This window comes from Oryctolagus cuniculus, chromosome 8 (assembly GCF_051225735.1).
Source record: "Oryctolagus cuniculus isolate XC-2025 breed Fujian yellow rabbit chromosome 8, ASM5122573v1, whole genome shotgun sequence".
Taxonomy (NCBI): Eukaryota; Metazoa; Chordata; class Mammalia; order Lagomorpha; family Leporidae; genus Oryctolagus; species Oryctolagus cuniculus.
The window spans coordinates 79,800,524-80,088,881 of NC_142874.1; the positions used below are offsets into that span (position 1 = coordinate 79,800,524).

Genomic DNA, 288,358 nt, shown 5'->3' on the forward strand with positions numbered 1-288,358 from the left:
CAAGGTGGCATGTACCAATGCCATCTCACTAGTCCAAGTGATCAATTTCAGTTCACAATTAATCATAATGAAAGTTCTAAGAGTCAAAGGGAGCACATAAACAAGTCTAGTACCTGCTAATACTAACAGATAGAATAAATAAAGGGGAGAGTGATCCAACATGGGAAGCGAGATACTCAGCAGACTCATAGAATGGCAGATGTCCTAAACAGCACTCTGGCCTCAGAATCCGCCCTAAAAGCATTCGGATCTGGCTGAAAAGCCCATGAGAGTATTTCAGGCATGGAAAGCCAAGACACTCTGGCAAAAAACAAAACAAAAAAAAAAAAACCCTAAATGAAAGATCTCTGTGAGTGAGATCCCAGTGGAAAGAACAGGTCTTCAAAGAAGGAGGTACCTTTCTCTGAAGGGAGGAGAGAACCTCCACTTTGACTATGACCTTGTCTAAACAAGATAAGAGTCGGTGAACTCAAAAGGCTTCCATAGCCCTTGGAAACTCAAGACTGGTGCATAGGGAGATTACTGATGCCATAAACAGGAGTGTCAATTTGTAAAGTCAACAACAGGAGTCACTGTGCACTTACTCCTCATGTAGGATCTCTGTCCTTAATGTGCTGTACATTGTGATTTAATGCTATAACTAGTACTCAAACAGTATATATCACTTTGTGTTTCTATGTGGGTGCAAACTGTTGAAAGCTTTACTTAATGTATACTAAACTGATCTTCTGTAAAAAAAAAAAAAAAAAAAAAAAAAAGGAAGAAGAAGAAGAAGAAATTATCAATTCCCAACTTGACTCTCACTGGGATTAAACATGACAATAGGTCTGATCTGATTTCATCATCATTTAAAAAATCATCTATTATTTTTCGCTTTATGTTTGTGTGGGAGCAAACTGTTGAAATCTTTACTTAATGTATGCTAAACTGATCTTCTGTATATAAAGAGAATCGAAAATGAATCCTCATGTGAATGGAAGGGGAGAGGGAGTGGGAAAGGGGAGGGTTGCGGGTGGGAGGGACGTTATGGGGGGGAAGCCATTGTAATCCATAAGCCGTACTTTGGAAATTTATATTCATTAAATAAAAGTTAAAAAAAAAGAGAGAAAATGGATATGTACACCGTGTTAGGAGAAAACAAGCGAGGGATCTCACTTGTGTCAGAAAGCCCAGAAGGTAACAGCTGAATGTGTGTTATATTTCCAAACATAAATTGGGCCCTCTTCCTACCTCAAATTTTTACCCCAAATCCTAACACACACTGATAAGTATGACAACAAGTAAAAAGAACTAGAATGTTCTTTTATTCACTCAGTGAACAGTTTTTTTTTTATTTTAGCTTTTTTTATTTAATAAGTATAAATTCACAAAGTACAACTTTTAATTGTTGCAGCTTTTCCCCCCATAACCTCCTTCCAACCCACAACCATCCCATCTCCCACTCCCTCTCCCATCCCATTCTTCATCAGGATTCATTTTCAATTATCTTTATATACAGAAGATCAACTTAGTACATGCTAAATAAAGATTTCAACTTCGCATAGTATAACACATTAAGGACAGAGATCCTACATGGGCAGCAGTTGCACAGTGACTCCCGTTGTTGATTTAACAATTGACACCCGAGGCTCTTGTCATGAGCTGCCAAGGCTATGGAAGCCTCTTGAGTTCACCAACTGTGATCTTATTTAGACAAGGCCATATCAAATTGGAAGTTCCTTCCTTCAGAGAAAGGTACCTCCTTCTCTGGTGGCCTGTTCTTTCTGCTGGGATCTCATTCACCGAGATCTTTCCTTCAGGTCATTTTTGCCACAGACTTTCCATGCCTGCAAAACTCTCATGGGCCTTTTAGCCAGATCCAAGTGCCTTAGTGCTGATTCTGAGGCCAGAGTGCTGTTTTGGGCATTTGCCATTCTATGAGTCTGCTGTGTATCCTGCTTCTCGCACAGGATCATTCTCTCCCTTTTAATTCAATCCTTCATTATTTGCAGATACTGATCTTACTTGTGTAATCTCTTTGACACTTAACCTATCTTTTTGATCAATTATATACATAAACTGATCACTTTAACAAGTAAGATGGCATTGGTACATGCCTCCTTGATGGGATTGATTTGGAATTCCTTGGCACGTTTCTAGCTCTACCATTGGAGGTAAGTCCAAGTGAGCATGTGCCGAACTGTACATCTCCTCCCTCTCCTATTCCCACTCTTATATTTAACAGAGATCACTTTTCAGTTAATTTTAAATGCCTAAGAATAATTGTGTATTAATTAAAGAGTTCAACCAATGGTATTAAGTAAAACAAAAAATACTAAAAGGAATAAAATAATAAGTTGTTCCTTGGCAGTCAAGACAAGGGCTGATCAGGTCACTGTTTCTCATAGTGTCCATTTCACTTCAACAGGTTTCCTTTTAGGTGCTCAGTTAGTTGTCACCTATCAGGGAGAGCATCTGATATTTGTCACTTTGGGACTGGTTTATTTCACTGAGCATGATGTTTTCCAGATTCTACATTTTGTTGCAAATGACCGGATTTCGTTTTTTTTTTACTGCTGTATAGTATTCGATAGGGTACATGTCCCATAATTTCTTTATCTAGTCTTCTGTTGATGGGCATTTAGGTTGAATCCATGTCTTAGATATTGTGAATTGAGCTGCAACAAACATTGAGGTGCAGACAGCTCTTTTTTTTCCAGTTTAATTCCTTTTGGGTAAATTCCATGGAGTGGGATGGTTGGGTTGTATGGTAGGGCTATATTCAGGTTTCTGAGGAATCTCCAGACTGACTTCCATAGTGGCTTGACCAGTTTGCATTCCCACCAACAGTGGGTTAGTGTCCCTTTTTCCCCACATCCTCACCAGTATCTATTTTTAGTTGATTTCTGTATGTATTCTAACCGGGGTGAGGTGAAACCTCATTGTGGTTTCGATTTGCATTTCTCTGATGGCTAGAGATCCTGAGCATTTTTTCATGTGTCTGTTGGCCATTTGGATTTCCTCTTTTGAAAAATGTCTGTTAAGGCCCTTGGCCCATCTTTTTATTGGGTTCAGTGAACACTTTATATGTGCTTCCCATGTGTCACATCATTAGGAAGTTCTGAGAATGCAGATTTAAAAGTCACTAACACTGATCTTGTAGTGGAGAAACTAATATGGGGAAGAATTGTGACAAATAGTTATGAGCATAGAAACCCAGAAGTGAAATTGGGAGCTGTGATATAATCCAGTCTGAGAAATCTTTCTTTGAAAATTAATATGAGACTGCAATTTAAAGAAGAAAGAACCAAGGAAAATGTGAGGGCAGAATCCTGGAGAGGTTTAGTAAAGTACAGAAAATAATGGGAACTCCAGGACAAACAAAGGAATACTAAAGATTATGTTTCTGAAGATAGCAAAGTGTATGTAAGAAGAAATTGCAAAAAGTTCCATCTAGTTAGTGGGAAGATATATTAAGTGGGAAAAAGTGAGTTTTCAGATGTAGTCATGCACAAAATAATGAAGAGCTGTATGTAAGAGTTTAAGTTTTATCTTACTGAGAAGAGATAGCTCCTTGAAGACTTTGTGTAATAAGAGATAGAATACTCAAATTTGCATATTTAGATAAATTCTATAATCATAAGAAAATATCTTGTAGTGCTGATGGTCTAGAAGCAGAGGGAACAATAAGAAAACAGCAGTGAACAAAGTAAAAGAAGATAACCAATAGCTAAGGCAGTGGCTAAAGAGTAGAGATCCAAGAGATACTAAGAAGGGAAAATGACTTTGTTACTGGCTGGAAATGGTTGCTAAAAAAAGGGAGTCTAATCACCACAAATGCCACTCCTTAAAGACCACAAGAACAACTAATCAGCCAATATCAATTTAGTGACACAGGAAGTATGGAAAAAGCAAGGAAAATTATGCCCCAAAGGAACACAAAAATTCTTTAGTAACAGAAGCCAAAGAAAGTGAGAATGATGAAATTATCTGATAAACAACTCAAAAAGAATGATTTCATGGATACTCAAGGGAATGTTAACAGAATATAGACATTTGAATGAAATAAAGAAAGCAATATATGATATAAAAAAGAAATTTAGAAGAGAGATATGGATCTTGAAAGAGAACCACCTAGAAATCTTGGAAATGAATAACTCAGTAAGTCAAATAAAAATATACAATTGAAAGTCACAAAATGGACTATATCAAGCAGATATAGTTCAGGAAGAATATCTGAATGTAAATACAGGTTTTGAAATAACCTAGCCAAAAAAAGATTAAAAAGAATACAGTTTCTGCAATATTTTGGATATCATTAAATGAACAAATGGTTGTACTGTGGGGATTTCTGAGAATGAAGAGATATGAAGAAACTTTTAAAAAAAAGTTCAGTGACATAATAACTGAAAACTTTCCCAATATGGAGAAAGATTCAGAGTAGAAAAGGTCTGTAGGACTCAAAATTGACTTGGCCAGAAAAGATCCTCACTGAGACACATTAGAGTTAATTTCTGAAAGGTTTCACCTATATGGGAGACACTGAGTTCTGGGCTCCTCACTTCAGCCTAGCGTATCCATGATTGTTTTTGGTATTTGGGGAGTGAACCAGCAGATAGGATCAATCGATCTATCTATCTATCTACCTACCTACCTACCTTCCTACCTACCTATCATCTTCCCCTCCATTTGCCTTTCAAATAAATAAAACAAATAAATTCAAAACTTTAAAAATACAATGGAGAATTATAAAATCTACAAGAAAAATCAAGCTGGAAGCATCACAAGCCCTGATTTAAAAACAAACTACAAACTACAGTAATTAAAACAGCATGGTACTGAAATAAAAGCCAGCACATAGATTAATGGAACAGAATATAAAGGAAATAAATTAATCTACATATGTATAGACAAATGAATTTTTACAAAGTTACCAAGTACATACACTGGAGAAAGTATAGTCGTTTCTATAAATGATCTGGCAAGGCTGGACATGCATATGTAGAAGAATGAAATTAGATCACTGCCTCTCATAATTGACAAAGATTGACTGAAGATGGATCAAAGATCTAAGTGTAATACCTAAAACTATGAAATTTCTTGGACAAAACATAGGGAAAACACTTCAATACACTGATATAGGCAATGATTTCTTTGATAAGACCATAAAGTGGAGCCAATAAAAGCAAAACTAGATAATTGTCATTATATCAAACTCAGAAGCTTCTGCAGAGAAAAGGAGACAATTAATAGAATGAAAAGACATCCAACAGAATGAAAACAAAATTAGCATGCTACATATTCAAAAGTAATTAATATCCAGAATACATTAGGAATTAGACAAACTCAGTAACGACATTTAATCTAGTTAAAAATGGGCAAAGGAGAAAAAATACAAATAGTCAATAAATACATAAAGAAAAGGTCAATATTACTAGCCATCTGGGAGATTCAAATCAAAACTGCAATGAGATATCACTGCACCCCTGTCAGAATGGCTATTTTCAAAAACAATGTAACAAATGCTGGTAAGAATGTGGAGAAAGAGGAACTCTAATCCAGTATTGGTAGAAATGTAAATCGCTGCAGCCACTGTGAAGAGCTGTATGGAGATTCCTTAAAAAACTAGAACTAGAACTGCCATATGATACAACAATCCCACTACTGGATGTTTTCCTAACAGACATGAAATCATTGTATCAGAAATACTTGTTCTATGTTTATTGCTGCTCTGTTCACAATAGACAAAATTTGCAATCAAGCAAGGTGTCCATCATAAGATGAATGGATAAAGAAAATGTGATATATATACACAATGGAAAACTATTCAGTCATTAAAAAAAAAAAAGAATAGAATCCTGTCATTCGCAGCAAAGTAGATGGAGTAAGGGGACATAATGTTGAGGTAAATAAGCCACACACAGAAAAAGATACGATATGTTCTCTTTCATGAGAAACCAATAATAATAATAATAATAATAATAACTCAATCTGAACACAGAATGTTGATTCAGAGACCTATAGGGGTAGGAGGGATAGAAGTTTGGAGGAAAATTATAGGAGAAAGCAGGTGTGGCATTAGTTGTGACAAATATACTGATATGTTAATAACAAGGAAAGCTGAGTGTGAGGTATATGAGCACCCTTTATACTACTTCACAACTTTTATTTTGCAAATTGAAACTATTCTGATATAAAAAATTGTTTTAAAAAATTACAAGAGGGGCCGGCGCCGCGGCTCACTAGGCTAATCCTCCGCCTAGCGGCGCCGGCACACCGGGTTCTAGTCCCGGTCAGGGCGCCGGATTCTGTCCCGGTTGCCCCTCTTCCAGGCCAGCTCTCTGCTGTGGCCAGGGAGTGCAGTGGAGGATGGCCCAGGTGCTTGGGCCCTGCACCCCATGGGAGACCAGGAAAAGCACCTGGCTCCTGCCATCGGATCAGCGCGGTGCGCCGGCCGCAGCGCGCCAGCCGCGGTGGCCATTGGAGGGTGAACCAACGGCAAAGGAAGACCTTTCTCTCTGTCTCTCTCTCTCACTGTCCACTCTGCCTGTCAAAAAAAAAAAAAAAAATTACAAGAGGAAAGTGCCAGATCCCTTTTAAGGAACCACCTTGTTAGAGTACCAGCAGATTTTTAAAACAGAAATCTTATAGGTCAGCAGGGGATGAAATGATATATGTAAATTTCTGAAAGAAAATGATGGCCAACCAGAATACATTACCCAGAAAAGTTTCATTTCATAAATGAAAGAGAAATGCTTTCCAATACCAGCGAAAGGGAAAAGAATTCATTACCATTCTAATAGCATTACAAATGATTACTTTAGGGGAGTTCTACCAACAGAAGCAAAATAACATCACAACTATCATTAAAATACGTGAAAGTATAAAATCTACTAAAAGCAGAACAATTGACACTGGAAATAAACAGAATACATTTTAAAGTAACAGGAATCTATCACTACTTATTGTTAATTATCTTGAAATTAAATGGACTGTATTCTCCAATTAAAGATGCAGACTGACAGAATGGATTAAAATACAAGACCCATTGTTGTTGTGTTGCCTACAAGAAATTCACTACACCAGTGAGGACTGTGCAGAATGAATGGAAGGAAAAGTGTATTCCACACAAATGGAAACCAAAGGCATGCAGAAGTAACTATACTTGCATCAGGCAAAATGAACTTTAAGACAATCAAAAGTACACAAAGAAGGTTGATGTATAATAATCAAGGTATCAATTCAATAAGAAGATAGGACAATTATAAATATTTAAGTACTGGCCGGCGCCACGGCTCACTAGTCTAATCCACCACCTTGCAGCGCCGGCACACTGGGTTCTAGTCCCGGTCGGGGTGCCGGATTCTGTCCTGGTTGCCCCTTTTCCAGGCCAGTTCTCTGCTGTGGCCAGGGAGTGCAGTGGAGGATGGCCCAAGTACTTGGGCCCTGCACCCCATGGGAGACCAGGAGAAGTACCTGGCTCCTGCCATCGGATTAGCGCAGTGTGCTGGCCATTGGAGGGTGAACCAACGGCAAAGGAAGACCTTTCTCTCTGTCTCTCTCTCTCACTGTCCACTCTGCCTGTCAAAAAAAAAAAAAAAGTTTAAGTACTTTATGCTGACGCACTAAATTTTATAAAACAAACATTATTAGAGCTAAAGAGAAAGCTAGCCTCCAACACAATACTATAGGGGGATTTCAACACCCAACTCTGATCCATGGACAGAGCACTCAGACAAAAAGTCAAAAAGAAACATTAGTTAAAATGTAGTATAGATCAAATGGACCTAACAGATTTTCTTCCAATTGCAGAGTATACATTTTATATGAGCACATGGAACATTCTCTAAGAGAGATCATATATTAGGCCATAAAACACATCTTAACAATTCAAAATATTTAAATAATAGCATCTATTTTTCTGACCACTGCACACTGGAACAGAATTAAAAGTCAATCATTGAAAGAAACTCTAGAAATTATAAAAACACAGGGAGATGGAACAACATTCTCCTGGATAAGTAAAGAGTCACTGAAGAAATCCAAATAGTGGAATTCAAAAATTCCTCAAACCTAATGAAAACAGAAACACAAGATATCCATACTTACGGCACACAGCAAAAGTAGTAGCAAACAGAAGTTTGTACCAATAAATGTCTACATCAAACAAATACTAAATCGATCTTCTGTATATAAAGATAATTGAAAATGAATCTTGATGTGAATGGAATGGGAGATGGAGTGGGAGATGGGAGGGGTGTGAGTGGGAGGGAAATTATGGGGGGAGAGGAAGCCATTGTAATCCATTAACTGTACTTCGGAAATTTATATTTACTAAATAAAAAGTAAAAAAAGAAAGATATCAAATAAACAACAGTGGATCTCAAGGACATAGAAAAACTAGGACAAATCAAAATGAAAGTTACTAGAAAGAAATAATAAAGATCAGAAATGAAATAGAAACTTAAAAACACAAAACATCAAAAACCAAAAATGTGGTTTTATTATTTTTACTTTTACATATTTGAGACACAGAAAGAGTTAGGCAGACATGTAGCCAAAGACAGAATATGCTAGCTCACTCCCTAAATGCTTCCAGCAGCTGAGGCTAAGCCAGAGCCAGGAATTAGGAACACACCTAGATTTCCTACATGAATGACAGGAACTATATTGCTTGAGCCATCACTTCTGCCTCCCAGGGTCTGACTTATCAGGAAGTGAAGTCAAGAGCTAGAGCCAGAAATCAAATGAGGCATTTGATGTGGAATGGTCATCTTAACTGTTAGGCTAGATGCCTGCTCATAAGAGTTGGTGTTTTGCAATGAAATCCGGGCATTTACAACAAAATGGAGGAAGCTGGAAAATATCATGCTGAGTGAAATGAGCCAGTCCAAAAGGGACAAATATCATATGTTCTCCCTGATTGATGGCAACTAAATGAGCATCTAAAATGATACCTATTGAAGTGAAATAGACACTATCAGAGACAACGATATGATCAGCCCTTGTCTAGACTGTTGAGGAACAACTTACTATTTTATTCCTTTTAGTATTTTGTTGTTGTTGTTGTTCCTTGGTTTGTTCTACTTAATACCACTCATTGAACTCTGTAATCAATACACAATCATTCTTAGGCATTTAAAAAAAAGAGTTGGTGTTTTGAAATTGATAAAATAAATTAACCCTTAATCAAGATGAGGAAAAAAAAGATGACAGATAAAGTCAGAGACAAGAAAGAGATATGATAGTTTATACCACAAAAATACAAAAATCATTAGGAGCCGTTATCAACACAAACTGGGATACAAATTGGTGCCCATTTGTATTGGCAAATGGGATGCCAGAGTAACAGGCAACAGCCTTACCCACTACAACACAATACTGGATCCTCTACCAAACTTTTAAGGAATAAATAATACCAGTCCTTTTCAAACTATTACAAACAATCAAAAGGACAGGAACCCTTTCAAACTTATACTACAAGGTCAGCATTACCTTGATTCCAAAACCAGACAAGGACACACAGAAAAAAAAGAAAAGGAAGGAAGGAAGGGAGGAAAGGAAGGAAGAAGGGAGGAAAGGAGGAGGGATGGAAGGAGGAAGAGAAATAAAGAGACTATGGACTAATATCCCTGATGAACATAGATGCAAAAATTCTCATCAATCAAATCCAAAAACACACTAAAAAGATCATAAATCATGATCAAGTAGGATTTAACACAAAATGAAGAGGTTATTAAACATATCCAAATCAATAAATGTGATACATCACATGAAGATAATGAACAATAAACATCATCTGGATAGGTACAGAAAAAGCATTTGATAAAATTCAACATCAATTAACATTAAAAGCTTTGAAAAAATTAGATATGGAAGGCATATACCTCAACCTAATAAAGCTACACATTGTAAAATGCACAACCAGCATCATATTGAATGTGGGAAAGCTGAAAATATTTCCTCTAATATCTGAATCCAGACAAGCATGTCCATTCTCACTTCCCTTAATCAATATACTACTGGAAATTTTATCTTAGAGCCACTATGCAAGGGAAAGAAATAAGAGACATACAAATTATAAAGAAGAATGTCAAATGATCCCTGTGTGCAAATGGCATGATTCTATAAAGTGAGAAAACTAAAAATTCCACCAAGATCATTAGAATGGATTAATGAATTCAGTAAAGTTTCAAGATAATAAAATCAACCCATACAAATCAGTAGCATTTTATGCATCAATAATAACTTGCTGATAAAAAAGAGAAATCCTATTCACAATAACTACAAAAAGATAACACCTCAGAATTATTTTAAACAATGCTGTGAATGACTGCTACAATGAAAATTACAAAATACTAATGAAAGCTGTTGAAGATGGCATAAAAATGGGAAGACATTCTATGCTCATGGATTGAAGAATTATCATTGTTAAAATGTTGATAGAACCCAAACCAACTTCTAGATTCAAAGCAATTACCATCAAAATACCAGTGACATTCCACTCATAACTAGACAAAAGGATTCTAAAAAGCATATGGCAGCTCAAAGGACCCCAAGTAGTCAAAGCAACCTTGAACAAAAATAACACTACAAAAGGATTAACATTTCAAGACATATTACAGGCCTATTGTAACTCAAACATCATGTTACTGATATAAGAATCAGTAGACCAAGGGTACAGAATAGAGATCCCAGAAGTTAATCATTGCATATACAACCTCTGATCTTTAAAAATATTCCAAAATCATACACTGGAGAAAGGACAATCTTTAGAAAAAGTGGTGTTGGGAAAATTGGATACCCACATTCAGGTTGAAATTTGACTACCTGCACCACCACCTCTCACCCTACAGAAAAATCCGCTCAAAATTGATCAAAGAGCTAAATGTAGGGCATGGAATTACGAAACTATAGATGAAAATGTAGGGAAAATGCTTCAATATTTTGGACAGGCAACAAATTTTTGGATAAGACCCTAAAAGTACAGGTAACAGAATTAAAAATAGATCAATGACATTACAACAAAGAAGCTTTTGCACATCAAAAGAAACAATCTACCGATGAAGAGATAATCAACACAGTGGAAAAGAATATTTGCAGACTATTCATCTGACAAAGAATTAATACATAGAGTCTATAAAGAACTCAAAACACTCAACAACAAAACATTAAACAATTTAATTTACAAGTAGGAAAAGAACCTGCATATACATTTCTCAAAATAAGAAATGCAAATGGTCAGTAAATATACAAAAAATGCTCAATATCACCAGTCATCAGGGAAATGCAAATCAAAATCACAATGAGAAATCGTTTCATTTAAACTGGAATGCTGGAATGCTATTATCAACAATGCAAAAAAAAAAAAAACAAACACATGGCAGTGATAATGTGAATAAAAGGAAATCCTTATGCATAGTTGCTCATTAATAACTAAAATTGGATCTACCATATGACCCAGCTATCCCTCTTCTGAGTATATATCCAAAGGAAATTAGATCACTATATGAAATAGATACTTGCACTCCCATGTTCATTGTAGCAGTATTCACAATAGTCAAGCTATTGAATCAATATATGCCCATCAATACATAAACAGATATAGATAATATGGTATGTATACACAATGAAATATCATTCAGTCATAAAACAGCATGAAATCTTTTTTTTTTCTTTTTTATACATAGTATGTGCCATGGTTGTTAGTTGAAGATTTTATTTTTTTTGAAGGTTTCCTTTCAATGACTTTATTTTTTTTAAACTTTTATTTAATGAATACAAATTTCCAAAGTACAGCTTATGGATTACAATGGCTTCCTCCCCCATAACGTCCCTCCCACTCACAGCCCTCCCCTTTCCCGCTCCCTCTCCCCTTCCATTCGCATAAAGATTCATTTTCAATTCTCTTTATATACAGAAGATCAGTTTGCATATATTAAGTAAAGTAACAGTTTGCACCCACATAGAAACACAAAGTAAAAATACTGTTTGAGTACTAGTTATAGCATTAAATCACAATGTACAGCACACTAAGGACAGAGATCCTACATGAGGAGTAAGTGCTCAGTGACTCCTGTTGTTGACTTAACAAATAGACACTCTTGTTTATGGCATCAGTAATCACCCTAAGCTCTTGTCATGAGTTGCCAAGGCTATGGAAGCCTTTTGAGTTCACCAACTCTGATCATATTTAGACAAGGTCGTAGTCAAAGTGGAAGTTCTCTCCTCTCCCTTCAGAGAAAGGTACCTCCTTCTTTGATGACCTGTTCTTTCCACTGGGATCTCACTCACAGAGATCTTTCATTTAGGTGGTTTTTTTTTTGTTTTTTTTTTGTTTGTTTGTTTGTTTTGTTTTTTCTTTGTTTTTTTTGCCAGAGTGTCTTGGCTTTCCATGCCTGAAATACTCTCATGGGCTTTTCAGCCGGATCCGCATGCCTTAAGGGCTGATTCTGAGGCCAGAGTGCTGTTTAAGACATCTGCCATTCTATGAGTCTGCTGGGTATCTCGCTTCCCATGTTGGATCATTCTCTCCCTTTTTTATTCTGTCAGTTAGTATTTGCAGACACTAGTCTTGATTATGTGATCCCTTTGGCTTGTAGACCTATCATTATGATCAATTGTGAACAGAAATTGATCACTGGGACTAGTGAGATGGCATTGGTACATGCCACTTTGATGGGATTGAATTGGAATTCCCCGGTATGTTTCTAACTCTACCGTTTGGCACCGGGGCTCAATAGGCTAATCCCCTGCCTAGCAGCGCTGGCACACCGGGTTCTAGTCCCTGTCGTGGTGCCAGATTCTGTCCCGGTTGCCCCTCTTCCAGGCCAGCTCTCTGCTATGGCCCAAGAGTGCAGTGGAGGATGGCCCAAGTGCTTGGGCTCTGCACCCCATCGGAGACCTGGAGAAGCACCTGGCTCCTGCCTTCGGATCAGTGCGGTGCACCAGCCGTAGCACGCCAGCCGCGGCGGCCATTGGAGGGTGAACCAATGGCAAAGGAAGACCTTTCTCTCTGTCTCTCTCTCTCACTGTCCACTCTGCCTGTAAAAAAAATAAAATAAAATAAAAAAATAAAAGGCATGAAATCTTAACATTTTCAGCAGAACATATAGGTGAACCTGAGGATCATTATGTTAGCTGTGATAAGAAAGTTCTCTCTCTTACGTGCTTATGTGGGAGTTTTAAATACAGCTGATATGAACTTAGAATAGTGGTCATTAGAGCCAGAATAAGGTGGAATGAAGGAGGTAGGAAAGAAGTTGGATAATGGATACCAAAGCACAGTTAGAATTAGCAAGGTCAAGTATTCCATAGCACAGTGGGATGTTTGTGGTTCACAATAATGTATTGTATTCTGTATAGAGGACTAGAAGACAGGCGATTGCAGGATTGTGGATTTTTGCTGTGCAAGTGTAGCAGGACAGTAAGGAAAATTTTGTGGGTATTGATCTGTTTAAGAATCAAGAGCCCAGACTAATTATCAAAGAAAACTTACCCCAGAGGAATACTTTAGATTGATTGGGGGCGGGGTGGGGTGGGAATAGAGCTGTTAGGACATGAACATCAATAAGTATGGTGGAAATGGGTCCTAGAATGACAGCAAGTGGGGTGCTGGGGTAGACAATTTCAGAAGTAGAGAAACTCTGGGTAACAGGAGCCCCAGATTTAGTATGGAGGTGATGAGTGAAGAGGAAGGGAAGAATTGGTCAAGGCTGTGATAACACCAAGGAACTCTGATAGCATTTTTGTCAAATGGCCCACCCAATATTTGGAAGGATTTGAAGGCCTCTAGTCCAAACTTCTAGAGCAGAAATGTGTACTAAGGTGTTACTGTCAACAAATCTTAGCCAAGTAGCTGCCACCCTGAACTCAAAAGTCACTCACAACAGAGTATGTTCTATCAGTGATTAGGTCAAGATGTTTAAAGTATAGAATAATATTTTAATTTAAAAATTACTTTCTTTTTTTATTATTTTATTTTATTTTATTTATTTTTTTTTTTATTTTTGACAGGCAGAGTGGACAGTGAGAGACAGAGACAGAGAGAAAGGTCTTCCTTTGCCATTGGTTCACCCTCCAATGGCCGCCGCGGCCGGTGCGCTGCGGCCGGCGCATTGCGCTGATCCGATGGCAGGAGCCAGGAGCCAGGTGCTTTTCCTGGTCTCCCATGGGGTGCAGGGCCCAAGCACCTGGGCCATCCTCCACTGCACTCCCTGGCCACAGCAGAGGGCTGGCCTGGAAGAGGGGCAACAGGGACAGAATCCGGCGCCCCGACCAGGACTAGAACCCGGTGTGCCGGCGCCGCTAGGCGGAGGATTAGCCTATTGAGCCGCGGCGCCGGCCCTAAAAATTACTTTTTTGGAAGAATTTTTATTTTTTATTTTTTTTATAAGAAAATGTTTGACAATATTTGGACAGAAGGGGCTTTTGAATCTTCTTGAACAAAAGCTCTTGAGCAAAATTCTTAGATGGAGGAGCAACAGGGAATGTTCTTTTAGAGTTGACATTTACTTACTTTTCAATACAGAGCCATGAAACCATTCCAAATTCTCCCACTTCATCTGTTGGGTCTCTTTATCTTAAGTTCCAAGATCTGGCAGCATATCAGGCAGTTACATTCAAGTTTTTAACCCTCTGAGCCTAATATGAAAAGAAATATAATTCAAATAAATCAGTATCACTGCTTGGAGTTTTTATTGTAACATTATCAGGCTCTCACACAACTCATTGTGTTTGCTTTCTCAGTCTCTTTGCTCCCCGTTTCTCCTCAAATGAGTCATGGTCAAGGAAAATACGTTTATTTTCTGTAATCTCCAAAAAGGAGTATAGCTTTTCACTAGCTCCAAAGATGTAACAGCCTATTGAGCTAGAACTATCAAGTCCAATCTGAGAAAAAGGGGTTAGAAGGTATCTTTCTGCATGGGCTCCACTCACAGACTTGAAACTTTTCCTAATTTTATTACTTTACATCCTGTGTTCTTCACCCAATGGCAGAGACAAGATACTGATTCTGAGATTCAGCTATTGAATCAATTGCTAAATTCCATGCATGATTGCCTTATTTACTGTATTTCATTATTGTGCTTATAATGAAATTTTTAAAAATTATAATATGTGAGATTTTTAAAAGGTATATAAATGCATACTATGAGAAAATTATGCATAAATTTTTAAATGTCCATTATGTCTTTTAATTCCATTTTCAATGATTTTCTGAAATTCCCTTGTGTAACACTCAGTTATAACATTTCTTTCTTTTTTTTTTTTTTGACAGGCAGTTAGACAGAGAGAGAGAGACAGAGAGAAAAGCAGTTATAACATTTCTCGTATAGTCACTCATACCTAGAGTAATCTTTTTCTTATTTCTTTTTTTAGCAATTTATTTGTCTAAGGCAACATTATGTCCTAGTCCTTGCACTCCCATTTAAATCATTATCACCTAATCATAATGTTTACTGTATCATGATTGTTCTGGATCACCTTGTTAGCACTCCTAGTCATTCTTCCACACCAAGTTGTGTAAAAAGCTAGTTTATTAATTGTTGTTTCTGCTGAATCTTTCATTACCAGAACATAGCCTTTCATGTTTTAAGATGAAAAACTAAAAAATCATTTCTTTTTCTTCAAACCAGCTAAGAAGTTGTGCATGTTACAACTATTTTGGTCATTTCCTAAGCCAAACACAAAGAATCCTAGCAGTGCTTTCCTGTTATCTACAATTTAGCTTAAATGAAATGCTTATACATTATATCAAATGATCTGTATACAAGAAGTTTGACATCCATAGTTTTGAGAGCTATGCCACATGACTAGGTATTGAACACTCAAGTACATAAATGCATCTTGGGAGAAGTTACTGAATTGCTAATGCAAAGCAGATTGTGTCTCACAGTGACAAACTGAAGAGCCCAAAGAAAACAGGTACCAGTAAGAAAACAGATCTTGTTCTCAGAATGGTAGTCGCTTCTTCATCATACACACTTGTCAGAACAAATTACTTGCAGGTTCCTGTGTTCCTCACTGTCTCCTGTAACTCAACCCTTATCACTCTAGGGCCAGCCCTTCCCCAAATTTCCTTCATCTGCTTCTCTGCTTATGGAACTTCTATTCATTATTTCTGATTCAACTAAGATAACTCCCATGGTGTGGAAACTTTTCTGTGTTTCAATGGCACATTGTTCAGACCTCCATTACAATATACATCCCATGTCCTATTGAAATTGCTTATTTGTTGTTTTTGTTCTCTTGATGTCAGGGACTATGGCTTCTTCATGCTTGAATCAACACTATCACATACAGTGCCTGGCACTTTAGAAACAAAGAAAACAATGTTTGTTTGTGTTTTAAGAAAGGCAGTACTTAGAGCAGTGAGATCAAGAGGATCATAATACTGACAAAGAAATGTTACTTGGTGGTGTCCAAAATGAAGAAATATTTGATGATGTATAAACTAAAATAAATTTTACAGATGAAATCCAACTTAGGAATATGAGGTATAAGTTTGGAATTGATCATAAAATGAGTGGGCATCTTGTATATAAAATTAAGAAATGTGAGAAAGCTAGAGGGTACAAAGTGAGTAAGCAACATTAATTCATGCAGTTGGGATTAAAAGACCATTAAAACATAACCAAACACACATCTTTTGCTAAAATTTTATGAGATAAAGTTCTGATAAATATAGATTATAAGTAAAGAATATTCCACCACACTACCTATTCTATAAATGAGGCAAATGGAAAATAATAAAAACATAATATAAGTAACAGAAATAAAATATTAAATTATCCGATCATTTGCAGCAGAATGTAAGTAGATGGTGTTGAAAGAAGGATGAAGAAATGTTAAATTGGTAAAGAGATATACAGCAAAAGCCAAGGTGAATGGCAAAAATTACTTAGGTATGTTTGAGAAACATAAAGATCATTCCCATGAGGAAAAAATGCTATTCTAAAGGACGTGGGTGCTTGGGATGACATTCAAACTTTGAGTAGAAATAACAAAGCTTTTTTATTTCCATGGATCTTCAAATCTTTCTCTATGGTGTAGACAGCAATGCAAATGGATACTTAACTTACAAAGAAACAGAGACTTCTAGGGAAAGAGACACCAAAACAAGAGCAATTGGATCCGTTTGATGCTGGTAACAACAAGGTGTATTCCTACACTGAACCGATAAGAGCACTTGGACTGGATTTCCAAGGCTGGCACATTGGTAATCATCAAATAGGTAGCCCTCAAAAATGCTCTGTATTGCAGCCAAAAAGTAACACACAACTCACAGTTGACAACTTTTAGTTTACAAATAGAATCCAAAAGCAAGGATGATAGGAAAACTGGAAAAGTGCCAATAAACATGACATGCTATGCCATACACATTAAAAATTAGTGTAACAAAACTAATAAGCACTAAGTTTAGTTGCATGAACAGATCATTTATTTATTTACAAGGTATGGAAAGGCATATTACCCAGGTGACTTTTCATATTTGCTAAAAGGATTTTATCATGTGACACTTTTAATAAATACTGTGAACTTGTGAGTCTTATAAAACAATAGGAAAATGAAAAGACTTCTATTTACTTAATATAAATAAGGAATTGAAACAATATAAATTGAATAAATTAATTGAAATCTTCAAGAATATGATATCCTCTCAAACTGAAACATTTCCCTCATCTGATTCTTTTCTTTTAGAGTTCATAGACTCTATTGTATAACAAACTTGAAAACATTCATCATAAATATCTAGGAATAGTTTCTTCACCAGTGGTGTGAGGAACAGCAGACATACTTCAGTTGGCATCTAAAAGGTGGTAATATTAAATGGATACACTTGGCACAGACAAACTGCATGTAACCAAATGCTAAGTTTATTAACATTGGAGAATTTAAGATTATTAAGTTCCATCATCTCTGATTCAAGAAAATCAGTGATAGCCAGCAGGAATTTGTTTTGCACCATGTTGATATGCAAAAACATGGATTGACCCCATCTGCTCCTACAATAGTAAGCTACTCTCTAATGGATTGGATCTATTTATGCTGAAAGCTGAATCACTAGAAAATCTATTACATGATATGGCCCATATGCTGACAGATGCTGCATATTACCCAAATCTTGCATTTTCCAAATCTTATCCACTTCTCTGGGTCATATATTCAAGTCCTTTAAATACTTTTACTTGATTGTACTCCTTCCCACATTCTCTTGTGCAAAAGAAAAGATGGCTTACATGCCAACAGGTTACAGAGTTGGAAGACCTACCTATCTAGTACAGATATGCCTCTCTGAAACATATCAATTGAAATAAAAATGCACTGTGAAGAAAATCATAGGCATTATGAGGCAGTTTCGATCTGACACTTGAATTATTGACTTATTTATTTGATATGCAGAGGAGAGAGAGAGAGAGAAAAAGAGTAAGAGAGAGAGAGAAAGAGAGAGAATCTCATCCATTAGTTCAGTCCCCAGATGACTGCAACGGCTGGAGCTAGGATTAAACTAGGAGCTGAGAACTCAATCCAGGTCTCCCACCCAAGTGGCAGGAATCCAGTTACTTCAGCCATCACCTGATGCCTCCGGCAATATGCATTAGTTGGAAGCTGGAGTCAAGACCCAAGGCAGGAACCAAATCCAGGCGCTATGATGTTGGACATGGCATCTCAACAGCAGATCAAATACCCATCCCACTGGCTGCTTCCTTCCCAGACTCTCTGCCTTTGTAACCCACACATTTTTATTCTTTGCCACATAATGAATAATCATGCTGCAATCCCAGGTTCCAGTAAGTTTTCGAGGCCAGCGCCGCGGCTCAATAGACTAATCCTCCGCCTGCGGTGCTGGCACACCGGGTTCTACTTCCAGTCAGGGCACCGGATTCTGTCCTGGTTGCTCCTCTTCCAGTCCAGCTCTCTGCTGTGGCCCGGGAGTGCAGAGGAGGATGGTCCAAGTGCTTGGGCCTTGCACCCGCATGGGAGACCAGGAGAAGCACCTGGATCCTGGCTTCGGATCAGCGCAGTGCGCCAGCTGCAAAACGCCAGCCGCAGCAGCCATTGTGGAGTGAACCAACGAAAAAGGAAGACCTTTCTCTCTCTCTCTGTCCACTCTGCCTGCCCCAAAAAATAAATAAATAAGTTTTTGAATGCCCGTCATCTATCTGTCTTGGGCTTTTCTCTAACAGACAGTTGGCTACAGTTTCAATGTCTTCTGTTAACAACAGGGATATGAGTGACACCAAATAAAGGAGAGCTAGAGAATCAGAAGCAGAATGCATTTCCTGGTGCAGAAGGCCCCTGTTAGAAGTACCAATAAAGAAAGGATGAGGCAAGCTTCCAGTGTGGAGAGACGAGGTCTTCATTTGTACAAACTAGTTGTGTAAGAATGTTAACTGACCAAGTTGAGTATAACAAGGCAGATATGTGGCTTGACAATGTACAGACCACCAATATGCCCCAAATAGTTCAAGTAGTGCCACATCCAGAGGGTCACTTGGTGCCCTGAGGAAACAGAATGGTCACTCAGTGACAGCATTCCTCCTGACAGCCACAGGGAGCGCAATGTGCTCATTCATTGTTTCTGATGGGCCTTACACACCTTATATGGGATTCAGTTGGCTCAGATGAAACACTTTCAGATGAATTCAAAGTTCTCTGAGTTTGGCAATATGTAATTTAGAATGTTTGAATCCTCAATTATTAACACTCAGGATATCCACAACCCATATTGCAATCTCTACCTTGGAGTCCTAGCTACAGAGCTTTCTCCTGATACTCACCCCAGGAGGCAGCAAGTGATGGCTCAAATACTTGGGTTTGTGCCACCCACATGGGGCACCTCAATAGTTCTTGGCTCCTAGCTTCAGCCTGGCCTACCCCTGGCTGTTGTGGGCATTTGGGAAGTGAACTGGCAGACAGAAGATCTCTCTTACTCTGCTTTTCAAATAGAATATTTTTAAACATAATTTTTTTAAAAAGTTATTAGATATAGCACAAACACCATATACTTGGAAACGGCAGGCAATTTAGAAAACATCTAATGAAGGTAACAGAAAACCCAGCAGAAGAAACCAAAAGCTTGGAGTTAGGAAAAGGATAACAAAAGAAGACAGAGTATAACACAAAACCCAGACTCAGACAGATTCATGTTCGAAATTAAGTGTGCTTTCAAAAGTGGTACACCTTGCAGATCAAGTCCCTTGGTTTCATGAAATTTACACAGAGGTACTGGGTAAATTTTTTCCTTATCTTCATCTTCTTTGAGAGCTCAAGTGATAAAATGTCATCAATCAGTTAAATTCATTGTTAATGTTTATCCCTAGATTGTAAATATAGTTTAATTCCTAAATCTAAAATATTTTTATTCCAGAATAAATAAGATGGAAATAGAAGAGTATTCAAAGTCATGCCTTGATTTTATTCTGTAAGTTTCATTCTATTTTCCCAATATTTAATCAATTGTTGCAAAGAGCACATCTGACAGATTTTAAGACTTGCTACTTCTTTTGAACTTCCTTCCATTAAGAAATTTTTGTTTCCTGAAATAGTCTTAGTCTGTATTTGTGCCAATGTCTCAAGAAATCAAGAAAGTATTAATATTTTCAAATCTAATTTCTAGATAATTATAACATTTAAAAACTATGCACATATAAATATATTCATATATAAAAATACAATTTATATTTAACACTTATACATATTGCACTAGTATTTGCTTTTTCTATTATCAAAAGTAACTGTTCAGGGCCGGTGCTGTGGCTCACTTGGTTAATCCTCCACCTGGGGTGCTGGCATCCCATATGGGCACCGGGTTCTAGTCCCGGTTGCTCCTCTTCCAGCCAAGCTCTCTGCTGTGGCCCAGGAAGGCAGTGGAGGATGGCCCAAGTGCTTGGGCCCCTGCACCCGCATGGAAGACCAGGAGGAGGCACCTGGATCCTGGCTTCAGATCGGCATAGCTCCAGCAGTAGCGGCCATCTGAGGGGTGAACCAACAGAAGGTAGACCTTTCTCTCTTTCTCTCTCTCTCACTAACTCTATCTTTCAAAAAAATTAAAAAAAGAAAAGAAAAAAGAAAAAGTAATTGTTCACATTGGTATTTTTAAGTACTGCATCACTGTCTTCTCACTTATACATTGAGCCTCTTGTTATACCTAAAGAGAATATTCAGGACTAGAAGCAGAATTGATTTTCAAGACATTATATACTTGGCCTTTTCTAGATCTCTGGGCTCTGCCAGTTCCTTCAATTTGTGGACAAAAGGCATAGTCCACCCACCACACAGCATTACTAACTTGATAGGCAATATTACATACAATTTACCTAATGTACTTGCATCCTTCAAGTTCCCATTTTCTGCTAAAAGTGAGGAATACACAGACAAGCCAAAGTTGTATGATGGAAATCAAATTAGCATGGACATATAAAATTCATCCTTTCAAACACATTAGATACTTCAGTGCAGTGTTCTGCTAAGTAAAACCACAACAGATCCTTTAATTAAAAACAAAATCTATTTGGATTAAAGATGTCAATTTAAAAACTCTTAACTCTTTCAGTGTATTTATTTGAAAGGCAGAGTGACATGTGGGGGAGAAGGGATCTCCCATCAACTAGCTCATTCCCCAAATTCCTGCAGCAGCCACTACTGAGAAAGGCTGAAGCCAGGGGCCAGGAGCCAGGAACTCTATCTGGGTCTCCCCCAGGGGTGGCAAGAACCCCAAGTACTTGGACCTTTATCTTCTGCCTCCCAGACACATTACCAGGAAGCTAGATGGAAGGTAGAGGCAGAGGCAGGACTGAATCCTATGCATTCCAATATGAGATGTGTCCCAAGAGGCAGCTTATCCTGCTCTCTGTCTCACAATGCCCATCCATAACATCACATTTTGAAAATGTTAAAACACATTATAGATAGAAACATGAGAATGAAATAATTTGAATTCTATAAAATTCAGTGTGAACTTCAAGTTTCCATGGCTAATAAAGAAAATGTACTGTAATACCTGAAATATTACCGTAAATGAGATTAATGTTGGTGCTGGGCTGCTTTGAGTAGACAGACACTATTAATTATTTGAATAACAATTTTATCTACAGTTCTGATTTTCCAGTCTGAACTTGGGCTATATATTACTGTATTAAAAAAAAAAAAAGGGCCGGCGCCGTGGCTCAATAGGCTAATCCTCCGCCTTGCGGCGCCGGCACACCGGGTTCTAGTCCCGGTCGGGGCGCCGGATTCTGTCCCGGTTGCCCCTCTTCCACGCCAGCTCTCTGCTGTGGCCAGGGAGTGCAGCGGAGGATGGCCCAGGTGCTTGGGCCCTGCACCCCATGGGAGACCAGGAAAAAGCACCTGGATCCTGGCTCCTGCCATCGGATCAGCGCGGTGCGCCGGCTGCAGCGGCGGCCATTGGAGGGTGAACCAACGGCAAAGGAAGACCTTTCTCTCTCTGTCTCTCTCTCTCACTGTCCACTCTGCCTGTCAAAAAAAAAAAAAAAAAAAAAAAAAAAACAGTAGTTTAACATACTAGGCAGATTATCAGAAATTGTGAAGGTTGCATTATAAATTAATGCTCTCTTACAAAATGCCTGATTATTCCAAAAGTAAAGGTATGAATGATGTAATTACAATGAATCTTTTTGGTTTCCATATTACTAAAACCGAGTATCGGCACCCATGCCATTCGTCTCCTGCTAGTCCTCCCAACTTAGCAACTCAAACACGCAAGTGATTGGGGAGTTGTTAAATTTGGCAGGATTTGAAGAAAAATGACAATATGGATATTTTAATTGTGTGGGACTTCTAAGGCACTTCTAACTAGGATTTGCTGAAAAAAAGTTTTTGCTGTCTGCCAATGATCAATAGCATCTTTGTATGAAATGTATGGCTTTAAAAGCTAGCTAAGAATCTTACCATCTCAGAAACAGGATAAGAAATTCTTTAATTTACAATTTGGAGATGTTTCAAAAAGACAGTGCCTATAGTTCTCAAACTTCATCACATAAGATTGAAATATCTTCTATTTCAAATTATTTTCTATTATATAAGCTGCAAATAAGCATTCTCTGATGTGATTTGATATATACAAACCAGTGGAATTATGTAGAAGAATGAAAATCAATTAATTATATTTTCAATAAAACACACTAAATTATCTCTTACAGTTGTTTTTCAACTTATTTTGGTTCTTGTATTCTTAAAGCAGTCAATCTGGAATCACTGAATTTTCATAGCTGCCTTTGAGAATAGAATATTTAGAGATCTTTTCTCAACTTCAACTTTAAACAATTGCTTTAACCCAAACATGAGCTCTCTTCAGTCTTCGACATCCACAACTAAAGGGATAATATATTACTTCTCATTTTTGTCTGACATGATGACACCAACCAAAGAAATATTTAAATAACTGCAAAGATTCTTTCTGAAAAATAAATGAATAAATACTTTCTTGAAAATTTTACTTTATTAGAGAATCTAGCCCAAGTGTGGAAAATTTAAAATCATTCTATTTATCAAAAACTGGCTAACAATAAACTTACTAGAAAAAAAAAACAAAACAGTGATCTGTAAATACCTACAGTTAACATTCTTAGTTAGTTCTGGGACAGAATTTTAAGATCCATGTTGATGTACCTGTTAGGTAAATCCTCTTGTTTAATAAGAATAAAAAACATTCTCACATTTAATACATTGTTTTCACACTCATTTATACAAATAAAAGTTGTGAGACCTGTCTTAGAAACAAGTTTATAATGGATATATATACAAATATAAATAATATTGTCAAATAAAATCTTATTCCAACAACATTTCTCTATTTTAAATCATGTTTATTAAATTTTTATCACAGTGGAGATTACCTTATGCTTAATCATCCAGTCAGTGCCTACTGTCAAATTCATCAAATTCCAAAAAAGTAAAATCAACTCATTCATACACTCTAAGTCCTGTTACCATCCCACCATTCATTGCCTGTCTTTTTTTCCCTTTTAATGTCAACAGTATGATAAGATTGTGAAAAGGTATAACTAACAGACTTATATGTATAATACCATTTCTTCAAGTATTCAGAGAGCAGTACATTTGTCTGCACTGTACATTAGAAAACTACCTGTGACATTATTTCTAGATATAAGGGAGAGGCTCCTGGTGGGAGTGTAATGAAATTGTATGTCATAGTGTATGACAAGGATTTATAACATTCTAGAATTTTCACAACTCCTCCATATTAGTGAATGATATCAGGTAAATGTTGTATTTTTCTGTTCTCAGCTGTCAGACATGGGATTTCAAACTACAAATAAATAAAGCATACACTCAACATGTGTAGTGCAAATGCTAAGTAAACAGAATGACATGGAATAAACCCATGGCTGCCGACAAGTGAACGGTTCAGCAGGGAGGTCCTGGTTTTGTGATGCCTGTGCCTTGCATCCCTGTTCTCATATGAATACTGCCACTGCTCCATGTCTGCACAATGACTGGAAAAGGCTGCTGCGGTGGGGGCAGCAGAGGAGAAGGCAGTAAGAGAAACTCATTCCCATGAACAAGTGGTACAATTTCTCTGTCACATCTGTGTATCACGGTAAAGTCTGATTTGCTAACAGAATCTCAAACCTCTCCAGACAAAGCAGGTACCAAGATGGAGAACTGTGAATGTTCCAGGAAAAGTGTTGGCACCTATGTGACATAGATTGTGTGGCTTAGGCAACACAGGGATGAGATGATTTCTTAGAGTTAAAACTTTGGAAATGTAACACCTGAACATTCAAAAGTTACATTATAGAAAAGCCATCAAATAGTTATATAAACAAATAATGGCCCGGTTTTAAAATGTCATGTAAATGATAATTTTTAGTACTTTGAACAAAAGTCATAGCCTTTTGCTTTGTCTTAATGACGCAGTTAACATAATGGCTCTCATTACAATGAATAGAAAAAAAAAAAAACCTAAAATTCTTCTAGAGGAAAATTACTGGAAGGAGAACAAAAGTAAAATGTGACAAGCAATCATACATTTGCTTATTACATGTTTTCCCCACAGAAGTATTCATGGTCTGTAAGCAAAGGAAAACACAAACAATGAACCAAACAAGAAGTACAAAAAAACTATACCACCTATATCTTCATTTTCTTCCTCTATTCATTTTTGAGGGAAAAGTGTTCTTTCATATTAGTGTTCTGAATTCACACAGATTAAATGCTGCAAGAGACACATCTGGAACCTGTGTGTTTACTTCATTTCTGAATGTTTTACCCTCAACAAATGTAATGAGCAGCCAAGATATATGTTCTCTATTAAGAGAAACACACACAGCCACAGCCACACCCACACCCACCCATACACACACATACAAATATTACTTAGAGGAAGGAAACCATTCCTTATCTGGGACACACACAGATAACAAGATTTAAAACTAAGGTCTGACACAATCACTTAATTGATTTAAATAATTAAGGCTTCTAAAAGTTTCAGTGCCAAAACTTTCTGCATCAGTGTTCGGAAAAAACACTTTCTTTCTTTCCTTTTTTTTTTTTTTTTTTTTTTGCATTTTAGGTTTGTGCTTCTTACAGCCATCTTCATTCCACAGAATTTCATTAGTAAGATCTGATAAGGGACTGTTAAAATTGCTTTTACTGATGTTTTCCTTTTAGTAGCTGTTAGACTAAATTATAGCAGTAAAAATTCAATGACAACAGATTTGATTCCAACACCCTGGCTGTTGGATCACTTCACTTTCTTTTCATGTTTAATATGGCCATTTCTTTTATACTTGCCATTGAGTATTCCATTGTGGTAATGTCCATTAACTGCGCTATGCTTATTTCTAGACCATAGACTTTTGATTTTTCTGTAGATAAATTTTGTCACCCAGGACAACAGGAAGTAAAACAAGGCAGCACCAATCAAAAACACAACAGCAACATCCAGTAAAAAATACTGAAAGAAGGAGATTTGATGGACAGCGGCACGCAGGTGGTGGGCTCCATTGTGGCGGAGAATGTAATCTATCCAGTAGACAGTTCGATTGACAGGGTGACCAGGTTGATCCTTGTGAATTTCTGAAAGTTTCTGGGCCCTCTGACGGTAGCTATGGGGTGGAGACAAAACACAGGGTGGTCAAGTATACACACAGTTCTTTATTTCTGTATCTCTGGGAAAATCAAAACAACGATCCTTTATCAAGCACCTACTCTGTTCCAAGCACTGTGTTAAGTGCCTGAAACACATTATCTTATTATATTTATTACCCAATATTACACATTTCATACTGGCAAGGAAGATGTAAATCAAAGCATTACAACTACAAAGCTGAAATTCAGATTCAAACTTAGACCCCAAATTCTACTCTCTTTACTCACTACTCACACATAGTCCTTCTCTCTATAAGCTTTTAAATACTATTCATCCAGTAGTATCAAGCAGGAAGGGGAGTGTAGTTATTAGATTGTAAAAGAGAGGGTGGAGAAAAAAATGCAGAATTTTGTTCCACCATTTTTAGCAGTGACATTTAATTTTCTTTTTTTTAACTTTTATTTAGTAAATATAAATTTCCAAAGTACAGTTTATAGATTACAATGGCTTTCCCCCCCATAACTTCCCTCCCACTCACACCCCTCCCATCTCCCACTCCCTCTCCCATTCCATTCACATCAAGATTCATTTTCAATTATCTTTATATACAGAAGATCGATTTAGTGTACATTAAGTAAAGATTTCATCAGTTTGCACCCACACAGAAACACAAAGTGTAAAATACTGTGTCAGTACTAGTTATAGCATTACTTCACATTGGACAACACACTAAGGACAGATCCCACATGATGACATGCACATATTCTTTATTACACATACAAAAAGGGTTGAAAAATGCTCCAACCTGTGAAGCCGTACATGACATCATAATCAAATGTAATTGCAATGTTTCCAGCTTGCATGGCTCACATGGTAGAGCCAATTAACAGGACATGGATACAGAACACAAGGAGTGTTGGGAACAGTCATGACAGTTTGTGATGGAGTGGAAGGAAAGATCCAGAAAGCAGCTAGAAATTTGAGGCAGGAGTGAGAATACAGTGACTAATGAAAAATCCACTCAGAATTTATGAACTGATTGGATGACTCTTTTTATGATTTTAGCCCTAAACATTAAGCTCTAACAGATGAGAACAAATTTGAGAAGTGTGAACAGCAGTGTGTTAGGACTGAGGGAGAGATCAAGTGAAGGCTTTTTCTTATGGGTTTCTTTCTAGTGGGTCACATAAGATGAAAGAAAGTGATTTTCCACAGGCACTTTTTCTCTCTCACCAATGCCTCACGACCAGGTTACTGTTAAATAATAAACCCAGCTGTTAAAAGTACAAAACCCAAGTATTAAGATGTCATCATAACTCTCTTTCTACAGTAAACAATGGTTCATATATAAACTTTTGAAATAACATGAATTTATTCACTATATAATTTTTTTTAAATTCTGAAATTTAGGTTTACTTCAAGATTCTGTTGCTAGAATTTAACAGCAGTGTGATCTAAGGTTAAAACAAGTTCTCTCTTTGATTCAGTCTGTCTCATACCTAACAAAACACAGTCACACTAACTTCCTGTAAATAACCACACTTTTTGCTCTTTTCTTTTTCATGGGCCTGAATTCCAGCAACTGTGCAATTCTACACCACCCAAGAAACTCTACTCTAGAACTATACATTATAAAACTTTCCTAAAAAAGACTATATGAGCTCTGTGTGTGTGTGCATGGCGGGGGGGGGGGGGGGGGGTTGTGTTGTTGTTGTTGCTATTGTTGTTTTGTTCCAAGTGCCAGAGCTGTAACCAGAGTCCTGCAACACAGAGTCCTTCATAGGGCTACAGCATGAAGACCACTTCTGAGCCCACATAAAGGCAGAACATTAAGCCTCATTTGAATCCAACAGCATCATTTTATATAAAATTTATTGATTGTTCTTTACAATATAGCAGCGTTTCTTAATTCTGTGTTAAGCCATATCCTCCAGGTATAAACAGAAGTAGCTTGCTGTTTTCAAATCTTTAATGTCATTGAAATGGATAATAAACATCGTATCTAAAAATGGCAGAAACTGGAGCCATCGCAGTGGCATAGTGGGTAGGGCCACTGCCTGCAGTACCAGCATCCCATATAGATGCCAGTTGGAGTCTCAGCTGCTCCACTTCTGGTCCAGCTCTATGCTGTGGCTTGGGAAAGCCGCAGAAGATGGCCCAAGTCCTTCAGTCCCTGCACCCATGTGGAAGACCTGGAAGGATCTCCTGGCTTCGGATTGGTGCAGCACCTGCCGTTACGGCCATTTGGGGAGTGAACCAGCAAACGGGAGACCCCTCTCTTGCTCTCTCTGTCTCTGCCTTTCTGTAGCTCTGCCTTTCAAATAAATAAATAAATCTTTTTAAAAAATGGCAGAAACCGCTGCTTTGTTTTGAAACTACACAGGCCAGCTCTCCAACCTTTCAGATTCATTTATGAACTGGATTAACTCAGGACCCATCAAGAATCTAAAAAACAAAATAAAATAAAATTCTGATTCACCTTTCACCTAACTAAATCTCAGCATTTCAAGAACACCCAGTGCTAGGACCACCCAGCAGCAGCTGCCTTACTGCAGACTACAGAGAACACTAGCTGGGCAGTCAGTCCCGGCTGCAAATTTTACCTCCATAGTTGTGTGAATGGGGGCAAATTACTAAAGCTCTTAGAGTTTCAAGTCCTTTATAATATCTATAATGAAAACTGTGATTTATAATTGCTATGAGTATTAAATTAAAATGGACATAGAATTTGACACACTGTAGGAATCTAATGATTTTTTCCATTACACGTTCTCTGTCCTCAATGTGGCAAATCCTGATAATTACTCAGAGTCATCATAACCTAGCTAGCCACATGACTGCTATTTATATTTTTCAAATTACACAGTTCACGGAAAATACATTATCATGGGAATACAAAGGATATTTCCATAACTGACTTATTAATAATTTGTTGATAATAACTGGATGCTGACAATATACTGTATAGGTATAGGTGACAGATATAATCATAGATATTTGATATTAATTGAAACCTTACCTGGGATTATTGATCACTTTCACCAATGCTTCATAGAGCTCTCCTTCCGTAACTGTCTTCCACTCTAGCAATATCCCCATGCCTTTTGCCTGGACCCGGGTCATAGTATCATAATGGTCTCCAAAGAGTGGGATTCCCACTACAGGCACACCATGGTACATAGTTTCAAAAATACTGTTCAAACCACCATGACTCAGGAAGGCTTTAATATTTGAATGCCCTTAAGAAGGATAAGAAAAAAAACAACTTACAATACTATCACTCTAGAAGACAGAGTTATCTTCTACAATAATAATTTATAATAACATGTATTATAACATTATATAATAATTTTCCAGAAATTTCTTAAAAGTCCTCACTACATTGGGACCAGCATTGTGGCACAGTGGGGAAAGCCATGACTTGCAATGCTAGCATCCCACATGGCCCCAGGTTTTAGTCCTAGCTAGCTGTTCCACTTCTGATCCAGCTCTCAGCAAATGCTCCTGGGAAAGCAGCAGAGGATGGCCCAAATGTTGGCCTTGTATCCACGTGAGAGATGAAGAAGCAACTCCTGACTCCTGGCCCAGATCTGGTCAATGCAGCCATTTGGGAAGTGAAACAGTGGATGAAAGACCTCTCTTTCTCTCCCTCTCACTTTCTCTCTCTTTCTCTCTCTGTGTACATGTCTCTTTCTAACTCTGCCTTTCAAATAAATATAATAAATATTTTTTAAAAGTCTACATTATAGTAAAATACATTGCACATACATAATTTTAAAGCATAATTTCACTACTTTTTTATCTACACTTATTACACTATTATATACATAATAATAGATTTGTATAAGAATAGTGTCTGCAAATACTAGCTGATAGAATCAAAAAGGGAGAGAACGATCCAACATGGGAAGTGAGATACACAGCGGACCCATAGAATGGCAGATGTCCTAAACAGCACTCTGGCCTCAGAATCAGCCCTTAAGACATGCGGATCCGGCTGAAAAGCCCATGAGAGTATTTCAGGCATGGAAAGCAAGACACTCTGGGGGAAAAAAAAAAAAAACTAAATGAAAGATCTCTGTGAGTGAGATCCCAGTGGAAAGAATGAGTCATCAAAGAAGGAGGTACCTTTCTCTGAAGGGAGGAGAGAACTTCCACTTTGACCATGGCCTTGTCTAAATATGATCAGAGTTGGTGAACTCAGGGGGCTTCCATAGCCTTGGCAGCTCATGACAAGAGCCTAGGGTGATTACTGATGCCATAAACAAGAGTGTCAATTTGTTAAGTCAACAACAGGAGTCACTGTGCACTTACTCCTCATGTAGGATCTCTGTCCTTAGTGTGCTGCACATTGTGATTTAATGTTGTAACTAGTACTCAAACAGTATTTTTCACTTTATGTTTCTGTGTGGGAGCAAACTGTTGAAATCTTTACTTAATGTATGCTAAACTGATCTTCTGTACATAAAGAGAATCGAAAATGAATCTTGATGTGAATGGAAGGGGAGAGGGAGCGGGAAAGGGGAGGGTTGCGGGTGGGAGGGACGTTATGAGGGGGGGGAAGCCATTGTAATCCATAAGCTGTACTTTGAAATTTATATTTATTAAATAAAAGTTAAAAAATAATAGATTTGTATATATTAATCAAAAGAATTTTAAACACTTAAAAATGTAGCTTTAAACAGTATGTTCCTTCTTTCTCTTCATCACATCACCTGAATGGCATCACATATTTAAATGGCCAGTAACTAACAGGAAGTCAAAGAAAGCAAAAAAGTATCAGAAAACAGCAAGGTACCTCCACATTCTACTAAAAGTTGACACCTATTTGGTAGCTACTCAGGCATTTATCAATGTTAAAGTCAAATTCTCTTCATAAAAAAGTTATGTACCAATTTAGTACAGGATTCTAGAATTTATGTGTTTATCTATACAGAAACATTGTGAAGTAGTCACTATTTGCAGTATTCAAGTTATATTGGCATTAAAGTTTAATTTCATATTTTGGGGATACAAATAAGTAGAGAAGCATTTATAGAAATCAGTTGTGGGGCCAGCACTGTGGCACAGTGGAGTAAGCCTCCGCCTCTGGCACTGGCATTCTCTATGGGCACTAGCTCTAGTCACAGCTGCTCCTCTTCCGATCTAGCTCTCTTCTGTGGCCTGGGAAGCAGTAGAAGATGCCCAAGTACTTGGTCCCCTCCCCCAGCATGGGAGAACCTGAAGAAGCTCTTGGTTTCTAGCTTCAGGTCTGCTCAGCTCCAGCAGCTGTGGCCATTTGGGGAGTAAATCAACAGATGAAAGACCTTTGTCTCTGTCTCTCTGTCTGTAACTCTACCTCTCAAGTAAATAAAGAAAATCTTTTAAAAAAATCTTTTAATATATGGGATACCATGTCACCTCTAGTTGTCATGGAGATAAAAGAGGGGGTTTGTCAAAATTAATGAGATATTTCCAAACCCAGATTTGCTTTCCTACATAATAGCATATATTTTTTTAAAACTTTTATTTAAATTAAATTAAATTTTATTTAAATTAAATTTCCAAAGTACGACTTATGGATTACAATGGCTTCCCCCCGATACCGTCCCTCCCACCCACAACCCTCCCCCCTCCCACTCCCTCTCCCCTTCCATTCACATCAAGATTCACTTTTGATTATCTTAATATACAGAAGATCAGCCTAGTATACATCAAGTATGGATTTCAACAGTTTGTTCCCACACAGAAACATAAAGTGAAAAATAATAGATGATTTTTTTTAAATGATGATGAAATCAGAGCAGACCTATTGTCATGTTTAATCCCAGTGAGAGTCAAGTTGGGAATTGATAATTTCTTTTTTTTTTTTTTTTTTTTTTTTACGGAGGATCAGTTTAGTATGCATTAAGTAAGGATTTCAACAGTTTGCACCCCCATAGAAACACAAAGTGAAATATATTGTTTGAGTACTCGTTATAGCATTAAATCTCAATGTACAGCACATTAAGGACAGAGATCCTACATGAGGAGCAAGTGCACAGTGACTCCCGTTGTTGACTTTACCAATTGACACTCCTGTCTATGGCATCAGCAATCCCCCTATGCTCCAGTCATGAGTTTCCAAGGCTATGGAAGCCCTCTGAGTTCACCGACTCTTATCTTGTTTAGACAAGACCATAGTCAAAGTGGAGGTTCTCTCCTCCCTTCAGAGAAAGGTACCTCCTTCCTTGATGACCTGTTCTTTCCACTGGGATCTCACTCGCAGAGATCTTTTGCCAGAGTGTCTTGGCTTTCCATGCCTGAAATACTCTCATGAGCTTTTCAGCCAGCTCCGAATGCCTTTAGGGCTGATTCTGAGGCCAGAGTGCTATCTAGGACATCTGCCATTCTATGAGTCTGCTGAGTATCTCACTTTCCATGTTGGATCACTCTCCCCTTTATTTACTCCATCGGTTAGCGTTAGCAGGTACTAGACTTGTCTATGTGCTCCCTTTGACTCCCAGTCCCTCCACCATGACCAACTGTGAACTGAAACTGATCACCTGGAACAGTGAGATGGCATTGGTACATGCCACCTCGATGGGATTGAATTGGAATCCCCTGGTATGCTTCCAACTCCACCACTTGGGGCAAGTCAGCCTGAGCATGTCCCAAATTATACATCTCTTCCCTCTCCCATTCCCACCACCATGTTCAACAGGGATCACATTTCAGTTAATTTTCAACACTTAAGAATAACTGTGCATCAATTACAGATCTAAACCAGTCATATTAAGTAGAACAGATAAAAAAACTACTAAGAGGGATAATGTATTAAGTTGTTCATTAACAGTCAGGGCTATGCTGATCAAGCCACCGTTTCCCATAGTGTCCACCTCACTCCAACAGGTTTCCCTCTTGGTGTTCAGTCAGTCGTCACGCATAATAGCATATATTTTATAAAAGATGGAAAGATTTGCATATTAAGTGTAAGAAAAGCAAACTCTGTACTTAAGAAATGTGTTATTGGCCAAAAAGAAATCATAGTTGGTAGAAACACAAGTCTTTTAAACATACACACACCAGGTACAAAAACTGTGTGTTAATCACAGCCTCCACGGGGTACCCAGAGCGCTCCAGTATGAAAGCCCAGTGGCGAGCGTCAGTCATTGTCACTAGATATAGCTCACAAATGGCTTCCAAGAGTCTTAGGTCCAACTAAAGGATATGTCCCACATGTGGATTTCAAGCTTTCTTTTTAACAGCAGAACCCCTTTCCTTGAACAAAACCACAATGTCAAGGCTGGTAAGAATAAAGCCAAGCTGTCATGCAGAGAGAGAGAGAGGTAGCAAGGAATGAGGGAGAGAACGTGATTTGGTTTCTACTTCCCATCCTGAAGGAATGTATCAATCATGCTTAAAAACCACTAGGGGATCCACAAACATGCAGCCTAGAGTTAAAAAGGACATTAATCCCACTTATTGAGATTTGATTATTATTTACAGCTCTTATCTATACTCCTGAGGAACAATCCCTTTTCTATTTACTACTTGTTGAATTCTTTATTTTGTGGAAGGTTAAGCTTATGATTATAAAGTAAATTGAGAGGCTGGTGCCATGATGTAGAGGGTAAAGCCATGGCTTGCAATGCCAGCATCCCATACGGGCACCGGCTCAAGTCCCGACTACTCCACTTCCAATCCAGCTCCCTGCTAATGGCCTGGAAAAATAGTGGAAGATGCCACATATACTTGGGCCCCTGTTTCCATGTGGGAGATGCCTGGCCCACCTCCGGCCATTGTGGCTGTTTGGTGAGTGAACTAGCAGATGGAAGATCTCTCTCTCTCTCTTTTTCTCTCTAACTCTGCCTTTCAAATAAATAAACAAACTTTTTTTTTAAAAAAAGCAAACTGAAAGTATGCCATTGCAAGTTATAAAAGAAAAATAAGAAACAATGAGAACAGAGTGTGGGAGCAAGTGAGGGAGGGAGAGAGGTTAGGGTGGGAATTATCACTACACTCTTAAAACTGTATATACAAAATGCATGAATTTGCTCCCTTCATACAAATAAAAACATTTTAAAGGACATTAATCTTGGAAATGTCAGAGAGCTGAGACTGTGGAAACCAAGAGAATGAGAGACTTGAGGATGGTGTTCAGGAGTGGGCACTGAGTACTGCACTTGCCGGAGAGTTCCATGTCATAGAAGCTTCGGCGATCCTGAATAACAGGGTCACACTGTGACACTACCTTTTTTTTTTTTTTTTTGAAGGCAGAGTTAGACAGTGAGAGAGAGAGAGAGAGACAGAGAGAAAGGTCTTCCTTCCATTGGTTCACCCCCCAAATGGCTGCTACAGCCGGCGCTGCGCCCATCAGAAGCCAGGAGCCAGGTGCTTCCTCCTGGTCTCCCATGCGGGTGCAGGGCCCAAGCACTTGGGCCATCCTCCACTGCCTTCCCAGGCCATAGCAGAGATCTGGACTGGATGAGGAGGAACCGGGAGTGGAACCAGCGCCCATATGGGATGCCGGCACTGCAGGCAGAATTTTAGCCTAGTGAGCCACGGCGCCGGCCCCCACACTATGACTTTGTGATAGCCCAGAGTCGAGTCATCAAATTTAAACTTCTTGCTACTTTCCTACTTTCTATGGAATCTGAAGTCATAATTGTAAAAACAGGAAAAAAACAGAAAAAGAAAAATATAAATGTGAAGAAATGGAAATTTTCTTGTCTTCCTTTTTTCTCAGTTTTATCATCCAGAGAAAGTCACTTTTATTCATAAAACACATTTTTTCATGACTTTTTGGAGCCTCCTTGTATACATAGATTTCAAAACTTTCACTAAAATAAACTTATCTTCTAATTCCATTTTCCATGAAATTGTTGATGTTTTCTCATATTAATAATTACATGAAAAAGATTTATTATGTATATAGTATATATGATATATACATAACACATGTATATATTATACATATGCATATATTATAAGCATAGTATGTGTATATTATATATATATATCTATAATTCTTTACTATTTCAAAGTCATGAAGTCCAATTTGCTGATTTTTAGAGGGATCACTATAGTTTCTTTCTTTCTTTTTTTTTTTTTTTTTTTGACAGGCAGAGTGGACAGTGAGAGAGAGAGACAAAGAGAAAGGTCTTCCTTTGCCGTTGGTTCACCCTCCAATGGCTGCCGCGGCCAGCGTGCTGAGGCCGGCGCACAGTGCTAATCAGATGGCAGGAGCCAGGTACTTATCCTGGTCTCCCATGGGATGCAGTGCCCAAGCACTTGGGCCATCCTCTACTGTACTCCCTGGCCACAGCAGAGAGCTGGCCTGGAAGAGGGGCAACCAGGACAGAATCCGGCGCCCCGACCAGGACTAGAACCCGGTGTGCTGGCGCCGCAAGGCGGAGGATTAGCCTAATGAGCCACGGCGCCAGCCTAGAGGGACCACCATAGTTTCTAGAAAGTACAGCTGGTGTTATGGCACATCAGGTTAAGTCACTCTACCAACTTTGGCATCATATATTAAAGTGCTGGTTCAAGTCCCAGATGCTCCACTTCTGATCCAGCTCCCTGCTAATGCGCCTGGAAAAGCAGTGGAAGATGGCCCAAGTTCTTGGACCCCTACTACCCACATGGGAGACCTGGATGAAACCGCTGGCTCCTGGCTTTGGCCCCTGTCCACAGTGGCCATTTAGACAATAAACCAGCAGATGGAAGATCTACTTCTGTCTCTGCCTCTGTCACTTTGCCTTTCAAAAATTTAGAAAATAAAAATAAATACATTTTAAAAGCCCATTTTCAAAAATATAATTTAATTTAAAGTCATGTGTATATTATTTTATTAGTTTTTTTTTTTTTTTTTTTTTGACAGGCAGAGTGGACAGTGAGAGAGACAGAGAGAAAGGTCTTCCTTTTCCATTGGTTCAGCCCCCAATGGCTGCTGCAGCCCGCGCGCTGCAGCTGGCGCACTGCGCTGATCCGAAGTCAGGAGCCAGGTGCTTCTCCTGGTCTCCCATGGGGTGCAGGGCCCAAGCACTTGGGCCATCCTCCACTGCACTCCCAGACCACAGCAGAGAGCTGGCCTGGAAGAGGCGCAACCGGGACAGAATCCGATGCCCTGACCAGGACTAGAACCCGGGGTGCCGGCGCCGCAGGTGGAGGATTAGCCTATTGAGCTGCGGCACTTGCCCTATAATTTTCTTAATAAATATTACATTAAAGGATAGTGACATATTTTCAATAAATTTAAAAAAAAACAAAAATTTATATTTTATCTGCTTTCTGAATAAAGAGTTAAATAATTTAGATTCAAATATAATTAAATGATCTATATAAAGTACTTTCAATTTTGAATTGAGCATAAAAATCCCAAGAAATAAATCAGAAGAAACAATGTGCTTCCACAACACCTGGTGATTCATGGGGAAATTGAGGCAGATGACTAAAAGTAAAAATAAATCAACTGTTTCCCTGGTCTTCTATTTTTCTTTGGTTTCAAACAAATAAGTAACTTCTAATATTCCTTGGCTCTGAGACACATCTGTAATAAAACTATAATACTAATCCGTATGTTCATTGTTTTAATTTTATTACATTCACACAATGAGATTAATCAGGTATAGCTTTATTCACCGGCAGTTTATAAAGTTAACCTATATTTTCCAGATAATTCAAATTGGTGACTGATCTAATGCTTTTAATTTATAACTCAAGTGCTTCTATTTTACAAATTGCTTTCCAATAAAGATGTGGAATTTTGGGCTGAAATTTGAGACTTGAGATGGCAGAGAAAACACAATGACTGTATCATAAAATACACAGATATAGTATGAATCATTCAAGTACAAAAGTCATGTTTACACAGTTAAACTCCAATAGCCAAGTAGTCATTCCCACATCATGGACTTACCAAGCAGGTCATTCTGCGGTAACCATTCTATGAGCTTAGTGTTGTTTCCTAGATTTTTTGGTTTGGTTCCAGAAAATCTGAAATGCACACCAGATAATTTATTTTTCAGACATCAAATCCTAGTTCATAGTATGAACTATCTGGTTTAACTATATTTCAAACAATTGGTAGTCTTAGAGTGAAACCATGCTTCAGTAACAACAAGCATTTAATTAAGCTTCTTTTGAACCAAAGATATTTCTTTGAGGGATGCAGAAATAATTTGCTTAGATAGAAGATATATATTCCATTGGCTTCTCTATACAGAGATAGAGAGGGAAGGAACCAAAAAAACCTATAATGGAAATCAAGTCATTTCCTACCAGTCCCAGAAGCTGAAACAAAGGGCTAGTTTCACTGGGCAGTCAGGGGTCCTACCCTTAACACCTGGAGCCTGAGGGACGGTACAAGTATTGTATGAAACCAGAAAGTGCATCTCTTTAGCTGGGCCCCAAGGACAGCAGTTCTATGGAGCAAAGGGCATCATTAGGCTATTCCCTGCCTGCTCTTTAAAAGGTAAACCATAAGGGTGAATCATGATTAAGAGTATGCCGAGAACTTGCTGAACAGACACAAACCATCCTAAATAAAGTAGAAGAGGTGCTTCCTGGGTGAAATCCAAAGAGGAAATTTAGTAGACCAGAATCTGAAGGGAGAAGTCCTGAAAAGTTAGAATAAAATACTTGTGCACTTCCATCTCAATTTAGCTCAGGACACACGAAGGCTGAAATCTACAAAGTTGCTATAAAGGAAAGACCCTTATTACTCACAGCCTACTTGTAATGGCTTGAGAGATACCCTTCTAACTGTATGAGCACTGTGGGGCTGACAGTGCTCACTACCACATCACAGAGCCCAACACTGGATGCAGGCACGAAATAAATACATGCTAAAGAAAGAATTTAGATCTATGTTTTAAGCATGGGACTGGAAACCTTGTACACAGACACCTGTTAGTGTCTCTCAAAGGAAGCTGATGCCAATCTGTGGGTTTGTCATTAACTAGTGTTCACTGCTAAGTTATTCACTATATTTGTACCAATACTGATACACACACACATTTCCTTTTTTTTCTTTTTTGTTTGCTTTTTAAATTTTATCTCCCACACATAAGTTAGAACAGTTATCTCAAGAACTAAAAAAAAAAACGTGAGCAAGGAAAGAGGGGGAATAAATGGAGGAGAGGAATATCATTGTGTTCTTAGGATTGTACCTACCAACTATATTAAATCTGTTAAAAACTAATTAAAAATTAAAATTAAAAAATTTACAAATTGACTTAAAAGACCATACTGAAAGGCATCATGCAACTACAACTAAAATGTTTAAAATGATAATAAATCATGCAAGAGTAAATGAGGGTAAAAATCTCAGGGTGACTACAAATGCATCTGAATCTAGAATAAATCATTCTGAATCAAATTCTTTTCTACACAATAGGCCAGTGGTCTCTTTAATCAATCCCAGAGTCTTATGAATTAATTTCTAAACTCCATTTCACTAAGAAACCAAATGAAGAGTCAGGAGCATCCTGTGAATCTTGCCAGAAGACTCAAAGTGCTGTGCTTCAGTGAGACCTGTGCACTCTACAAAGGGATATGGAAAAATCAAAGCAAAGAAGCTTTATTACTGCCTTACCTCCAAATCACTTTTTGAGGCAATCTCCCCAGTGCTCCTGCCAGTTTGTTAGCAATGTCTTCTGACAGATACTTGACACCAGCTCCAAATGAGACCAGGACAAAGCCATGTTCATTAGCACCATTTACCCACTGTTGAAGATCCTGTAAGTCAAAGTATGGCAGGTAATCTTATGAAGATCAATAAAGTTCATAATCAGTGTTGTCAACAATCCTGCTTTTCAAAAGCTTTCAACAATTAAGAGGTAAAGAAGAGAATACATTTTCCTATAAATAACTGTCATAGAGAGTGGTTCTGACCCACTCCATACTCCTAACTGGCAGAGTGAAATGTCACAGTTCCATTTCACAGACCACACAGGTCTCTTGCTTGAGTCAAATGAGTTGTGACAGCCACATCACCTATGGTTCTAGCATAATCTTTCTAGCATAACCTGATTTGTAGCTCAGGAGAACTACAGAATACATATTACCACAACTGTATCACTGCACAGCTTAATTATTTAAGTGGAAAGTTAAGCCTAAATTCCCTTCCCTTCCTTTCCATATCCTTTCATCACTTAATTAGGTTTCTATTAACTACCACACTCAATTTTAGCAAGGGGGCCCGTAGTGAATCAGTGCATAGTATCGCTACATTATGAAGGTGCATCACCCTTTCCAACTACCAAGTGCGTAAAATAGGCTACAAGCATTTATTAAAGAAAACTTGAGGGGCTGGTGCTGTGGCGCAGGTTAATCCCCCACCTACAGCACCAGCATCCCAGATGGACGCCAGTTCTAGTCCCAGCTGCTCCTCTTCCGATCCAGCTCTCTGCTGTGGCCTGGGAAAGCAGTAGAAAATGGTCCAAATGCTTGTTCCCATGCACCCACACTGGAGACTGGGAGAAAGCACCTGGCTCCTGGCTTCAGATCGGCGCAACTCTGGCCATTGCGGACATTTGGGGAGTGAACGAACAGAAGGAAGACCTATCTCTCTGTCTCTCCCTCTCACTGTCTGTAACTCTACCTTTCAAATAAATAAATAAAAATCTTAAAAAAAAAAAAAAACTTGACCCAAACATCTTGTTTTCAAGGAAACTCATTTATAAATGTATGAGAGGAATAAAGGCTATACCAAATTTTTAAAGGAAAATGGAGAGAGACAGAGCACTTCCATCTTCTGGTTCCCTTCTTAACTGCCTATAACAGCTGGAGATAGTCCAGGCCACAGCCAGGAGCTGGGAACTCAATCCAGGTCTCCCACACGTGTGGCAAGTTCCCAAGTACTTGAGCAATTTCCTGCTGCCTCCCAGAGTACACAATAACAGGAAGCTGGGATCAGAAATAAAACAGGAATTTGAACCCACATACTTAGATATGGGATGCAGATATTTCAACTGGCATCTTGAATTGCTACGCCAAATACCCACCTATCTTATATCAACTTTTAATTTATATTCTGCTACATTTACCAAGAATATCACATGTGATGACATGTTAATGGCAATAAGTATGAATTCACAGAATCAGGAGCAAATTGATTTATAATTGTGATTTCATGTACAACCCTAAGCTGGATGTACTTAAAACAAACAGAAATGCTATACATGCAATAACTTGAATATATATGATGTTTCATCCCTAGGGTTTGCTTTCCTTCAAATAAATTATTATCTACTACCAAGTTCTCTAAAGATGAAACTTCCAGAGCCCATATTACTTACAAAACACTGAATATTCAAATATATCAGGTAGATCTTAGATTAATAATGCTACTTAAATTTTACTTCACGAAGACTTAAAAGGTATTTGAGTTTCAATTGACCATCTAATACTTCTCCAATTGTTTGTTTTATGTTCTGCCTGATACAGTTTTTTAAAGTTTTTTTTTTACTTATTTGAAAGACAGAATTACAGAGAGATGTAAAGACAGAGACAGAGATAGCGATAGAGATAGAAAGAGAGAGAGAGACGTCTTCCATCCGCTGGTTCACTCCCCAAATGGCCACAATGGCTGGAGCTGTGCAGATCCAAAGTTAAAAACCAGGAGCTTCTTCTGGGTCTCCCATGTGGGTGCAGGGACACAAGGACTTGGGCCATCTTCTATTACTTTCCCAGGCCATAGCAGAGAGCTGGATTGGAAGCGGAGCAGCTGGGCCTGGAACCTGTGTCCATAAGGGATGCTGGCACTGCAAGCAGCGGCCCTACCCACCACTATGCCACAATGCTGGACCCTTGAAGTCATTTATTTAGGAGTTTAGGGGAAGAAGTGTTATTAAATCAATTTATAATTGATGGGACCCTAAATTCCAGAAAACACTTTATGTGGAAGAGATAGGAACTAGCACCTTTAGGTAATTGGCTATATAGGCAGACTTTTCCTGAAGCTCAAATTTCAAAGTCTTTGCCATGAGTTCATCATGATGGCCCAAGTTCTTGGGCCTCTGCACCCATGTGGGAGACCCAGAAGAAGCTCCTGGTTCTTGACTTTGGATCTACAGAGCTCCAGGCCCAAGTCCTTGGGGCCCTGCACCCACATGGGAGACCCAGAAGAAGCTCCTGGCTCCTGGCTTCAGATCAGTGTAGCACCAGCTGTTGCAGCCAACTGGGGAGTGAACCATCGGATGGCTCCTGGCTTCAGATTCGCTCAGCTCCAGCCATTGCAGCCATTTGGGGAGTGAACCAATGAATGGAAGACTTCTTTTTCTCTCTCTATGACTCTGTGTAACTCTGCTTTTCAAATAAATAAATAAATCTTTAAAAAATACATAAGCATGTTCATTACAAATAAAGATATTTTAGAATCTTCCTGCCCACAGGAAACAACAAATCTAAAAAATTAGGCTTAAAATTCACTCATAATGTCAAGAAAATGAAAACGTGCTTAAAACTAACAAAATATGCATACACAAAAATAAAAAAAGAAAACTATATGATGGACAGCAAAGGAAACCTGAATAAACAGAGACATATAACTTGTGCCTGACTAGGAAATATTAATGTTATCAAGATGCTAATTTTTATAAAAATTAAAGGGAATATAGTCCCAGCCTACCTTCCATGATATAGAAATTGAAAATTAATCTAAAAATCATCCTGAAAAGAAAATGTGACAGACCACGTGAATTTTGTAAAAGCTCATGCAAAGTTTACTATTCTAGATTCTAAAATGTGCTCTCGATTTTAAAGCCACTACATTGCAAATTTTCATTGTGAGCAGAAAGGAAGGTGGCAACAGACACAATGGCTGAGCCAAGGTGAACTCAGCATGTTCATTAGCAGGGGAAAGAGTCATTCAGTTGCCAGCTATGGAAATAATATGAGGTTCGATCCATGCACTAGCATAAATCACAGAAAGATTACAGAGTTAGCCTGAACTATAATACACCAAGCCCTCAAAAGAATCAAAAAATAATACTTTCATTGAGTTTGGGTAGAGAATTCCTCATCCAGCCACAGACTCCAATGTCATCAAGGAAAGACAGACAGATGTGACTATGTAACAAACTTCTAGAGTCTAACAGACACATTTTAAAAAACAACAGAACAACAAATAGACTGGCAGAAATGTTTAATATATAAATGAAGGATTAATACTGGGGCCAGCGTGGTGGCGCAGGGCGGTAAAACCCTGGCCTGAAGCACTGGCATCCCATATGCGCGCCGGTTCAAGACTTGGCTGCTCCACTTCCTATCCAGCTCTATGCTGCGGCCTGAGAAAGTAGCAGAAGATGGTCCAAGTCCTTGGGGCCCTGCACCCGTGCAGGAGACCCAGAAGAAGCTCCTGGCTCCTGGCTTCAGATCGGCACAGCGCCGGCTGCTGCAGCCAATTGGGGAGTGAACCAGCGGATGGAAGACATACTCTCTCTGCCTCTCCCCTGTGTAACTCTGCCTTTCAAATAAATAAATAAATCTTTTTTTTTTTTTTTTTTTGACAGGCAGAGTGGACAGTGAGAGAGAGAGACAGAGAGAAAGGTCTTCCTTTTCCATTGGTTCACTCTCCAAATGGCCGCTGTGGCTGGCGCACCACGCTGATCCGAAGCCAGGAGCCAGGTGCTTCTCCTGGTCTCCCATGCGGGTGCAGGGCCCAAGCACTTGGGCCATCCTCCACTGCACTCCCAGGCCACAGCAGAGAGCTGGACCAGAAGAGGAGCAACTGGGACAGAATCTAGCGCCCCTACTGGGACTAGAACCGGGGGTGCCGGCGCCACAGGCGGAAGATTAGCCTATTGAGTCGTGGAGCCGGCCTAATAAATAAATCTTTAAAAAAATAAATTAATTAAGGATTAATACTAAGCTGAAATATCAAGGGAAAAACCCACAAAAAACTTAAGAAACACCCAATTCCCACCAGGAAAGAGAATGGATTAAACACAGAAAAGTGCTTCACCTCACATGATTTATCAGGGAAATGCAAATTCAAGCTTTTTTCACATAAACTATGTAGTAGTCTATTACAGAAGGCCAATTTAGTGTCATTTAACCTTTAAAAACTGAAATTTATATTTACCTTTTAAGTATTACAATTTTGCAAATTTCTTTCAACTTTTTTTGTCATTTGCCAGAAAGATAAAATACCATTTCTTAAATGGCTTCAAGGCTGATAATCTTACAAAGCAAGCCCTTCCAGCTTAAAGTTTATCTTTTAAATTGTCCAGGGGCTGGTGCTGTGGCATAGTAGGTTAAGCCTCAGCCTGTAGTGCTGGCATCCCATATGGGGGGATATGGGAGTCCAGACTGTTCCATTTCCCAGCCAGCTCCCTGCTGATAGCCTGGAAAGCAACGGAAGATGGCCCAAGTGCTTGGGCCCCTGTACCCATGTGGGAAACCCGGAAGAAGTTCCTGGCTCCTGGCTTCACATTATCCCAGCTCTGGCCATCACAGCCATTTGGGGAGTGAACCAGCCAATGGAAGACCTCTCGATCTCTGTTCCTCCCTCTCTGTAACTCTGCCCTTTGAATAAAATAAATCTTAAAAAAATAAAAGAGAGAGACAGGTTATTCCAACATGACGGAATAGGGAGGGAGTTTACTGCTCTAGTCTAGGGGAAGATAGTTAAAAAAGGAAAAAAAAAAAAAAAAAGAGAGAGAGAGAGAGAGAGAGTGCATTCTCAGGGAAGAGTTAGGGAGAAAATTGAAGTGGAAACTCCATGGATGTTAGAGGGATAATGTGGATCTACATGGAGCATGTGGATGTGCAGCATGAATACGACACAACACAGGACCCCAGCAGCCTAGAGCCTCAACACCAGCTTTGGAGAGTGAAATGAGACCAAGCCACTGGTGATAAAAGCTGTGGGGAGAGCATGCCATGAGGCCAGCCTGGAGCTCAATGGGGGACAGTGTACCTGCCAACCTAGAGAAAAAAAAAAATAAAAGGGAGATATGTTTCTCTCTCACCAACTCCCTGACAATGGCACTCTTCAACTAGCAGAGACAGGGTGGGTGCCATTTTGGACATACTTAATAGCTGTGTCAGCTTGTGTCAGCAAGCCCAGCAGCCAGCCAAGAAGACACCCGAGTCTAGCTAGGAGGACTGACAGGGGACTGGGTGCCCACGAAGGACTGTGAGGTGTCCCCAGGCTCTCAGCACGTCACAGGCTATAAGGCTTAGGCTGCCTTGGTGGATGCCTCTCTGTGGACAGCATGGACTGGCTGGGCAGTGGATCCTCAACACCCCATGACTGTGGAAGCCTCCTATGTTGGGAATGTGGAAACATTGTGGCTATGTGGGAGGGCACAGGGTATGCAGGCTGGTTCCCTGGGCAGTCACTGTGGGAAGCTCCACACACTTAGGGAACCCTAATCGTCCCTAATTGCGTGGGGTGGGTAACTGCTGCAGGATTTGTGCTCACACTGAGGACTGCACGAATCCTTTGTGTGGTCCTTGTGGTAGCACAGATGAATAATGCACTCACTGGGGCTAGCCCCCGGGCATTTGTTGTCTTGGAGGAGAGGAAGTGAGGGTGAGATTACACCAACAGAGCTGATCAAACTCTCCTTTCTGATTAAAAAAAAAAAAAAGGAGATTTACCACACCCAACTGGGATGTCAACCTGGATACTCCCCCAACCCTGGAGCACTGAACAGAGCTCCCAGGCCACATATAGCAAAAAATCTAGCTATTCACTGAAAGAGCAGACACTCCACTAAGCCACAGAGGCTTATTCCAAAGGTAAAATCCATCAGAGAAAGAAAAAAAGAAAAACAAATATCCCCACAAATGCCTAAAATAAATGGAGATATTCAAGGAACAAGAATAAGGAAGACAACATGATGCCCCCATAGGAACACAACAATGCTTCAATACTAGGATGCGAAGATGAATATATTGGTGAAATGCTGGAAATGGAATTAAAAAATAATTACAGGATAACTCAGAAGTAATCAGAAGCATCCATGAATTTAAAAAAATCCATAAATGACATGAATGAAAATTTTCCCATGAAATTGAGATTTTTAAAGAGAAATATAAACAACATATTATAAATGAAGATTTCAATAGATCAAATAAAAAATGTGGTGGAAAGCCTTAACAACAGACTTAGTGAGGCAGCAGAAAGAATATGAGGGTTGGCACTGTGGCGTAGTGGGTTAAAGCCCTGGCCTGAAATGTCAGCATCCCATATGGGCGTTGGTTCAAGTCCCAGCTGCTCCTCTTCTGATCCAGCTCTCTGTTATGGCCTGGGAAGGCAGTAGAGGACAGCCCAAGTCCTTGAGGCCCTGCATCCATGTGGGAGACCCAGAAGAAACTCCTGGCTCCTAACTTTGGATCGGCTCAGCTCCAGACATTGTGCTCAATTGGGGAGTGAACCAGCAGATGGAATATCTCTCTGTCTCTATCTACCTCTCTCTGTAACTCTGTCTTTCAAATAAAATTTAAAAAAAAAGAATATTTGAGTTAGAAGATGAATCTCTGGAAATTTTACAATCAAATAAAAAATTAGAAAGATTAAAAACAGTGTTAGAGATTTATGGAATACTATCAGGTGACCCAACATACAGGTCTTAAGAATTCCTGAAGGTATGGATTATAAGGCCTTTTTAGTGAAAGAATTACACAAAGCTTCCCCAATTTGGAAAAATAAAGGGATGTCCAAGTACAGGAAGAACACAGAACTCATAATATGCATGACTAGGAAAGATATTCACCATGACACATTGTAGTGAAGCTCTCCACAGCTAAACTTAAAGAAAATATTCTAAAATACGCACTGGAGAAATGCAGATTACTTTCAGAGGATGTCCAATTAGACTCACAGCTAGCTCACTTCTCATCAGAAACTCCACAGGCCAGAAGAGAATGGCAAAATATAATCCATGTCTCAAGAGGAAAATAAAAAAAAAAAAAAACTGTCAACCCAGAAAACTATAACCAACAAAGCTCTTTTTTGTGAATGAATGTGAAATAAACACCTTCCATAACAAACAGAAATTGAAAGAATTTGTCACCACTCATCCAGCTTTACAAAGGTGCTTCAGGATGTGCTACACACAGAAACACAGAAACATGAAAAGAATGTGAAGGCAGAAAAATTCCCAGTAAAAGTACAAAGGAAATCCAAAGTAAAAATTAGGAGTATTCATGTAAAAATTGGCAGGGCCAACTCATAACTTATTTTTTTAAAAAGATTTATTTATTTATTTGAAAGGCACAGTTACAGAGAAGCAGAAGCAGAGGTAGAGAGAGTCTTCCATCTGCTCGTTCACTCCCCAGATGGCCACAATGGCCAGAGCTGTGCCAACACAAAGCCAGGAGTCAGGAACTTCATTTGGGTCTCCCATGGAGGTGCAGGGGCCCAAGGACTTGGGCCATCTCCCACTGCTTTCCCAGGCCACAGCAGAGAGCTAGATTGGAAGTGGAGCAGCTCAGTCTCAAACCAGCACCCATAGGGGATGCTCGCGCTGCAGGCAGCAGCTTTACCTGCTACTCCACAGTGCTGGCTCCCCAAGTCATTACTTATCAATAGTAACCTTGAATATAAATGGCCTCCCTCTCCAATTAAAAGATACAGACTACCTGAATGGATTAAAAAAACAAGACCCATTTGCTGATTAAAAGAAACACATCTCTTGGCCGGCGCTGCGGCTCACTAGGCTAATCCTCCGCCTAGCGGCGCCGGCACACCGGGTTCTAGTCCCGGTCGGGGCGCCGGATTCTGTCCCGGTTGCCCCTCTTCCAGGCCAGCCCTCTGCTGTGGCCCGGGAGTGCAGTGGAGGATGGCCCAGGTGCTTGGGCCCTGCACCCCATGGGAGACCAGGAAAAGCACCTGGCTCCTGGCTCCTGCCATCGGATCAGCGCGGTGCGCCGGCCGCAGCACGCCGGCCGCGGCGGCCATTGGAGGGTGAACCAACGGCAAAGGAAGACCTTTCTCTCTGTCTCTCTCTCTCACTGTCCACTCTGCCTGTCAAAAAAAAAAAAAAAAAAAAAAAAAAAAAAAAAAAAAGAAACACATCTCACCAATAAAGATACATGAAGACTGAAAGAATGGAAAGAGATATTCCATGCTAACAGAAAGGAAAAAAGAGCTGGTGTAGCCATCCTAATATCAGACAAAATAGACTTTAATACAAAAACTGTTAAAAGAGACAAAGAAGGGCACTATGTTAGGATTAAGAGATCACTTCAAAAGAAGACTTAACTATAATTAATGTATATGCACCCAATTACAGGGCACCTGGCTATTTAAAAGGAATACTAATTGATCTAAAGAGAGACATATACTCCAATACAACAGTAGTGGAGGACTTCAATATTCCACTTTCAGCAATGGAAAGATAAACCAGACAAAAAAAAAAAACACAACAAGAAAACAACAGTTAATCAACATTATATACTAAAGGAAACTAACAGATATCTGCAGAAGTTTTCATCCCACAGTTGCAGAATACACATTCTTCTCACCAATGCATGGAACTTTCTCTGGGACATATCACAAGCTAGGCCATAAAGCAAGTATCAGTAAATTTAAAAAAATCAAAATCATACCATGCATTTTCTCTGACCACAATGCAATGAAGATGGAAATCAACAACTCAAGAATCTCTAGGGGCTGGCACTGTGGGTAAAGTGGGTAAAGCTGATGCCTGCAGTGCCAGCATCCCATATGGGCTCCATTCAAATCCTGGTTGCTCCACTTCTAATCCAGCTCTCTGCTTTGCCCTGGAAAAGCAGCAGAAGACAGCCCAAGTCCTTGGGACCCTGCACCTGCGTAGGAGACCTAGAAGAAGCTCCTGGCTCCTGGCTTCAGATCGGTGCAGCTCCAGCCATTGCAACCATCTGGGTAGTGAACCAGCGGATGGAAGACTCTGCCTCTCCTTCTCTCTCTGTTTAACTCTTCCAAGTAAATACATAAAAAATAAATCTTTATCTTTATACAAATAAATCTATATCCAATATAGTCCTGGAAGTTTTAGCCAGACCCATTAGGAAAGAAAAAGAAATCAAAGGGATAAAAGTTGAAGGAGGAAGTCAAACTATCTCTATTTGTAGATGATATGATTCTGTATATAGGGCATCTAAAAGACTCCACTGAGAGACCACTGCTACTCATTAAATTTATAAGTTTGACGAAGTGGCAGGCTATAATATTAACACAGAAAAATCAATAGCCTTTGTATACATAGACAATGCCATGGATGAGAAAACTTTTAAGATCAATCCTATTCACAATAGCTACAAAAAAAAAAAATACCTTGGGATAAATTTAACCAAGGATGACAAAGATTTCTATGATAAAAACTGTAAAACATTAAAGAATTAGAAAAAGGCCCCCCAAAACATAAAAATCTTAAATGTTCATGGATTGGAAGAATCAATATCATCAAAATGTTCATACTACCAGAAGTGATTCACAGATACAATGCAATACCAATCAAGCTACCAAAGATATTCTTTTCAGATCTATAAAAAATGATACTAAAATTGATATGGAAACACAGGAGACCCCAAGTAGCTAAAGCAAACTTATACAACAAAAACAAAGCCAGAAGCATCACAATACCAGATTTCAAGACATACTACAGGGCAATTATAATTAAAAACAGCCTGGTACTGGCACAAGAATAGATGGGTAGACTAATGGAACAGAATAGAAACTCCAGAAATCAATCCCCACATCTACAACCAACTTATCTTTGACAAAGCAGCTAAAATCAATCCTTGGAGTCAGGACAGTCTCTTCAACAAACGGTGCTGGGAAAATTGGATCTCCACATGCAGAAGTATGAAACTAGACCCCTTTCTTTCACCTTAAACAAAAATCCACTCAAAATGAATTTCAAAGAGCTAACTCTACTACCCAATACCATCAAATTACTACAGAACACTGGGGAAACCCTGCAAGACATTGGCATAGGCAAAGACTTCTTGAAAAAGATCCCAGAAGCACAGGCAATCAAAGCCAAAGTTGACAAATGGGATTGTACCAGGCTGAGAAGCTTCTGCACTGCACAAGAAACTCTCAGCAAAGTGAAGAGCTAATCAACAGAATGGGAAAAAATATCTGCAAACTAAAAAAGGCTTAATATCCAGAATTTATACAGAGCTCAAGAAATTCAACAAAACAAACAATCCAGTTAAGAAATGGGTGAAAGATTTGAATAGACACTTTTCAAAAAGGAAATCCAAATGGCCAAAGGACACATGAAAAAATGCTCAGGATTACTAGCCATCAGGGAAATGCAAATCAAAACCATGATGAGGTTTTACCTCACCCCAGTTAGAATGACATTCATACAAAAATCAACAAACAAGTGCTGGTGAGAATGCAGAGAAAAAGATACCCTAATCTGACTTAGGTGGGGATGTAAACTGGTGCTGCCACTGTGGAAGACAGTATAGATAGCTCAGAAATCTGAATACAGATCTACCATATGACCCAGCCACCCCACTCCTGGGAATTTACCAAAAGAAATCAGCACCTGTAAGAATTATCTGTACTCCAGTATTTATTGCAGCACAATTAACTGTAGCTAAAATATGGAATCAACCCAGATATCAGTCAACTGAAGAATGGATAAAGAAATTGTGGGATATGTACATATGTAGTATACACAGCAGTAAAAAAAAATGAAATCCTGTCCTTTGCAATAAAAGAAATCCAACTGGAAAACATTACAGTTTGTGAAATAAGCCAGTCGCAAAAAAATAAATACCATGTGTTCTCCCTGATTTCTGGTAATTAACAGAGTAACTAAAAGGTAATCTATAGACGTGAAATTGACACTTTGAGATGCAATGACTTTATACAGCCTTATCTTGACTGTTGAGGAACAGTTTTTTTTTCATACTATTTGTTGAACTCTTTAATTAGTGTAAGGATAATCTTACGCTTGCAAAGTTATTTGAAAATAGATCTTAGTAAAAAATAAGAATGAGAACAGGAGAGAGAGGAGGAAGAAAGGTGCAAGTGTCTGTGGGAAGGAGGGCAGGATGGGAAGAATCACTATGTTCCTAAATTTGTATATATGAAATGCATAAAGTTTGCATACCTGAAATAAAAGGTTTCTAGGTTAAAAAAAGAAATTGTCCATATTTTCTTTTAATAATTTATAGTGTAATTTTTAAACTCTTTAACCTTTCATCCGCTTAGAATTTACTTTGAGGAAAAGTATATGACTGGTATTCTGTATTTTTCTTTGAAGATTTATTGATTGATTTATTTGAAACGCAGAAGGTGGGGGACAGAGGATGGGGCAGGCCAAAGCCAGGAGCCAGGACTGGGAGCCAGGAAACAGGACCTCCATCTGGTTTTCCCATGTGGGTGCAGGGGCCCAAATACTTGGGCTGTCTTCTATTGCCTCCTCAGGTGCCTTAGCAGGGAGCTGGGTGTGAAGCAGAGCAGCAGGGAATTGAGTCAGCACTCCATATGGCATGCCAATGTGGCAAGAGGTAGCTTGACTTTCTGAGCCACAACACTTTTCCCCAGCTTCATTTTTAAACAAATAGCACCATTTACTGAATATTTCCTCCTCTCCTCAAAGACCTGGAGTGCCACCCTCTCTGTCCATGTCTAGATTCTACCCTGTTCCACTGATAATTTATCCATTCCTCTGCTAGTTCCAAAGAATTTTCTTTGCTGTCATTTTACATTTATAGTTTAATGTGTCTAGCGTTAGATTTCTCTCATTACCTTTCAGTTTGGGAATTTTACTGGCTATTCTTTGTGTTTTATGCAACTTTTGAAGGACTCTGCTTTTCCTTCTTAACTCACCAAATCCCATTTACTGGCAGAATCACTTCTTCTGCATTTCCTGGGTATTTGTCTATGTCTGTGCAGAAAAACATTGCACTTCACTCAACAGCCAACCTTAGAAATCGCATACAGCATTCCTGTTGAGTTGGCCAGCTCTGCACGCACAGCGTGCCACTAGATGGCAGGGCAGGAATTCAGCATCAGCGTCTGGGCTTCAACCACAGTGCTCACCAGCCCAACCCAGAGTCCATCTCTATGGGCATAGAGAGGAACCTAAACCACAAGGGAAGAAGTCCAGTTTTCCAAATGCAAATGAAAGTCAAATGACCCCAATCACGAATCAAATATTAAACAGAAAACCAGCAACATGCGTAAGTGCTCCCCTCACTACGTTATCCTAATATTATTGTATAGAATAATCTTAGTCTCATACAATTTAAGTAATCAATTTAGATATCCACTTATACTTTTTGGTAAATTTTATATGGACAAAATTTACAACAATTTGAAATTTGAAAAAAAAAATCTTATCAATAAAAATCACTTTATCTTCTTGTAGGGTTAAATCCTTTGTGGAAAAATGTAGTATAATTATGAATTGTACTGATTATATTACATTAATATTACATATATTTAGCAAAATCATCGTATATACAGTAAAGTATTTGCCTTTAGTATTATTTATTTGAGAAGTGGCGAGAGAGGCAAAGAGAGAGAGAGAGAAGAGAAAGAAACACTCCTGTCCACTGATTCATTCCCCAAACTGTTGCAACAGTGAAGGCTACGCCAGGCCAAAGTTGGCAACTCTATCCATGTCTCCCATTTGTGTTGCAGTAGTTCAGTCCCTAGAGCCATTATCACTGTGTCCCAAGGCCTGCATTAATAGGAACATGAGCTCAGGAGCCTGAACCTGGTATTGAATCCAGATATTCCAAAATGTGACATGGGCATCTTAACCACTAAGCTAAATGTCTACCCCTGCCTTTTTAAATAATCAGAACCTGGATTTTAAAAAAAAAAGGTTTGTTTTTAAAATAATATCAGATTTCTTTTTCTCGAGCAATCATAGGTCAAATGCTTGATTTGGTCATAGGAAGAAGAAAACTATGAAAGGTATGGGGTCCTCTTCTGTCTCCTACCTCTTCAATGGGAGCTAGGCTCTGTGAGCACAGATGGGCAGAAGCAGGACCTATGCAATATGGCAGAATTGGAGCAATTGTTCCACAAGTAATATATGCAATAAATTTATGCAAGAAAGGAAGGATGATGAGAAGATACTAAAAGGGATAGAAAGCAAGATCTTGAGATGTTTACAGAAGACAATCATTAGGTGATTCTTTTTTATATACTCAGACCCCTTTCCAAAAACAAACAGAAACTTCCTATAGTTGAAACCAACGTAAAACTCACCCCAATTCCAGAAATGCAAACGTAACTTTTTTAAAAAATTAGCTATTTATGAACCAAAGAAAGAATAATTAAATGCTGAATGTTGCAGGCACACCTCTGTAATCACCAGGTCGAGTGTGAGGACATGTGGTAGTGTGTGGATCTCTAGAGAGATCTTTAACATTTCTGAGGGCTGGGAAATATTGACCTGCCTGGGTTAGCAGCAACTATGTCCTCAGGGTAGCCAGTGACCAAACCTCCTCCGTTCTTTCTCCCCAGAATGGGAGTGTTGAGAGGGGGGCAGCTCCACAAGGAGTCCAGCAACACTGCATACTTTGTCAGCCTCATGCATTCTGAGGGAAGGGATGTATGTCTGGACTGTGAAAGAATCCCACACAGAGACCATGATGGGAAAAGCAGTTGGTGCCTACAAGGGCTGCGTTTCCTTTCCCATTAGCAACATCAGCAGGTTTCTTTTCCTACTTTAATGTATTTAAAACAAGGAAATGTTCTGCTTTGGTCAGGTGAGCTGCAAAAAGGTGAAATATTCATTCTTCAAAACCCAATAGGTAAAATAACAGTGAACATTTTGACGAAAAATGATTTAAAACATCATGGGATCTTGAGATATTAGTATGATCACTGACTACTGCTGAAACATAACCAGGATTTATTAAGCAAGGGAAAAAATCAAGGAAAATATAAAAGTTATCATGTAAAATATTAACTATCCATTGTGTTCAGCAATTTAGTTGGCAAAAGTCTTACTTCAAATTCCAATTCCAAAATTTACAATGTGATCTTAAATTAATCAAGGTGTCTAATCTCTGTGAGGTGCAGCTTCCTCATCTCTGAGACTACCACACAGTACACTGTGAAAATTAGGTGAGATCAAACACATGAAGAACCCTGTCAATTACAAATCACCTTGATATCTTCTCTAGCTAGGATTGACTCACAGTTGAAATGATACCTGCATTGAGAAAAGAAAAAAATAGTTATCCTGCACCAAGATGTTTTGTCTCAGTTATATTTTTTCACCATGTTTTAGGTTCTTCAGATAAAGCTGGTTAAATACATAAACAAAAAATACCACAAAGATGTTTGACATGCAATATCAAATTGAGTTATCAGTTCTGAAAAACTGAAATGATTTCCAAGATTACCCAACAGTGTTTAAGCTGCATCCAATCTGAAGTAGTAAGGATGTGATATAATGATAATGTAATCATTCCATTTCTTAAAACTCTCAGAAGATGCCTGCATTAACACAGTAAACATTCAGCAGAAGGAAGCAAACATTAGAAGGATTCATCCATATCCACCAAGATTTTGCTGTTTCTTTTTTTTTTCCTTAAAGCTTTTTCATTTTTGCTAGTACAGTTATGACTAAAAAAAGTAAGCAGGTGCCAGCGCTGTGGTGCAGCAGGTTAATGCCTTGACCTGAAGCGCCGGCATCCCATATGAGTGCCAGTTCTAGTCTTGGCTGCTCCTCTTCCGATCCAGCTCTCTGCGGTGACCTGTGATAGCAGTGGAAGATGGCCCAAGTCCTTGGGCCCCTGCACCCAGGTGGGAGACCTGGAATAAGCTCCTGGCTCCTGGCTTCGGATCGGCGCAGCTCCGGCCATTGCAGCTATCTGGGGAGTAAACCAGCGGATGGAAGACCTCTCTCTGTCTCTACCTACCTCTCTCTGTAACTCTGTCTTTCAAATAAATAAAATAAATATTTTTACAAAAAGCAATCTAGGGATATATAAATTACTTAATAATCATACCTTAAAATTACAAAGTTATAGCAAAAACCATGGCAATTATATTGCAACAGAGTGCATTTTCCCAAAAATAGGAAATGCAGTGTTTTCACTCCATCAAGAGAAGCTGTCTACACCGAAGAATCTGAGCAGGCTCCTGACTTTTCTAACCAATAGGGTACAACAAAAGTAATGCGATGTGATTTCCAACTTTATAATAAAGGACACTGTTTACATATGATGCTCCCTCTCTTGGAACATTTACCCTTGGCTACCCAATCATGCTATCAGCAAATCCAGGCCACATGGAAAGGTCAAGAAGAGCTAATAGCCCCAACTAAGGTCTCAGCCAATATCAACCATCGAACAGGTGACTGAGTGAGCCTAAAGATAATCCCAGCATCCAGCTGAGGTCTCAGAATATGTGGAGCACAGAAAAGTCATTCCCACTGCTCCCTGTCTGAATTCCTCACCAAAGGGCACAATAAATTGTTGCTTAAATGTCACTAGGGTGGATTTTACAGCTCTAGGGACTGGAATGTCTCAAAAGATCTTCATTTGGTTCCTTTCTCAAGGATTGCAAATGGGTTTTTAAAATATGGGAAAGAGATCCACGTGAAGTCCCTAACACTTATTCTCAGAAAAAAAAAAAAATCAGGGAGAAAATGAAGTAACTAACAGTAACCTAACACCTGCTTTGTGATTTTTAAACATGTCTATGTCATCTCTTCAAAAAAAGGTAGTTGATGAATCTGATGCTCAATAACAGCAAATACCCTAGGTTCCAATTCATGAACTGATGACCCTCATCAATACCATAGCATTAGCTGGTATTTTTCCAAAATAATTCTGGTAGCCACATTTTCTTTTGAAGTCTTTGGGTATGACAAACAGGGACAGAATATAGTACCCTTACATAATCTGTAGGTATATTCATTTCATCATTTGATCACAGTTAAACAAACGTCTCCTGGCCAAGCACTAGGTGCTAGGAATAGGAAAGAACATGATTCATTGTCTCACCCAGGTCATAATTCGATTCAGCCTCCAGCCCCTCAGCATGAACATCAGCACATCAGTACTGCTTTGGCCATATTTCTTCCCTGGATGCTGGGGAAATGGAGACCCTGGAAACCAACTGCAGAATTTCTGAAAGTGCTATTAAACATAATCTCTATAAATGATATCCCATTTTTATCTCAATTTCTGAACTAAATTTTCAAAGAAATAGTTTGGAAACAGGAACAAGCAATTAAACATTATATATTAATATTTCAAAAAACTCAATGAGAAACACAGACACGTTTGTGTATGTATAATTCAAAATTCAAAGTTCAATTAAATGTTAAAAATGCTGAGCAAGCAAAAAATACTATTATAAATTTTAAAAATTCTTTTTTTCCTAATATTGTACTAGTGATGCTTAGCATTTCTAGATTATAAATCCATAGAAAGAAAACCAGTAAGTATAGAATTTGGGAAAAATCAGTCTCATTCTCATAATTTGCAGGGTAACTCACTCAAACAGATCCCTTCATGTCAATGATGGCATCAGAGTGTACCTGAGTCGGTTTCCCACATTTCTATGTAATACGAAGCTAGACAAAGACCAAAATGTACAACATGGTCATTTCTTTTGACGATATGCATATTTGCATTTTGTCTAATGTTTATTTGATGTTTATGAGTAGTGGATGTGGTAAAAAAGGCAGTAGAGTAACTATACAGACTAAAAATTGGAACTGATCTACCCTGTCTTTACCTCACTCCCCTTTTAGGCAATCTATCTCTACACCTGTTCAGGAAGTAAACTCTTGCACAACAAAGTCAGTGACCTAAAGTCAATGACCCAGAAGGGTATGGGCAATGATGTGTTAATAGTGGAATGTGTATTTGGTCATCTCAGTAGAGCATTTGTTCTTTGGGAAGAAACATGCACACAGCCATGGTAAACAGTGTGTGCTCAGCTGTGTACTCTTCTATGGACTACATTATATAAAGACAATTTTACTATAAACCTCACATTCTGCATGGACAAACAATAGGGAAATCAGAATGTGAAAAAATTCCTAGCTGAACCCATCAGATGCCATATAAATCAAGAATAAACATCAATTATCAGAGTTTGTTGGGATTTTGCCTGAAGGCTCTGCTTCAGCAGGAGCACTCCATCACATTATGCAGTATGGAGTCAATTCTGTGGAACTAAAGTCTGAATTTACCTGCTCTTCAAATACTCCAATACCATGACTCCTTTCAATTCATACAGTCAATCTCTAGGCTTCCAGAATAGCCTGTAGAAGTAGTATACCTAAATAGGTTTCCCCAAAAGTGTCTTCTCACAAATTTCCTTTTATCTTAATTTCTGGGCCCTCATAAAAGTTCACTTACCAATCCCAACCAATATACAAGTCTCATGCAAGTATTTCCCACTCAATATCCAATGCTCAAGTTCTAAATACGAATTATTGTTTTGTAAAAAATCTTTATTCATGGGGAGAGCAATGTGGTGCAACAGGTAAAGCTGCCGCCTGTGATGCTGGCATCCCATACGGGTGCCAGTTTGTGTCCCAGCTGCTCCACTTCCAGCACAGCCCAGGTGCTTGAGCTCCTGCACTCATGTGGGAGACCTGGAAGAAGCTCCTGGTTCATGGCTTTGGCCCAGCCCAGCCCCAGGCACTGCAGTTATTTGGTGAGTGGACCAGTGGATAGAAGATCGATCTCTCTCTCTGTCTCTCCTTCTCTCTCTCTGTAACTCTTTCAAATTTTTTATTAGTAAGAAAAATCCTAGAATCTTCATTACTCTACCAACTGGCATTCAAGGCCCATGGTTATTATTGTCTACTTGAACTGTACTGCAGCATTCCATGTCCTCTTAGCTTAACCCACCCCGGCCCACTCTGGTGACTTTGTTCACTTTGATTGCCCTTGCATGGTGGCGTTTCCACCCAAACTCAATGGGGGCCTTTCAAGGTCAGCTCAAATACCACTTGTTATATCAACACTTGTGTGACCCTGCCAAGAATTTATTCTTCATTTCTTTTATTTGATAGTGTCTATGTCTCTTTTATGGTACTGTGCATATTTGAAATTGTTATAAAATATTTGCATACATACATTATTTCCTTTAGCAGGCAATAAATTCCCTGAATTTCAAGGCACTCAAAACAACATACAGGCTGAGCATCCCGAATATGAAAATTCAAGACCTGAAGTGTTCCAAAATCAAAAATTTTTAAGCATTGATTGACATGATGGCACAAGCGGTAAATTCCATATCTGACCTCATGTAATGAGCTATGATCAAAACGCAGATGCACTAAAATTCTGTGTAAAATTACATGCCAGCTATGCGTATAGGATATATATGAAACATAAATGAATTTCATGCTGAGACTTGGGTTCTATTCCCAGGATATCTCATTATGTATGTGTACATATTCCAGAATCCAAAAAGAAAATCCAAAATCTGAAATATTCTCTTCCTAGGAAGAGATACTCAACCTGCCCATAACTCATATACATTTAGTAAAAATTCACTGAATAGCTCATATTCATATTTCACTATTGTTTTGAAAAATTATGCCTATGCAAAAATCCATCAACTTGTAAATGAGTTTATTGCAAAGATGCATTTTTAAATATTATTTTTTGTGCTTTCTCCCAAAACATTAGTGCTGTACATGATAATTTAGGATAGATGAAGACAGACTTCAGTGCCTCCACAGACTGACAAACTTGCTACATCATTAAAAAAAAATTCCTCTTTCTATATATGCTCAAGAGTTAGCCTCTTACAAGATGTGAGAATCTGAGGTTTGGTTGTAACACAGGGCAGGGAGGAAACCCCTATTAGAACATTTTAGCATGACAGCAAAAGTTTGGTATATACAGAAAAGCAGTCAGTATTTGTTTATGATGTTCAAATTACTTTAAATTTCATGTGAAATTATGAGGATATGAGACTTTTACATTTATAAAAGGGAAATACGATGAAAGAAACAAGCTTAAGCAATATACTGCTAAGACACTTCAAGTATTCTCACTTAGAAGAAAGGGAATTGGTCATAATTTGCCAAGTTTTTTTAAGTCAAATTACTTACATATTTTGATATATTTTATTTTACTATATGGCTCCAAAAGAAAACTGGTTATGAAAGCTGATCAATAGTATGAAAAACTGGAAAAATAAATAGGTAACTTTGTCACTTTACAAAATATGAGACAAGTGTCCTAGCAAAGACCTCGAATATCTTATGGTCTCAAAATGTAAGTCAGGGCAACCTAAGAACCAAACTACAGAAGGAAGGGATGCTGAGTAAAGCAGAGATCAGATGTTTCTAAGATCAATCAAGTCAGGAGTCTTTGAAGGGGTAAGTTTTGTCTAGAGAAGTTTATGATACTAGAGAGTAGAAATGGAAGGATGAAAAAGGATTTTTGAGGCAAAGGGAATGCATGTTTGATGGGAAAAGTAGTAAGATTAAAAAAATAAAAAGTCGTAAGAAAGATATTGCAGTGTAGAAAGAAAACTTGTACCTCTACATAATGAAAACCTTTCCATGGGAATACAAGAAATGAATTAGATCAATTAGAAAGCAGGAACCAAAGGGACCAAAAGATTTTAAAAAAATTCCTGAACTCATGAGTTCTTCTTGCGTTCCTGAGAGATTATTCTGACAAAATAAGCCTCAAAATAGATTGATCATCAACAACCAAGTCAAAAACACCAGAAAACTTATTTTAATAGAATTGGAAATTACTGTCACAGATTGGACTAAGAATTTCATAAAAATGTAACAATACATAGATATAATTTTTAAGTAAAAACCGACAAACAAGCTTTTATTTGTAAGTTGTAGTAATACACAGACTGTTTCTAACATGAGCCTTAAAAAATAGCTAAAAAATAGCACACACATAGAATGGCAGGAAAAAGAACTCTGGATTCTGATCTCTGTTCCCCCTCCTCTTTCAAATAAATTAAACAAATAAAAAAAATTAAAAGAAAAAGTACTCAAAGACCAGCCAATTGGCAGTCATTTTTGAAATAATCAACTCCAAAGACAACAAAAGACAGCACATGTGGCTACACAGCTGTAGTCACTGGGATGAATTTGGCACCTGCACAGAGGGGAATCAGTGATCCTAATACACAGCCTCAGGGCAAATGCAGACCCTCCAGGTGAGCTCATCTTGGGAAAATCTCAGTGTAACAATCAAGTGTGGTTTAAAAAACTCACTGGGCCAAAACAGTGTTGCTTTGAATTAACACTTCACATAAAATTTTAAACTAGTGTTTAATCACATATAAACCACACTCTGTCAAAGTGGAAAAACACCAAGATATGCCAGTAACTGCATACTGTAAAGCCATAAGATGAAAACCTGATCCTGGAATGTTCATTTTAACCCATAAAGTTAATTTTTTTTTTTTTTAAATAATAAAACAAGAAAGGTAAACCAATGTGGGGGAGAAGGTTTGCTGCCTAACAATAGTAATTTCCTTGGCATCCAAACTCCCAATTTTTAGCTGAGTCTCTTGCAGCGAAAGACTACATTTTCCAGTGTTAGCTGACATGCCAGCATGTGACTCATTTTTTGGACAATGAGATGTAAGCAAGGATGAGTCTGCCAATGGCTGGAATGCAGCAGCCATATTGAACCTGAGGATGAGAGCTACACACCAGAAAACAGCAAAGCACGGCATTGATGGAGCATGGGTCCCAACTGACCTCTCCATGCTGACACAAACCTTGGACTTTCTAACTCAGAACTCCCTTTATGTGACACAGATACATTTCCACTGGAAATGGGCTGGGCAGGCAGTCAGTTTAGGACCTCCCGAGCTGGAAGTATCTGCAAGCCACTACCCAACCCCATGTGTAATACTATCCTCCCACTTGTCAATCAAAATGTCTCTTTCCCGTGATGCATCTGCTTTATCTGTGATGTCATGAAAATATGTATATTAAGCTCCACATCGGATTTCTAAAGGTACCATAAAATTCCCAGGTGGCTTCATATTTGTAGAGGCAACCCCACCCCCACCTTATAAAAGAACGTGCTGGAAGGTGCTCTCTTTCTTTCTATCTCATTTCCTCCAGACACCAGGAGTGGAGGAAGTATTGAGGAGCCCTCTCTGTTTCTAACCCCCTACTACATGAATGGTTCACCACCCATTCATGACAGGTATCTCTCTGTGGGGGCAACCTATGCTTGTGTGTGTGTGTGTGTGTGTGTGTGTGTATGTGTGTGTTGGCTTTCTCACCTTTTGAATAAAATTTACTTTATATATGTCAGCTTTTAGAATGTTTCTCTTTGTGCATGGCAAGGACCTAGAATAAAACATATATATACCCCACTCTCCCACAACAGATATGGCTATGTCTTCAGCTATGATGGGAAAACATAATCCTAAATGATGCCATTGTGAAGAAGAGTCCAAAACAAAAGATCCAGAAAATATCTATGTCCCTGCCAATCATGGTCTGAAAGACACAGTTCCCAATGTTGAGACTGCAAGAAATCAACATCCTTAAAGTAAAAAACACTGAAAATGACAATCCTGAAAGAAAAATTCCAAATGCTGAAATATAGAAAGCCAAAATACCAAAAGAATAATTTCCATTTAAGGGGAAAAGGCTATTTACCAACAGTTTTGAAAAACTGGATTCTAGGGAAAGAATTAGTGTGTTTTCTGTTATATGAAGGATAGCTGCACCACGTTAGGCAGAATGAATACCTAGAAATTTGGGAAAGCTTATTTTGGGTGTCTGTGAGTGTGTTTCTGGAGATTAGTGTGTGAGTGAACTGAGTGGACCAGGTGGAAAAGTTCTGAGATTTTCCAAAAGAACACCACTATATGGAAAATGAACACATCAACATTTTCTCAAGGATAGCCATGCTGTAAAAGGAGAAAAAATAAAGGCAGCTACTCATCGCAAATCAAGATTTCAAAATAGAGTTAAGAGAGTGTGATTGTTAGCCAACTCTTGGGACTACCACCAGTGGCTGGAACACAATTGCCTAAAATTGTCAAATTTTCTTTTTAGGTTTTTTGGAGTTTTTTTTTTTTTTTCAAGTTTTTTTTTTTTCATGGCTTTAAATTATATGCATTGTTTTACAACTCATTATACAATCCATTTTATTTTTGCATCACTTCCAAAACTGCAGGTATAAAATATTTACTTTCAGAAAGCATTACTTACGCACTTGTTGCAAATTTGACTCCATAAAAAAGCACTGACTTTGTAAGCATCGTGTTTACAAAAATAAATGCTGAAACATCTTCAGTAAATGAAGAGATGTCCTTTGGAAACAGCAGTATTTGTGAAAGACAAAATTATTCTCAAGATCCCAGCTTTCAGTGAGACTGCATATGCATGTCACAGTTTCTAATCCATCAGAAAGACTCAGACTGTCCATCATGGTATTTCAGATGCTCACAGTCACAAATCTGGGTGCACACAATTACCAATCATACTGATATGCATGTATTTGTTTCTTCATGAATACAGCTCATGTGCTTACAACTACTGTTACTATATAGAGAATGATGGTAATTGGATGTTAGATTCTTCAAGGAATAAGAAAATCTCCCCAAATGAGAAGCAATACACTAAACTGGCATAAGTTGACTACAGTAATAAGTAAATACATTACATTATCCATGAGCTGTACTACATGCTTATGTCCAAATTCTGTCAATTAACAAACAAAGAAAACATAATGGAAGCACATGAGGAAGGAAGATGGGGTGATGTGTATAACCCAGTGGCTTGGGTTCTAATTCTGTCTTCTGCCATTCACTGTGACACTGGTCAAGTTATTCCATCTTGTTGGAGTTCAAGTCTCTTTTGCAAAATGGACATAAAAGCAACCCTTACCTTATAAGGATGCCATGAGGCTTAAAACAGGTAATTCATGTAAATTGTTCAGAATCGTCACTGCTAATTAAAAGAACTCAATGGGCATTAGCTATTACTGTTTAACACAATCTAATTACTGACAAAAAAGAAAATACAAAGTTATTACATCGGACCCTTGGAAGGAAGCCATTGCCATCTCTTTTATAACATCTCAGACATTACCCCTGGGGACTACTTAGGGATTAAAAATTATAATTGAGAATTGAGGTATTTTATAAAAATCTCTGCAGGAGCCAATATATCTTTCTAAAAAGAATGAACTATTTATCACTGAAATTGTGAACTGTTTCTAGTTGTATACTCGTTTATAGCCAGAACCAAACCTGTCTAGAAGAAAGAAGTCATAATGAATCCCAGTGATAGCAAAATGCTTCTTTTCCCTCCATCAGTAGTCACATTTCTTCAAAGGTTTCTTTCTGCTCTGGCTCAGATACAACGCAAACGACTCTCTGAAGTGCTGTAATGCTGACTGAGATGCTGGCAAAAACACACATTTATTGACCTAATTTATCTGAAACAAGAAATACTTTCACTCCTGGGCATGTCAAAAAATGCCATGTCCAGTCATGAATTATTAGTATGAAACAGCATGGAGATCATTTTTAAGGGGATGTTGATTAAAAGCTGATCTGGATTCTTCCTGATCCCATCTAAGGCTTCCATTGTGTGTAATGAATTAACTTCTCTTGATTGTAGTGCAATGGGAATAGCTCTATAGCAACTTTAGGAAAACTGAAAAATAAGCCATTCACATCATTTTCTATAGGGCTTAATATTCTTGTCAAACCAGAGTTGAGAACTGCTACTTCTGGGAAATAATTTATTTCATTAAAATAGAAATTGTGTCCCACGGCAGCATTGATGCTGCTGCTGCTGTTGCTGCTAACTCCTCTGCTCACTACATAGTTTCCATCACATGGATTGGCATTGCAGCATTTTATTATGTGCATACACACATATAGACCTGTTTATATAAAGTACCTTAAATTAGTAGCAATCTTTTTTCACAATGAAATTCTAAACAGATAGTTTATGTTGTCCTTTTTTCCAACAAAAGATATTTGATTCTAGGGTCTCTTTTAAGTTAATAGTAAAAATAAGAAATAAGTATTTTTAATCATTTATATCTGACTCAAGAACATACATTTTTGGAAGGACGATATTTCATTCTCTTCAGTTCCCTAAACCTAGAAAAACTAGATCAAACTAAGAACTCAATAGATATTTGCTAAAGTAATAATGTTCTAAAAGACATAAAGTCTATCCATTTCATTAACTATATGTGCATAACTCAGAAAAACACACATATAGATCATGCCAAGTCCACAAAGTTGGCAAATCTAGGCTATGGAAGAGTATTTTTCCTAGCTGACATATTAACATGAGGCCACTGGTGTATACTGAGAACTCTTTTTAGTGTAAGCAGGTTTTCCTATGAAGACTATAAGAGAACTTGCCTTCTCTTTCATCCTATATAAAGTATTAGAAGGAATTTCATTTTAGTGCACAGTTATTTGCAGGTTTTTTTCTATTGCCAACAATGCGATGGCATAGCACACCTATTATAACATGTATACGTAAAATGGCCTAATCAAATCACATCATACTGGTTTTAAGGGTCCAGAAAATTCATGAAAAATATTACTAATTTTTTACTAGTTTTGTTTAAATGGTTCAAACTACTGTGATATCAAGTTAACTCTACAGTGGACAGAAATAGCAATTAGCAGTACAAGCATTCAAAAAACTTGGGCTTGATATCTCATTATCTGATTTGGATGAAGGTACTCATCTTTTCTTATAAGAAAAATGAAGTTGTCAGTATTTCCTATATCTCACAAGGTTATGAAACGGTGCTTTTGAGACACTAATTCCTCACAGTGAGTACGTGCCAAATGGTAACCACTGGTATAGATCATCATCAGGGGACTGGTGATGTGATATAGTAGGAGAAACCTCTGCGTGCAGCACCCGCATCCCATATAGGCACCGGTTCATGTCCCAGCTGCTCCTCTTCTGATCCAGCTCTCTACTTATAGCCTGGGAAAGCAGTAGAGGACAGCCCAAGTGCTTAGGACCCTGCACCCACATGGAAGACCCAGAAGAAGCTCCTGCCTTCTGGCTTCAGATCCACTCAGCTCTGTCATTGAGGCCATTTGGGCTGTGAACCAGCAGAGGCAAGACCTCTCTCTCACTCTCTCTCTCTCTCTCTCTGTAACTCTACCTTTCAAATAAATAAATAAAAGTCTTTAAAAAATCATCATTAATGAAATTCTTGATGCCTGTTCTCATTCAGAAACTTCTACAGCTTTCTTTCACCAATTTTCAGACTTTTGATTTATTTGCTTTTTTCCACCTATAATTACAGACTGAATTTTCTTACTTTTTCCACAAAACTTCCTTATTTCTTTTTAATCCCTGAAGATGCCTTGCAGGCAGTGGCTATTACAGAAGAAGCTGAGAGAGGCTTTAAGGAGCTAATAACCAGGCTAAAAAGAGGTAAGACATAGAGACTCAGATGAATAATTGAAATGTGATGGGTTCTAGTAAAGTGGTACACAAAAATGACAACCTAAGTGGTTAGCATACCACTGTCAGCTACAGAAAGACCATATAGAGAAGCATACTCACTCTACATGCCCACCATGTCCTACAGTTCCTAAGCACTCAATAACCATTAATTAAGTGAAAAAAGCAGATGCGGGATTTTAATAGGCAAAAGCAATAAATAAGACATTTTAGGCAGGGAAAGACTTGAAAATGAATAAACTATAAATTTTAAGTTACATTAATTCATTCATTCAGTCCAAGTTTATAAAAGGCCTTCAATGACAGCCTTGTAAGCAATCAGGGATATAAAAATGATAAAACAAAATGTCAACTTTAAAAGGTCCCCATCAGGGACCAACAGACACAGCCCAGTCCAGGGAGGGCAAGATAATAAGACCAAAAAAGCAATAAAAACCTCCTTGCAGTTCAATGTGATGTGCTGAAAGACACTATGGAATTCACATAAAAACATCAAAGGACCCAAGAAACCTTTCTAATGAAGCAATGTTTAAAATAAGGAACATGGGGAGAGCATTTGCTCCCATGGTTCCATGGTTAAGAGAACATTTCGGATGCCCACATCCCATATCCAAGTGCCTGGTGTGAGTCCCAGCCTTGCTTCCAATTCTAACTTCCTACTATCATGCATCCTGGGAGGCACAGGTGATGGCTCAGATACTTGGCTCCCTGCCACCCAAGTTGAGGACTCAGATTGGTTCTGATTTCCTGGCCTCAACCCGGCCCATACTTGGCTGTTGTAGGCATTTTGGAGTGAACCAGCAGAAGGAAGATCTCTGTGTGTCTTGCTCTGTCCCTCTGCTTTTCAAGTAAAGTGAAAAAAAAAGAAGAAAAGAAAAATAAGGAACAAGTCAGTTTCACTGAATTAATTGTAAGGAATCACATTTAAAAAGGTAAGAACAGAATAAGCAAGTAAGCCTGACTGCAAATCTCAGGTGTTTCAACAAAGTAATTTGTATATGGTAGTCACAAAGGATTTGTTGGGGAGATGACATAACAAGTGTTGTATTATTCAAACTAATAAGTCATGGTTTTGTCACAGTTTAGATTAGAGGAAGAAAGGCACTGCTACTGAAGAGTGAAGCCAGGAAACAGGTTAGTGGGCTCTGTAATTATCCACATAAGAAGTCTTAACAGTGTGCAGAAAATGGGAGCAGAAATAGAGCAGAAGATGGGTGACGTTTTCAAGGATGAACCACCAGTATCTGCTGAAATCAGAAGGAAACACTGAAAGAGTTGCAGAAATCTGTATTTAATTTTTGATGTGCCATGGGCTTTCAAGAAATTTACATTAAAGAAGAATGCCTACATTAGGAAAAATGGTTCCCTTTCTAAAACTGCTATGTAACATGCTGAAAGATTCAGTTTCTCCCCAGTCTGAAAAAAACGGTGTAAAAACTACAAATGCACTCGTTCACCCAACAGTTCGGAGTCCCTGCTGTGCGTGACGCCAGAAACTCAGCACAGCATTCAGGGAAGAAAATATAGCTTCAGTGATTTATCTTTTGTCTGTGAAATAAGAACTAACCCTAAACTAATGCCCTGAAGCTATTTAATGGCCAGGTATTATTAACCTCACTCAGGAAAATGTGATAATGTAGCATTTCTTCTAACCGCCCCCTCACCACCAAATTCAGCTTTATCAGTATCAAATGGAAAATGACAGACACATGGACAACTTTTTCCTGGTGCCCTAGGGCTCAGTGCTGTTTTTTTCCAAGGATAGATCTGCCTAATTGCCCTAATTGTAATTCAGCCAGCATATTTAGGTGCTTTATCATTCCCCAGACCTGTACCTATTAAAATGAAAACCTGGGTGTACACCACTTTACAAGAAATTTCTATTTGTTATATATTTATTTGAAAGGCAGAGAGACAGAGGGAGAGAGAAGCAGACAGAGAAAGATCTCTGATCCAGTAGGTCATTCCCTGCATGCCTGTACAATGGCAGGGGGTGAGCCAGGCTGAATCCGGGAGTCAAGAACTACATACGGGTCTCCCACATAGATGGCAAGGATTCAAGTACTTGAGCCATCACTTGCTGCATTCCAGTGGGTGCACCAGCAGTCTGCTGGAGTTGGAATTGAACCCAGGCACTCAGATGGGTGATGGAGGGATCCCAAGTGGCATCTCAGTCGCTGGGTCAAAAGCCTGCCCTGGCAGATAGCATTTCTTTTTTATTATGTTTTTAAAGGAATTTATTAATAAATTTCTTTTCTCCTGAACACAAGGGCCTGACCACTTAGGGACTGCTGTTGCCATTGTCTTGTCTGCAGACAGTTTTTATAATTTAATGTACATAATGATATCACAGAGAATATTACTGTGCCGCTTAAGTCTCAGGTGCTGTCCTTTCACAGTTTTGACCTCAGCCCTTAACCACAAATTGTATACAAACTAAAGCATCATTAAAGTAACAATCACCAAAAAGGCTTTTGCTCCTTCAAAGCTTCAGAAAAGTAATTTCCCAATATTCCTTCAGAGTGGTAGTGTTTCTAACTGTTCTGGTTGAGCCGGGTTACTGGTCAGAGATCACACTGCTTATCTCAGAGGTCCACAGATAATCAGTCATAAATTAAAAGCACCATTTCGGCATTAAAAATAATTTCTGTAAATGCCAGAGAAAAACAGTCTCTTTAAACAATTCCACCCTGTTTCTTTTCCTATGACTTAGCATGTTAAGGGCCCTTAAATATGTTTCTGAAAAAAAAAATTTTTTTTCTGAGACACTGACAAAAAGTGAAACACTGTGCTTAAATTCTGTTGCTTACAAACTAAAAACAGCTTGAGAGAGGAAAAAGTACAGTAAGACGGAATTTTATTTACTGAAGTGATGAGTGCTTTGTTTATTTAGCTGTCTGTGCTGGGCGATTCCATACATAGCTGTTCGTTCAAGTGAAAACAGAAGAACAGAACCAAGGAAGCAAAACACAAAGTCTAAAAGTTTGGTAAAGAGAACAGGTTTGGAGCAGGTGTCTGCCATAGTGGTGAAAATACTGCTTGAGTCAAATCTGGCTTTTCCGTTATGAACGCAACTTCTTCTAATGCATGCGCTGGGAGACAGCAGACAATGGCTCAAGCGGCTGGGCTGAAACCACCCACACAGAAGACCTGGATTGAGTTCCCAGATTTTGGCTTCCACTTGACTCAGAACTGGCTGTTGTAGGCATTTGAGGAGTGAACTAGAGGATGAGAGGTCTCTGTCTGTTTTTGTCTCTCAAATAAATTAAATAAATAGCTTAAAAAAAGAACAATTTTACCCAAACAGTTTTATATTATAAAGAACACATCAATAAAAAATTCTATGATTGTATGAACACCTTGCAATAAGTAAAAGCTGCTGAGCATGGAGTGCCTTATGTGCACAGGGTATAGCAATAAATACGGTGCTTTACTCATTCTGTTATCCTGTGTAAACATCAAAACATCACTATAAGGTAGACTGTTATCCTTAAAAGACAAAAATCTCAAAGCTATAAAAGATTAAAAAAATAGATTCAACCAGTGTTAATGTAAATCTGAAAAGCTCCTCATCTTTAAGTAAATACTGCTCATAATTCAATTAAGTACACAGGGGCCATGTTAACAATTTTAACAAGAGGAGACTATTACTCAGCATATAGGTATCACTAAGTACCACCTCTACTATCTTACATAGAGAATGAGCACCATCTCCTCTTTCTATTGATGTTTACTTCCTTTAACGGAAACTTCCATACATTTAAAAACTATTGTTTCATCTTGTAACATTTCAAGTTTACTTTTAAAACTATCATCCATGAGGCTGGTGCTCTGGCATAGCTGGTTAAGCCCTGCCTGAAGTGCCAGCATCTCCTATGGACTCCAGTTCAAGTCTCAGCTGTTCCACTTCCAATCCAGCTCCCTGCGAGGCAGCAGAAGATGGCCCAAGTGCTTTGGCCCCTTCACTCACATGGGAGACCCAGAAGAAGCTCCTGGCTCTGGCCTGGCCAAGCCCTCATTGTGGCCATTTGAGGAGTGAACCAGGGGATGGAAGACCTCACTCTCTCTCTGCCTCTCTGTAACTCTCTTAAAAAAAATCCATGTTAGATTATTTTTTAGTGGATAGAAAAATAAATCTATAAACATTTCATTTTTCCCTTAAAGTATAAAAAAAAATAAGAGGGTAATTCAGGAAATGGAGAAACTTAGGCCTTATAATTTCTCAAAGTTTATTTGTATCTGTTTCAGGATCTAAAGATCTTATAGCAGTTTTTCTTCTTTATCCTGTTCCCTCATTTTCTTATGTACTACAATGGTTTACTGCATTGGTCAGCACAACCACATCACTACAGTGGTTGCAATGGTTGGTCTCTCATAATCAGTAAATACAGTCAATCACTATGATCTTATTGCTGTAATCTTGGCCATAAATGCCTAGAAGTAAACCTGTCTACCATCCATGGTGGTTTGTAGACAACAGAGAGTCTTTTTTTTTTAAACTACTTATAAAATTTTTCTAGGTTTAACATTTTAAATTTTAAGTTTCTCAGAACTTCTAGGAAACAGAATCTAAGATTGGTTCATTCAGGGCAGTCACCAGACTCAAACGAAATATAAATCAAATTCAGGAGAGCTCCCTGACATGGTTGGAAGAAACAGAAGGGATAAACTAGGAATGTACTGTTTTTCTGGTAATATCTATGAGGTTAACAGTGCCAACAACACTAGGGCTTTTGTGTTTCTTTTCTCAACAATTGATTAAGTGTTGAAAAAGATTTGTTCCAAACCACTAACTCAAATTTCAGCCTTACCTTTTCTAAAGGAACTAATTTTAGTTGTTAAATTTAGACTTTGCCTTTCAGATTTTTTTGTACACATCAACATTAAAAAGTTTAACAGAACTTCTCCACAGACATTGACAACAATGAGTAAATGGCTGTGAATATCGAGCTTCACATTTAAGGTGAGACATCCTATTCTTTTGGTGATATTTTCTAGAATAGATCATTGAATTTAAAAAAAATCCAACAATATTTAATCCTTGGGAAGCATATACATATATTTTTAATGTTAGCATTTTGAAAAAACCTACTTATTTGATGGCAGGTGGGTCTACAAGAGTCAATAGCTCTAAATTTATTCTTGAGAAATAATACAGAAGTAGGAATCTGATTAATTATTCTGCCCTCAGAAATATCTTTCTACAAAAATTATCAACCTATGAGATCTTAACAGTAAAATGAAAAATGCAACAAATGTCTCACTGAAATGAAGTCAACTGGTGTTTTCTGTACGCAGTAAAGTACCCACCATCCCCGTTACAGTTCATTGCTTCCATGTGATCCCTTAACTCTCCTCCAGGGCATTTCAGAAAAGCCACGCCAGGCAACCAAGCAAGAGTAAGTTATGGTGTGCCAGGTGCTTAACATGATTTCCCATGTTTCTATGACAGAATTATTTTTCTTCTTTCATAGAGAAGTTGATGTTCAGAGAAATTAGACTATCTGTCCAATGACCTACAATGAATAATGATGAAAACAATAATTGCAACAGAGATTAATTGTGCTGGCATTTGGCCTGGCAGTTGAGTCACTGGTTGGGAGGTCCACATGCTGTATGACTTTACCAGGGTTTGGGTCCTGACTCTATTCCCGATTCCAGCTTCCTGCTAACATGCACCCTGTGATGAAGCAATGATGGCTCAAGCAGTTGGTCCCTGCCACCCACATAGGAGACCTGGATTGAGTTCTGGCTCCTGGCTTCAGCCTGGCCCAATTCTAGTCATTATGAGCATTTGAGAAATAAACCAGCAGATGCAAGTGCCCTCTCTCCCTTTCTCTCTTTCTTCTTTTGTCCCATTCCAATATCTCTGCCTCTCAAATAAATAAAATTAATTAAGTAAATAGTTTTTTAAACACACAGACATATTTATTCACCTTGTTTCAAAAATCACCACTCATTTCAGTACCAGGTGATCTCCTTGGGTCAGTTCATACAAAAAAAGATCTCCAAAAGAAACTATTCTCACATGTTATGGGAAGTCAAAAAATAACAAAAGGGCATAGTAAGGAAATAGGAAAGATTACAGGACACAGATCCTTCATTTCAAAGTAACTAAAGCCTAGCCTGGTGCTAGTGTCTGGACACATAATCCCATTCCAACTCTTTGTCTCAACTATGCCCCATGAAATAGGAATGTGACTGCCTACATTAAACCAAAGAGACAGGGATATCAGAGCACCCACAAGGTTAGGCTAAAATATGGCAGGGTTCTCTCAGTACCTTTAAATGAGGGCAAAGTTAACACCACTTGGCCATGACATCTAGAATATAATCTTACATTAAATACACATTTGTTGACAAAACTGGTGAATGAAAATGAGTGGAGTCTGCTAGTGAGGGTGGAAGTGAGCCAGAGACTGTAGCCTTTCACTGACATTTGAGGTTTTCGTTCACTGCTGGAATCACCACTGGAGCCTCAGAGGCCTAGAAAACACACAAGCCACGTGTAAGATCCTAAACAGCTTTATGGACTGGGACATTTTATCTGTGCTTCTAGCATTCAATGGCACATGATACACATTCAACAACATTGCTCAATAAGTGAATGAATAAGCCAAGCATATAGGTATGAAGGACTGGGTATTTTCTTTTCTACAGATAAGTAATATTCTCAGCTAAGAGTTACATTAGATCAAGGAAGTCTGTGAAACCTAGTGAGCTTGGGATAGAAGCTAGGAAATTTTATGCAATAAAAAAAAAATTCAAGAGGGATAAAAAAGTAGACTTGACTGTGGAAGGGCCACAGTAAATCCACAAAACTTAGAATCACAAAATGACATAATTCATCACCCAAATAAGCAGTTAGTAGAACTTTCCTTCTTTCTTTCTTTTTTTTTTTATTTGACAGGCAGAGTGGATAGTGAGAGAGAGTGAGGCAGAGAGAAAGGTCTTCCTTTTGCTGTTGGTTCACCCTCCAATGGCCGCCGCGGCCGGTGCACCGCGCTGGTCCGATAGCAGGAGCCAGGTACTTCTCCTGGTCTCCCATGGGGTGCAGGGCCCAAGCACTTGGGCCATCCTCCACTGCACTCCCAGGCCACAGCAGAGAGCTGGCCTGGAAGAGGGGCAACCAGGACAGAATCTGGCACCCTGACTAGAACCTGGTGTGCCGGCGCCGCAAGGTGGAGGGTTAGCCTAGTGAGTCGCAGTGCCAGCCGTAGAACTAACTTTCTAATAAAATAGAGAGTGACCAGCATGACCAAAGATCAGAATGGCCTAAAATATCACCATAACACAGGGTGGGCTTTGCTAACCCAAAACCTAAATCTTTCTGAGTGTTGATATGATACCTAAGTGGAAAATTCCACAACTGACCTCATGTGATCAGTCACAATCATGGGAGCCAGTGTTGTGGCACAACAGATTAGGTATTTCCCATGAACTCCAGTTCAAGTCTCAGCTGTTCCGCTTCTGATCCAGCTCCCTGCTAACGCACCTGGGAATGGACAGGAAGTTGTCCTGAGTCTTGGTTCCCTGCTACACATGAGATGAGTGTTCTGGATGAAGCTGCTGGGTGCAGCCTGGCCCAACCCTGGCAACTGCAATCATTCGGGGAAAAAACCAGCAGAAGGAAGATCTCTCTCTTTTTTTTCTCTCCTTCTCTCTAATTTGCCTTTCAAATAAATACATAATTTTTTTTTAAAAAAGCACAGGTGCACCAAAAATACTGCATGAAATATTCACACAGTGTGTTTAAGAATACATTAATTTTGTGTTTAGACCTGGATCCCATTTATATCTCAGTACATACATGCAAATATTCCAAAAAAGATTGAAAATCTGAAACATTTTTGACTCCAATCATTTCAGATAATGGATGCTCAACTTGCAGTAGCAGAAGCAGATCCTTGCTCCCTGTCATAAGAGCATGAGTTTTAAGAGTACAGGGGCATCACACAGGGTGATCTTCAATAAATTACAATGCAAAAGAGGAAGGTAAAGAGGGAGGGGGACAGAGAAATGCAACCCTAAGATTTGCTTTATCTGAATTTTTTTTTTTCCACTCCTTTCAAAGAGTTTTAGTCACTGGGATTCCCCAGAGGGCCCTGTCATGAGGTGGTGGCCATACTGAGCAAGAATTTCCATGAGACCCTCATGTGAAAAACTCATAATTGACCCTATTCCTTATTCAGTCTTCAACATCCTCTATTTTCCTTTCTGGCACTTTTAAATGTTAATTAATATGATTACTAGTTTAATGTCTGTCTCTGTTATCAAAATTAAGATCCTTAAAGTCAAAAATCAGGTCTGTTTTTGCTAAATCCTGGTCCCCTCAGAGATGGCAGTCTTTGGGAAGTGCTCAACATATATTTGTTAGATGAATCAATGATTTAAAATTTTTAATTGTTATTTTCTGGCCTGATATTAATGATCAAAGGGCCTTAGGTTGAAAAACCACTGTTAAGTAAATACAGCAAGCACCATATGTAATTCTAAACACAGACATCATCCATGGTACAACTATTTCAAGAAATTTGCCAGAAATTGAAAACATAATACTGATTTGGTAGAAAGTATACATAAAGTTACTTATCTTAGCTTCTAATCTTAAAGGCTAGGTTAACCCTAACACTTCATTCTGCAAATGAATAAATGGGGCCTATTTTGAAGAAGTAGTTCTGCATCAGTTACCATAAGTACAAATACAGCTATCTGAAACCTACTGAGAATTGTTATCACTCTGGGACTTGCATTTGCATGAAAGCTAAGGCCTATTGTTGATGGAAGTCCATGTAAGAGGCTCTCTGTACTTCCCTCCTTGATCACACTGGGCACAAGTAACATAGAACATAATTATGTTTTCTGGTACTGTGATGGTGCCATGTCCACAAGGCTTGGGATACTAGACAATCCAGGAGGTCTTGCATATTTAATTATTTGCATTCTTTTCACAGCTATTTTGGAAGAGGTTCCTGCCTTCTCAGGTTATTAAATCATCAATTTTTCCTCTTTTCAACATGCCTGTCTCAAAAAATTTTCTGCTGTTTTAATCTTCCATGGGCTAGGAAATAAAATAGCCATGCTGTTTAGAAGATATACAGTTGGAGTAAACTAGTTCCATGTAAAGAAAGTGTAAGTCATATTGCAAATCAAGTATTTGACCTGCAGTACCTGGACATCTTGGCATTGATATTGGCCTCACCCATGTCTTTCTGACTTACTTTGTAGAGTTTGTTTGCCATTTGGATGCAAGACTCCCAGAAAAGCTAGTTACTGGAATTAGCAGAAATGGCACCAGAATGCCAGATATTTGACCCTCCACTAAATGTTCTCTTAAAATACATGTCATCTTATTAAATTATGTTTACTTTTTTAAATTTATAACACTTAGTTCCTACATATTACTACAATAACACTTCTCTTTTATAATAATGCTTAGTAATTTATAGATACCTACAAGCATTTTAACAATTATTCAATGAACATTGATTCAGACAAAGAAAGTTCCTTTTACAAAAAACAAAACTGCATCTAGAAAGCTCATGTGACAAGTCCCATGGTGACAAAGCTAGTGAGTGACAGACAAGAGGCTCCATCTCAGATCTTCTGAGTTCCAAGGCTCTCCCTGTTACTACAGGAGCACAGGTTTGTCTACAAAGGCCACAACTAAGTGTGTACTTCTGGAATTTCAGACACTCATAACTTCACTCTTGTTCAAAAAGTCCAACTCTTTGAGCATGTAATCCTCCTTGTGACCAGGTCATAAAAACTGTTACCAGAGACACCCAGTGTGTGCACCCCTAATCTTCTAGAACCTTCATCACTCTGCTTTTACAAACCAGGCTAATTATGCTGCAGGTATTGATCCTTCTGACTTACGTCTGTCGCTAGACCTCCGATTTCAGCATAAAATATTCAGTACTCCTAGAAAGGCAATATGTTACTGCTATCAGCCATTAATACATAGCACTGAACAAATTTCTTTTGCCCTTATTCTTTGTTAGAGCTAACTGCATCTGAGGTTTAAAAACAAGATAGTTTTGATAAAAGGAAAGCAGAAAGAGACTTTGTAGTATTAAAGCAGCCTGAGCCACAGGAAGATTAACTGAGGATGCTACAGTGGGGTTCCTGGGTTTAGGGTTCCCATCAGGGGTGAAACAAAGCAGAGGGACAAGACAGCCTTGCGTGCCTGGGGGAAGGACTACTTAAAAGAAGGAGAATAGGCCAGCGCTGCAGCTCACTAGGCTAATCCTCAGCCTGCAGCGCCAGCACCCCGGGTTCTAGTCTCGGTCGGGGTGCCGGATTCTGTCCCGGTTGCTCCTCTTCCAGTCCAGCTCTCTGCTGTGGCCCGGGAAGGCAGTGGAGGATGGCCAAGTGCTTGGGCCCTGTACCTGCATGGGAGACTAGGAAGAAGCACCTGGCTCCTGGCTTCGGTTTGGCGCAGCACGCCAGATGTGGCGGCCATTTGGGGAGTGAACCAATGGAAAAGGAAGACCTTTCTCTCTGTCTCTCTCTCCCACTGTCTAACTCTGCCTGTCAAAAAAAAAAAAAAAAAAAAAAAAAGGAGAATAGGAAAAGTGAAAAGTAGATAATTCAAAAGGCCAAATGTAAATCTAACAATTTTGACTAAGGCAGTCCACACTTTAAAGAGATAAAAGATTTCTGTTAAGGATGATACTGATATATCCCTAATGGGTTAAAACATTTTGTTAGCGATTGTCTGTCTGTTTTACATATTCAGTACAAATACTTATTAATGAAACCTCTAATGTGTAGAGATTATTTATTTTATTTATGTTTCTCAAACAGAAATGCTATTGTGTCAACTTCACTGGGTACGCTTTGTCCAGTCTGCTTTTCTAATTAGCAATTCCTAGCATGATTAAATGCTAAATACACAGCTGTGTAAGGCTTCAGCTGGTAGTAACCAGTAGTGCCTAATACTGAGTTTTTAAAGAGAATAACAAAAGTGCTCAAACACTGAATATAAAACTTTCGGGGCCTAATTCAGCTGTAAGAAGTAAAGTCAACAATATAACTGCTGACCATATGAAATGTGTGAATAAAGCTAATAGTTGGGCAGTGTTTGTCACCTTTGTTGAAAAGCTATGAGAACCACACAGAATATAAGCCTGGTCTAAGTAGCTCACTCAGTAGAAAACACATATAAAACATATTATAAATTATTTTTATCAAACCATAATTCTAAATGACTTTACTGTACAAAATAACTCTAGAGGAATAAACCATATCAACTCTACTAAACATAATATCCAAAAACTTATATGTTCTGATAAATGAACTTTTTGCTTTCAACTGAAAGTACAAGGGTACTTTGATGGGTTACTGAAAAAATGGACTTAAATGTTTTCTGATACAGAAATCTTTGAAATCTAAGCATAGCTTTTCCATAAAATGCATTTTTATGAATTTTTGGGAGAGCTCTTATATGCATGGATTTTAAAAGTCTTTGTGCCAAAATAAACTCATCTTTAAATTCCATTTTTCCATGAACTTTTCTTTTTCACCTTTAACTAACTTTATTCCTTGTAATACCTAATACTATTCAACAGTTAGAAACAAAGGAATCTTTTCTATCTTAATGAAGAAAATTAACCCAAATTACATGTTAGTATACATTTCTGCTCTTTAAACCATGAAGGTCTACTAAAATATAAAAAGCTTAATTTAAATAGTTATTTAAAAAGCAACTTAATTAAAAACAACTATAAGTTTTAAAAAAAGAAAAAAGTATTAGAACTTTACCACAACAATATCAAACGTGTAAAGGTCTGAAGCATTTTCCTTTTTTTTTTTTTTTAAATAAAGTGGTTGATCCATTTTCTTTCTTTCTTTTTTTTTTATTTGACAGGTAGAGTTATAGAGTTATAGACAGTGAGAGAGAGAGACAGAGAGAAAGGTCTTCCTTCCATTGGTTCACCCCTAAAATGGCCGCTAGGGCCAGCGCTGTGCCAACCCGAAGCCAGGAGCCAGGAGCTTCTTCCTGGTCCCCAATGCTGGAAAATACAGTATTTTAAAAGAAAGAAGAAACCAATGTATATGGCTTAATGCATTTAAAAATTCTCTTTAAAGTTATAGTTAAATCTTTCAATAAAAAATGTAATTCAATTGTAGTCCCCAGTAGGGAAAAATATAGTTTGTGCATTGTGAAAAAAAAAAAGGAAAGAAAAAACAAGAAATGATGGTTTACCTTTTCAATCACTAATTTTTTAAAACACAAATATTACTTCAATATTTCTAATGATTGCTTACAATTTACTAGGAAACCAAAGTTTCACTAGCACAGAAACTTCAAAGTCAATCCTTTCCTATATTTCTTGTCCATTCTCAGGGACTTTCCACATTTTTTAAAGGCAGAGTGAAGAGAGTTTCCATTCATGGTTTCACTTCCCAAATGCCCACAACAGACAGGATTGGTATAGGCCACAGCTAGGAACTAGGAATACCATGCAGGTCTCCCATGTGGGTGGCAAGGACACAGGTACTTGGGCAATCATCTGCTGCCTCCATAGGCATATTAGCAAGACGTTAGATTGGAAGTGGAGCAGCTGGGACTCTACCTGGCCCTCTGATATGGGATGCAGGTGTCTGAAGTGGTAGCCTAACCTGTTGTACTACAGTGCCCACCATGAAATATAAGAAACTTTCAAAACACAGTCTAAGCTTCAACACAAATGCATCAACATTTAGTGATAAAGGTAAAGACATCTTCCTAAGGACCAAGACTGAGACCTGAAAACATTCACCTGGCTCCTAGTGAGTGCTCTGTCAATTTACCCAGCAGGAAGACACCACAGGAATAAGTGTGCCATTAAAGGAGAGTATGAATTCAGTCATGTGTTGCTATTATCTACTCAGCAACAACTAAAATTCTCCAGTGACATATGACCACATGTATACATACCCAGCTAACACAGGAAAACATCCAACACAGCAGCAGCAATAGTCGGTGGATATAAACCATCACTTGCTCTGGTTATCCTTTACTTCTTCTGTCATAAATATTCAGAATTCTTGAAGAGGAAGCTCCTCTTTGTTTGCCATCTAAATGGTGAAGGGCTCTACACCTCTGTAATTTTAGTTATGTCTATGACTTCAATGCAATCCCTTGGAAGAGCACTCTTATATCTAAAAACCTAACCTTGACCTTTCTTATCAATATCACATATTCCATGTCAACCTGACATGGGACTACTTATATATCCACAGGCTGCTTAAATTCAGAAATGTTCCAAACCAAGTATTTCCCCTCAGAGATCTTTGTGCCCCTGTCTTTTCCCATCAATGAAATGCCATTCAGCAGTTGCTCAAGTAGGAAACCCGGCTGTTTTCTAAGAATTCCACCTTACCCAACTTCAGCTCAGTCAAGTCCACCTCACCAAAATACTTGGAATGACCCCACTTTTTGCCATCTCTGCAGCCACAAAACTACCTCTGAGCTATCAAAACATTCACCCAATTGGCCCTACCAATCTCTTCTCATCACCTCTTACACTCCTTTCTCCACAAAGTGACTAAAGCAACCCTTTCTAAAAGTAAATCCAACCAGGCTTAAGCCCACTGAAAGCTTCAGAATGAAGCCCTCATCCCTTATGGCGTACAGGGACTCGTATAATAAGATCTCAGCTCATCCATGCAATCCCCTGGGCCACCTTACACTTGCCCCATCCCATAGGTTCTTCACCCCCCCAATCATTCTAGAGTCTTCAAAATGCAATGTCTTTCCCACTTGGGGAAAGGTATGCTCAAGTTCCTTGAGTGCAATGCTCTCCCTAGGTTGGCGGGCTTCAGCTACCTGGGAGGCACTTCACTCATCATCTGAGAAGATTCCCTACTTTTTTTTTTTTTTTTTTTTTTTTTGACAGGCAGAGTGGATAGTGAGAGAGAGAGAGACAGAGAGAAAGGTCTTCCTTTTGCCGTTGGTTCACCCTCCAATGGCCGCTACGGCTGGCGCGCTGCGGCCAGTGCACCGAACTGATCTGAAGGCAGGAGCCAGGTGCTTCTCCTGGTCTCCCATGGGGTGCAGGGCTCAAAGACTTGGGCCATCCTCCACTGCCTTCCCAGGCCACAGCAGAGAACTGGCCTGGAAGAGGGGCAACCAGGAAAGAATCCGGCGCCCCGACCAGGACTAGAACCTGGTGTGCCGGCGCCGCTAGGTGGAGGATTAGCCTAGTGAGCCGCGGCGCTGGCCAAGATTCCCTACTTTTTATCACTGCATCTGTAGGTTTCATTCACAGTACTTCAGCATTGAAATTATGCCTATTAGCAATCTCTTTACATCTTTCCTGTATTTCTCCCCATTCGACTAGAAGTAGCACAAAGAACAGAATTATGACTTGGACTTAACACTGTGAGATCAGTACCCACCGCATTTCAGTACCCAACACTTTATTAAAGATGTATTTATTTATTTATTTATCTATTTATTTATTTGAAAGGCAGAGCAATAGAGAGAGAGGGGTAGGAGAGAGAGACCCTCCATCTGCTGGTTCATTCCTGAAATGGCTACTAGAACTAGGACCCAGCCAGGCCAAAGCTAGTAGCCAGATTCCATCCTTATCTTCCCTGTGGGTAGCAAAAGTTCAAGAACTTGAGGCATCATCTACTGCCTTTCCAGCATTTTAGAAACAGATTGGAAGCAAGCCAGGACTGAAGCCAGTACTCAAACATGGTATACCAATGTCATAAGCAACATCTTAACCTGCTGTGCCACCATGCTGGTCCTAGGTGCCCAATTAATCTTCACTGTCTATATAGTTTTCACATCTTTTTTTTATGAGTAGCCATTCCTTTGTGGTCTGTGAAACCTTTCCATTGCCACATATGAGAAAAAGTTCTAAAGGTATTTTGCAGTGAAAACATAAATATCAAGTCAGTTTAGCCATTATTCACCATAGCCTGAAAATGGAGATCAGGGGATTTAGTTAGGCTCATGGTTTTAATCATGTTTGTCACACTACTTGAGCTGCTTTTCACTGACGAAAGGTCTTGGAATTTAAAGACAACTGTTTCTCCTTTTTGTGAAATGAATAGCACATCAGCTTTTGCAACTCAGAGTTACATTGATTCCAAAGATACATATGAAAGTTCTCACTATGCAAAGTGCTATAGACTAGGTAAGAAAGGAGGTGGGATACAAAAGTGGGCAGGGCAGACACCTGCTCCTCAAGAGTTTAGCTTCCTCTTTTATTCTTGCTGAAAGATTTGAAAACTTGGGGGAATCTAGTCTTTTTCTTAAAGACCTGTGCAAATGAAATCTTTCCAAGTGCTATAAGAAGGCTATTTCTCTGAACCTGAGTATAAAAAGTTTAATTCAAGAGAAATTTATTAAGTAGTTGTTATATTCAATGATGAATAAAAGCAGGTCATCTTCCTTTGATGAGCTATACTTAGTATATTAAATATCCAAGAAAAATATCAAGGGAAAATAAATAATAACCACAACTTGGCAGTAAGTACCCCATCTTAATTTGAAAAGCCACCCATATGTAATACGATAAATAAATCCCCACTTTAATTGGAAGTCTTTGTATTAGATAAACACTTTGAGAAAAAGAAAGACATCATCCAAGTCTGTTTTTCTGTGATCTCTTAGTACTTTTACCTCACAAAGCACTTTCTAAAATTAATGATCTGTTAACCAACCAGATAATTGACTAGAGTTAAATTGATGGAATCAGGATTCTTGAATCTCCTTCTAAACATGGTTCAACACACAGCAATAAATGCTGCTCTACAAAAATACACCTTGACAAAAAGCCAAAAGCACCTGGTGGCAGCCAATACAATCAGGGAGAGGAGCTGAAGGCTGCTGCTCTGGTGTCCTGTGGATTACTATCATGCTGCACATGAACATTCTATTTAGGTCTATGCTGCAAGCAAGGACTAACAATTCAACATCTTAACTTCACAAAACGGCAAGGAGCCATCTAGACCTGCAATGAAATTCAGAGTTATTCTAGTTTTTGAAATCAAGCAACATGCGCATTTATTTGGCTAAAATTTTCTATAAAAATCGTTTTCTAAAACACAGGAAGTCTATCACTACCAGAAAACCATCTTTCTTATATAAAATATATAACACAATTAAAACATACTGAGCACGTGTAATGTCTGAGTCTCTGTCAGTGATTCTCAAAGAGTGGTTGATCTTCATATCCGCAACACCAGCATCCTCAGTGAACTGGTTAGACACTATTAGTCTCATCCCAGCTCTACCAATAGCCTACAATCATATATTAGCATGAGTTTCACAGGACTATGGACCAAACCATTCCCAGGAAAAGGAAGGTGAGTACAAAAGAGATGAGAAGACATACTATGCAGGAGGAAGTCAGGCTGAGGAAAGACACTGGTGGCTGGGTCAGCACATCCTAAGTCTTAGAAGGAAACAGTAAACGTTTTGGGTTTTGATTTTTGTTTTGTTTTTGGAGAATTCCATTCTCATTCTGTTCTCTCTATTAAAAATCTGCAATGAGAATAGTATAACAGCTTAAGTCCCCATCTGTAATGCCAGCATCCCATATGGGCACTGGTTTGAGTCCTGGCTGTTCAATTACTGATCCTGCTTCTTGTTAATACATCTGAGAAAGTGATGGAAGATGGCCCAAGTTCTTGAGCCCCTGCCACCCATGTGGGAGATCCAGATGAAGAGCCTGGCTCCTGGCCTCACTGAGGCCATGTGATGAGTGAATCAATGGATGAGATCTCGATCTCTCTCTCTCCCTCTCCCTAATTCTACTTTTCAAAAAAGAATAAATAAATCTTTTAAAAAAGCAGACCTGACAAACTGGCAGTAGTGATTTTAATTTTGAAAATAGAACTCTTTGGCTGAGAGTGAGAGTTGCTTGTGAGGAATATCATATCAAAAACACTGGTGCCAGTAGTAATTTAATCACAAAATTGTCATTTGTAAAAATTATCAGTTTAAAATATTTCCCTTGACATTGGTAGTGTTGAATCAATACCTACATGGACAATATTATAGAATATAAACAATAGCAGTTGGGAAGTCTTTAGAAATCCTTAGACTTTGCGACAATTATAAATAAGTTTGTCTGGATCTGTTTGTGTATTTGGATTCCTTATCTCAAAATTCTCACAAGCCCAGGTTCTTAAAGTGTCAACTGACAAGCTGTTTTTAACTACAATGCTGCTTAGAAAATTACCATATCAAGCTGCAGCCTGCAATGCTCACACCAGTCTGTCCAGGCTCCACTGCCAGTCCTGCTCCCAGCTAATGGCCTGGGAAAAGCAGTAGAAACTAACCCAAGTCCCTAGGCCCCTGCCACCCAGGTGAGAGACCCAGATGAAGCTATTGGCTTCAGCCTGGCCCGCCCTGGACATTGCAGCTATCTGGGGAGTGAACCAGAAGATGGAAGATCTCTCTCTCTCTCTCTCTTTCTCTCCCTCTCTCTTTCTAACTCTTTCAGATAAATAAATCAATCTTTAAAGAAAAAAAGGGAAAATTACTATATCAGCAGGCTGTTGATAATTCCAATACAGCCTAATTTACTTCCTGTATAGAGTCTTTTAATAAGGTAATCTAGTATCTTAACTACGTAATAAAGACAAAATACATACTCAATCTACAAATTTCTGCAAAAATATCTCCAAGTACATTTTAATTTAATAAACTTCCATTAAAAATCTACCATTTTTTGCCCAGCTCTCATGCTATATCAAATATCTAAACTCAGAATTAGTAGGTTCAATTAAGTTATTAGTCTTTTCCAAACACTATTGTCCTGTTTGCTTTTTTTGTTATTTAAGAGTGATTGGTTTATTTATTTGAAAGCCAGAGTTAAAGAGAGAGAGGGAGTGACACAGAGAGAGAGAGAGAGATCTTCTGTCCACTGTCCAATCTCCAAATGGCCAGGCTAAAACCAGAAGCCAGGAGTTTCTTCTGGTCTTCCACATGGGTGGCAGAGGCCCAGGAACTTGGGTCATCTTCCACTGCTTTCTCAGACACACTAACAGGGAACTGGATCGAAGTGGAATAGCCAGTACTTGAACAAGTGCCCATATGGGATGCCAGCACTGCAGGCAGTGGCTCAACCCGCTGTGCCACAGCGCTGGCCCCAGTCCTCAGTTTTCTGATCCTCATACACATAACCAATATAGCATATTATTACTTTATGGATAAAGAGGACCTATGTTTTGATTAAATAAAATGTATTTAGGGTGCAGGCACTTTGTGCAGTTGGGTTAACCTGCCATTTCAGACACCTGCATCCCCTGTTAGAAGCCAGTTTGAGTCCTGCCTATACCCTTCTTCCAATCCAACTTCCTGACAAAAGTGCCATTGAAGGAATGGATGATGGCCCAAACACTTGGGTCCCTGCCACCCACATGGGAGATCCGGATTGAGTTCTTGGCTCCTGGCTTCACTCAGGCCCAGCTCTAGCTGTTTCAGCCATTTGGGGAGTGAACAAACATAAATGATCTCTCTCTCCCTTTCTTACACTTTCTCTCTCTCTCTCGCTCTCTCTCTCTCTGTTATTCTTCCTTTCAAATAAAAAGATAAATCTTTTTAAAAACATTTAATCAATATGGAATAATTATTACAATCCTCTCCAGCTTTAAATTTCATGAGACAGCATAAGTGTACTTCAAAAATTTTGCAGAAAAGCAGAATTTAAAGATAGGCTTACTTTTGTGCAAAAATTTTTGAAACACACATAAAAGTTCATGGAAATATGTATCATGGATTTGAAATATTTTTGCAGGAAACTAGACTTACTATTTTTTTAAACTAATTATGATCTGTTGCACCTATCATTTTTATAGTCTAGTGGTTTTTTAAAAAATATTTAGTATTTATCTGAAAAAGTTGCAGAGAGGCAGAGACAGAGACAGAGAGAGAGAGATAGAGGTCTTCCATCCACTGGTTCACCCTCCCCCCAACCCCGAAATGGCCACAACAGCCAGAGCTAGGCCAGTCCAAAGCCAGGAATCACAAGCTTCTTCCGGGTCTCCCATCTCCCACACGAGTACAGGGACCCAAGGACTTGGGCCACCTTTCACTGCTTTCCCAGGCCATGGCAGAGAGCTGGATGGGAAGTGGAGCAGCCGGAACTCAAACTGGAGCCCAAATGGGATGCCAGCACTGCAGGCAGCAGTTTTATCAGCTATGCCACAGCGCCGGCCCCTAAATTTACTTTTTAATTCTATTTTCCATGAATTTTTGAAGTCGTTGCATATGGTTTGGAAATTAACATTATTTTTGAAAAAACATTTGAAATCTATTCATATGTACTATTAAAATAGTCTTAATTTTCTACATTTGCTGCAACTCCGGACCAACCCATTTAGCCCTAAGGTTGCTTGTCCCATAGCCCAAATACTTCATTCTTAAATGGTGAAATCAGCTTTCAATCATTATATATAATAAGTCACAGTTTCTACATGAATCAATGAAAACTGAATACAAAAAGCCATTGTCAGTTAGTTTCATTCCTCTTCTCATAGTCTGATCTGTTCACAAGTGGCTAATTCCACAAATCTGTTGCTCAATGTCTTATTCTTTACAAAATCTCTCTCTGGGAAGGAGTTCTGGCAAGTGATAAAATGACAGTGAGTTACCTCTTGACCCTGTCCATGGCAGGTACCATGCTCTTCTTTATCCCAGTTTATCTCTTGTCTTATCTGTAATTTTCCACATGACAATTTCCCTAAATTTAAAAGGTCCACAAAACTGCTGAAATCAAGATGCCCTTAATACTCCTAACCTAGCAATAAGTCATCTTTGAGAGTCATCACATGATGCCAAGCAACTTAAGTTATTTTTCCAGACAGCTGGCTCATTCTTCACTATTATCTTTGTGTATGTGCTTATTTGGAGCAAGGTAGAGACCACTGTAGTTCAACAAATGAAGAGTATATGCTTATCTCCTTTTTTCAATATTAATAACATTAAGGTTGTTATTCTAATTCATCAGAATAAGTTAGCCTGGAATTTGAGGTTGTTTAATGGTGGGATGGTATGCAGACATAAAATTAGAATAAGCAGGTAATGGTTATAATATTACAACATTGTTGTACAAGCTGAATCACCTACCTTTTGGCAACTATTTCTATTTGATGTAGTTATTTTAATATTTAACATTTATTGAATGTTTACCATTTTCCAGACACCCAAGAGACAAAGTAGGGACGATATCTACTTTTTGAGGTAGTTACATTCTATCTAGGAAGAGAGTCAGATAAAAGACCAACAGTTGAGGTGCAACCTAGTATGTGCTGTTAGGAATTCAGGGCGGGGCTGGTGCTGTGTCACAGTGGGTTAACGCTCTGGCCTGAAGCGCCAGCATCCCATATGGGCACTGGTTCAAGACCTGGCTGCTCTACTTCCAATCCAGCTCTCTGCTGTAGCCTGGGAAAGCAGTGGAAGGTGGCCCAAGCCCTTGAGCCCCTTAATCTTCAAAGGGTCTATTCGTATAGGAACCTGCTTAAAGAACTCCTTCTTGGCCAAAGTAAACCTTTAAAAAATAATGGATCCATGTTCTCTACTGATCTTCAAAGACAGAACAGACAAACCACTACATAGATACGATCTAACTCAGAATGCTTACTCTTAATCCACTCCTGTGAGCTACCTACCAGGTAGTAGAAAATACAGTTAGAGGTCGTTTCTCCAGGCACATTTCCAACAAGATTTAAAATGAGCCAAGTCATAACATTTCCTCAGTCAATGCCAATATTTTTATACTTTAAAACAAAAACATTAGCATTTTGGTTGATTCCTATTACCAGTTTTCTAAAATATAAGAGTGCAAATGGTTTCATTAGACTCTCGTATTAAACCCTCACACTTATTTAGATGTCAAAGACTGGAAAATGTGCTATATCTGCATAGTTTTCTACACACTTATAAGTGTGTGATAAAAAAATGAGTGACAAGAGATACAGGCATCCTTACAAAAAAAATCAATAGCAAGCAATCTACATTATCCCTACCTATGCTGCAAACTATCTTTGCAATCCTGGATGAGCCACTCCAACTCAGTATGATAAATGAATTAACTATTCGTTCTACTCTAAATATTTCAAAGAAAAAAAAATACAACATGAGTGAAGCTGTACTAGACACTCCAGTTTTTTAGGTTCAAAATTTGAACGCTTCTAAAAAAATGTCTGTTAGAAATTCTCTACCCTCTCATCCCAGTTGGTGAAGCTCAGATCCCACTGTCAAATCACTTCCAGACATCTGAAACACTTAATCCTTCCAGCTTAAGATACTCAGGTGATTAACAATGAAGCTCTTATTAGTAAATCATGTGCTCTTAGTGGCTATTTTCTGGACCTTCTCGTTCTAGTATCAAATCACACCCATTAAGTATACAGGCATTTGAGAAACTTTAACTTTTAGAACCCTAATGTACATTTTTTTTTTTTTTTTTTGGACAGGCAGAGTTAGACAGTGAGAGAGAGAGACAGAGAGAAAGGTCTTCCTTCCATTAGTTCACTCCCCAAATGATCGCTACAGCCAGCACACTGCGCCAATCTGAAGCCAGGAGTCAGGTGCTTCCTCTTGGTCTCCCATTCAGGTGCAGGGCCCAAGCACCTGGGCCATCCTCCACTGCACTCCCGGGCCACAGCAGAGAGCTGGACTGGAAGAGGAGCAACAGGGACTAGAACTGGCGCCCGAACCAGGACTAGAACCCGGGATGCCGGTGCCACAGGCAGAGGATTAGCCAAGTGAGCCGCGGTGCTGGCCTAATTTGTTGTTATTTCAGATAAATACGCTAGAAAAAAAAATTCCAAAAGGAACACATATATTTCTAAATATGCCTCAGAATAAGGAAAATCTGAAAAACTAAGATGCATCATTCTTCAAAATACTCCCTGTTCAAGAATCATGCATGTCATGCTGAAATGAAAATAGCTCTTCACACCAGTAACCTAACAAACTGCCAATGACAGTAATATATTCATCCATGTTCCCATATTATAAATAACACATGCACAGGCATAAATGAGTATCTTTGTAGGTTACCCAACTAACTGGCACAATCAAAGACACTCTTTCAAAAGAATCATTGTAGAAAGCCAAAAGAGAAAAAAAAGATGGCAAATCAAAAGACAATTTGAGTAATATCTTACATAAGGCTTCAAAACCCACCTGAGATGTTTGTAAAGTAAAACAAAACTGATAAATTGGTTAGGACATCAATGGGCAAAGAATCCATGGGAGAAGCAATAAGTTTGAATTGTAGTGAAAAAGAAATTCCCACATGTTATGGATCTGAATGAAAGATACAGTATAGAAAAAAAAGCATAAAATGTCATTTATACTATGTCATTCAAGTTGCTGCAACTCAAGAAAAATGTGTAAGAGCTGAAGAGGAAAAAAAGGCAATCAGAAGGTTCCATTTTTTCACTGATCCCTTCCTCAATCAACTGATTGAAGATGAGCTTTTAACAACCAAAAAAAAAAAGAAGAAAAAATAAAAGCCAAAAGGAGTCGGCAAAAGGGCAGAAGGGCCACGCTCTGGTTGAGAAAAGATGAGGAGGTGGAGAAAACAACGTGAATTTGAATAGCAATATAAATGACTTGGTTAAGAAAAGACAAACTTGCTTACTAACTCTTGTACTGTAGAAGCTACATCTGAAATATGATTTTACCTTTACAGAGGAGTAACATATCACAAAGTAACCCTGACAGGGAAAATTTAAGAATTCGTAATGGGCTTCAATACTACATGACTGTAGTATTGAGATAATTTGAAGAATGATGCCTTGAGAGACTGTAGTATTAGAGATAAGCAATGATTAATTTCTCTCCTTTGTAGTTGATGTCAGAGAGCACCGGTGCCCTGTGGTCTCTAGATGCCTCATCTCTTTGAAATGCTAGGACTGTACAGTGCATGGATCTGGTTCTTTCCGTGCTTCCATGTTACATGAAATAAACTGTCGCTCCCCCTCTTCGCGGAGGAACGACACAGGACCCTGCGCTGTTCTTTTGTCTGCTCGGCCCTTCCCAGGTTTGCTGCTGGTCCTTCCCGGGTTGGCTGCCGATCCTTCCACCTCCGTGGAAGGGCGGCTCCCCCTGCCACTTTCCCCACTTCCGCGGGGGAGCAGCACACCGCCGGCCGGCTCTCTCGGGGGCTGCTCAGATGTTCCTCAGGTCTTTCCCTTAGATGTTCCTGGTGCATGTTGTCTCTCTCCTCCTTTATAGTCCTCTTCCACCAATCCCAACTCTGCTACCCACACGCCGAGTACGCTGCTCTCCTCCAATCAGGAGCAGGATCAGCTCCTGCAGGTTATTGGTCGAACTGGAGGCAGCTGTGTAGAAGTTGTTTACTCCTCTCCCAGCGCCATATTGTGGGAGAGCAGATGCATAGAGTAAGTCTTAATTCCAGTAACTTAGTCTAGTCCGAGTTGCTCCCCACATATACCAAGGTATCATTTCTTAAATATAACACTAATAATTGTATTAGAAAAGTCCTCAATGTGTATATCACAATCATCTTCTTACCCTTTTAAAAATCTGCCCAGTAATTGTTCTTATCTGATACCTATAAGCAAATGTGGGTTTACCCTTCAGTAAGACCCTGACAGACATTGTAGCATATAGTACCCAGAGCTAGAAATTAACAATCCAACAGTTTTTTCAGGGTGACTGTTTTCAGAGGAAAGAGTAGAAATAGTTTCAACAATGAAAATCCAGAAACAAAGCCTGAGCATCCTGGTAAACAGCATCAGATGTTCAGATTAAATCTAGAGAGTCAAACTAAGATTAGACAATCCACTGCAATGACAGATATGTGTACATGCCCCGTTACTTTGAGATACCTATTGAGAAGGCAAACTAGAAGAGAGAACACTAAAGAATTCACTGATGGCTCAACCAGTTTTAAGAAACTAGTTGAGCAAATATATTTTCTTAAAGTGTCATTAACTCCCTCTTTGGAATGAAATGGCAATAAAATATGATTTCCATAACACAGATTTTCTTGCTAACTTACATTAGCTGGCTGTCTATTTTGACGAAAGTCACTATTTCATTTTCTTTGTTGGACATAAGTTTAGTGGTGATGACTTCCCCAACAACTTCTATTCTCTTGGCTTACATTTATTTGAGTTCACTGAGCCTAAATATGCAGACTTATGTTGTGCTATTTGGTGTAAAACAGTGGAATTTATGTTTTATTAAAAGTAAAATCAACCACCCTTATTAAAGCTAATTGTCTAAATCTATTCTCTTCATATACTATGCTTGTTAATCAAACCCCGTTTACCAGCTATTCTGTTGATCGGCAGGGTGGCCTCTCATCACAGGGACGCTCACTCAAAGCAGGAATGTGTTCCAGGGAGCTAACAGATCCACAGACAGAGGGATCTTAGAGTCCTGACTGCTTTTTAGAGTGGCATTAGTTTCCAAAGGACAGTCAATCCTACCTCTTTTATATTTTATATTCTATTTTACATTTCAACAAAATAACCAAGGAGTTTAGCAAACCTTACTTCTGGCAGTGGCCCGGCCGGCTTGGTCAGGATTCCTCCTACATACACAACATTAGGCAGAGTGGGTCTTGGAAACTCCAGGGCTACGTCAGTGCACAGCATCCACAGGCTGGACCCATGAACCAAATCATACATGGACTTCTCCGGCTGCAAGTTGTACTTCTGCATTATCCTCTCGTATTTGGGAAGAACCAAAAAGCTGACCCCTATTCTGGAAATCAGGTAAACGCCGGTGTTTTTCATCCTTTGCAGCAAGTTCATGCGGTCTGTGAGGAGTGAGTTAAACTCTGGAACATAAGCTAACGGAGCAGGGGCACCCACTTCGGCAGGATACCAAAGGCCGGTGGAAAACACAGCATATTTAACGCCTAAAAGATGAGCTATCACAAATCCACACATATCATTAGGGTCCACCAGCAACAGGTCAAACTTCTCTTTTTTCAGATCCTGGATCAAGGCCTGGTTGCCAACCATCATGTCACAGTTCTTAGTGTAGCGATCCAGTATGTCAAACAGTTCGATGGCTGTTAATCTCCCAGAGAAAATATTCCGCATTTTGGACTGCAGGAAAGCGTCAGAGGTGGTACTGTTAAAGATTCCTGGGTAGCGCTGGAGGCTGTAATGATTAGATGGGGCAATGTCTCTACCTTCAGAGAGGAGAAACACTGTGTGGTGGCCTCTCTCATGCAAGGCTGAAGCTAGTGTCTTGAAAATGTACATATGGCTTTCAAACATAATTGGCGGCACAATGATGATTTTGGCAGCCTTTGCGATCCCAACAGCACTCCACAGGAGCATGAAATATGGAGTGTAAGACTTCATAGCTGTAAGACAATGAGAAAACAACATGAGACACAACATAATGCTTACCCTTCAGAACAATCTCACTCTTTCTCTAACATATCAGATGATCCAAAACTCTAAGGAACTACTTTTAAAAATTATACTAATACTTATTTGAATAAGTCTTCTATTTTTGAAAATAAATTTAAGTATAAAGTTGGCAGCAAAATTAACAAACTGAAATATACTAAAAATGGGTCAATTTTAGAACAGATAATTATATCAATAAACTAGTCTAAAATCTGAAATAAAACTTACATAATACTGAATGAATTATGTCTCTGTTTCGAGTAATATCTATGAAACATTTGTTAATTTTCTAATTGAGTGTTAATGTTAATCCCAGGAAGAAAAGTGGAGATTTTATATTTTCAAGTATATGTTCATATGTCACTTAAATCATTTCAGTAGCTATATTTTCAGTTATAACCAAAGCATAGCAAAAAAAATTATGTTTTAAAAATTATTTCAAATAGGAGTTTGAAAATTTGTAGAAAATGCCTTTTTCCCACAGGGAAAAAAAAGACCTTTGACATATATTTCTCTTTCACCTAAATATCATAAATATCCTGAGAGTCTCTGCGTTTGTCATTTTGCTTGTGCATTCCAGGCATTATCTACAAGAGAAATGTAACAGAAAAGTTAAAACAGGCTAAACAGATCTCAGTAAATGTTTACTGAAGAAGGGATCCATAAATGATAATGCCCCAGGCCACAATTCCTGTGATGTAGCTTTAGCTCAGCTGTGAATGGCAAATCATATGGTAGCTGTACAATTGGAACCTCCTGTGCTTTCGTGGTAACAGGTTATGTGTAACAGTCAAAATTGTCCTCTGTCATTGTTTAGAAATAAGTACACTAAAAATGGGAGCAAACACTCCTAACCTGCTCAGTACAATTAACACTCAGACTCTAAAGTAGATCTCAAATAAAGAAAAGATCTAAACAACTCCCCACATAATCCGGACACTTATTTCAAGAACAACTCAACATAGATTTTTGTATGTATCGCCAAATCATTAGCTATTTTTATTCATTTCCATACTTCAACCAACCTACTTCTACAAACCCCCACTACCTAAATTCACTTGAATAACTGTACCTTCTCAACATTCAAATATTTTAAATAACCTATAAAAAAAAAAAGAAACAACAGCAGCAAGTGATGGATTCTTCCAATATCAACATTGAACTATAAAATAAATTATATTTCCAGATACGTTTTTCCCTCTCTAACTCCAAGAAAAGTTTCAAAGTACTTCTAAGTAAATTGAAACTGTGTCACTAAGAATAAAGAAAGGTTGGCCAATGTTGTGGTGCAGCAGGTTAAGTTGCTGCTGCAAGGCTGGCAACCCATATGAATGTCAGTTCTGAGGCCTGGTTGCTGTGGTTCTGATCCAGCTCCCTGTTAATGTGCCTGAGTAAGCAGGAGAAGATGGCCCAAATAATTGGACCCCCACCACCCTACCTGAACTCCTGTCACCTACATGGGAGACCTAGATGGAGTTCCAGTCTCCTAGCTTCAGCCTGGCCTAGTCCTGTCCATTGTGGTCATTTGGGGAGTGAACCGGCTGTCGGAAGATGTCTCTCTCTCTCTACCTATCTCTCTGTAACTCTGCCTTTCAAATAAACCTTTTTTTAAAGAAAAAAAAGAAGGAAAAATAATGAGCATTTCAAACATCTGTTAAAAGCTGCTTGAATTGTTACAAAGGTTTTAAAAGTAAATAGATTCAGAGAGACACTGTTTCTATACAAAATTCACTCTACAATTACAAGATTAATGAAGAAAAAGAAGCAACCAATCTTGGAAAATACCTTCTAGGTCAATATTCTACTATACTGCCTCATCATGTTTCCCTGATGTTCACTTCTTAGGGATTTTCCATGGACATGCAATGAGTTCCAGGGGTAAGATTTACACAGAAACAGTTATCCTAGAAGCTCCTTCCTATTGGTCTCACTGCTTGTATGTTCAAGAAAATGTGCTTAATGATAGACCAATGCTAGACAATTGTTCTCTCCACTAGGTTTTGATGTAACTGAGCAGAGACAGCGGGCACATCAGTCAGTTGTACTTAAAATCACTACTTTATTATAAATAACTAAAAATAAAACAAAAATATAGTAGGGAAACAAATCATTTACTGTTATTTTATTCTTTTTATTTTAGTATTTCCTTTCAGTAACTAAAAAATTACCAAAAGAATAATTTTTAAATGAACACCTGCTTATGCTCTAAAACAGCACCACCCAGCAGAACTTTCTATGATAAGACTGGTAAAGATCCTCACTGTCCAATACGATATCTCTTAGCCACATGTGGCTACAGTGCAATTGAAATGTGGATAATATGTCTGAGGAACTCAAAAGTAACTGTTGTTTAATTTAGCTACTTGTGCCTGGTGGCTATTATATTAGAATAAAATAAAAAATAAAAATAAAAGAGGTGGACATTTGTAGTTAAGGTGGTATTGTGGTTAAGACACCAGTTACAATATTTGGGGCTAATGTCTGGTTCTGGCTGCCAACTTCAGTTTTCTGCTAATGTGTGTCCTGGGAGGCAGTGGTGATGCCTCAAGTTACTGGGTTCCTGCCACACATGTGAGATATATGGATGTGTACTCAGTCCCTGGCTTCTGCGCTGGACAAACCCCAGCTGTTGAGGGCATCTGGGGGATGAATCATTTGTTAGGAGCTCTTTCTTTCTGTCTCACCCACTCTCCAGTTTAAATAAATAAATATGTAAATTTTTAAAAATTGCATAGATTCAGGGACTGGTATTATGGCAAAGTAGGTTAAGCTACTACTTGGGCTGCCTGCATTGCTCCAATTCTAGTCCTGGCTACTCCACATCTGGTCCATTTGCAATCCTGCTTGCTGTTAATGTGCCTGGGAAGGCACAAGAAAGTGGTTCAAGTGCTTGAACCCCTGCCACCCACGAGGGAAATCCAAATGGAGTTCCAGGCTCCCAGCTTTGACTTGCCCAGCCCCAGCCACTATGGCAATTAGGGGAGTGAACCAGTGGATGGAAGATCCCTCTTTCTGTCTCTCCTTCTTTCTCTGTAACTCTGCCTTTTGAATCAATAAAGTAAATCTTTAAAATGCATAAATTTTGTATATATTATATATATACATATTCTGAAAGTCACTATTCATAAATTTACATGGCAAAATACCTTCTCACAAGAACATGTACGGCCCGCGCTGCAGCTCACTAGGCTAATCCTCCGCCTGCGGCGCCAGCACCAGGTTCTAGACCCGGTTGGGGCGCCGATTCTGTCCCGGTTGCTCCTCTTCCCGTCCAGCTCTCTGCTGTGGCCCGGGAAGGCAGTGGAGGATGGCCCAAATCCTTGGGCCCTGTACCCGCATGGGAGATCAAGAGGAAGCACCTGGCTCCTGGCTTCGGATTGACACAGCGCCGGCGTAGCGGCCATTTTGGGGGTGAACCAATGGAAGGAAGACCTTTCTCTCTGTTTCTCTCTCTCACTGTCTAACTCTGCCTGTCCACAAAAAAAAAAAAAAAAAATGTACTACATCTTCTTATCTCTTTATGAAACAACACTCATTATCATCAAAGAAGCATCATTTACACAGCATGTTGTTGTGTTCCAATTAAAAATTCTGAGATGCTTTAATCTCAAATATCATTGAATATCATTGTGGTAGATAAAAAAAATACCATCGTGGTGGTTTAGAGAGTAACTGACACAACTAGAAACAAATTCTTGCTGGTCCAGAATTATCTGAATGTGTCCATCAGAAAAAATGATTTGCTGAAATGTTACACGGTTTCAGTTTTAGCATCCGCTTTTTAAATTTACTTTAGAGAAAGAGAAAGACAAAAGAGAGCACTCCCATCTGTTCACTCTCCCAATGCCTGTAAAGGTCTAGGCTCAACCCAGGTCTTCCACATGGGTGTCAGGAGCCTAACACCTTGAGCCATCACTGTTGCCTTCCAGGATCTGCACTAGCAGGAAGCTGGAGTCAGGAGTTGAACCTAGGTACTCTGATGTGAGACACCAGCATTGTAACCACTAAGCAACATGCCACCCCAATGTTTTTTAAGATCTTTTATGATTCTGAGTTTTATTTGTAAAACAAGATACACCACCAAAATGTCTTACCAAAATGTAAATACTTTCAATGTTGTGCTCATTAACACATCCAAATAAGCATGTGTTGACTTAGAAGCTGAAACTGAATATTCCAGACACCACAGGAGAATTTTAAAACTTAAAATATAATTTTAATATATGACACATGACAGACAGCACTTGATATTTTAAAATGCCAAGAACAGAGTTTTTTAAAACAAGTTTAAGCAAAAGCTGTCTTTTCTTACATAATTACAGTAGGACAGAGCTGGATGGGATATTATGTATAACGTATCCAAGCAATCCACAAACACTTGAATCTACTCTTACACCTAGTTTTCCAACCTACAAGGTTGGTAACAACTTAAAAATTATCCCCATCATTTCTACTTTTTAACATAATTCTGAACACGAGTGCTCATGTTTTAGAAAATAAAAGAAGTATAAAGATTAAAAGGTAAGAAACATGGGGCTGGCAGTGTGGGCATCCCATATAGGCATCAGTTGGAGTCCTGGCTGCTTCACCTCCAATCCAGCTCCCTGCTATGGCCTAGGAGAGCAGTAGAGATGGCCCAAGCACTTGGGTCCCTGCACCCACATGGGCGACCTGAAAGAAGCTCCTGGCTCCTAGCTTTGGATTGAAGCAGCTTTGGCCATTGTGGCCATCTGAAGAGTGAACCGGTGGAGAGATGACCTCTCTCTCTCTCTCTCTCTCTCTCTGCTTCTGCCTCTCTGTAATACTGCCTTTCATAGAAAATGTGTATTATGAAAAAACTATGCATGGATTTCAAACTTTTTACCACCCAAATAAACATCTTTTAATTTAATTTTCCATGAACTTTTTGAAGTACCCTTTTACAGTGACTAATGGTATCCTAGAAAGACAACATGCAACATACATACTAGACATTTAACTTCCATAAACATTCCAGTGAATTTATTAAGTAAAAGACAGGATTGTTCTTAACTGCAAAGATACATTAAATTCCCAACAACTGAAGGTTAATTAAATAAGTTGACATTCACTGATACAATGCAAACACTTGAAGAGTCTTGTAAAAAGAAAATGATATGACAATCATAATTTCCTGAAAATTATACTAAATATTCTATATGTCATGCACCACTTTGCAAAACATACACATATGTACACACACAGTTATACCATGTACCAAAATAAGTGTTTTTCTCTGGATGTGTGAATTGTAAGGAATGTTAAAATTTTCTATGTACTTGCAAAGAAATACAGTGAGCATAAAGCTTTCCTTGAAATAAATTTTGTAAAATAATACTTGATTAAAAAATATCTTTTGGAGCCGGTGCCATGGCTCAGTAGGTTAATCTTCTGCCTGCGACGCCAGCATCCCATGTGGGTACCGGTTCTAGTCCCTGGCTGCTCCTCTTCCAATCCAGCTCTCTGCTGTGGCCTTGGAAAGCAGTAGAGGATGGCCCAAGTGCTTGGGCCCCTGAACCCAAGTGGGAGTCCTGGAAGAAGCTCCTGGCTCCTGGCTTCAGATCGGCATAGCTGCAGCCCTTGCGGCCATTTGGGGAGTGAACCAACAGAAGGAAGACCTTTCTCTTGTCTCTCCTTCTCACTGTCTGTAACTCTACCTCTCAGATAAATAATTAAAAAATATTTAAAAACAAATATCTTTCTGATACTAACAATAACAGAGAGAGGTAGAGACAGAGAGAGAGATCTTCCAAATGCTGGTTCACTCCCCAGATGGCTGCAAAGGCCGGAGCTGCACCAATCCTAAGCCAGGAGCCAAGAACTTCTTCCAGGTCTCCCACCTGGGTGCAGGGGCCCAAGGACTTGGGCCATCTTCTATTGCTATCCCAGGTCACCGCAGAGAGCTGGATCGGAAGAGGAGCAGCCGGGACTAGAACTGGCAACCCTATGGGATGCCGGTGCTTCAGGCCATAGCTTTAACCCACTGTGCCACAACACCTGCCCCGCATAACACATTTTATTTAAGATTTAGTTATCTGAAAGAGTGATATATAGAGGGAGAGACAGAGAGAGGTATGATAGAGAGAAATAGAGATAGAGATAGAGATAGAGATAGAGATAGGGAGAGGGTTAGAGATAGAGAGAGGGAGAGGGAGAGATATAGAGAAAGAGATAGAGATGAGATAGAGACAGAGATGAGCTAGAGGTGATATAGGGATAGAGATAGAGATAGGGAGAGGGAGAGAGAGAGAGAGAGAGAGATGAGATAGGGATATAGAGATAGAGATGATATAGGGATAGGGATAGGGATAGGGATAGAGACAGAGACAGAGACAGAGACAGAGACAGAGATAGAGATAGAGATAGAGATAGAGATGAGATAGAGAGAAATACAGATAAAGATGGAGAGAGTTTCCATCCGTTGGTTTATTCTCCAGATGAGCACAACAGCCAAGTCTGGGTCAGGTAAAACCCAGGATCCAGGAACTCCATCTTGGTCTCCGACCTGGGCAGAAGGTCCCCAAGTACTTGAGCCATCTCTGATGCCTTCCCAGGCACAATAGCAGAGAGCTGCATCGAAAGCAGAGAAGCTGGGACTTGAACATGTCACAGGCAGTGGCTTAACTTCCTGCGCCACAATGTTGTCTCCCTGTGTAACACCTTTTAAATCACCAAAAAAAAAGTTTTTGTTGACTGTACTCGCAAATATGGCCATACTTTCCCTAAGGATACATACATAGAAACAACACAAAATGTATAGGAACATTATTTTAACAAAAACCTACATTCTAATAAAGGCAATCATTCATATACTATAGACAGACTGGATATATTCCTCTCAAACTGCAGAAGATAGTTTTTTTGAATTTTTTGTAATTTGATGAAATTATACCCATGCTTATTTGGAAGGCTAAACAGGAAGGAATATTTTTTTAAAAGAGAGAGAAAAGGAGGAATAGTATCTTATTTGAAAAGTAAAGTAACAGAAAGAGAGGAAAAGACAGAGAGAGAAAGGAATCTTCCAGCTGCTGGTTTGCTCCCCAAATGCCTGTAACAGCAGGTTTCGGCCAGACAGAAACCTGGAGCCAAGAACTCCATCCAGGTCTCCCACGTCAGTAGCAGGGACCCAAGAACTTGGGCCATGTTTCACTGCTTTCCTAGGCTGGGAATGAAGGAGCTGAGCCTTTAATCGGTGCTCATAAGGGATGCTGCATGGCGATGGTTAACCCACTACACCACAATACGAGCCCCAACAAATGAATTTTTAATTGGCTCTATATTTGAAAAAATAAAATCAGCATAAAAGTTTTACTTTAGGCCTGTCCCAAAGTAAATCAGATGGTACCATATTAACATTATTTTAAAATAAACCCATTAAAAGTGTTGATATTAAAATCATTACCTGAATTGAGAAAAATAATCTAAAATAAAGACAAAATCACTTTAACAAATATTACATTTGGTTCCATATCCACTATCTATGTTTGGAATATTTTGAGCATCCAGAGCTCAGGTCTCCAGTTTTAGATAGCAGATTGAACACAAGTGGTTTTATTGTTTTTTTCTCAAAGTCCATTAGAAATTTGACTGAGGGATATAAACAGGAATAAATACGTAATAATCCTGAGAAATGGGATGAGTAATCAGACATTGTCAGGGCTGTAGTCATCAATGGAATGAAGTTTTGATAAATTTCTGAAAACAAATTCTGAGAAGAGCTCATTGAGTGATAAAATAAAGAGTATAGGAAGTCATGACTCAAAATGCACAGAGAACTCTTGGCAGACATGAAAACTCCTTCAAGGGTGGCTTTGAATTTGACATGTATGTGTGAGGAGACCAGAATAGGGCACACTGCAAAAAATCAGAAGAAGAATTCTCTAAAGAGGAGCTCTCCCAATTCACTCCATCTACCAATCATCCCTCACTCCCACATGGGCAAAGTAGTGGAATTATATTTACCCCTAGAGTAAAAAAGTAGATCAGTTCTCTAAATAAAGTGGTAATCTGCCAGAGAAGGGATCAGAACTGGTACCTCAGGGTAAGACCTAAGACCCTTCTAATGCTGGCATACTAGAGGCAGTATATGGCTTTCCATCTGTGCACCCTAAAGAGAAAACATTGATCATTAACTTACCACAGCCATATATGCAGTTTGAACTCAACTTCAAAGTTAGTCACAAGACAAAAGAGGTAATGGAGGAAATTAAAAGTTTAACAAATTCAAATTCATGTCCTCAGGAAGATTTTTATCTGTGAAACAAAAAACAAAACAAACAACAACAAACTTTTCTGAAAAAGATCAAAAACGAGAAAATTGGGAAATCCAAAATGACTACCAAAAAAATCAAGCAACCTCCAAGTACAACAAAATAACAAGACAGAAATCATAAGAGAAAAGTTAGCAGACACAAATGACCAACTCAACATACATCAAGCAGGGGAAAAGTAGTTTTTAAAAAAGAAAGAAAAAAATATTTTCAAGACTGAAAAAGAAAAGTCTTAAAACTGAAAAGGATGAACAAAGATTTTTGACCACACACATCACGGTACAATTTCAGAATACCAAGGATTCCACACCAGGGAGAAGATCCCAAATGCTTTCAGTCATCTCTGATACCACTTCCTCCTATGCAAGGTTTTGTGCACCCAAAGCATCATCTAACAATGCAGATGTAAACTCAGAGCACTCTCTCAACTCTGTCCAATTTATCACAATCTTCTCCACAGTCGCTCAGAAGGATTCCACCATTCTTGCATATACTGCAACAATCTACTAACTAAACTTTCCAAATATCCCTTAATCTCTCCTGGAATATTTTTGCCAAATGCAAAGCTACTGTCATTCCTCTTACTTAAAACACTGCAATAGTTTCCTACAAAATAACTAACATGGTGTCCCAAGCCCTGCACCACCTAGACCTTCCTTGAGCCTCCAGCCTCACGTCTCACCCATCTTGCTTTCTGTATCCCCACTCACAGGCTTCTTGCCCTACTCACTTTGAGAGACGATTTGTTCACAGTATTCCCCCACCTGCAGTGCTCACCATTTGACCTTCTTCAGACCACTCCAACTCTGCTTTCCCAGGAGAGGAGGCTGTTTTGTGCCCTTTAATACAGTTCTAAGGTCACTGCACTGTGACTCATTGAATGCATCTATCTTTCCACAACCTTCATATGGGCAGATTCATTTCCACTCCCTCAAACCACCGACCTTTGACCACACCATTATATCCCCATGACCAGCACCAAGCCTAACAAGAAACAAGAGCTTAAAAATTTACTGAATGATTAAACTATGAAAAATCAGGTTTTTAAAAATAAAAATGCATTTTTATTTATTATTTATTTGAAAGTCACAGTACACAAAGAGTTGGAAAGACAGAGAGAGAAACAGAGAGAAAGAGGAAAGAAACCTTTCATCTGCTGGTTTACACCCCAGATGGCTGCAATGGCTGGGGCTCAGCAATGACGAAGCTGAGAGCCAGGAGTTTCTTCCAGGTCTCCCATGTAGGTGGGTGGCAGGGGGCTTAAGCACTTGGGACATCTTCCACTGTTTTTTTTTTTTTTTTTTTTTGGACAGGCGGCAGAGTGGATAGTGAGAGAGAGAGACACACACAGAGAAAGGTCTTCCTTTTGCCATTGGTTCACCCTCCAATGGCCGCCACAGCTGGCGCGCTGCGGCCAGCGCACCGCGCTGATCCGAAGGCAGGTGCTTCTCCTGGTCTCCCATGGGGTGCAGGGCCCAAGGACTTGGGCCATCCTCCACTGCACTCCCGGGCCACAGCAGAGAGCTGGCCTGGAAGAGGGGCAACCGGGACAGAATCCGGCGCCCCGACCGGGACTAGAACCCAGTGTGCTGGGGCCGCTAGGTGGAGGATTAGCCTATTGAGCCGCGGCGCCGGCCTTAAGCACTTGGGACATCTTCCACCGCTTTTCTCAAGCAATTAGTAGGGAGCTGGATTGGACGCTGAATAGCCAGGAAGTGAAACTGTTGCTCCTATGGGATGCTGGTGTGGCAGGCGAAGGCTCTACCCACTATGCCACAATGCTGGCCCCAGTTTTTGCTTTTCTTGTTTTATGGTTTTGTTGTTGGTATTCTTTTTATAAAGTGCCTTGGGTTTAAAACAAAATCCAAAACAAAAACCTTTACTTACTTGAGACAGAAAGAGATAGCCCTTATCCTCTGTTTCACTCCTGAAATGCCTTCAATTACCAGGGTAGGCAAGCTGGGCTGGGCTGAAGCCAGGAACTCAGTGCAGGTTCCTCACATGAGCAACAAGAATGCATTTACTTGAACCATTACAGCTGCCTCCCACGGTCTACATTAGCAGGAAACTGGGGTCAGGAGCCACAGATAGTTATCAAACCTAGGTATTCTTATGTGTGACATGGAACTAAATACTCACAGGATTTTCAAAAGGTACAGCAATTGCAAAGCCATTGCACAGAATGAAACAGCTAATGGAAATGTCAACTGATACAAATGTTCTGAAATACCCCTGGCACATTATTTTACATTAATGAATTTCTCTGTACAGAAATATCGACTTTTATGTACAGATGATTACCATATTCATTTCCACTAGCAAACAGCTAGTAACGAGTAAGAATCCAGTGGTACAGGATTAATCAAATTAATTACAGTACATTTCACAATGGAATACTACAGAACATCAATGGCTCACACATGCTGAAATGTGAAACATACCAATGTAACACTGAGGATTTTTTTTTTAAATATGAGGAATAGACTTACAGATCTCCTGTGCTTCATACTTTCTCGAACAGCTATCTAACACACTAATCTAATACCATACTGGATTCCTGGTGACATTACTTTAAAATATTATTTCCACTTACTCATTAAAAATAAATGTATGGAAATAATCTTTGGCCACTAATTGAAAGACACATTGCTCTGGCATTTCCTATTTGATGTTAGATCATTAATAACTCTGACCTGGAGAGTATTCATGAGGATAAACCACATGGAGGAGAAAAAAAAAAGCACATAAACTATATGCAAGAACAGTTTTTAACAACCTACCACCCTAACAGCTCAGCAAGTCATAAATTGACAGTTTATTTATTTGTTTATTTTATTTATTTTCATTTAAAAGGCAGAAAAATAGAAAGAAACAGACAGACAGACTTTCTATCTGTTGGTTCACTCCTCAAATGTCTGTGATAGCCAAGGCTGGGTAACGCAGAAACTAGAAGTCAGGAACTTAATCTGGGTCTCCCATGTGTGTGTCAGGGACCAAACTACTTAGTCCATCACCTGTTTCCTCCTAGGGTATGCAATAGCAGGAAACTGGATAAGAAGTGAAGATACAGGACTCCAGCCAGTCTTCTCAGATAGCGATTTGACCTCTGTGTCAAATGCCCTCCCCAATAGCCTATCATCTTAAAAGAAAACAAAATAAGGGCTAATGAGAAATTTATAACCATGTCTTTATGTGGTAAATTGGGCTATTCAGAAAAACAACATAGGTGGGTTAAACTAACGCAGGCTGTGTCTAGTCAGGCTAGCTGACACCTAATGTTCTGATTACTTTTAATTTCCCTAGCATTTAGTATTACACGGATTGTAATAACAGTAAATAAAGCAACTGCAATCATCACCAGAGGTCAATCTTGGTACTACATCCAATATTGTTAGAGAAACTCATCTCTTCGAAACAACTTCTACAAGTGAACCTGGGAAAATGCCATCCAGCAAAATAAAAAAAAAAAAATTTTCAGTAAAGTAAACACTTCAAATAAATATAAATTTTACCTTAAAAAATCATCAGTATTCCCCTACCACAAATTAAACTTCCTAAGGGTAGGGGTTTTAGTAAAATTTGGTAACTATTTTATTTTCATTGCTTAACATGTGGAAAACGTTTAATACATATTAAACAAAGGACTACAACTGTGGTTTTTGAACCAGGATATAGGGATGGAACACCTGCACCTCCACTCAGCCCCATTTATTTCTTTAATTTTAAATGAATCTTCTAATACTACCAAACAGCTTATATCTGAACAAAATTCTAAATCCAAAGTGTTTGTCCTAGGCACAGAAGTTAGCCATGCACCTGAACTACAGAGAAAATCCCTGGGGTAAATGGGTACGGAAGCAGAAGAAATAGCAAGACAAAGATAGTGTTTTCATTATAGTTCTTCCTTGAGTCCAGGGTCTTCTTTCATCTGTTAGCCAACATATACATTCACAGACATGCCACAAATGCAGGAGAGAATTGGCATCGTTGTCACGAATAACAGCAGTGGGGTTACGAATGAAACCGGAAATTGCTGTGCCCGTTCACAGGCACATGGGAGACCGAGATGGCATCCAGAAGTTCTCCTCAGCTTCCAGGAATAAAATCTTCCACTTCAGCTTGACTCACAGACCAAAGGATGAGAGACCACATTTGTGAGCCTCTCCTAAGAGCTAGTTTTAATCTGAGAAATAAGTTCTAGTCAGTGAGAATGAGACCGAAGTATAACTGAAATGTGCCATCGCTAATTTATGTCTTTAGAGGCTTCACAGTTCATTCTCCTGCAGGCTTTGGAAGGAGCATACGGTAATGATGAACATCTTGGACCAGGCAGACAAAAGCATAGAAGGGGAAAGGTGGAACAAGGAAGGCACTTGGGGCCTACTCTGTGAGGCCAGAACAACGGTCCTGCCTGCTTATGCCCACAAGATTGTGTGTAAGGCAACTAATGACCTTTTCTATGCATGGTATTTTGTATCTGTTGATAGCACTAGTGAGACATCCACACTGGTTTTGCCCAGAATGGATGTGGGACTTGGGAAAACTGGGAGGAATCAGTCACCCCGAAGCTCCAACCCCAAGTCTGAGGATACAACTATGCATAAACACCAACTGTTTTTAATCACTATGCGCCTTTCTCACATTGCAGGTTTCATGAGCGTGATCTAATTTTATGTTGAGAGATGCATGAGGGCAAAAACGGTTGTCCCCATTTTGCAGATTATGATTGAGAAGCTCAGAATTTGACACAGATCTGGCATCCAATAAGTCTGTCCACTTTTATACCGCCATGTAAAGACAGGAAGGAAAGAAGGCTACATAATATATAACTATGGCAAAATTCAGTTTTATTGCTCCATAGTTGTTAAATAGCCAGGTTTTAAATGCTTTATGTTTCATATCAAGCTATTTTCTAGTGTTTCGAAGTTAATGGTGACTGGCTATTTGCAAGCAAAGTACTAAAAGCAGTAAATCTCCTAAAATCACTTTGTAGAATGGGAACTTCTTGCCTTGGGTCAGCGGAAAAGAGAGAATTTAGAAAATTAATTGTTGAATACTCCCCCCTGCAGAGGAGGAAGGGAATGCCTGGCAGCTTTTTTTTTTTTTTTTCCCTTGAAAGCTCTTTATTTATTTAAGAAGGAGAAGTACAGAATGAGAAAGAGAGAGATCCTTCATCTGCTGGTTCACTCCCCAAACAGCTGCAGTGACCAGGGATAAGCCAGGTAGAAGCCAGGAGCCAGGAGCTTCACCTGGTCCCACATGGGTGGCAGGGGCCTTTTCACTTTGGGACATCCTCTGCTTCTCCCAGGTGCACTAGCAGGGAGCTGGATTGGAAGCAGAGTAACTGGGACTTGAATATGTGCCCATATAGAACTCTGGTGTTGCAAGTGGTGGTTTAACCCATTACGTCACAACACCAACCCTTATCTGGCAGCTTTAATGAACTAAGACTGCAATCTGGGTGGAACTTTACAATGGGAGAACTACCCAGTTGGCTGCCAGTAGTTAATAATGCCAGATTTGTAAAATCCACCTCTTAAGGCTGACGCTGTCGTGCAGTGGGTTAAAGCCCTGGCCTGCAGCACTAGCATCCCATGTGAGTACTGGTTTAAGTTCCAGCTGCTCCACTTCCGATCCAGCTCCCTGCTAATGGCCTGAGAAAGCAGTGGAAGATGATCCAAGACTTTGGGTCTCTGTACCGGTGTGGGAGACTGGAGGAAGCTCCTGGCTCCTAGCTTCAGATCAGCTCAGCTCTGGCTGTTGTGGCCATTTGGGGAGTGAACCAGAAGATGGAAGACTCCAACTCCCTGCTAGTGGCCTGGGAAAGTAGTGGAAGAAGGCCCAAGTCCTTGGGCCCCTGCACCCATATGGGAGACCTGGAAGAAGCTCCTGGCTCCTGGCTTTGGATTAGCTCAATTCCGGCTGTTACGGCCATTTGGGGAGTGAACCAGCAGATGGAAGACCTCTCTCTTCTGCAATTCTTTCAAATACATAAAATAAATCTTAAAAATAAAAATCCACCTCTTCATTTAATTAGTCTTGATTAATTTAGAACTATTAAAGAAATTTATTTGCATAAGAATGCACTGCTTAATTGCAGAAATAAAATTTTAAAATGCTGAATTTGTAAAGGAACAAATTTGGTGCCATTTCACGAATATAACAAATTAAGCCGAAGCTTCCTAAAAAATGCTTTCAGTCAATAATTCTAAACAATCACTTTTTCTTTTTTTAAAAAAATTAGTTTTTGTCTCATAACACCTTTTGAAAAGGCATGATAGTAAACATCCTACTTTTATTACAGTCTTCACACTGATATGTCACATTATGGAAAATGAGATTAATATAAATCTCTAGAAGCACTACACAGACAGATCTTCCTCTGCACATGAGATACTGAAAGGAACTGATGATTATCAACACCATCCTAAAAATTCAATTCTGGGACTTTGATGCCAAGGGGCATACAAAAGAACTCCTCTGGTAGGAGAGGTAATAAAGAATTGTGTTGCATCCTAAGTTAGCTGCACTTGCCACTTCTACCTACAATTACATGTGGTTATCTCTACTCACACATCTACTGTACAGGTGGTGAAGCTGTAATGAGAAACTCAACCCTATTCCCTTATCACTGAGACCTGGCTCAGGCATCTGAGGAGCTTCTCACAATCATCAAGTGTGAAGGGAGATATACAGAATATAGAAAGAAAAATGACATAATATGGATATCAACAGACATTGTGAATAGCACCTTGTATCCCTTGTATCCAATTAATGTTTGGTGATAGTGCTTAAATTTAACTATCTAAAACATACAACAAATTAAATCGTCAAAAGAAGCAATCCTCAAATTTTAGTGTCTAGTTGAATCATCTCTAGGGCTTACTAAAAATGCACATTCCAGGATCTGATCAGCAAGTAAGCAGTTATGCAGTCTAGGGAGAAATTCAAGATTCTGCGTTTTTGAAAACCACCTGGCGCTTTTGATGCAAATGTCCACCAGACTGACAAATAAGAAACTTGTACTTAATACAAATGTGCAGTAAGAGAAACAGAGGAGATGCAATGAAGGAGCTGTGAATCCAAAATATCAAGATTCAAACAGAAGCTCAATTATCCTAGGAATTCATGGAGTGTAATACACAGCCCCCAATCCTAAAGAACTCAGAATAAGCAACCCAATAGTCTCAGAACAGCGTTTTGTAATTTCCTGTTATAAAGTACCTGCATCTCTCAGGAGCATATGAACACAGTTTCAGTACTTTATAAGTATTTTATGAGTACTAAAGACACATGGCAGTCCCTCTAATTTTCATTCAGTTTAATATTCAACTTTCCCATTGTAACTTTATTACAAATTCTAAACTATTTTGAAATACTAATGTGTCAGTAAAATATTTTAATTATCTAAGTTAATAATTATTAATGAATATTTAAAATTTGAGGGTTTGAGAGTTCTATCATATTTGGTAACCGAAGACAGCCTTTTTAGTTAGCTTACATTTCAAGTAGTTTAAATTACAAAATCATATCATTTTATTACAATAAATAATAACACTTTATTATAATAATTACATCACATTAATTGGCCTCCAATGAAAGTAAAAATTAAAACTATGGCACATACCCATGATTCCTAATTCAGTGGCTTTTGTAATTTTGGCAAGGTCTTTCCCAGGTGCATCATCAGGGAGATGCACAGGAAGTAAGGTAGGCAGGACTTGAACTGTTGCCTATATGGGATGCCAGACTCGCAGGCAGCAGCTTAACCAGGCTGTGTCACAACATGGGCCCTGATCATTGTTATTGTAAATTGTGATTCAATATTCTGGGGCAGAGATCACAAATTACTAATCTCCCAGACAAGTTCTCCAGGGATAAAAGATGCTGGTGGTACCTGGATGTTCTGTGAAAAGGCAAAGATTTAGAAAAGCCAGAAGGTAGAATGAAGAGCAGTACAATGTGGTCAAGCAATAAACAATGCCAATCACCTATTGGAAAACACATTATTTTTTAATCATACACAAAATTTGCTTAAAATCATGAAAAGATATTTTCAAAAAGTTCATAGTTGGTGCTTATGATGAAAAAACAGAGTTGATACTGCCTGAGGCATTAAATTCTCACAGGTTATATTTTCTTAAAAATACCCATGGCAGATGTTTTAAAATGACTTTTTATAACTCTTTTACAAATTTGAAATTTTAGAATTTCAAAGGGTAGAACACAGGCAGTGAATGAAGAAGAAATCCGGATTAAATCTTCATCTCATTCCATTGGGAAATACCTTCACAGCATAGGGAAAATTGCTTTTCAATGCATAATTACTTAGAGATTCTCAGTGGTGCAAAAACGTATGGTCACAGTATTGTTTCCTTTATTTACTATGAATATCCTTTCTTTATTATCACCAGGTCAAATGGATTTTTAACATTATCTACATTATCATCATTAAGTCACAAAATAAATGTCCATGCAATGTCTCAGTCATGTTTTAGGGACAAAACTGGCCAAATGTTACTAAAAAAATCAAACAACAAAGAAGATTCTAGTATTTCCTTATTCAATTTCCAGAGGTTCTGACAAGTGAACAAATAACAAATTTCCCCCATGGCTTTCTCATAAAATTCCAGCATAAATCATTATTGTTATAGACTATGAAAAAAAAAGCAAAATCTTACTAACACCCAGAAGATTAAATTTTGATAGGAGCTGCAATAAGATGGAGTTCATCTCCCTCAGACTCTCTCACTAACACAGGAGTACAGTTTTGTGTCTCAGATATCCAACATGATGAAGTAAACAGTATTGTATATAACAGCCACTGTTACTGTAATGCAAAAAAAAAAAAATACAGATTTACTTAAACATTAGCACTTTATATATATGTGCTTGAAATGACATCAAATATGTAAAACACATGCATTTTCATTTAGAAAATTTATCAGGATTACTGTTTGGAACCTGAAGATATCTGAGTCTGCAACCTCTCATTTGTACAGAAAGGGACAAAGTCTCTGGGAGTGGTTGCCTAGCATCACACACCTACTTTGTGGTTACTCATTGGCAGAACTGGAACTGGCACTCTGGTTTCCTGGGTCCCAATCCAGTTATCTCTTACCTGAACCATATAAGGATTCTTCAAACCTGTCATTACTGCATGTCAGATAACAGAATGAGTTTTCTTGAACTCTGGGATACACGTTCCAACAGCAGTCTTTGAAAAAGCTTCAGTAATGATCTTCATAAATGTTCATACTATAAGATCCTTATGTATTTATACTACTAAAAAAGCACAATGATTCTGAGCTCTGGGGTAGGAGAGTTTTACTATGGAATAGGCTGTTTACTGAATGAATGGTTGAATTAATTCTTAAATGTCACAGATAATTACCCACTGTACAATGTCCAGGAAGTCAGTATGTTTAGTTCAAAATATCTCCCCTTTCATCTCCTTTTAGGCAAAGCAATGAAGATAGGAAGAGGAACTGTAATTTAGTTGTACTAAAATAAGCTGAAGTATTTCTACTGGCAAAATGATGCTTAGAAAGCACAAAGTTCCACATCCTACACTGGTCTGCCTGGATTCTGCTCCTGGTTTCTGCACAGCCTGGGAGGCAGCAGGTTACAGCTCAAGTAGCTGAGTTCCTGGCACTCACAAGGGAGACTTGGACTGAGTTCTGATCCCTGGCTTTGACATAGCCCACCCCAGCAGTGGAGGATATTAGGGAAATGAACCACATTGGAGGGCAGACTCTGTACCCTCTCCACTCTATCCACATCTCTGTACCCATCCCCAGTGTGTAAATCTACAGTTAGAACAGCCCCTTCAATTTCCCTAGAAAGTCAGGAACATTATCTCTGCAAGGGTAGACAGGTCTAAGGAGAGGAAGACTGCAAGGAAGCATCAGGGCAGTCAGAGGGCTCCATTTCTATACATTATGCATGGTGTAGAAATCTGAAGAGAAAGTATATTCCAAAGCATAGTCTAACAGATGGAAGTAATATAAATATAAATGCCTTCAAAAATTATGTTGTAGTAATCATCATGCATTTGCTGTAACCTTGAAAATCTAATGTAAAGCAATTTCTTTAAAAAAATGCTAACGCTAAAAAAAATAATTATTTAAGGGCAGATGTTTCATTCAGTGATTAAGACCCAATTTAGGATGCCCACATCCATGGAGGGCTTGTATTTGAATCTCTGCTCTGCTCTCCATTCCAGTTTCCTGTTAATGTATATCATGCAAGCAGCAAATAATGGCTCATGTAGGTGGGTTCTTGCCACCCACATGGGGCACCAGAGTGATGTCCCTGGCTCTTCACTTAAAACTGACCCAGCCCCAGCTATTGTGGACACCTGGGGAATGAACTAGCAGATGGAAGGTCTCTGTCCGTCTCCATATCTCTTGTCTGTCTCTCTGCCTTTCAATTAAAATGAAAATAAAAGCATAAAAATAATAGAGAATTATTTATTTATTTGAAAGTCAGAGTTACAAAGAGAGAGGCAGAAAGAGAGAGGTGATCCATCTACTAGTTCACTCCTTGGATGGCTGCAACAGCCAGAGCTGGACCAGGCTGAAGCCAGGAGCTTCATCCGGGTCTCCCATGTGCATCTGAGATATCTTCCACCACTTTCCTAGGCCATTAACAGGGAGCTGGATGGTATGTGAAGCAACCAGGAAAAGAACCTGTGCCCACATTGGATGCCGGCATCACAGGTGGTGGCTTTATCTGCTTTGCCACAATGCCAGCCCCAAGAAATACTTAATACTGGTAAACAGCACAGAGAAGCATCCCTTATTATTGTCTTGCATGTTTTCCTTTTATTTATTCGTTTTTTGCTAAGGTTTCTTAAAATATGTCCTTATTCCTTTGGCCTACCCTTCTGCAGTTACCCAGACGAAAAATCAAGCACAGAGGAGGGAAAAAATAAGGCAGCCTGGGTTAAAGCTTTGAATTACCTGGTATAAAATGTTCATGGGCAGAGGAAAGGCATTAGAATGGTATCTAAAATCATCTTCCTCGTGTGAGTAACCCTTCATTTCTCCAACCATACTTTCATGACATCAGGCATAGTTACATTCAAAATAAACACTAAATACATTTTATTACCTCTCTTGTTTTAATTGTGTTACTCAGAACCAACTGCAAATGTACTTCCAGCTATTAGAAGCTCCAACCAAATGCAAAACAAAACCTACTAAAATATACTTTATTTATAATAAGGAATTCTATGGAACCATCACATGAGCTTTCCACAGATCAGAATTTTCTATTTTAACTAAGTGATGCAGCACTATTGTTCCTTTATAGAGCATTTTATTTAAAAACATATTATGGGTATGTATGTGTCATGGCCCAGCTGGTAAGCCAACACTTGAAACATCTATATCTGCTATCAGAGTACCTGGTTCAAGTCCTGGCTACTCTGCTTCTGATACAGTTTTATACTAATTAGTGTACCCTGGAAGTAGCAGATGATGGCTTAAGAGCTTGGGTCCCTGTGAACCAAAAGCCTGTGAGAAAGCCAGATGGAGTTCTTGGCTCTTGTCTTCAGTGTGGCCGAAGCCTGGCTGTTGCAGGCATTTGGGGAGTGGACCCTCAGATGGAAGATATTTCTCTCTCTCTCTCTCTCTGCCTTTCAAATAAATAAACAGAGCTTTAAAAAAAAAAAAAACATTAGGGAACATTTCAGTTTGAATAATGCAATTTGACAGGAGGTGGGGAGAACAAAAAGAAACCATCAATATACATACAGAGAATTGGCGAACTTACCGACCTTCACTACCTTAAGCAAAACTAAAGATATCATTCAATCATGTTTGAATATCTTATCTCTGATAAGTACTGTTTGTCCAAGGCACTATGGGGGAGACAAAAAGTGAGACTCTACCTCTAAGAGCTCACACTTTCACCTGAGGGAATATGTGAACAAAATTAAGTGCTATTCTATCATGGAAGTATGTAAAAGTGGAAGTCAAGGAAATGTGAAACAGCCTGGGAAGCAAGAGTCCAAGGAAGGATGAGGGTGTCAAAACCTGGAAGGATAAGGATTTTACAATACAGAGGGGGAAAGGCTGGACACTCCAAGTCGGGGAGTATCCTGAAACGAAAGTCTCAAAAACAGGTAAATGGAACCCTGTTGGGAAATAAAAGATAAACAGGGGTGATCAGAACACTGACTGACCACCAGTCAATAGAGACCCGAAAGCTAGGTTAACGGTTTGGGGTCCCCACAGGAAAATGAATGGAACAGTGATGTGGCATTGGGGAGGCAAGTGGGTCAGCCTTAAAGCAACTGACAGCTTTGAGAGGGGATTCCAGGCCAAGGGCAGGGTGAGAAAGAGACCTCAGTGGTCAAGACATGATGAAGGACTGCACAAAGCAAAGGGGAAAAGAATACAGTAACTGAGTCAGGGACCAGCCAGGATATAATGGACAAAGAAGAGAGAGAAAGGAGGAGGTAAAATCAAAACCAATGTTAAGGCTGTCTCTTGAAGACTTCAGACCTGAGTTTGGAAGCTGAGTTGGGAACTCCGAAGTGTTGAGTCCTCCAGCATGAGTGAGAGGTAGAACTGCAGGTCTGTGAACCATCTGGTTATAAGTCCAGTCCCTGAGGATATATAACCTTACCAAGGGAGTGAGAATAAGGAGGTAAGAGGAAAGGTGTGGGGACTACAAATGTTCTTTAAAATTCCCAGAAGGAAGCAGAGACAAATTAAGAGTACATGAAAAGTCAAGTCACAGAGATCAAGAAGAAAGGAAATCTCAGCTCATGGGAAAGGCATGGAAAGAGTACGGGTAGGGACTACAGAGACTGTTTAAAAGTAATTTCAGGCACCAGTGTTGTGGCATAGCAGGTTAAGCTGCCTGTAGCATATGGGCATCGGTTGGTATCCTGGCTGCTCCACTTCTGGCCCAGCACCTTGCTAATGCACTTGGAAAAGCAGTGCTTGGGCCCCCACTTCCACATGGGAGACTGGAAGAAGCTTCTGGCCCCTGGCTTCAGCCTGGCCCAATCCTGGAGGTTGTGACCATTTAGAAAGTGAACTAGTGGATGGAAGATATCTCTGTTTCTCTCTCTCTCTCTCTAGTGGATGGAAGATATCTGTTTCTCTCTCTTTCTCTCTCTCTTTCTCTTTCTCTAAATCCACCTTTAAAATAAATAAATAAATCTATTAAAAATGTAATTTCAATAGGGTTAAGATTTCAGCAATTCCAGAAAATAAGGCAGGTGGTAAGCTGTAGTGCAGGTACATTACCCCAAGAAGCCCAAGTTCTCTGTTCTGTTCCCTCTCTCTCTCTCTCTCTTTTTTTTAATTTGTTTAGTTTACTTATTTATGTTTCTAAAAGGCAGGGTGACACAGATAAAGATATTTTCCATTGTCTGCTTTACTCTCCAAATGCTCACAACAGCCAGGTTGGGCCAGGCTTTATAAAGCCAGAAGCCTAGAATTGCACCCAGGTTTGAGAGAGTGAGTAGCAGGGACCCAAGCACTGGAGCCATTATCTGCTCCCCAGGTGCACTAGTAAGAAGCTGTTTCCAAAGTGGAGTAGCCAAGACTCAATGAAGATACTCCAATATAGAATGTAAGCATCCCAAGATGCAACTTAACCCCACAGTGCCTCAACACTCATGTCCAAGAATTCCCCGGGTATGATCCTGGTGACCTCAAGAAGTGACTTCAGAATTCTGCATCCCCAGTGTCTGTCAAATGCTACTACCTACTTGATAATACCCACAGGCAGAATGAAGACAATATGATAGAATGCACATGTGTAGGGGCCAATATTGTGTGCAGCTGCAGCCAGCAAAGCCTTCATCTGTGACACCACCACCCCATATGAGCATCGACTCAAATCTCAGCTGCTCCACTTCCAATCCAGCTTCCTGCTAAAGCAACTGGGAAGGCAGTAGATGATGACCTAAGTACTTGGCCCCTGCCACCCAAATGAGAGACCCTGATGGAGTTCAGCCTCCTGGCTTCAGCCTGGCCCAGTCCAGCTATTGCAATCATTTGGGGAGTGAACCAGTGGATACAGGATGATATCTCTCTTTCTCTCTCTCTCTTTCTTTCCTTCCCTCTCTCTCTCTCATTCTGCCTTTCAAAAAATAAATTCTTTTAATAAACTCTTTTGGGAAACTGTACCCAACGTGTAAGAGATTTGCAAACTATAAAAATCCTGTTGGAAATAGCATTTTACTATTGTTTAGGGAAAAAGAAAAATTTCTAAGATAAAGTTTATATCAGAGACAGTAACTACAACATTTTCCCACCAGCATTCCTAGTCTACCTCATCCCTGATCCGGTACTGTGCGCCCTATTTTGGATGTTGGGGACCACAGGCAGGCATTTGTTTTAATCACATTCATACTATGGCTTCCTGTTCTGGCACACCCAGATTGCACAAAGCCCACATATGACACTGAAACACTCCTTTTTCTCTTGAGTTTTTTCCCTTCACTATTGCTTCTCTGTCCCTGTTCCTTATTTCTTACTCTTCTTCTCAACTTCCCTCTCACTTTATCTTCCTTAAGACATACTCTCACAAATGTCTCCAAAGTATTTTCAAGGTCAAAAGAAAACACAGTTAGTGATTAGCATTAATATTCCTTAAAATAGTTTTCCCTCTAACCTTTATGCTTTCACTGTTTTGTCCCTCTTTTCAGTGGACAGGCAAACCTGTTTGACTAGTTTTCCTCTCAGCCCTGCTCTCCTGATTGGCTTAGTGAGTACCACCGCACAGCAAGTAAAGCATGAATGCAAAAAGCTATGTAAAGCACAAGGGCCTCCTTCAGGAACACAGTCCACAGGAAGGGCCTGAAGGTCTGGCACTGCCTACTCCTAGGGCAGCTCTCTCAGTGCAGGCAGACATCACTGTACCACCAATCATTCATACCACTGCCAGTAAAAGCACTTATTTAAACTAATTTTTAGTCATTCCTATTGATGCCTTTTCTATTCCACATGATGGATACAATAAGCATGAGGTAGAATCAGATTAAGTCGTTATTTTCAATGAAAAAGATCAAAACATTCTATGGATAAGCCTATACTCTAAATGTGGCACAGAGGTGGAATCAAGTTTGTTTTGTGTGTGTACATATGCAGTTCCTAAAGCAAAGTAGAAAAATCTGAATTTGCAAAGGAGGATTCTTTCTGTGGAAAGACTTAACTTGATATTGCTTTAAATAGCAAAGTCCTTGGGTATATTTAGAATATGATACGTTTTTGCTTATTTAAAACAGGTACAAAAAGAGACTGATGGAGCAGGGGGGATCTTCAATCCTTTGGTTCACTCCCCAAATGGCCCCCACAGTCAGGTTTGAGACAGGCTAAAAGTAGGATCCCCAAACTTCATCTGGGTCTCACATATGATGACAGGAGCTCAACTACTTAAGTCATCTTCCCCTGCCTTTCCTGGCGTATTAGCAGGAAACTGGATCAGAAGTGGATAGCAAGGCCTAAAACAGACAACTCTTACATGAGATTCCCAGTGTCACAAGGGGCAGCTTAACCATTGTGCCTCAATGCAAGCCCCAAAACATGGTGTATTTCAAAATTAATATCTATTATTTAATGTAAAATATTTCTAACATACAGAAAATCATAAATATTAATATAGCAAACATCTATATACCCACCATCTATGTTTTAAGAAGTACTTGTACAGCTTGTATGTTTTTTAAATTTCAGGGACCATTGCTGAGCAGTGGGTTAGGCTACCACATTCAGCACCAGCATTCTATATCACAGAATTTGTTCTATTCCCAGTTTCTCCCTTTCTGATCCACCTCCCTGTTAATGTGCCTGGGAAAACAAGGGAAGATGACCTAAGAACCTTAGGCCCCAGCAACCTATGTGGAAGATCCAGATGTAGTTCCTGTCTGCCGGTTTCATCATGGCACAAACCTGGCTGTTGGGGCCATTTAGGGAGTGAACCAGCAGATGAAAAACTCTTTTTCTGGCTTTCCTTCTACATTACTATGCCTTTCAAATAAATTAAATAAATCTTTAAAAAATTCTACTTCTTGGGGCTGGCGCCATGGCTCACTTGGCTGGCCCTCTGCCTGCGGCGCCGGCATCCCATATGGGTACCAGGTTCTAGACCTGGCTGCTCCTCTTCCAGTCCAGCTCTCTGCTGTGGTCCAGGAGGGTAGTGGAGGATGGCCCAAGTGCTTGGGCGCCTGCACCCGCATTGGAGACCAGGAGGAAGCACCTGGCTCCTAGCTTCAGATCGGCATAGCTCCGGCCATTTGGGGGATGAACTAACGGAAGGGAGACCTTTCTCTCTGTCTCTCTCTCTCACTAACTCTGTCAAAAAAATTTTTAAAAATAAAATAAAAATAAAAAATTCTAGTTCCATAAATGTAATTCAATTTATAAAAACTGAATTTCTAAGAAATTTTTCAAGAACACCTGACTACAGAAAATGAAGCAAATTTGTACACTTGATTCTATTTTCTAATTTTATGAGCACATATTGAAACTGAATGTCTAAGAGAATTAGCCCCATTGTTATGGTTTATTAAGGTAAGTTATAGCTAATACTGTAAGTTAAAAATTACTGGTGTCTTCTGTGAAAAAAAAAAATGACCTAAATGAAAGATCTCTGTGAGTGAAATCCTAGTGGAAAGAACAGGCCATCAAAGAAGGAGATACCTTTCTCTGAAGGGAGGAGAGAACTTCCACTTTGACTATAACCTTATCTAAATAAGATCGGAGTTGGCAAATTCAAAAGGCTTCCATAGCCTTGGCAACTCTTGACAAGAGCCTAGGGTGATTACAGATGCCATAAATAAGAGTGTCAATTGTTAAATCAACAGCAGGAGTCACTGTGCACTTACTCCCCATGTAGGATCTCTGTCCTTAATGTGTTGTACAATGTAAATTAATGCTATAACTAGTACACAACAGTACTTTACACTTTGTGTTTCTGTGTGGATGCAAACTGTTGAAATCTTTAGTTAGTATATACTAAATGGATCTTCTGTAAATAAAGATAAATCTTGATGTGAATGGGATGGGAGTGGGAGTGGGCGATAAGATGGTTGCGGGTGGGAGGGAGGTTTTGGGTTGAAAAAGCCACTGTAATCCAAAAGCTGTACTTTGGAAATTTATATATATTAAATAAAAGCTAAAAAATAAAAATAAAAAATAAAGAAAGAAGATCAAACAAAAATTATTGGTGTCTTGAAAACATTTCCTATTTTAAATTTCTTCAAAACCAATACAAATGCAAAATGATTTTACAAATATCTTGTTATGTAATACTGCCAAATCAAGCAAATATTTAACAATTCAGTTACATATGTAAATATTTTACTAGGCAGAATTACTTACAGAGCATTTCTGTTATCTACATCAAGTCCATGCAAACTGATACCTTCAAAATAAAACCAATATAGTCGCTCTTACACATTAGCTATTCAGGTAGATAGCAAAACACATATATTCTCTGAAATGTTCCCATTATATGTTCTTTCCATGTGATCCAAATGTCTTAAAATTGACATTAATTTCTAGCCATAGTACAAGAACTGACCTAAGTTGTCTTACGTATCTTGTCATCTTTCATAAACCCAAAGGTATCATTTTGTTTTGGCTGTGCACTCCTCAACGCTTACCTAGGTGTGGCACCCCAGTAATAAGTCAATTTCAACTTGACATTTGTTAACCCTGTAAAGGAGTACTGGACAGCATACACTCTGAAACCGAGCCAGTGAGTGAACACATAATATGGAACTGGCAAAACTCCTAAACTGAACATTACCTGGATAGATCACTATGTTTTGCAAATAACAGGACCATATATCATGACAAAGTAAGAATGGCTATCAAAAAGCACTAGATGTGCTGGTAGCAAAGAGTGTGGCTGGAGAATTCCAAGAACAGCATATGAAATATTAAATTAAGTACCATATTAAGTTTAAATGATATTAAACTTAAGTTAATAAATTAACAAATAATTTAACTTGATATTAAAAATTACAATTACGTGCATAACAGACTTCCTTTCACCTTACATACATGGAATAAATTTCATTTACTCAACAAATATTTATCAAGTGTCCTAAAGGTACTTCTCTAAAATGGTAAATAATGACTAACAATAGAATGTACTGAAATAGTCATGCTAACTTGAATTTTAAAAGAATAATTAATTTTATCTATAACCAATTAATCACCTGTAAGCCTTACATACAATTAATAACAATATGTACTATACTCACTTGGTGAGTTTCTGAAGAAACCAGTTCATACATGACATTTTCTTAAAATACTATATGTACATATTCAAATAGAAAATTATTTTTGATATTTATCTCCAATATAAAGTATTCTATCATCCAAACACAGAAAATCCTAAGATAAAAGTAGGTATGTTTAAATTTTACCAGAGTAGACTCAAAAACATAAAAACAAACATCTAGAAATCAATCCTTCCCTTATTACAAACAGGTTAATAATTCGTCTCACATTATTAATTTTTGAAACTCCACAACATATGGAATTGTCTTCTGAATCATCAGATATTAAATTAGGGGCAGACATTTGGCACAGAAGCTAAGAAGCTGCTTGGGAAGCCTACATTCCACACTGAAGTGCCTGGGTTAGAGTCCCAGTTCTGCTCCTGACTCTAGCTTCCTGCTAATGTGCAACCTGGGAAACAGCAGTTGATGGCTTAAATACTTGGGTCTCTGCCACCCATGTGAAAGACCCAGCTGAAACTCTGGGCTTCTGTCTTAACCTGTTCCAGTCCCTGCTAATAGGCATTTAGGGAGTGAATCTGCAGATAGAAAATCTCTCTGTGTCTATCTTCTGTCTCTTTCTCTCTCTCTCTCAGTATTTTTGCCTTTCAAATAAATAAACACATAAATAAAATATTTTTTAAATTATATTTTGTTAACCCGTGATACCACTGGTCTTTTTGTTGTTTTCAGAGTCCGAAAGAGTACTTCAGAAAGTTTGTAGAAAAAGTGGAATCAAAAGATGAGCTTATTTTGGTGTGAAAAAACTGAAATTCATGTACAATTTTGGCACAATATATATTTTCCATTAACTTTTTGAAGAACTCCAATATGAAAATAGATAACAATATCTTGATTATCTCAGGAACTAGGAAACACATATCAGGAATACTTTAAAAAAAAAGGCATGAAAAATGCCTATGATTTGCTTATCAGATTTTTTTAAAGATTTATTTTATTTATTTAAAAGGCACAATGACAAAGATGGAGGGATTCAGACAAAGAGAGAAATTGTCCATCCACTGGTCCCTACATGGCTACAATAGCCTGGGCTCAGATAGGCCTAAGCTAGGAGCCTTGAACTCCATCTGGGTTTCCCACATAAGTGGCAGAAATCCAAGCCCTTGGACCATTTTCCACCACCTTTCCAGGCTTAGCAGGAAGCTGGATAGGAAAAACTTGCACTGACCCTCTGATATGGAATGCTGGTGTCGCAAGCATCAGCTTAACTTGCCATGCCATAGCACCAGGCCCCCAAGTGTTTTTAAAACGTCACACAGGGGGCCACCACTGTGGCACAGCAGGTTAACGCCCTTGGTCTGAAGCACCGGCATCCCGGAATGGGCGCCAGTTCGAGACCCCGCTGCTCCACTTCTGATCCAGCTCTCTGCTCTGGCCGGGGAAAGCAGCAGAAGATGGCCCAAGTCCTTGGGCCCCTGCACCCGCGTGGGAGACCCAGAGGAGGCACCTGGCTTCTGGCTTCCGATAGGCACAGCTCTGGCCATTGTAGCTAACTGGGGAGTGAACCATTGGACGGAAGACTTCTCTATCTCTCTGCCTCTCTGTGTAACTCTGACTTTCAAATAAATAAATAAATCTTTAAAAAAAAAAATCACACAGGAAAGGATGTGTGACACAGGACTGCCACCTTAAGTCTGGGCAGGTCTACTTCTAATGTAGTTTCTCCCTAATGTATCCTGGGAGGCAGCAGAGGATGGTTCAAGGGTTTGGGCTCCTGTCATCCATGTGGGACACTACGATGGAGTTCCTGGCTCCTGGCTCCTGACTTCAGCAGGGCCTAGCCAAGGCTCTTTTAGGCATTTGAAGAGTAGACCAGAAGATGGACGATCTCTCTTTCTCTCCCAGTTCTCTGTTGCTATACCTGTCAATTAGGTGAAACTAAATAAACATTAGGGCCGGTGCTGTGGTGCAGCGGGTTAAAGCCCTGCCCTGCAGTGCCAGAATCCCATATGGACATGAGTTCAAGACCCGGCTGTTCCACTTCCAATCCAGCTCTCTGCTATGGCTTGGGAAAGCAGTGGAAGATGGTCCAAGGCCTTGAGCCCCTGCACCCGCGTTGGAGACCCAGAGGAAGCTCCTGGTTCCTGGCTTTGGATCGGCGCAGCTCGGGCCATTGCAGCCAATTGGGGAGTGAACTAACTGATCGAAGACCTCTCTCTCTTTCTCTTTGCCTCTCCTTCTCTCTGTGTAACTCTGACTTTCAAATAAATAAATAAATCTTTAAAATAAATAAGCAAACAAACATTAAAAACAAACAAACAAAAAAACGTGTAAAGGCTAGCAGACCTTGCTAACTTCTCCCAGAACATTTGTGGCAACTCCCACCCTTTCTTCAAGGACTATTTACTTTGTTCTGTCTGCAACCTTCAAATTTTTCAATTATTGCTATTTTACTGGCTTCTAACCCATAGTATATGATCAAGTTTTCATCTCAAACTGTCTTTTTGATCTACTGCCCTGAATCCTGAGAACCAGCAGTTTTGAAGCAAAAGTCACTAAGGACATCCTACTTACAGATCCAAGTCATGTTTTCATAAAAACAACTAGCATGTATTAACACAAACCAGTAACCTTCCACACGTTGTGCCTGACAGAACTTACCTGATTCAATCCTCACAGCAGCACTATTCTGAGGATTAAAAGAAGCACTTGGGTCCCCAATTTGTGGATGAGCAAATGGAATTGTGAGACCAAGGTCTCGGGACTATTAGGGACAAAACCAGGACTCTCTAATACCTCTCATTGTAGTATCTGACCTCTTATTTCTTGAAATGCTTTTCCTTTAGCGACAAAGAAATAGAAAGAGAGAGAGAGAGAGAGAAAGAGAGAGAGAAATAAAGAAAAAGAGAGCGAGAGAAAGAAAGAAAAAGAAAAAAGAAAAGAAAGAAAAGAAAAGGAAAAACAGAAAAGAAAGAAAAGAAAAGGAAAAGGAAAAGGAAAAGGAAAAGGAAAAGGAAAAGGAAAGGAAAGGAAAGGAAAGGAAAGGAAAGGAAAGGAAAGGAAAGGAAAGGAAAGGAAAAGAAGGAAAGAAAACCGCTCCCCACCTAGTTTTTCCCTTCCTCTCTTCCTCTGGACCTTCTGGTTGTTCTGTTTCTCTGTATTTCTCTAGCTAACTCTCCTCAAGCTTCTATTTCCTGCTTAAATCTTGGTACTTGCCCTAGAAACATATCAACTTTTGTGTGCAATCACCTATGTGCTGGAAGCTGCTAAATCAGTTCAGCCAGCCAGCCAGCCAGCCAGCCATCCTTTTGCTCACCTACCTACTATCTAGCCAAGGACCTCTCTTCTCAGAACTTGTATAGCATTATCACTGGTCATCGATCTCCTGTTGCCTTTTCTATGAGCACTTCATATTCCACATGTCAAAAACGGAAGTCAGTCACCCCTGCATCTCAAATCTGCCTCTCCCTCAAGTCTGTTCCCTATCCTCCTGTCCCACCCTCCCCCACTCCCCCATCAAACCACCTAATCTCAAGGACTCCGCCTCCTGAATAGCTCCATGACCACACTTGTTCTTTAGCTTACTGCTGCCTCTTTAGTGGTAAGGTCCTCATCTTCTATTACCAAGGTCATTTCAATATCTTCTCAATGGCAGTTACCATTTCACATTCCTCAGATCCATCCTTCTAGATTGCTGAGAGAGTTGTCTTCTCATTATATCATCCCATTGCCTAAAACAACCTCGGAAAGAAAATGGTCCACTCCTCAGTATGGCAAACAGCCCTCTATGTTCTGACTCCTGCTTACAACCACTCATCTTTTACATCACCTTCTTCCAAGCTTTTATAGTCTGCTGCTTCCATGCAGAAGTGGCCACTTCCAAATATCTGTGTAGAGGACTCTGTGCACATCGTTATCACAGCACTTGCACCATTTATAGCACTCTCCTGTACCCACGGAAACTAACCTCTTTCCTATCCATTTCTCTCTTGTTAACCCAGAGCCTTCTCAGGGTCTCAGCTGTCTCCCATCCCCACAGCACAGTGCATGGCACAGAGTAGGTTTTCAACAAATATCTGTTGAAGAGAAACGTGAATATTTATAAATGCTTCAGATTAAGATGGTATGATCACCACTGTTTTAGAGACTAAATTAAATTACAACTCCTGCATGGGTAGGTATGCAAAATAATATTTAAATAACTAAACAAGTCCCAAGTGTGGTTAGCAGATCACATTATTCATTTCTAGCTTTCAGGAAAAGGAAATGGTAACAGCATTACATATGGTCAGAATTCCAGCGGTAGAAAGTGGTGTGTAAAACATACAATACATATCCTAAATGAAGTCAATATGGGCCTGTCATAAAAGCAATATTTTTAAAGCACTGCTCCAATTTCACAGAAAAGTGAACAATTTTCAAAAGACAGACAAAATTTTCTATAATAAAAGAAAATGTAATTGTGTATTTAGAAGCCATGTTTCTGAAAACTTCAACCATACATCTTACAATCCAGTCCAGAAATACAGCATGTAAAGACAAAATATCTGTCACAAAATCCATAGGCTTTCTACTCAGGCAACAGTCCAGATCGTACCAGGGAAAAGGAGACAACAGATAATATAGCAGGAGGGCCGCTCGCAGCCTGACAGCACTAGAAAGTGATAGCTGATAACAGAAAGAGGACCCAGAAAAACCATAAAAAGAAGAATGGTACTTCTGTCTCCATTCTAGTATTTCAAGCCAGCAGGCTGAGACCATTTACAATAAACAAAAAACAGCTCTATACACCTCAACGAATAGTGCTATTCAATTCTTTATGAATCCACGCTCATAAAGATAACCCAACAAAAGAAAAATAACTTTCTAATATCCTCCAAGGGAACAAGGAACACAGTAAAATTTCACTTGTTTGTTTCAAGGTTTCAGTAATTAATGGAGTAAGGGGTCAGCTTTCCAGAAAATGTGCCTATTTTAACATGCACCAATTCAGATGATGTTAAAAAAAAAAAAAAAAAAACTGAGATACCCAGTATAAACAACCAAAACTTCTCACTCTGCTCATTTATCTTGGAATTCTCCAGGAGCATGCTGAAAACTGAGTATGAAACAAAACAGTAACAAATTTATTTTTGATATTTAAGCACATAAATAATTTTGAAAAGCAGTAGGAAGATTGAGAGTGGGGATGTTTGGCAATATTTAAATGGAACATAAACAAAAGGTTGTTATAACTTAAATTTAATCACTGAGAAATGTGAACTGGCAAACTATAAAAAATCCAGAAAATAAATTTTACAAAAAACAATTTTTGTTGAAAATATCTTTATTGCAATGCTATATTTATCCTAACATGAGCACCACGTATAAATACAAGAATGATGCTCTGGAGATTTTGGATTTAGGTAAAATTTGAACCTCTGGAATAGTATTAGCTGGAAAAAGTCAAAAGTATGGCGTTACTCAGCCGTATCCAAGTTGTAAATAGAGATTCAAGTGTTTTACTAAATGTCAGGGCACCATGCTTCACCACAGTATTAAACACTCCTATTGCACTAGGTCACACACTTATGTCAACTTAACCTTGTTGGTGGCAGGCAAACCAAATAATGCTAGCGTATTTCTCTCTAGCACTGCCTAGAATAGTTGCTGAAGTATATCCTAAACAAAACTTCTAACCACCAAGAGATAGCTTCTACCGGAGAAATCTAAGGCTTTAATTTACCGCATACTATTGCAGTGCCTGGCTTTTCAACTAATTTAAAAATCTCCCAAGAACACGGTGTGATTACTCCTAATGCTGTTAACTACAGTTTAAAAGCCCTGCCCAGCCTTCCTGCAAATGGTAGGCATGTATTCCCAGGATATGTGGGAATGAAGCATGCGGATTCTGAATGGATACAGATTTGGGGGGTGAAGGGGACAAGAAATGGTCAGACATAAAAACAACAGCAAACTTGGTATCTAGCCAAACTACCATACATCCCAAGTCATTCATCTTTGGAAACAAAACTTGTACAAGGTGACAGCCTCAAGGGGCTGAAAATTGAGTAATGTGGTTTTGATAACCTTTTCCCGTTGGAACTCAAGTGTAGAGGAGGAAAAAAAAAAAAAAAGAAAGGAAGGAAGAGAAAGAAAAAGGCTCTCCACTGCTAACGCTGGCTCCTAGCAAAGGTGACTCTCCAGATCACACCAGGCTTGAAAACGCCACCCATCCCCTGGATACCTGCTCTCCCCGTGAGAACGCCAGTCTCGCGGTCCCCCCTGCCGCCTTGCTGATGAGACACTCGAAGTTCTGCTTCTTCACCTGCTCAGCTCCCTGGCGGCCACCGCCACCACCACCACTACCAGTACTGCCAGCCCCACCCCCCAGCCTCCGGGATGAGAAAGGGTGATAGGAACCCCGGGTCCAAGTTCAGCAGCTATACTCTCCCTAAGCGGAGAGCATAGTGCAGCACGCTCCCCTCGCTCAACTTCATGAGCCCTCAGTTAAAACAGTAAACGTGTATTTACACACTGAGCACCCGGCTTGCGCCACCCCTGGGTGTCCTTTTGCCCGGGCGCACCGCGCGGACTGGCCCTCTCCGAGGCGGGCAGCCTTCTTTCCAAGTCCAGACCGACTTCCCCGGCCCCCTCGCCGTTCCTCCAGCCCGGGAAAGGCGCCCTTCTCCCCTGCCGCGCGCCCTTCTCTTGGCCCGCCCGCCAGCGCTCCCTTCCTCTCTCACCCCAAGGGCCCGCACGCGCTTCTCCTCAAAGCAAGGGCGCCCCACAGGTCCATTCCTGCGGGTCGCGCGGCTCCGGATGCCAGCGTGTGGTAAGCAGCCCCGACACGCTCCCCACCCCCAACGCGGCCGGCGCGAGTTCCCTCTTTGGGGCGGCCGAGAAGAGGAGAGTCGGAGAGGTCCCCAAAGCAACTCCCGGGGCCCCGCCGTCGCCGCCGGACACCCGGTTCGGGCCTCGGGGCTCCGCTGCGCACGTCTCTCCAGGGTCAAGTGCAAGGTCCTCCGTCAGATCGGCGCCCTGCAATCTCCTACCGCTGCGGGTAGGCAAGACGCGGCCGGACCCTCCAACGGGTGCCAGATGGGAGCGAAGAGGTAGCGGGCGTGACCCGGGGGGCCGCCTACAAAGACCTCCTTAACACTTCCCCAGCTCCGGCCTCGCTCTCTACCCCGCACCCCCCACCCCCACCCCGCCACCGACTCCTAACTCCCTCAGCCCAACCTCAGCAGAGCTTTCCAATTTCTACCCCCCACCCCGCCCCCGGATCGCCGCGAGCAAAACAACGCCCCTCTCCTCCTCCCAGCCCGCCCCCCTTCCCGCCGCGGGACGGCGTGGCCCCTCCGCTTACCTCGTCTCTCGACTGCGGTGCGTGAGTTTGAGCGTGTCTCAGCCGCGTAATCGTATCCGGGACAGGAGGGTGCGCTGGATCAGGTGTCGCCGCCTTCGGTGGTTCGGGGGCGTGAAGGAGGCTGCAGAACCGGCGTTGGCTTAGGACGGGCTCTCTGGGCTCCCGGCTGATGGCAATGCTTTAACCGTGCCCTCCCTCGGGCCCGCAGCGCGCCTGCTCCTCCGCAGCTCCCCCGCGGGCGGGCAGACGGGCGGACCCCCCCCTACACACACACACACACACACACACACACACTCCTCCCCACCCCTGCCAGCCGCGCCCCGCCCCGCGCGCGGTCAGCGGAGCCCGAGCGCGCCCCTGTCCTCCCTGCCTGGCTCAGCGGGGCACGACGCCGGCCGCCAGGCGCTCAGCCTCGCATCACACGCCTCGGGCTGCCAGCGCCTCCCGCTCCCGCGGCGGGAGCATGGACGCGGACGCGCCTCGGCGCCACGCGCTCACGCGCCAGCAGGCTGCCGCCAGGGTCGGCGGCCCGGGAGCGGGAGAGTCGCCCGCGGAGCCGCGGCAGGCGGGCGAGCAGGGGCTCTCGCCGAGCTTCCCGCCGCGCTCAAGCCGCGACCCCCTGCGGGCGCGTCCGTCGCCCCCTAGGCGGCAGCCCGCCTTTTTTCTCCTCTCGCCGGCGCCCTGAGCTCGGTGTGTGTGGCTGGCGCGCTTTGCCTCACCTTCTCAGCTTCCTCGCGAACCCAATCAAAAGTTCCACTTGGGCAAATGGGTGGGGGCGATAAGCGCCAGGAAGAGGAGGGGGTCGGGTCCCTGAGGCGAGCGGGCACCGGCGCGGCTGCCAACCGCGGGCTTCGCTTTGTGGAGGACGGTGGAGAACGCGAGTTTGGGTCGGGGGAGTCCCGTGAGAAGTAAATTGGGTTGCTGGGTACAGGAACAACCCTCCTCTAGGTCTCCCGCTGAAAAGAGCCATTTATGCCTTGCCGGGCTGAGCCTGTGGTGATTTTATTCTGACTAATCAGTGTTTGCCAGCCCCATATCCTTGCCAAGTTGGCGTCTGGGCCAGGAAGCAGCTCTTCCCAGGGCTTCCGTGGGGCGGCCTTCCTGTGGACCGCGGCTCCAAGGCGTCTTCGGCGTCTGGAGGTAGCTCCTGGGCTTCGTGGGAACCAGCGAAGTGTGAGAGCGCTGTTGGCTTTTCCGCTCAGCCTGGTAGGCGTTGTACACACAAGACTGGAGCTGAGTGGTTTATGTCCCCACTGTGAGGAGAGCAAAAGGCAGGTAGAACATGGGTTCCAGGAGCCAAGATGCCCCCACTGCACGCAAGCGTGGTGTGTTTAAGCTTGGGAAATCACAAAATGCCAATTCTGGCTGCCCTTTCCCTGCAGGTTGGGACTTTGCTCCCTGAGGTAAGAAAACAGAAGTTGTGTTTTTACTGTATCTGTTATTGCGGAACAATAAATAAAACACTGATGTCACCTGCTATTATTTTTTAAAACATTTTTTAATTAATATTTCTTGTCTTTTTTTTTAAAGATTATTTATTTGAAAGGCAGAGTTACAGACAGGCAGAGGTGGGGAGAGAGAGAGAGGTCTTCCATCCGCTGGTTCACTCCCCCAATGACCACAATGGCTGGAGCTGAGCTGATCCAAAGCCAGGTGCCAAGAGCTTCCTCCGTCTTTCCCACGTGGGTGCAGGAGCCCAAGGACCCTTTGCTGCTTTCCCTGGGCCATAGCTGGATAAGAAATGGAGCAGCCAGACCTTGAACCAGCTCCCATATGGCATGCCAGCACTGCAAGTGGTGGCTTTACCTGTTAAGCCACAGAGCGGGCCCCAACCTGCTATTATTTTTTAAATCTGTGTACGTTTTAAGAAGTGCAGTGTCTGAAGTCCCTGAACTCAAGAGGGTTCACAGGGAAACATATTTTCACATGTAGATTTCAAAAAATCTACTTCCCTTCTTTGCTGATTAAACACTTGAAAACATCTTTCTGGCCTTTGTACCAGGCCTAGGGAATTTACGGTCTTGTATGTTTATTTCTTGTTCATGTCATACTAAGCATAACCATTTGACCTACCAGGTACATCCTCGGACTACCTGGTCCCAAGCCTGTTGTGTCCTGAAGTCTCCAGCTTCAGGCTAATGCAGTTCTTAGGAGGCAAAGGTTGACTCAGGTAGTTAGATACATGTGGTAGACCCAGGTTGAGTTCCCAGCTCCTGGCTTTGGCCCGACTTATTCTAGGCTGCTGTGGGCATTTAAGGAGTAAGCTAACAGATGGGTTTCTCTCTGTCTCTTTCTCCTCACAACTTAAATGAGTACATTTCGTAAAATTTGCACTATAAAGGCCTGGTGTTGCAGCTAGCTCCTTAAAGCTGTCACCTGCAACACCAGCATCCCATATGGGCACTGTTTAGAGTCCCAGCTGCTCCACTTCCAATCAAGTTCCCTGCTAATGAGCCTGGAAGAGCAGCAGAAGATGGCCCAAATGTCACTCACGTGAAGACCTAGCTGAAGCTCCTGGCTGCTGACTTCAGCCTCGCCCAACCCTAGCTGATGCAGCCATTTGGGGAGTGAACCAATCAATTGAAGATTCACTTTCTCTCCCTCTCTCTCTCTACCTCTGCCTCTCCCTCTCTGTAATTCCTCTTTTTGAATAAATAAAGAAAGAAAATATTTGAATAATTGTACTAGAAAATGCCCCAAATAAACATTAAACAAATAACAGTAAAGAAAGAACTTAAGATTTTTTCTTTAAAAAATTTAAAATGTAGATTCCAAAATCTGCATTTGAAAATATATCCCCCTGTGAACCCTCTTGAGCTCAGGTACTTCAGATACTGCACTTCTGAAAACATACACACATTTAAAACAATTCATTTTCTTAAATGTCAAGCTTCTGACAAGCATTTGTTTTGCTAATGCATATGTGAATACTTGATAAAAACTTGATCATCAGAAATTAAAAACTTTTTTACTTTATGAAAATCTTTCTAAAATGCATGCCACATCTTTGTGATTAGTGAAATCACATAAATTGGCCATCTTATGAGATTTAGTCAGACTTGCAGGTGGAAAAGGCATTGCTATGTATTAGCTGTCCAAGTGCATCTAGCATCTGTCTATTGTCTTCCATTCCTTACAGCTCTGCACAAAGAGCTGTCCATAACTTAAAATTAGTTCAATTGTATAAATAGTTGAATTGCATTCTTGTAGTTTGGCATTGGCATTTTAAAAACAAGAAATTAATAACAATCACTGTCTTTTAATTTTTTATTTATTTTAGAAATAGAGGGACAGAGAGATACAGATAACTCACCAAACCCAGTTCACTCCTAGATGATCACAGCTCTGAAACCAGAGCTAAGGAATCAATATGTTCCTCACATGAGTGGCAGGGACCCAACTACTTGAACCATCACCAGCTGCCTCCTGGGGTGCATATTAGCAGGAAACTGGAATCAGGATCAGAACCCAGACTGGAACCCAGGCTCTCCAAGATAGCATCTGGTATCCAAGTGGCATCTTAACCACTGCACCAAGTGCCCACCCCTGGAAAAAGGTATTAAAATTCACTCATTATTCGTGTAGATTACATGTGTCAATATGCTCAATGTTTTTTTTTTTAATGCTTGTTATGATATTTTTGGACAAGTGAGCTCATATGATTTTATTGGAAAATATCAATAACCATATGAAAGATATTAACTTGATCTGGTAATCATTAAAAATTAACTCTGGAACCAGACTACCCCATATTGAATTTCAGCCTCACCATTTGTCAGTTCTGTGACCTTTGGCATGTTACCTAGCTTCCTTGATTTCCTTGCATACAAAGTGAAATAATAATAGCATCTACTTCATAAAGTTATTGTAAGAATTATAGGAACTAAATTGTAAGTTGCAGAAGAAACAGCACCTGGACCTAGTAAATGACCCAAAATTTGGCCATTTAAATTATTTACCTGCAACTGTCACTGGCAATGGGGAAGTTAATCAACATATTAAGTTCTTTTGTGGCTGTTGTGTTTATTGACAGATTTAATAAGGGATTTTTCTATTACAGGAGAAAATGTCCTGTTTTTAGCTTCTTTGCTATTTTTCTTGGACTTATTTTTCATACAATGTTCTAATGCTTTGCCTTTTACTATAATAAGTGAACTAGTTAGTACTTTTTACAAAGAGTTCTTAGATTCAATTTACTCACCTCACTGGTTCTACTCTTTTTGTTCATCTAGCAAGTATTTTTTTAATCACCCAACTTATGCTCAGTGTAGAGAATTTTCCTCCTACACCCCCCAAAATTCTTTCATAGATTCTGCCCTTGGCAGGAGAATCAGCTTACAAAAACATAGAAAAATGTGAGTGTATAAGTGTAGTTTCTTAAAATGTAATCAAGTATCAGTTGCATAAAAAATACAATAAGTAGTGAGGGAAAAGAGAAAAGAAGATTAATACTAACTAGACTTGTTAAAAAAGGATCTTGGGGGGCCGGCACTGTGGCTCACTTGGTTAATCCTCCACCTGCGGCACCGGCATCCCATATGGGCACCGGGTTCTAGTCCCAGCTGCTCCTCCTCCAGGCCAGCTCTCTGCTATGGCCCAGGAGGGCAGTGGAGGATGGCCCAAGTGCTTGGGCCCTGCACCCACATGGGAGACCAGGAGGAAGCACCTGGCTCCTGGCTTCGGATCAGCGCAGCGCTGGCCATAGCAGCCATTTGGGGAGTGAACCAATGGAAGGAAGACCTTTCTCTCTCTCTCTCTCTCTCACTGTCTGTAACTCTACCTGTCAAATAAATAAATAAATAAAAGATTTAAAAAAAGATCTTGGGAATGGTTTCAGTAGAAGTAAATGGTACTTGGTGAGAATAAAATAATCTATTATTATTCTTTCTGGGCAATTTTGATAATCCTAAAAGTATATAATATTAAAAATATCCTAAACGTGAAATACACTGACTTGTTCAATTATATTTTTCACATGATTGAACAGAAAATTGAGCTCTATAGGAGCAGACCCTGCAAGACAGTCCAGCCATAAATATGAATGTGGTGATGTCCTCTGCACCTGCAGGAAGTTGGTATTGTAAGACGGAAGAGTAAATAAATGAAACATACAATCAGACAACTATGATGAAAGGACAGAAGTACTGCAAAGGAAGAAGGGTAACTATGAGAGAGTCTAGGAAAACTTCACAATGAATTGACACTTGAGTTGTGTTTTGAAAGATGAATTAAAAGTCAGTAAGTTGGCACAGTGATGTGGCACAGCAGGTTAAGCTATTGCCTGGAATTCTGGCATCCTATAATTGCACTGGTTTGTGTCTTGGCTGCCCAACTTCTGATCCAGCTTCTTGCTATTGCACCTGGGAAAGCAGCAGAGGATGGCCCAAGTCCTTGGGTCCCTGCACCCACTTGGGAGAACCAGGAGTTTCAGGCTCTTGAATTTGGCCTGGTCAAGCCCCAGGAGTTGTGGCCATTTGAGGAGTGGACCAGCAGATGGAAGATCTCTCACTCTATTTCTCTCCCTATCTGTAACCCTGCCTTTCAAATAAATAAATAATGTTTTTAAGTCAGTAAGTTAACAAAGAGGACAACTCAAGAAAAAAGAATAGTTCAGTGGTTAATACTTCTCTCTCTAAATAAATTATCCATTATCATATATAGTCCCTATAATATATCTCATTATCATTGACTTGAACATTTTCTGATAAAGTTACCTACTTGGCTTATTTCTTCCATTTTCAAGTAGAAATAATAGAGACAATACCTGCTGACAAAATATAGGGGAGAAATAGGCAGTATGATTGCTGGATGCATATAAATGCATTTAACATATTTTAATGGAAGAAGAATGCAGAGATGAGATAAGGATGGGTTTTAAATGAAGACCTCTAACAAGAATAGTAGACAAGAAAGTGTGCTTAAAAAATCTAGACAGCATTGTATCACAGAATCAAACTACTGGTTTGTATCTAGCACTTTGAAGTAGAATAGGAAAAAAATAAAAAAATATAATTTCCATCAAAAAAAATCTAGACAAGTTTTAGGCATTTTACTGTAAGTGGATCAGGGCTAAAAAAAGTTATGATCTATTCAGATGTTGAAACAATTGCAGAAGATAATTTCATAGATTAATAACTTAATATATACATTTTCCTTTAAAATTCTCAAAAATGACACTGCCTAAAATCAAGTACAAATGATACACTTTTGTATCATTTGACTCAGTAATGTAGACCAGATAAAGAGTATGAAGATATACAAAGATATATTAGGTCTGGTGTGAAACTATTCTCCATTAGAATAATAAAAATTAAGTTTTCTACATGAGTCCTCAATAATGTGTTTCAGGAATAATAATACCAAGAGTGACCTTGTTTAACTCTGATTAAAAATCCTGGAGGTAGATACTACTTTTATTCTGTATAAGGTAGAGTAGCACAGGGTTGAAAAATAAAAATTATCCAAGGTCACAGCTGGGAAAGTAGCAAAACCAGGAATTGAACTGAAATCTGTTTGAGTCAGTGTTCATGTCTTGAACTGCTGGGGTTATTCCTACTGAATCCCATAGTGTGTACAAATCTTGGTCAGAAGAAAGGCTGCGCTACATAAATCCAACCCAACTCTGGGGAAACCTCAAAATTCAGGAAGCGTGTAACAAACCCTGTGCGCTTTGCTGTGTATCTTCTTTTACACCCAGAGAAAAGGCTTTATAAATAAATCACAAGACAAATATGTCTCATGATAATAGGGCTTTAATTTCCTGTGCATCCATGTTTGATAATTTGCCTTTTTTTAAATTTCTGTGTATAGCAGACTCTGGTATGCTACATATCTTAGTTTGAACATTAAACCTTAGAGTAAATCAAACAAATATCACGCACAAAGTCCACATACTAAAAATAGGTACAGCATCACTTTATGTTTTCCTTATGTGCTTTCATTTTTAACTTTTCCTATCATCTCTTATTTTCATGTATACATTAGTTTTTTTTTTAAAAAAAGATTTATTTTATTTATTTGAAAGGCAGAATTGCAAAGAGAGAGGGACAAAGAAAGAGAGAGAGAGAGAAGAGAGAGAGAGATCCTCCATCTGATGATTCGCTCCCCAAATGTCCACAATGGCTAGGACTAATGATGTCTATTGTCAAATAATCAAAATCATTGAAAAATAAAGACTCTATCTGGGTCTCCCACATGGGTGGCAGGTGCCGAATGCGTTCTCATACAGGATGTGGGCATCATCACGGGCAGCAGCTAAACCTGCTGCACCACAATGCCAGCCCCAAGCATTAGCTTCTGACTTTCAGTTTCAACAGTACACATTCTGTATTTACATGTTATATTCTATAGTATACACATTTTATATCTACAGATTAGTTTTTAAGTTTTTGTAATTTAGTATAGTCTGTTATGCATTACAGACTACATTAGGAAATCTTGATTTTGTGGGTCAAATTGTAACAGAGAGGAAGGATCAGAGGAGTGAAGAGGGATTTCTAGAACTTTGGAAAGGATATAGATAGTTACACTGCGTGAAAACTTCTATATTGTCATTAACAGATTTTTAGAATAAATCCTCTAAAAGACTATCTCATAAAAATAGAAAACCAAAAAAACTTTTATTTTTCAATAATTTTGATTATATAGCAATAGACATCATTAGTTTATTCTATGTGTCTTTCTAAAAATATTATGTGCATGATTATAAAATATTATCAATGAAAATCTGTTCCCTAATCTAGTCTCCAACAAACTGAATCATAAATAATTTCCAAACTTCATGATGAGGTCCAGCATTGCGGTTTAGTGGGCTAAACTGCCTTCAGCAACACCAGCATCCCATATGAGCTCCAGGCTTTTCCCAGATGCTCCACTTCTGACCTGGCTTCCTACTAACACACTTGGAAACATCAGAAGATGACCCAAGTGCTTAGGCCCCTGCACCCACATGGGACACCTGGAAGAAGCTCTTGGCTCCTGGCATTGGCCTGACCTGGCCCTGCCTATTGTGGCCATTTGGGGAGTGAACCAGAAGATGGAAGAGTCTCTCTCCCTATCTCATTCTGTAATTCTGCCTTTCAAATAAATAAATAAATCTTAAAAAAACAAAACACTTCATGGTGAACTCTATTGATTTAATTGTAAGAAAGTTTGGGGGGAGTGATATCATGGGGTACCAGATGCCTGTGATGCTGGCATCCTTCATGGGCATGATTTTAAGTCCTGGCTGCTCCACTTACAGTCCAATCAAGAAAAAAGTAATAGAAACTTCTTAGAGACGCCTCCATTGTGGAACAGCAGATTAGCCCGTATCACATAACATATTGCAGCAACAGTTCAGGTCCCAGCTGCTCTGCCTCTGATCCAATTCCCTGTTAATGTGCCTAGGAGAGCAGCAGAAGATGATCTAAGCACTTGGGCTGCTGCCACCCACACTGGAGATCCAGGTGAAGCTCCTGGCTCCTAGCTTCTGGGCCCTGGCTTCAGCCTGGTCCTGGTGCAGCCCCAGCCATTGCAGCCATTTAGGGAGTGAACCAGCTGATAGAATATCTCTAGATGTCTCACTCTCTCTGTCACCTGCCACTCACATAAATAAATTTTAAAAACAAAATAAAAAGACACTGCTTGGGACAACTGTATGCCCTGTTGAAGTGCCCAGATTTGAGTCTTGGCTCTGCCTCCAATTCCGGCTTCTCGCTAGGTAGCAGCAGTGATAGCCAAAAATCTCCTATCCATATAGGAGACTGGGATTGAGTTTCTGGTTTCCGGCTTTGACCTGTCTGAGTCTTGGCTGTTGCTGGCACTTGGGGAATTAACCACCCAATGGAAACTCGCTCTCTCTCTCTCTCTTTCTTTCTCAAATAAAAATAGAAAAATAATTTTTAAAAGTAAAGGGCTTGGGGCTGGCGCTGTGGCGTAGCGGGTAAAGCCACCACGTGCAATACTGGCACCCCATATGGGCATCGGTTCGAATCTCAGCTGCACCACTTCCAATCCAGCTCTCTGCTGTGACCTGGGAAAGCAGTGAAGTATGGCCCAGGACCTTGGGCCCCTGCAACCCCTGCACCTGCGTGGGAGACCTGGAAGAAGCTCCTGGCTCCTGGCTTCGGATCAGCACAGCTCTGGCCATTGTGGCCAATGGGGAGTGAACCAGCAGATGGAAGACCTCTCTCTCTCTCTCTCTCTCTCTCTCTCTGCACCTCTTTCTCTCTCTGTGTAACTCTGACTTTCAGATAAATAAATCTTTCAAAAAAAAAAGAAAAAAAAAGTAAGCAATATTTTATGACTCTACTAGTATTTCATATGGTTATCTTAAATATTCATTTTCTCAGGTCAAGTTGCAGTTCTGAGATGAAATTGTTAACTATATGTTTGTTCATAAGTGTCAGCCCTAAACATGACCCTTCCAAGGTCTGCAAAGAGGTAGATCTCATAAAGACTAAGGACTTTGCTAGTAGTACATAAACTTCTGCTTAGGTTACCTCTTGTGTATTTTAGTTTATCATTAAAATTCTGCTAGGGTATCTTTTCTGTCTTATTTTTCATTCATTAAAGTATTAAAAACATATAGTGTAGCAAATTGTTTAAAGAAGTATTCCATATAACAGGGTGAGCCAGGTAGAAAAATCCTGAACAGGTACAGCATATTTCTGTAATGTGAAGACATCAAAGTTGCACGGGTCTTCCCTAGGTATAATTAGATGTTGAGGTTCTTACAGGAAACCAGGTAGACTGCTTTTACAAATCATCTTAAAAATGTAATGACTAATTAAAACATGCCCCAATTATGTTTACCAATTCCCTATACCTCCATATCAAAAGTAATTCTTTGTACAAAATCATCTTCCCCAAGCCATTTGGTTAAATGACTACCATTAAACACACTAAGGGTTTCAGAAACCTGAGATAACCATGATCAACTGAAAATTCTTAGAAAACACAGATGGAATGAGATGGCTCCATACATTTATGCTGTCATTTTGTAAACAAACATGTAAAAGAAAGTATCACATATTTAAGAACAAGACAAAGAAGAAATAAAGTGAACATTTTCATGAACTAGAAATAGAACAGAAATGCAAAGCAGAGATACAAGCTCGAGCCAGGAGTTGTGGCTCATGACAAAAGGTGCTATGGCAGACAGACCCTAAGGTGACCCTATGATTCCATCCCTGGTATCTGTGTACTCTGCAATCCCCTCCCTTCGTGTGGGGGTGGATCCTGGGACTTGCTGCTAGTCACTAGTCCGTAGACAAAGTAAAGGGATTTTCCAGATGTCACTAGGTTCCTATCTCTGTAGATGCTGAGCTAATCAAATGGGAGATTATTCTGGGTGAGTATGACTTAATCAGGTCAAAGTCCTTAAAACGAGAAACTGGACCTCTCCAGAGAAGAGACTCACCTTGCTGTCTTGATGAACTAAGCAGTCACTTCCCAGTTGGGGAAGTCCTTAAGGCAGGGAATGGTGTATAGACCACTAGGAACTTTCATCCAATAGGCGACAAGCAGCTGGGGCTCTTCATTATTTAGCTGCAGGGAAATGAATTCTGTTAATGAATGAGTTCAAAAGGTATTTGTTCCCAGTTAGTTCTTCAGATGAGAGTAGCCTGACCAACAACGCCTTCATTATAGCCTTGAGACACAAGCAGACAGCACAGCTAATCCATGCCCAGATCACTGAGCTGCAAACACCTGAGATAATAAATGTGTGTTGTTTTACTCTGCTGTGTGTATGGCGGGCATTGTGGTACAGCAGGCTAAGTTGCCAATTATATGCATCCCATATATGAGTTCCTAGGTTGAGTCCCTCCTCCATCTCCAATACAGCTTCCTGCTAATATGCCTGAGCAAGCAAGGGAAGATGACCTAAGTAACTTGGGCCCCTGCCACCCATGTGGGAGACCCAGATGGAGTCCCTGATTCTTGACTTCAGCCAGGTCTAGCCTGGTTATTGATGGCATTTGGAAAACGAACTAGTGGGCAGAAAAATCTCTGCCTCTCCTCTCCCTCTCCCTCTCTCTCTCATCTGCCTTTCAAATAAATAAATATCAAAAAATTAATATATGTTTGAGTTCTTTCATTATACAACAACAACTAATATAGTAGTCCATACTGGAGAAAAACCAAGACTAAGTTCACAGCTTACAGCTAAGGTTAGGACCAGGATTCCCACAGGTATCATCAGAATCTGAATAAAAAGACTAGTGACCTGGCTCTTTAGAACCCTGGCTATATGGGAGTCTGAGGACTCACAACTAGGAATCAAGTAAATACCTCCAATAGCTCCCTGGAACAGAAGCCTTAACATGGTATTGGAAAACTTGTATCTGAATTGGTAGCTCAGGAGTTCCAGGAAAAGGCAATTACAAGCACCTGAAAACCATTAGACCAGAAGGGCAATGCCAAAGAGAAAAGGAAATCATCCTCTTTCCAGTCTGAACCACGTGTATGTGTAACTCCAAAAACTCATGGAGAACTCTAATGCTAAGACAAGCAAGCAAGCACTACAGTGCCCAAAGCATGATTTTTTTGCAGTTGAAATTAATTTTGTAGACTAGTTTGATATGGGTATTAAAATATGCCTAATGAGGGAGCAACATCTATTAAAAGAAGAATTTAAAAGCAAAAAATATTTCCTTGAAAAAATTGATTTTATGGACTAGTTTGACACAGGTTTTAAAATTTATTTAATGAAGAAATATCAACTACTAAAAATCCTAAGAATTTGAAAGCAAACAATTTCCAAGAAAAGTTTGAATATAAAACTAGATACCTTTAAAAATGCATTGTATTGGCCTGTGCCTTGGCTCACTTGGCTAATCCTCCACCTGCGGCACTGGCATCCCGGGTTCTAGTCCCGGTTCCTCTTCTTCCAGTCCAGCTCTCTGCTGTGGCAGGGAGGGCAGTGGAGGATAGCCCAAGTGCTTGGGCTCCTGAACCCGCCTTGGAGACCAGGAGGAAGCACCTGGCTCCTGGCTTCGGATCGGCGCAGCACCAGCCATAGCGACCATTAGGGGAGTGAACCAATGGAAGAAAGACCTTTCACTCCATCTCTCTCTCACTGTCTGTAACTCTCCCTGTCAAATAAAATAAAAAGAAATGCATTGTAGTCTATACATCTGTGAACAGAATTTAGTAAATCTGGAATGGTTCTGAGAACTTCACTCAGTATGGAGGAAAAGAACACATACACACATAAATATATACATACAAACACACAAGCACACATGTGTGCATGCACATGTACAAGTTAAAAGACCTGACGAACAACCGATACATGTAACTGAAGTTTCAGGAAAAAAGAAAGGAATTTCAAGAAGCAATGCAAAATAATAGCTAGGAATTTTCCAAGACTGGAAAAAGTTTAGATTCCCTGATCTTTTCTTTTTTTTTAAATGATTTTTATATTTACTTGAGAGGCAGAGTTACAGACATAAAGAGGGAGAAGAGAGGTCTTCCATCCACTGGTTCACTCCCCAAATGGCTGCAATGGCCTGAGCTGAGCCAATTCGAAGCCAGGACCAGGAGCTTCCTCTGGGTCTCCCACGTGGGTGCAGAGGCCCAAGCACTTGGGCCATCCTCCATGCCTCTCCCAAAACATAAGCAGAGTTTGATTGAAAAGGAGCAGCCAGGACACAAGCTGGCGCCCAAACGGGATGCCTGCACTGCAGGCCCTGGACCCCCTGATCTTAACTGGTATCTGACTGTCACTAGAAATTAGCTCACAATTGGTTAAGAAGAATGAAAGGAAAGGAGGAGAAATGAGGGGAGGGGAGAGAAAACGAAAAGAGGAAATCATTGCCACAGAGGGAGAAAATGCCAAGGATGCTAACAACAGAGTAATGGAGGAATCAAATTTAAAAATGTTTTAGAGGCTTTCATGGGAAAATGACATTTGAGCAGAATCAAATAGCTATTTTTTTGCTTTTTTGTTTTGATTTTTTTATTAATATAAAGAACAGGCCAGCGCCGTGGCTCTATAGGCTAATCCTCCACCTAGCGGCGCAGGCACACCGGGTTCTAGTCCCGGTTGGGGCGCCAGATTCTGTCCCAGTTGCTCCTCTTCTAGTCCAGCTCTCTGCTGTGGCCCGGGAGTGCAGTGGAGAATGGCCCAAGTGCATGGGCCCTGCACCCCATGGGAGACCAGGAGAAGCACCTGGCTCCTGACTTTGGATCAGCGCGGTGCGCCAGCCGCAGCGCGCCAGCCATGGCGGCCATTGGAGGGTGAACCAATGGCAAAAGGAAGACCTTTCTCTCTATCTCTCTCTCTCACTATCCACTCTGCCTGTCAAAAAAAAAAAAAAAAAAAAAAAAAGAACAGATTTCGTGTATTTCATAGATACGATTCTATGAACATAGTGAAACTTCCCTCTTTCTTGTTTTCCTTTTATTTCTGTGATAATGTGTTTTTAATTTACTGATATGAATGTCATCATATAATAAGAATATTCACAGTTACTGTAAGACATATTTTCTCAAAATTAGGGAACTTACATTAGATCTTTACTTAGGGAGATGAAATGGCTGTTTCTGATAGTTTGGGAATGATGAACCTTTACACCTCATTAAAATGATTTTGGAGCTGCTGCTTGCAACTTCTTTCTAAATCAGTTAAGATGCTTTCATCTCCAAATGTTGTCTTACCCATCTATATTAGCCTAGACAATAAGATGTTTAGGTCATTTAATAAGAAGCCTTGAGGTTGGCAGTCTCAAGTTTGCTGTAGTCAATCAGTGGTGATAGATTCAGGCTCTATCTTCTGCTTCCATACTTAATATGGATGCCAGAGCTGCATGTCCAATATCTCAGGCAAGAAAACTAGGAGCAGACAGAAACAAAAACTATCCTCTTGAGAACCTCTCTTTTATAAAGAATGTTTTCCTAAGGAGACATTTCTTAGCAGTTTTCCCTTTATATATCATTAGCCAAGGTAGATTATGAGATGAGTTACTGGGGCCAGTGCCGTGGCGCAATTGGTTAATCCTCTGCCTGTGGCACTGGCATCCCATATGGGTGCAGTTCTAGTCCTGGCTGCTCCTCTTCCAACCCAGCTCTCTGCTATGGCCTGGGAAAGCAGTAGAAGATGGCTCAAGTGCTTGGGCCCCTGCAACCTTACGGGAGACTGGGAAGAAGCACCTGGCTCCTGGCTTCGGATCGGTGCAGCTCTGGCTGTTGCGGCTGTTTGGGGAGTGAACCAATGGAAGGAAGACCTTTCTCTCTGTCTATCCCTCTCACTGTCTGTAATTCTACATCTTGAATAAATAAATAAAATCTTAAAAAAATAAAAAGAGATGAATTATTAATATGGAAGATAGATATTGCTGTGATGGATTTAGACAAATTAAAAGTCACCCACTAAAGCTGGCAGCTCACTGCTATAACAAAATTGAGATTCTCTTAACTGTGATAGAAAAACGGGGAAGGAGACCATTATTCCCTTAACATTCCACAGATACTCTCATCATTATGCCATTGACAACTCACATACTTTGGCCTTGATTTCAATGATTGTTAAATATATCAGGAAATCCATTATTGCTTTATTATTTAGTTTCATATAATTCTTCAAAGCTTGAATGAAATGATAATGAGACCTGTGTTAATTTACAGGATTTATATAAGTAACTGTAAATTTTAGAGGGAATCATTGTATCTTAACCCTCAATGCCTATATCAAGTATGTAAATTAATGAAACAGACTATTTTAACAGAAATACCACTCAGACATTCCCATAAATGTTTTCCTACAAATTATTCATTTTGGGAAATTGCACACTTCTAACACAGCCATTGGACAAAGGAAATCAGAATTAATCCTGAGGAATTGAAAGGGTCTGTGACACAATTATTGTGATTATTTTCAGTAATTAAATATCTTTGTCTTTGATATATTAATTTGATTGGTGGAAATAAATGCCATTCTGAGCCAATCCAAGAGAATTGGTTAGGAAGGTATTTGTCGCTCCCCCTCTTCATGGAGGAACGACACTAAACCCTGCCTAGGCTTCATATCCGAGTCACGGCACCATTATGTCACTCCCCGTCTCCGTGGAGGAACGACACAGGACCCTGCGCTGTTCTTTTGTCTGCTCGGCCCTCCCCGGGTTTGCTGCTGGTTCTTCCCGGGTTGGCTACCGTCCCTCCACCTCCGTGGAGGGGCGGGCCCCCTGCCACTTTCCCCACTTCCGCAGGGGAGCAGCACACCACCGGCCGGCTCTCTCGGGGGCTGCACAGGTGTTCCTTCAGATAGATGTTCCTGGTGCATGTTGTCTCTCTCCTCCTTTATAGTCCTCTTCCACCAATCCCAACTCTGTTACCCACACCCTGAGTACGCTGCTTTCCTGCAATCAGGAGCAGGTCCTGCTGTTTATTGGTTGAACTGGAGGCAGCTGTGTAGAAGCTGTTTCCTCCTCTCCCAGCGCCATATTGTGGGAGAGCAGATGCATAGAATAAGTCTTAATTCCAGTAACTTAGTCTAGTCTGAGTTGCTCCCCACAATATTCAAATTGATTAAGGCTATATATTTGCCAGAAAGTAGTTACTAAGAAGTATATTATACACTTGTATGGCCTGTTAACATACTCTAGAAACAATTCCAAATGGAAAATTCCAAATCTACTTTGATAAAAGGAAACAGAGATAAAGGACATCCTAAAACATCATTGAAAGATAATATTAACTTAGGCAATTACAAGTATTCATTTATCTATTTATAAATATTTATTTATTTACTTGAAAGTCAGAGAGAGGAGAGGCAGAGAGAGAGAGAGAGAGAGGTCTTCCATTCTCTGGTTCACTCCCCAGATGGCCTCAACGGCCAGAGCTGCACTGATCTGAAGCCAAGAGCCAGGAGCTTCTTCCAGGTCTCCCACGCGGGTGCAGGGATTGTAGGGGCCCAAGGACTTGGGCTGTCTTCTACTGATTTCCCAGGGCCATAGCAGAGAGCTGGTTTGGAATTGGAGCAGCTGGGACCCAAAGGGGCTCCCACATGAGATGCTAGCACTGCAGATGGCAGCTTTACCCGCTGTGCCACAGCGCCAGCCCCAACAATTACCAAGTATTTAAAAAATCAATTTGTATATGTATGGTTACCTTCAAATCAAACCAATTTTAATAGTATTAACTTCAAATATAAAGTTCAGTATAAAATACATACATTTGAAAATATCTTTAATAAGATATCCAGTGAAAGTCATTTTATCCTAAGTGCTTAGTAGACATTAGGCAATTGACAATGCAGTTGGACACCTGAGTGATACAGTCAATCTCAAATAAGTTGAATAAATATATATCATTTGGCAGTAAATAGAGAAATTATCTATTTGTGACCTATATTTTTGTTTTGCCTAGTACTGTCATAAACAAAGATATACTCCTGGTGAGAAAATTCATACTACATAATAAATCCTACGATTTTAAAAAGATGATAGAGTAGATAGATCCTGGATTGGGTATCTGGCTTTTGGTATTATACAATAGATAACATCATGTGTGAAAACTAAATATAAGAAATTATGTTCTATAATTAAGTTGTTATTTCAGTTGTGAAAAGAACTCAGGAACCTCTAGAGTCATTCCACACCAAAATGCTAACTGCTGAGATGTTCATAACAATCATTCTTTGATCTCTGTAACACAATGGATGTATAATGAAAGCCAAAAACCCAGAGAGGAAAAATGCAGTATAGCAGCCTTTGAAGCTTTACCCCATAACTATTGTGAGTAGCAGTACATAGCTATTTGTTAAAGTTATGTATGTATATATATATATATGCACACACATTTAAATACATAAACATATAAAATATGGTATATATGAGACATATATAAGATATATATGAGACATAAGATTCTGAAACTCCTATTATGTACCCATATAGACACACAATAGAGTATTTGAATATATTTCACATCCTTTTGAACTTTGTAATCAGGGTTCCAATATGTGAAGATTCTTACTTGATAATTCCGAGGCTTCATTATGTGTACTAATTTCGTGAGACGTATGGCCTGAGTCCTAACAATGTAAAACTATGAGGCTATAGTGGCTAACAAGTCATAATGAGCCTTGACTCAGCTCTCCACTGAATTCTCTAGAAAGATTGACATTGGTGTAGACCCTTCAGGAATTAGGACTAAACATTCACCCTGTACAATCTAAAGATCCTCTTTAATATGTTCCATGAACATTAGCTTCTCTGTGGTCATTAGTGTTTCCAAATATTTTGCTTGTAAGTTCTTCATTTTTGGTTTTCCTAAGTATGCTTTGTGTCTATCTTCTCTGGAATCTTTGCCTGGCTGGCTTACTTAGATCCCAACTTAAGTCTCTCTTCCCAAAATACCCTCTGAGCCCTTGCAGAGGTTGGTCATCTACCTCTGCCTTATCCCTGTACCCGGTCCTCAAATTACATTATTAGAACTGTTTAGTCTGTATCTCTTTCTAAACTGTAAGCTCCATAATAACAGAAATATGGTGTCTAGTGGAAAATGGTAATTAATGAATGACAATAGATTTACTTTCAGCATCCTGATGAACTATACATATTAATTCAACATGTTACTATAAATGTGAGATTTCTCAGGTTTCAGAGACTCATAAGTGCAAACCACTGATCAGCAATATATGGTCACAGCTTTTACTTAAAAAACAAGACAATGTACTGTTTTGCAAAACAATGCAAATAAAGTATATAGTTGTTAACATTTGTCATACATTTCTGTGCCTGGAAGTATGCTAAGCAGTTTACCTGATTATTAAAAATACTTCTTACAACTCCATGATACTATCACCATTCCCATTCTATTCCTAGGCCAAATTGCTTTTATGAGGCATAAACAGTCAAAAGTCTCACACAGCTGTTAAGTGATAGAATTTGGAACTAAATTTAGGCCATCTACCAATCCCAGCTCTTACAGACCATGAAGTAATTCTTATCACTATGCTACTTGCACCAGTTTTTAACTTAACTCTCAACTTCAACCTGCCTTTTCTCATCTGCTTCGGAATTCTGAGATTGGGGAGCCATGTTTCTGCTTCTCTATCTGTCTGTATTATGCTCTGCCAAGAGGGGGTGCAAGAGGGCAGCTGCAAGCCCACGAAGGACCATGAAGGAGCACGCGTGTTCTTGGTTCTTTCCGGTGGGCTTCCTGTCTGCTTGTGCTTCTGGTGTGCAATCAACCCCACCTGGTTCTTAACTCCAGCAGCAGAAGTCCGTTCGCTAGTTAGCATGAGAATCCAGTTTGCAGTTGTTTGACCTTTGGAGACTCTTATTCCAACCAGTATCCTTAAATCTCTCCTGGGAGGGCTGGGTGTCATGTCCAAGGAGCCCTTCTCTAAAGGTCTTAAATCCATACCTTTGTTCCCTAATACTAGGAAGGAGGCCTGTTTCCTGATGCTGCAACCCATGTAAAAGCCAGAGTTCTCATTCACTAACCTAATTAAAAACTTCATGCTTATGAACAAGCACTCCTGACTGGACCTTGACCCATGCAAGATAACACGTACAGCTATTAAGTAATAAAGTCAGGAACCAGTGTGGGTCAATCTACCAATCACAGCTCTTATCTACTGTGAAATACTCTTATCACTAAGCTAATGGATATGAAATTCCATTCACTTGTTGCCATGTTATAAATAAGTAATAGTAATAGAAAACAGGACAACAAAGAGCTACATTAAGAAAAACAAATTAATTTTAAAACTTAGAAGCTCAAATTTATATCTGCATTTTGTCATGCAACCATGGACTTCTTGAAGTATTTTTGGCTGAAATATAACAATAGATAGATGATATAGAGAGATGAGTATATCATATAGTTAATATGTAACTATATATAAATAAATGGAGAGATATGGATATATAACTAGCTAGCTAGCTACTTACTTGGGCTTTGAAATGAATAATTATGCGGTCAGAAATGTAACCACACACATTTAATTAGAAAGTCTATACTTTTTCCTATTTAGAATAAATGCCATTTTAATATTGTGAGTTTATTTATATTTCCAGGTTTCAAGTTAGTAGATTGTTGTTGCTTCTGCTGCTATTACTGATTTCCACATCATTCCAACTGCAAGAATAAGAGATTTTCATATTTGGAGACTTTTTAGTAAGTAATAGATATGGCCTTCATTTGATCAACATTTTAACTGCATGTATCGTAGGTACAATGCCAACTATGGGTTATACATTGGAAAGCAAGAGTGGATATGCAGTCCATTCCCTTAAAGTCTTGCAGGGCAGGTGCATATTAAACAAGTTGGTGGGGCCAGTGCTGTGGCTTAGCAAGTAAAGCCTCTGCCTGCAGTGCTGGCATCCTATATGGGCACCAGTTCGAGTCCCAGCTGCTCCATTTCTGATCCAGCTCTTTGCTATGGCCTGGGAAAGCAGTAGAAGATAGCTCAAGTCCTTGGGCCCCTGTACCCGTGTGGAAGACGGGGAAAAAGCTCCTGGCTTCACATCGGCACAGTTCCGACCATTGCAGCCATCTGGGGAGTGAATCAGCAGATGGAAGGCCTCTCTTTCTCTCTCTGTCTATGCTTTTCTATAACTCTGTCTTTCAAATAAATAAATAAATCTATAAAAATAAATAAGTTGGCATTCTATAGAAAGTATTCAATTTTATGTTGATTTTTTTTTCTGAGATCTTTTTTGGACTGCTATTTTCTTTTTCTGGTGAAAATAAGAAAATATCTCCTAATATTCAACTGAAAGGTGGTAAGCAAAACTTTGTAAATTTTTTTTCTAGCAAATAAATTCATTATGAAAGATCAAGGAATGAAAAAGTGATTTGGGTTGGTGGCTATACCTTCTCTAAGTTTAGGTCATGCTTCCAAACTTAAATGTCTATATATATCAACTACATTTGTTGAAAAACAGACTGCAATTACATGGACTTAGGAGTTATAGCTACATTTCATATATGCAGTTCTTACAGCCCATACACTAAACATGGTCATGTCACTACCCACTGGCTCCACTCACTCTATGAAAGATGCTGTGACTGGAAGGAAGTGAGAGCAGGATTTTCCTATTTCTTGGGCTCCTATGATTCATTGCTTTCCCTGCTCCAAACTCCACAATCCTAAAAACTGTAGTTTGCAACTTTTGTGTATCCAAGTATCACTCAGGAGGCTTACTAGAAACACAAATTTCTGATCTCCAACCTCAGAGATTATGTCTGGGGTAAGTCTCATGAATTTTTTTAAGGAGAACTACAAATCAGAAAGCTCTCAAGCTTTGAAGATTAGGTCAGTATATTACAGTGAGTGTGAACCAGCAGATGATGTGGTATGTGGGATATATGCGATATAGAATATAGTGTAAATTAAGTTCACATGGGCTCTGAAGACATTTGACAAATATATCATTGTTCTCCAAAAGTGACTGATGATAAGAGTCACCCAGATATATTGTCAAGCTCAATTTGTGGCTTCCTCTGATAAAGCAGTGGTTCTTGACTTTATCTGCTAATAATCATCTGAAGAACATTAAAAATCCAGATATCCAAGCTACATTGCAAACTGAATCAAAATCTACACACACAGCCCAGGGATGACTATTTTTTAAAGCACTGTGAATTCAATATGCCATCAAGGTTTTGAGCCACTGTGCTAGAGACTGATTAGGCTGACTCCCAAAATCATTTGCTGACCACAAACTGGTGATTTTAGTAAAAGCCATATATGATTCTTATAGATATAAATTTGAAAGCTATTAAATTTGGTGTATAAGTATCTGTTTCAGATTTTTTAAGGAAAGAACCAGTCACATTTGGCTAACTTCGTAATGTAAAGTACAAGGAGATGGCCTTGCATTGTTTTTTTTTGAAAATAGAAATTAAGAAGAAACTGTTTAGTTCAAACTGCCTATCTTTGTAACCAAAATTTTATTTTACATACTTATAAATTTATATATGGTACTTCAAAAGTTCATATGAAATTGAATTAAAAGATAAGTTTATTCTGGTGTAAAAAATTTTTAAATCCATGTGTAGACTTTTCATAATACATGTTTCCATAAATCTATTGAAAATCCCACACATAAAGGGACTGTGCATATGATTGTATTATCCAGGTTTCCTCCAGAGAAATAAAAACAATAGGATATGGATGCATGTAAGATATATGTAAGAAGAGATCACTGCACTGTGGTGTAGCAGGTAGAGTCGCTGTCTGCAGTGCCAGCATCCCATATGAGTAGCAGTTCAAGTCCCAGCTGCTCCGCTTCTGATTCAGCTCTCTGCTATGGCCTGGGAAAGCAGTAGAAGATGGCCCAAGTCCTTGGGCCCCTGCACCCACTTGGGAGACATGGAAGAAGTTCCTGGCTCCTGGCTTCAGATCAGTGCAGCTCTTGCCGTTGCGTCCAACTGAGGAGTGAACCAGTAGATGGAAGAACCTCTGTCTCTTTCTGCCTCTCCTTCTCTTTCTGTGTAACTCTGCTTTTCAAATAAATAAATAAATGTTTAAGAGAGAGAGAGAAAGAGAGATCATTACAGGAATTGGTTTACTCAGTTATAGAGACTGAGAGTCCCACAATCTGTTGTCTGTAAACTGTAGAACAAAGAAAGCTAGCTATGAAATTCATTCAACATCCAGATGCCTGAGAATCAGAGGCCTGTGAGTAAGGTCTGGTCTTAGGCCACAAGCCAAAGAATAAGGAGTGAGGACGTCTGAGGGCAGTAAAAGATGGATGTCAGCCTCAGTGGGAAGGTGATTCACCCTTTCTCTGCCTTTTTGTTCTAGTTACTTTCTGTTCTATTTAGCCAGCTGATTGGATGATGCCACCCACGTTAGGGAAGGCTATCTGCTTTGCTCAGTTCACCAAAGTTCACCAATTCGAATTCCTTTTCTTTTCTTTTCTTTTTTTTCTTTTTTTTTTTTTTTTTTCTTTTGCCAGGCAGAGTTAGTGAGAAAGAGAGACAGACAGAGAGTTATAAACAGTGAGAGATGGCCGGCGCCGTGGCTCAATAGGCTAATCCTCCACCTTGCGGCGCCGGCACACTGGGTTCTAGTCCCGGTCGGGGCGCTGGATTCTGTCCCGGTTGCCCCTCTTCCAGGCCAGCTCTCTGCTATGGCCAGGGAGTGCAGTGGAGGATGGCCCAGGTGCTTGGGCCCTGCACCCCATGGGAGACCAGGAAAAGCACCTGGATCCTGGCTCCTGCCATCGGATCAGTGCGGTGCGCCGGCTGCAGCAGCGGCCATTGGAGGGTGAACCAACGGCAAAGGAAGACCTTTCTCTCTCTGTCTCTCTCTCACTGTCCACTCTGCCTGTTAAAAAAAAAAAAAAAAACAAACCAGTGAGAGAGACAGAGAGAAAGGTCTTCCTTCCAATGGTTCACTCCTCTAATGGCCGCTACGGCCAGCGCTACGCTGATTCGAAGCCAGGAGCCGGGCACTTCTCCCAGTCTCCCACGTGGGTGCAGGGACCCAAGCACTTTGGGTCATCCTCCACTGCTCTCCCGGGCCACAGCAGAGAGCTGGACTTGAAGAGGAGCAACCAGGACTAATACCGGTGCCCCAACCAGGACTAGAACCCAGGATGCCAGTGCTGCAGGCGGAGGATTAGCCAAGTGAGCCACGGCACCGGCCACCAATTCAAATTCTAATCCCTCCCAAAAACACCTTTCCAGCAGACACTCATTATTTTGTTTTATCAGCTGTATAGTTATCCCTTAGCCCAATCAATTTGTTTCATATAATTATTCATAAATATTTGATAGATAGATGATAAGTGGAAGCATCTCTTCCATTGTCTTGTGAAATAAGGACTAAACATACAAGTGACAAATATTGTCTCAATAATATTTACTGCTACTTACTAATGTAATAAAATATAACTTCCCTAGAAGATGATTTTTCAGGGTATATGATTAAAATTACTTTTCCTTATTTCAACTTATTCATCACTTTGACCAAGCTCTTAAAAATTCACAGTGGAGCAACCTGTTCCTAACAAGAAAAAGTAGCACCCTAACTTCAGTAAAATTTTTCACATGAGAATAGTGTATATTCTATGGATGTCAGCCAAATATAACACTATCCAATAGGCCAGAGAGTTTGCCTACAAATCTCAGTGTCATCTAACAACACACACATCAAGGCAGCATTAAGACTCAGTTCCAGAAAAGCTTATTTATGATTTCATCCATCGTAGTCTACAACCATCTCAGAGAATCAAGAGATCTTAAAACAGAGCTGGACAACATAGGCTTAAGATCTAGCTTAATTGCCACATTTAAAAGAAGAGTAAATTGATAAGCAGAGAAATTAACTGAGTTGGCTTGGAGTCACATACTGCATTATTTTCTAGTTTCCATGACTCCTGTCTTCGCTTCTAACCCACACACCTTTTGGCTAACTAGTATTAAACACTAAGCTCTAGTAATTTGGAACTACCTAAAACTCATCTTCACTCACATTGAGGAAGGGTAGTGTTGAGATGGTGAAAATCAGATAAAGAAAACTGCTGAAGATGGAATTTTCATTAAGATTCTGAAGTATCAAAGTCTTTGTGTTGTGCCCTTTGAATGGCTTTACTATATTTCCATCCCTTGAGTCTTTTCCGGGAAGGGTCTAAGTCAGGAAGGCAAAGACATGATTACATTGTGTTCTAGCTTTTAAAGACATGACACTTTCCTTTGACCTTTGTTTCCTTACATCTGCTTGCCTTGGTTTTACCATAACTTCTGTGATGTTAAGGCCTCCTAAACACCAGTTTATATTTCTGAGAATGGCCTGATTTGTTTTTTCCATCTAGGCCAGAAACTCTCCAATTGCTATGAATTCTTGGTACTCTAGGATTTCTCAAGAGAAATTAAAATTAATTTTAGTGAATTCTGAAGTTTTCAAATATCACTAATCCTGTACCACTACTTGGTTAATACTCACTTGTTCATGTTTATGTTCATAGGTGTGTGTCATTGACCAGAAGTCAAATAACACAGAAAGCCATGGATGAAACATTTTGCAGCAGTTCAAATAAAGGAAACTGGAAGCATAATTGAGTCCTATTCAGTATGTTGACTGTTTAGAAGCCAAAATATAGTTTTACTGTAATTGTGATTTTAGCTGGTTTGAATTCAATTCTTTGTACAAAACAAGTTAAAATAGTTTAAGTGGTAGCACTATGACTAATGTCTTGCTTTTTATTATTTATCCACCATGTTCTGCAGTTGTCTTGCAAAATTACTTTGCCTGTAGATGAGGCAATCAACATGCAAAAAATATCTTTTGTTCCCTATTCCAGAACTCTATGGATAAGATACTCTATTCCTATGGATCTTATAATTGCCATGATACTCTCCTGTAAGTGAATAAGATATTCCAAGACAGTTTTCAAATAATACTTCATTAAATTATCATTTATAGATGGCTCGAGGGCAATTGAGTTTGATTAAGCATGAGATTTGAATACAGAGACTTAGCAAACATAGTGATGGAATGAAGCTTTCTGATTTTGCTTAGGCTCTGGAATCAGGATGTATGGGACCCAAATCTTGTTTCTCTTTAGTCTAGATCACTTACTAGACATTTATGTGTCTTAGTTTCATGATCTATAAAATGATAGCAATTTCAACATCATAGGATTGTTGTGAAGCTTAAATTTGTGATAAATGAAAAACATTTAGAATAGTACTTTGTGTATTGTAAATGCTCCAAAAAAGTGTTAGCACTATTGAAATTGAAAAGCAGAAATATTTTAAATCTGATTTTATATCTTTCTATCATTAAAGCCAGCACTCATGACTTGATTTTAGTATATATCATTATTTCTTTGGAATTTTCAAGTACAGTTATAATTCATTTGTAGATTTATTTGTACTTGGTTTATTTTTGTCTATATTTAGATACATGTAGTAAAAAATACTTTCAAGCAAGTAGACTATAAGATATTTTACCAGTATGCATTCATTTATCAAGTTTGAGAAAGAGCAATGTAACCCAGTGATTATCATACTTGCTTTTATGAACAATCCTCACTTTATTTTCAGAGGACTCCTCTCAAAGGACATGGATTGGAAAATAATGAATAGAAAACACAGGGAAACAAATAACAAATATATGCTGAAAAGAAATCCTTTCTGGGAAATGCAGAGAGTCATTTTAACTTGGGTAATGAAAGTTTTAAAAATGTGGTTTTAAATGGTTTTATAACCAGGTAAGGAATTTAATGGATGAAAAAGATAGTGCCTTTGGGGCCAATGGACAGGACATTTGGTTCAGTGTACCTTGAACTATGAATTGACAGAAAGTTAGGACTCAGGGCAAAGGGAAAAGGAATCTGAGATGTCACAGTTGAAATGTTGATCCATGTATTTCAGGCTAAATACAGATTCAAGGAAAGCCAGGAGGAAGAATAGGTCTGGCAAATAAGAAAGATTGAGGAGCTATTAGTGCTGTTAGAGGGTTGTATTTACTAGGAGAATTTAAAGAGCAGAACAAATCTCTGTTCAAAATTTCACTAGATCAGAATTTTACTAGTGTTCTGAATTCTGAATTTAAGTAATATTAATGCCATGAAAAGTGACATAATTTTGGGGGCTTTACTGCCTTCAAATCCATGACCCATACTACTGCCAAGATAACCCTCCCTAAAACAAAAGTCCAAATCATGTTTTTCTGTGGTACAAACACTTGACTGACTTCACAGTGCCTAGTATGTTAAAATCCTTACCATGGCATTTGAAGTTCTTCGTTACTACCTAAAAAAATACATATTTAATACCAGACTGCCTAGCCAGCCTTGAAAGTATTTAATTTATCTATGCTTTTCTTTAGTTATGCTGTTCTGTCTGTCTGGTCTACATGGGAATACGGCAAACCCATTTAAATTTTTTAAAATCTTTTCAGGAAGGTTGTGATAAAATATTTCATCTTGCAGTACCCAACACACCCATTAGTTTATCTTTCCTTCTCCTTTTTACTTTGATGCCTTTCTCTGTTTTTGTTGTAGATCTTATCTAACAAAATGTTTCAGAGGGTGTGCATTAAGCATTAATGTAGGATGAAAAGACAATTGATGTTGACATACTTGTGTTGTAACAAGCATAACACCTAATAGTTAAAATATTTTTAAAACATTGTTGTCATAACAAAATAGATGAAACATATTTAAGGCTTTGAATGAAGGTATAAGGACCTAGTAGGTCCAGCTTTATTGGTTTTCCCATCAAACGGACCTTCACAATGTCTGAAAGAGTGACCATGTGATTTTTCAAAATTATAAACTATCTCCTGTGATTCATTTATCAGCTCATGAGCTGGATGAAGTCAGTCTAGAAGAGAAACCTTGACGAGTTTGGCAACAGGGACAAGTTTTACAAGAGCACTTTCAGCTGCAGCAGTGAAAGCTCTGTGATTATCACAGATAGTCTGATGGCCCACACATCTCCCGCATCTACCAAGATTTCTCTTGTGACCTTTAGGAATTCACAGAGAACTTCAACAAGTTTGTGGAAAAGTGAATTAAGAAGATAATTTTATTTTGGCACAAAGAATTTTGAAATCCATGTGTGGTCTTTTCATAAGTCTCCTCACTTGAACATTCTCAGTTTCCTTTTGGACATCTCTTAGTTGACTGACAAGCACTTTAAAAACAACAAGCTCTAAACTGAATTTGTCATTCTTTCTCCCGTCATCAGCAAACGCCAAAAGAACTGCTTTCCCTCATGATTTATGTCGCTGCCCAATTCAGAGACCTATGGGTCATCTTGGAGAACTCCATTATTCTTCTCCTCATCTAACTCACATATAAGCCTTAGCAATTTCTCTTCCTGTCTCTCCATGGTAGCATCCCTGTTTGCTCAGACAGCTGACAGACTGACTTCCACTCATTCCCAATCCATTCTTCACATTGTAGTTAAAATCGTTTATGAAGTACAAACTTCAGTTTTAATCCTTTCTTTATCTCCTGTCACTCTTAGAAAAAATTAAGAACTTAAGACAGCCAAGAAAACCCTACCCAGATGTCTAGAGTCTTTTCCATTCTTTGCTCTGTTGCTCTCAGACATTAGTTCTTTCACTGATTAAACAAATGTTGAGGGCCTACTATATGCCAAAAAGTTGGATGAATAAAACAGGAAATGAGGAGACAGAAAAAATGCATGTTGTGTTTAATGTTGTGTCGGAAGGGCAGGTGTTGTGTCACAGTGAATTAAACTACCACTTAAGGCACCAGTATCCCTTATTGGAGTGCCTAGAATCTAGTCTTGCTTCTACTTCATAACTGGCTTCCTGCTATTGTGCAGTCTGTGAGGCAGCAAATGATGGGTCTGCTGCTGTCCAGTGTTTGGACCCCTGTTGCCCATATAGGAGCCTGGATGGTGTTCCCTGCTCTTGAAGGCATTTGTGGGGTAATAGGTGGATGGGAAATATCTCTCTCTCTTTCTCTCCTTCTTTCTCTCCCTCTCTTTCATGTTAATAAAAGTGAATAAATACTTTTAAAATGTTGTGTAGGAAAAGTAGAAGGCACATTGAAAGAGTATTAGAGAGCAGTATAAATGATTGAGATTGGTCACCCAGGGAACCCAAACCTGATACCCTCCTTCAACTTTCCTGAAAAGAGCTATATTCTTGCACCTGTGGAACTCTTCATTATCTAACAGTTCACACAAATACCAGATTATCAAAATACCAGATCATCAATATCCCAGCCCACAGGATACTTTGTTCTGGATGCCATTCTTGTTACCTGAAACCTGGATTGGATCCTTCTCTGATCACTGAAGTTACCTTATCATTTGTATTGTAGCTGTTTACATTCCTGTAGATCAATGATAGAAGGTCTCTCTACTTTTGCCCCTTTGGGTCTTTAACTTCCAGCTTAGCGGATGTTACAATGTAAATCTTCTGTAAACATTCCTTGTATCTATAAATGGATGAATTCTGCCCCCACTGACAGAATAAAAGGAAATTTTAGAAAAATAGTGTTGATGAAAACCATGCCCCCTTACTATTGGCCCCAAAAGATCAAGTCTTAAAAACTTCCCTTATTCAGTTGGCACAAACATCAGCCCTATCTGTATTAAAAATTTATTATTTAATATGATAGGTACCTGGCAAGTACAAGAGAGTAGAAGAAGGCAAGTTGTTTAAATAGATGCATCTAAGGGAGTGCTTTTACTTAGGAACCTTAGACTCCGTGACTCTATTACAAAGATAATCTTGTAGTGTCTTCAGCTTTTTCATCTACTGGTGACTCTCTGCAGCCCCACCCTACCCATAAGTCATCAGTTTTATGGCCAACTATTTGTTTGATCTCACACTAGTCAACCTGAAATGTTACAATGAAAACCTACTACAAAATTGATATACTACAGAGCAAACATGTAGGTAATGTTGTGAAATGAAATTTATGAACAGTTGAAGACAATTTATGGAGACAAGTGGTAAGATTTAGGAAGGCTGCTACGTAAATGGGTTAATATGCAGTCAGTGTCTCAAAAAATAAAAAGATGAAGTTCATAAACTAAGAACCTCACTTGTGAATGCAGGTGTGTTGTAAGTAGACCATCTGATGCAAATTGAGAACAGATTAAACAAACTCATACAAAGTAATCTGTTTCCATTCTCTTAACAACACTTCTTTGCTTACTAGCACTAAATGGGCACCAAGTTGCCCTGTGACTTATTGCATTGGAAATCCCCTGGACCTCTGTGGAACTCTGTTGTCAATGAGTGTCATGTTTAGCCTTTTTTCTCCCTCCATTGCACTTAACTCACTCACTCACAGAAGACCTAGCAATACTATAGGTTAAACAGGACTTACCCAATACACCTCCCCTAAAGCTCATGCATTTAGAAGACCTGTGATGTATCTGACAGCCTTCTGTTTAATATGCATACAATTTCTTGCTAAGAAAAGCAGCAAAAGTTGTGACGAGGTCAAATTCAGCTTTAGCAATGACCTACTGAATTTTAAAATCCAAATGCGTTTTGAAATAAGAGTTTCAAATGACATGCTATTGCCAAAACAACTTATCTCCATGCCTTTATCCACTCTAGTTCCTAGAATTCCTACTGGGCCCTCTTAACATCATCAATAGTTCAAATATCTAAATCCTGTCCAGCCACCCTACTGCAAATGCCTGCTCAATCAGTAAATTTTTTCAGATTTGCCCAGCTAGATATGATCTCTCTCTGCTTGCATTAGAACTAACTCCTGAGCTCCCCTATGGATTAAATTTCATAAAGGCTTTGTTCTTGATAGTGGTTCAGAAATGTTTGTTGATTGAATAAATAAACAAATCACATGATTAATGATTAGGTATAGTATATAACTACAAGTTTTCTAAAATATGGAGTTAAGCCCTTGCATTTGGAAATGGAAGAATACTTTATTTTCTGCTACAATGAGAAACTCATATTCAAGGTTATAACTGAGGATGCTTTTCTGACTTTACTATTTTACCATCTTCCTTCTGTTTCTCTAACTACACTGTTAAAGAGTTCTCTTCATTTAACTAAATTTTTCCCGCACTAAAATAATTTTTACTGGATATTCCTTATTCCCAGAATTCCCTTCTCTTACATTTTCTTTCTCTGCACAACTGGTGTTTCATCATTCAGGTGATGTGTCAGATACCTTTTTCTCCCAGGCACACTAGCAGGGAACTAGATCAGAAATGGAACAGCTGGAACTTGAACTGGCACCCAAATGGGATGCAGGTATCACAGAGACTTAACCCACTACACCACCATGCCAACCCCCTCATTTTAAAGATAAGACAAGTTGCAGATTACTGATTTTGGGGGATTGAATCCACAACTAATCTTGAAAGGCCACCATCACAGTACCTATTTTCAATGAAATAAAGCTTATTGGAACATTACCTGCTATATGTAACATGAATCTATCTTTACTATCAAGACAAAACTAGACAGCTTTTAGTACTACATTTAACCTACTACCATTTTTCTTCCAGCTTATTGAAAACAACTTTATGTCTTTGTGACTGTAAAAAATAATATAGTCAATGTAAAACAAGTCAAGCAATACAGAAAACATGGAGAAGAGAACATAGCTTAAAATCTCATTTTTAAATATAAAATTTTACATAAATGCAATGAAGATGCATTTTTTCTTCAAGTTAGAGAATTATGTCATATTGGGGCTGGCATTGTGGCACAGTAAGTAAAGCTACAGCTTATAGTGCTGGCATTCCATATGGGTGCCAGTTCAACGTGGGAGATCCAGATGAATCTCCTGGCTCCTGTTTTTAGCCAGACACAGCTCTGGTTGATGAGATTATCTGGTTAGTAAACCAGCAGATGGAAGCTCCTTCTCTCTCTCTCTCTCTCTCTCTCTCTCTGTAACTCTTTCAAAAAAGTAAATAAATCTTTAAAAAATATTTATTATCATATTATCACTTTTACAGAAATATTTCAGGCATTACCATGTATCTTTGGATATGTTTTCTCTATGTATTATAAAACAGACATTTATAAAATACCCAATTGATTTTGTTTTTTTTTAGGATTAAACTCAAGTATCAATCCTAATTGGACATTCCAGACTCTCGACAACCTAGGCTCAACCTGCTGCTCACCACCCATCCACTTCATCAACTCTAGACGTGTTTTCTGAAGACTCTTGTATACTGTTTTTCTCTTGTGCATTTAGTATCCCTTTCAGGAAAAATTTTCACCATTCTAAAGCCTTAGTATACTTTCATATTCACATACCATCTTCTTGTGAAGTATTCTCTGGCTAATCTATCTAATCTACTTCTACTTAATGCAGGTATCACCCATAGAAATAATTTACTTGAAAAATGTATTATTGAGTACCTACTATGTACCAGATACTATTTAGGGATTTTATCAGGGAATAAAATGGACAAAGTTCTCTGTCTTCATATAAATTATGCTCTTATGAATAGACAGAAAATAAATATACATAATATGCAATATATTTGCATAATCTTATAATTTGACTTTTTTGTTTCAACCAATTTTTATTTACAGAATATAAATCTCCTCAAAAAGATACATTCCTTCATTTAATCAATGGTAAAAAGCCTTGCTAAACAGGAACAAAATCTAAACATAATCACATATTTAAACAGAAATACAAGTCATTAAAAGTGTATGAAATAGAACACAAAATGTAGTTTTTACTTAAGCAGTTACATGAGAGGGCTATTTTTAAGTTTCTTCACTGACAATCCAATTTTAACCATTTAACAAATTATACTTAAATTAACAGTAGTAAAAATGTAAAAATTCAAATTTAAATATGAAAATATGGAATAACAACAACAAAAGAACAGAAAGTATCTTCATGACCAAGCAGATTAACAAATTTACACTCAGATACTTTCTGAGGCATATCAAAACATCTACATCAAAAATATTTTTGAGACAAAAAAGAAATCACGAATGTCACGCTTCTAGTAAGTTTTAACAAAATGATAAGTCCAGATAGTGAAAATCTGAGACATTGCATGCCATATAATACCAAATAATATTTATTTATTTTAAAAATTTATTCTATTTGAAAGGTCAAGTTGCAGAGGCAGAGAGAGAGAGAGAAAGAGAGAGAGTGGTCTTCCATCTGCTGGTTCACTCCCCATTTGGCTGCAATGGCTGCAGCTGTGCGTATCTGAAGCCAGGAGCCTGGAGCTTCTTTCAGGTCCTCCACGTGGGTACAGGGGCCCAAGGACTTGGGCCATCTTCCACTGCTTTCCCAGACTATAGCAGAGAGATGGATTGGAATTGGAGCAGCTGGGACTTGAACAGTGTCCAACTGGGATGCCAGCACTGCAGGCAGCAGCTTTACCCACTACACTACAGAGCCAGCCCCTTCACAGCTATTAAACTCAGCCATTTTAACACAAAGGCAGCCATCAACAATATGTAAATAAATGGTGCTATGATTTGAATTTATGTGCCCTCCAAAATGCAGACGTTTGCATTTTAGTTTAAACTACAAGGAGATGATATTAAAAGTTAGTGCCATTGGTTGGTGAATCAGCCATGAGGTCTCTGCCCTTATCCATGACATTAAAAAAAACATCCAGAGAGCCACCTGGCCCTTCTATATCGTCTATCAAATGAGGACACATTAGCAAGGCACCCTCTGTAAGAAATGGGCCCTCATCACATACTGAATTTGCTAGTTTCTTGATCTTGGACTTCCCAACCTCTTGAACTATGAGAAAGAATTTTCTATTATTTAAACATTAATTAAGTCTAAGGTAGTTTATTATGGCTGCAAGAATAGACCAAGACGAAGGAGTCTGATTGTGTTTCAACAACTTTACTTACTAACACTGAGTGTTGAAATTTTGGTGATTTTCAGGGCTGGCGCTGTGGCACAGCAGGTTGATGCCCTGGCCTGAGGTGCCGGCTTCCCGTTATGGGAGACCGGTTCTAGACTCGGCTGCTCCACTTCCTATCCAGCTCTTTGCTATAGCCTGGGAAAGCAGTAGAGGATGGTCCAAGTCCTTGGACTCCTGTACCCGCGTGGGAGACCCGGAAGAGGCTCCTGGCTGCTGGCTTTGGATTTTGCGGCCATCTGGGGAGTTAACCATCAGATGGAAGACCTCTCTCTCTGCCTCTCCTCTCTCTCTGTGTAACTCTGACTTTCAAATAAATAAATAAATCTTTTTTTTTAAAAAAAAAGGAAATTTCAGTGATTTTCATGTGTGGTATAATATGATTTTTAAAATTCTGTTCTTCAGCTAAAAATGTGAACATCATTCTTCCTTGTGGGCTACACAGCGTAATTTTTTGGTCCTCATTTAGATAACTGAATGGTTGAGGTTAGAAGGAGATGTGGGAGTGCACATATGAATATTTAGGAGTAGAGCATTCTAGGCAGAGACCAGTCATTTCAGTTTCTGAGGTAGGTTCAGGTTTGGTGTGTGTGAAGAACAGACAGTATACCTGTGTGAGTGGAGCAGATTGAGTGTGAGAGAAGGAGGTAGGAGAGAAAGAGAAAGGGCAATAAAGTTGAGATTTGGTTATGTGTTAGGGCAGATAAAGACTTTGGTTTTTACTCAGGATGAGAATTGAGTTTCTTGGATGATTTTGAGCAGAGTTGTGATATGATTTATCTGATTTCACAGATGAGAGCTGTAGCCTCCCACACATGAAAAGGAAACACTGAAAGAGTTGTCCCAACCTGTTAAGAGGGTCTAAACACAGTGAGCAAAGTCTGATTTAGGGTATTATGTTGGCAAAGATTCAGACACCAAACCCTCTCTCAGTCAGAAACACTTCTATGATGAAGTAGCAAAGTTTGCCCAAGTATAAGCATTGTAGATTATTTTTAAAATTTTTTTTTTTTTATTTTTGACAGGCAGAGTGGACAGTGAGAGAGAGAGAGACAGAGAGAAAGGTCTTCCTTTTGCCATTGGTTCACCCTCCAATGGTCGCCGAGGCTGGTGCACTGCGGCCGGCACATCGCGCTGATTCGAAGCCAGGAGCCAGGTGCTTTTCCTGGTCTCCCATGGGGTGCAGGGCCCAAGCACTTGGGCCATCCTCCACTGCCCTCCCGGGCCACAGCAGAGAGCTGGCCTGGAAGAGGGGTAACCGGGACAGAATCCGGCACCCCGAAGGGGACTAGAATCCGGTGTGCCGGCACCGCAAGGCGGAGGATTAGCCTATTGAGCCACAGCGCCGGCCCAGCATTGTAGATTATTATGTGCTTATGTTCCTTATCTGATCTAAACATTTTTGCTCCCATTTGGATACAATGATCTAGAACAGGACTTCTGGTTTTTATTATTCTTTGGTCTTTCCCCTTTCAATGTTTATGATCAACATCTATCTTTCCTAGAAGCTGCAAAGATACTTAAATTAAAAGCTGCTGTTGGGGGCTGGCTCTGTGCTGTAGCAGGTAAAGCCATTGCTTGCCAGCATCCTATATGGGCACCAGTTCGAGATCCAATCAGGCTCTCTGCTGTGGCCTGAGAAAGCAGTGGAAGATGGTCCAAGTCCTTAGGCCTCTGCACCCATGTGGGAGACCTGGAGCTCCTGGCTCCTGGCTTCGGATTGAGACAGCTCCGGCTGTTGTGGCCATCTGGGGAGTGAACCAGCGGATAGAAGACCTCTCTCTCTGCCTCTCCTTCTCTCTGTGTGTAATTCGGACTTTCAAATAAATAAATTAATTAATTAAAAAAAGCTGCTGTGGTGGTAAAGTTACCAGTGCAAATTTTATTTCCTTAATTTATATCAAGTTCACAATTTCCAGAGTACTCTTGTCTTTATCTGAATTGAGCCTCAGGATAGCCCTATAAATCCTTAATCATCCCGTAAAATGATTGTAGAGGCCTGAACATGAAAGAACATGCCCTCTAGACAACTTGTAAACATGCTTGTGAATACCACTTTTTTTGTAAGGGGGGAGGAGGGGCAGGTATAGCAAATATGAGTACTCTTCAGAAAGTTCATAGAAATATGTGTATTATTAAAATAAAACTATGCATGGATTTTAAAATTTTTTCATCAAAATAAATATATTTTAATTCAATTTACCATGAACTTTTTGGACTTTTGAAATCCTCTCATATATATATATAAAATTTAGCTTAAAATATTAGTATATTTATTTTCTAATTGTTAGTAAATGTTTCTTGGTATATTTAGCAAAAGTAAGAAAGGGCCAAAAGTTCCAAGTGTTCAATGATAAGCTTAAAGCTGCCATTCTTTCTGTGCATTGTGGGGAAAAGGAGGAGGAGTTTGTGCTGAGCTACTGTGATGACTAATGAAATTTTTATTCTTTTCAATAAGAAGAGCTTTAACAATTAGGCTGTGTTATAATGAAATGTTCATTTGTCCAAAGTCTGATTCCTGGTCCATCAATACCTCTTTGTGAGAGGTACATCCCTAAAATATGCCTTTGTTTTGAGTGGAATGCAAACAGAGGCGTTTAGTGCAAGGAGTCTCAGTAAAACAGCCTGAAATGAACAATGGGTCTTCAGAAAACCTACGATTAAAATGTATATGTATTTTTTTCAGTACCATGTACTATTCATTACCTGACTAAAAGATTATCTAAAACAAAGGGGACTAAAACTTCACATTCTAGTTTGATCATAGAGGAGTGTTCAAAAGTTCATATTATAAGTCAAATACATTTTATACTCTCAGTATTGTATCAGGAGCATCTGAAAACTACTTTTTTTGTTATGCTCTTTTAAATAATTTCATTTCAAAACTATCTAATGATTTTAAGTAACCTATGCTTTTCTAGAAATAATTTTAGTTTTACATTTTGATGAGAAGTGTTTCCTTTTCCTCTTTGTGTTTCTAATGCAGCTCAAGCCTATTAGGATCTACTTTCATTACCTTCTTGTTCTTGTGCTTTATCTCCTTGTGTTTAGTATTTAACACTTAGGGAGAATCAACAAAATATTGTATTTATGTTAAATATGACCTTAGTAACAGTGAGCTTAAATTTCCAAAATGACAGGAAAACAAACATGTATTTATAAAGATTCCACAGAACACACAGGAGGGCAGCAACACAACAAAAAATCTTGGGGATTTACATCACCTTACATTGATTCTGGTTCGTTTTGTAATTTGAGATAATTCCAAATGGCACTGAGAGGGCTAACTGAAGGCATTTTACCAAGGATGCTATTCAAATGAGTAAAGAGCAGTGGAGACTGAGGTCCCTGAATTAGATGGAAATGAGCACAGGCATAGGGGAGCAACGAATAGCAATGACACTGAGAAGGGTCCACAGCTATGGACTTCATTCTCCACTGCTAGATGATCAGTTCACAGATGTGTGGACACCTGATGAGTCTTTGATCCTATTTTACTGTCTTCCTCATCCAACCTATGTTAGATTGTCTGATGAGATCTGGAATAATTGGACCTAATTCCTCTTTTCTCATGGACAAAAATGCAATTATTTGCCTATGGTATGTTTATTTGTTCCCAGAATGAGATCTCATTTTTTCTGCCTAGCTAATTTCCAATCGACTTACCCTGCCCTCCTCACTGCTCCCAAGTAAATAACAGTGAAATTTGCCCTCTCTGGAAAAATTCTCTGGATTATACAAACCAAACTAAATGCTCCTTGCTTGAACTCCTATATTCTTATATGATTATATCTTTAATGGACCTGTATTCAACTTTATTGAGATATAAATGACCAATTAAAATTATGTGTATTCAAGGCATACAGTATGAGGTTTATATGTTTACATTGTAAAATAAATTCCACAATCTAGTTAATGAATCATATATATCACTTCACACAATTACCTTCGTGTTATATGGTAAGGGTATTTAAGATATATTCTTTAACAAATTTCCAGTATATATTACATTACCTAGAGTCACTATGCTGTACCGTAGGTCTCCAGATCTTATTGATCTAGTAAATGCAAGTTTGTGCACTTTGACCAGCCTCTTCCTTTTTTGCTTACCTGTCAGGAGTTGGCAACCACCCTTCTACCATCCATTCCTAGAAGTTTAGCTTTTATAGGATCCACATAAAACTGAGACTATGAAGGATCTGTCTTTCTGTGTCTGGCTTATTTCACTCGGCATACTGAATAATTTCCCATTTTATGCATACATAACATTATTTTATCCATTCATCCCACTGACACTTAGATTTTTTCCATATCTAATAATGCTACAATGAGCAAAGGAATCTCTTAGAGACAGAGATTCCAACCAGAATAATAATTCCAACCGGAAGTACATTTGCTGGACCATGTGGTGGTAATATTTTTTTGAGGAAGCTCCTTCATAGATTTCCATAATGGCTGTGCCAATTGACATTCCCACCAGTAACGTACAAGCACTCCTTTTGCTCCACAACTGCATTGACATTTTACTAAAATCACCCTAACAGGTGTCAGGTCATATCTTCATTATAGTTCTTTTGTTTGTTTGTTTGTTTGTTTCTGATGATTACTGATGTTGAACAACTTTTGAAAATATATATATATTATTTACTTATTCAAAAGGTATAGTGAAAAAAAAGAGAAATGTTGGGAGAGAGATCTTCCATCAGCTGATTCACTGTCCAGTTGCTGTAACAGCAATGGTTGAGCTAGGATATAGCCACAAGCTAGGAGCACCATTTCGGTCTCCTGCGTGGGTGGCAGGGCCTCAATCACTTTAGCCATTGTTTGCTGTTTTTCTGTCATATTACAAGGGAACTGGATCAGAGTCAGAGGTAGAGTAGCTGGGACTTGAATTAGCACTCTTAAAGGAATGCAGTGTTGCAAGTGGCAGCTTAACCCTCATAATGCTCATCCCTGAACACATTTGCATATATCCATTGGGCATTTGTACGTTTTCTCTGGAGGAATATCTCTTCAGGTTCTTTGTCCACTCATTTTTAAAATTATATTATTTTGTTTTTTGTTTGTTTGTTTTTATTTGTTGTTGAATTAGTGAAGTTCTTACATGTTTTGGAGATTAACCCTTAACTAATATGTTTATGATCTGCATTTCCCCTATTTAAATCTAGGAGTTTTACACTAAGGTTTAAATGTTTAATTGATTTTTAGGTTTTTTTGTGTGTGTGTGTGTAGGAATGATATAAGAAACAGGTGAAATTTCATTTTTATGTAGATAATCATGTTTTCCAACATGTTTTATTACAGAGATCTTTATTAACATATCCATAGTACCCAAAGTTATTTACAAATTCAGCACAATCCCTATAAAAATTCTAAAAATTCTAATGATGTTGTTCATAGAACCAGAAAAAGCTATTTTAAAATTCATCTGGAAGGGGCCGGCGCCATGGCTGACTTAGTTAATCCTCCGCCTGCAGTGCTGGCATCCCATATGGGTGCCAGGTTATAGTCCCGGTTGCTCCTCTTCCAGTCCAGCTCTCTGCTGTGGCCCAGGAGGGCAGTGGAGGGTGGGAGACCAGGAGGAAGCAGTTGGCTCCTGGCTTTGGATCGTCGTAGCTCCGGCTGTAGCGGCCATTTGGGGGGTGAAGCAATGGAAGGAAGACCTTTCTCTCTGTCTCTCTCTCTCACTGTCCAATTCTGCCTGTCAAATAAATAAAATAAATTCATCTGGAAAGACAAAAGACCTAAAATAGCCAAAGAAATCTTTAACAATGAAACCAAAGCTTGAGATACCACAAGACCAGATTTCAATAGAAATTCTATAGGGCTATTATAACTAAAAGAGCATGTACATGTAGACCAATGGAACAGAGTAGAAACCATCAAAATAAATCCAGACATCTACAACAGCTTACCTTTGACAATTGTACTAAAAGCATTCCTAGAACAAAGGGCAATCTTTTCAATAAATTGTGTTGAGAAAACTGAATTTCCACATATGGAAGTTTGAAAAAAAGTTGTCTGCACCTTAATGTTTATTTCAGCTCAATTCACAGTAGCTAAGACCTGGAATCAACCTAAATGCCCACCAACAGTAGACTGGATAAAGAAGTTATAGAATGTATCTGTGGAATACTATACAGCAGTAAAAAACAGTGAAGTCCGGTCGTTTGCAACAAAATGGAGGAATCTGGAACACATAATGCTGAGTGAAATAAGCCAGTCCCAAAGGGACAAATATCATATGTTCTCCCTGATTGGTGACAACTAACCGAGCACCAAAAAGGAAACCTGCTGAAGTGAAATGGACACTATGAGAAACAGTGACTTGATCGGCCCTTGTCCTGACTGTTGATGTTCAACTTAATACTTTATCTCTTTTAGTATTTTTTTTTGTTTTACTTAATACTATTGGTTGAACTCTGTAATTAACACACAATTATTCTTAGGTGTTTCAATTTAACTGAAAAGTGATCTCTGTTAAATATAAGACTGGAAATAAAGCGAGGGAGAAGATGAACAATTTGAGACAAGCTCAAGCTGACTTGCCCCAAATGGTAGAGTTAGAGACGTGCCTGGGGATTCCAATTCAATCCCATCAAGGTGGCATGTACCAATGCCATCTCACTAGTCCAAGGGATCAATTTCAGTTTGCAACTGATCATAATGATAGGTCTAAGAGTCAAAGGGATCACATAAACAAGACTAGTGTCTGCTAATACTAACTGATAGAATTAAAAAGGGAGAGAACAATCCAACATGGGAAGTGGGATACACAGCAGACTCATAGAATGGCAGATGTCCTAAACAGCACTCTGGCCTCAGAATCAGCCCTTAATCAGCCCATTCCGATCTGGCTGAAGAGCCCATGAGAATATTATAGGCATGGAAAGCCAAGACACTCTGGCAAAAAAAAAAAAAAAAAAAAAAACACACACACACACTGAATGAAAGATCTCTGCAAGTGAGATCCCAGTGGAAAGAACAGGTCTTCAAAGAAGGAGGTACCTTTCTCTGAAGGGAGGAGAGAACTTCCACTGACTATGACCTTATCTAAATAAGATCAGAGTCAGCGAACTCAAAAGGCTTGCATAGCCTTGGCAATTCATGACAAGATCCTAGGGAGATTACTGACTCCATAAACAAGAGTGTCAATTTGTTAAGTCAACAACAGGAGTCACTGTGCACTTACTCCTCATGTAGGATCTTTGTCCTTAATGTGTGGTTCATTGTGAATTAATGCTATAATTAGTACTCAAACAGTATTTTACACTTTATGTTTCTGTGTGGGTGCAAACTGTTGAAATCTTTACTTGATATATACTAAATTGATCTCCTGTATATAAAGAGAATCGAAAATGAATCTTGATGTGAATGGAAGGGGAGAGGGAGCGGGAGATGGGAGGGTTGTGGGTGGGAAGGAAGTAATAGGGGGGAAAGTCATTGTAATCCAAAAGCTGTGCTTGGGAAATTTATATTTATTAAATAAAAATGAAAAAAAAAGAAAATCTCCACCTACACACTGTACAACAATCAACTGAAATGGTTCAAGGACATAGATGTAAGACCTGAAACTGCCAAATACTAGAAGAAAACATAGGAAAGACACTCCAAGACATTGACATAAGAAATGATATTTATGTAAGACCCCAAATGCTCAAGACATAAAACCAAAAATAGACAAATGAGATTAAATCTAACTAAGAAGCTTCTGTACAAAAGAGGGCACAACAAAGTAAAGAGGCAACCAACAGAATGGGTGAAAATATTTTCAAGCTATGCATCTGATAAATGATTTGATATCCCGAATACAAAAGGAACCCAACAAAATCACCAACAAAAACAAACAACACAGTTAAGAATGGACAAAGGATATGAGTAGAAAGTTTTCAAAGAAAGAAATGAAAATGACCAGCATAAACTTGAAACAATGTTCAGGATCACTAGCCATAAGGGACATGTAAATAAAAAACACAATGAGGTATCAACTCACTTCAATTACAATGGCATTATACAAAATTCAATCAGCAACAAGTGCTGATGAGGTTATGAAGAAAAGAGATCCCTAATACACTGTAGGCAGAAATGAAAAGCAGTACAACCCATTATGAAATGCAATGTGGAAACTCTTTAAAAGACTAAAAACAGATCTACCAAATGACCCAGCTGTCCCAAGTCTTGGAATACATTCAAAGGAAATGAAGTCATTATATGAAAGAGATACCTGCAGTCCTATGTTTATTGCAGCCCAGTTCACAATAGCAAAGATAGTCAACCTATATATTCTTCAATGGATGATGGAATAAAGAAGATATAGCATACATAAACATATTACATACACATATTACATATTACACATAAAAAATAAATCTCAGACATTTACAACAAAATTGATGGAATTGGAGATCATTATTCTAAGTGAAATACATCACACACAGAAAGCAAATTCTGTTTTCTTTCTGATGTGGGATATATAGAATATAAAAATGTACAATGCCATATTGTTTTATATATAGTTATAAACATTGCAGTCATTGAATTGTACTTTTACTTTTTAAAAAATTATTTAAGGTATACAAATTTCATGTATTTCCTATATACAGATTCAGGAACATAGTGATACTTTCCACCTTACCCTCCCTCCTGCCCATGCTCCCAACCTTCTTCCTCCTCCCTCTCTTATTCCCATTATTATTTTTTACAAAGATCAATTTCAGTCAACTTTATACTCATAAGATTAACCCTACATTAAGTAAAGAATTCAACAAATAGTATGAAGAAAAAGTACAATGTTCCTCAGCAGTAGAGTCAAGGGCTGTTAAAAAACACCCCATCTCAAACTGTCGAATTCACTCCTATAGATTACCTCTAAGAAATTCTATTGGTTACCACAGGTCAGGGAAAACATATGGCTTATTTCACTAAGTATAATGGTTTCCAGTTGCATCCATCTTGTGCAAACAGGGCTTTTTCATTGCAGAGTAGTATTCCATAGTGGATATTTACCATAATTTCTTTATCCAGTCTTCAGTTGATGGACATCTGGGTTGATTCTATATCTTAGTTGCTCTGAAATGAGCTGCAATAAGCATGGGGATACAAATCACTCTTTCATAAGCTGATTTCTTTTCATCTGAGTAAATTCCCAGATGATATTGTGATGCCTCCATTTTGTTTTTGTTGTATAAGATACTTTGGGCTAAGCAGGGTCCCCTGTGTTTTCATATGAACTTTAGCATCATTTTTTTCTGGATCTGAGAAGAGTGTCGTTGGTATTTTGATTGAGATGGCATTGAATCTTTAAACTGCTTTCAGTAGTAATGACATTTTGATGATATTCATTCTTCCAATCCATGAACATGGAAGATTTTTCTGTGTTTTTTTTTTTTTTGTATCTTCCTCTCTATCTTTCTTTAATGTTTTGTCGTTTTCAACATAGAGATCTTTGACCTCTGTAGTTAAATTTATTCCAAGGTATTTAATTTTTTTTTTGCAGCTATTGTGAATGGTATTGATCTTACAAATTCTTCCTCAGCTGTGGCATTGTTTATACAAAGGCTATTGATTTCTGTGTGTTGATTCTATATCCTGCCACTTCACCAAATTATGTCATGAGTTTCAATAGTCTTTCGGTGGGGTATTTTTGATCCTCTATATCTAGAATCATGTCATCTGCAAATAGGGGTAGTTTGACATCCTCCTTCCCAATTTGTATCCCTTCAATTTCTTTTTCTTTCTAATGGCTCTGGCTAAAACTTCCAGGGCTATATTGAATAGCAGTGGTACGAGTCCTTTATCAGCCTTGTCTGGTTCTGGATTTCCGTGGGAATGCTTCCAACTTTTCCTCCCATTCAATATGATGATGTCCATGGGTTTGTCATAAATTGTCTTGATTGTGTTAAGGAATGTTCCTTTTTTTTTTTTTTGAAGATTTTTATTTACTTATTTGAAAGGCAGAGTTACAGAGAGGCAGAGGCAGAGAGAGACAGAGAGAGAGAGAGACAGAGAAAGAGAGAGAGAGAGAGAGAGAAAGAAAATCTTCCATACACTGGTTCACTCCCCAGGTGGCCACATTGGCCAGAGCTATACTGTTCCGAAGCCGGGAGCTTTTTTCAGATCTCCCACATTGGTGTAGGGGCCCAAATGCTTGAACCATCTCCTACTGCTTTCCCGGGCCACAGCAGAGAGCTGGATCAGAAGTAGAGCAGCCAGGACTCGAAACCAGCACCCATATGGGATGCCAGCACTGCAGACTGAGGCTTTAATCCACTGTGTTATAGCTGTGGTTTCAGAATGTTCCTTCTATATCCAGTTTGCTTAAGGTTTTCATCATGAAAGGATGTTGTATTTTATCAAACGCTTTCTCTGCATCTATTGAGAAATTCATATAGTTTTTGTTCTTCAGTTTGTAAATGTAATATATCACATTGATTGACTTGAAATTGTTGAATCATCCCTGCATACCAGGGATAAATCCCACTTGGTCTGGGTGAATGATCTTTCTAATGTGTTGTCGGATTTGAGTAGAAAGTATTTTGCTATGGATTTTTTGCATCTTTGTTCTTCAGGTATATTAGTCTATAGTCCTTTTACTCCATTTTATCTTTTTCTGGTTTAAGAATTAAGGTGATGCTGGCCTTATAGATGTAGATTGGGAGGATTCCCTCCCTTTCAATTGTTTTGAATAGCTTGTGAAGAACCAGAATTAGTTCTTTAAATGTCTTATAGAATTCAGCAGTGAATCCATGTTTTGTTGCTTGGGGTTGGGGAGCAGGTCATGTTGTCATGTTGTCTTCCTTAATCTTGTTTCTTGAATTTCTGCTTGTTTTAGGCATTTGTGTACTTACTTGTTGATTTTTCCTCTATGGCTTTTATCTTTAAACTATGCTTCTGTGGCTTAGTAGAATGTCTGCTTTTTCAGTGAATACTCAGATGTGTGTGTTGAGTATGGCCTGGGAGCTCTTGTCAGTGTTCCAGGGCATGGCAAGTATCCAGGGTGACACCCAAGATGGGCATGGTCAATCTTCTCCTGATAACAGAAGAGGGTGTATGGTCACCTCTGTTGGCATGATCAATCGCACCCTCACCTCCTCTCTTCCAAGGTGATCATTGCCCAGGTGTTGTCCTTCAGTGAGTACAATACTCATCCATGCTTCCATATGAACTACACAAAGGATCTATGCTCAGTGTGAGCATGGATCCCGCTGCAGTGACAAACCCCAGGCAATCAGGGATCTCTGAGCATGTAAAGCCACACACAGTGATTTCCAGTTACACCCTGTGCTCTCTCCTGCAGTCAGAGCTCACACAGGCTCAGCATTCAGGGCTGCCACTGTCACATGGTGCAGAAGAGCCACTCCGCTCTGCTAGCCTGACCTGTCCACAGACGGGCTGAGATGTTCTCAGAGCCAACTGTCTGTGAGTGCTCCACCGTTGTGGTTTGATTCCCAGAGCCCTGGAGCATGTGATATTTTAAGAGGCTGGGGGCACCTTATAGTCACACGTGGGTGCCCAGCCCCCTGTCAATCCTCCCATCCAAAGTCAGTGGGGAACGCAGATTCTTCCCTCTTGTAAAAATACTTGTGAAATCTTGTAAAATCACTGGCATGCACAATACCTGCCAGCTGCTGCTATACTCATCTCACAATCATGCTGGGTGCATACAAGAGTCTCGGCAGTCAGTACTAATGTTGGAATGGCTTCTTCTCCCCACTTGTTACCAGGTGTGTGCACTGGAGCTGCTATGGTTGCTTCTGCTGGCATGATGGTGACTGTCCCCACCATCTGCACCCAAGCTGCTGTGGCTGCCTCTCCTGACAAGAGGGTGACTATCCCTGCCAGTTGCTGCGTATGCACACAAAAGCTGCAACAGAGCTGCTACTACTTATGTACGATATGACAACTGCATTCTCTCAGTCACTTGTCAGGCACTGTTGTGGGAAGGACGGGGAGAGAGAGAGATGTGCCCTTTCCTTTTTCTCTAGGGGAGTTGGCACTCTGTAGCCCTCAGGGTTCTAGGCCAGACTCAAAGACAGTATAGTCTACTAGGTTCTCCCTCTAGCTGTATCACCAATGGCATGGATCATTGTAGTCTGATCTCACCTTGCTTCCCAAAGCTGGCACTTTTTACCAGCACAGGGCTGCTGCAGTGGTTTTGTCCATACTCAATGCTGCTCATCTGCATCTTCCACACAGGTGCATGGCATCTCTCCTCCTTCCATAGAATCTTCATTGCAGTTTTCCCTCCAAGTCTCCCCTGAGAATGCCCTTTATATGCTTTTTTTCTCTTTCGTTTATTTTATTTTATTTTTACTACTTTCTTCTAGCCTAGAGTAGACCGCTATGTCCACATTCTACCATCATGGAATCTCACCAGAATTATACCTTTTGTACTTCATTTTATAATCCTTGTCATGAATACCATGTTGTATGATATTCATATCACAACTTTCAATAAAATTAGTATGTATGTGTATGTATATAATATTTATATATTATATATGGTAAAATATATGATATATATAAAGTATATATTTTATGATATTTATATATCATATGGTAACATGTTAAAGATTGTTAAATCTAAAATACATATATATCCCATTTTCTGAGTAAAACAAGATGAACAAGTAGATATTCCTGCTCTCAATCGATATTGATTTGCATGGAATAGTTTTTCTATTCCTTAACTTTTAGCCTATTTTGTCTTAAAAGATGAACTGAGTCTCTTCTTGGCAGTATTGGGTCTTGCATTTTGTTCAGTCCACTCATCATTTCTATGCTTGTTGAGTAGAGAATTTAATACATTTATGTTACAGATAATTATTGTCCTGATGATTGTTTCCCTTTTTTCTCTCCTTCCTCTTTTGCTGTTTTCCTTTGTGATTTCATGGCTTTCTGAAGCAGTATGTTTTGATTCCTTTTTATACTCTGTGTATCTATTATTAAGTTTTCACTTTGTGGTCACCATGAGGTTTACATAGAACATGACAGTTTACATTCAGAAACAGTCTACATTAAGCTGATAACAATTTGATTAGAATAACATACAAAACTCTCTGCTTTTACTACATCATCCCACATTTTATGTTGTTGATATCATAATTTGTATCTTTTTATAGGTGTATTAATTAATAAATTATTGTTAGCTTAGTTTTTAGTATTATTGTCTTCAACATTTATAGTAAAGCTATAAGTGACTGACACACCATCACTATTTCATTTCATGTTTTTATATTAATAACTAGTGTCCTTTTGTTTCATCTTGAAAAACTCCCTTTAGTATTACTTATGAGGTACATCTAATAATGCTAAACTCCATCAGCTTGTCTAGGCAACCATTTTTCTTCCTTCATTTCTGGAGGTCAGTTTTACTGAATAAACTGTTCTTGATTGGAGGTCTATTTTGTTTTGTTTTCTTACAGAACTTTCAATATAGCTCCTCCTCTATTCTGGTCTGCTTTACTGAAGTGACTTTGTGTATGAAAAACCTCTTTTCTCCGATATAATAATTCTCTCATTGTCTGATTTTTTTGCCTGCTTCATAGAAGCATGTCTTGGAGAACTCGCCTTGTAATTGAAACTTATCAGAGACTATCAAACTTAATTTACCAAGTTATCCACATCCCTACTCATATTTGGGAAGTTTTAACCATTATTTCTTTAAACAAGCTTTTATCGCTATCTCTCTCTTCTCTTTCTTTTTTTGTTATAATGTGAATTTGGCTATATTAATGAAATCCCACTAATCATGTAAAATTTTTTGTTTTTCCTTCTTTTACTAAATATTTTTAAATAACTTGTCTTCAAGTTAAGTTTTTTTTCAACTTGTTGAAGTCTGATGTTAGTATCCTCTATTGTATTTCTCATTTCACACATTGTATTATTTAGCTCCAGAATTTATTTTCTGTAATTTCTATCCTTTGATTAAATGTCTCACTGTGTTCAAGTATTATTTTCTGATTTTTTTAAAGTTGTGTTTCTGTATTTTCTTATATCTATCCAGCTAGACTTCCTAAGACAATTACTTTGAATTCTTTATTAAATAATTACTAGATCTGCATTTTTTTGGGTTCAGTTACTAAACAATTACTGTGCTCTTTTGGTAGTGTTGTGTTTCTTGGTTTTTGTGTTTCTTGTTGTCTTACATTGATATCTACCCATTTGATGGAGTAATCATTTCTTCCAGAGTTTATAGACTGGTTTTTAAGAAAGACATTTATATGTAGTTGGAGTGCTTTGTTTCTGGCTCTTGTGTGGGCGCAGTGGCTTAGTACAAATTGAGCTCTTTTAACTGATGTCAGCATCAGCAAAGGTGGCTAAAGTCCTCAGCAGCCAAATCAGTGAGTGCCTGCAGAAGCAGTGAGAACTGTTGCAATGTTTAGTGGAGAAAAGTTCTAGGAGTTCTTTTCCTTCAAAAAGGAAGTTGTGGCCAAGGAGATCCGTCTTGGTGCTAAGTCTGGCTTGCAGTCACACTTGTTGTGGCAGCATCTCAAGTACTGGATGCACAGCATCTACAGAGCAGTTGGTCTCTGGAGCATGGATGCACATGAAGGGAACATGACTCTGGAATCCAGAGCAGTAGTGATACCAGTGACTGGGGTGCAGGAACTTCTGCCACAACTTAGTAACTGTATGCAAAACCTGGGTGCTTGTGGAGCAGTTGCCAAGCCAAAATCTAGAGCCTGGCATTCCCAGAAAAGCCTGAAGCAACGGTGGAAATCAGGTTGCATGCAGAGTGGCCATGGTGGTGTTGTCTGAAGGGATCCTGGTCTGTAACAGTGATGACTTCAGTGTCTGAGATGAGAGTGCACGCAGGGCAGCTGCTGAGTCTGGGTCTGGAGCATTTGTAGAGCAGTTATGGTTCCAGAGTCTAGCGTATATACAGGATTGAGAGTGTTGTGGCTCCAGTCCCTAATGCCACAATGGCAGTTTCTTCATGTGAGTGTGGGAGTGCAGCAACAGCACCCTCTCCAGGGATCAGTGTCTTCTTTTTTTTTTTTTTTTTTATTTTTATTTTTGACAGGCAGAGTGGACAGTGAGAGAGAGAGACAGACAGAAAGGTCTTCCTTTTCCATTGGTTTACCCCCAATGGCCGCGGTGTCTGGCACGCTGCGGCTGGCGCACCAAGCTGATCGGAAGCCAGGAGCCAGGTGCTTCTCCTGGTCTCCCATGCAGGTGCAGGGCCCAAGCACTTGGGCCATCCTCCACTGCACTCCCTGGCCACAGCAGAGAGCTGGCCTGGAAGAGGGGCAACCGGGACAGAATCTGGCGCCCCAACTGGGACTAGAACCTGGTGTACTGGCGCTGCAGACGGAGGATTAGCCTATTGAGCCGCAGCGCTGGCCTGGGATCAGTGTCTTCTGTTGAGTGTGCCATTGGGAGCCATGGTGACAATCACTGCATGCCTGATACTGACCGGCCCCACATTTCCTTATTGTTCCTGTCTCCAGACGTCTCAGATATGCTGCTCACCTCAACAATTCCCTCTGTTCAGTTATTCATATTTTGATCCATTATGTTGCTGCAGATTCTTAAATGATTCTCAAGCCATTTTAGGAATATTTTTTCTTTTTTTTTTTTAAAGATCCATTTATTTGAAAGGTGGAGCTACAGAGAGTGAGAGGCAGAGGCAGAGAGAGAGAGAGAAATTTGCCTTCTGCTGGTTCACTCCTCAAGTGGACACAACTCTCAGGGCTGGGCCAGACCCAAGCCAGGAGCCAAGAAGCCTCATCTGAGTCTCCCACGTGGGTGCAAGGGCCCGAACACTTGGGCTGTCTTCTGTGGCTTTCCAAGGCACATTGGCAGGGAGCTGCATTCGAAGTGGAGCAGCTAGCTCTGGAACCAGGACCCATATGGAATGCTGGGGTCTCAGGAAGTGGCTTAACCTGCTATACCATAGCACCAGCCCCAGGGCAATTTTCTTCCATGGAGAGTTTATTCTATGCTTCTTTTAACAAATGCTAAACTACTTCATAGCAAGGAGAATATTTTTTACTAACGTGCATTTCTAGTGCCAACTACAACTCATGATGATTAGCACACTATCAGTGCTTATTGAACAAATATGCAAACAGCAAAGATCACATTTCTCATTTCTGTCTTTTGGCCCTTTCAGGTTATTTTTGACTACTAGCTAGATGTTACAGGTGAAAGGGAAATAAAAATTCAGGTAATATATCTTTATATGAAAGTAAAAGTGGCTCTAAAATAATATAATCTATTTGTTGGCTTTATTAATATACAATTTAAGTTTGCAACATTCTAGCTTGTCTTAGCAAGGTTTTTTAAGGATATATAAACTGTCATGCCAGGCAGAATTGAGTTAAGCAAAAGACATATTTTATCTTCAGAAGTAATTTGCTTAAAGATATTGATATAATCAGTGGTGCATGAATGTAATGATTTATATCATCCTCGTAAGTTCCCAGACTCCTCCACACCTGTTGCTTCCTTTGGGTGCTGTGATGTTGAAACAATCATGCATTCTTTCATTCTAATATTGTGTCTGTTAAAACAGATAGCACTGAGACATTATAATTTCTTACTTGTTAAAGCCAATAACAGTTTTCTACTAATTGCGTTCTAAGAATTCTCTGTTAGAGTAGAAAACAAGAGACAGGTTGTGCATTAAAAGGAGAAATCCATGAAACTATGGAATCTGATGTTTTTCTCATAGCAGTACTAGCTAGAAAATATTTATGGGACTTTTAGAAACTGTCTATATTTTGAGGGGCTCAAAAATTTGTTATAAATAAAATAAAAGATTTTAAATTTCGAAAATTTTAGTTCCATTTTCTAAATGATACTTACCCAGATAATTTAGAGAATAAAATTAATGGCCACCCCATATCATTAGAATATTCTTGGGTGGAATTCTTCAGTAAAGAATCAAAAGGGCAAACAGAAATACATAAAGCTACTACGGGGCTAGAATTGTCTGCTGGATTCATCTATTAAACTCCTTTGCTTTCAGCTGCTAAGAGAAAAAATGGGAGAATTACAGAAAACTGAATGATAGTCACAGTGGTGCATGGCACTGAGAACATTAAGAATCTTGAATTATGAAATAATCCATTAGATCTATCTGTATAGTGAAAGAAAATGAAATGCTAGTGGTATTCATGTTTTATAAACCTGTTTACCAGCTTCATACGATTTTAGTTACAGAAATCCATATCAAAGAGTTGATTTTACAGATAATAATAATAATAAGTAATAGACATAAGGTATTCTATGTACAGGCACTGGCTGAGCAGTAATTTTATCCTCCTTGCTGTCTGTCCTATGAAGTACATATTTTTATCTGCATTTTACTTACAAGAAACTGACACCTAGGAAGGTTAAATAACCTGCTCAAAGTAAATGGTGAAGCATAATTGAGTCCAGCCATTTTTGACCCCAAAGCAAAATTGAACTCTTGTCCATGCTGCCCTATGGCAGTCATAAAAATTGTTTTGAAATGTAGCACAAACAGTTCTTTAAACCTCAGCAGAGTTTTTTAAAGTGATGATTTTGGAATGAGTTGTTAAACAGGCAGCAATTTACTTCCTTCCTGAGGTGTCAGCCAATCCCTTCCTTTGTTGTAAATAAATATCTGTGGTCATACTGTGCTTGAGCGTGGGGTGGGCTTAGATAGCCAGTTCTCCACCTACTTCCTCCTGCAGGGCTGCAAGGGGCCACCCTACCTGATGAAGCATTCCAGCGTCAAGGCACTCCCTGTCATGGTAAGAGCAAACTGTCTAGGCTCTTATTCCAATCTGACGGGAATCTTTAAGAAGAAGATTGAAGTGGACATTATCTCTATGTTTCTCAAAGACCCCTAATACAGGATTTATATTCACACAGATAAAAAAATGTGACTCAAATGAAGGATTTGTACTCAGATTGCCTCAAATGTCTACTCATCACTTGTTTTAGCTTTCTGCAACATATACTTGATTATTTATGACAAAGGAAGGAAAATTAAAATATCAGTAGACATGTCCAGTTACTAATTATTGGGAAAAATATTGGAGTACATTCTAAAATTTGGCCATTCACGATGCCATGATAAAGCATTCATTTCAAATTCTATGATTTTATGCTAATATATTTTGGGGGTGCTTTCATGTATACTAAAAGAATCACAGAGTTATAGAATTATAGTCACATTATAGTTACAGAATCACAGAGTCATAGAACTGAACATTTCTTAAACACTATAGTTCTGTTCCTTGAACCTGGAGGACATGTGAATTGCCATAACCCTGAAATGAGGAAGTCCTCAAGTTCCCTTTCCTATGTCCATTTTATTGTATCACATTGGCTTGTATTTTTGAAAGTTCAAAAGTGAAATAGTGACAGAAATTATCACATAGTCTCCATGACACCATTCACTTGCTAAATGTCAGTGTAATGCCTTTGAAAACACAGCTTGCTTTCTTAGATCAGTCACTTGCCATCCATCACATTATTTCCAATGGATTCCCTGATTCCTACAACTTCATTTCCTTGAGTACTATAGCTTCCATGAACATCCCTTTTCAGTTTATATTTGATTATAATTGGTCTTATTTGTAATTTTGTGTTGGAGTATCATATGATTCATAACTCACCCAATTATAATTGTAAAGCCCATAATTCCAGGGAAATTCCACTGGTAACATTTGTCCAACCCAGTTTCTTCCTCTTTCTTACTTATAATTCTAAAAAATAACTGTATAATGTGTTAGGTGTATGACATCTTGAGATGAGGAGAATTTGGCTGGGACAATCCGGGCTCTGTTCCAGTCACCCTGGCCCCAGAAGAGGATGTCCTTCATTGCTCGAGTCTGTATCCCCATGGTATAAAACCCAGGATAGGCTACTTTCCAGGGTACCTCAGCTGCAGAGCAGTTGGAGCCCAGGCAGGTGAGAGTCCATCTTCCCCAGGCAGCCTTCCAGAACGTTGGAGTAACTTGAATACCAGGCAAACTATCTATAATTAACCTATCTTCTTCATGTGATTTGTGTGATTCATCTGTGTTCTGTCTCACCAGACTCAGAGAAGTTAATGTCTACTGCACAGTGCACCAGCATCACAAAGACCACGTCTTCTATTTCATATAAATCTTCCCTTAGTGATCTTGTGTCTGGTTTTAGAAAAGAAACGCTTATTTATTTATTTATTTATTTATTTTTTGGCAGGCAGAGTTAGACAGTGAAAGAGAGAGATAGAGAGAGAGTTACAGACAGTGAGAGAGAGACAGAAAGGTCTTCCTTCCGTTGGTTCACTCCCCTACTGGCTGCCACAGCAGGCGCCGCACTGATCCGAAGCCAGGAGCTGGATACCTCCTCCCAGTCTCCCATGTGGGTGCAGGGACCCAAGCACTTGGGCCATCCTCCACTGCACTCCCGGGCCACAGCAGAGAGCTGGCCTGGAGGAGGAGCAACCGGGACTAGAACCTTGGGTGCTGGCGCCACAGGCGGAGGATTAGCCGAGTGAGCCACGGCGCTAGCCCATAAAAGAAATACTTAATATGGCTCATCTATTTGAAAAGACCCATGGAACTATAAGCTTTTTTGTTAGTTTTTCTTATGTTAATCTGTGAAACACCCTCACATGTTCTTCACAAACAGAAAATACATTCTGTGCCCAGACTTGTACATAAACAGACATTACAAATCCAGGCACTTGCCTACACCTTTGCCTGAAATACAAAGTCATAATAGGTCGTTGCCTTGTCCACATTGTCAACTGCCTGCTTCAAAATGACCCTATATCAACTTTACCATGGATGTAACATTAGAACTTTATGGGCAACAGGACTCTTTCTATAGTTGAAGCTCCAGGAAGATGGGTCAGGAGATGGTGAAGTTCCTGTGTCACTGTGACTTGTTTTGTCTGGGTTAACAATGATGACATATGATACTAGCCACAACTTAAATAAGCCTGGCAGCTGTTCCCACGAAGTCAAATGCATACCCAGATGAAGTAAGAGTCTATGTCATTTGGTTTAAGGGGCAAAGAAAAGAAATCTCACTCTGAATTTTTTTAAACCAATCCTGACTCTAAGTTTTATTGTTTTTAACTAGGGAATAAAATTTCCATTATTACAGTTGCCTTCATCAAGTTCATAGAACATGTGTAATACGAAGAAGCTATGCATGTGTTTTAAAAATTTTTGTACTAAACTAAACATCTTTTAATTTCATTTCTCCATGAGCCTTGTGACAGATCATTGCAAAAGATGCAGGTATTTTGTTTGTTCTTCTTGTTTTAAAAATATGATAGCTCAAAGTAGCCTTTAATAGGTGACATTATAGGAGCAAGTATAGGTGAGAACTAAAATGACAGTGGTGGGATGCAGGAGACAATGTAGATAAGGAGAAAATTAAAAAAATATCTTAGACAATTCTCATTTTGAAATTTTGCTCAAGAACAGCTGTGTTGCCAAGCATTGCTGGAACATCTTGAACTTCAACTATGGTATGGATGTTTCTTGCACAACCTGAAAGCTGGCTGCGGGAGCATGCATGAGCATACGATATGTCTCTTCAGTCTCAGAGATTCTGAACTTTCAGAAGCCATGCCAGAGTGTGAGCACCTTGACACTCTTCTCCTTTCACAGTGGATTCAGTCCAAAGAACTATAACATACTTCTATTTATTTATTTATTTTATTTGAGAGGCAGAGTTAGATAGATTGCTGTAGTACCACATGACTCAGTTATCCCACTTCTGGGTATATATCCAAAGTAAATGAAGCCAGCATATCAAAGAGATATCTGAATTACTATGTTTGTTGCAGCACCATTCACAAAAGCCAAGATTTTGAATGAATGAGCATATGCATATACATATATATTTAATTCAGCCATAAAAATAATGAGATCTTGTTATTTGAGGCAAATGGATGGATAAGAAGAATAATATTTTAATCAAAATAATCCAGACATAGAAAGACAAATATTACTGGTTATCTTTCATATGCAAAGTTTAAAAATTGGCCTAAAAGTCCAGAAGAATAGAATAGTAATAGTTAGGAAGGTAGGAGAATAAGGGAGTTTGTATAATAGTGAGATGGAAATAAATTCCAGTGTTCCAGAACAGTGAGTTAATGGTAATTCACAATAACCTAGTACACATTTTCTGAATAAATTGAAGAGAGGAACTTGAGAACTTCAAATATAAAGAAATGATAAAGAGATGGAAATACTGTTTATCCTGATTTGTCAAAGCATAATTCATACATGCATTGCAATATCACATAGTACTTGATAAATATGTACAATTATTGCATATAAATTGAAAAAATAAATTGAAATGAGAAATTTTAAGAATAAAGCCATGTCATCAGATGGAGAACTATGCCCATACATGATGCCAGGATCAATATAGATAAAAAGAACAAAAGAAACATAGGTTGAAGAGAGCTCATGATACCTGTTTATCCCACTAAGCTGTTTCAGGCAAGAAATCCCCATTTACCAGTACACCTTTGAACTTCTTGAATCCTATCAACTCCTTGCCAATAACTCTGACAATAAATTACATCACTGGAAAATGCCTTTGGGCCAATACTTCTTCCCCTCATATGTACACAGATATTAAAAAATAAATATTTTTCCCTTCTGGTATATTATAGTAAACATGTCTCCTTTCTTGTAATATTCAGGTACTCACATTTTAGCCACATAGCTTCAGTGCCTACTACAGAGTTCAAGAGCCCTGGTAGTTCTAATACTAACCCCTTTCCCATTTCCAGTTTTAAGCTCAGAATACAGGGATGGGCAGCATTCAGAATATTGAACGTATGACAATGATTTACAGTGAGCTAGTAGGAAAATTCCTTTACATTGTTCTGGAAGAACTTCTAGAATGGCCCTTTTATATTCACTATGAACAAATAAGCAAACAACTTCAATTTTTACTGTTAGTCATTACACAACTAGGCAGGGGATTAACCTTATAAGTAAAATGACAGTGGAAGTCATAGCAGAGAGATAGAAAGAACATGGGGCTCAATGACTTCCTTAGTGTGATAGATCAGTAACCTTTCGGATCCTCTGCTGTATTAGCCAATACATTTCCCTACTGTGTAAAGCAGCTATAATTGTTTTTAGTTATTCTTAGACAAAATCATCCTAAATTATACATAATGATCATAAAATATATTATGTAAGCATGGCAGAAGTGTGCAGTATGTGATCAACATCTTCAACAGTAGATTATGTAAGAATTATTTTGGGGGGATTGGTGCTGTGACTTAGTAGGTTAAAGCCATGGCCTGCAGTGCCAGCATCCCATATGGGCACCAGTTCAACTCCTGGCTGCTAACTTCAAATTCAGCTCTGGGGTAATATGCCTGGGAAAGCAATGCATGAGGTCCAAGTGCTTAGGCCCCTGCCACCCATGTGGAAGACCCAGAAGAAGCTCCTGGCTCCTGGTTTCAGCCTTGCCCAACCCTGGCTGTTGTGGCCACTTTGGGAGTAAACCAGCAGATGAAAGATTTCTCTCTCTAACTCTACCTTTCAAATAAGTAAATAAATCTTAAAAAATAAATATTTTTAGAGTTAAGTCAATAATGTTTATTTGTTGTGTATGTCAATATTTTTATTTATTTTAAATTATTTGAAAGGCAAAGAGAGAGAGAGAGAGAGAGATACAGATTACAGATCTTTCAACCACTAGTTCACTCCCCAGATACCCACAACAGCTGGGCTGGGCCAGGTGGAAATCAGGAGCCTGGAACTGAATCGGAGTCACCCACACAGGTGACAGGGACCCAAGTACTTCAGCATAATCTGTCTTCCCCCAGCGCCTTTTTTTTTTTTTTGTATACCTATATATACACAAAAATCCCAATCAATAGTCATGTATTTGAAATACATACAATTTTTTACCACAATGATTTCAACCAAAATGTTTTATATGACCTTTCTTAAAAATCAGAAAGAATATCACAAACTGTTGACAGTGATCACGTCTGTGGAAGTATGATTGGATGTGTGATGGTAGAAAAATATTTCACTTTATATTTTATCTAGTTTTAGAAATCAGTGGTGGCTGGTGCTGTGGCGCAGCGGGTTCTAGTCCCGGCTGCTCCTCTTCTAATCCAGCTCTCTGCTATGGCCTGGGAAAGCAATAGAAGATGGCCCAAGTCTCTGGGCCCCTGCACTCACATGGGAGACCCAGAAAAAGCTCCTGGCTCCTGGCTTTCGGATCGGCGCAGCTCCAGCCGTTGCGGCCATCTGGGGAGTGAACCGTCAGATGGAAGGCCTCTCTCTCTCTCTCTCTCTCTCTGCCTCTCCTCTCTCTGAGTAACTCTGACTTTCAAATAAATAAAATAAATCAGTTAATTAGGTTGTGTTTAACTTCTTTATTTTGCATATTCTGCATTTTTCTAACCAAGAACAGATAAAGCACAACACATTATCAAAGGTGCTACCAGGATGAACAAATAAGACCACAAAAAAACAAAATCCATCCTGCTTTTTTTATGTAAGACTTTCATAAATAGTTTTAATAGTTTTAAAAATTTCTGGGGCCGGCGCTGTGGCATAGTGGGTAAAGCTGACATCTGCAGTGCCAGCATCCCACATATTGGCTGCTCCATTTCCAATCTAGCTCTCTGGCCTGGAAAAGTAGTAAAAAATGGGCCCCTTCACCCACGTGGGAGACCTGGAGGAAGCTCCTGGTTCCTGGCTTTGGATCTGCACAGCTCTGGCTGTTATGGTCATTTGGGGAGTGAACCAGCAGATGGAAGACCTCTCTCTCTCTCTCTCTCTCTCTTTCCCTCTGCCTCTGCCTCTGCCTCTCTGTAACTCTGAATTTCAAATAAATAAATAAATCTTTAAAAATAAAATAAGAAAATACAGAGTACCATTGTAGTTTTTACTGTTATGATTTCTTTCTAATTTGGTTTTGGGTCTTTCTCTTGGGAGTATCCATGAGCCAAGAGAGCTACTCCTTAGGAAAGCCTTGATTGGGAAGAAACTCAGGTTTGGGTGTCAGTCTGGGGAGTCAGAAACAGGAATTGAAAACAACATGCATGAAACAGGAGAAATTTATGATTCACAGGTTCCAGAGAGGTTGGATACTGGAGGAAGACCAGAGGTGCCAAGGAGCTTAGCTAACAGGTGGGGAGAGCAGAAGAGCTACTCCTTTTTTTGTTCCACTGGCCTTATTCCTTAAACTTTCACATTGGGGTTGTAGATTGGCTGGTTTAAAGAAAAAATATGCAGGGGAGGGAGGTGGGAGGAATTCCTTACATGACTTTGTGGTTGACTGTTAGGTTTCACCATAGTCAGCAGCTGTAGGGTGTGTTGGGCTTGGGTCAATGAGATGAGAGACAACCGGGCTATTTCTCAAACAACTACTTCTTGAGGAGGGGAACTTTTACCTAAACTTCAGGGAACTGATTTCAGTCAATGTATGTCAAGCTCCAACATAGAAGCCAAGGCAGTGATTCTATTAAACAAGGTTATGACAACCACCAACTGGGTAGCTTCTAGGTAGACATTTATTTCCAACAGCTCTGGAGTCTGTGAAGTCCAAGATCATCATGGGAACAGATTTGCATCTGTTGAGATCCTGATTCTTGGTTCACAGATGATACCTTCTTTCTCCACCCACAAATGGTGGAAGGATCAAAGTAGCTCTCAAGAATTTCTTTTATCAAGTATTAATCCCATTCAGAGCCCTCATGAACTAATTATTTCCCAGCAACTCTACCTCCTAATACTTCTGCATTGCTGACTAGGTTCCAACAAGTGAATTTTGGGTGGACAGTAATGAGCCATTGCATTATCTACTTATGCATTTCACAAATATGGAGCTAGGGTCAATTATATGCTAGATGCTGGTAGTCACTGCTGAAAGTAGAAGTCTTTATTAACTCCCCACCAGAATCCCAAAAAGGAAATATTTTTATTCCCATATGCTCAGAAAAGAAAAAACGATATCCAAGGAGGCTAAGAATTTATTGAAGATCACACAGTAACTGAGACCCCTGAGATTCAAATCTAAACTGTCAGACATCGAAGCTTGGTCTCTAGTTTACATGGCCATCAGTGAGTATTATTACTCTAAAAGTTTAAATTATGTTTTACTGATTAAATAAGAAAACTCAATATTTTATTTTACTTCTTTAATGTCACAAAGTTGAAAAATTCGACAATTCTCTGTTTATCTGCTTTATCACTTGTTACTACTGTGGCTTTAATGTTTTTTCTACAAACCTATAGAAAATATAGATCAGGATACAGACATAAATATTAGCTTTTTGCAAAGCTTGCTTAAAGTAAATTTATATTTTATTATTCTTTCAAACTTTGGTTTAATAGTTAAAATTCAGATTAATTTAGCACATTGCATTCCACCATTATATTTATTGACAGGAACAAATGGAGACCATTAAAAATATGTGGCAATCTTAAAAAGTGTGAGAAGTTTCCTTTGATGCTCAACAATCTTGCCTCGACTGCATTCTTATGTTTATGGTTTACATAATGTGTTACAGGTACTATTGTTGGAGAAATTCTTCACCAATAATGACTTTTTTTTTTTTTTTTTTTGACAGGCAGAGTGGACAGTGAGAGAGACAGAGAGAAAGGTCTTCCTTTGGCATTGGTTCACCCTCCAATGGCCGCCGCTGCAGCCGGCGCACCGCGCTGATCCGATGGCAGGAGCCAGGATCCAGGTGCTTTTCCTGGTCTCCCATGGGGTGCAGGGCCCAAGCACTTGGGCCATCCTCCACTGCACTCCCTGGCCATAGCAGAGAGCTGGCCTGGAAGAGGGGCAACCAGGACAGAATCCGGCGCCCCAACCAGGACTAGAACCCGGTGTGCCAGCGCCGCAAGGTGGAGGATTAGCCTATTGAGCCACGGCGCCGGCTCACCAATAATGACTTTTTAACTTTTTATAGACCAGTACAAAAATTATAGAGTTATACACAGAGTTCTCACATACTCCACAATCATCTTCACTTATTATTGACATGTTATGTTAGTATTTTAGTCCCGTTTCCTAAACCACACCCAGTTTCACAGATGAAATATTTATCTTTCTGTGTCTGACTTATTTCCCTTTACATGGTATTCCATCCACGTTGCTGCAAATAATAAGATGTCACTCTTTTTATGGCTGAATAACATTTCATTGTGAATATACACCATATTTTCTTTATCCACCCATCTGATGATGGACACCTTGGTTGATTCCATATCTTGGGTATTATAAACAATGAAGAAGTAAACATGATGGAGCATGTTTCTCTTGGTCTTAAACCAAGTAGTGGGATTGCTGGGTTGTATGGCAGTTCTATTTCTTTCTTTCTTTCTTTCTTTCTTTCTTTCTTTCTTTCTTTCTTTCTTTCTTTCTTTCTTTCTTTCTTTCTTTCTTTCTCTTTCTTTCTTTCTTTCTTTCTTTCTTTCTTTCTTTTGTTTTTTTTCTTTCTTTCTCTCTCCCTCTTCCTTCCTTCCTTCTTCCCTCCCTCCCTCCCTCCCTCTCCCTCCCTCCATCCCTCCCTTCCTTCCTTCTTTCCTTCCTTTCTCTCTCTCTCTCTCTCCCTCTCTCTCTCTCTCTCTCTTTCAGATATCTCCACATCATTTTCCATAGTGCTGTATCAACCCACATTCCCACCAACATATATAATAAAATCAATGATTATTAGCACTTTATAAAAGAGCATTTTAAATGAAAACAAATACCTTCATAGATGTTTTTGAGCCTTATCTAATACCAAATTCATAAACTATAATCTCTGCCTATATTTTCTGTTAATATTTTGCTTCTGTTATCACTGGGTAAAAGTACAATTTCCCTAGTAAAAGCTACCATATGACTCTAAGCTTGTTTTATTGTTTTCACTCAGTTTTAGCAATATAATTTAGTCAGTGGAGCTGTGTTTACTTTTCTCAATGAGTCATGCTTCTTTTATATATTTATTAATGCCTTGCAAGATCATTTTCACAACCACTTTGGCTCAGATTAGCTATCTGAAGAAGGTTTGATGATGAATTGAAACTTGTTAGAGAAATTTTCCAGAAATTATCTTTAGTTCACTTTAAAAACTGTAAGTACAAATGAGTATAATATTACATAAAGCTGTATTATGATAAAAATAATAATGATTTCCATTTCATAAATAAACATATAAACTTAAGGGCTATTTTGTCCTATTATGCTATAATTACCAGCTGCTATTAATTGAACATTTGTTCAGTGCTATACTGGCTTATGTTTTTTACTTTTATTTTTAAATTTAAATTATGTAATTTTCTTACATGGAAATAATGATTAGTTATTTTTACAAATTACAAAAAATAAATAGGGTCACATAGACAGCAAATAAGTAGGGTAAGAATTTAAATTCATTTCCAAACTTAACTGAGCCAAAAACATTAATTTCAGAGGCACCTCAAAGCGTTTGTGACTGGGTAATGTCCAATGTCCAGTGAAGCTTATTTTGGCTCCATTGTGAAAGCAGGAAAGTCCAAGAGCTGGATCTGCATCTTGTGAGGGCCACATGTAATTTTAATTCATTATAGAAAGTAGAATGGTGAGTATTTACATGCAAAGAGATGTGTAAGAGAGTTGGTGGAGGTTCTAGCCTTTTTTATTATAACCTGTTTTCTCAAAAATCAACTTATTCCTGTAAGGTCCAATCCAGTCTCATGAGAAAGACATTAATCCATTCATAAGGACATAGCTTCCATGACTTAATTACTTATTTTTTAAAAAAATTATTTATTTATTTGAAAGGCAGAGTTGCAGAGAGAGGGAGAGAAGGGAGAAAGAGAGAGAGAACTTCCATCCAGTGGTTAACAACCAAGATGGCCAGCAGGGCTAGATCATGCTGAAGCCAGGAGCCGTGAACCAGGAGCTTCTTTCAGGTCTCTCATGTGGGTGGCAGAGACCCAAACACCTGGGCCACCTTCCACACATGATCAGGGAGCAGCTAGGAATCGATCCCATGTCCATATATGATGCTGGTGGCACTAGTGGTGCTATGCCACAGTGATGGCCCCATATTACCTCTTAAATGTCCCACCACCTATCAGTACTCCAATACTGGCAATCAAATTTCAACATGAGTTTTGGCAGGAACCAAGAACACCCAAACCAAAGCAACCTTTTTACAACTATAGGATAGTGTGTTCCTCAGAATACAGTCTAAAAGTGTCACAACATGGTGGGCATTATGATGCATAGGGTGAAGTGCTGCTTGGGACACCCACATCCCATATCAGAGTGCCAGTTCAGGGGGTGTCACTCTGTTTCTGAAACAGCTCTCTGCTGGTGCACCTGGAAAACAATGGAAGATGACGCAAGCACTTGAATTCCTGCCAGCCACATGGAAGACCTAGATGGAGTTTCTGGTTCCTGGCTTCCGCCTAGCTCAGGCTTGGTTTCTGTGGGCATTTGGAGACTGAAAGATGAAAGATTACTCTTTCTGTCTCACTATATCTTTCTCTTTCTTTCAAGTGAATAAAATATATCTTTTTTAAAATGTACTGTAAGAATATTACAATATGTGTTCCAGATCTGACCAGATTTGAGGGGTCTGAATCATTCAAATAAGGCCTCTGGAACAAAAACATAGATCTTAAAATTCTCATTTAAAAATGTATGATAAGAGGTCTTGACTAAGATTGCAGAATAGGGAGGGAGCACATTGATAGTCTGGGAAAAGATAGTTTAATAAAAGTGGAGATACTGTAGTCTCAGGGAAGAGTTAGGGGAAAAAAACTGCAGAGTAAACTCTTCTGGAACTAGTGGGACATGGTGGACCTATGTGGAGGGCATGGGCACCTATGGCTCGGGACCCCAGCCAAGAAGTCTACACACCAGCCCTGGAAAGGGAGGTGAGGCAAAACCTCAGTAGCCCAAGACACTGGAGGAAAAGTGGCAGGAAGAGCCTAGAGGGAACGAGGCTTGAAGCCCCGTGGGGAAAAGTTCACCATCCTAACTAGAGGAGAGAAAAAATAAATAAATAAATAAAAGGGACCAGTATGGATGCGATTCTCTCCACTCACCTTACAAAGACGAGCAACACAAAGAGCAGGCGCCATTTTGGACATACATAACAGCTGCGCCAGCTCAGGGATGTGCCCACCCTCAGCCAAACAGAAAAACCTGACTCTGGTGAGGAGAAATAAGAGGAGGTTAGCACCTAGTGAATGTGTGGAGCTTATGAACTGGGTCTGTGAAAAAAAAACCAAACTGAGGGTGTGTGGGATAACTCACAGTGTGGCAGAGATATGAGTACTCTAAGGAGACACCACACACTCTGTAAACTTGGCAATCCAGTGGGAGATTGCAGGGGAATCTGAGCTTACACTGAGCACTGCACAGATCCTTTGTGTGGTCCTTGGGATAGAGCAGACGAATATTATACCAACTGGGGCCAGAGCTCAGACATTGACTGCCTTCAATTCCACTCAGCTGTGTGGAATTACTTCCCTTCTGAATAAAAAAAAAAGACAGGCAGAGAGAGAGAGAGAGATTGATTTACCATACCAAACCTGGATGTGTCACCTTAGACACACCCTTAACCCTGAAAACTGAACAGAGCTCTCTGGCCATACCCATCACAAGCCTCTAAGGATCCATCAAAAGGAGACAGCCCGGCCAGCACTGCGGCTCAGTAGGCTAATCCTCCCCCTTGCAGCGCTGGCACACTGGGTTCTAGTCCCGGTCAGGGCGCCGGATTCTGTCCCGGTTGCCCCTCTTCCAGGCCAGCTCTCTGCTGTGGCCAGGGAGTGCAGTGGAGGATGGCCCAGGTGCTTGGGCCCTGCACCCCATGGGAGACCAGGTGAAGCACCTGACTCCTGCCTTTGGATAGGCGCGGTGTGCTGGCTGCAGCATGCCAGCCGCGGCAGCAATTGGAGGGTGAACCAATGCCAAAGGAAGACCTTTCTCTCTGTCTCTCTCTCTCACTGTCCACTCTGCCTGTCAAAATAAGTAAATAAATAAATAAACACTATTAAATGTTGTACTACAGTGAATGAAAAGTGAGTAAGTGGGCTTCTTTTTAGATGCCCTGAAAATTCCTTCATTAGTTGTATATTGAGGAAAATTGAAAAGTTAATCAATTCTTCATAAAATTGTTTCTGAATAGCTTTTATTATAGACATTACACTGACTTGACTATTAGTTTCCTTGTGTAGGATAATCTTATTTTGGTTTTGCATCTTTAATAGTGGAGTCACCATGGGTTTTAATATGAAGTCCCTTTGATTTCAATTAGACAATTCTAAGCATACTTTTTTTGACTTTGTCTCCTGGTCAGAGAATATGGCTACAATACAGAACTTAGAATTGTGAAATTCTGGTGGAGCACAATCTCTACCCAAATCTATCCACTCTATCATCATTGTCAAGGTTTTTAAGTTGCAACTTTACTGTACAACTCATTCTACAAGTCTATCTGTTGACACTACCATCCATCATGAAATCGTAGTTTTTAAAGACAGCAAGAAGAGAAGGTTATCAAGAGTGAGAAAGACAAGTAGTTAAACTATTTGGCTTTGATGATTATTTTGTCTCTTAGTAACTACATAGATGCAAGGACACAGAAAGAAATGAGAAGAAATACATGCACCTCTAGGCTGGCAGGTACAGACATTTATACCCCAAAAGAGAATTTCATCAGTTTAAACTTGCTAATAACTCCATATACACATTTAGTTGTAATTATGTTTGCTGAAAAAAGGGAATTAGGGGAAAAGACAGACTTTTGAATCCACAGATTTTGACTTTTGATTGTCTGTAAGAGAAGAGTTCACAAAAGGGAATGTTGGCAAGGTACTCACAAATGGAGGAGCAATAGTAAGGAAATAAACTTGGTAATTTAGCTAACTTGCCAAATAAACCATCCTTTTTTTTAAAAAAAAATCTGTTCATTCATTTAAAAGTCAGAGAGAGAATAGGAGGTTCAGAAAGACCAAGCTCTTCTGTCTACTGATTCATTCCCCAATGGCCACAACAGTCAGATCTGGACAAGCTTGACACCGAAGCCCAGGAACTCCATCCTGGTCTCCCACATGGAAGACAGGGGCCCAAGCAGTTGGGCCATCTTCTGCTGCCTTCTCAGGCATATTAGCAGAAAGCTGGATTAGAAGTGTAATAGCCAGGACTCAAACTGGCACTTCAAAATGGGAAGTGGTTTCTCAAGAGGAGACTATCTGCAGCACAGTAATGCCAGCCTGTAAATTAAACACCATTGCACTGTGGAGAAGGCTTGAGTTTTCAGTACTGCTCTGAAAATCAGCTATTCTCGGTGCTTACTCAGATTTCATTCCCAAGTTAGTCCAGGCCAGTTACTTTGATTCTTCCAGTTTTTATTCATCTTCTATGAGAAGAGGCAAAGAGAGAAAAGAAGCAAAGAGAGGAGGAGAGATAGACTCATGTGTCCACAAACTCATCTGCTCAATTAAAAAAAAAATGAATGACAAATAAATTCCTGGGATTTTCCTATCAGCAGAACACAGTCCTTATAAAGGTCCAGAATTTTCCATGATGACTCCACCACTACCACTGAGCAGCTGGAATTCCTATTCCCTGGGCTTTTGAGCACCCACCAACACCAGGATGGTGGTGGTGTTGTTGTTGTTTTGTTTTTGACTGACTTTTCCTTTCACAGGAGCAGCTCTGATACAGTGAACACATTCTCACTCATCTCCTTTGGACACAATGAAAAAACAGCAGGTTGGATCAATAAAGTTATTAGGCAGGGTGGTAGTAACAGTTTGATTTCAAACTGGATATATAAACCACTTCATTCTTATTTTACTTTGGTTAGTTGAACAGGTTTTACGTTTTATTGCTCTAAAACTTGCTCAGCATCATATACAGGGAAGTACGCCTTGACATACAACACATCTGAAGTTGAATATATATATATATATATATATATATATAGGAAATGCATTTAATAGATTTAACCTATTGGACACTCCAGCTTAGCAACACTGTGCACTGCAGGGTTTCAATTGTTTCCCCTTGTGCTCATGTGATCATGTGACTGACAGGAGAGGCAGCTCATTGCTGCTACTCAGTATCATCAGAGAGTATCATCATGCATGTGGCCAGCCTTGGAAAATATAAACACTTAAACTTATTGTTTTTTGTTATTTTCATGTTATTTGAAAGGCGGAGAGACAGAGCTCTTCCATCCTTTGATTCACTTCCCAAGAGCCAGGGCTGGGCCAGTTCAAAGCTAGGTACTGAGAACTAAATACAGGTCTCCCATATGGGTGGCAGGGACCCAAACAGTTGAACCATCATAATCTGCTACCTCCCAGAATGAACATTAAACAGAAGCTGGATTAGAAATGGAGAAATTGAGGCTTGAATCAGACACTCCAATAAGAGATGAAGACATTCCAAGCAGCAACCTAACTTCTGTACCAAACACCCACCCCCAAATTAAAAATTAGAAATACAGTTCCTAATGAATGTGTATTAATTTTTGTATCACTGTAAAGTAAAAAAAAATCATAAGTGTATTATCATAAATCAGAATCCATCTACGCACACAGGTGGGTACTTCAAAATGTTTGTAGGAAAGTAGAATTATGTAATCATATCTATCTTATCAAGATGTAGCTACATCTTCACTTTCACTTTCCAACTAATTAGTGAACAAAATAATGGTTATCAAGAGCTACAGCTAGAGAGGACCAATGATTACTCTTTTTAAATCAGAACTATCCATCACAAACTACATTTGAGAACTGTCTAGAAAATTTGCAATGACATTCAGAATCCAATGAAGTTAATGAAAGATTAAAGTCAGAAAGTAGCACCCATGACTGGGAGTTTAAGTATGTGTTTTGCTGGCTGTCTCCTAGATTAATTCCTTTACCATTATTCCCTAGCATCTTTATTCTTGACTTAATCAAAGCAAAACCACTGAAACATTTAAATTCATGATACAAGTGTTTGTAGTTGTACATACATTAGAATGAATTCAGAAAATATATCAAAATAAAGTATTTTTAATTAACAACATTGAAAGTAACAATTGACCCTGCTGCTAATATACACCTTGGTTAGGAGGTGATATCTTACCAAGGTCCAGGTTTTCTAGAAGAAAAGGATTCTACAAATATGTGGATTGAAGTAAAGGTTAGAACATTTTTATTAGAATTTTTAATATACTGACCCTCTCAATTTCTCTGCATATGTTTCTTCAAGACTGCCACCTGGTGTTTTAAACTAAGTTGGACATTTTTTCCATGTAAAATTTTGTACTCTTCTATACTAACTATTGCTGTATAAACTTGAAAATTTTGAGTCAAGCTGGTACTTTACTTTAGAACCTGCAAGCTTTAAGAGAAATATATGAAACTCTGAAAAAAGCAGTAAATTTAACAATTATCTAAATATTTAATCAACCCCCATTCAAAGTAAAATGTATGCAAGACAAAATAATGAGTATTTGTATATTTAAATGATAATGACACCATCTTAATATGCCTCCAGGATACTGAGCTTGATGTTATTAATAAGGCTAAATAAAGAAGTTAGATATTGCAAGATGAAAGTATTTGCTTTGAGATCATATAAAGTTATTTTCCTGACTTATTTTCTTCTTTTGCTTATTATAAGACATATACCATTTTTAAATTTTTTTATTTTTTGACAGGCAGAGTTAGACAGTGAAAGAGAGAGGAAGAGAGAGAATTATAGACAGTGAGAGACAGACAGAGAGAAAGGTCTTCCTTCTGTTGGTTCACTTCGCTAATGGCCGCTAGGCTGGCACTGTGCCAATCTGAAGCCAGGAGCTGGGTGCTTCCTCCCGGTCTCCCATGCGGGTGCAGGGACCCAAGTACTTGGGCCATCCTCCGCTGCCCTCCCGGGCCATAGCAGAGAGCTGGCCTGGAAGAGGAGCAACCGGGACTAGAACCCGGCGCCCTTATGGGATGCTGGCCCCGCAGGTGGAGGATTAGCCTAGTGAACCACGGCGCCGGCCTGACATTTACCATTTTTTTAAATAATTTATTTATTTACTTAAAGTCAGAGTTACACACAGAGAGAAAGAGAGGGAGAGAGAGAGAGAGAGAGAGAGAGAGAGAGAGAAGTCTTCCATCCATTTTGCTCCCCAGATGGCCGCAATGGCCGGAGCTGCACCGATCTGCTGTTTCTAGCCATAATAATCCTGTGTCTATCTATTTCAACATCTTCTCCTAGTCCCATGAAGCTCTCTTGGTGTGGTGCAATGGTTTCTAACTTCATTTTGGGAAATTCAATCCACAAGTCCATCCATTTGATTTCTGTACTCAGTCTGTTTGCTCTTCCTCATTTGTGTTTTGCATTCTAATATACAATCCTCATAGGGGGAGCAATACACAGTTAAAGAAAGGAAGAGGTTGTACAGCTATAAAGCATGAAACTTTGAAGTCATTTACCAAGCTAGATGTGAGGTTGTAATGCCAACAGCTGATGGGGAAATTTGAAGAAAATTGGAAGATGGCAAGGAAGGAAGTAGATTGATAATTTTGGGTGAACGATAGAAAGTCAGAAGTGGGAGTAAGATATGGATGACTTCAAAATGAAGAATAAGGATACCTAGTCAGACTGTGACTGTAAGGAAATTTAGAGGAAAAGGATTGTTGAGCATGAAGGAGCATAGTATGGGAATGGGAGAGGATAAGATACATTTGTCAGAAGACAGATGGACTGATAATAGGGAGAAGTGAAAAACTGTTTTGGTGGTATGATGTTATCTCTTGCTATTCAATGTGCAGTCTGCAGAACTGCAACATCAGACCCACCTGAGAACTCATTAGAAAAACAGAATCTGTGTCATGTCACAGACCACCTGAATCAGAATCTCTACTTAGCAATATTCTAATGCTAATTTATTAATTCTAATATTAATTCTAATATTCTAATTTTTAATATTCTAATTTTTTTGGTTTGTGCATTAATATAGGAAGAGCAACCACACAGTAGAATCTTCTTGTCATTATTATTGGGATTTTGGTGTTTTATTAGTTTTGGCTTTTTTTTTTCTTTTTAAGATTTATGTATTTATTTGACAGGCAGAGTTACAGAGAGAGGCAGAGATGGAGAGAGATCTTCCGTCCTCTGGGTCACTCCCCAAATGGCCACAATGCCCATGGCCATGACGAGCCAAAGCCAGGAACCAGGAGCTTTTTCCAGTTCTTCCACATGGGAATAGGCGCTGAAGTACTTGGGCCATCTTCCACTGCTTTCTGAGCTGCATTCGCAGGGAGCCAGAGCAGCTGAAACTTGAACTGGGGCCCGTAAGAGAGGCCAACATTGTATGCAGCACATTAACTCACTGTACCACCAAGCCAGCCCCTTGTTTTGTACTTTTAAGTCTCTAAAAAGAGATTAATAGTAACATTTTTACATGAGGCAAGTAATTAAAATAAATGTGTCCTAGAGTTATATATGTGATAGGCACTTAATAAATGTTAACATAGCAATTCCCTTTTACTGAATGTCACTGTCTAGTAATTTTTCTTATAGCTAGAAAAGAAACAAAAAATAGTAGGAGAACGTTTGAGGAAATACATGGAAGAAATTACGGCAGAGAGAGATCAGTTAACTCAACATTTGAAATGAGAATCATTAGAAAAAATGGACTAACAGTAAATATATATTGAAAGGCATTGAAAGACATAAAAGGGCAATGAGAAATTTCATAAGTATGACACGTGAACAAAATATGGAAATATAGAAAGGTGAATCTGGCTGTGCAGCCAGTTCCCCTTGGGATATATACAGGTTCTAGAAGAGGAAACTTAGAGGATAAGAAGGTAAACAAAGAAATCAACACCCTCAGCATACTAAGGGAGCCAAAATTAATGTTCACAGCTGCAAGTTGGAGACTGCTACTGACATATGTACTCCTAAGAATCAAGCTCCAGGAATAAAACAAAGTAAAAAATAAATAGGCTTTCCCACTAAATCCACCATGTAAACATCTTTGGTCCAGACCTGGAATAAGATGATCTCTGAATGGTTCTAGTTATCACAAGGAGAAAAAAACCCTATAATTTATATTATTTCTGGATGAAGTTAACATCATCCTGAATCTCATGGTATATCTGCAATTTATCATACGAAGTTTCTGGTATTAAATATAAAATAACCAGGTACAAGTCAGAAGTGTGCCCCAATGAGATACAAAAGATAATAGAAAAGCATTCAGCAGGAAGTCAGGTAAAACTGCTATCTGCAGTGCTAACATCTCTTATGGGCACCGGTTAGAGTCCCAGCTGCTCTACCTCCTGTTATGGCCTGGGAAAGTAGTAGATGATGCTCCCAGGCATTGGGCCCCTGTACCCACAGGGAGACCTGGAAGAAACTCCAGGTCCCGGCTTTGGATCAGCCCAGCTCTGGCCGTTGCAGCCATCTGGGGAGTGAACCAGCAGATGGAAGACCTCTCTCTTCATCTGTCCCTATCTGTCTCTGTCTATCTCTGCCTTTCTGTAACTCTGTCTTTCAAGTAAATAAATAAATCTTCGAAAAAAGAAAAAGAATACTTCAGAATAGTTGGCTTAGTACATTCATGGATATAAGATGATAATTTTGACAGAGAACTGGAATAATGAAAGAATGACAAAAACTTTAAAAATAAAAAATAAAATAATTGAAATCACTAACACATGAATGAGTTCATAGTAAATTAAACTTAATTGGGTAAAAAAGTGAATGAACTTGTGATATTAATTAGAACAAACTATTGACAATGAAACTGAGAATTGAAAAAGATTCATGAATCCAGAAGAGAAAGTAAGATAAATAAAGGTTACAATGAAAACTTCTAACTGGAACTGGATTCCCAAATGGAGTAGAGAATAAACTGAAAATTGTTTGAAGAAATGAAAATATTCACCAACACCATGATATCCAGCATTGTACAGGGCCTCTAATTATCCAATAAGGGAATGATATTTTTAGATAAAGATAAGAAAAACAAAAATATCATCATTAGCAAACACTCTGATTAGAAATTCAGAAAATTCATAACAAGGCATATTTTACTTTTTTTCTCATTTGTCTGATAGTTGAGACTATAGTCATGCAAAATATGATCTGAAATACATATCAGTCAATAGATGGACCCATATTATCAACAAAGGCAGGAAGTGCTTTTTCATATTGTCTGTAGTAGGACAGTATGTATGCAGCTATTAAATAGTCATATCAATTATTAATAATTTTAATTAGGTTGTCTGGACATAGGACAAATTTTTATGATTTGAAATCAAAATACATCTCACTAATGGTTCATTTCTACTCACCCTTGTTTCTCACTCAGTTGAATCATGGTGATAATGTTCAAGTGAATATTTATACTTGGCATCCAAGTTGAAGTCTCATGTTCTCTTTTTTTTTTTTTTTTTTTGACAGGCAGAATGGACAGTGAGAGAAAGAGACAGAGAGAAAGGTCTTCCTTTGCCATTGGTTCACCCTCCAATGGCCGCCGCGGCTGGCGCGCTGTGGCTGGCGCACCGCACTGATCCGAAGGCAGGAGCCAGGTGCTTCTCTTGGTCTCCCATGGGGTGCAGGGCCCAAGCACTTGGGCCATCCTCCACTGCACTCCCTGGCCACAGCAGAGAGCTGGCCTGGAAGAGGGGCAACCGGGACAGAATCCGGCGCCCGACCGGGACTAGAACCCAGTGTGCCGGCGCCGCAAGGCAGAGGATTAGCCTAGTGAGCCGCGGCGCCGGCCTCATGGTCTCTTAACTGTTTTCTTGGCAAGGTGAAACAAGTCAAGTGAAAGCCAATAATGAAGTGCCATGATGGGTTCATAGTCCACTATCTTTTGTGTAAAAAGTGCATTCAGCTTGATCAAATACTACTGAGATTATTTTCCCTTTTATCTAAGTTACTTTTAGTTTGCTACATTCATCTTATAAAAATCAACCAAATTTGTGAGGTATTGGTTGTATTCTTTTTATCTTCTATGAACCAGGCAAATTTTTCAGATAACTCAATTTCCTGAGTGCAAACTCAGCATACCTAGTTATTTCTGTTTGCTACACAATTGCTTCTGGTCCCCTGCGGTGAACACTCAATGATGATGCTATTCTAGAGTTCTCTCTGTTATGTTATTACCAATACCCCAAAAGAATCTCACTATAGAAGTAGGGATAAGAAATTCAAAAATTCCTTGCCAAGAGAATATGGAAAATATTCATTTTATTTTGTAGTTCTTACAATATTTGAAAATTTGTCTTACAATATTTGAAAATCTTCATAAAAGAAAAGCTATTGGTATAACCTGTTTCCAGAATTAAAGTTCAACAGTTTTATCATAACGATATACTGGGAGGGACATTTTTTGGTCTATCCTTACTAACAGAATATAGGGAACTAATTATGAAGCAAAGGACATGGTGTCTCATTGTGAATTGATTAATTTGAGCTTTTTTTTTGCCCAGTTAAGTTGACTTTTAAACCTGTGAAATAGCATGGCCAATTATTTCATTTTTATTAGTGATATAATAACATGTGCTTTGTATTAGACAGTTTTATCTGAATCTTCATTTGTTCACTCTCAGGCAAATCTACTGAATTGATAAGACTTTAGAAAATGCCCCGCCTTGTTAAAGTCAATGATGCCTTTTGTTCAGCCTTGAAAAGAAGGAAGCCTTAAACCAGGAACTCAGATACAGGATCAAGATCTAATTTGAATTGTTGGTTTGGCCAAAGGATATAATTAAGAGTTTAATAGCCAACTAAGAGGAAAGTTGTGTGTGTGTGTGTGTGTGTGTGTGTGTGTGTGAATAATAGTTAAATCCTCTAATGAGTCAAAGAAAGCCCTGATAAAATTACTTTCTTTGCAGATTCATCTAGAAGCATCTTTGGGAAACGATCTCTATACTAACTTTGGGGCTTTCTAAGTGTGGCTAACTGCCATAATGATTCCACCTAGAGCCTCTTGTCACTAGCTACAATGGTGGTCTACTTGTTCTAATGGATTGAATCGTGTTCAAAATATTGAGATACTCTTCATTACCTGAAAGACTTGCACGACATTCTTGTATTGTCTAAGAAAGGTGTACAGCTGTAATTTATATTTTTTAATAATGTCTTTTACCTTCACAAAGGATGGGCAACTACCTTTCATTTATTCATTCATTTACTAATTAAAATATTTATTGATATTTTCAATGTGCTACACCCTGTTCTAACTGCTAAAGCTACAAAAGTAAGCAAAACAGGCAGATCTCTCAAGATTTAACCCTTTCAAAAATGTATAAAAATTCTTCTGGATTTTAAAGTCAATTAAGAATGAGCCTGCAGGTGCTGGTGCTGTGGCACAGCAGATTAACACCCTGGTCTGAAGCGCCAGTTCAAGACTCGGCTGCTCCACTTCTGATCCAGCTCTCAGCTATGGCTTGGGAAAGCAGTAGAAGATGGTCCAAGTCCTTGGGTCCCGGTACCCACATGGGTGACCTGGAGAAAGCTCCTGGCTCCTGGCTCCTGGCTCCTGGCTCCTGGCTTCGGATCGATGCAGCTCTGGCCATTGCAGCCAACTGGAGATTGAACCATCAGATGGAAGACCCCCCCCCCCTCTCTCTCTCTGCCTCTCCTCTCTCTGTGTTACTCTGACTTTCAAATAAATTCATTAATTAAAAAAATGAGGCTGGCTTGTATTAATTCCTTTGAGTACAAATATGCGGACTCGTCCTGTGAGGTCCACACTGTTGGGAGAATGGGACGACAGTGTTCTTCCACAAGAAGCACCGGGACAGGCTTTGGTGAACATGTCCAACTTGATTTATGACTCCATACACTTTTAAAGGGCAGGCAGAAGGGGCGTAACTAATTCAGGGCAACACCAACTCCATAGGACAGAATCGACCTTGGCGTCAATATGCCTCTCCAGTCAGCTTGAAGGTCATGTAGCTAGGGTAGCTTTCCAGGTGAGCTTGGGCCATACCTGGGAGCAGTTTACCTGACTGGCAGAAGCCTGGGAAGGGGGAAATGTGCCTGGGGCTCCTGCCACCTGCCAGCAGTCAGGCTAACTGCATGGGTTAGGCAGGCAGTCTCACAGGATCACCCATACGAATAATCTTTGAATATTTCTATATTTTTATTATTCGAACATTTGAAAGCAAGTGAGTCTTTTTTTTTTTTTTTTAAGATTTGTTTGAAAGGCAAGGTTACAGATAGAGAGAGGGAGAGACAGAGAGAGAGATCTTCTATCCTCTAGTTCACTCCCCAAATGGCTGCAACAGCCAGAGCTGGGTGGACCCAAAGCCAGGAGCCAGGATCTTCCTCCGGGTTTCCCACATAGGTGTAGGGACTCAAGCATTTGTGCCATTCCCCACTACTTTCTCAGGTGCATTATCATAGAGCTGAATTGGAAGTAGAGCATCTAGGAATCAAACCTGCACCCACATGGGATACAGGCATCACAGATGCTGGCTTTACTCTCTACACTGGCCTGTGAGTCTTTTTTCACTAGTATTATATGAACTCCTTAAATCAATATATTCCTGTATATTTTTTCAGGAAAGAGAATTTTTCTTAAGTTATATGCTTAATTACAGATTCTGTTTAAAGTTTGTTGACTTGCTACTTCAGAAATACCTATAAGGTCTGATTTATATCTTTCTTTCTCTCGCAGCTACCATCTTCTCTTTGATAGCTTTCATTCTGGGAACTTTTTAGTGTTGTTTTGTTTCTTTCTCTGCATTTCAGGAGGCTTCTCCCATCTGTTCTTTCTTTTGTCTGAAGTGTCAGTTCTTCTGTTTACTACGTCTAACATGGATTTAATTTTTTTGTTCTTTTTTATTTTTTAAAATTTTGATTTATTTTTCTTTTTAAAAGATATATTTAAGTTATACAATTTTCATGTATTTAATATATACAGATTTAGGAACATAGTGATACTTACCCCCACCCTCCCTCCCTCCCATACTGCAGCACTTCCTTCTCTTCACATTCCCACTGTTAATTTTTACAAAGATCTATTTTCAGTATACTTAATCATTGTATAGTTAACTCTAAGTAAGTAAAAGAGTTCAACAAATAGTATGAAGAAACAACAACAACAACACTGTTTCTCAACAGAAGCATCAAGGGCTGTAAAAAAATCATCAAATCTCAAAATCTCCATTTCACTACAATACATTACATCTTAGGTACTCTATTAGTTACCTTGGATCAGGGAAAATATATGCTATCTGTCTTTTTGGGATAGGCTTATTTCACTAAGTATAATGATTTCCAATTGCATCCAGCTTGTTGTAAACAACTGAGTAATACTACTGAGTAGTACTCTGTAGTGTATATATATAATAATTTCTTTATCCAGTCTTCAGTTGATGGACATCTGAGTGGATTCCACATCTTAGCTATTGTGAATTGTGCTCCAATGAACATGGGGATACAGATAATGCTTTCATATGCTTATTTCCTTTGGTATGGGTAAATTCCCAGGAGCAGAATGGCTGGGTCATGTGGTAGGTCTGTATTCAGATTTCTGAGGTATCTCCATAGTGTCTTCCACAGTGGCTGCACCGGTTTACATTCCCACCAACAGTGGATTAGAGTACCTTTTTTCCCCACATCCTCAACAGCATTTGTTGTTTATTGATTTCTGTATGAGATCCATAGTAACTGGCTTGAAGTAAAACTTCATTGTGGTTTTGATGTGCATTTCTCTGGTAGCTAGTGATCCTGAGCATTTTTTCATGTGTCTGTTGGCCATTTGAATTTCCTCTCTTGAAAAATGCCTCTTCAAGTCCTTTGCCTATTTCTTAACTGGATTGTTTTGTTGAATTTGAGCAACCAATAGAATGGGAGACAATATTTGCAGATAAAGGGTTAACATCCAGAATCTATAAAGAGCTCAAATTCAACAAAATTCTTTTGAAGTGCAGAAGCTTCTCAGCTTGAAATAACCCCACTTATCAACTTTGGCTTTGATTGCCTGTGCTTCTGGGGTCTTTTCCAGGAAGTCGTTTTCTATGCCAATGTCTTGCAGAGTTTTCCCAATATTCTCTAACAATTTGATGGTATTGTTTTGTAGATTTAGGTCTTTGATCCATTTTGAGTGGATTTTTGCATAAACTGTAAGATACGTCTAGTTTCTTACATGGAGATCCAATTGTTCCAGCACCATTTGTTGATGACACTATCTTTGCTCCAGGGGTTGATTTTAGCACTTTGTCAAAGATAAGTTGGATGTAGATGTGGGGATTATTTTCAGGAGTTTCTATTCTGTTCCATTGGTCTACACATTTAGCATGGATTTAATTTGATGTTATAATTAGTTCCTCTACAATTTTCCCTTATCAAACATATTCCCTTTAAATATCATTGCTTGTAAAAATATTATTTTGGTTTCTGTGATAGGTCAATTAAAGGTCTGCTTTCCTCTAATATAGTCTATTTTGTTCTATAAAAATTGTGGTAGGTCTAAACATTTTGGTTTGGTTTGGTTGTTCCAATAGGGTCATAAATTATCTTTGAACTTTCCTACGCTCTTTCTAGTGGAAGCTTGTTCAATCCCCTTTTCTGATCTGTAACTGTCTACAGAGATGGATCACAGCTTGTGATTGCTCTTAATCAGAAATATCATTTGGCACAATTTTCAATGGGAACTCTTTAAACACTTCCTCCATATTCATTTGAAAGAGAGAGGAGTTATTACCTTCCAAGAGGTTTTGTAGTCAAAACCATTATTCTAAATAAGAAATATCATTACAGTTTTCATGTTGGCAGAAAGAGGACTGATTGCATGTTTCTTTGGTACAAGTAGAATTCTTTGTAGATTCGTAACTGTATTGTTACCACTTTCTTTTGGTTTTAATGCACCTCCTAAACTGGAATGCCTTAAAATGCTGTGAGTCACTTTACTCTTTATTCATTTCAGACAGAAGATAGCTAAATGTTAACAGGATCTTAACTAAACAGACCTTGCTACACCCTACTGCTTGCTTATATTTTGTAAAGTCAGGCAGAGAAACCAAATGAAAAGTCCTTCAAAGCATAATCCAATCTGAATCATCTTTCTTCTGGTGTCCTAATGTACCCATTTTATTTGAGGGTAACGATTTCCCAAGTTACCAATCAATATTGCCAGTCTGTCCTAACTTGTCTTACACTCTTTCACCTACTTTTCTGACCTAATTCACTATTGATTTCCTTCAGAATCTCATTATTCAGTCAAACTGTGTTCTCTCTCATTTTCTTGACCTTGTCTGTGATTTAAAAAAGGTGTAAAATGGGGACTGGGAAGAAAAAAAGAATATGCAATGTAACTAAAATTGTAATTATGTAATAATATCTGCTTATTGTAGGAAATTTAGAAGATACAAATAATGGGAAAAGAAAATACATCATTTGTAATCCCATTATACAGAGAATAGTTCTATTAACATTTTGGATAACCTATATACTTCACATAAAGAGATATGACAAAGAATTGTAATAAATAAACCATTTTGAGTTTATTATTAATTTAATAATTTATTACAGATATTTTCTTTTTAAATCAATTACTAGTTTTTTCGTTATAATGTTAATACCTGAATGGTATTCTATTATATAAATATGATGGTCTATTAGATCATTTATTTTTCGAAATTTCTATTAATTTGCATAATGCTGAGGTGGATATCATTTAGGTTACCTACCTATTCCCTTAGAATACATTTCTGGAGGTAGGCAAAATTAAAAACCTTCAAATTTAAATTAGTGGCAAACTGCTTTTATGTCATTTAATTTGAGAGGCAGAGAGAAATTATAAAGAGTTCTCATCCACTTGTTTATTGCCCAAATGCCCAAAACAGCTTAGGACGGGCCAGAACAAAGCCAGAAGCTAGAAATTAAGTCTAGGGCATTGAAAAACACTTGCATATACAGAGATGTTTAGAAAGCCACACATATGCCCAAGGGAAGAATCATGTTTGGAATAGATCTGAGAAGACACAGCTTTTACTTCTGGCTGACCTTCAGGCTCATCACAAGAAGTAAATAAGAGCTACAACAGAGACAGAAATGGCCTAGTTGTTGAAGGAGTACTTCAACATAGAGTATCTCTGTAGAATGGGAAAACCTGTTCATTACTGTTCTTTTTTAAAAACAAAACAAAACATTATTCCTACCTTCCTTCCTTCCCTCTTTCCTCCTTCCCTCCATCCCTTTCATTACTTCTTTCTATTAGATCTACTTATTCAAGGAAACCTATGTCAAAATAATAATTGACCATCAATTTAAGAAACAGAAATCAAACACAAAGTTATATTATACAGAATTTACAAAACAGTTTGGAAAAGTCACCAAATAAACAATTGCTATCCATAATAAACAATAGAATGAAATCCTGAGATGAATGAAAAATATGACTTCCAGATTTACCACATTATAATACTATAATTTTCATTTTTTCAATGGAATATTGTGAAGCACATAAGGCAAAAAAAAGTATGATCTTTTCACAGAAATTAGCAGAAAGTCACTGAAGGAGCAAAGAACTAGAATTATTAGTGAAGACTTGTCATTAACTATCTTAAATATGCTCAAGGAACTGAAAAAATATATAGGCAAAGAAGCAAATGAATCCAACACAATGAATCAACTGAAAGAGAATTCAATAAATATAACTGACAGCAATTAAAACAAAATTTCCAAAGCTGAAAAATATAATAAACTAGAATAGAAAAGATTCACTAGATTGTTTCAATAACAGATTAGAATATGCAGAGGGAAAAACATGAGAACATCAGATGAAACAATTGAAATTATCTAGTCACAGGAACAGAAAAACAGAATGAAGAAAAATGTATGGAGACTAAGAGACCCATGGGACATTATCAAGCTAATTAACATAAGCATAAGGATAGTTACAGAAAGAAGGTAGGGTGGGTGTTTGGCACAGCAGTTAAGTTGCTGCTTGGGACACCTGCATCTCAAATCAGTGTGCCTGGGTTCAAATTCCCACTCTGCTTCCAATCCAACTTCTTACTTCTATATGTGAGGCAACAGATGGTAACACAAATATATGATTCCCTGGCACCCATATGGGAGTCTGGGATTGAGTTGTGGCTCCTTGATTTGGGCTGATCCAGCTCTACCTATTCCAGTCATTTGGAGAGTGATCCAGCAGAAGTATTTCTTTCTCCCTGTCTCTCTCTGTTTCCTCTGACCCCAGCCCAATCTCTATCTATTATCTACTTATTTATCCATCTATCTATATATCATCTATCTTGTGTCTGTCTTTAAAATAAATAAGGTAAATAAGAGAGGCAACATTGAAAGAGGCAGAAAGAATATTTGAGAGGAACTAATCATCAGAATTTCTCCACATCTAAGAAAATAAGTGCATCTACATATTTGAGAATCTCAAAAAACTCCAAAGCATATAAACACAATGAAATTCACAGGAAGGTAAAGTGATAACATAAAATTGGAAGAGGAGATAGAATTTCTGAAAACATTCCATTAGGTAAGTAGTACACTGATACTATAGGTAGACAAGATAATAGAAGAAAACAAAGTGATAGGACAGTATTTCTTTGGAATATAGATACAAAAATTCTAAACAAAACACTAGCACACTTAATTCAACAGCACGTTAAAAGCATTATACAACATAACCGAGAGGGACTGTATCTCAGGAATGCAAGTGTGGTCCAACAAAAATTAACCACAAAGCTGAGAAGCTTCTGCACTTCAAAAGTAACACTAGGCAAAGTGAAGAGACAACAGAATGGGAGAAAAGATTTGCAAACTACACAACTAATAAAGAATTAACATCCAGAATCTATAAAGAGATCAAGAAATTCAACAACAACAAAACAAACAGTCCAGTTAAGAAATGGGCAAAGGACTTGAACAGGCATTTTTCAAAGGAGGAAATTTAAATAGCCAATAGAAACATGAAAAAAATAAATACTCGGGATCACTAGCCATTAGGGAAATCAAAATCAAACTCACAATGAGTTTCCTCTTCACCCCAGTTAGAATGGCTCTTGTATAGAAATCAACAAACAACAAATTTGGCAAGGATGTGGGGAAAATGATACCCCAATCCACTACTAGTGTGAATGTAAACAGGCCCAGCCATTATGAAAGACAGTTTGGAGATATCTCAGAAATCTGAATATAGACCTACCATATGATCCAGCCATCCTGCTCCTGGAAATTTACCTATACCAAAATAAATAAACATATGAAAGAGTGATCTATATCCTCATGTTTATTGCAGCTCAGTTCACAATAGCTAAGATATGGAATCAACCCAGATGTCCATCAACTGAAGACTGGATAAAGAAATTATGGTATATATACACTTTGGAGTACTAGACAGCTGTAAAAAATGAAATCCTGTCATTTGCAATGAGATAGATGCAACTGGAAACCAATATACTTAGTGAAACAAGCCTATCCCAAAAAAGACAGATGGTATATATTTTCCCTGATCCAAAGTAACTAATAGAGTACCTAAAATGTAATGTATTGGAGTGAAATGGAGATTTTGAGATTTGATGATTTTTTTTACAGCCATTGTTTCTTCTGTTGAGGAATCAGTATTTTCTTTTCTTCAAGTGTAGGGTTAACTACACCATCTTTAAGTGTACTGAAAATAGATCTTTGTAAAAATTAAGAATGGGGATGTGAGAGGGATGAGGAAGTGTTGGAGTGTGGGTGGGAGGGATGGTAGGGGAGGAAGCACCACTATGTCCCTAAATCTGTATTTATGAAACATATGAAAATTGTATAACTTAAATAAAATTTTTAAAAAGTGCTTTTTTTTCTGCATGCTATTTGTAGAACACTTTCAGTTAGTGTAAGGTTAACCTTACAATCATCAAGTAAGCTGAAAGTAGATCTCTGCAAAAATTAAGAGTGGGAATGGGATAGTGAAGAGGAAGAAGAGTTAGAACTTGGGTACTACTTTATGGGAACTACTTTATGGGAACTACTATTATGTTCCTAAATATGTATATATCAATTGCATGAAACTTGAATAACTTGAATAAAGTTGGAACAAAACTTTAAAAATTAACTTAAAAATTAAAAAACTTAAAAATTAATTTAAAAATGTAATTCTTTTTTTTTAAAGAAGCCAGATACAAAAGGTCAGATATTATAAGATTTTATTTATATAGAATATCCAAAATATGTAAATCTAGAAACAGAAATTCTTCATTGACAGAATGAAGCAGAAAATGACAGATTATCTCAGTCCATACTGATAAGTATTTGATAAAATTTAATAATCACTTAACAAACTAGAATATAAGGGAAATTCTTCAACAAGATAAAAGGCACTTATGAAGATTGCGTAGTTAATGTTATACTCAATGGCGAAATTAAATAAAATCATTTTTAAAATTCTTATTAAAAGGTCTAGTGTCCAGATAAAGAACCCTTAAAACTCACCAACAAATAGACAAAAAATGAATTTTAAAATAGACAAAGGATGCCATTAGTTATTTAGTGCTATTAATATGTAAATTACTTGCAAGCAGCTCATCAAATTAGTCCTATTATCAGAAAAAAATGGATAAAGAATTTACATGGATGTTTATCAAAAGAATACAAATATCCCAGAAAAAAACATGACAGGAAACTCAAAATTTTAGTCACTAGTAAATCCACCAATAGCACATTGAGCTATTTGAGTATTATTAAAAAAGAAGGAGTATTGGAAAGGATCTGGAGAAATTTGAATATTCATATATTAGTGATGAGAATGTAAATGGTGGAACCACTGTAAAACACAGTTTGGTGAGTCCTCAAAAACTTAGACATTGAATTTGATATGATCCAGCAATTCTGTTTCCAGGTATATGCCCAAAAGAAATCAAACATAAAGGTAAGTATCCATAGCAGCAATATTCACAACAGCTCGAAGGTGGTAACCATATGCCAGGAAAATGACCAACAGATAAACAAAATGTGATATATATATATATATATATATATGCTATGTAATTTTATTCATCCGTGAAAAGGAAAGAGGTACTGATACATACCTTTACATGGGCAAACCTCAAAAACATGATTTGTAAAAGAAGCCAGATATAGAGCTGATCAAGTCACTGTTTCTCATAGTGTCCATTTCACTTCAACACGTTTCCCCTTTGGTGCTCCGTTAGTTGTTGCCGATCAGGGAGAACATATGATATTTGTCCCTTTGGGACTGGCTTGTTGAAGTGAAATGGACACTATGAGAAACAGTGACTTGATCAGCTCTTGTCCTGACGGTTGATGTACAATGTAATACTTTATACATTTTAGTATTTTTTTTGTTCTAGTACCATTGGTTGAACTCTGTAATTAACACACAATTATTCTTAGGTGTTTAAATTTTAACTGAAAAGTGATCCCTGTTAGGAATTTGGAAAACATTATGCTGAGTGCTGAGTGAAATAAGCCAATCCCAAAGGGACAAATACCACTTGTTCTCCTTGATAGGTGACAACTAACTGAGCACCAAAAAGGAAACCTGTTAAAGTGAAATGAATATTATGAGAAACGATGACTTGATCAGCCCTCACCCTGACTGTTGATGAGCAACTTAATATGTTATCCCTCTTAGTATTTTTTTTGTTTGTTCTACTTAATACTTTTGGTTGAATACTGTAATCAATACACAATTCTTCTTAAGTGCTAAAAATAATTGAAAAGTGATCGCTGTTTAATATAAGAGTGGGAATAAGAGAGGGAAGAGATGTGCAATTCGGGACATGCTCAAGATGACTTACCTCAAACGGTAGAGTTAGAAACATACCAGGGGATTCCAATTCAATCCCATCAAGGTGGCATGTACCAATGCCATCTCACTAGTCCCGGTGATCAATTTCTGTTCACAATTGATCATAATAATAGGACTAAGAACCAAAGGGATCACATAAACAAGACTAGTGTCTGCAAATACTAGCTGATAGAATAAAAAAGGGAGAGAATGATCCAACATGGGAAGTGAGATACACAGCAGACCCATAGAATGGCAGATGTCCTAAACAGCACTCTGGCCTCAGAATCAGCCCTTAAGGCATGTGGATCCGGCTGAAAAGCCCATGAGAGTATTTCAGGCATGGAAAGCCAAGACACTCTGGGGGAAAAAAAAACCTAAATGAAAGATCTCTGCGAGTGAGATCCCAGTGGAAAGAATGGGTCATCAAAGAAGGAAGTACCTTTCTCTGAAGGGAGGAGAGAACTTCCACTTTGACCATGGCCTTGTCTAAATATGATCAGAGTCAGTGAACTCAGGGGGCTTCCATAGCCTTGGCAGCTCATGACAAGAGCCTAGGGTGATTACTGAGGCCATAAACAAGAGTGTCAATTTGTTAAGTCAACAACAGGAGTCACTGTGCACTTACTCCTCATGTAGGATCTTTGTCCTTAGTGTGCTGTGCATTGAGATTTAATGCTATAACTAGTACTCAAACAGTATTTTTCACTTTATGTTTCTGTGTGTGAGCAAACTGTTGAAATCTTTACTTAATGTATGCTAAACTGATCTTCTGTATATAAAGAGAATCGAATATGAATCTTGATGTGAATGGAAGGGGAGAGGGAGTGGGAAAGGGGAGGGTTGTGGGTGGGAGGGACATTATGGGGGGGAAGCCATTGTAATCCATAAGCTGTACTTTGGAAATTTATATTCATTAAATAAAAGTTAAAAAAAGAAGCCAGATATAAAAGTTCAGATATTATAAGATTTTATTTATATGGAATATCCAGAATACGTAAATCCAGAAACAGAAAGCAGATTGGCAGTTGCCAGGCATTTGGGAAAGCGAGAAACAGTGACAGCTTTATAAACACAGCATGGAGAATTGACTAAACACTGCTGAATTGAATAAATCATTTTATGTTATATGAATTGCATCCAACTAAGAAAGTTTTTAAAAAATCAATGGAATGCATTTTTATCTTAAGTAGTTATAGAAAAGGAAATAGAAAATGAGCCAAGAGCAGAGTAAATTAACAGTCACACATTTCTTGGAATGATCAAGAAAATTGATAACTTCATAGGTAGTAAGAAGAGAACATTATAAAGAACTTTATGAGGGTTAATTTGATGATTTAGGAAGAAAGGAAAAATACCTTAAAAATGACAATTTACCAATACTAACAAAGGAAATAGAAAACAGGAATAACTCCCAATCTTTTAAAGAAATTGAATCTTTGTACTAAAAACTTCCCAAAAAGAGAACACTAAACCCATGTGTCCTCATTGCTAAAAGCTCAAATTATTTGAGGAAATAATGATTTATTGCATAAGTTTTTTCCAGGAAATAATGTGGAGACAAAACATTTCAACTTCTTTTATGAATGTGGCATAACCCTAATACTAAAATGTGGAAAAGTCACTACAAGAAAAGTTATTGACCAACTTAGTCATCTGAAAAATAAAAGAGACTACAGTTTAACATCTGTTTTTGGTTAATAGAAGTTTTAAGGACTGGAATATTATGTCACTCCTTTATAGTGTGAATTATTTTTTATCAAATATTCCCAGAATGACTGATACTTGCTTGACTGGAGAGATAAATTGGAAGAGACACACAGGTTCCTATATGTCAGCCATATAAAATTAACATTGTGTTATAGAACAGCAGGAATTATAGTCACAGTGTTGCTAACAGAAATCATAGCCAATGCATTTAATTATTTCAACATATACCATAATATTTAATACAGCAATAGGATTCCAAGAAAGATAATGTCTCAACATTGTAAAAGGTGCTTCTTCAGTTGGTGGATACTAAAGAACAAGGCGTGCTTTGGCAAATATTCCAATAATTGAGCTCCTTCATATTAAATCCAGTTGAGGCTGAATGGTTTTTGTAAAACAGAAATAAGAACCAAAGAGACCCAGAATGTCAGACTACTAAATCTTACTAGCAAAGTTCTAAAATGAGAAAACACATGCATTTATTTAAGTCAGTACTTGTTATTGTCTTGTCTATGACTTTTCTCCTTGATGAATATTTGTAAGACACCATTAAAATTTTTTTCTTTAAGACAAAACTTACCATCAGCAATTTTCTCAGTAAAGTTGTAAAAATGTGTGTTTTCTTTACAGCATCTTATTAATTCTTATTACACATCTGAGTACATTTGATGAGTAAAGGGGGAGTCAAATTAATGTTTATGGCTCTTATGAATATTGTTAATATTTGTACATTTAATCAGCACTTGGTTAAATCCCACTTCTTTATAACTTGAAACAAATTCCTTCAGGACACACTCCAATGCTCTTTATTACCTTTATTTATGAAATAAGTTTGTAGAAATATTTCCAATGTGTCTACATTGTCTTCATTCCTAGTAGTATGTCAACAAATCCAGTTGTGGTAAATCAGTTAGGAACTATTTCAATCATTTGTGACACAGGTTATCTTCATATGCAGCCAAAGTTAAGTCATCTCTAGAATATTCTTATCAATTTGCTATTGGCTAGAAAAAATAATTAAGAATCATGTACATGCTGACTATACTGAAGCTTTTTTTTTTTTTTTTTTTTACAGGCAGAGTGGACAGTGAGAGAGAGACAGAGAGAAAGGTCTTCCTTTGCCATTGGTTCACCCTCCAATGGCCGCTGCGGCCGGTGTGCTGCGGCTGGCGCACCACGCCTATCCAAAGGCAGGAGCCAGGTGCTTCTCCTGGTCTCCCATGCGGGTGCAGGGCCCAAGCACTTGGGCCATCCTCCACTGCACTCCCAGGCCACAGCAGAGAGCTGGCCTGGAAGAGAGGCAACCGGGACAGAATCCGGCGCCCCGACCGGGACTAGAACCCGGTGTGTCAGCGTCGCAAGGCGGAGGATTAGCCTAGTGAGCCACGGCGCCGGCCTATACTGAAGCTCTTGAAAGCATTGGCCTGAGGAATGTGGCAACCTGCAGAGCAAGGTCACGCTAATGTGCCTATAAAAACTTGTCTTTCAAAAGTATAACCTGGCACAATATCCTGATAAAAACAGAATTCAACTCTTTTATAACCGGTAGATAAAATTAATGTCTAATTTTTTTGAAAACTTACTTATTATTTTGAAAGAGTTACAGGGAAATAGGTAGAGACTCAGAAAGAGAGAGAGAGAGAGAGGGAGAGAGAGAATCTCCTATATACTGGTTCATTCCCCGATGGATACAATAGCCAGTGCTAGGCTAGGCCAGGCCAAAGCCAGCAGCTTCATCTGGGTCTGCCACATGGTGGGAAGGACCCAAACACCTGAGCCATCCTCTGCTGCTTTTCCCAGGCCAATAGCATGGAGCTGGATAGGAGGTAGGGCAGCTGGGAAACGAACCAGCACCCATACATGATGCCAGTTCACAGGCAGCAGCTTTACCCATTCCAATGCTGGTCCCTATTTTATTCATTTAAAGAAAATTATTTTTTCTTACCTCATGTTTACATATGCAAAATCAATATTTAGTATACCAACCTGTTCTTGTCATATTTCTTGTGTAGTTTATTTCCTGAATATATTACTTCACAACACAATAAAGCTTATTAACATGCATTCTTAGCAAGTTGTTTTCATTTATTTTAAAGCAGAGTGACCAAGATCTAGGAAGAGACAGAGAGGAAGACAGATATCTTTCATCTGTTGGTTTGCTCCCCAAATGCCTGCCACAGCTGGGACAAGACCAGATGGAAGCCAGGAGCCAGGAATTCCATCTGGGTTGCCTCTCTGGGTGACAGAGACTCAAGTAGTTGGACCATCATCTGGTGCCTTGCGTGGATCTTAGCAGTGAGCTGAATCAGAGGGTGAGGAATGCAGACTGAAACCAGCTCTGGAATGTGGGATACATGAAACTAAAGCACTGGCTTAACCTGCAGAGAAACAATGCGCACCCCTAAAATGCTTTTATTGCTTATCCTATTTTATGCCCGTTTCTTCTTTATTTACTGAGCACATACAGATCCTCCTTGACTTCATAAGAGGCTATATTCCAATATACCCACCTGAAGTTGAAAATACCACAAGTTGAAAATGTGTTTAATAAGCCTAACCTACTGAACATCATAGTTTAGCCTGGCCTACCTTCACGGTGCTCAGAAAACTTGGTCTACAGCTGGGCAAAATGATTTAATGTAAAGCCTATTTTTTTATTTATTTAAAGATTTTGTTTATGTATTTGAATTAAGGAGATAGGGAGAGACAGAAAGAAAGATATTCTGTCTGCTGGCTCTCTCCCCAAATGGCCGCAAGGCCCGAGTTGAGCCAATCTGAAGCCAGGAGCCAGGAACTTCTTCGAGTTCTCATAAACAGGGTCAAGGGCTTGAGCACCTGGACCATCTTTTACTTCTTTCCCAGGTCATAGCAGAGAACTGGATGGGAAAAGGAATAGCCGGGACACAAACTGGAGCTCATATGGGATTCTGGAGCCACAGGCTGAGGCTTAGCCTACTACCCCACAGTCCTGGCCCCATAAAGCCTATGTTATAATAAAGTATTGAATATCTTATGGAATTTATTGAATATCTATTTTCAGAAAAACACTGCCAACGCAGTACACTGTAGAATATCAATCATATACCCTTGTGATTGTTGTGTTATTGGGAACCATGGCTTACAGATGCTACCCAGCATCTGGAAATAATAAAATACCACATGTGGCTAGCCTTGGAAAGATCAAAACCCAAAATTTGAAGTATGGTTCTACTGAAGTGTATCAATTTACACTATTGCAAATTCAAAAAGTCATAAGTTTAAGTACTAGTTATAGCATTAAATCTCAATGTACAGCACACTAAGGACAAAGATCCTACATGAGGAGTAAGTGCACAGTGACTCCTGCTGTTGACTTAACAAATTGACACTCTTGTTTATGGCCTCAGTAATCACCCTAGGCTCTTGTCATGAGCTGCCAAGGCTATGGAAGCCCCCTGAGTTCACCGACTTTGATCATATTTAGACAAGGCCATGGTCAAAGTGGAAGTTCTCTCCAACAGTATTTTTCACTTTATGTTTCTGTGTGGGAGCAAACTGTTGAAATCTTTACTTAATGTATGCTAAACTGATCTTCTGTATATAAAGAGAATCGAAAATGAATCTTGATGTGAATGGAAGGGGAGAGGGAGTGGGAAAGGGGAGGGTTGCGGGTGGGAGGGATGTTATGGGGGGGGAAGCCACTGTAATGCATAAGTTGTACTTTGGAAATTTATATTCATTAAATAAAAGTTAAAAAATAAAGTCATAAGTTTAGCCATAGTAAGTTAGGAACCATCTGCATTATTAACCATGTCTTATTTTCCCCATACTCAGGCAATATTTTCTTTTTTTAATTTTATTTAATAAACGTAAATTTCCAAAGTACAACTTTTGGATTATAGCGGCTTTTTACCCCATAACCTCCCTCCCACCCACAACCATCCCATCTCCTGCTCCCTCTCCCATCCCATTCATATCAAGATTCATTTCCAATTATCTTTATATACAGAAGATCAATTTAGTATATACTAAGTAAAGATTTCAACAGTTTTCACCCACACAGAAACACAAAGTATAAAGTACTGTTTAAGTACTAGTTATAGCATTGATTCACATAGTACAACACATTAAGGACAGAAATCCTATGTGGGGAGTAAGTGCACAGTGACTCCTGTTGTTGGCTTAACAATTGACATTCTTATTTATGGCATCAGTAATCACCCGAGGCTCTAGTCATGAGTTGCCAAGGCTATGCAAGCCTTTTAAGTTCACCGACTTTGATCTTATTTCCACAAGGTCATAGTCAAAGTGGAAGTTCTCTCCTCTCCCTTCAGAGAAAGGTACCTCCTTCTTTGATGGCCCATTCTTTCCACTGGGATCTCACTCACAGAGATCTTTCATTTAGGGTTTTTTTTTTTTTTTTTTTTTTTTTTTTTGCCACAGTGTCTTGGCTTTCCATGCCTGAAATACTCTCATGAGCAAAAAGCTGGATCCGAATGCCTTAAGGGTGGATTCTGAGGCAAGAGTGCTGTTTAGGACATCTGCCCTTCTATTAGTGTGCTGTGTATCCTTCTTTTCGTGTTGGATCATTCTCTCATTTTTAAATCTATCAGTTAGTATTAGCAGACACTAGTCTTGTTTATGTGATCCTTTTAACTCTTATCATTATGATCAGTTATGAACTGAAACTAATCACTTGGACTAGTGAGGTGGCATTGGTACATGCCACCTTGATGGGATTGAATTGGAATCCCCTGGCACGTTTCTAGCTCTACCATTAGGGGTAAGTCTGAGTGAGCATGTGCCGAACTGTACATCTCCTCCCTCTCTTATTCCACTCTCATATTTAACTGGGATCACTTTTAGGTTGGGGACCATTTGCATTATTAACCATGTCTAATTTTCCCCATACTCAAGCAATATTTTCTATGCAGCTCTGTGTATTAATGATTCCTATACATGCAAATGTGTGCGCCTGTGTGCACTTTCAATCCAGCTCCCTGCTAATGGCCTGGGAGAAACAGGAGAGGATGGCCCAATTGTTTGGGCCCCTGATACCCATGTGGAAGACTTGGATGAATTTCCTGCCCTCCACCTGTAACAGTACTGGCCATTGTAGACACTTGGAGAGTGAACCATCAGTTGGAAGATCTCTCTCTTTCTCTCTCTCTGTATCTCCCTCTCTCTGTAACTCTGTCTTTCAAATAAATGCATCAATCTTTAAAACAAGTAAATAAAATAAAATATTTAGTTATCCTTGTAGTTGAAAGAAAAGAGAAATTGTACTCCTCTTGAGGACTCATGCATTTTCAACATTGGTAAGCTACAAGATAGATTACAGAAGAGACTGACATTTAGACAACTTCTGAAATGAGAATTATTATCCAGTGAATAATTAATTAGGTAGTAAGGATTAAATATATCCTCACTAACCAATGAGTTAAAAAAAGGGCAATGTAATTTGTGGTAAGGAAGAATTGAATTAATATTCAATATACTATACTCACAAATTTATTTTCTTTTTTTAAGATTTATTTATTTATTTGAAAGTCGGAGTTACACAGAGAGAGAGAGTTACACAGAGAGAGGAGAGACAGAGAGAGAAAGAGAGAGAGAGAGGTCTTCCATTCTGTGGTTCACTCCCCAATTGGCCGTAACGTCTGGAGCTGTTCTGATCCAAAGCCAGGAGCTAGGAGCTTCCTCTGGGTCCCCCAAGCGAGTGTAGGGTCCCAACGACTTGGTCCATCTTCTACTGCTCTCCCAGGTCATAGCAGAGAGCTGAATTGGAAGTGGAGAAGCAAGGTCTCAAACTGGTGCTCATATGAGATGCCAGCACTTCAGGGCCAGGGTGTTAACCCGCTGCATCATAGCCTGGCCCCACACATTTCAAAGAAAATTTTTCTGGGATGATTTATCACCATGCTTAAAAAAAAAAGAAAGAAATTCTGCTGCCTAGAGTTTTCTCACATGGTCCACCCTTGTCAACCTAAATAGCAGCTGGCCTGGTTTCTCTGGCTGAGGGAGTTGAGTAATGAGCCTTTATTAATAGTTACAATAACTACCCAAAAGCCTTTTATTTTGTTTGTTTTGTTTTTCAGAAGATACATCTAAGGCATGTTGGCAAAGATGCTTCAAGTTCTCCATGATGATCTTTAGTATTTCACAGTGGCAGAAAAGGGCATGCTATTTTTTTTAAGATTGATTCATTTTGCAAGTCAGAGCTAAAAAGAGAGAGGGAGAGACAGAGAAGGAGATCTTCCAAGGCTGAGCTGGGCCAAAGCCAGGAACCAGGAGCTTCATCCAGGTTTCCCACATCGGTGCAGGGTCCTAAGCACTTGGTCTATCTTCTGCTGCTTTTCCCAGGCCATTAGCAGGGAGCTGGATCAGAAGCAAAGCAACTGAGACACTAGCCAGCACAATGGGATGTGTGCATTGCAGGTAGCAGCTCTTGGTGTGCTATAGTTTTAATGGGTCCCTCAAAACCCATGTCTTGGAAGCTTACTCCCTGATATAACAGTATTGGAAGGTGGGGCTGGTGGGAAGTGATTAAGACGTTAAAGCTCTGAATTAATGCAGTTACCTGGGGAGTAAATTCACAATCATGGGAGTGAGCTGTTTTTAAAGTGGGTTTGGCTATCTCTTGCTCTCTTGTTCTTGCATTTTCTTCCCTTTCCACCTTCTGCCATGAGATGACACAAGACACAGGCTGTAACTGCATGCCAGCACCATGCCCTCAAACTCCAGAACCTTAAGCCAAATAAATTTCCTTTCCTTATTAATTACCTGGTCTCAGGCACTGTGTCATAATAGCACAACATACTAAGACACATTCATGTGACATACACATATCTGGTTTAACCACTCTTTTGATTGTTTGTTTTTAGCTTTTCCTTTTATATCTAACAGGTCAAAAATCATAAATGATGCTATTTTCACGGTAAATATAAAAATATGCAATACCTAACCAGTTATATTGGACATATATCACATAATACAATAATATAATGTAAATGTAGTGAATGACTCCTGTGGATTTTTTAGTATTAAATCATGCTTGCATTTTTATCACAAAAAGCTAATTTTATCATGATGTATCATTTTATACATACAGTGCTAGTTCATGTTTATTAATAAATATTTCTAATTTTTCATCTCTATTCATGAAAAGCTGACATTTAATTTTCACTTATCATTCTTTTTCCCATCTAGTTTGGTTATAAATTTATGCATTCTCAGAAATGAGAGAATATTTTCTAGTCTTCTACGACTTTTTATTGAAAACTTGAGTGGTTTATTCCTGGAAACTTCGAGTGACCAATAAAACTGTGGAAGTCTAGTATTTTCTTCAGAGGAAGAGTTGTAACTATAAATTTAAGGGCCCCTGGTTTTATTGACTTTAATGTTAGCTAGAAACTGCTATTTATTTTCAGAATCTTAAAGAAAATTAAAAAAATCCTAGGCTAAAAGGTGAAAACATGTCAAAACTCTTAATACTATAAATGTGGTAGCCCTAAGAATGAACTTTCTTGACCAAGAAGAGGCTATAAATCTGTCAATAGCTTCATCTTGAGAAAATCAGCTTTTCATAGGGCAATCCACCTTGTATATGTCATGTGTGATTCTACATAGCCTAACATTCCAACTTCTTATCAACTCTGCTTTTATAACTACCTCTTTTTTCCATGTATAACTTCCTGGTAAATTCAATCACAATATGCTTCCAACTAGCTGAAATAACCATTCCTTGTACAACCAAAAAAACATGGTTTTCCTCTTCCTCAAACAGGAAACATATAGTTTCATACTCACTTCTGATTGATATTTATTCACCCTCTAGTTCAACCACAGATCTTTTGTATTCTGCCAAAATGTATGAAACTGTGTTCTTTTTTTATTTTTTAGGTAAAGTATTTATTTATATTTTAACTTTTATTTAATAAATATAAATTTCCAAAGTACAGCTTTTGGATTACAGTGGCTTCCCCCCCCCCATAACTTCCCTCCCACCCGCAATCCTCCCATCTCCGCTCCCTCTCCCATCCCATTTGGACACACAACAACAGGCAGTACAAAACTGTGACTCATGATATAAGAGAGAGACAGATGGGGAATCTTTTGATTTCCCTAAATTGCTGCCTAAAGGAAGTTTCCAAGCCACAATACAGGAAGCTAAAAACAAACAAAAGTGAGGATTCTTAATGAGTAGAAGAGAAAGACTAGTGTGTTTGAAGAGTTGAAGGAGCTAGAATTTCACATCAGAGTATCAAGAGGCTACAATCCCACACAGAAGGAATTCTGGGGATCTACATAAGGGTTTCTTTGAGTCTCTGCATGGGTACTTATTTATATAGTCATTATACCAAATTACCCAACACAGAAGAATCATACCATATGTAATTTACTCCAATAGAAAATCAATATGTATGCAAAGAAGCAGGAATATTTGATCAATAACCTTCAGGAATGTATTAATCAATAGAAGGCCTGCAAAATGTGAGGTAATAAATTGAAAAGAATGTTAAAATAGTTGTTATAAATATGCTGCATATGTTCTAGAAGGCAGAGGGAAACAAAATTAAATGGGGTCAGTGTAGTGCAGTATATTAAACTGAAGCTTGAATGCTGGCATCTCATATCAGGGTAGAAGTTTGCATGCTGGCTATTCCAATTCTGATCCAGTTTCCAACTAATATTCTAGGAATATAGTAGAAAATGGCCCTCTCTTAGGTCCAGGGTTGTGGTACAGTGGGTTAAAACACTGCCTACCATGTTGCCATCCCTTGTGGGCACCAGTTCAAGTCCTGGTAGCTCCACTTCCAATCCAGTTCCCTACTAATAAGAAACAGAAGATGGGCTGAGTGCCTGGGTCCCTGCCATCCACATGGGAGACCTGAATGGAGTTCCTGGCTCTTAGCTTTGGCCTGGTACAGCACCAGATATTGCAGTCTTTGGGGAGTGAACCAGCAGATGAGTGATCTCTCTCCTCTTTCTTTCTCCTCTCTTTCTCTCCCCCCCCCACCTCATTCTCTCCTTTTGGTGTGTGTGTCTGTGTGTCTTTCTGTCTGTCTGTAACTCTGCTTTCAAATATGTAAATAATTTCTCTCTCTCTTAAAAAAAGAAATGTGATAAGATATGTTTGATTAATACAAAATGAGGAAAGAATGAGGAATGAAGAAACAAAAATATAAGGTATTATTACAATGAAGCAATAGTGACATAGTAGACTTAAACCCAGTGATATCTTTAATATCTTGTGCATAAACAGACTAAACACTCTCATTACAGACAACACTCAATACTTCAGAACACCTCACTTATAACACCAGATGTGTGCTTTTCTCCCACACAGTGACTGATTCTCCAATGTCAGCTGGCTGTTCTATATTTCAGTTTAATTCTGATATGAACTAGAGGTGGTGCAGACCCCGATGATTAAGCACTCAGTCCCACAACTCTCCTGTTTCAGATATCCATCACAAGTGGTGAGTCCTCAGGTTACCCACAGCTTCTGTGTGACTTGGCTTCAAACTGGAGCTTCCTATTACCTTGTCATATTTGATCATTTGTCAGAATGCCTCACAAAATTCAGGAAAACACTGAATTCTATTTACCTATTTATTATAAAAGATATAACCAAAGAGACACATTAACAGTGATATGAAGAGGTATCTAGAACAAGGTATGTGAGGAATAGCTCAGAGCTTCCTTGACGTCACCAGGTGCCCAATCCTCCCAGCACCTTCCTATGTCCAGCATCCTGGAAGCTCCTACACTTGTCCTTTTGAGCTTTAGTGGAAGTTTTATTAAAGAGGCATGATTGACTATATTATTGGTGATCGATGATTAAAAAAAAATCTTCAATCATCTCCCCTTAAGGGTCAGGTAGTGGAAATGAAAGTTCCAACCCTCTTGTCACAAGGCTGGGACTGCCAGCAGTCATTTTGAGGCTGTCCAGGAGAGCCCAGCCACAACTCATCTTACCAGCAGACAAAATAATGCAAGGGTTTTAGGAGATGCGTGCCAGAAAATGTGGGGGAGAGTTACAGGGCATAAGCAAATGCATATTTCTTTTTTATGTTATATTATCAATAGCTAAGCTTTTATGAAGCAAAGTACTTGTGTTCTTAAGTTTATGGTTGATCACTTAGCAAGGCTAGCTACACTGTCAACACTGATTAACTTTTTTTAAGATTTATTTTTTATTTATTTGAAAGGCAAAGTTGCAGTGAGACGGAGAGATGGAGAGTAAGGTCTTCCATCCATTGGTTCTTTCCCCAAATGGCCGCAACAGCCACTGCTGGGCCAGACCAAAGCCAGGAGCCATGTGCATCTTCTGGGTCTCCCATGTGGATGCTGGAGCCCAGACATTTATGGGTCATCCTCCATTGCCTTCCCAGGTACATTAGCAGGGAGCTGGATCAGAGGTGGAGCACCCAGGACACAAACTGCACCCATATGGGATGCCAGTGCCATAGGTGGCAGTTTGACCTGCTACTCCACGGTGCCACCCTTAATTTTTTGAAGTAAATAAACACAAGTATCCTCGATTTATAATAGTTTAACTTTAGATATTTCAGCCAATGATGGTACAAAAGCATACACATTCAGTCTACATTTTACTTTAAATTTTGAATTTTGATCTTTTCCCAATCTGTTGATACATGTGGTAAGATAGTTTCTCAAGATGCTGGGCAGCTGCAGCAAACCGCAGCTGCTAAGCAGCCACACACGGACCAACAGCCAACACTTTCTAGTGTTCCCTGTTGCTAAGTATGATGTTGAATTTGATAGATGAAATCAATACATTTTCAACTTACCGTACATTCTTTTTTTTAAAAAGATTCATGTATTTATTTGAAAGGCAAGCTGCAGAGAAGCAGAGGCAAAGAGAGAGAGGTCTTTCATTCGTTGGCTCACAGATGGCTGCAACACTCAGAGCTGCATTGATCCAAAGCCAGGAACCAGGAGCCTCTTCTGGGTCCCCCACGTGGGTGCAGGGCCTCAAGGACTTGGGCCATCTTCCACTGCTTTCCCAGGCCATAGCAGAGAGCTGGATTGGAAGTCAAGCAGCCGGGACTCGAACTGGTGCCCATATGGTATGCTGGCACTGTAGGTGGCAGCTTTACCCACTATGCCACAGCATTGGCTCCACCAAATATTCTTTTTAAAAAGATTTATTTATTTGTTGTATTTGTTTTTTTAAGATTTATTTTTATTTTATTTGAAAGAATTACAGAGAGACATAGAGAGAGAGAGAGAGAGGTCTTCCATACGCTGGTCACTCCGCAGATGGCTGCAACAGTCGGGGCTGCGCCAATCTGAAGCCAGCAGTGAGGAGCTTCCTCCGGATCTCCCACATGGGTGCAGGGGACCAATGACTTGGGCCATCTTCTACTGCTTTCCCAGGCCACAGCAGCGAGCTGGATTGGAAGAAGAGCAGCCGGGACTAGAACAGGCACTCATGGGATGCCAGCACTTCAGGCCAGGGCTTTAACCCGCTGTGCCACAGTGCCGGCCCCTATTTGTTGTATTTGAAAAGCAGAAAGAGAGAGAGAGAGAGAGAGAGAGAGAGAGAGAGAGAATCTTCCATGTGTTTGTTCATCCCCACATGGTTGCAACAAGCAGAGCTGAGCCAGGTCAGAGTCAGGAGCAAGGAACTCCATGTGGATTTCCCACATGGCAAGAAGGGGCTTAAATACTTGAGCCATCATCCACTGCTTCCCTGGCCCATTAGCAGAAAGCTGGATCAAAAGTGGAGTAGCCAGGACTTGAACTGACTCAAATATGGTATGTGGGTGTTCCAAGCAGTAGGTTCACCTGTTGTGCCACAATGCAGGCTCCAACTTATATTTTAGTTCACATAGATTTAACAGGACATGAATGGACCAGAGTTTTTAAAATAGCCCTTGCTGCTCTCTCATTTCCATAAGGAGCAGGATAATCTGTGTTGAGCTAAGATTGTTGCATCAAAACTGAGGGTTTACCTTTTAGCTGAAATTTATTATACTGGGGGAGAAAGCTTCTGAAATATTGTTGGTTCAGTTTTTTTTTATATTACCTGGGGAAAAGAGCAATATCTTAAATCAAAATATTCTCATGGACAGATCATCTGTCTACCTTTTTTTTTTCCTAAAAAATAATCTCTTAAGAAAGATCTTTCATCTTTCCTCAGCTACTCAGTTATCTAGTTCTGCTTTGTCTCCACAATTAATACACAATATAAACACAATAGGAAATGTGCTTACCTAACTAACAGACACAGCAGATTGAGTTTTACCAGGCACATGATGATAAAGGAGGAAGTGTTCAGAATCAGCAACTCCTAGGAGACCCAAATGGGAGTAACTGCTGTGGGGTTCCCACAAAGCAAAGTTCTTGGTGTTTTCAGATGGACATTCTATTATAGTAAATATTCAATTTTTTTTAAAATTTTAACTCTTGGTGCTGGCACTGTGGCATAGCAGGTAAAGCTGCCACCAGCTCTCTGCTATAGGCTGGGAAAGCAGTAGAAGATGGACCAGGTCCTTGGGCCCCTGCATCCACATGGGAGACCCAGAGCAGGCTCCTGGCACCTGGCTTTGGATCGGTGCAGCTCCCGCCACTGTGGCCAATTGGGGAGTGAACCAGCAGATGGAAGACCTCTCTCTCTCTCTCTCTCTCTCTCTCTGCCTCTCCTCTCTCTGTGGAACTCTGACTTTCAAATAAATAAATTAATTAAAAAAATTAATTCTAGTATCATTATAAAGAGAACATATTTAATAGAGTCATAGATAAAATTCTAATATGATGCTTCCCTCCCTCCCTCTTTCTTTCTTTCTTTCTTTCTTTCTTTCTTTCTTTCTTTCTTTCTTTCTTTCTTTCTTTCTTTCTTTCTTTCTTTCTTCCTATCTCTTTCCTTGTTCTTAATTTTTGAGATATTTTAAATTTATCTTGCAGTCAAAGGCCCAATGCTCTACTAAATAAAGAGTTCAGCAAATAAATTGTAATTCATCTTATATTCAAGACCCACATGCTCATCAAATGTGTCTTGTCCTTGGATTTTCAGAGATAATTGCAACTGTAATGGTGCACCATAGGAAAGCAAGCCTTCATATACAGGGATTGGCATGTGCTCTTCTTTCATCATCTCTAAAGATACATAGACACAGAATCTTAAGGTAACTTCTTTTAAGAGACTGTAGTTGGTTGCTTGCTACTCATTATCTTAGTAAGAGGGTATATTCATCTTTAAAAAAATCTAGGGGGCCCTCGTTGTGGCATAGCAGATAAAGCTGTTGCCTGCAGTACTGGCATCCCATAATGGCGTCTGTTAGAGATCCAGCTGCTCTATTTCCAATCCAGCTCTCCACTGTGACCTGGGAAAGCAGTAGAAGATGGCCCAAGTTCTTGAGCCCCTGCACTCCCATGGGAGACTCCGAAGAGGCTCCAGGCTCCTGGCTCCTGGCGTGGGATCAACGTAGCTCCAGCCTTTGCAGACAATTGGAGAGTGAACCAATGGGTGGAAAACCTCTTTCTCTCTCTCTCCCTCTCTGCCTCTCCTTCTCTTTCTGTATAAGTCTGACTTTCAAATAAATAAATCTTTTAAAAAATCTGGTGAAAGTAAGCGAAATCTTTGGAAATAGTTTTGCATAGGAAAATGGAACATATTACTGAGCATATGTTATTTAAATTCAGATGATTGATCATGTGGAGAAGTTAGACAAGGAAGAGGAAGTTCTAAGATACATTAAAACATTAACAACCTCTTCTTCATGAATTAGGGTGTTTCTAACACATTAGAATAACATGAAAAAGGAATAGTAAAATAAAAACATCAATTTTAAAATTTATCTGAATCCATAAATGTGAGAAAAAAATTAAATAAGTTTTGGGATCTGCATTTTTCTGTTGTAGAGAATTTCAAAATAGCTAGGTAAAAATTTTGTTTTTCAAATTATTGAAATTGACTTATTTCATGAGATTTACATAATTTACAGGACTGGAATATTTTTAACTTTTATTATTATTTTTATTTACTTGCGTGAGAGACAAAAGAGACAGAGAGATTGAGACTGAGACAGAGAGAGAGAGAGAGAGAGGGAAAGAGAGAGAGAGAGAGCATGCAAGCATTCTCATTGGATGACTCCTTCCCCAGTGCCAGCCACACGTGGATGACAGGAGTCCAGTAACCTGAGCCATTCTGCTGCCTTCCAGGGCCCACAATGGCAGGACAGTGGAATCAGGAGCCGGAGCTGGGTATCAAACTCAGATACTCTGCTGTAGGATGCAGGCTCATCTGGGAAAGTAGAGAATTGTTAAGGTGGTTGTGTAACACTGAAAAGAATTACATAACAAAGAAAGAAAACCCAAATACTGTGAATTTTGAAAAGCATATTTGTCCTTTTTCTTTACTTGCTTAGTAACTTTTGTTTTGATTTAGCAGTACTGATGTAAAGCAATTGAAACAAGCAGCTAATACAGTAGAAACAATATCAGGTAAGCTACTTGAGCTTGTTATTAATTCTTAATTGTCTTCTGATCCTTAAACTAGATACCCAAACTGAACAGTCAATTATCAGCAAGAGATGCAAATTATATGAATAGTCTAAGTGCCCAAACACAGGTGAGTTGCTAAATATTTTATTGCTTTTCTAAGTGTCATCAAACAATTCTGCTTGATTTTCCTCATGCTATAAAATGTGTAGTTTTAAAATGTTTGTCCTATTACAATTAGCATTTATATTCTCAAAATGAATACAATTTTCCTCAGAGTTTTCCTTGGGAAATTTTCCAGAGATTGTATTTTAAATATTTCTGCACATGTATTAAAACTGAGAGAAATATGCCATTACATTTTTTATGATAAAATATCGGTATCTACATTTCAACACATTTTAACATAGATTTTGTGTTTAAAGCAAGATTAACAATTTACTTATTATTCAGTCAAAATATCCATCATTTTCATATCTTGGTGTGTATGCCTGCATTCATACTAAAATGTTCTCTCACAATTATTGCTTCAACAAATCCTATTCCTTCTAAGTCAAAGTTTGCTGTTCTGTGATGCCTGCCCTGGTTTATATTGACAGAAATGAACTCTGCTTTTGAATTCTCATGATGCTTTGACACTACTTGTTTGACATGAGTGCCATTCCACTATGTTTATGTACATAACCTTACTTTTAATGTCACTGTCTACTTTTCAAACTCTACTAAGCTGATGTTTATGTGTTGGGTAGTGAGTAGGTAAGTTTTGAATTAATTAATTAATTAATTAATTAATCGTAGGAATTTTTCCTTGTTTTGGACTAGGGTCTGGGTGATGGAGTAGAAGACATTAAGTTCGCATTAACTTCCCAGGTAGAAAACGTCATTAGCATTTTGAAACGCATAATCACCTTAATAAACTGAAGAGCCCATGGAAAATGAAACTAAACAGAAATACAAAACATTCCACTTAAAGAAAATACAAGAAGTGATTAAATTCTTAGAATTACAATTATATGAGACAGGTGTTTGGGGCAGTGCTTAATACACCCGTTGGAACATCTGCATCTCCTATCAGAATACCCGGATTTGAGTTCTGGCTCTGCCTTCTGATTCCAATTTCCTAATGTGCATGCCGGTATGCATCAGCTTATGGTTCAAGTGCTTTGGTTCCCACCACCCATGTGGTGCGGGCCTGATTTCTGTCTTGGACCTGGTACAACCCAGTCATTGCAGGTATTTGGGGAGTGAATCAGTGGATGGAAGCTCTCCTGCTCTCTCTCTGTTGTTTATATATAAACAGGCAGAGTGGACAGTGAGAGAGAGAGACAGAGAGAAAGGTCTTCCTTTGCCGTTGGTTCACCCTCCAGTGGCCTCCGCGGCCGGCGCGCTGCTGCCGGCGCACTGCGCTGGTCTGAAGTCAGGAGCCAGGTACTTATCCTGGTCTCCCATAGGGTTCAGGGCCCAAGCACTCGGGCCATCCTCCACTGCACTCCCAGGCCATAGCAGAGAGCTGGCCTGGAAGAGGGGCAACCGGGACAGAATCCGGCACCCCGACCAGGACTAGAACCCGGTGTGCCGGTGCCGCAAGGCGGAGGATTAGCCTAGTGAGCCGTGGCACCGGCCTTGTTTTTTTTTTTTTTTTTTTTTTTTTTTTTTTTTTCAAACAACAAAAACAACTACTATTACTACTACTGCCATGAATTAGAATTACAAGTCAGTATGAATAAAGAATTGCTAGGTTATCAAACACTGCTGTAGCTTTTTAAAAATCTCCTCAGCAGAGAAGATGATTTGGAAACACCTATTAGGACTTTTGAGAAGAAAAAAAGAGGGGAAAAGTAAATTTTTTCTAAAGGTGTAAAGCAAAGGGTACTATACAATGATGATTTATTGGAGCAGACTGCAGAAAAATTTGGTATGAAATCCTGCTGCTTCCTGTAGAAATGTTTAGTAAGTATAGAAATTTTTTAAAGATTTATTTTATTTACTTGAAAGTCAGAGTTACACAGAGAAGGAAAGGCAGAGAGAGAGAGTGATCTTCCATCTGCTGGTTCACTCCCTTTTGGCCACAACGGCCAGAGCTGTGCCGATCAAAGCCAGAAGCCTGGAGCTTCTTCCGGGTCTCCCACATGGGTGCAGGGGCCCAAGCACTTGGGCCATCTTCCACTGCTTTCCCAGGCCACAGCAGAGAGCTGGATCAGAAGTGGAGCAGCCAGAATGTGAACTGGTGCCCACATGGGATGCTGGCACTTCAGGTGGCAGCCTTACCTGATATGCCACAGCGCTGGCACCAGTAAGTATAGGATTTTATTTCTTCTGTCTAAAACAGGATGAATGACCCTATAAGGTATAAACTTGGCAGATGTGGTAACAACCAACTTTATGGTGTTCATTTACTGGCCCTTTGTGCTCCCTCTCAGACTTGATATTGGATGTAAAAAGTACCGTAAATCTTATATAACTTGAAAACTGGGAAATAATCAATTTACTCATTTGGCAAACTAAGTGTTAAGCGGAAATAACCTTTATGACTGAAGGTGGTATCATCCTTTTTCATTACTGACACTTGAACTAAAACTTATTAGAACAGCCACAGACTAGAGCATTAAATGTAGCTTCATTTTCATTGGAGCTTATCTCACACTGCATCAGGCTTATGAATTCCAATTTTCAAGCTCTATTCTTTTTGATTCTGTTTGAATGCTGGGATCACATACAAGTATTAACTACTCCTTCCTTGCCTTAAGCCACTTACACACACTTCTATGAAAATTCATACTTCAAAGTAAGAGAGTTGCTGCAGGTCTCTAGGTGGTATTTTACATTTTACCTTCCAGTTTGAGACATTGGCCATACATAGGCAACTCTGGAGATTGATGGACCTGCTGGATTTGGCATGAGTGTGTGCAGTGGCAGTGAATCTGCTGACAGGATCAATTTCTCACTCATCTGATCTGAGGAGACACTGAGTCAACAGAATCAAACTCCAATAGCTTCTCTACCGCAAAGCTCACGCCCTTCAGAATGATACCTTTGTCCTCTGGGGCTTATTCACCTGCTTTAGGAAAGTGATAGTCTGAACACTAATAATAGAACTGCATCCAATCTATAGAGGAAAAAAGGAGTTAGAATTAACATAAAACCATGCAGCACATTAAAAAAACAACTCTTTTATACATTATTTTTGTTATATTTGTGAAACATTAAAACCTATTAAAGATTTGGGGGAAACATAATTATTTTATTTTAATATGCAATAAATTATTTAACTTCTCATTCTCTCCCACAAAATTCAGAAAGAATTAAAAACATTTTCTTCTCAATCTCTATTATTACCTTACAATATGGAAAAAATTAGAAGTTTTCTGATCTGTTAGAAAATCTAGCTTCTACTCACCCTTTCATTCATTCATTGATAACTCTCATTGATACTTAAAGCATTTCAAAGATAGGGTCAGCTCATCTGAATAAATGAACACACTTTGCAGTTCTCCAGTCAAGTGTATTAGCATTCACTCTACTCATGCAGTATGCACTTTTCTGTTTGAAGTTGCACTCAGAATGAGTATGTTTTGGAATAGTATGGAGCTGTAATCTTTCCCAACATTTAATTCAACCTGTGAAGAAACTTAAGGAACATTATGATGTCACTAGTGGGTAATTAGCAAAGGTAATACTCTAGAGTATTTTAGAAAACTGTGAAGTTAAATGATCATAACATCATTTTGTTTACAGGTTTCTATGACATCACATGATCAAGATAATTTAGGTTCATTATCTGTGGTTGTACATTCATTCTTTCTAAAGTTTCAAATTTTTTAGCAGTACTTGGATATAGGCAACTTTTTTAAAAAGATACATTTATTTATCTGAAAGGCAAAGTTACAGAGAGAGAGAGAGAGACAGAGACAGAGAGAGACAGAGACAGAGAGAGGTCATCCATCCACTGGTTCACTCCCTATATGACCGCAACAGCCAGAGCTGGGCCAATCAGAAGCCAAGAGCCAGGAGCTTCTGGGTTTCCAAGGTGGGTTCAGGGGTCATCTTTCTCTGCTTTCCCAGGCACATCAGCAGGGAAATGGATGGCAAGTGGTACAGCCAGGACTCAAACTGATGCCCATAAGGCATGCCAGTGTCACAGTAGTATCTTTACCCACTATGCCATAGGGCCAGCCCCCTGTTATTCCCAGATAAGTGGATCCCCAAAAAGCTATCAGAGACCCGATCACACCGAAATGCAAAAGCAAGGTTTATTTTGAAAGTACAAGCCGCAGCAGGGACCTCGTCTGACCAGCCGCCACAGTGGAGGTCAGAGGAAGGCCTCAGCCTTTGTTTGGGAGTGCTTTTAAAGGGAAAAACCACAGGGTTACATCAGCGGGGGCTTACAGTATGGGGCTTTTGGTGATTGGACGGGGCTGTTCCGGGTTGCTCTTAGTTGAACGGGGGAAAGGGGGGTCTCCGTTTGGCTCGGGTTCAGGGAGTTACTTCATTTGGTAATCTCTATTGAGCTGTCCTTGGTCTGCTGAGCTGTCCTTGGTAAGCTTTGATATCTCCGAAATGCCTGCTTTTACAAGGACTTGGGTCTGCTACAGGAAACGGAAGCTGCTTTTCATTGTTTTAAAATGGAGTCACTTTGGCTCTTCACCCCCAAACAATCATTTTTAAAAACATGATACCTGTATTTTTTTAAACTTATTTGACAGATAGAGTTAGACAGTGAGAGAGAGAGACAGAAAGGTCTTCCTTCCGTTGGTTCACCCCCCAAATGGCCACCACGGCCAGCACACTGTGCAGATCCGAAGCCAGGAGCCAGGTGCTTCTCCTGGTCTCCTGTGTAGGTGCAGGGGCCCAAGCACTTGGGCCATCCTCCACTGCCTTCCCGGACCACAGCAGAGGGCTGGACTGGAAGAGGAGCAACTGGGACTAGAATCCAGCACCCATATGGGATGCTGGCACCACAGGCGGAGGATTAACCAAGTGAGCCATGGCGCCGGCCGGATACCTGTATGTTTGTTAAGGGATACAGATGAATGAAAGTTGTGAAGCAGTGTCCTAACCACTCCTTGTTACAGAGTATGGTCAAAATGAAAAGCAGAGGTTGAGAAGCATGTGTAGGCATTGCAAAGAGCCCAGAGAAAATTGGAGAGCATTTGGAGTACAGAAAGCACTTTCTTAGAAAATGAGAAGTGAATGACATGTGAAGACCAAGTATCTGCATAGAAATTCGGCTTTTAAGAAGTGTGAAGAAAAAAGCAAAAAGGGGCTGGCATGTGAAGTATCAAGGAGGGACTTTGATGCAATGAGAAATTTACATGCTATAAAGAAGAACAAACAAACACATAAAGAGATAATGAAGCAAATCTTATTTGGAGATAAGGTGTGTTGGATTCATATTACTGGCAGTTATTTTCCTAAATGAGCAAATGAGATGATGCAGTGGGTACCACACACCTGAATGTAAAGCAAAGTCTCTGGTTTGTTAACAGAGAATCAAATCAGCAGGGAGTTAGAGGAGAAGGTTGGGACATTGTCTCTACATTAGTGGGAACTGCAAGATGGAGAGGAGAAATGCGAGAAGTGATTGACCAAGAATGCTTACTGTTGATTTTTGCTAGAGGACCAGAGTCTGAGAGCATGCACTTCAAGTGCCAACAATCATGTGGTTGTGACGTTTTTTCTTGCAATGCTCAGCAGCAGGGCAAGGTCTGAGAAGGTGAGGGAAAGATTAATAATTTGAGCATCAGCTGGTATACAGAGACAAAAAACATGGGGTTAAGGGTTCAGAAGAGCTTCAGAGAAAGGATGGAAGTTATGAACCTCAAATTATCCAAAACATAAAGAAGGCAGTCAATGCTGGGTATAAAGAGAGGGGCTAAATGTCTCCATTCAATCAAAGAAAAAGGGCACTGAGAAAAGAAAATTGGGCTAAATAGAAGAGAGGGAGGCTTGATGAATAAAGTGGTTGTTCCACATTGAAACTCCTGAATTGGATAGTTTGCAGAGAATAACTCCCAGTGTGCTACCTTAGGCGTGAATATTAAAACAAAATAGATACGAAGTGATTGTATTTGAAGACTACAATGCCTACACTTTGTTATTAATATCCCTGTTTTCAAGAAAAAAATAATATATATGTGTATGCATATAATATCTCAATATGAAGTGAACTTGGCAAAATGCTAAAAATTGCTAAACCTTAACACTAAAAGATAAATTTATTTTTAAATGCTCAAAAAATAAAAATGCAGAAAGAGAAACTATGGAGTCCTAGTTAAGGAAAAATAACACTGTAAAAGAACTGTATATTTAGCAACTGTCTCTGTGTTTAGACAAGGAATCCATGGGTTTTTAATTGATTAAAAATTTGCTTCACCACACATGTTGGGATCAAGATAAATTAATGAGTTACTTCCCACTCATAATTCCCTTGCAACTCTCTGCAGTAAATCTAAATTCTTCTAGCTCAGATGGTATCCCTTATGTGATACCTTCACACTTGTTTCCAATCACCTGTCTCCTTTTCCTCCTATCTAAACAACATTTTGTCAGTTCCACATTGAAGCAGAATTCTTTTGATTGCAAATAAGAAAAAAAAAACTCAAATGAACTTAGGCAAAAGTGAGAGAGAGAAATGTATTGGTTCACATTTATAAAAATTTTTAATTCATTATATCTCACAATCCAGTCCCAGAGAGCAAACTTTGTCTTAACAGAAATAGTTTTTTATGTCACCATACCTTTTTTGTTCATGAATAATAAAGCACAGGTTTAATTTTAATTTCACCAAACGTCTCAACTTGAAAACTAGGCAATTTGGGAATGTGGACAGGAGGAAGGGTAGGGTAGCAAGAACCATTATGTTCCCAAATCTGTATATCTGAAATACACGAAATTTGTTCACCTTAAAATTTTTTTAAATAAATAAATAAACTAAAAAATGAAAAGAAAAGATGATACAAGCAAGTGTGACCAGATGGTTGGATTGAACTTCTACTTCATTTGCAAATCTTCCAGAAGAATGGAGACTAATGAGAGAAGAAAGAATGTAAGTCATGGGCCACACTTCTAACTGAATGTGCAGAAAATCTGATTTGTAAAAAAATTAGTCAAAATAAATAAGTCCAAAAAGTGAGTAATTTGGATGCTGTGAGTTTTAAAGGACAAAAAATTTTTTTCCCATAAACAGAAAAACAATGATCTCGAACTGGCAAAGAGAAACTAGGAGAACATTGTAATTGCTTTAGGAATTTGGGGTGTGGAACAATGAACAAGCTTGTTCTTGAAAGAACTACAGTGAAGTCAGGTATTTGGAGGTCAGCCAGGTTTCAGTAAAGGCATAGAGGAGAAATATACAGAGAGGTTGTCACATGCTTCCATTTGGAATATTACAATATGTGCTTAGGATGCCAAAGAGAATTATTTTGAAAGCTTCTGGTGCCAGTTCAAGGTGATTCCTTAAGGTCAGAAAGTCAAAGTGCCCATAGTTTTGCCTGTACCTTGCATCCAGGTAGGCATCCTTTACCATAAACTGTAGATAAGGGACTTGTCTTATTTGTTGCTGTATCCTCAGCATCTAATACATTACCTAACAAATAATAGTGTTTAATACATACCAGTGCCTGTCATAGCATAGGTGATCCACGCTTACCTATGGAAGGATCCTATTATTCCACAAATAGAAAATGCATCTTTTAAGTTTGCTTCTTGTTTTTCTTTTAAAGAACAATTGTTATAAGAGTGAAGTCAAGAGAGCCCAATATGAAGCCTTTTTCTCAGTCTATTTATTTATAAAACTTGTTTGAGATTGCCTCTTTATAATATTACTGTGATACTGAGCATTATTTACCATTCGAAACTGGAAACCATTTTTCTACCTTATGAGAAATTCCAATTTCCTTTTATATTATAGTATAATTCATGGGTTTTTATTTTAGTGAAAAAATTCCAGAGCTGTGTCATTTTATAAAAAAAAGTCTTGTTTAAATAGATTCTGAACTCGCATCCACTCTCACATTGGGTATCTGTATCTTTCTCTTATTCTAACAGCTATTTTCTGTTTTAGTGCTTACAGAGGGACATAATTCAAAGAAAAGTATAACTGTGCAACCACAGTAACTTTTAAAAACTTGGCTAAACAACCTTAAAAACTAAAAATCAATGTCGCTATCAGAAAGGTCTAATAAATTCTGTAGTTGTGTGTGAAGCATTTTGCGAACTGATAATTTCATGTACTCAGAAAACTGAAGATAAATTTAGCTATTGGGTATTTTCTCCATCACTTGAGTATGAAAGCATTCTTCTACTTTCTATATCATTTCACTTCAAAAAAGCTAACAATGCTATTAATTTTCAATAATGGCATATCTAAATATTTTATATACTTATATGGACACCTTCCTCATTAGATTTACATTTTGAGATCTGGTACTAATCTTCACTTATTAATTCACAAATTTTTGGGGAGTGCCTACAACACACAAAGCATTGTGTTAAATTTTTGCTATGATGTTGAGATTAAATTGACTCCAGATATGAAAAATTTGTTTATATGTGAGACATACCATTTATTTGTAAAGCTGTGTTTAATAGAATAGTTCAATCCTTTTCTTCCTAATTTCTGCAAATAATTCTGGGAATATATGTATATTATATTATATTTCATGTGTATATACAGTATTGTTTCTGTTGAGAACCAACAAATTTTATTCTTGACAAAATTTGTTCTCTTGGATTTCTCCATTCTCTTATTGCACTAAATTGTGTCTATTATGCTTCTGCATTCACTTGAACTTGGCAGGATGCATTATGCAAATAAGGGCCTGCTTCTCATGTATCAACAAGTGAGATCTCCAAAATTTCTGTGTTCACTTGCAAATTAAAATTAACTCTAGATGAACAAGAAAGCACATTTTGATTATCACTGCAAGAAATATGCCAAAGAAGTGTTTTTTATCCTTTCACACAAAATTCACAATATAAATGTGAAAGAATTAAAGTGTTATAAGTGCACAATTATGGGGTAGACACTGTGGCATAGTGGGTAAAGCCACTGCCTGCAGTGCTGACATCCCATATGGGTTCTAGTTCATGTCCCAGCTGCTCCACTTCCGATCCAGCTCTCTGTTATAGCCGGGGAAAGGAGTGGAAGGTGGCCCAAGTCCTTGGGCTCCTGCACTCATGTGAGAGACCTGGAAAAATCTCCTGGCTCTTGGTTGCAGATCAGCAGAGCTGGCCATCTGAGGAGCGGATCAGCAGATGGAAGACTCTCTCTCTCTCTCTGCCTCTGCCTTTCTGTAACTCTGCCTTTCAAATAAGTAAATAAATCTTTTAAAAAAATAAGTATACCATGATAAAACACTAAAAGACTTAATTCGTATTTTCCAACAAAATGCATCTTAAATAAATCCTTTGACTTTTCTGAAATTAGCCATATGGAACGCATTATTACTACTATATATGAAGTCATGAATGATTGTAAGTATATGGGTATTATAAGTAATCAAGAAGTTAACCAACGTATCTTCATAACATGTTCTATGGCAAAAATATTACACACAGCATAATATAATTAATGGAAAGAGTATTAAGTAGTATGAATGCAAGACCATATGGGTTCGTGGTTGGAAAAATGGCATAGCCTCTTGGAGCCTACATTTTCTCACCTGGAAAATGCATATAACATTCCTATTTTAGAGTTTAAGGCTCTTTTCCTTTATACTTCACATGTATTGTAGCTATTAATTCAAAATGAATTTGTTAAAGATAATATTTGTGGTAAGTAAAATGATACTCCCTCCATCCACTGACATTGTCCCAATCCTTAGAACCTATGACTATACAAACTTTCATGTCAAGGGGGTAAATAGGGTTGCTAATCTACAGCCTTTAAACAGGTAGATACTTTGGAACATCTGAGTAGATTCATTGTAATCACAAGCATCCTTAAAAGTTGTAGAAGGTGGTAGAAGAGCAAAGTCAAAGAAAGAGAGTTGATCCTAGAACCAAGGTTAGAGTGCTGTGATGTGAGAACAACTCACCACAGCTGGCTTTGCAGATGGAGGGAGGAGACTAGGAGACAGAGTAACCTCTGGAAGCTGGAGAGGGAAAAGAAAGAGACTCTCCTCTTGCATCCTGGAAGGGAATGTGGCTCTGGTGGCACCTTGAGTTTTAAGCCAGTGAGATTCACATCAGACTTCTATGTTTTTAAGAAATTATTTATTTTAATGTACTGGAAGAGTAGAGTGACAACAAGAGAGAGAAAAAGGGGGTGAGAGAGAGAGGATCTCCCATTTGCTGATGTGCTCCCCAAATTCTTGCAATACCCAGAGCTGTGCCAAGCTGAAGCCGGAAGCCAGGAATTTGGTCTTGGTCTCCTATGTGAAAGGTAGAAACCCAATCTTTGGGTCACTATCTGTTGCCTCCCAAGATGTATTATCAGGATGTTGGATTAGACAAGAGCCAGCACTTTGGTATGGATGAGGACATCCCAGCTGCAGCTTAAGCTATTATGCCACAATGCCTGCCACTGTTTCAGACTTTTCACAAACAGAACTCTGAGATAACAAATTTGTGTTGTTTTGAATCAGTATATTTCAGGAAATTTGCTACAGCAATACTAAGCATTAATACAGTCCTAGAATTTTGAGATTTTGTCTTAAAGTAAGAAATCCAACAGTTCGGGTGAGAACTTCATAGCTTAGTTTCTATTCATAAATTAGGCCTATAAATTAAGATGTAGAGTATTATTTACTAATTATCAACTTGCTGAAAAAGTTTTAAAATATTTAAATATATTTAAAATGTTCCTGTATATGTTTTATAATCATAATTTACTTATATTTAAGTACTATCTATAAAGACTTCATAAATTATGCAGAAAGTTTAAATGTCAGCCAAATAAGAATGGAGTAAATGTCACTATACTAAATTTTCTAAGGACAACAAAATTTAAAAAATCAACACATAAATAAATGAGATTGATGCAAGCAATACATTAGAGATGGATCCAAGTTAATGTCAGCTTGAACTGTAGCCTATGGGATTTAATATAAATATTATAATTAAAATTATAGTAGTTGTAATTGGTCTCTGGTCATTTGTAACTGAGGATATACAATTTCAAAGACTTTTTAAGCTACTGAGTGATTTTCATTAATAAAATAATATTAAATTTTAAGATTCCAAATAAAGAAATGGTAAGTGGGACTGGTAGTACAGGTTACAAGAAAACAGAACTTTCAACTGGATTCTAATACTGAATAATGAAGAGGTATATTGCTACAACCAATGTGCATAATGTCAAAACTAATTGGTCCACTGTTTTATCTGGGGATTAAAGGGACAGTCCCTGGAGTGAAGCTAGAATGAGCTGCTAAGAAGGAAGGGAGAAAAGTTTACCTCTGAGACTATCTTAGTCCATTCTAACATTGTTCTAACAGGGTATCATATACTAGGTAATTTATAAGCCATTGAAGTTAATTATGCACAGTTCTGTTGCCTGGGGAGTCCAAGAGCAAGATGCTGACAGGGTTTTCTTACTAGATAATAATATGTTGAGGGCACCATATGGGTGAAAGCTCTGGAAGGGGATGAAACTCTGCTGGTACATTGAGTTTTAAGCCAGTGAGATTTACATCAGAGTTTTATGTTTTTAAAAAATTACTTATTTTAATCTATTGATCTACTGGAAGAGTAGAGTGACAATGAGAGAGAAAGAGAGAGAAAGTAGGGGGAGAAAGAGAGACAGAGAGATCTCCCATTTGCTTATGTACTCTTCAAATACTGTTTTTATCATATTCAGAATTATAATTTATTTGTTTTTCATTAAAGCAGCATGTTCTTATACTGTAGATATCCTCAGCCCCTTTGTTCCTGGGGAGATTTCTTTGTTCTTGTCCCTTTTCCTTTTCTTTTCATGAAAACTGCTTTGCATGTATTGCTTAGTTACCCAATACCTTGTTTATAAGACAGTATGATACTGGCAGCATCAATCTAAATTCTTTCCCACGTAAAGTCTTTGCCTTTAAAACCTGTTTCAAAACTCTAACACCTTGGAGCAAAATCCAAGACTACTTCAATTGTATCTTCCCAGGTTGCAGCTCTAAACAAGACCAAATAAGCTCTTTTTTTCTCAATTGATTTGTCCCTGCATTGCTTTGCAAGGTCCACAAGAGAAAAGGATCATTGCTGGAGCAGTGACCTTTAGTGGAGATAAGGGGTTTGATGCCTTAAGCTAGCTGCACAGAGAGATCCTTCATAGAAAGGGGAGGAGTTTGAATTCAACAACAGACACAGGGAGAAATGTAGCTGAGGTAGTTGGGACTATAGAAGGTCTTATGGTTGCTTCTGTTTTTCTCAGTAAAAAGAAGTTGTTATTCAAGGATAAAGCACAGAGTTAGTAATAGGAAAATAGAGACCTAATGCACAATAATAACAGACCTTCCCAGTAAGTTCACTTAATTCTCTGCTTACTCTGACAACTATTTCTGATGATTCCAGTGCCTTTTGAGCAACAAAGGGGATTCATCTGTCAGGATGTTATCTAAATACTATCTGTGCATTCAATTACTATAGCAGAAAAAGAACCTAGAGCTTCTTAACAAAAAAAAAAAAGAAGAAACCTTAGTTCCTTGACCTTATAAGACAGGGCATGCATCAGCACAAGTTCTTCTTGAGAGTGTGGCTACCCCATTAAGATGCTAATTAAGTGCTTGTCAAGGAGAATTATTTGCTTTCCTCTTTGTTATCAGTTTTTCCCTGCATTTGAAATCTAGTCTCTGGCTACAGAACTTTAATTCCTAACAAAGATATTCCCAAGAAAATATCTGGCACTTGCAAATATTGCTTAAATTTCTCCCTTAGTAGAAATCCCAATCTCTATGCACCATTAAAATTTGATCCTTATATTATAAAGCCCCGGAATGAATCACTCACAAGGAAGATTAATTTCAAAACAACATGTGGGCAATGACATAAATGTTGGTGCGATTACCTCAGAACTCATTCAGTCTTAGAAAGACAATACATAGATCCTGGGGGTTTTGTTGGGTTGTTTATTTTCTAATATAGAGTGTTGGCATCAGTTCACACAGAGGCTGAGTGTGTATATTACTGTATGGAAGGATGAAATTCTTCTGACACAGTCCAGAAGCTGCATAACAAAATGCAGCCATGGTTGGGGTATTCTGTGTGGGATGATCTAGTTACAACCTTGTTCATTATATTTGATGTTCCATGCTTCCTCATTGTTTGTTGCAATAGCCTATATTGTTGTTGTGGGATTTGCCATTGATTATTGTAACTCTGATGCTGGCTATTTCATTTGGATGTCTTTGATATTTTTTTAATTATATATTCTCTGAGTTGTTTATTGTTCCTTGCTAAAATTAATTTAAACAAAGTTTATTCTTAAATGTCTTCATTGTGGTACACATCTCTTTTATTATTTAATTAAGCAAGCAATGCCTGAATAAATATCAATAAATGCCAAATAATATTAAGGAAGAAAAATGACATCTATTGATTGTCAACTGTCTACTAGTTACTGGGCAAAGTACAAACATATGTCAAAATGTTCACAAAATTCAGAGGTAAGTATGTGGTGTGGAAAAAAACTGAAATCCATGTGTAGTCTTCTCATAATATGTGTTTTACATGAACTTATTTGAAGACTCATTGTACTTTATATATCTTGACTAATTTAATGTAGAATGACTTTAGTCTAAAGAATACTTCTGGAAAATGCAGAACAAAAGTAGTACAGAGTACCTAATGCAAATACCCTGCAACCTTCCTTCTATGCCCTGTTACATAGAACAGTGCTTCTTTCTAAGCTTGTAGATATATATTTCTCACAATCATGATTATTAGACATTCATAGGATTAACTTTACAATTCTTTGTTCTCCTACTGGTTGCGGTTAATCACAAGAATAATTTAAATGGAATCCAAATTAGATTATCTGGCATCTAACACGGTACATTCTTCAGACACCCACAGTAGATAGCATTTGTAACTGTGCTCAAATAAATGGTGAGATTTATAAAACAGTGACTATTAACCACAAGATAAATTGTATGCTATCCCAAATCTGTACTTGCTAGCACATACTGGTTTTTTTACCACACACTAAAATGGTTTCATTTTTTTAAAACCATTTTTTACAGGCTCAGAATTTAAAAGTTAAAAAAGTGCTCATTTCAATATATATTACTTGGCAAAGAAGAAAAGGGCATTGCACCCCACACTAAATTCCAGCAAAGAAAAAATATGCAGTTTGACAGATGTTCCATTATTTTTAAGGAACTGTGTATATCACACAAGAAGAAATTCCTTTTTTTTTCTTTAAATTATTCAGGAACAGAGTAACCCCTTTTTAAAAAAAAAAAAAAGCAATAGCTTTTCATATTTATATAATTTCCTTTTTCTTTTCCTTACCAGATCTCCAAATTTAAATGGGATTATTCAAGGCAAAAATTGGCTTAATTCAATAAAAGAAATGAATGAAATGGAGTTCAATTTACTAGATATATAATCTGACTTGGAAGTTTTGAGTGTTCTCGCAGTGTAACCCTGACCTCCTAAGCAAAAGCCAACTGAGGCCATTGGCTCCAGCCCAATTCACAGAGCTGGGTGATTAAGGTCTTACACAGTCTTCTTGGTAGGGAGTTTAAGGAGTTTAGTTCACAGCACCAGGGAATAAGCCCCTGCTGACTCAGTGGTCCTCCGCACTGGAGTCAGCTCACATTTCTACTAAATGATTGTCCCATTTGCTTCCCAAGATATTCAGCTTCATAAATAAAAGATCTAACCATTTGGTAGAGAAAAATAGTGCGAAAGCGCTGTTAACAGTGGAGTCACAGAGACTGCAAATTAAACTTCAGATGTTGTTAGCTCTGTCTCCACACTGAAGTTGTTAAATTGTTCCATATCCTAAAAGTCTTTGAATTCTTCCTTATCTTCCTATAACTGAACAAACATTACACAGCTACACATTGCATAGGATTTTAAGTTATGCTAATAATGAAGCACCATGCTTTCACACATGTTGTGGAGTGATTTTCTGCCCTTAAAGTTCATGTGTTACAACCTCAATCCCTCCTATGACGAATTTGGAGAAAAGGCTTTTGGAAATTAAGTAGTTTGGGCAGCAAGGAGGGTGAATTGGAGCTGTGATGTGATTTGTTTAAATTACAAATTAATTGGGGTAGGGTAAGAGGCCTCTAACACCTTGGATTCCTGTGTAGGAAAACTAAAGCCCTACTCAATGTAAACAGAAAAGCTTAAACATCAGAGATCACTAAACTAACCTCAAACCATGGGCTTTCTATTTTAACCAAAAACATGTATTTTCTTTGTCTTGCTTTCATGAACACCTTATAAAAGTTTCCTCCTTGCTCCACCTCAGAGGACTGCTGAACAGTATATGGTCTAGTGCCACCTGAATCATGAATCATTGAATGCGCATATGAATTTGTTAAAATTGTAATGTGCTTAGGTTTATGTGTTAACAAATTAATATTTTAAGAAAGAGGAAAATTTAGAGCTCTCCATTTGCTGTGAAGTGGCTACTATCAACTGGCAAGAAAGCCTGTCCAGGAACTGATTCAACAAGCACTAGATTCCAGAAGTAGAAGACATAAATATACACTGTTTTTTTTTTTTTTTTTTTTTGTAAGAATTCTACTACTGATCAATGAATTTTCTTTTTTTTTTTAATTTATTTAATGAGCATAAATTTCCAAAGTACAGCTTATGGACCACAATAGCCTCCCCCCCCCCCGCCCGTGTCTTCCCTCCCATCCACAACGCTCCCCTCTCCCACTCCCTCTCCCCTTCCCCTTCACATCACAATTAATTTTCAATTATCTTTATATACAGAAGATCAATTTAGCATATGTTAAGTAAAGATTTCTACATTTTGCTCCCACACAGAAACTCAAAGTGTAAAATACTATTTGAGTACTAGTTATACCATTAATTAAACACCTAAGAATAATTGTGTATTAATTACAGAGCTCAACCAATAGTTTTAAGTAGAATATAAAATGCAACTTTTGTGTTGTTGTGGCTTCCCCCCCGACCTCCCTCCCTCCTGTGGCCCTCCCCTCACCCACTTCCTCTCCCATCCCCCCCCTTCATCACGTTTCATTTTCGGTTACCTTCATATACCGAAGATCAATTTAGTATATACTAAGTAGGGATTTCAGCAGATTGCACTCACACAACCGAACCAGGTATAGGGTATTGTTCGACTAGTAGTGTTGTTTTTGAGTTTCATAGATAAACATATTAAGGACAGAGATCCTGTGAGGGGAGCATGAAACCAGTGACTCCCGTTGTTGATTTAACAATTGGCACTCTTATTTATGACGTCAGCAATCACCCGAGACTCTTGCTATGAGCTGTCTAGGCTTTGGAAGCCCCTTGAGTTCAGCAACTCTGAATTTGTTTAGTCAAGGCCATATCACAGTGGAGGTTCCTTCCTCCCTTCAGAGAAAGCACCTCTCTCCTTGATGGCCTGATCCTTCTGCTGGAGTGTTGTTCACCAGGATCCTTCATTTAGATTGTTTTTTGCCACCGTGTCATGGCTTTCCATGCCTGCGAGACTCTCATGGACCTTTTAGTCAGATCCAAATGTCCCAAGGGTTGATTCTGAGGCAGGAGTGCTGTTTTGGGCATTTGCCATTCTATGAGTCTGCTGTGTGACCTGCTTCCCCCGCAGGATCATTCTCTCCCTTTCGATTCTATCTTTCATTATTCGCTTACACTGGTCTTATTTGTGTAATCTCTTCGACACTTACCCTATCTTTAGGATCAGTTGTGTATTTATATTTGTCACTTTACCAAGTGCACTGGCATTGGTACCTGCCTCCTTGGTAAGATTGAGTTGAAATCCCCTGGCACATTTCCAGTTCCACCATTGGAGGTAGGTCTGAGTGAGTATGTGCCATCCTATATATCTCCTCCCTCTCTTATTCCCACTCCCATGTTCCACAGAGATGAATTTTCTATTAATTTTTAAACGCTTAAGAATGGTTGTGCATTGATTGCAGAGTTCAACCAGTGGTCTTGTGTAGAGCAAATCGAGCAACAACAACAACAACAAAAATACTAAAGGAACAAAATAGTAAGTTTTTCCTCAACAGTCTAGACAAGGGCTGCTCATGTCATTGTCTTTCATAGTGTCCATTTCACTTCAGTGGGTATCATTTTAGGTGCTCGTTTAGTTGCCATCAATCAGGGAGAACATGTGATATTTGTCCTTTTGGACTGGCTTATTTCACTCAGCATGATGTTTTCCAGCTTCCTCCATTTTGTTGTGAATGCCCGGATTTCGTTGTTTTTTACTGCTGTTTAGTATTCCACAGAGTACATATTCCATAGTTTCTTTATCCAGTCATCCGTTGATGGACATTTAGGTTGATTCCATGTCTTAGCTATTGTGAATTGAGCTGCAACAAATATTGAGGTGCAAATGGCTTTTTTCACCCCTTTAATTCCATTTGGGTATATTCCAAGGAGTGGGATGGCTGGGTCCTGTGGGAGTGCTGTATTCAGGTTTCTGAGGACTCTCCAGACTGTCTTCCATAGTGGCTTTACCAGCTTGCATTCCCACCAACAGTGGATTAGTGTCCCCTTTTCTCCACATCCTCGCCAGCATCTGTTGTTGGTTGATTTCTGTATGTAAACCAATCCAACCGGAGTGAGGTGGTATCTCATTGTGGTTTTGATCTGCATTTCCCTGATGGCTAGGGATCCTGAGCATTTTTTCATGTGGCTGTTGGCCATTTGGATTTCCTCTTTTGAAAAATGTCTGTTAAGGTCCTTGGCCCATTTTTTTATTGGGTTGTTTGTTTTGATTCTGTGGTGTTTTTTGATCATTGTGTAGCTTCTAGTTGTTAATCCTTTATCTGTTGTGTGGTTTGTGAATAACGTCTCCCATTCTGTTGGTTGCCTCTTTGCTTTCCTGACTGTTTCCTTTGCTGTTAAGAAACTCTTCAATTTGAGGTAATCCCATTTGTTTATTTTATCTTTGATTACCCGTGCCTGTGGGGTCTTCTCCAGGAATTCTTCGCCTATTCCGATATCTTGAAGGGTTTCCCCTATGTTCTCAATTAGTTTCATGGTGTTGTGGCACATCTCTAGCTCTTTGATCCAGATTGAGTGGATTTTGGTATAAGGTGTAAGGTAGGGGTCTTGCTTCATACTGCGACATGTGTGCATCCAGTTTTCCCAGCACCATTTGTTGAAGAGGCTGTCCTTGTTCCAGGGGTTGGTTTTAGGTCCTTTGTTGAATATGAGTTGGTTATAGATGTTCGGATTGATCTCCGGTGTTTCTATTCTGTTCCATTGGTCTATCCATCTGTTTTTGTACCAGTACCAGGCTGTTTTGATTATAACTGCCCTGTAGTATGCCTTGAAGTCTGAAATTGTGATGCCTCTGGCCTTGTTTTTATTGTTAAGGATTGCTTTAGCTATTCTGGGTCTCCTGTTTCTCCATATGAATTTCAGCATCGTTTTTTCTAAGTCTTTGAAGAATGACTTTGGTATTTTGATTGGTATTGCATTGAACTTGTAAATTACTTTTGGGAGAATGGACATTTTGATGATATTGATTCTTCCAATCCATGAGCATGGCAGGTTTTCCCATTTTTTGTGTCGTCTTCTATTTCTTTCTTTAGTGTTTTGTAATTTTCATCATAGAGGTCTTTGACCTCCTTGGTTAAATTTATCCCAAGGCACTTTATTGTTTTTGTGGCTATTGTGAATGGGATTGACCTTAGTAGTTCTTCCTCATCCCTGGCATTGTCTGTGTATACAAAGGCTGTTGATTTCTGAGCGTTGACTTTGTATCCTTCTACTTTACCAAACTCTTCTATGAGTTCAGTAGACTCTTATAGGAGTTTATTGGGTCCTCTATATATAGTATCATGTCATCTGCAAACAGGGACAGTTTGACCCCCTCCTTTCCCATTTGTATCCCTTTAATTTCTTTTTCTTGCCGGATGGCTCTGGCTAACACTTCTAGGACTATATTGAATAGCAATGGTGAGAGTGGGCATCCCTGTCTGGTGCCAGTTCTCAATGGAAATGCCTCCAACTTTTCCCCATTCAATATGATGCTGGCCTTTGGTTTATCATAGACTGCCTTAATTGTGTTGAGGAATGTTCCTTCTAACCCCAATTTGCTTAGGGTTTTCATCATGAAGGGGTGTTGTATTTTGTCAAATGCTTTCTCTGCATCTATTGAGATAACCATATGATTTTTGTTTCTCAATTTGTCAATGTGCTGGATTATGTTGATTGACTTTCGAATATTGAACCATCCCTGCATACCAGGGATAAATCCCACTTGGTCCGGGTGAATGATCTTTCTGATGTGTAGTTGGATTCGGTTTGCCAGAATTTTATTGAGTATTTTTGCATCTATGTTCATCAGGGAGATAGGTCTGTAGTTTTCTTTCTCTGCTGTGTCTTTTCCGGGCTTAGGAATTAAGGTGATATTGGCTTCGTAGAAGGAATTTGGGAGGATTCCCTCTCTTTCAAACTTTTGGAATAATTTGAGAAGAAAGGGGGTTAGTTGTTATCTAAATGTCTGGTAAAATTCGGCAGTGAAGCCATCCGGTCCTGGGCTCTTCTTTTTCGGTAGTGTGTTTATTACTGATTCAATTTCTTCCATGGTTATGGGTCTGTTTAGATTTTCTATATCTTCACGGCTCAGTTTAGGAAGGTTGTATGTGTGCAGGAATCTATCCATTTCTTCCAGGTTCCCCAATTTGTTAGCATACATCTCTTTGTAGTAGTTTCTGATGATCCTTTTTATTTCTATTGTGTCTGTTGTTACATTTCCATTACTATCTTTGATTTTACAGATTTGGGTCTTCTCTCTCCTTTTTTTTTTGGTTAGTTGGGCCAATGGTGTGTCGATTTTGTTTATTTTTTCAAAGAACCAGCTCCTGGTTTTGTTGATCTTTTGTATTGTTTTTTTTTTGTTTTGTTTCAATTCTGTTTATTTCTTCTCTGATCTTTAGTATTTCTTTCCTCCTTTTGGATTTGGACTTGATTTGCTGCTGTTTCTCTAGATCATTGAGGTGCATGGAGAGTTCATTTGTTTGCTTCCTTTCCAGCTTCTTGATGTAGGCACTAATTGCTATAAACTTTCCTCTTAGCACTGCTTTCGCTGTGTCCCACTGGTTTTGATAGGTTGTGTTATCATTTTCATTTGTTTCTAGAAATCTTTTGATTTCTCTTTTAATTTCTTCGATGACCCACTGTTCATTTAGGATCATGTTGTCCATTCTCCATATATTTGCATATGGTGTAGAGATTCTTGGGTTGTTGATTTCAAGTTTCACTGCTCTATGGTCTGAGAAGCTGCATGGTATAGTTTCAATTTTTTTGAACTTGTTGAGGCTCCCTTTATGGCCTAGTATATGGTCAATCCTAGAGAATGTTCCATGTACTGGGGAGAAATACGTGAACTCTGTGTCTGTGGGGTGGAGGGTTCTGAAGATCTATTAGGTCTATTTGGTCCATGGCGCCAATTAGCTCAGTTGTTTCCTTGTTGAATTTCTGTCTGGTTGATCTGTCCATTGGTGAGAGTGGGGTGTTGAAGTCCCCTGTAGCTATTGTATTTGAGTCTATATCTCCCTTTAAATCCTTTAGTAATTCTTTCAGGTGCCAGGTGCCCTGTAATTAGGTGCGTATACATTTATAATAGTAATATCTTCCTGTTGGATAGATCCTTTAATCATTATATAGTGCCCTTCTCTGTCTCTTTTAATAGTTTTTATGTTAAAGTCTATTTTGTCTGATATTAGGATGGCCACACCAGCTCTTTTTTGATTTCCATTAGCTTGGAGTATCTTTTTCCATCCTTTCACTTTCAGTCTGCGTGCATCTTTGCTGATGAGGCGTGTCTCCTGAAGGCAGCATATAGTTGGATCCTCTTGTTTTATCCAATCCGCTAGTCTGTGCCTCTTTGTCGTGGAATTAAGACCATTCACATTCAATGTGATTATGTTAAGTACTGTCTTTTTCCCTTCATGTTTCCTGAAACGAGCTGTTTATGTATTTTGAACTTTGTTTGTGGGTTACTCTACATTCGCTTATTTTTGCAGTGAAGTTCTTGTTTTTGTATTTCTGTGTGCAGCACGTCTTTGAGCAAGTGTTGTAGGGTTGGACGCAAGGATACAAATTCTTTCAGTTTCTGTTTGTCGTGGAAGATCTTTATTTCCTCTTCATTCATAAATGATAGCTTTGCAGGATGTAGTATTCTAGGTTGGCATTGTTTGTCTTTTAAAACTTGAAATATATCATGCCATTGTCTCCTTGCCTGTAGTGTTTGCAATGAGAAGTCTGGGGTGAGTCTGATTGACTTACCCCTGAATGTGATTTGTCGCTTTTCTCTGGCACATTTTATGATTTGTTCTTTGTGTGTCACTGAACTGAGTGTTGCCACAATGTGTCGTGGTGAATTTCTCTTCTGGTCTACTCTGTTTGGAGTCCTGGCTATCTGTTGTATTTGTGTGTTGTTATCCAGCTGCCTTTGTTTAAAGTTTTCTGATATTATTTCATTGAAGACACCTTCCAATCCATTCTCTCTTTCCACCCCCTCAGGGACTCCTAATATCTGAACATTACAACATTTGATTGAATCTTGTAGGTCTCCGACCATGTTTTTTAATTTTTTAATTTCTTCTTCCTGCGATTGAACTGACTGTATTATTTCTGGAAGTTTGTCTTTGAATTCTGATATTTGGTCTTCTATTTCATCTGTTCGATTTCCGAGGGATTCCACAGTGTTTTTTATATGGTCAATTGAGTTTTTCAGTTCTAGTATCTGGCTTCTCTTTAGGATCTCTAATCCCTGGGCTTGTTTTTCATTCAGCTCTTGACACTGTTTCTCATTATTTCTGACTATTCTGATTATTAATTTTCTGAATTCTTTTTCTGGCATGTTTTCAACTTCTTCTTCTTCAGCCTCTGTTATGGTTGGTTTAGCCTGCTCCATTGGCAAGTTTATATGTTCTTATATATTCTTATTATGGGTTTTTGTTTTGTTTTTGGCATCCCATCTGGGTGGTTTTTCAGGTTGATTTCCCTCTGCTATTAGGCTTCTGTGAGTCTGTACCAATATCCTGTGTAAGCAGGCTGCTCTACACAGCCTGCAGGTAAACAGACAGGATGGCTGCTCTCTGCCCACTGCAGCTCTGGATCTTGCCCTTCCCCACCCCCCCGCAGGTGCTATTCAGTTTTTTTTTTTTCTTGTAACTTGAGTAGATGGGCATCAGGGCTTTGAGCTGCCCTCCCTGGATTCCCGCCCCTCTGAAAGAAGTGTCCCGTCACTCCACTGCACCTTTGGGCTCCGCCTCTGAAGGTTAGTGTCCAGGCAAAGACAGTTCTCCTTTAAGCCCAAATGTAAACAGACAAAATGGCTGCTTTCCGCCTGCTGGAGCTCCGAGGAGGCGCCAAGAGATACTGGCTTACTCAGTCTCTCAATTAGTACCCCTGAATCGGGCACTCTTTCCGCAGGCGCCACTCACTCTGTTCGGTTTTCTATTTCCTACCCCACTCAGTCGTGTGTGTCCCAGTGTCCGTGTCAGGGTGGGTTGGGGGAGGGGCGGTGGCAGCTGTTGCTGCTGTGCTGGGCGAGCGCCCCGTCTCACCTTGGCTTCCAGTGCTGGTGCGTACACACTCCTGCTGGTGTCCTGCGCCTCAGGCGTCCACGTCCTCCTCGCGTGCCCACCCTATCTCCCCAGTTTCAGGAAGGGCTTCTTGTTCCTTAAAAACTACAAATTCTCACCCCTCTTTGAACCTTCCCTTAGTGGACCCTCAGTGTGCTCCCTTGAGCTTCCTTTTTCACAATAGACAGATCTACATTAAGTTTTATAGGCAGAATCATTAGATTTCATTTTCATAAGTCATCTCATTCATCTCATGTCCTGACTGATTACGACATGTTGGGTACCTTTTCTACATGAAAGAAGCATAACTATGTGCTTTCTATAGATTTAAACATATTTTTAACATTTCATACGTTTCTTAGAAATTTGCTATGATTTTATAGATTTCTCAAAATTAGCCTATAGTTTCTTTTTAAATTTTTAATCTTAATTTTGATTAGAATCTGGAAAACATTATGCTGAGTGATTAATTCAGTCCCAAAGGGACAGATATCATATGTTCTCCCTGATCGGTGACAACTAACTGAGCACCAAAGGGGAAACCTGTTGAAGTGAAATGGACACTATGAGAAACAGTGACTTGATCAGCCCTTGTCCTGACTGTTGGTGTACAGTTTAATACTTTATCCCTTTTAGTATTTTTTCTTTGTTTTGTTCTAGTACTATTGGTTGAACTCTGTAATTAACACACAATTATTCTTAGGTGTCTAAATTTAACTGAAAAGTGATCCCTGTTGAATATAAGAGTGGGAATAAAAAAGGGAGGATATGTACAATTTGGGACATGCTTAATCGGACTTGCCCCAAATGATGGAGTTAGAATCGTGCCAGGGGATTCCAATACAATCCCATCAAGGTGGCATGTACCAATGCCATCTCACTAGTCCAAGTGATCAATTTCAGTTCACAATTGATCACACTGATAGGTGTAAGAGTCAAAGGGATCACACATACAAGACTAGTGTCTGCTAATACTAACTGATAGAATCAAAAAGGGAGAGAATGATCCATCATGGGAAGCGGATTACACAGCAGACTCATAGAATGGCAGATGTACTAAACAGCACTCTGGCCTCAGAATCAGCCCTTAAGGCATTAGGATCTGGCTGAAGAGCCAATGAGAGTATTTTAGGCATGGAAAGCCAAGGCACTCTGGAAAAAAGAGACCAAAATGAAAGATCTTTGCGAGTGAGATCCCAGTGGAAAGAATGGGGCCATCAAAGAAGGAGGTACCTTTCTCTGAAGGGAGGAGAGAACTTCCACTTTGACTATGACCCTGTCGGAATAAGATCGAAGTCGGTGAACTCAAAAGGCTTCCATAGCCTTGGCAACTCATGACTAGAGCCTAGGGAGATTACTGATGCCATAAACAAGGATGTCAAATTGTTAAGTCAACAACAGGAGTCACTGTGTACTTACTTCTCATGTGGGATCTGTCCTTAATGTGTTGTCCAATGTGAAGTAATGCTGTAACTAGTACTGAAACAGTATTTTACACTTTGTGTTTCTGTGTGGGTGCAAACTGATGAAATCTTTACTTAATATATACTAAATCGGTCTTCTGTATATAAAGAGAATTGAAAATGAATCTTGATGTGAATGGAATGGGAGAGGGAGCGGGAGATGGGAGGGGTGCGAGTGGGAGGGAAATTATGGGGAGGGGGAAGCCATTGTAATCCATAAGCTGTACTTTGGAAATTTATATTTACTAAATAAAAAAAAAAAGTTTTTCACAGATTCAATGTGATGTGTAGACACAACGCTAAGAACATAATGATATTCCCTCCTTCCTTCCCTCCCTCTCTCTTTCTCAAGCGCTTTTCCCTTCTCCTTTCCTTTCATTTAGTTTTGGAGATAACACATTTTAAAATTACTTACAGTAAAAAGGCTTAATATTTCACGAGATAAGAAGTTTAAGAAGTAAAAGCAAAAAGACTCTACTTTAGTGTGAGTACGGATGACTGCTCTAAGCAGTAATTGAATGGAATAATGACCATTTCACCCATTTACAGTAAATTTTAAAGTAATCACAGATCATTAAAACTATAGTAGTATAACATTCTTAACTGGTCTGACAAAGTTATAAAGCAAAGTTTTACAAAACCACATTTGCAGCAATACCGATACACACAGACATTTCTTTTTTCTCTTTCTTTTCGCTTTGTTTTTTAAATTTTAGCTCCCACATGTAAGGGACAACATGTAATATTAGTCTTTCCAGGTCAGGCTCATTTCACTCAACATGTCCTCCAGTTTCATCCATTTTGCTGAAAATGGTGGAATTTCATTCTTTTTTATAGCTGAATGGTATTCCATTGTGTATATATACCACATTTTTTTATTCATACATTTGATGATGGGCATCTTGATTGATTCCAAATTTTGGCTTTCTTAGATACATATAAGCATATTACTAATAGCTCCTGAGGGCAAGGTGGTATTGTTGGCTAAGCAACTGCATAGGACATAGGCAACCCATATCAAAGTGCCCCTTTGAGTCCCAGATGCTCCACTTCAAATCCAGCTTCTTGGCTAATGAATCCTGTGTGGCAATGGATGATTGTTCAAGTTCATGGGCCTCTGCTACCCATCTATGCTGTAGACCATGATGGAGTTATGACTCCTGACTTTGGCCTGGCCCACAGTGGCTGTTACAGGCATTTGGGGGAGTGAATGGGCAGTTGGAAGATTTCTCTCTCTCTCTCTCTCTGCCATTCAAAAAGATGAATATAATTGAACATTTTTTAAAAAGCTATGGAAAAGATAATTAAAAGAAAAATAAATTAGTTTTGGCACAAAAATTTCTTAAATCCATTTATGGGTTTTAATAATACACTTTTTTCTGCAAACCTTTTTTCCTTTTTTGATTAGTATAAATGGAACAATTTTCACACATTCCATAGGTACCGGTCCAAAAAGACAATCACACTTCCCTTCCTCCCCCTTTCCCTCAAGCCTACTCATTTTCTCCCCACTAGTCCTTTCATCAGTTTTTGCAAAGACATCATTTTAATTCACTCTATATTCACAGGCTTAATTCACCACTAACCACGATATTCAACAAGTAGAAAGTGGGAAGATCACAGTCCCACAGAAGTATAAACAAGGACTAAAAGTAACAACAATTCTTTAATAAAACTATTTAGATACTTAAGTAATTTCTTGGGGGGGTCATGATAATTACCAATAACAGTAACTTGTGCTGGGCAAAACATTAAGACATAAGAGGTTGTAACTCAAGCAAAATGCCAAAAACATACATTTGGTGACTTTCCATTATTATTAGTCTTTTCTAAATGAAAGCAACTGAAAAATCCCAGGGTGGGTGGTGAAAACGGCACTGTGGCAAAGCAGGTAAAGCTGCCACCTGCAGTACTGGCATCTCATATGGGCATTGGTTGGAGTCTCAGCTGCTTCACTTCCAATCCAGCTCTCTATTATATCCTGGGAAAGCAGTAGAAAATGACCCAAGTTATTGGGGCCCTGCACCCATGTGGGAAACCAGGAGGAAGCTCCTGGCTCTTAGCTTCAGATCAATGCAGATCTGGCCATTGAGGCCATCTGGGGAGTGAGCCAGTGGATGGAAGACCTCTCTCTCTCTCTCTCTCTCCCTGCCTCTGTGCCTCTGAATTCTGCCTTTCAAATAAATAAATAAATCTTAAAGAAAAAATCAGGGATGTAGCTAAATTTTTATGCATTCTGTTTTTAGCAAATCTAATTATGAATTAATTAATGATTATTCAGTTTACAACTGGATATGGAACAGTTGTAGTGTTTAGCAATGCAATTTATGAAAATGTTTTATGCATAACCATCAAGATACATTTTGAGAACAGCAGAAAGAGGCTTCACTGGTAAGGACTTCTTATTGTTATTGAGAACTCAGTCCCTGTCCCCAGTGCCATATCTAAATAATAACGACAAGGTTTGAGGGTAAGAAAAGAGAAAGTTTAATCTGTCAACAAATGAGGTAGCAAACCTCTGGATATGAAGGACTGCCACCTTCTTGAATGAGGGTTTCTAGAGAGACTATCAGGAAGGGGGAGATGACCTGGCAAAATCACAAAGAGGCTGCCATTCTCTGGTGTCAGGAGCCAAGGCTTGTCTCTAGTTCAGTGGCAATGCATTCCTTCTCTGTTTCATCATGGTGGTCCTTGTGTTCCATGGGTGGTGTGATTAGACCTAGCCTGACCAAGGTATCTTGCTCTGGTTGTCTCGTAGGTATGAGGACCAAGTAAGCATCAGTCAGTCTGAAAGCTACATGTATGTGGTAGTTACTTTCTTCCATGACCTAGAACTCCCCTGCCAAATCCTGGGATTTCCTTAATGAAACCGTATGAGACAATACTGACCAACAATGTGTTATCTCTTGTAGAAGCAAGTGATCTCATGAGTCTGGTGATTAGAGCCTTGTAGGCCCAGCTGTAAACCCTCTATCAATTCAGTGAGTTAAATTAAGTAAGGGTGGCTAGGAGACTGGGGCCTGACGGCATCCAGTGTCTACATTCAAGGCACTTTTAGTGCGCAGTTCCATTCCTCCCCACTTCTTGTTACTCCTTAATCTTGAGAGAGTAGACGCAATGACCTCTCTGATTTCTTTGTGCTATAAAGTGGGGTGTTTCAGGATTAGAGGAGATGTTCTTTATCATGATAGAATTTGGCCCAGTTTGTGCACCGCTTTATCTTACAGGTGCATTAACATTCCACAGCACAATGTCCTAGCATTTTCATTCTTATAATGAAAGCCACAGACCAGAAACTTTCAGCCTCAAGCCAGGAGTAGAGTCACTGATTAAGACATAGCACAAATCTGGGTATGCATATTTTAGAGAGCTAAGAGGATTTTTTCAGAATTGTCAGAGATGTATATACAACATTCTGTTTCAACTAAGGCACAACTTTCCTTTCAGGTACACTCTCCAGTCTTATCTGTGGGACAAACATAACCAGTGATCATACAGGTGGAAGACACATCTCATTCATTTATGAAGCAAGTTTGGGAAATTGGTGGGCTTCTCTGTATTGTTTTCCATTTTGCTTGAATCCAAGGAAGGGTCAAGTACATCTAATCTATCTCAGGAGAAGATGAGGCCATCAATATTACTCTTTCCTTACTTAGAGTCAGTGTAAATCTTTATGCCCTAACCCCTGGAAGGGGTAAGAAGTGGGTGAGGGCTGTGAGTTCAACCTTCTTGGACTATGCTATCTGGGGTCAATGCCACTGTTTCCAAGGTCTCCTGGAGAGTTACTACTGCATGTGCAACCATTGATTTTTCTGACCTGTGAAGCTGTTTCCATCTATGAAGATTTCCTGATCTGTAGCAACTAAGGGACATTGGTCATGACCAGTCTGCTAAAACACACTTGTTCAATAACTTATAACCAGGCAAAATAACCTATAACCAATTACATATACATTCTCTCTCCCATACCCTCTTTCCTTCTCCCTTTTTTTTCTTGTTTTTAGTTATTGAGATAACATATTTTAAACTTACATTACAGTAAAAAAGACTTTATACTTCACCAAACATGAAATTTAACATGTAAAAAGCAAAAGATCTTGGTTTATTGGTAACATAGGCTATATGGTAACAATGACTATAAATAAAAATTGAATGGAAAAATGACAATTTTACTCATATACAGTACATTTTAAAGTAATCACACAGATCATTAAAAAACTATAGTAGTATAACATTCTTAACTATCTGTTTCACAAAATTAGAAAACAAAATTTTTACAAAACTGTACTTGCAGGGCTGGCACTGTGGCACAGTAGGTTAAAGCCCTGACCTGCAGCACTGGCATCCCATATGGGCACCAGTTCTAGTCCAGGCTGCTCCACTTCCAATCCAGCTCACTGCTAATATGCCTAGGAAAGCAGTGGAGGATGGCCCAGGTCCTTGAGCCCCTGCACCCACGTGGGAGACCTGGAAGAATCCCTTGGCTCCTGGCTTCAGATTGGCTCAGTTCCAGCCATTGTGGAAATTTGAGGAATGAACCACCAGATGGAAGACCTCTTTCTGTCTCTACCTCTTTCTGTAACTCTGTCTTTCAAATAAATAAAATAATCTTTAAAAAGAACCCTATATTTGCAGCAATATTGATACACGAACATTTATTTCTTCTCTTCTTTTTTTTTTTTTTTATTTTATGTCCAGGGAATGGCACTGTGGCGCAGCGGGTTAATACCCTGGCCTGAAGCACTGGCATCCCATATGGGCACTGGTTCTAGTCCTGGCTGATCAACTTCCTATCCAGCTCTCTGCTATGGCTTGGGATAGCAGTGGAAGATGGCCCAAGTCTTTGGGCTCCTGCAACCGCGTGGGAGACCCAGATGAAGGACCTGGTTCCTGGCTTTGGATCCGCACAGCTCCACACTATATGGTCTGAGCACTTTTGTCAAAAATCAGTTGGCTGCATGTATGTGGATAATTTCTGGGTTATCTATTTCATTCCATTGATCTATGCATCAGTTTTATGCCAGTAACATGCTTTTTAATTACTATAACTTTGTAATATGCTTTGAAGTCAGATGCTGTGCTGCTGCCAGCTTAGTTTTTCATGTTCAGGATCGCTTTGCTATTCCGCATCTTTTGTGATTCCATATGAATTTTAGGATTGCTTTTTCTAGTTCTGTAAAGAATTTCTGACCTCAAGGACGAGAACTTTAAAATAATTCAGACAAAATATAGAGAAAAGCATTAAAAAGAATGAAGAAAGTCTACATGAAATATGAGATAACACTAAATGATCAAATATTCATATTATAGGTATTCCTGAAGAAGAAGAAAAGGAAAAAGGTGTTGAAAACATTCTAAATGAAATTCTAGTTGAAAATTTCTCAGTTCTTTTAATAGACACATACATCTGGATACAAGAAGCTCAAAGAACTACAAGGATGCTCAACAAAAAAAGGTCTTCCAAGGCATATTGTTGTGAAACTGTCAAAAGTTAAAGACAAGGAAAGAATCCTAGAGACTGTAAGAGAAAGGTGCCAAGTTGCATATAAAGGAAATCCAATTAGATTAACATTATACTTCTCAGTTGAAATCTTACATACCAGAAGAGCCTGATATATTCAACAGACCTGATATATTCAAGGTCTGAAAAGAAAAAAATATTTAAGCAAGAATATTATATCCAGTGAAGCTATTCTTTAAAAGTAAAAGAGAAATGAAGTATTTTCCAGATAAGCAAACACTGATAATTCACCACAACCAGACCTTTTTTCTTTACAAGAAATTCTGAAGAGTGTCCTGCATTAGAAGTAAACATGAAACACATGTCACCACCAAATCCTCAAACAGAGCAGTAGAATCATTATCCAGTCAACAAAATGGCAGGCCTTGGTTCTTATCTATTAATACTAATCTTAAATGGAAATGGATTAAATTCACCAACCAAAAGACTTAGATTGGGTGAATGGATAAAAAAACCATAATCCCACTATAGGCTACCTACAGAAAACTCACTTCATAAACAGTGATACACACAGACTGAAAGTGAAGGGTTGGAAAAATTATTTATTTTTAAGAAAGATTTATTTATTTATTTGAAAGTCAGAGTTACACAGAGAGAGGAGAGGCAGAGAGAGAGAATAGAGGTCTTCCATCTGCTGGTTCACTCCCCAGTTGGCTGCAACGGCCTGAGATGTGCCGATCCGAAGCCAGGAGCCAGCAGCCAGCAGCCAGCAGCCAGCAGCCAGGAGCCTCTTTCAGGTCTCCCACGCGGGTGCAGGGGCCCAAGGCCTTGGGCCATCCTCTACTGCTTTCCCAGGCCATAGCAAAGAGCTTGATCAGAAGAGGAGCAGCCGGGACTCGAACCGGCACCCATAATGGATTCCGGTGCTTCAGGACAGGGCATTAACCCGCTGTGCCACAGCGCCAGCCCCAGAAAAATTATTATTTTAAAATTCTTGTCCTTGAGGTAAGAAATTATTTCTTCTGGTTGGTCTATTCTGCTGCTAAGGTTCACAACTGTATTTTCTATGTCACTGATTGAGGATTTCATCTCCAAAATTTTGATTTGGTTCTTCTTAATGCGTTCCATCTCCTTAGTAATATTTTCATTCATGTCACTCACTGATTTCCTCATTTCTTTATCTGTATTCTTTGCATCTATTGAGTTTCCTTACAATCATTTTGAATTCTATAGCTGTCATCATAGATTTCCTTAAGTTCAGGATCTAATTCTGTAGGGTTATTGTGTGCTTTTGGAAGAGTCATGCTGCCTTGCTTCATCATGTGTCCTTTGGCTCTATGTTGACATCTGCCCATCTGCTATAGTTGTTCTCTATGGAGTGGTTTTCTTTGGAAAAGAATTTTTATAGCTTAGCTGAAATGCATGGTATCACTTGGCCTGTTGCTTTGGCTTTTGTTTTTGCATTTTTCTTGTTCATCTCTGTTAGGGGCTTCCATGGGTAACTACACTTGGCTTGAAGAGATCAAAGGGAGATCTGGGTTTATTTATTTATTTCTTTAATTATTTGAATATAAAACATACATAGAACATGCAATATTACCAGTTTTTTCTTAAGTTATAGGCTTATAGATATAAGTTATCCAAGTGGCCAAAACAATTTTTTTCAATTTTCCTTTCTTTACAGAAAGCTTTTATTTAATAAATATAAATTTTGTAAGTACAACTTTTGGATTAGAGCAGTTCTTCCCCCATACTCACCCTTCCATCCCCAAACTGTCCCACCTCCTACTCCCTCTCCCATCCCATTCCTCATTAAGATTCATTTTTATTTATCTTTATAATCAGAAAATCAACACTATAGTTAGTAAAGATTTCAACAGTTTGCACCCACACAGAAACACAAAGTATAAAGTACTGTTTGAGTACTAGTTATACTGTTAATTCACGTAGTACAACACATTAAGGACAGAGATCCTACATGGGGAGTAAGTGCACAGTGACTCCTGTTATTGATTTAACATTTGACATTCTTATTTATGATGTCAGTGATCACCCGAGGCTCTTGTCATGAGCTGCCAAGGTTATGGAAGCCTCTTGAGTCCACAAACTCTGGCAATATTTAGACAAGGCCATAATCAAAGTGGAAGTTCTCTCCTCCCTTCAGAGAAAGGTACCTCCTTCTTTGATGGCCCCTTCTTTCCACCGGGATCTCACTCAAAGAGATTTTTCATGTGTTTTTTTTTTTTTTTTTTTTTTTTTTTTTTGCCACAGTGTCTTGGCTTTCCACGCCTGAAATGCTCTCATGGGCTTTTTAGCCATATCTGAATGCCTTAAGGGCTAATTCTTAGGCCAGAGTGTTGTTTAGGGCATTTGTCATTCTATGAATCTGTTGTGTGTCCTGCTTCCCATATTGGATCATTCTCTCCTTTTCAATTCTATCAATTATTGTTAGCAAATACTTGGTCTTATTTATGTGACCCCTTTTACACTTAATCCTATCTTTATTATCAGTTGTGACTTTATACTGATCACTTTAACTAGTAAGATGGCATTGGTACCTGCCAACTTAATTGGATTTGGAGTCCCATGGCTAGCAAAACAATCTTTAGGGTACTCTCAGATGCCATAGAAATTAGTACAACACAATAATGAAAATAACAAAAAGGTCCAACAGACACAAGATGTGAGACAATCCTTACTGACTTTTTCAGGCAGGAGCCTCAGTATCCGATAAGGAAACAAAGGAGAACAGAGTCCGAGCTCCCTGAAAACAGAACCAGAGGAGAAGTGACATCCCTAAAGTTAAACCAAAGGGGAGCAAAATCCTTGGCTCCCAGTGCTTTTCAACCAGAATTATCACACTAATTATGCCAAAGATGCCATATAACCAGCTGGAGGTATCCTAATCCTCCCAACACAGTGTGCAATTGGGTTTATGATATGCACAGCAGATAACAGACCTAAGTTACTGGATTGCAAGTCTGATGTTGCCTCTGCAGAATATGTTTCCTTTCACCCAAACAGGTTCTGACTGTAGGGACCACATTCTTGAGAGAAAGAAAAGGGGACTTCCTTGTAGTGAAGAGTATGTCTGACAGCTGCTGGAACCCCCTCAGTGTCTCTCCTAGGGGTGGAATTTCTATAGTCAGGGGCTGCAACACCACTCAGATGCCCCTTTACTGCTCTCGCAGTATGAACAACTAAGCCCTGGTGCACCGCTGTGGCCAATTGCTTCATCCATTGGAAGCCTATAGTAGGGTGCATACTGTCATAAGTAGTAACAGTCCTGCTGCAGTTGTCCAGTCTCTGTTACCAAAACTTGGGTCTCTGTCTCCAGTGCCAAATCAAATAAATGAAGACAAAATTTGAGGGTAAAGGAAAGAGAACTTTTAATCTGTTGACAGAGGAGGCAACAGCAGCCCTCCAATTCAGAACTACTGTCCGCCTGAATGAAGGTGCTTTGGGATTTTTGAGGGGCTACAAGGAAGAGGGAGTGGGTCTGATTACTAAGGGGCTGCAAGTTTCTGATGTCAGGCACCAAGACTTGTCACTAAATCAAGGCAATACATTCCTTCTCTATTTTATCATGGTGGTCCTTGAGGTACACAGGTGATGTGATTAGACCTAACATGACCAGAGTGTCTTGCTCTGGATGGCTGTTTGGTATGATGGACAAGTTGGCTTCAATTAGCCTGGGGACTATTTGCAAGTGGTAGTTACTTTCTGCCCTGGACCTGGAATTTCCATAATGAAACCCCTTGAGATAATACTAGCTTCTAATATGATAGTTGTTGAAAAGGCAAATGACTTCCTGACTCTGGTGATTAGACTCTTGTGGAGCCAGCTGTACCACTCCCTCAATTCAGTGAATTAAGCTAAAGGAGGGTAGTTAATAGACTGAGGCCTAAAGGTACATAGATTTGCATTCAAGGCACTGGTTAGGGTCTTGATGTTAGTGAAATGGTCCCGTCTTCCTAAGCCCAGCCTGGCTTACTAGAAGTCAGTTGACCAAATGGCCCAATCACAAGCATCACCTCCATCCCCGCCCTAATGGGATTTTCTGCTCCCACTTCCTTACCTCTGCAAAACTATATAAGACCTGTTTTCCTTGTACAAGCTGTTCTCTCAGGCATAGGGAGGCAGCCTGTAGGGTTTCCCCCACCTGACAATAAACCTCCCTGACTCAGGTATTTGGCATGTTTTATGGTAGCCTTTCCTTTCACTTGATTCCATTTACATTGCTAATTCAGGCACTACCAGGTCATTACCAGCTCTAAAATGATATAAATCTATGTATGTACTATTATAGAAAACTTATTTATGACAGCTGTTAAAGGTAGTAAGGCAGACTCTATTTAAAGGAAGATATGGACATTGGTTATGGGGACCACTGCAATGGAGTCTTACCATTGGTGTGGGTGAGGGGAGACTGGACTCCACTCAGATTTCAACAAGGACAAATGAGGATTTATAATCAAGCTCAGCAGATAGAAAATTGCAAATAGGAAATATCAGGGACAAGGGGTTTCTGGTTGTACTGAATTGACAAAATTTATTTCTGAAGGAGGGCCAGGGTAATAAGATATCAAGGGTGGGTAATTTTCCCAAAACTGACATAGGAGGACTCTTGTTCATCGTACATTCTGCAAGAACAAAGAAGAAAACCAGTAGTAGGGACTACTCAACTAGAGGACTCAGAAGAGGTTAACCGGGGCTGGCGCTGTAGCGCGCAGCAGGTTAAGGCACTGGCCTGAAGTGCCAGCCATTGCAGCCAGTTGGGGAATGAACCATCGGATGGAAGACTCTCTCTCTCTCTCTCTGCCTCTCCTCTCTGTGTAACTCTGACTTTCAAATAAATCTTTTTTTTAAAAAAAGAAGAGGTTAACCACAGTTTTGGACAAAAGAGAATCTTTTTCATTTCTAAACAAAGCAATGTTAATAGATAAATAAGCTAGGATTTGCCAAAGCTGTTTTTTTAAAGATTTATTTATTTATTTATTTATTTATTTGAAAGAGTGAAAGAGAGAGAGAGAGAAGAGGGGAGACAGAAAGATTTTCCAACTGCTGGTTCACTGCCCAAATGACCACAATAACCAGGCCTGAGCAAGGTTGAAGCCAAGAGCCAGGAGCTTCTTTCAGGTTTCCCATGTGATTTCAGGGGCCCAAGGACTTGGGCCATCTTCCATTAATTTCTCAGGCATATTTACAGGGAGCTGGATCAGGAATGAGACACCCAAGACCTGAACTGGCACCCATATGGGATGCCAGCACTGCAGATGGCGGCTTAACTCACTGTACCACAGCACTGGCCCCTATCAATGCTTTTGTAAAAGAAACATTTAAATTACAAGATGGTGGAATAGGGAAAGAGCTTACTGCTCTAGGCTAGTGGAAGATAGTTTTTTAAAAAAATGCATTCTCAGGGGAGAGTTACAGAGAAAACTGCAGGGGAAATTTTATGGAAAGAGGGACATTGTGGATCTACTCAGAGGGTGCAGACCCGCAGCATAAGGATGGACACAATACATGACCCCAGCAGCCAAGGGCCTAAGAGAACACCAGCTTTGGAGAATGAGGTGAAATCAGACTGCAGCAGCCTGTGCCATTGGCAGTATAGCTGATGGGAGAACCTAGTATGAGTCTGGCCTGGAGCCCTGTGGGGGACAAGGGTACCTTCTAACCTAGAGGAAAAATGGGAGCTGTTTTCTCTCTTCCTCTCCCCCCTTCAATAGCACCTGGCAGCGGGCTGACAAAAGGTGGGCACCATTTTGAACATATGTAACCATTGCACCTGCTCTCATGCACATGCCCAGGAACAAGCATTGAGAAAGTACCATTGTGAGACAAGAAAGGGCTGTGACCATTGACTCTTAACAGGGAGCTGGCACCCACGTCCGACTGTGAGGTATCCCCAGCCTCTCAATATATTACAGACTATGGGCCTCAAATCGCCCAGGTGGAGCACCCAGAGACAGCTAACTCTGGGAACATATCTACCTCTCGGTGGACAAGACAGATGAGCGTGGCAGAGTGGCTCCCCGAACCCTGTGACTGTGGGGGCCTTGTGTGCTGAGACTGTGGGAATTCTGTCACTCCATGAGAGGGTACAGGGTGTAGCTGGGTCTCTGGGCAACCCCTGTGAGTGGCTCCACATGCTCAGAGCTCCCTGATTGCCTGGGGTGGGTCATTGCAATGGGATCTGAGCTCACACTGAAGACTGCACAGGCCCTTTGTGGGTTTCTTACAGCAGCGAAGACATGTATTTCTCCCACTGTGGGCTAACACCAGGCATCAAGGGTGTGATTACTCCAACAGAGGTGATCAAATCTTCCTTTCTGATAAAAAAAGTGCCAACCCTAGAGCACCGTCCAGAACTCCTTGACTACACCCAGTATTCACCTCTAGATATTCACTGAGAGATCAGACACTCCACTAAGCCACAGAGGAATAGTCCAAAGATAAAAGCCATCAGAGGAAAAAAACCAAAAGTATTTCCACAAATGCCTAAAAATAAACATAGAAATTCAAGAAGCACGAATAAGGAAGACAACATGATCCCCCACAAAGGAACACAGGAATGCTTCAATATTAGAATGTGAATATTAAGACATTGATTAAATGGCTGAACCATAATGCAAAAGATTAATCATAGGCTTTCTCAAAAGCAGTAAGAAGCAAATCCACAAATTAAAAGAAAGATGAATTTATTTATTTCAAAGGGAGAGTGAGAAAAAAGGAGAGAGAGAGGAAGGGAGGGGGAGAGAAAAGGAGAGAGAGAGAGAGAGAGAGAGAGAGAGAGAGAGAATGTTCCATCTGGTGGTTCATTACTCAATTGCCCACAACAGCCAGTCCTGGGTCAGGCTGAAGCCAGGAGCTGGGAACTTCATACAGGTCTCCCATGAGGATGAGCATGAACCCAAGCACCTGAGCTATCTTATACTGCCTTCCCAGTTGCATTAGCAAGAAGCTGGATCAGAAGCGGGAAGTGCAGTAGCCAGTTGGGACTTCCCTGCCTGCTTTTTTAAGATCTTATCAAGTATCTTAGATGTTGCATAAGAATTGTCATGTTAAATTCAAAGTATTTTCAATCTAGTCTTATTTCTTGGTTACAGAGCCCTGTGAAACAACAGGTTTGATAAATACATTAAATTTTTCAAATCTTAGTAAATTAGCTTGAAAAAATATCTTTAATGTCTTTGATATGAAAGCCAACAGCCTTAAAGAGAATGTTTTTTGAGTTCTTAGATACCACAAAGCTGATCCCTGAGCAATACAGCATTGTGAACACCCCCATAACTACATGAAAGCAACAGTGTACTACATTCTTTCAAAAACATTCCTAAGAAGCACAGAGTAAATTGTAGTCTGCTTTCTCAGACCATAGAATAATTATGGAAATTGTAAATACTTTTAGAATGCCTACTGTTAGACATAACAGTTTTCCTTTTTTGTAGAATAGCTTAGAAATGCATGTATTCAAATTTATCTTGTGGTTTTATATAATGAATTACATGTATGTCTGTTAAAATACTAAACACTTAAGGTTTCTTGATAGGCATGTTTGTATTATAATATATAAATATTAGGGATTGGCACTGTGGTGTAGCAGGTAAAGCCGTTGCCTGCAGTGTCAGCATCCCATTTGGGCTCCCATTCGAGTCTTGGCTGCTTCACTTCTAATCCAGCCCTCTGCTGTGGCCTGGGAAAGCAGTACAAGATGGCCCAAGTCCTTGGGCCCCTGCATTCATGTGGGAGACCCGGAAGAAGCTCCTGGATCTTGACTTCAGATCCTTGCAGCTCTGGCCATTGCAGCCATCTGGGGAGTGAAACAGCAAATGGAAGACCTCTCTCTCTTTCTCTGCCTCTCCTTCTCTCTATGTAACTCTGACTTTCAAATAAACAATTAAATCTTTAAAATAAAAATAAAAAACATAAATACATTAAAGAAGAAAACAAAAAAGGAACAAAAAAGCCAAGAAAGTAGTGCTTGAGCCTGAGGAAGACATGATAAGTGAAAATAGTGAAAAAGAAAGAAAAAAACAACAAAAACTCCAATGAAAAAATATTTTGATTACCAAAATGTGAAATAGCTAAAAAATGAATAGAATAATCACAGAATAATTTTGCTCTGGAGCAAGGACATCAAATGCTACTTTATGTTTCAGTTTGGTAAAATGATGGATGGAGAAAGGGAAATGATTCCTCTGACTTGCTCTTGGTAATAGATTTATGTTTTAGAGTACAGTCCAATAGGTTGATTTTACTTTTATTTGTGTTAGGTTGAATTATAGAAGTCCCCCAATATACCCACCTGCTGGTGTACATCTCCAGGTAATCCTTTTCCAGGTGAATGAGATCTGGAAATGTGATGAGACAGCACTCCTGTGCTTGGGTTATACTAACAGGCAAATTCTCAAGGGGGGTATATGATTGCAAAATGGAATATCTGTTGTTTATTGCTTTGAGCTGAGTTCAGGTAGAAGTCAGCACTGAGGAGCAGGGCAATTAAAATTCTTACACAAAATTCTCAGGCTGTATGACAAAAGACAGGACAGTGTTATAGTGACATTGAAGTTGGAAATTGAGGTGGAAATCTTGGAAATGAGAGGATCAACTAACAAAAGCTTCAAATTCTCATTACAAATTGTGTAAAATTCTCTGATAGATTTCAGAAATATTCATGAATGGGGAAGATCCCAGGTATACAGAACAGAACTAAATGGAGATATGAACGGCTGATTGGGATGGTTTATACTGGAAATCCAATCATAAAAATGCATGCACTTAATACAGAGCTTCAACTTACATAATGCAAAAGTTGTCAGAATTAAAGGGGCAAAAAGACAATTCTTCACCTGCAATCAGATTTTAACACTATGTTCTGAGTAGAAAGGGTGACTAAACAAAACTGCAGTAAAACATGGATGGTCTGAGCAACAAGACATGTCTTGACCTGTGCATTAGTTTCTTACCACTCTGTAACAAATTTCTACAAATATAATGATTTAAAGTAGAATTTGTTATCTTACAGTTCTAGAGGTTGGAAGTCTAAAATGTATTTTACTGGGTCAAAAGTCAAGGTGCTGCCAGAATTGTTTCCTATAGAGGTTCTAGCACAGAATGCATTTTCTTATCCTTTCCAAATTCTGGAGCCCCCCTTGCATTCCTTGACTAATGGCCCCTTCCTGCTTCTTCAAAACCTGTAGCTTAGTATATTGAAAACTTTCAGTTTTGTCATTAGATCACCTTATTATCTCTCCCAATCCTCTGCTTTTCCTCTTAAATGCATCCTGTAGTGCCATTAGGCCCAACGAGATAAATTGAGATAATTTTCCAATGTCAAAGTCCTTATTGTAGCTGTATCAGCAATTCCCATTTGTAACACAAAGTAATTCATTCATAAATTCTGGGTATTAGAATCTACATCTGTGAGGCACAATTTCCAATGTTCTACCACCTAACTGATGATTATAGGACACAATAGCCAGCATCTGCAAAATATGTGTTTTTAAGGGTGTTTGATAAACTCAACAAGATGATCCATATAATGAGTCATAAAAGCAGCTCAATAAATTGAAAAATATGGAAATCATACAGAATTTGTTTTCTGACATCAATGGAATCGGAGAATAATAGTAGGTATCTAAGAACTTCCCAAATACATGAAAATTATAATCATCTAAACAATTTATGGGGTATAAAAGAAATCACAAATGAAAATCAGGGGACAGCACTGTGGTGCAGTAGGTTAGTCCTCTGCCTGTGGCACCAGCATCCCATATGGGTGCTGGTTCTAGTTCTATCTATGCCTCTTCCAATCCAGCTCTCTGCTCTGGCCTGGGAAAGCAGTAGAAGATGGCCCAAGTCCTTGGACCCCTGCACCCACCTGGGAGACCTGGAAGAAGCTCCTGGCTCCTGACTTCAGATCGCCTCAGCTCCAGCCATTGCTGGAGGGAATGAAACAGTGGACAGAAAACTCTCCCTCTCCCTGTCTGTAACTCTACCTCTCAAAAAAAAAATATATAAAATCTTAAAAATAAATAAATAACTAAAAATAAGAAACAAAAATGAAAATCAGAAAATTCTACAAACTAGATGGTTATGGCAATACAACATATTGAGATTTTTGGAATTTGGCTAAATTAGTGCTTGGCAAGAAATTAATAATTTAAATTCTTATAGTTTAAAAACAAAATCAATGAGTTAAGATTCCACCTTTTTTAAAACTTTTATTTAGTAAATATAATTTTCCAAAGTACAGTTTATGGATTACAATGGCTCCCCCCCCCCCATAACTTCCCTTCCACCTGCACCCCTCCCATCTCCCGCACTCTCTCCCATTCCATTCACATCAAGATTCATTTTCTTTTTTTTCTTATATTTTTTTTATTTTATTTAATGAGCATAAATTTCCAAAGTACAGCTTGTGGACCACAATAGCCTCCTCACCCCCGTATCTTCCCTCCCACCCACAATGCTCCCCTCTCCCACACTCTCTCCCCTTCCCCTTCACATCACAATTAATTTTCAATTATCTTTATATACAGAAGATCAAATTAGCATATGTTAAGTAAAGATTTCCACATTTTGCTCCCACACAGAAACACAAAGTGTAAAATACTATTTGAGTACTAGTTATAGCATTGATTAAACACCTAAGAGTAATTGTGTATTAATTACAGAGTTCAACCAATAGTTTTAAGTAGAATATAAAATGCATCTTTTGTATTGTTGTGGCTTCCCCCCCCCAACCTCCCTCCCTCCAGTGGCCCTCCCCTCTCCCACTCCCTCTCCCATGCCGCCCTTCATCACGTTTCATTTTCAATTACCTTCATATACTGAAGATCAAATTAGTATATACTAAGCAGGGACTTCAACAGGTTGCACTCACACAACCGAACCAGGTATAGGGTATTGTTCGACTAGTAGTGTTGTTTTTGAGTTTCATAGTTAAAAATATTAAGGACAGAGATCCTGTGTGGGGAGCATGAACCCAGTGACTCCCATTGTTGATTTAACAATTGGCACTCTTATTTATGATGTCAGCAATCACCCAAGACTCTTGTTATGTGCTTTCTAGGCTATGGAAGCCCCTTGAGTTCACCAACTCTGAATTTGTTTCGTCAAGGCCATATCACAGTGGAGGTTCCTTCCTCCCTTCAGAGAAAGGCGCCTCTCTCCTTGATGGCCTGATCCTTCTGCTGGGGTCTTGTTCACCAGGATCTTTCATTTAGATTGTTTTTTGCCACCACGTCATGGCTTTCCATGCCTGCGAGACTCTCATGGACCTTTTAGTCAGATCCGAATGTCCCAAGGGTTGATTCTGAGGCAGGAGTGCTGTTTTGGGCATTTGCCATTCTATGAGTCTGCTGTGTGTTCTGCTTCCCCCGCAGGATCACTCTCACCCTTTTGATTCTATCTTTCATTATTTGCTTACACTGGTCTTATTTGTGTAATCTCTTCGACACTTACCCTACCTTTAGGATCAGTTGTGTATTTATATTTGTCACTTTACCAAGTGTGCTGGCAATGGTACCTGCCTCCTTGGTAAGGTTGAGTTGAAATCCCTTGGCACATTTTCCAGTTCCACCATTGGAGGTAGGTCTGAGTGAGTATGTGCTGTCCTATATATCTCCTCCCTCTCTTATTCCCACTCCCATGTTCCACAGAGATCAATTTCCTATTAATTTTTAAACGCTTAAGAATGGTTGTGCATTGATTGCAGAGTTCAACCAGTGGTCTTGTGTAGAGCAAATCGAGCAACAACAACAACAACAACAACAACAAAAATACTAAAGGAACAAAATCGTAAGTTGTTCCTCAATAGTCTAGACAAGGGCTGCTCATGTCATTGTCTTTCATAGTGTCCATTTCACTTCAGTGGGTATCATTTTAGGTGCTCGTTTAGTTGCCATCAATCAGGGAGAACATGTGATATTTGTCCTTTTGGACTGGCTTATTTCACTCAGCATGATGTTTTCCAGCTTCCTCCATTTTGTTGTAAATGCCCGGATTTCATTGTTTTTTTACTGCTGTATAGTGTTCCACAGAGTACATATCCCATAGTTTCTTTATCCAGTCATCTGTTGATGGACATTTAGGTTGATTCCATGTCTTAGCTATTGTGAATTGAGCTGCAACAAATATTGAGGTGCAAATGGCTTTTTTCACCCCTTTAATTCCATTTGGGTATATTCCAAGGAGTGGGATGGCTGGGTCCTGTGGTAGTGCTGTATTCAGGTTTCTGAGGACTCTCCAGACTGTCTTCCATAGTGGCTTTACCAGTTTGCATTCCCACCAACAGTGGATTAGTGTCCCCTTTTCTCCACATCCTCGCCAGCATCTGTTGTCGGTTGATTTCTGTATGTAAGCCAATCTAACTGGAGTGAGATGGAATCTCATTGTGGTTTTGATCTGCATTTCCCTGATGGCTAGGGATCCTGAGCATTTTTTCATGTGGCTGTTGGCCATTTGGATTTCCTCTTTTGAAAAATGTCTGTTAAGGTCCTTGGCCCATTTTTTTATTGGGTTGTTTGTTTTGATTCTGTGGTGTTTTTTGATCATTGTGTAGATTCTAGTTGTTAATCCTTTATCTGTTGTGTGGTTTGCAAATAACGTCTCCCATACTGTTGGTTGCCTCTTCGCTTTCCTGACTGTTTCCTTTGCTGTTAAGAAACTCTTCAATTTGAGGTAATCCCATTTGTTTATTTTATCTTTGATTACCTGTGCCTGTGGGGTCTTCTCCAGGAATTCTTCGCCTATCTTGAAGGGTTTCCCCTATGCTCTCAATTAGTTTCATGGTGTCGTGGCGCATCTCTAGCTCTTTGATCCAGATTGAGTGGAATTTTGTATAAGGTGTAAGGTAGGGGTCTTGCTTCATACTGCGACATGTGTGCATCCAGTTTTCCCAGCACCATTTGTTGAAGAGGCTGTCCTTGTTCCAGGGGTTGGTTTTAGGACCTTGGTCGAATATGAGTTGGTTATAGATGTTCGGATTGATCTCCAGTGTTTCTATTCTGTTCCATTGGTCCATGCATCTGTTTTTGTACCAGTACCAGGCTGTTTTGATTATAACTGCCCTGTAGTATGCTTTGAAGTCTGGAATTGTGATGCCTCCGGCCTTGTTTTTATTGTAAAGGATTGCTTTAGATTCTGGGTCTCCTGTTTCAGCATCGTTTTTTCTAGGTCTTTGAAGAATGACTTTGGTATTTTGATTGGTATTGCATTGAACTTGTAAATTGCTTTTGGGAGAATGGACATTTTGATGATATTGATTCTTCCAATCCATGAGCATGGCAGGTTTTTCCATTTTTTTGTGTCGTCTTCTATTTCTTTCTTTAGTGTTTTGTAATTTTCATCATAGAGGTCTTTGACCTCCTTGGTTAAATTTATTCCAAGGTACTTTATTGTTTTTGTGGCTATCGTGAATGGGATTGATCTTAGTAGTTCTTCCTCGGCCCTGGCATTGTCTGGGTGTACAAAGGCTGTTGATTTCTGAGCGTTCACTTTGTATCCTGCTACTTTACCAAACTCTTCTATGAGTTCCAGTAGTCTCTTATAGGAATTTGTTGGGTCCCCTATATATAGTATCATGTCATCTGCAAACAGGGATAGTTTAACTTCCTCCTTTCCCATTTGTATCCCTTTAATTTCTTTTTCTTGCCGGATGGCTCTGGCTAACACTTCTAGGACTATATTGAATAGCAATGGTGAGAGTGGGCATCCCTGTCTGGTGCCAGTTCTCAATGGAAATGCCTCCAACTTTTCCCCATTCAATAGGATGCTGGCCTTTGGTTTATCATAGACTGCCTTAATTGTGTTGAGGAATGTTCCTTCTAACCCCAATTTGCTTAGGGTTTTCATCATGAAAGGGTGTTGTATTTTGTCAAATGTTTTCTCTGCATCTATTGAGATAACCATATGATTTTTGTTTCTCACTTTATTAATGTGATGCATTACATTGAATGACTTTCGAATATTGAACCATCCCTGCATACCAGGGATAAATCCCAGTTGGTCCGGGTGAATGATCTTTCTGATGTGTAGTTGGATTCAGTTTACCAGAATTTTGTTGAGTATTTTTGCATCTATGTTCATCAGGGAGATAGGTCTGTAGTTTTCTTTCTCTGTTGAGTCTTTTCAGGACTTAGGAATTAAGGTGATATTGGCTTCGTAGAAAGAATTTGGAAGGATTCCCTCTCTTTCAATCATTTTGAATAATTTGAGAAGAAAGGGGGTTAGTTGTTCTCTAAATGTCTGGTAAAATTCGGCGGTGAAGCCATCAGGTCCTGGGCTCTTATTTTTCGGTAGTGCGTTTATTACTGATTCAATTTCTTCCATGGTTATGGGTCTGTTTAGATTTTCTATATCTTCACGGCTCAGTTTAGGAAGGTTGTATGTGTGCAGGAATCTATCCATTTCTTCCAGGTTCCCCAATTTGTTAGCATACATCTCTTTGTAGTAGTTTTTGATGATTCATTTTATTTCTGTTGTGTCTGTTGTTACATTTCCATTACTATCTTTGATTTTACAGATTTGGGTCTTCTCTCTCCTTTTTTTTGGTTAGTTGGGCCAATGATGTGTCGATTTTGTTTATTTTTTCAAAGAACCAGCTCCTGGTTTTGTTGATCTTTTGTATTGTTTTTTTTTTTTTTGGTTTCAATTCTGTTTATTTCTTCTCTGATCTTTAGTATTTCTTTCCTCCTTTTGGATTTGGGCTTGATTTGCTGCTGTTTTTCTAGATCCTTGAGGTGCATGGAGAGTTCATTTGTTTGGTTCCTTTCCAGCTTCTTGATGTAGGCACTAATTGCTATAAACTTTCCTCTTAGCACTGCTTTTGCTGTGTCCCACAGGTTTTGATAGGTTGTGTTATCATTTTCATTTGTTTCCAGAAATCTTTTGATTTCTCTTTTAATTTCTTCGATGACCCACTGTTCATTTAGGATCATGTTGTCCATTCTCCATATATTTGCATATGGTGTAGAGATTCTTGGGTCATTGATTTCGAGTTTCACTGCTCTATGGTCTGAGAAGCTGCATGGTATAGTTTCAATTTTTTTGAATTTGTTGAGGCTCCCTTTATGGCCTAACATCTGGTCAATACTAGAGAATGTTCCATGTACTGGGGAGAAATACGTGAACTCTGTGTCTGTGGGGTGGAAGGTTCTGAAGATATCTATTAGGTCTATTTGGTCTATGATGTCAATTAGCTCAGTTGTTTCCTTGTTGAATTTCTGTCTGGTTGATCTGTCCGTTGGTGACAGTGGGGTGTTGAAGTCCCCTGTAACTATTGTATTTGAGTCTATATCTCCCTTTAAATCCTTTAGTAATTCCTTCAGGTAGCCAGGCACCCTGTAATTAGGTGCATATACATTTATAATAGTAATATCTTCCTGTTGGATAGATCCTTTAATCATTATATAGTGCCCTTCTCTGTCTCTTTTAATAGTTTTTATGTTAAAGTCTATTTTGTCTGATATTAGGATGGCCACACCAGCTCTTTTTTGATTTCCGTTAGCTTGGAGTATCTTTTTCCATCCTTTCACTTTCAGTCTGCATGCATCTTTGCTGATAAGGTGTGTCTCCTGAAGGCAGCATATAGATGGATTCTCTTTCTTTATCCAATCAGCTAGTCTATGTCTCTTTGTCGTGGAATTAAGACCATTCACATTCAATGTGATTACTGTTAAGTACTGTCTTTCCACTTCATGTTTCCTGAAATGAGCTGTTTATGTATTTTGAACTTTGTTTGTGGGTTACTCTACAATCACTTTTTTTTGCAGTGAAGTTCTTGTTTTTGTATTTCTGTGTGCAGCACGTCTTTGAGCACGTGTTGTATGGTAGGACGCGTGGATACAAATTCTTTCAGTTTCTGTTTGTCGTGGAAGATCTTTATTTCCCCTTCATTCATAAATGATAGCTTTGCAGGATATAGTATTCTAGGTTGGCATTGTTTATCTTTTAAAGCTTGAAATATATCATGCCATTGTCTCCTTGCCTGTAGTGTTTGTGATAAGAAGTCTGGGGTGAGTCTGATTGACTTACCCCTGAGTGTGATTTTTTGCTTTTCTCTGGCACATTTTAGGATTCGTTCTTTGTGTGTCACTGAACTGAGTGTTGCCACAATGTGTCGTGGTGAATTTCTCTTCTGGTCTACTCTGTTCGGAGTCCTGGCTATCTGTTGTATTTGTGTGTTGTTATCCAGCTGCCTTTGTTTAAAGTTTTCTGATATTATTTCGTTGAAGACGCCTTCTAATCCATTCTCTCTTTCCACCCCCTCAGGGACTCCTATTATCCGAACATTACACCACTTGATTGAATCTTGTAGGTCTCCAACCGTATTTTTTAATTTTTTAATTTCTTCTTCCTGCGATTGAACTGACTGTATTATTTCTGGAAGTTTGTCTTTGAATTCTGATATTTGGTCTTCTATTTCATCTGTTCGATTTCCGAGGGATTCCACGGTGTGTTTTATATGGTCAACTGAGTTTTTCAGTTCTAGTATCTCATTCTGGCTTCTCTTTAGGATCTCTAATCCCTGGGCTTGTTTTTCATTCAGCTCTTGACACTGTTTCTCATTATTTCTAAGTATTCTGATTATTAATTTTCTGAATTCTTTTTCTGGCATGTTTTCAACTTCTTCTTCTTCAGCCTCTGTTATGGTTGGTTTAGCCTGCTTCATTGGGAAGTTTATATGTTCTTCTATATTCTTTTGGGGTTTTGTTTTGTTTTTGGCATCCTGTCTGGGTGATTTTTCAGGTTGATTTCCCTCTACTGTAGTCTGCTGTGAGTCTCTACCAATATCCAGTGTAATCAGGCTGCTCTACACAGCCCGCAGGTAAACAGACAGGATGGCTGCTCTCTGCCCACTGCAGCTCTGGATCCTGTGCTTTTTCCCCACCAGCAGGCGCTATTCAGTTTTTTTTTTTTCTTGTAACTTGAGTAGACGTGTGTCAGGGCTTTGAGCTGCCCTCCCTTGAGCAAGAAGTGTCCTGTTGCTCAGCTCCACCTTTGGGCTCCGCCTCCGAAGGTTAGTGTCCAGGCAAAGACAGTTCTCCTTTAAGCCCAAATGTAAACAGACAAAATGGCTGCTTCCCGCCTGCTGCAGCTCGGGGGAGGCGCCTAGAGATACTGGCTTACTCAGTCTCTCAATTAGTACCCCTGAATCGTGCACTCTCTCCGCAGGTGCCACTCACTCTGTTTGGTTTTCTATTTCCTCCCCCACTCAGTCGTGTGTGTCTCAGTGTCCGTCCCAGAGTGTGTTGGGGGAGGGGCGGCGGCAGCTGTGCCGCGGTGCTGGGCGAGCGCCACATCTCACCTCGGCTTCCAGCGCTGGTGCGTACACACTCCTGCTGGTGTCCTGAGTCTCAGCCGTCTGCGTCCTCCTCGTGTGTCCACCCTATTACCCCAGTTTCAGGAAGGGCTTATCGATCCTTAAAAACTACAAATTCTCACCCCTCTTTGAACCTTCCCTTAATGGACCTTCACTGTGCTCCCTCCCTCTCTATTCTGCCATCTTAGCATTCTCTGATTTTCTTATATCAAGATTCATTTTCCATTCTCTTTATATACAGAAGTTCGATTTAGTATATATTAAGTAAAGATTTCATCAGTTTGCACCCACACAGAAACACAAAGTGTAAAATACTGTTTGAGTACTAGTTATAGCATTAATTCACATTGAACAACACATTAAGGACAGAGATCCCACATGAGAAGTAAGTACACAGTGACTCCTGTTGTTGACTTAACAATTTGACACTCTTGTTTATGGAGTCAGAAATCTCTCTAGGCTCTAGTCATGAGTTGCCAAGGCTATGGAAGCCTTTTGAATTTGCTGACTTCGATGTTAGACAAGGTCATAGTCAAAGTGGAAGTTCTCTCCTCCCTTCAGAGAAAGGTACCTGTTTCTATGATGGCCCATTCTTTCTACTGGGATCTCACTCGCAGAGATCTTTGATTTAGGTTTTTTTTTTTTTTTTTTTTTTTTTTTTTGCCAGAGTGTCTTGCTTCAGAGTTGATGCTCCTTTCATGTAAATGGCCTTGTATATCTTGTGTCAATCAATCATTGGCTTAAGTCTACCCCCTCAATGGGAGGTGGGGCTGGGGACCACTCAAGTTTAATAGATGATTTGGCATTCACTGAAAGCAGTTCTTCAGAGTAAGAGACCACTGTGCATTGTTATTAGCCAGCATTGGAAGCAACTGAGTGAGGAGTGGACATGCTGGGAAAGGGTAGGATGTCAACAGCATCAACCACAGGCCGTCATTGTTATCTCCTCGCCATCTGGTCAGCATAGTTTCTCTGGGATCTTCTTTGGGTACCATTTCTAAGGAAATGTGTAAGAGGTTAGTTTGATGAATTATGGCACCAAATGTTATAGCAAGTTTCAAGGTTATAATTAATACTCATCAATCATCTTCCATATCCACTGCCCTTGTCATATGGTGGCCACAAAACTGTCTCTCTCTCCCTCTGCCTCTCCCTCTTTCCATATTGAATCATTGAATCACAATTTACTTCTCCTGTAAAAAACAGGAACTTATTTTTCTTTTAGTTAAAATCAGAGATGGAACACATCATTGTTACATGTACAAGGATTGATAGTAGTTTTGCTTTGTTAGCTTGTGAAAACTCATGGAGCACACCAAGTAATGTCATTTAAGATATCCTTATAATGCTTTATGACCAATCCAGCAGAATTCCCTCTTCCTTGCCTGGGCATTGTGTCAGTCTAGGTGACTTTGTTAGTGAGTTTACCAGGTCTTTATCCTTAAGGGTTCTGAGTTCTGGGTTACCATGCTGTCCTCAAGACATGCTGCAGTTGTCCATTTGCAGCTACAGCATGGAGTATTACAAGGAACTCCAGTAAATCATATGGATCCCAGATATATTCCTCCCAGGTCCTCCCTTACTGCCTCATGATAATTTTTGAAAAAATATTGAAAAAGAGGTTCCCTGTTTTCGTGCACTGGTCTATTGGTACAAACACTCTAAGATAACACTCTCTTTGTCTCCTGGAGAAGGCATTTCTCCATTGGAAATCAAGGCCACTAGACCTACAGAATCTAAGATGCAGGGATAAGAATTAAAAATAAATTGTGAATAATGGATTCAGGGCTATTACTATCTCTATCCCTTATTCTCCAAACCAATGTAATCTATATGATAAAATATATAATGGTCATTGGTTTAAGGTATATGCCATATATTGAACATTAGTGCTCCATTGACAAAGATTTTTTTTCTTCAAATTAGCTTCTCAGTTGTAATTTCAGAAATCTTTTTATCAGTTTACAAAGCTGGGTGGGCTCTGGATATGTGTGGCAGTGATAGAACTAGCATGTGGTTTAATCAGTATGTGTTAGTCCTTGATTTCATGATTCACTGTGCAGTGCCATGATTATTTTATTAAAAAATTAACCCCTTAGTCTGACACAATGTTGTTCTAGATTCCATTTTGACAAAATAGGTACTCAGATGGTAGTTCTGGATGAAGAACTAAAACACTAGAAAAGAAAATACGTATCAGGAATATAAGTCACTGGTCATCAATATAAATGATTATGCTTTCTAGAATCAAAGAATATGATATAATGAACTATTCACCAAGGAGTCTCCATGAGGAATTGTGCTATACTTGGAGTTCAGCTTTGATATCCTTTGCTGGCATGTCAGACTTTTAGCAGAAGAAATATCCAGATAAGTTTGAACGAGAGTAAGGGGAGAGGATGCCCATACTGTGGTATAGTCTCTGTCTTTTATTGTGTTTACTTCATTGATGACTGGGATGATGATATCAGAAAACAGCTATCATTTGCTGGCAATGTCATCTGATCAGAGTGTTTTTGTTTTTTTCAGGTTTTTTTTTTTATTTTTTGAAAGGCAGAATTGCAGAGAGACAGAGGTAAAGAGAGAGAGAGAGAGAGGGAGAGATCTTCCATCTGCTGGTTCACTCCCCAAATGGCCACAGTGGCCAGAGCTGGGACTGAAGACAAGAGCCAGGAGCCTACTTGGGGGTCTTCCACTTGGATGCAGGGGCCCAAGGAATTGGGCCATCTTCTGACGCTTTCCCAGGCCATAGCAGAGAGCTGGATCTGAAGTGGAGCAGCCGGGACTTGAACCTGAGCCCATATGGGATGCCAGAAATGCAGGCGGCAGCTTTACCGGCTAATCCGTAGCACCAGCCTAATGTGGGTTTTTTAAATGCCTCATTGGAATGCATATGCTCTCCTTGGCATACGTGATTAAAAATGTCCTGATACTTTGTTCTAACTCTCCTAAGACCATCATATGAACCTCTGCTCCGGATTGTCTTGTGCTTGATCTTCCAACCTTACTCATTTTCACACTGGGTGAATATTTCCAATATACACGAATCTACATAAATTCTTACTCTGGGCCACTTTCCTTTTCTCAATAAGATGATTATCACAAATATTGCTCATATCTCTATCCATGGGAGGATTTAACTTCATTGTTTTGCATATTTATTCCAGAAAGGCGCCAGAATAGCAGTGGGATAATGGTACCATTTTCAGCCTGTTCTTACATGTCAGGTCAAACAATTTGTGCACCAAGCTTGATCTTTTTTTCCCTCCATCACAAGAAAGTGACATGAGGACATGGATAAATTGTGCCAAAAGGTAGATTCAGTGCAATAGAGGGTAAGTGTCTTGATGGACTAGGATGTACTTATTCAGCTACCCTGTGCCTTCAAACGGTCTTTGACCTGATCATTGACGTACCACTTCATTTTTACAATGAGATCATGCTAGGTCTTCCTGACTTGGAGGATCCAGTGGTACTTGCTCATATTTAGATGTTTTGCTCACCTTGTCATTTTATGTTCAATAGTAAGACATACTGGTTTTCATAGGTCCAAATAGAACAGGTTAAGAGGTTACAGTCTGTTACAGATAGAATTACTTTGTTTAAAGCAAAGGATCTTCACTATAGCTTCCTTTTACAGCTTGAAATGGACTTTCTGTAAAAGATATTTGTTGTGTCATGGAATCTGCATGTGGCCAAAGAGGCAGGCTGCTTAACCACAACTTGGACATGCTGAAAAACCATTCTTGTCCTGAGGTTGAATCAAAGCTAGCCTTATCAGAATTCTTGGCTTTAGAATATGCTCTTTCCAAAAGACCCAAGGAAGAATACTGATCATCAAACATTTTTTCTTAATGGAAAAATTTCCGTTTGCAATGACTTGTCTCCTATCTTGGAGAAGGTGTCTGAGCATGTCCCAGATCACTGATCTCTTAAAACCTTTCTCAGTGCAGGCCTTGTCCAGCCCCAGAATGCTTCGCATCCTCTTCCTTTTTGTTCCCTTTCCCCACATTGAACCTCGGCTGGTTAATACTACCTCAGCCTTCACTTTCAGTAAAATCAGCATTTCTTTAAAAAACATAGATTCTCAAAATAACATTCACTTGTCTTCAGAGTGCTTGTCACACTTTCAAATTTACATTTCTTTTTCTGTTTAATGTTTTTCTGATCCATTATACAGCAAGCCCTTTTAACAATTCCAAATCATTCACAATGCACTTCAGATTTTTGATAATGGTTGGAGAGGAGGTGTTGTTATATGGAGCTCCCTAGAGGGAGACTACATAAGAATCATTCTGGTTATATTTGTGTTTCCATATTATTTATTACAATGACATCTTTCACTTGATAAAGGGGCTTGACTAGACTTGCTTACTCTCATCTAAATGGCTTAATAACAACATCATTATTTTAAAAAAATAATAAAAAGGCCAGCACCGCGGCTCACTAGGCTGATCCTCCGCCTGCGGTGCCGGCACTGGGTTCTAGTCCCCATTGGGGCGCCCGATTCTGTCCCTGTTGCTCCTCTTCCAGTCCAGCTCTCTGCTGTGGCCCAGGAAGGCAGTGGAGGATGGCCCAGGTCCTTGGGCCCTGCACCCACATGGGAGACCAGGAGGAAGTACCTGGCTCCTGGCTTTGGATCGGCGCAGCACGCTGGCTGTAAGTGGCCATTTTGGGGGTGAACCAACGGAAAGGAAGACCTTCTCTCTGTCTCTCTCTCACTGTCTAACTCTGCCTGTCAAAAAATAATAATAATAATAAAAATACAAAAATTGTGGCTAAATTTTAAAGATCCTGATCTTTTATATAGTAAAGGGAAATTAGAGACCCTTAAGCAAAATTCTGGCAATTTATTTGACAGATGAGCTTTTGTTAACTGCAAGAATGGAAAGTCTCTCTTTCCAGTGTTACCATGGATGAAGAACTGAGAGAAAACCAAGTTTATTGTGGTATATCGCCATCATGTGGTCTTAAGGGAGAAAACATTTTAAATAAATAAACATCTAGCACAGAAAATCATATGACATCAATTAGAAAGATGGCATTTAATTTGAATATATGTTCTTAGGTTTTTACTGAGAAAACTACCTGTCTGAAAATGAAACTAATGCACTTTATCCAAAACGTGTCTCTCTATTCTAGGATTTTAAGTATAAGAAAAACTTCTTAGTGTTTTTGTTCCATTATCAGAAGGCCCCTGTCCAAAATAAATAAATAAATAAAAATAAACAACCCACAAAATAATAGATTGTAGGAGAGAAAGACAGAAACTGTATTAAAAGGTAATAATTAAATTCTATATCAGGTAGTTTTCCCATAAAACTAAGGAAGCTCAATCTTAAGGATTCTCTGATGTCTGTCTTTAATTTTTTCTGGATAATTTTAAAATCCTTTTCTTCAGGATGGCCTCCTAAAATTGGATAAGGTCTGTGCTTCACAAACATTGGATCTGTCCATTTAGATGGTAAAGTGAACTCAAACCAGACCTGCTCCAGATATTGGGATCAAAGATAAATTTGATTCTGCAATTCTAAAAACCCAGAATTCAGAAAACTTTCCAAAGATTACAACTCATTTCTAAAGATTACAATTCATGTCTAAAATCGGTTATTTGTAACTCTTTCATTTTTCAGATGATTTTGCCAGTATTTCTATTGCCTTTTCAAAGAATTGATGTTATAGAAAAATCTGTCTTCAGTTTTCATGATTAAAAATAAAAATATTAAGAACTAAATGTAAATTTGATGCATCTATTCCCCAACTTCAAATTACTAGTAATTACAATTTTAATTATGAAATTTAATTTTAAATTTTTTTAGTAACTATTATATACTTGGGATTAATAGTCATTATAGAATTTTACTTAAATATATGCATGTTAGTCACAGAGATGAAACTGAATAACTATTGTGAAACATGTATATTTGCGAAGGAAAAAGATAAAAGAATCAGAAGCAAGTTCTTGGATTTGGTGTTATAGCAGGAACATTGAGGGGAGACATGGAAATGTGCACTGTGAAGCTGTTAATTAGAATGGAGGTTGTGTCTCCATGCTCCTTCACTTTTAAAAGAACATTCATGGGGCAGACATTTGGCACAGTGATTAAGATACCAGTTGGGAAGCACATCTCTTTTTTTTATTTTTTAACTTTTATTTACTGAATATAAATTTCCAAAGTACAGCTTATGGATTACAATGGCTTACCCCCCCCCATAACGTCCCTCCCACCCGAAACCCCCCCCCCCTTTCCCACTCCCTCTCCCCTTCCATTCACATCAAGATTCATTTTCGAGTCTCTTTATATACAGAAGATCAGTTTAGCATACATTAAGTAAAGATTTCAACAGTTTCCTCCCACACAGAAACATAAAGTGAAAAATAATAGATGATTTTTTTAAATGATGATGAAATCAGATCAGACCTATTGTCATGTTTAATCCCAGTGAGAGTCAAGTTGGGAATTGATAATTTCTTTTTTTTTTTTTTACAGAAGTTCAGTTTAGTATACATTAAGTAAAGATTTCAACAGTTTGCACCCCCATAGAAACACAAAGTGAAATATACTGTTTGAGTACTCGTTATAGCATTAAATCTCAATGTACAGCACATTAAGGACAGAGATCCTACATGAGGAGTAAGTGCACAGTAACTCCTGTTGTTGACTTTACAAATTGACACTCCTATTTATGGCATCAGTAATCTCCCTATGCTCCAGTCATGATTTTCCAAGGCTATGGAAGCCTTTTGAGTTCTCTGACTCTTATCTTGTTTAGACAAGGTCATAGTCAAAATGGAGGTTCTCTCCTCCCTTCAGAGAAAGGTACCTCCTTCTTTGAAGACCTGTTCTTTCCACTGGAATCTCACTCACAGATATCTTTCATTTAGGTTTGTGTTTTTTTGTGTGTGTGTTTTGTTTTGTTTTGTTTTGTTTTGTTTTTGCCAGAGTGTCTTGGCTTTCCATGCCTGAAATACTCTCATGGCCTTTTCAGCCAGATCCGAATGCCTTTAGGGCTGATTCTGAGGCCAGAGTGCTGTTTAGGACATCTGCCATTCTATGGGTCTGCTGTGTATCTCGGGGAAGCACATCTCTTAATAGAACATCTGGATTTGAGTCCTGGCTATACTCCTGATTCTAGCTTGCTGCTAACATTCACTCTGGGAGACAGCAATGAGCTCCATTATTTGGGGCTTTGCCACCCACATAGGAGACCTAGACTGAGTTTTAGGCGATGAGTTTGGCCTGGCCTAGACCTGGGTGTTGCAGGCATTTGGGGAGTGAAACAAAGGATGGGCGATGTCTATCTGTCTTTTTCTTTGTCTCTCTGCCTTTCAAACAAGTAAAAATAAATTAACAAAAATTTTTAAAAAGAAGATTTATAAATTTAACTCCCAACTTTATTTCCAAATGCATTTAAAAAGTACACAATATCACTCACTCTCAGTGGATGGCATTATACCAAAAATATATTCCATTTTGCTCAATTTCATAATCAAGCAATTTCTCTATCATAATCTTAGAAAATAGATATGATTGCCCAAAAATAGTGTTAATTAGATGAAAAGTGTATGATTCTTTCTCTCTCTCTCTCTTTCTCTGTGTGTGGGTGTGTGTGTGTGAGACAGAGAGAGAGAACAACAGAAGAGAGGTTTGTGTTCAATATGTGACAATACATTGCCCTGTTTTCTGCTGCTTGTAATTTCAAAAATTTTAGTTCATAATAAAATCCTAGAAATACAAGAAGAGAGAATAGTGAATGGCTGAATGGATGGATGGATGCTTGAGGTAGATAGATGATAGATAGATAAGAGAGAGGGAGGGAGAGAGGGAGGGAGGGAGGGAAAGGAAGGAAGGTAGAGAAGGAAGAAGGGAAGGGAAGGAAATAAGGAAGGAAAGAGAATCTACAAAATAATATTCATCCTTAAATCTAATGCATTGCCCACAGTAATTCATCTCTGCAGACACAACACATCATCAAATATCTTTTCGGTTTTTTACCAAATCCATGTAAAAATCAAGCAATGAAATAAACCAACCATGTAAAATGATATAAACTTTTTTTTCTTTTTTAATGGCCAGAGCACTTAAGAAGGAACATATAGTGAGAAGCATTAGATTATCCATGGAGATATCTAAAACTTTTTTCCCCCTTTCATTTCACTCTTCTACAAAAAAAGGCCTTAGGTTTTATCTTGAGGAAGCAGTGATGCCTCCCATGGCTCTACTCAGCAGTGGTTTTAAAAATCTACCACCTGAATTGAACATAATGGATTTAACATCTCACATTCTCTGTAGGTGGGAGGTGGTGGTAGTGGAAATCCTTGCCTTTCTAAGTAAGAGTTGTCTCCTGCCAGTCTGTAGCAACTTTACAGAAAACAGTGCCAACAGAAATGTCATTGAAAGCCAGAGCTCCTAGGATGCTAACTATTCTGTAAATTGTTTTTGACACTTAGTTATGACCTGTTATGCATCAGTGCTATCTAAAAATGCCCTCCCTTTATAAAAAATGTTCTAACCAACCATTTTATTCCTGCAGATACTTCTTATTTTACATTCAATTTGGGATACCATTCTCAGATGACCTACACTAAATTGAGCCAGATAATAACTTCTCAACTGCAGCAAATGCCCACCTGTGGCAAATGTTCCTGTAGTGGTTTTTTTTTTTTTTTCAATTGGTTCTCTTTAATTCCTTACAAATTCAAAATTTTCTATGTAATTCCTCAGAAGGATCTCATGATGATAAAATAAATTTGGAACATTATCACTTAGCTATCTCTTTTAAAGTAACATTAAAATCTCTGAGTAGTACAAAGAGTAGAGAAAGTTACTTGTTTAGATTGTTCTAAACTTATTTAACTGAAAATTCTAGCTTATATTGACACCCCAAATTAAGCATTTAATAGTGAATGTCATTGATTCTTTTAGTAAACACACTTTGAAAAATAATTCCTACTTTGGAAATTTATATTCATTAAATAAAAGTTTTTAAAAAAGGAAAAAAAAAGGAAAATAATTCCATACTGCTGTGCAAATTTGAATCGTTCACACATTGGAAGAGCTGTAAACTAGATTTACAGGATGGGTATTAGGCATAGCACATAAATTGCAATTTGGGGGGCTGGTGCTGTGGCATAGTAGGCTAAGCTTCCTCCTGTAGCACAGGCAACCCAAATGGGCACCAGTTCAAGTCCCGGGTGCCCCTCTTTTAATCCAGCTTTCTGCTAATGGCCTTGGAAAACAATGGAGGGTGGCCCAAGTGCTTGGGCCCCTGCACCCAGATGGGAGACCCGGATGAAGCTTCTGGCTCCTGGCTTTGGATCAGCCCAGCTCTGGCCATTGCAGCCATTTGGTGAACCAGCAGAGATCTTTCTCTCTGTCTTTCCCTCTCTTTGTCTGTAACATTACTTCTCAAATAAAAAAAATATATAAAATATAAATAAATAAAATAATAAAAAAGAATACCTCTACCATCACCTTGACATTTAAAAAAAATTGCCACTCAGAACACCTGTACCCATGTCAGAGTGCCTGAGATCTAGTCCTAGCTCCTCTCTCCATTCCAATTTTCTGATAATGTGCACCTTGAGGAGCAAAAGGTTGAAGAACTTGGATCTTTGTTACCTATGAGGGAGATCTGTATTTAGTTATGGCCTCCTGGCTTCTGTCTGGACCAATCTGGCTGTTGTGCCTTTTGGGTAGTGATTCAGCCGATGGGAAAACTCTGTTTCTTTATCTTTCAAAATATATTGACCGCTGCCACAGCTCACTAGGCTAATCCTCCTCCTGCAGCGCCGGCACAACGAGTTCCAGTCCCAGTCGGGGCGCTGGATTCTGTCCCAGTTGCTCCTCTTCTAGTCCAGCTCAGATCAGTGCGGTGCACCGGCCGCAACGTGCCGCCTGCAGCTGCCATTGGAGGGTGAACCAATGGAAAAAGGAAGACCTTTCTCTCTGTCTCTCTCTCTCTCACTGTCCACTCTGCCTGTCAAAAATAAAAAAATTTATATTATAAATGAATTAAATAAAGTAAAATAGGTATTAGGAACTATTTTTATTATCTTATTTGTTTCACCTAGCACTAGCTGTCACCTAGGATGCCGGCATCTCATCTGAGCACCAGTTTGAGTCCTGATTGTTCTACTTCCTTTCCAGCTCCCTGCTAATGTGCTTAAGAAGGCACTGGAAGCGGGCCCAAGTGCCTGGACCCAGCCACCCATGTGAGAGGTCTGAAAGGATTCTAGGTTCCTGACTTCAGCCTGGCCCAGTCCTGGTCATTGTGGTCATTTGTGTAGTAAACCCAAGTAAACTCCCATCAGATTGTCCTGTGTGTAGCACCTTGGTGAGTGTCCTGGTTTCATAGCATCTAGTCTGAGGGTGGACACAATCTGCACCAGGTGGTATGACTGGAACTTCTGTGGAATACCTGGCTAAGGAGCAAGATGATAGAACTTGGGGCAATCATTGCTGCTGAAAAGTGAGGGGAGATCACCAGAGATGAGACGGAGGTAGCCCCAATTCTGTTTACAAAGTTTGCTAAAACTTTGTCTGAATCCTAAGCCACACATAAGAGCAGATTCCAAGCAGTCCAGTTGAATTGTGCTGAGATTTGATCGGCCATCTGAAAGATAATGTTTAACCAGTTAAAAAAAAAAACCACCCAAATAAATAAAATCGAGTCATCAGAAGAATTTTACACAACTTAGAGACTCTATAACTTATGTCCAGAATGTCACTCATAATCATTTGCGTGAAGAATTTGAAAATATCTGACCCATTCATAAGATAAATGGTTATGAAATGATAACAATTCTAAATTAGCAAAATAATGGAATTGTAAGAAAGGAATTTGAAGAATATTATATTTACATGAGCATTTTAAAGAAACTATGTTGAGCCCAAAGATTTTGTGAGACTGTTATTTCAGTGTTAGGAATTTGGGATAAGTATTCTTGGGTGCATGGGATGCCTTTTCAACGTGTGGGTAGGAGCTCCTTTATTTCAGAAAAAATTTCTTTCAATTATAGTTTTGAATATTTGTTAATTTTTCATTTTGTTTTATATCTTTTATTATTTTGCTGTTTTCTTCCCAAAATTAGTGCTTGACACTTCCTATTGCCTGACCATCTTTTATCAGACTACCTGTATTTCTGATTTGGTGAATTTCTTCATACCTGTGGTTATTTTATTAAATGGTTGTCAAACTAGATTGCGAGTTGTATTTCAATATTTAGTTGCTTTGTAACTATTCTCTTAAAACGTGTCTATTAGAAAGTTATGCTGTACTTTTTATTGTCTGTTTTGAGAGGGTTCTCTTAGAGTAACTTTTTGGGTAGAACTTTAAGATACCCAGGGTAACCATTAAGCTTTGTCATGACGTAGTTACCAAACTGTGTTGTCTTATTCATGGGCTGCTTTTCTAATTTGTAAGTATTGCTTTCCTAGTCTCTTTGGACATATGAACTTTGACCAAAAAGAATATGTGTCTTTTCTATAATGCAGAAAAACGAGAGTCACTGAATGTCTTAGTATCCCATTTCTTACTAAAAGCAGACATAATTTATGATATTTTATTCTTTGACATGTACACTGACTAGGAAAACTCTTCCTTCATTCTCAATCTGGAATCCATGGACAAGTAAATTGAGAAGCTAGCAACATTCTATTATATGTAAATATTGGTGTATGTTTGAATATGTATATATTCACATGGGATGGATTTGTTATTTTTCTTTTCTTTCACCAAGGAATCCAAGAAGAAGAACAACAACCACAATGAAAAACTTGAGGGCCATTTGCAACAAAGGCGGAGAACTCTGAGAATTTACAGTTTGTATCATTTTAAAGCCATAGAGTTGGATCTCTTACTACCTCTGGGGAATCCATAATTTTTTAGGGCAACTTATAGCTTGAAAACTCTGATTCAAAACAAGGAGTCTTTCTCAAATGTGGTGTTCTCCAGCAAATCTTTAATAGCAATTTACAGCTATTCCTTCCTTATTATTTTCATTACATGGTGCAATAATCCAATTTTGTTGAGGTCAGAATTGTGACCATCTGAGTGTAAAGTTATAAAACATTCTTAGCCTTAGACCTAAAGGACTTTGAAGATCTAGAGCACACAGACAGCTGCCCTTGAAACCACTATTCTTTATGACCTTAGCTTGAGTTTTCAAGGCCAGAGTTAAAAGAAGATCAGTTAATTTAGGGGGAAAGATGGCTGTAGACAGCACAATAAAATCCACACAGAACAAGATTGGTCATTATTTTCTGATGATATTTGTATTCGGGTTGACATTAAGGTAATGAGAAATTACTCAAAGAAGCAGCCAGTCATCTCCCAACACTCAAGTTGTAAAAAAAAAAAAAAAGCTATAGGAAATCTGGAACTACTAAGAGCATAGCATTCTATAGTCAACAACATATATAATTGCAGAATTTAGAAAGAAAGCTATTCTTCACAATAATGGCATTCCAACCAAATTTCTTACAGTTCGACCTTAGTGGTTACTACCTTCAGCAGTGAAATTCAAATAAGACTTGAAGATCCTTTAAAATTTTTTTAAATATACATTTATTGGAGAGGAAGGGGGAGATAGAGAGGGAAAAGGAAGGGAGAGGGGAAGGGAGAGTATATGTCCAGGGTTTAGGGCCCAGGACAAGCAGATCTGGATTCCCGCAGGTTAGAGGACAATTCAGAGCTGTTTAAGAGTTTGTGTCTCATTTACTCACAGTGGCAGTGAGAAATGAACAAGGAACAGCCACTTGCCTCCACAGTGAGGCCACAGAAGATATCTGCCTTTGTGCCTGTGGCAACAGTCAGACACACACACACAGAAAGACATCTGCACACATCCACACACAACCACAAGACATGTGGGCAACAAGACAAGCAGGTATACCTGTTGGTTACCATGACACCAGTTACCATTCAGGGACAGGGATGTAGGAGCACAGCGATAACATGGCCAAGGGCAAAAGACATGCAAACCTGCTAAACATCATCTTTCCAAATTCATCTCCTCAACACTCCACCCTTTCAAGGTTTCTGGCCTTACGATCTACATATAAATTATCTTCCGTACAAGTCCATGTGCAAGGAGTACACATAGGGTGTGGAACATTACAACCAAAGGCCATAACAACAATGCAATGCAACAAACTATAAGACATAACATAGAATACCCCAATGCTGATAAGGTTTTTATTATATTGCTCTGAGACTAAAGTCTTTTCAAGAATCCAATTTAATTTCATAGCCAAATCCAGTGCACATCAGTCCAAATGTGGTTCCATAACCAAGTCCAGTGTGGTCAGTGGCTGTGGCTACCTTTCAAGTCAGCCTAGCTTCAAAGCTAGGGGGTCCCAGACTGAATGCCTGGGAACTCTCCAGCTCAGATGCTCTTTTCAGGCACTCTATTGTTTTTCCTACCAGAATGTCCAACTTCTTTGCGGCCCTAGGCTTTTGGCTGGTCCTGTCCATGCCATTACCATTGCAGCAGCCTCCACTCTCCACTATGGGGAAGGAGTGCAGTACTGGCTGATGCTTGGCTGAACCCTCAGGCTCCCACCTGGCACTACTGTTGCAGGCCTTGGCAAGTGTGTCCAGCCCTGTGTGCAGCACCAGAGAGAGGCCAGCACACATCACCTACATCGTTAAGTGGTACCTGCCCTCTGAGAAGAGAACATGCTGCAAGCCTGGGTGCTTGATCTCAGGAGTCCTAAAGGGGCTATGCCATGATCCCATTGCAGGAATGGGGTTCAGCTGGGACCATGGAAGACAAAATGTCCTTCATCCACTGGTTCACTCCCCCAAATGCCTGCAATGATTACTTGGTCAGTGCTGGAACCAGGGTATGTGAGGGTTGTCTGATAACAAATAACAGTCTTAGCTGTTGAAGACATTTAAGAGAGTGAATCAAAGGATGGGAGACCTGTGAATGTGGATGTGTGTGTGCATGTGTCTATCTCTGAAAATAGATAAAATAAATTTTTAAAGCACATTTTCCTAGTACGTTTTCATGGTTCAAAATTATCCACAGACTTCTGTCTCTCCTCAGAAATGCAAAAACAGCTAAACTTTTGGTGTTTGGGCTACCAAACACCACAATTTCAATTGGATTTTATGGCCAGGTAACTTCAAGTGCTGAATCTTAGTTACAAAGACTGGCCTCCTCAGCTCATGGGCTTAGACCCATCTCCTTCCCTGCCCTGTCACTCATGGATGTGCCCCCCCCCAAAAAAAATACCCACACTTTGTCTTTCTTTAAGAGTATTTAAAAATTCTTGCCAAAGAACTTGGACTTCCAAAGCATTCTGCATGAGTGACATCTCCTGTGGGTGGCTTCCAAAGGAAGCCAACAAAGTAAACTTCCAGCATAGCATGCTTCTAATTAACTGGCTAAGGTATTTATTTCAAATCTGCTCTCACCAAAGGGTCCTAGCTGTGAAATCATCACCATGCCTACTGTGTACTTCTTGACTTGAAAATATTTTCTAAACTAAGTTGGCATTTGTGTTGTCTGTTTTTCCCTCACTGGCACCATTCTGTTAACAATTTAGACAATGTCACATGATATTCTTTCCCTCAGAGTAATGAATATTTTGATTTAGATATGAACATAGGTATAGCTCATGGCTCCTTCCCTGCTACATATCGTTATAGCATTTTTGCTCCTAGTAGGGAAAGAAGAAAAAAAATGATCTTAATTCTTTGCTCAAATCAGTCAGGAAACTGAAGTAAATATACAGAGAGAAATTTACTTTGTGTTTGTGTCTACTAAAGGACAAAAATATGGGAGTGGTCTTCTGCTTTCCCAAGCCACAGCAGAGAGCTGGATAGGAAATGGAGCAGCCAGGACTTGAACCAGCACCCATATGAGATGCCAGTACTGCAGGCGGCAGCTTTACCCACTAGGCCACAGTGCTGGCCCCAAACAAAAGATATTAAGATCAAGTATGAGCTAAGGTAGAAAATAAAATCGATAGATCCAGCACAGTGCCTGGAATTTCAACTGCCTTGTTTTCCTGATGGTTCCTAATGATTCTGAATCTGTCTTTGGGCCTGTTTTCCTTGTGGTCCATTCCCTTTTCATTCCTTGAACTGCTCTGAGTGAGAGGAAGCCGAGGCTGCAGGCTGTGTTTCTTAGGCTGCAGTATAAGCTGACTTCCAACTGGATCTGGCCAATGAGAGGCATCATAGAACATAGGAAGTTGCAAAGAAGGGAGACACACTGTTTCCTATGTCTCATCTTGTGCGTCTGGCACCTGCCCACTACCTCAGTGGTTTTAGTGCCTACTTGACAGGCTGCTGGACCTAACTTCTATTGCAGTCTGTCTGACCTGGGGTGGTATAAGCTCTCTGCAGTGGCTAATCAGAGTTGCCTCATCATCTTCCATCCAGCTTCAGTGCTCTTACAATGACTGTGTAACAAAACACTTAGATTTAATTCCCTAAATCTGAAATATCAAATGCTTTCTATTTCAGATCAGACCTAGTATTAGTTTATATTGCTATCTGCCCAGTTACTCAAATTTAACAGCTTTAAAGAACACACATTAATTATCTCACAGCAATAAATCAAAACCCCATGTAGGCTCAACTGGGTTCCTTGATTAGGAAAATATAGTGCAATCAGGGGTTGACTTTTCCCTAGAAGCTCTATGAAGAATTTGCTTCCAAATGTGTTCAGGTTGATGGCAGAATTCAGTTATTTTACAGCTGTAGGTCTGTGTTCCCTTGTTGACTGTTATCTGGGAGCTGCTCTCAGTGTCTAAAGGCAGCTGGTACCTGAACCCTCACAATATGACTCCTCCGTCTCATCAACAGAAAAGGTTCCTCCCATGGAATCTCTGTCTCACTCTCTGAAAAACCTCTGATGTCTTCTGTCCACAGCTGGGATAAACCACTCTCCTTTAAAGAGTCCATGTGATTAAGTTAAACCCACCTATACATCTGCTTCTTTTAACATCAACTGATTAGTAACATGAATTGCATTTGCCAAATCCCATTTGCCATGGAAGGAAATACAATTATGGGAGTAATGCCAGAGGAGAAGGACTTCACAGAATTCTATCTTCCACATACCTTAAGTGATCCGTCACTGCTGGCACTTGCTAGGTTTGTGTCCTAGAGCTCATTTTACCTCCAGAGAACTTAGATTCTTCATTTATAAAATATTTATAAATAAGAGAGCTAAACGGATTACTAATATTCTGGCTGTATAATTCCATCATTTTGTGACCTGAGACTGAGATTACCTGGGCTAACAGGAAGAAGAGTATAGGACTTTGTGATCTGCTTTTGTGGATGCCACATTTCATGGGAGAATATTTGGATTCCATTTGAAAGAGGAGACAATTATGTTCTATCAGAAATATTTTTTAAGTATTCTGGAGTATTGCATTAACGTCAACATTTACAGAGTGGTGCTTTTTTTAAAGCTTATTCTGGTATTATGTTTTTTTGTGTTGTTTTTAAGATTTATTTTATTTAGTTGAAGGGCAGAGTTACACAGAGAAGGAGAATGAGAGGGAGAAGGAGAGGGAAAGTGAAGGAGTATAAGGGAGAAGAAGAGTAAGGGAGGGGGAGAGAGAGAGAAAGAGGGAAAGAGAGATCTTCCACCCATGATAGACTCTCCAAATAGCTGCAACAGCCGAGGCTGGGCCAAGTCAAAGTCAGGAGCCTGTGACTTCATCCTGGTCTCCCACATGGTAGCAGGAATCGAGTACTTGAGACATCATCTGGTGCTTTCCCAAGGCATTAGCAGGGAACTAGATCAGAAGCAGAGCAGCTAGGACTCACATCCAGCACTCTGCTATGGAATGCCAACATCACAGAAGGTGACTTATCCCACTACATGCAAAGACCAGGCCCGGGAGTTGTTAGTTCTTTCAGAAATGAGAATTCTGCAGGAATTTCTGACATGGGTCAATGAACATATATGTCAACGCCCAGGGCAGGGCTCTGATTTGTGTGAATAAATCAGTAATGTGATTGAAAAGATGTTCTCAAGAGGGACGTTGGAAGACAACTCAACCTGCATAGGACATCAGAGCTGGGATGTCTCAGGCACACTAATTGACATCTTTGAATTTCAGTTGTGCTATCTATTCAATGAAGAAATCAGCTAGGGGTCTTGTAGGGGCCTTTAAATTTGAACAATGAATCATCCTCTTCCAACATAAACTCTTGGCTATAATACAACACAGTGCTCAGATATATAACAAATTCACATGCTTATTAAAATCTCAGGTAGATGGAAAGTCCAATGCCTTAAGCAGACCTATTTAAACAGTGACTTGATCAGCTCTTGTCCTGACGGTTGATGTACAATGTAATACTTTATCCATTTTAGTATTTTTTTTTTGTTCTAGTACCATTGGTTGAACTCTGTAATTAACACACAATTATTCTTAGGTGTTTAAATTTTAAATGAAAAGTGATCCCTGTTAGGAATTTTGAAAACATTATGCTGAGTGAAATAAGCCAATCCCAAAGGGACAAATACCATATGTTCTCCCTGATCGGTGACAACTAACTGAGCACCAAAAAGGAAACCTGTTAAAGTGAAATGAACACGATGAGAAACGGTGACTTGATCAGCCCTCACCCTGACTGTTGATGAGCAACTTAATATGTTATCCCTCTTAGTATTTTTTTTGTTTGTTCTACTTAATACTTTTGGTTGAATACTGTAATCAATACACAATTATTCTTTAAAAAATAAAGTGATTATTTTTTAAATATTTCAATGTACAGTTTTTTGGATGCTATAATTCATTTCTGTAAGATACTTCTCCCCCCCACACACCCAGGTCAATTCCTTCTAGATTTTAAAAATACAGAATAGCACACCATCATACCACAATCATGTAATGCCCCCTTCTGGCTAAAGATTAAAGCACAACCTTTCTCCATAACTTGGTGTTGTTATCTGGGAAATTTCATGTTCTTTTAGTTCTTTTCTGTATATTTTCTTTGTAGTATTTGTTTCAATAATTTTTCACAGCCATTGTCATCAGCAAACAGCAATTTAAAGATATTCAGACAATCTAAACATAAATAGCAAAAAATATATTTCTTCTGTTATCATACCAAAAAAAAGGTAAATAGTCTTCCTGTAAATAACATCATTATAATTTCTAGGTTAAAAATGTTTTAAGTGGTGCTAAGAAATACGGAGACATTTAATGACAAATCTAGCCTTGATACAAATTCTAGTATGGAAATTGAACAGAATGCACATGGGGACTAAACATATAATTTTAATCAGGTTTACCACTTGATGGAGCTATAATGCTAGAGATGACACTTGAAAATCCATTATGTTTACATGGAAACAATCTTTTTGAGAAATGTAGAAAACTGTATAATCTTAATCAATATTTGGAATGTTAAACTAATTACTCTCTACCCTTGCCAAGTGTTTTCTGTAATGTATGAATAAGAAAACTTCATATACTCTTGGGCTATTATTAATAACTTGCTTATTTCTATTTTTATATAGAACATTTAAGGAGGCTATGCCTTTGGAAATACATATTGATAAGTAACAATGTAAGTATTTACTGGAAAGATATAATCTATTAACATTTAAGCAGTGATATCAGATTTTATAGATATCTATATGTGGGGATAGTGAGAAGAGAAAATGAATCTTGTTGGAGAACAGGCCTATAGAAAATCTTGGCTCTACCAAGCTAAACAGTGGCACAAAGGGTGAAGTGTTGGTCCCAGACAAACATAAAAAAATTCATATTATAATTTTTACAGACTCTATTCCTTACTAGAATGATTATATTTTGTAAACACAGGTCCATAATCCTGTATCTGAAAGCTTTGGGCTAATCATGCTTTAAAAATCATCTTCCTCTCAGAATTCCACAGTCTGTAGCACGTCTGGCATTGATCCATATGCTCTGATGTTGGTTTCTGTGTCCCTGAAGTGGTATACATTCAAGGAGATGTCACTGAAAGGACTGATGGACTAGGAGACTCCATCGAGACTGGATGGTGATCATCCCAGAGAGTGTAAGGCAGCTGCATGTAGCTTGTAACTAGCTACATGGGAAAGATGTAGGACCTTCCAGCCTGTGAAAAGTGCCTGTACACAGAGTACTCTAGTGACAGAAAGAAGGGTGATGTCAAAGAACAGCATGGATAGTGAAGACGCGCAGCAATAAGCCCAGTGACCAGTGGTAGGTAGAAGGTGTCACCTTGACGCCAGCAGAGGCTGCAGTGGCTCTCATTCGATCATGACCAGGGAATTTTAAGAGGGAAAAATCTGCTTTCCCCAGTGACTTTGAGTCTGGCTGTGAGGGTTGGCAGGGTGCTGGGAACACACCCAGGACTGCGAGGTGCCCCCATCCCCTCAACCTATCACAGGGTCCAGACCTCAAACTGCCATGGTGAAGCACTCAGAGGCAGTTGGTCCCAGGAGTGTCTCTTTTCTCTCTGTGGTTGGGGGAGGCTTGTAGTGCTGAAATTGGATCCTCTGCACCCCATGACTGTGGAAGTCTTGTATGTTGTGACTGTGGGAATTCTGTGACTGCCTATAGGGAGTGATGTGTAGCTGGGTCTCTGGGCAATCTCTGTGTCTGGAGTCAGAAGTGCATAGCTCTGTGACTGCCTGGGGTGGGTTATTGCAAAGGGGTCTGTGCTCAACTGAGAACTGTATAGATTCTTTGTGCAGTTCCTGTGCTAGCATGAGTGGGAGATGTACCCACTGTGGGCTAACCCTGGGCACTGATTGCTTTGGAAGATAGGAGGCAAGGTTGTGATCACATCAACACACACACAAACACACACAATGTCAACAATAGAGGAGATCTACCACATCAACTTGGGTGGCCCCCTGGATTCTTGCCACACACTTGAGCACTGACCAGAGCTCCCTAGTCCCACTCAGCACACACCTCTAGATAGTCAATAAAAGTGAAGACACTGCACTATGTCACAAAGGCAAAGTTCAAAGATAAAACCCATCAGAGGAGAAAACCAACAAGCATTTCCACAAATGCCTAAAAATAAATGCAGAAATACAAGAAACAAGGACAAGGAAGACAACATGACTCCCAAAATTAATACAACACTTCAATGTTTGAATGTGAAGGCAAAGATATTGATGAAATGACTGAAAATGAATTCAAAAGAATGATCATAAAATTACTCAGAAACACAGAGAAATAAATCCATGAGATAAATCCATACACAATATGGATGAAAAATTTTTCTGAGAGATTGAAATATTGAAGAGAAATCAAACTGAAACATTAGAAATGAGAACTCAGTATGTCAATAAAAATTACATTGGAAAGCTTCAACAACATACTTGGTGAGGTAAAAGAAAGATTATCAGAGCTAGAAGACAAGTCCTTGGAAATATTTCAGTCAGACAAAAAAGAAGAAGAAGAAAAAATTAAAAAAGTGGAAAGTATGTTCAAGATGTATGGGATACTATCAAAGACCAAACATACATATCTTAGGAGTTCCTGAAGGCATGGAAAGAAAGAATGGATTAGAAGAGCCATTCAGTGAAATAATAGAAACTTCCCTAGTATGGATAAAGACAGGGACATCCAAATACAGAAAGCATATATAACACCCCTAATAGACATGAACAGAAAAGACCTTCTCCACAGCACTTTATAGTCAAACATTCAACAGAAAGCATAAAGAAAAAATTCTAAAATATGTATGAG

The 288,358-nt window shown here is 39.0% G+C and overlaps 1 protein-coding gene across 6 annotated transcripts; it reads right to left on the bottom strand.

Annotated features, from left to right (window-relative positions):
• Nucleotides 1-23,421: 23,421 nt before the first annotated feature.
• UGT8 (UDP glycosyltransferase 8) lies at nucleotides 23,422-124,906 on the bottom strand. Of its 6 annotated transcripts, XM_089302889.1 has the most exons (8): nucleotides 124,321-124,547; nucleotides 123,602-123,722; nucleotides 97,904-98,019; nucleotides 88,876-89,699; nucleotides 38,613-38,755; nucleotides 36,936-37,012; nucleotides 29,076-29,295; nucleotides 23,422-26,072 (listed from the first exon to the last, which is right to left on the bottom strand). In XM_089302889.1, the coding sequence occupies exons 4-8, from the start codon at nucleotides 89,695-89,697 to the stop codon at nucleotides 25,709-25,711; spliced, it is 1,626 nt and encodes a 541-aa protein (XP_089159015.1). In that variant the 5' UTR covers nucleotides 89,698-89,699; nucleotides 97,904-98,019; nucleotides 123,602-123,722; nucleotides 124,321-124,547; the 3' UTR covers nucleotides 23,422-25,708. The 6 variants fall into 6 exon arrangements, with proteins under 6 accessions (XP_089159015.1, XP_017202830.3, XP_008265687.3 ...); XM_017347341.4 differs by lacking the exon at nucleotides 97,904-98,019 and having other exon boundaries at nucleotides 124,321-124,906; XM_008267465.5 differs by lacking the exon at nucleotides 124,321-124,547 and having other exon boundaries at nucleotides 123,602-123,810.
• Nucleotides 124,907-288,358: the final 163,452 nt, after the last annotated feature.

What these genes read in the sequence shown, in the direction of transcription:
- UGT8 (XM_017347341.4), bottom strand. Translation starts at nt 89,697, where the DNA reads ATGAAGTCTTACACTCCATATTTCATGCTCCTGTGGAGTGCTGTTGGG. An exon ending in CCTCAAAAAGTGATTTGGAG is followed by an intron (nt 37,013 to 38,612) that starts GTAAGGCAGTAA and finishes TGTGCATTTCAG; the next exon opens with ATTTTCTGGAACCAAACCAA. An exon ending in AAAGTGATCAATAATCCCAG is followed by an intron (nt 26,073 to 29,075) that starts GTAAGGTTTCAA and finishes TCCACCCCATAG; the next exon opens with CTACCGTCAGAGGGCCCAGA.